At 43.9% G+C, this 243,793-nt stretch overlaps 3 protein-coding genes and 1 long non-coding RNA gene across 13 annotated transcripts; 1 reads left to right on the forward strand and 3 right to left on the reverse strand.

Moving 5' to 3' along the window:
* Positions 1-28,567: 28,567 nt before the first annotated feature.
* ZNF365 (zinc finger protein 365) lies at positions 28,568-48,922 on the reverse strand. Its single transcript, XM_074593139.1, has 5 exons — positions 48,807-48,922; positions 47,798-48,536; positions 36,498-36,678; positions 34,476-34,513; positions 28,568-31,052 (listed from the first exon to the last, which is right to left on the reverse strand). The coding sequence occupies exons 2-5, from the start codon at positions 48,517-48,519 to the stop codon at positions 30,806-30,808; spliced, it is 1,188 nt and encodes a 395-aa protein (XP_074449240.1). The 5' UTR covers positions 48,520-48,536; positions 48,807-48,922; the 3' UTR covers positions 28,568-30,805.
* Positions 48,923-60,312: 11,390 nt separating this feature from the next.
* On the reverse strand, positions 60,313-65,017 carry LOC141745419 (uncharacterized). Its single transcript, XR_012587746.1, has 3 exons — positions 64,049-65,017; positions 63,331-63,904; positions 60,313-60,711 (listed from the first exon to the last, which is right to left on the reverse strand). It is a non-coding gene; the product is annotated as an uncharacterized LOC141745419 (long non-coding RNA).
* RTKN2 (rhotekin 2) lies at positions 61,376-100,675 on the forward strand. 3 transcript variants are annotated; one of them, XM_074593144.1, is made up of 13 exons: positions 64,487-64,867; positions 67,427-67,626; positions 69,743-69,801; positions 74,289-74,342; positions 75,250-75,367; positions 77,012-77,212; positions 81,843-81,937; positions 83,467-83,573; positions 84,606-84,737; positions 91,473-91,638; positions 93,587-93,694; positions 95,204-95,533; positions 95,896-100,675. In XM_074593144.1, exons 2-13 carry the CDS (start codon positions 67,466-67,468, stop codon positions 95,907-95,909), a joined length of 1,545 nt encoding a protein of 514 aa, XP_074449245.1. In that variant the 5' UTR covers positions 64,487-64,867; positions 67,427-67,465; the 3' UTR covers positions 95,910-100,675. The 3 variants fall into 3 exon arrangements, with proteins under 3 accessions (XP_074449244.1, XP_074449245.1, XP_074449243.1); XM_074593143.1 differs by lacking the exon at positions 64,487-64,867 and adding an exon at positions 61,376-61,457 and having other exon boundaries at positions 95,204-100,675; XM_074593142.1 differs by having other exon boundaries at positions 95,204-100,675.
* Positions 100,676-124,439: 23,764 nt separating this feature from the next.
* Positions 124,440-243,584, reverse strand: ARID5B (AT-rich interaction domain 5B). Of its 8 annotated transcripts, XM_074590218.1 has the most exons (11): positions 243,433-243,584; positions 242,933-243,196; positions 230,053-230,278; positions 196,276-196,506; positions 161,238-161,350; positions 154,120-154,324; positions 151,706-151,758; positions 143,935-144,032; positions 131,294-131,492; positions 130,301-130,399; positions 124,440-127,403 (listed from the first exon to the last, which is right to left on the reverse strand). In XM_074590218.1, the coding sequence occupies exons 1-11, from the start codon at positions 243,451-243,453 to the stop codon at positions 125,253-125,255; spliced, it is 3,660 nt and encodes a 1,219-aa protein (XP_074446319.1). In that variant the 5' UTR covers positions 243,454-243,584; the 3' UTR covers positions 124,440-125,252. The 8 variants fall into 8 exon arrangements, with proteins under 8 accessions (XP_074446319.1, XP_074446321.1, XP_074446322.1 ...); XM_074590220.1 differs by lacking the exon at positions 130,301-130,399; XM_074590221.1 differs by lacking the exon at positions 242,933-243,196 and having other exon boundaries at positions 243,433-243,468.
* Positions 243,585-243,793: the final 209 nt, after the last annotated feature.

The raw sequence follows: 243,793 nt of genomic DNA on the forward strand, positions 1-243,793 counted from the left end.
CAGAACAATACTAATAAAAAGCCCATAATACCTGTAATGATCCACTGATTTTCAATGTCCTGAATCCCCTTGACAAGAACACTGATGATGGCATAAATCTGATCAAATCTTGACTGAATTTGACTTAGTAAGAAATATGAAGGCAAAAGCTCCCTTGAAAGCATGAACAATCTTAAGTAATTTAGACAAAACTTCAATAAAATACATAATTATTCAGGTTCGTTTTACATAGCACCCATATGCACCAGTCAAAAAATTAGATTAAAAAAAATAAAAGCAATGGTTCCTGGTTATCAGGGGCACTTGTGTTGAGTGAATCTCATGGCAATAAGCCCTGTGGACCAGTCATGTTTCTGAGTATGTGCTGGTCTCAAAACACCTAGGCCTGCGCAGAGGCTGTTTGGTTAACTCTGCTGAAAACTCTTCCTGCACGTTTACAGTCAGAAAAACTTCCGTGTGATCTAGAGAAGAAAAGCGCTGAGGTCCTGATTCTATGCACACGCATATGTTTACACCCATGAATTAGAGTGGGAACATTCATGTGCAGAAAGCTTAGCATATGTGTTAATCTTTGCAGGACTGACATGCCCAGTCCTGATACAGATCCTTGATGGAGCTTGTTTTCCTGCCAAGTGTTTATCCTGAGCTCCAAATGGGCCAGTCCTCCCTCACGGCAGGGTGTGAGCTTCCCCCACAGCAAGATCTGCCTGCAGAGAGATTTCCCGCAGCAGCTCCAAAAATACGTCCTTTGGAGAATGCTTTTTCCCACCTTCTGCAAGTCTCAACCCATGTGACATTCAAACTTTTTTCTTACATCGCATCCCTCCTGTAAAAGAGAGAACAACACTGGCGGCTTTTTCTCTTTCAGGGCTTCTCCAGAGACTTGCTCTGTCTATTTCAGTAGCTTTTCACTATAGTTGATCTCTGCCTATGGATATAAGGTGCAGCGGAGTTTAGTGTCATCTCTCTGTACTTGCAGACCTTGAATTTTGCTCTTGAAGTGGCAAGAGAGAAGGACTTTTCTAGAAATAAATAGCACTTATTTAACCAAATATTATTTCAGCTCCTGAACTCCGATAGTTACAAGTGACAAGTAGTAGATTATTAGATTTCACCAAACGTAGGCAGTATTTTGATGTGTGGGTGTCTGTTGAAAAATAGACCATGATCTTTAGAAGAGCCCATTGCGTGGTATTTCTGAACAGCCCAAACCCACAATGTCTTTGAGCTCCACTCCTGTAGATCAACAGCTCTGTCCGTGTCCTCACTGATGTGTCCCTTCTGTTTGAATCGCTTTGTTGCGAGAAATCCTATCTAGTAACAATATTTTGCTGAGATCTTCAGTAAAGCACTCGTCATCCTCCCTCCTTCTTCCTCCCCCACAGTTTCATTTGCTTTCACACTTGCAAATGTTCCTGCTACAGCTGATCGCTTACCTCCTGTTAAATGAAAAATAATGGAAATCTAGCTGGTAGATTCGCCTGAGAGAGATTGGGGGTGCTTAAACATAACCATTGCACCCAAAGACCATACTGAATGAGTGATGCACAATTTCACCAACTGGTGTTTACAGCTGAAATATTTTTTGTGTATGTGAACCACAACAAACTTTCCATTGCCTGTGTAAACAAAATCCTGTACAACAGAAACCAGGGACTATCCATATTCATGAACATAACTGAAGATTTTTTTTTCAGTTAGCCATTTAAAAGGTACTTAGTATAGAAACTGAATTGAGATCCAGGCACAAGGAAATTGAACAGGGTGGTGATAGAGATGTATTCTTCAATGTACTTAAACCTGATTCATTTGTGTTCCTAGAAGTATCACAATTTTCTGAGCTTCCTAAAAGTGTGAACTGTATCTCTGTTTCCCACATACATTGCTCCACAGACGTAAGTCATCTGTTAAAATAGGCTCTGTAATAGTCTGAGAAACGCCTCTGTATCTAGCATGTTTGTTTTGGCATCCGTGCTCCAGGCAGATGCACAGGAGAAGGGCCTGAGGCAGGAGGGGAGGGACAGCTGTCCAAGGGGCCTGTGGCAGCTGGGGACGTGTAAGGAAAATCAGGAGATTCGTGAGAAGAAAGTCCACTCTTCCAGTCCTCACATCTCTTAGAAAGACAAGTGGATCAAGAAACCTGGGTGACAGGAATATTCGTATTCGTGTGCGTGTATGTGCATGCACAGGACTTCAGCCCCAGGACCTTTGCTTTGGCACCTCCACAAGCTTCTCTGTCCTCTGGTTAAGCAGCTGAGCAGAATGATTACTTTCACAGTCACCAGAAGCAGGCCCAGGACATGCAAAATTGCAGCCCTGGTCCCTGGGGCCCATTTGTCCAAACCAAACAGGCATCCCAGTGCCGGGATAAGGAAGCAAAGAGGCACGTCTCTGAGCACTTTGCTAACGGCTAAAGCCAAACTCCTCCAGGGGACATGGCAGCAAGGAGGGGATGCTGCAGGTCACCTGGAGAGCATGCTGCCCAAACCCAGGTATGTGGCTCCTGCTCAGCCTGGGGTCTTCTAAAATCTTGCCCTTGGGGATCCAGCCAACGGTACAGTTAACAGGGGAATGTCACATGGGGATCAAAGAGGAGGAATTCTCAGAGTATTGTGGTTTTAATTTAATCACCCTGTGAGTTTTCCATTGAGTAAAACAGCACATGTCAGATATTCGGTCCTTTATTACTTAGAGGAACTTCCTAGCATGTTGAAACTTCAAAAGATCTCGTCTGATCCCCAGATTGGAGCCTGGTACTGTTGCAGTGATTGCAGCTGGACTTGGATGTCCAATAAATGGATGAGCTGTGAGCTGGAGTCAGGGAGGCACCAGCTCTTGCTGCCAGGAACGACATGGGGGCAAGCGGCTGGCGCTGTTACCCCCCGATGCATCGAGCTATGAGTGAGGCAGATGGTAACCAGCTCTGAGCTTGCTCTGCCCGTCAGTTTAGCGAACTTCTAAAAACAAATCAATTCTGGTTTGATTCTCTACCCGCACAGAGGTAATGAAGCAGTGTACCGAAGAGGCAGTGTTCCTATGTAATTCAGTGGGGGGAAAAAAAAGGTTAAATAACAGGATGCACTTTGTATGTGCGTTTTCAAAATATCCCATCCAAGCAATGGCAGTATGGACTGTGAAATAAGATAATAGCTGTGTCTTTCTGCTCCCAGATGGCCTTTAGCTGATTGGCATTTGAGTGTGCACGGATGGCAAGGTGCACTCTCTTACCTTTTTCTTTACATTTTATCCAACTGCGCTTTGTAGGAAGATAGTTACCAGCGTCAGTAGGAGTTGGAAGCAACAGGGAATGGCATAGTTCAGCGTGCTTCTGCTTCAAGAGGGTGCTGTTGAATTACCGTGTAGCAATCCAGAGGCCCTCTGCATCACCAATATTTAACATGTCCAATTACTGCAATCTTTGTATTCTATTATAGGATATTATTCATCGGTAATGTACCTGAAATCAGAGGGACAACAAAGGAAGAATTGAAGAGCTCTGTAGCTTTCATTTTTCCTAATGAAAGGGATTTTCTGTGCATGACAGATCATACACCTAATAGAAATTGCAACAAACAAACAAAATCCAGATTTGTTGCTTGCAGTAAATCTTTGTCAATAGCACACGTACACCAAGGCACAAATCTTCTCTGTGAAAAGTCCTTGGCGTTAAGAAGTAATTCCTGCAACAAGGTTTATTTTTGTTTTGTGATAGTCCCACACACCGACTCCTGTAGACATTCCAGACATGAAATTATCTGAAATTGGGCAAATGTCTATGCAAAATAAACAATCAGAACATACAGAAAGAGAAAAAATTTAGGAAGTATTCTTCAGTCTGCAGCAGTCAGCCCTGAAAATAACATAGCAGGGGTTGAAAAATGTACCTCAAGTTAATAGCTTCTCAATTGTAGGCTTCGTAGCGGTGCAGGCTCTTCTTTCCAAAGGGGCTAAAGAGGAGTCAGTTCTCCCTGTGCACCCTCCCGTTGTGCTGTTGCGTAAGTGCCACGTTCACTGCACTTGTTCAGCTATTTTACAAGTGGGCCATATTTGCAGGGCATACTCATAAGAAGGTGGTGGTGAGACAGAATTTCATTCAAATGTTTCTCCCAGCACCACCGCATGCCCTGCTTTGCTGCACTGTCCAGCCTTTTTTTTTTTTTTTTTGTGAATGCAGAGACCAAAATTAATCAGGGAAGTGGGCTGTTGTTTTTTTTTTTTTTTTTTACTTTGCATTCATTTTGGTTACTTTACTCTTCATTCTTTGTCAGCTGTCGTCTTCCTGCTTGCCCTCCTCATACCTTGCAGGTGCAAAACTGCTGGAGGGAGAGCCCCCTGTGCCCTGTGCCCGCAGCCTGGAGCTGGCCCCTGTGGGCGGCAGCGGCCACCCTGCAGTCCGTGCTGTGTCCCTGGATGATGCCTTATTCCGTGCCTCTCGCCGTGGAGCGGTGCACACAATGTCAGGCACCCGTTCTGCTGCTCCGATGCCTACCAGAGCTGGAGCCAGGAAGGTGGGCAATGATATTCCAAGCGTGGGAATGGCTTCCTCCTTTTCCCACCCCCATGCCCAGGAGGGAGGGTGTGCGAGGAAATGGCAAGTGAAATATTGCAACTCAGAAATGAGCCCATGAGCCCCATGCACTGGCTGGTGTGTTGAGCCGAGGGGTACGTTTGAGGCTGCCAAAATGAGTATCTGCAAAATAGGCTCCCACTTGTTACCTTTCCTAATAATTGATTCGTTTCTTTATTCTTGTAGTTTTAGTTAATAATGATATACATGAGTATAACGCAGTCATGTCAAACACAAGCGTGTGATTGAGATGGCCACGGATCCAATCTGTGAGAAGGCTCTCGGTGCCTCTGGAGCAGATGTGCAGGAAGGAAATTGCTGTGGTAGCTTCTGTGAGGTAGTCTACTTTCCCCTGTCAGTGACCAAAATGCCCACATGTGAAAATATAAACTCAGTTTGGACGCTCCTGGGATTTGAAATTCACTTGGTCAGGTTTTTCCAAGTTCCTTGGTGATTCATGTGTGCCAGTAGAGAAACGGCAAAAAGGATTGGGGCTATGTCAGCATGAGGCAGGTACGAAGCGGGTCTGTTAGCCGGCAGGTAGCCTCTGCAGTGAGCAGCATGGTGTTGTGAGACTCGAGGCATCACTTCGCCAGGCAGGGATAGCCCTTAGTTTGCTGCTAAATCTTCAGCAACAGTTAAGCAAAGAGGTGAAGAAATGAAATACTTTGCAGGAGGGTTCACGTGAAGTTTGTCCTGTGTTTTTGAGACATGGAATTGTGTGAGTGCGAAGTGTTTATAAGCTATTGGAGTTTTTTTTATACTGCATAGCTTGTGGCCTCAGCATCCTCAGTGCGTGTTACTGTGAGTGCTGTGCCAGAGTAGCACATGAGCGCTATTAGAAATAGAGGCATCATACATCATGTTCAAAACTGACTTCTCATCTTCTGCTAGCTTGGCATGAATACACACACTTGCTAATCTTACTGTAAATACTGAGATATACCAAAGCAACCAACCAAGCCAGCCATGAACCAGCTTAAAGAGCTTAGATATGAAGTGTTTTATGGCAAAGGTTTCAAATGCTCACGCCCAGTTGTCCATCAGCCCGTATCACTGAGGTGTTCCACATGACTATGAGGAGTACACAATGTCATGGCATAAATTAAGGCACTCAAATAATAATACTTGGGTGTCTGAGGAGAGAAAGCCTTTTAAGGCTACTCGGGAGCCTTTTTGGTATGATAACCTGTATCCAGGATCCCTAGCGATGTTATATGCTTGCCAAATGTGAGCACAGAAATGCAATTCTTCATGTGTAGCTACAAAGCAGAAGTGCCATGTGGTCAAAAAGCAAATACGTGCAAGTACCTGACAGATCTGGGAGCCAAGGAGAAACATCCCATTTCACTGTTAACCATGCGAACTGCATTTCAGACAGGATTTATGCCAAATCATCCAACGTTGGGAGGGATGAAAACCAGGAAAATTCAGGCAAGCTCATTTCAGAGGTAGGCACGGTCTCCAGCACACCGTAGTCTGAGAGAAAGTGTACCATTTTTGCATAAGGCAAGAAAATATTTGCATTTGGGGGCGGCATTAAGAATTGAGCTGCTTTACTGGTGGTCTGAGCGTGGCCAGGTAGGTGTTGTCTGAAGAGAACTGCTGGCCTTCAGAGCAGTGGCCTCTCCTGCAACTGGATGGTAGGGCATGTGTGACGTGGAGGGAAAATCAAAGCCACCTTTTAGTCATCTTTCCTTTAGCCCTTTTGCCAAGTATTAGGTATATTATCAGTGCAGGAGTGATGCACACAAGATTTGCACTGTGTTCATGGTTTGGAAGTTACCCATGAAGTTATTTCTGCACACACCAGGGCACTGACTCAGCCCATTCACTGAAAAGTGCTCAAACATGAAACTAAGTATTTGTGAAATTTGGGAGGAAAAAGCGCCTTGTGCCCCTCCCCCTCCTGGCTTTCATCTATCACTATTTTTAAACCATATAAATGAGTTGTAATGCCAGTCGTTTCAGCAACACAGATGTTTGCAATAAGCATGCAGTTGGGAAGTGTAAAGTAAAGATGAATGTATCATTATTATGCGTAAGTAAACTTTTGTGGCCCATTTGTCAGATCAAGCTGAATTGCGTCCTGTCTTTCCAGATTACAAATGGCTTGCATTAAAGCAACAGCTTTTTAAGAAGGCTGGGAAAATGTCCTACTCCGATTGCTCATTGTAAATACTTTAGTGGAGAAACTTTGCCCAGTCTCTTCTCTCTCAGCTTTGGAAATAAAAGCTTAGGTAAAAGCGCTATTATTTGCAGTCTGAGACCCCGTTCTGTGAGAGGCTGCCAGATCCTTTCCTATCAAGAAGAGGTCCTAGCAGCTATCAACTACTGCATCTATGACAAGATGCTCAAGTGATATATAGATGCGTTCCTCCATTTGTTTTTAAGTTGCTCTTAAACACATTTTCTTTGGAGCGATGTTTCAGCCAAACAAGACAGGAAGGTAGATTTTTTTTTTTTTTTTTTTTGCCTTTAAGCTAGTGAACATTTTTAAAAGTGAGCTATGCTTCAGTGTTTTTTGGCACACGGAATCCATCTTAATGTGGAGTACATGACAAAAAGTGCCATGCTTTCTATAAAGATCTTAAGGAGTATGACTGAGCCCCAGTACCACACTGTAAATTAACTATTGTCCTTTGTCAGCATTGAGTGTGCCCCGTCATGTCAAATAACCACAGTTGGCATCCTGTCTATGAGCATGGCCCCATTCATTCCATCCACCCAGCAGTGAATAATTCATATAGCAAGTTTTACCCTGGGCGAAATACACTGACATCAAGAGTCACTAAACTATAGTCATTCACGGAACAAAATAGTTATTCATGCTTTCAATGTGAACCATTAAATCTTGCCAGTTAAATTTAAGAATGAATCAAATTAATTCATTTAACATCTTCTGAGCTCACAATAACGTTGTTGCACACTTGCTGTGCTTTGCTTTACTTTCCGCCTTTTTTTCCCCCGAACTGTTTGTATCTGGAAACTGAAATGCTGTGCCAGGCAGGTTTTAGTAAGCTCTGTAAAAGGGAGACCTCGGGAAAGAAGGTAATTCCTAAATCATGATGTGGCACCCTCAGTTTACAGAGTTTCTTGCATAACACATCATCAGTTATTAAGGGCTACCAAGATGATTAGGGGACTGGAACACCTCTCTCATGAAGAAAGGCTGAGGGATTTGGGTCTCTTCAGTCTGGAAAAAAGACAGCTGAGGGGGGATCTTGTCAATGCTTATAAATACTTAAAGGGTGGGTGTCAGGAGGATGGGGCCAGGCTCTTTTCAGTGGTGCCTGGCGACAGGACAAGAGGTAATGGGCACAAACTTGAGCATAGGAGTTCCACCTAAACATGAGGAGGAACTTCTTTACTTTGAGGGTGGCAGAGCCCTGGCACAGGCTGCCCAGAGAGGTGGTGGAGTCTCCAACTCTGGAGACATTCAAAACCTGCCTGGACACATTCCTGTGCCACCTGCTCTGGGTGACCCTGCTCTGGCAGAGGGGTTGGACTAGGTGATCTCCAGAGGTCCCTTCCAACCCTACCATTCTGTGATTCTGTGATTAAATGGTAACACCCATACCTGCCTCCCGGTGTGGACAAGAGCAGGGTGCATTGCCTGCCAAGGCCGAGGGGCTGTGCCTGGGTCTCCCCTTGTTCCTCCTGCTCTACCTTGAGCAGAACCTTCACTTTCCCTTCCATGGTGGCTGGGAGAAGAGGTGGGCCTGCACTGGAGACAGCATGGAGTGGGCAGTGCCTTGTGCTTTCTGTGGGACCCTGCCTCGTACGTTGCTCCTGGGTAATAAACAGATATTAGTGCTGGTCAGATGGCAGAGAAGCATGTGAGAGCAAGGGGGAGATAGAAGATAGAAGGGGATTACACTAAGAGTCCTGTTACCATCCGACTCGGGCTTCTTACTTGTTTCCTTGCAAAAAAGAAAATGGCTCCTGTGTGCTGGTGGTGGCTCTTCGTGGTGGTCACAATATGACTGTAAGGGATGGTGTAAGCCCCTGCAGATGTCTCCTGTGCTGGTGGGCATTGGCAGGGGTCTCTCGGGGCTGTTGCTAAGGCCTGGGGAAGGATTTGGAGGTGTTTTCGCAAAATGCTGTCACTTACAGGAAAAAAATGTTTCCGTTGGAGGTTTATCACAAGACGGTAAACAAGGGAAGTGAGTTTTTCATCTGCCATGAGCAAAAGAGCCGCTGGATGGGTGGTGTTGGTACAGTCCCGCTTAGTCATGTGGCGAGATTGCATTGTTAAACTCCACGTGTGGTGGCTTTGGCCTTTCAAAGGCCATTAACCCCGAGAGGTGCGATGGGAGTGGTACCTAATTACGAGGAGTTAATAATTTACTCTTTTGTGAGTGACCACAGTGCTAACAATATTTGTACTGCAGGCTCTCTCCCCTTTCAGCGTAACCACTTTAACCTGTTGCGTGCTGGTCGCTTCAGGGGTGATGGGCATCCATGGCCTAAAAGAAGCATCTTCTGGTTGTGAAGGGACTGGCCTGTGTTCTTTGGCTCTGTGGCTGACAACGTTTTCTCCCCAGCCTGCAGTAGTCTCTATGGTCACGCGCATCTCCTGGCTGTTTCAGCTAATCTTCAACAGCTGTTTCATTTATATGTCACGAGGTCCCTCACATTTTGTGTTTAATTGGTTAGTTTTCTTCATAGATGTGTTTAAGTTGCTTTGTTTGGAAAACAGTGATGGAAAGATGCAAGAAAAAAAATAAAGTGTGGTTTATCTCACGTTGGCTACAAATGAAGCTGTAGCCCTGGTGTAGGGATTCATCTGAGGCAGGTTGGATCCCTTGGTGCGACCACCCCTCCTGCCCTGTGATCGCTGTCAAGCCTAAAATTTGGTGTAAAGTCCTGAGCCTCTTCCAAGCTGACAAGAAATGATTTCCTCATGGTTTGGTGCAAAATAATTAGCTGAAAAGTATTTATCACATCCTCCTGGAAAAATAGATCATATTCCAAAACACCTGCTTCCCTGTTAGAAATCACAGCTTCTGATCTGTGTAACTTAACACCGACAAATCCAGGTTGCTGCTTTTATTGTGATTAGGGATGTATGTGGTGCGTTGTTTCAGCCTCTGCTCGAGGCCTGCTCCCTGTCTGGGAACAAGGGGTAGAAAGAGTTGGGTTTGGTGCTGGGCACCATGTGGCAGGGTCATGCAGAGACAGGACACTACTGTCACAGGCTGCGGTGGCTTCATTGCCTCAGCACAGTGCAGCAAAATTGTGCAAAATTAGCCTGTATCTGCGTTTGATCCCCTGGACAGGTTGTCTTGCCTTGGTAGAAATGTGCTTTCAGCTATCTGAGCCCTCGTGCCTTGGTGTGAATTACAGCTACGTTTACTGTAAGAATTCAATTGTGCAGGTCCAGGTTATCTAATGAGCATGACTAATCCATTGCGGTTTACTTTGGATCGAAGTTCAGCCGGAAAAGCTCCCCCAGGGGTTGGAGGGAGCAAGGGAACGTGCGTGCCTGGGTCTAAGCTTCCCCATGTCCCTTCTCGTGCCCATCCACAGGAGGTGATGGTCCTTCAGTGCCGCCTCCCCAGTGTGATTCAGGCAGAGGAGCTCTGGGAGCTTCCCCAGCTCTAGCGGAGACTGCAGCTCCTTGCTGGGCACTCACTAAATTTTAATACGCAGAGCCGGCTGGCTAACCATAAACCAAAATAGAACAGAAAACAACTCCCTCTCCTCCAGCAATCCAGTTGCAAGGCGGGTTATGTGCCTGTATGGGAAATTCTCGGGGAAGTGTAGTTCTGTGTGGGTTATCTGAGGGCACAGGCTGTGCGTAGTTGTGCCTTTTTTAAGGGTGAGGGATATACGAGATGTGGATTATTCTTATTAAAAAAAAAAAAGAGGAAATCTCAACTGCAATTTAGTAAACTGGCTTTCTGACCCTGTTTCCCTGAAATTTCTATGGTGTCCCTCCCAAAATCATGCTGGTTGAGAGAAGAGCCCTTGCCCTCTCCCAGGGCAGACTCTGCTTCAGCCCCTGGGAGGCAGGGGCTGAGGGACTGCCGGGGCTGGCAAAGAAAGGGCCACCTGTGGCAGTTGTCTCTGCCCAGATGAACCTCTTTGGTTTGCTCTCAATTTATTTATACCTTAATCCTCTGGCAGTTTCTGGCCCAAATAATTTATTGCTGATGGGTGATTTTTTAAGCTGGCAGAAGGAGGCACGAGAAGAGTCAGTGAATAAACATTAAAACTAGACAAATTCAGGCTCAGAAGGCGGCACACATTTTTCACGGTGGGCATAGTTAACCATCAGAGCAACTTGTCTAGGGATTCAGTGGATTTTCTATCACTTGAAGGCTTTAAATTGAGCCTGCATGTAATATAATACTCTTTAAGCACAACTTGCAGGCTGGATTCAGAAATGCCTGGGTGAGATTTTTTGGTCTGTTTTGTGCAGCTGGACAGAGCAGATGGTCAGAAAAGCTATGAAAATAACTCGCCCTAAGAGATCTGTGTTTAAATAAGCAAACAAACAAACTCCTTGAAAATGATATCCACACATGCGAATGGATGAAAATTACAGGTCCTTAGCAATACTGGAAAAGGAAGTGTTTATGTCTGCTGCCACTGACCGTTTTTGGTACTCCAGACACAGGGTAATTTGCAGGAAGGCACGATGAACTGCTTGTGCTGAGTAGGAAAGGATGAAGCTGTGGCACTTGTCGGGGTGGGGGGGGGCGATGGGGATGGGATGGGACCCCCACACCCTGCAGCCCCATGGTGGTGACAGGAGCAGACCCCGTGTGGCGTATCCCTGCTCCCTGACTTGTGGCATCCCACCCACGCCTGGGTGAGGTGCTCCGGGGCTCTGGGCACCCAGCGCCTGGAGGGGTGGGGGGCAAGGCCATCCCAACCAGGCAGCACAGGGGGAGGCTGAGCCCCTCTTTAAACCCAGCTGCCTGACCTGGGTCCCTCTGTACAGCCCTCTGAGTGCTGGGATTGAGCCCCTCTCCCCTAACAGCCGACCTGGGAAGGCACCAGCTCTCCCGGAGAATGTCACTGAACAGTTGGAGCTGTTCATTAGAGAGAACCTAATTAGACATTTATTATTTATGTGATTTTACATTAATGGCCTGGCAACAAGATTTATTTCTCAACTTATTTGTTTCACAATGTGGTTTCTTCAGCAATCAATTGATATTTGGTTAGCTTAATAACTATCTTGTTAAAATTAAATTAAATGCTACTCTGATTTAACTGTATTAAAATAAATGTTGTCGTTGTTAATGAAATGCAAATAACTATTTAAATTGTGGCAGTGCTTCATTGAGTTGCCACCGTTGGGTGGAAGGGTGTTGAAGAACGTGCTGATGAGGTGGGGGATGGCAGGAGGTGCTGAGAGCTGGGACCCCCATCCAGCACCAGTGAGGCGAATGGGAGCTTCCCTCTGTCTCCAGCAAGTCCTGGTCAATAACTGCAACTGCGTATGAAAGCAAAGTTCCTCTCTTTCAATAGGAAATCTGTTCTTTAACTTTCACTCTCTGATACGCCTGCTAGGCTAGAAAGGAAAACTGAGGCTGGCTACAAGCATCCTCAGAGCAGATGGGGGTCCTCAGTGGCTGAATAGAGGTTTTACAGACAATAAGTTAAAATGAGGGATCCTTAAGCTTTCCCTGCAGTGTGGGACACAGCTTGACAGAAAGATGGTCCCCATGCTTATTCATTTCCTGGCACTGTGGGGTCCCACGGCAGACGTGGATGGAGGCAGGGATAGTGAGATGACTCCTCTGCAGGTTCCTGCAGCGTAAATGCCTGTCCCTCCCACCTCCTCACCATGCCCCAATTCCTCTGGCAGGTAGCAAGCACAGACACGGGAAAAGTCTTCAGTGAGTTTGGGCTGGAAATAAGGATTCACGCACAGACAAGCAGCTCATTTGCCATGAGCTTCTTCCTTAGGTCCAAGGAGGGATCCCTGGGTGCAGGAAGTGGGTTACCAAACACTAGCAAACTCAGCTTCTTCAGCGAATTGGACAGGGGTAAGGGAAGGCTGTGGATCTCTGCAGATCTCTCCATCTCTGTAGATGGAAAGAGCAAAGTCCATACAAAAGTCAAAACACGCTATCAAACCTTTCCGCTGATACAGACGCCTATATGAAATAGTAGAAACAGCAGCTGGAGTCATCAGGAAAAAGAGTCCTGATGTGCTGCCAAAGCTACGCAATCTAAAACGCGTGGTGTGTAGGGTTGATCCAGCTTCCTTTGTAGTCAGCACTGATACCGCTTGTGACCGCAGCAGGAGCCGGGGCAGGGCTGCCCTCGTGAGAGAGAGAGAGGAGACGAATGCAAAGCTCGACCTCCGTAAGCAGGGTCAGGCACACATACACCCCTGCATTCAGAGGGGTCTGCGCGTTTCCCAGAACAACGGAAAAAATGAAGATATGGCGCTGCACAAGCAACTGGTTTTGTCTTTTTTTTAATGCGCAGATAAATTGTTCATTTGTATTCTTAGTGGCCAAACTAATATTCACACAAACCGTTATCCACCAGTGGTGCAGCAAAGAACAAACTCCTAACAGAAACCGTGCTGCAGTTTGTAACACTTGTGGTTTTGCCCATGTGCATTACCAATTATTGACAAAAGTGCAAGGAGCACACGTGGATGCTATAGGGAGAAGTTATTCAAGATGAAGTACCGTACTGGATCTGCATTCCCTCCACAGTCCACACACAGGCATTTCATCACACACATGTGATAATTTTTTTTTTTTTTGCATTTCTGGATATAATGATGCAACAGATCTAAGCCTGTGTGATATAGTAAATAGGATGAGGATTCTGGAAAAAGAAAAAGGAGTGAAGTTCAGCTCAGTATGAAATTTCCAAAGGTTTAAACTTGGTGTGGTTTTTAATAAAGTTAGATGAACAACATATGATGCCTTGTGCTATATTAATCTTCCAGCGCTTGATGCTTCATGTGATTTTCCAGCAGCTTTCATTTATTGAATTTCCTGCTTAGATTTTTACTGAAAAGCAAGGAAGATTATGAAACATCCCCTTTTTAATTCTAATTTAATTGCATACAATTAGCTAAATACATCATTTGCTACAACTTCAGTTAATACATTGTTAAATATTATTTTTACAATAGTGTGCCAAATGACATATTAATAATATTTGGTGTCATTAGCACTAGATTACAAAAATATTTGCATACTGCTTATTAGGATGTGATATGATGCGTTTCCACATTGGTTGACTATGTAGGTGACTAAGGATTATGAAATAGTTCTCAACCCATACCCTGGATTTTAAAGCTTCCAGATTTGTTGGTTTATTTTAAAAAAGAATTAAAGTTAAGTTCCTGACGCTGTTTTTGTGGCAAGGTTTTCTAGAATAAGTACATTCAGCCTTATTTCTGTTCAGACTACCCGTTCATAATTATACTTGGCCTGTCCCAATTCCCTGAAGTTTGGATTCTTTATTCTTCTCTATTTTTTTAGTCTGCCAAGAACGATGAGGGGAAAATTGATCCTGCCTCGGGGATGAGGGACTGGAGTAAATGACCTCTGTGGGGCCTTTCCAACCTTATTTTTCTTCGATCCTGCGTAGTCTGGAGCTGTCATGCATCCAGCCGGCTCGTGGTGGAGTTGTAGCAAACCGGTGTCCACGCTTGGCTGCAGCTTCTGTGCTGAGAAAAAGAGAGCAGTGCAGCTCCAGCCATCACTCGGTGTTTCTATAGCTGTTGTGCTGGTGAGACAGGGAGATGCAAGGCTCCCTCCTGGGTCAGATGTCCTCTTGTTACTGCTGCTGCTCTGAGGGATGTAATACTGGGTTGATCCCTCAGCCTCCAGGTTTCTTGTTCAGCCCTGGGATGCTGGAGGGGGCTGCCACGGTGCCTGACTGTGCTCAGCGCCCTTCGCTGCAGGGCCTGGGACGTATGGCATGTGACAGTAATGCACTATGCTGCAATTGCCATAGCAGCCCTGAGGAGAAGGACTTGGGGGTGTTGGTGGATGAGAAGCTCAACATGAGCCGGCAATGTGTGCTCACAGCCCAGAAAGCCAACGGCATCCTGGTCTGCATCAAAACAAGTGTGGCCAGCAGGTCAAGGGAGGTGATTCTGCCCCTCTACTCTGCTCTGGGGAGATCCCACCTGGAGTACTGTGTCCAGCTCTGGGGCCCCCAACAGAAGAAGGACACCGACTTGTTGGAATGGGTCCAGAGGAGGGCCACCAAGATGATCAGAGGGCTGGAGCACCTCTGCTGTGAAGACAGGCTGAGAGAGTTGGGGTTGTTCAGCCTGGAGAAGAGGAGGCTCCAGGGAGACTTTATAGCAGCCTTTCAGTACCTGAAGGGGGCCTCCAGGAGAGATGGGGAGGGACTCTTTATGAGGGAGTGTAGTGATAGGCCGAGAAGTAATGATTTTAAACCGAAAGGGGGGAAATTTAAATTAGATATTAGTAAGAAATCCTTTACTGTGAGGGTGATGAGACACTGGAACAGGTTGCCCGGAGAAGTTGCGGATGCCCCATCCCTGGAAGTGTTCAAGACCAGGCTGGATGGTGCTTTGAGCAGCCTGGTCTAGTGGGAGGTGTCCCTGCCCATGGCAGGGGGGTGGAACTGGATGATCTTTAAGGTTTCTTCCAACCCAAACCATTCTATGTTTCTATGATTCGAACAATTCAAGGTGTTGCCTGATGTTGTGCAGCACAGGAAACCAGTGGCACTTTGTGCCGAGGTGTGCCAGCCAGAGGCATGCTGGAAACACCAGGATAACGCAAGAGGGACTTGAGGTGCCTGATTTCATCCAGGATTCGAACTTTGTCTCTCACCCTAGGGACAGCTCACTCCAGGCTTTGGTCTGGCCCAAAAGTGATGACAGGAAGCATTTGCAATCTTTGAAATGACATTTGGCTTTCCAGGGCCACCCAGTATTTGGGCTTGCCTTTCCAGGGCTACAAGTACTTCCAGGTGTTTGGGGCAGAGCCATATGTAAAAACATCCTTTTCAAGAGCAATAGCGCTCTGCCACTTGTGCTGTCTGCAGCATGGAAGCAACAACAAACAGGAAACATTGGGGATGACGGTCAGGCAGCAATATAGGTTCTAGTGGCTAATTGGAAACATCGAAGATCAATGATTAATTTAGAAAAATCCAAGTGAGATGTTACTTTAGTTGTGGTGCCAAGTTCTGGGCTGGTCTGCCCGGAGGCTGGAGCTCCTAGGTGTGCTGCGCAGATACCGCAGCTGCAGTGAAGCAGAACCACTTGGTGTTTATGGGATACTCTGACATTTGTGATTTGCTTTGAAAATAAATACAAGTAGCTGCAGCTCAAGAAATGCATGAGCTCTGCCACAGAGCTGCCTTTTCTTTTCTCAGGGAGCCCCTCCAGTAAAAGGGGAGTTTAATCTGTGTTTTTCCTGTAGTCCTTGGGCTGGATACCTGTATCTGTACTGGTGGTAACCCCAGGCAGGCCGTGAGGCGGCGAAGGCTGTTTGACGGTTGTGGGGTGTAATGATGAGCTCGGGGAGGAAGAACAATTGCTTTGGCTTTTATTGTGGCCTTCTGGATTTTTCTTCAAAAGTAAAATTCCAGGGTGCTGGTGGAAGGTTTCTTCATTTCTTTCCTTCTTTCTCTCTCTTAGTGTCTTGAGACAAAAGTGTTTAACAACAGACCTTAATAGAGTGGAAAGTAACAGCAGAGAGAGGTGAAGTGAACATGAACTAGTTTCCGCAGCCTTTGACAGCTCATCTGGTGGGAATAATGAGTAATTTATGTAGCATTCCCCACTTCAGATTATCAAGTGGCTAGACTGAAGCTGGGAAACACTCCAGGTCCAAATCAGATACAACAAAGGGGATATTTGTAGTCCTTTGTGTATTCCTTTATTGTATTCATTTTTTATTAATTTCCTGATACTGAAAGTATTTGGGGTGGGGAAGACAAGGTTTCACATCCCACACTCTGTCCTCGTGGAAGTCGCTCGGGGCGCCGTGGTCAGCACATCCGTGGCAGGTCTGCGAGGCTGCACTGTCGGCTTTGGATGAGATCCCAGCATTGGGTACTCTGCCCGGCTCTGCCGCGTAATCCATCACGTCCTGGAGCCTAAGGCTGATCGGTGGGAAGAATCTGAAGAAAGAAAGTATTTAGGTTTAGTTTTCCAGTAGGGAAGGGTCACTGTGAAGTACCACCAAACCATATGCTGGTCTACAAGCAAGTCAGTCTCCCTCTTCAGGTCTGACTGACACTCAGCTGGTTCTGGTTTGTCCCAAAAACTGGGCTGCCAGTAAGGATGACCACCTCCTCAGCAGAAAGCATGGCGAGGGCAAAACTGCAGTCCCTTTCTCTGCAGCACGTCCCTAGCTGTGTGTCTGGCAAACAGCCTCAATTTGTAACCTGGTGGTCATACATCCAGCCCCAGTGTCACCCATAAAGTCAGCATCTCTATGGGTGCCTCCTCCTGCCCTAGGGAAGGATGAAGGTCAAAGAAGCGCTTGGGCAGGGGTATGGCTTCTCCCAGCTGGCCAGGGCATGCTGAAGACAAGTTCTCACTTTGAAGTTGTTCAAGGAAACGCAATTAAATCTCAGTAAATTCAGAAACCAGTGTTTTTCTTAAAAAGCCCCAGAAAGATACTGAGGGAGACGGTTGTCCAGATGAGTGGAGATGCTACAAGCTGCCCCACAAGCTGCTGCTCCTGAGCAGGTCATCTCAGCCCCATCCCTGCTCCTGGCACAGCTCCTCTGTCTAATGGAGACACTTACGTGGGGTGAGATGATGCTCTGTGGCCTGAACATGCCTGGGGAGCCGGGGTGACCTGCTCAGACACCTGTTGGTCCTGCACCTGCCTGTGTCCTGCCTCCTCACCCTCTGGGAGGGTTCCTGTGGCTGGGTTTTGGTGGGGAGGAGCTGCTGGATGATTGGGCTCCTCACATCTTTGACTTCTTCAGAGAACGTGTGAAGAAGGGCTCTGCTGATGGAGAGCAAAGAGGAGCTCAGGGGGACTCTGTGCTGCACTTCCAGCTACTGCAAGCTTTTGGGTTGTTTTTTTTGACAATGTTTGTAATTACTCCACTAATTGTGAATGTCCTTTTGTGCATTTGCCTAAAGAGAAGTGGTACACAGCAGACTGGGAAATGTCTCCTGTTCTGTAAAAGCAAACAAAAAGAACAAACAAAATCCAAATAAACCCCTAAGAGGCCTTTTTCTACTGCCACCATTCTAGTATAAAGGGTCAGGAGAGCTTCGTTAGAGGGGGGAAAAGGGATTTCAGCTTGCAGTGTATTTTGGCTGTTCTGCTGCTAATGAAATCACATGCCACCCGTAAGACTTAGGGGCATATTGCTTTACAGATTGCAAATAACCTTTTTGGGTAACTATTAAACAAATTTAAGTGTGTCCTAATTACATTTATTCACAGCAGCTAAAATGATTGGAAATAATGTTACTTTTCCATTGGAAATCTTTATAGCCAATTTAACATTTCCATTAGTTTCCGAACACGTATATCCTAGAAAAAATACACCAACAAATCCTCTGAGCCCGATGCTCTCCAACTGCAATCCTTTTACACCATTGCATCTGTCTTTTGTAGACAACATCACTCACTCCGGTTTTATACCAGTGCGCTAGAAATAGAATTAGGTCTTCTACCTCCAGTCAACATTATTCGGTGTTAATCCTCTTTGGCAGAGGCTGCAGCCAGCTCGCTACCAGCAGTTGGCAGGTCACTGCGAAGCACTGGAGTTGATGTCAGTTTTAGAAGTTGAAAATGCATACGGTGTTTAACAGAGAAGTGTTATAAATTTCTCTAAAATGAGTGAGCGCACTTAAAGGCAGCTGTTAGGATGGGTCTTCTGTAGTCCCATGAGCATTTAGTAGCTGCTAAGGGAGGAAACTGAAAATGAATCATCTATTTTTTTCCATTCTCATGCCACTTTACCGTATTAGCATCTCAGTATCTCAGTTTGTCTGTAAAATGGGCAAATTACTCACCTGGACACTCCGCCACAGAGCAGTGAGGCTTATGTCATATCCTGCCATAGTAATGGTGTGGTTGTAGCAGCCTCAATCAAAAGGGCTGAAAGTATTCAAAGGAGTAATCGTTATTCTAATTTTATAAGTGGGGAAAGTGAAACAGAGAATGGCGGTGACCTGTCAGAGGGGGTGAGTGGCAGGAGCCGGGCTTCCTGAGGGTCCCTGCCTCTCCCGCGGGGCATCAGGTACCACGTCAGGGCAAGCAGCAGGGATACAGGCGTAACACAGGAGTCTTCATGCACATCTTGAATTACTATGGGTTTGTACACAGCATAGAGCTGTAGGATATCGGCTTGCCTGTGTGCAGGGGTAGCTGCTGCAGACCCTTCTCGGGGGGTTTGCAGGTGAGATCAACCGTATTCTCCTTGCAGGATCGGGGCTGGTCCTGTCTGTTCTTGTAAGAAGAGAAATATCCGTAGTTCTCCCCTCTAGTAATCAATATTAAGAATTTCATAATGCAGTTGCTTATGTACTCTTCCTTGCACCTTGTTCTCCTTGTATCAATATAAATCTACATTTTCTCTCCTTTTAAGCAAAAGGCTAGTATTTCTTATCATCCCACACAAACTAAACCTAGAATACCTGCAGTTAGCTTAAACACCGCTAACAAAACCTTTATGTTTTGCAAAGAGTTGGAGGCAAGATGATGTAAAGTGACTCATGGTTTATACACAAGTATATGAAAGCCGAACTAGCCTTTTGATAGCTATGGATAATTCTTTCTGTCCCATAAAGACTGGTAGTTCATACTGTTTTTCGTATTTTAGTTGCTGGGATTTCATACCGATTATGGTACTTATTTGAAATAACAAGCTATGTGAGTCCATCCAGTTCCTAAGAACCCCATTGCCACTGTTCATTACGAGCTACGATTAGTGACAGGATTACATTGTTAATGTCCGCAGGTATTCTGAATATTAGACCCGTCTCTTGTGTGTAGTTCTCCCTTCTAGTTACCTGGGAGTTGTCTGCTTGTATTCCCTCACCTCAAATCTTAACCAACCAGAAATTATACACTTGTAAAACAGGCGTGCTGTTCTGTTGCAGTGAAGCAATGGCTTTGCTCTCAGTCCTCTTTTTGTGTGTTATTAAAAAGAAAAGTTTCTCTACATACAGCATGAGTGCTGTTGCTGATTAAAAGTTTGCGTTAGATTTTGAATTTAGTCCTCGGCACAAGGGTGAAGGTTAAGTTTGCTGACAGCTGGAGGTGAGAGAGGAGGACACAGTGATGGGCCTTGGTATCCATCTAGAAAAGGATTGGGTGGCGGACTAGAATTTGGTCTCTGTTTGGTCTCCAGAAGACTGAGTTTTATTTGCTAGTGAAAGCTGGTGTTGACTTAGACCATGTTCAGGTGCTCGGTTGAATTTTTGGCCAACTTGTGATGTAGATCTGCTGTTCCAATTCATCTGTAACATCCCTGTTTTCCCATTTTCCCTAATTTTCCCATTAGCCTGTACTTTCATTTTAAAACCTCATATATTTAAATGGGGGGTACAGCCAATACTTAATGGATCTAGTTCCAAATTCTACAAGGAGAAGCCGTCAATAGCCCGGTTTGCTGTGGCTCCTTGAAAATGTAGGACAGCCCACACAATCACGCAACAGCCACAAAGGCTTGTTAAACAGCAAGGACTTGTGGTCCCAGAGATTTGGTAGTAGGTTAATTCAGATTAGAAACGCTTTGGGGTTTTAGCTGTAAGATGCGTCTATTGGAGCATGGAGTGGTTGCCTTTCTCTTTAATGCAGTCTTCGGGAATTTGTGCACTGCCCCATACGTACCTGCACAGTGCGATGGGTAGAACAGTCTCTCGGTGGAGCCTTGTAATACTGGTTTTGGAGTATGATAGCAAGGCACTTGCCACGCTTGTCGTACAGTACTCAAAGGTTCATGCTGTGGCTGTCACTAGAATTTACTTCCATGGGAAAGCGAGATGCAGATAATCTAAACAGGACACTTGCAGCAGATTTCAGTCCCTATATCGCTGCAGGAAAAAGACAGCCCCAGTTAAAGTGGAAAGAAGCCCTCATTCTGAGCCCCATATTAACGTGTCTTTCATTTCTGTCTTTCCAAGTTGACCAAAGTGAAACCAATCTGCCTCAGATTTCATAGTCAAGATTTTGTGCCAAGATTATATATAAAGTGGGTCAGCTATTTAGAGCTGGTAATTTATGTGAATACAGGATTTGTACCGATTTGTTGTTATCTAAAATGACTAATGTTTCATAAAAACAAATTTCTGCTTGTGGATTGCTCTGAGTGTGGCAAAATACTGCATTTGTACCAGCGTGTCACTCTCTGGCGCTGCTCGTGGGTGACTGGTCCCTTCAGCCAGGTGGGCCTGTCTCCCTGCTTGGACACTGGTGGTCGAGGCGCAGAAAGGTCCTTGATCTGCTTACAAGAGTGGTCCTTGAAACACTCCAGGAAAGAGTGGGAGTCATTTCTGGAATGAAGGAGGAGCTAAGCTAGCTGCCCTAAAGCATTTGTAGGAGATTTAATGTTGTTTGGAAAAAGCCTCTAACCTTTTTAATATATATTTGCAACCATAAAACCCCCTGAAACTTTCTCGGGGCAGGAGGCAGCTGATCATCAGGCTTGTACACATGTTGAACTGATGAGTGTAATAATGATGGGGGTAATGGGTACATTGAATTCATCATTAATATCTCACCTAGGTGAGAGTCACCATAGCTTTGGTCATCTTGCATGCCCCTGGCATTGCCTGGGACCTGAGCAGGAGCCCGCCAGGCACAGGACTACAGGGAGTGTCCCCCCTGCTATGCTTCCCACCCATGAGTGGTCCGTCCTCTCTCCATCTCCCTTTCTTCGCCTTTCCACCCTGGCAGCAAAGCCCTTTGCTGCGGGCCGAAGGTGTTTCCCTGCGGAGGGAACAGGTCCCTTGCAGCCCCTGTTGTAGAGGGCACCCTTACTGCCTGGGGTGGTCTGCAGGAGACTCCAATAAGCGGGCCGTGGCAGAGCATCAAGAAGCAGATGGGTGCACACTAAAAGCAAAGGGCTATTTGGCATGTAGTCATTAGCCGTTGCCGAGTGCATTAGTCCTCTTATGTCTTTCAGAAAGTCATCATTTTGTAACAGAAAATTGCTATTTCATTCCAAGTAGACTTAATTTCTATAAAAAGAATAAACCCCCTTAATTAGGGTTAGGAAGAAGCAGAATATCATGTGCTTCATAGGAAGGGCAGTAGCTGCCAAGCTCACAGAAGGGGACGGGATGGGGAAGGGGCACTGGGGCCGGCTGTGGCATGGTGCAGAGCATGGCCCTGCACCAGGGTGGCTGCATGGGGGAAACCCGCAGCCCAGGGGGTTTGGGGGTGGACAGTTGCTGCCCGGTGCTGCTGAGATGGCCTGAGCAGGGACGAGGAGCTCTTGGCCTCTTCTGGCAGCAAAGCTTTCATCTTCATGTGCTGAAATCCCTGTGCCGCATCAGCCTTCCCCCTCCTGTTCCAGAAAACTCTGCTTTTTGCCAGTGGACTGGGGTGGGTATTGTGCAGATTTGTCTCTGTCAGAAAAAGAAATTTGGATCATTTATGTTCAGTTTGTGTGACTTTGGGGCTGGCTCAGCTACTGATACCCTAATCCTTCTTTTATTGCTAGCATCCTGTTGCAAGTGACCACCGGTAGCATGTCATTTGTTGGCTCCCTCTTCATTCAACATACTCTAGTTAATTAAATGACACTTTCGTGTATTTGGTAAAGTCCTTTAATTACTGTACACCTCAAGCTGAGATCAGATGGAGTGGGCTGTCTCTGGTGACAGCAGAGCCTGTTTAAGTGGAACACTGAGGAGGGGGACGTGAATGGTGAGGAGAGTGTGAACTGCTCAGGTGCGGCGGGACAGGGACCGACAACATGCGGCACCAATTCATTATCAGCCATCACCACCTAGTGGCAAAAAGGCTCCGTCTGGATTCATCTGCCAATTTAGGTCGCTTTCAAGGCTTTTTTTTTTTTTTCCCTAAAGAACTAATTTTCGGATAGGATACACATTTGCTGGGCTGATTCTGGGCTCCCAGTGGCTTTTATGACAACGTGAAATTTCCTTCTCTGCAGGGAACCACTTCTGCTTCATCCGAACTGACTCATACACGTTGACTCCTAAACACCTTGACTGCGTACACAGATAAAATTAAAGTGTTTTGGCTTTTGCCCAGGAGGTAAACAGACCTTTTACACCACCCAGATTCACACATAATATAGCCCCAATCCTGAAATCCAAGGAGATGGGGATCTGTGATGTAGGTTTTCATCTACTTACAACACAAGAATAGAAACCCCTGTCCCTAAAATAAAAAATAATCTGGTTCTGATAGGTCCTTTGATTGTGTACCCTAAAAAGCAGGGGTAGGAATACTATATGATATTGAGGTGGGATGGGCACCTCCATTTCCTTGTTAACAAATGGTTAACAAAACGAAGAAGTTACTGAAGCCCACTAAAAGGATAGATGGGAATAGAAACTATATTGCTGTCCTCGTCCCTTCTTTAGCACATGCCATGTTAATCTGTTTCTACTGCATCAGTTGTGTCTTCCTTTTCACTCTCCCCACCCACGCTTCTGGAAACTTAAACTTCTGCCTGTCTCCTGGCAAATGTCCTCCTGCTTCACTTGGACGCAGGCTTTTGCCTTCTGCCTGTTGCCCTCAGCTGCCCCCCTCAGAGGGGAGTCTGCAGGTGAAATCTAGGTAATGTCTGTTAACAACATTTTCTTCAGATAAAGACTCTACAATAAAACTCATTCCTGACAGGTCGGTGTGCTCGCCACAGCAATTAAATTAACAAAGGAGTTACGGCTCCTTCATTATAGTTGTGACTATCCTTTTAATTTCATGATTTACTAATGGATAAAATGTTTGGCGCCCTTAAGAGTTACATCATCAGGGTGTTTGCTGGGAGAGAGGGCTCCTGCTGCCCTTTCTCTGAACTAGTCTCCCAGCATGGTTGAAATACTCCTCTGCCTGTGAGGGACCGGAGAAGGGCAGGATGAGCTTGCATGTGTCCACAAACTGCCCTTTGAGATGGTCCCTCCGTGCCTTTAAACCCTGTTTTCAAAGCTGCTGTGCGCGATAGAGTTTTTCCACATATCCCCATGCCTTCCATCACCTCAAATCTTTTGTAGGGTTGGTGGGGAGCCTAGGCAGGCCTGGGAAGTGTGCAGCCACAGGTGCGCTGAGGACCAGAGAGTCATGGCTCTTGGTGCAGAAATGGGTTCAGTTCCTGTAAATCCGAATAGCTTCGGCTACTGTCACCAGGCTTTGGGTGATGCCTGATCCATCCCTTGGTTCCTCAGGCTAATCCCCCGCGAAGGGCCTCTGCCCGGGGGTGGCCCCGGCGCAGCTTGGCACAAACACCACGGCATACCCTGGCGGCATGCAAAACTGGTGACTTTCACGTGCTCCTCTTAAACAGGTGCCCGCACAAAGCTTCAGAGGGTGGGATAATTAAACCATGTCATTTTTAGGAGGTCATCTCTATAGCCTGGACCTTGGGACGGCTGGTAGGCCAAGCAGGCTGACACAGAAACAATTAAAGGCTCACTGGTGGGTGAGTTTCTTAGTGTAAGCCTTATGGATTTGTGGTAATGCTAGTCCATGATAAAAAATTTCAGTTTTTCGGGCTGTTTTTTCTTCCCTGTGAGAAAAAAATTTAAAAATATTTTCTGAGCCTACGATTTTCGGCAAGGGGGAAAAACTTCTGAAAATTTGCTACAGATGAATATGTTCTGTGATGCCAAAGGTGATCAGAGGGCTGGAGTACCTCTCCTATGAGGACAGACTGATAGAGTTGGGGTTGTTCAGCCTGGAGAAGAGAAGACTCCAGGGAGACTTTATAGCAGCCTTCCAGTACCTGAAGGGGGCCTACAGGAGAGATGGGGAGGGACTCTTTATCAGGGAATGGAGCGACAGGACACGGGGTAATGGTTTTAAACTGAAAGGGGGGAGATTTAGATTAGATATTAGGAAGAAACTCTCTACTGTGAGGGTGGTGAGACACTGGAACAGGTTGCCCAGAGAAGCTGTGGATGCCCCATCCCTGGAAGTGTTCGAGGCCAGGCTGGATGGGGCTTTGAGCAGCCTGGTCTAGTGGGAGGTGTCCCTGCCCAGGGCAGAGGGGTTGGAATTAGGTGATCTTTAAGGTCCCTTCTAACTCTATCCATTCTATGATTTTCAGTGGCAGGTGTATATACAATTCATGGACTGGCTTGTTGGTAGTTTTATTTTGAAAAGTTTCTTTTGGGGTTTCTATCTAGCAGTGATATAATCTTGATGAAGAGTAAAATCAGAACAAAACCAGCCTTCTTTCAGTTGTTTTCTTGACCCTCTCCTAGTGTGCACACCTGAGCTGTAGTTGGCATGTATATGTGTGTGCATTTCATTTGTATGTATGCATGTTGTTCAAATGACCAATTTTCAGCCTCCCCTCTCTTACAAAAATACCCCCAACAGTGCTGGCTGGTGGGAGATCAGAAATCCTTTTGGGAGCTGAGGTCTGTGACACCTGCCTGAACTGTACTTCAGTGAAGGGCAGTTACCGTATGTGTAATATTCTTAAGAAAATACATCCAAAGCGTAGGATGCCTGGCCCAGGCTGCCCTCATTCTCCAGCTGAGGGGCGATGGGCTGCAGATGTCTTCTCAGAAACACACACCTTTGACCTTTCCTTGTTGCTCCACCGTCCATTTGCAAACAGGCATGAGAAGCATGAATGGCGACAGGCGGGCTTGCCACCCTGGGCAATGTAAAGCTGGCAGAACAAGTGGGATGCAGGAGCAAAAGCCCGACTGGTCCAGAGAGGCAGCTGCAGCAGAGAGCACCAGAGCACCAACTCTGCACACTTGTAAAAGACAAGGCCTTTTTCATCCCAGCGCATCCAGCCTGCACGCGAGCCTTCGAGTTTTCGTTCAGGTAATTGATGCCGACCACGCACCTGCACGCTGCAAGGTCAGGATCCCTTGTACTGCACGCAGCTGTATATTCGCACTATGCCTTTTGTCCGTATGGCCCAAACGTGCATTTAGTCTAAAAACAAGACCGCTGCCTGGCATCTGCTCCCCAGACTGTCTTAAAAATACATGTAGGTGTAGTCATGGCTGGAATAGATAGGTTGAGCTTTGCCGGGATGTGGATAAATGCCAATATTATGCATGTGCGGTGTCATATGTAGTGCTCCGTCTCCTCTGTCCACCTCGTGAGGGGCAAGTGAAGCAGCTGTGCTGTGCACAGCTGGATAATCTGCCATTTTAGTGCCAGCAGTTGCCCCTGGCCCGCCAAAGAAAGCCTTTTGCGAGTGTCTCTGGTGTGATGCAGTGACTTACCAGCAGGCCGAGGCCCAGGAAAGGTGCTTGCTGCGTGAGAGAAGCTGTTGAAGGTACAGAGTTGGCAGAAAGAAGAGGGAGGGAGCTTGGGAAATAGACAGAAAAGATCAACAAAGTAATGTACAGGAAAGCATTGCTGTGGGAACCGGCTGATGGTCAGCCGGGATAAAGTCCCAGCAGAATGGCTGCCGATCACCAAGCAGAGACGGGAGAAGGCAGGTACCAAAAGCACACAGAAACCCCCCTGCTGACAGCACCCCCTTAGCACAGTTACCCACCGCAACCCAATAAACTATGGTTTGAACAATTACTGTGGACAGAGTTTGGGCAATTTCTTAGAAGCCCTGGTCTTAAAGTCTTTTACTTTGAAACTAGTAATTAGGCTTCAAAGCATGTGTCTGAAGTGTGATTTAAGGACTGAATGTGTCAGGCCATCTATATTTTGATGTTTTGTAGGTCAAAGCCTCCGAGAAACAGCAGGCAGTAACAAGTCCCCCATCCTTTCACTGCTGCCGTATGTGTAACTCTGGTTTTCCCTCACCTCACACCAGCACAGGGTAAATTCCTCCAACCCATCACATTTATCTTTGAAAGTGACTTCTCAAGCAAGTGGAGGATCTCTCTACCTCTTTCTTTCTCCCTCTCAGCTCAGAAGAGCCTCTTCCTCTTTCATAACATCGTAATGAACCAGAAATCTGTTGTATGTATTTTTTTCCATGATTTTATGAAAAATTCAAGACAACTTTTACCTGCCCGCAGTGTCTGATGCTAGGGCAGACAGTGAGGGGGAAAAGGCTTGTAAAGCCAGTGACTGCCATTTAACTTGTGTTGCTTGTTTCTCCCTCTCCTCGGAGAGATGTACAAATGAAAATTCAAGAGACCAGAATAAAAAAAGTGCGGCTAGAGAGAGCGTGGCATTAGCAACAAAATGGGAAAGGACATTTTGTTCGTGTCACAACAGGATCTATTTTTAAGAGCTTGTTGTATGTTTCATGTCATAAAATCACTTCTGGGATTATTTTTTCTAAAAAAAAAAATAAAAAAATAATGCCATGCCCACTGCAGAGAGCACTAAAATAGGCCACTCCAGCCACTGCAGACAGGATGTATGGAAATAATCAGCATTAGTTTGAGGTAAGAACACATAGAGGCAACTATCTGGTGACGCAGAATAAAGAGAGAAAAGAGCACGATTTTGCTCAAGTAGATTGAAAGAGCGGGTGGCATTGGAAGGATTACTAGGGATGATAGAAGTGGTAATTTGTTTGACCTGGTAACTGCTCTGATTGGTGGCCATCCCTTTGAATACAAATATCCCGTTGAATGTTTCCACTAACTCTCCTGGAAACAAAACAAACATGTTCAGATCTCCTCTGGGATGGAGGAGACTGTTTTTACTGCTGAGGCAGAGGTGGGGGGGTCAGATGCCATCAAGTGCTTTAAAAACACACTCTCTCTTCAGCTGGCAGGAGCGTCTCAAAATGATTGTGTTTGTTCTATACACAGCTCCAATTAAAGATCTCTGTTTCAATTAATCACTTGTTTTCCTGGCCTGTAACATTTTGTGTCGGTCAGAACATTTTGTTTTAACCAGAAAGCTCACCTGTAAGGGCCCAGTCAGTATACACACTGCTCTGAGATGGTTTTAGTTGTAGACAAGGTGTGATTTTAAAAATATATGTGGGAATGAGTCCAGGTCCTACTGAATTTCTTTGATGTGAGCATACAACCCACTTAGATGTCTTCAAAATGTCTTAAAGGGCAAAATGTGGTAACTGCTTCAAATACATTTTCAAAGATGAGTGGTCAAAAATATTTTAAAATCTACATTTTCCAATTCCAGTGTTATCTCCTCCCAAAGTCCCCCCAAGCTAACACCAGGAACGTTCAGCCTAGTTCATGTACTAATCCTTCTCAAGCATTCCACCTCTGTTAATGGGACGTGAAGTGTAGACGTGATACACACATCCAGTGGTCAAGTTCTGCTGATGATCAGACATCAACTTTAAAGATGAGCTAGTAAATTGTGTAAACGTGACTGGGAAGGAGCCTTTTTTCCTGAAGAACATTATTCAGGCCCTCAGGTGTCAAAGGGACCTCATCTCCTCATCCAGTCTTCTGCAGCACTTCTCCCATGGGTTATCTTCTTGACAGGAACCTGGTTCCCCCAAGGGAAAACCTCTCTTTCCAAGTATAACCAGGGAGATACCTGACTAAATGATGATTCAGCAATTAGCAATGTGAGAGAGACTTTATCATCTACATTCCCCAGGAACCCCTCTACCCTTAATTTCCTCTGCCTGACCCTTCCCTCCACTCCCCCTACCTCTGCGTTGGGCAGGTTATCTGACCCATGTGGGTTATCTCAGGAATAATTTTCAAGGATCGTTGCAGTAGGAGAGGGGCAGGTGACACATGCAAGCTATGCACGCAAGATGCTTTTGCTGTCTTTCAGCTTAGTTTGTAATGCTTTCAGTTTCTTTTCTTTTTTCTTCAGCTTCTCAATTCTTTCAAGACCACAGCCCAACTTCATTGACATGGTGTGTTATCTGAGGAACAAACAGAAGTCCAAGCGGGGCTGCTGCTTCTTGTCTTTTTCTTTGTTGTTGGGTAGGCTTTTGTAAGAAACATTGTATTTTCACAGAGTTAAACGACACAGTAACTGAGAAATATAACTTTATTATTAGAATGTTTATATTCTAAAAACTTTTACCTGGGGTTGCAGTACAATCCAATTTCTTCCTAATTAGCTAACCTGGCGTTTGTTCAGCAAGTGTTAGCTTAGGATTTGAAAAGTTTAAGAACATGCAAACTCTTTTACTCTCTTTTTCTCTTCCTCCCCCGAAAGGACAACTTACAGTCAAGATTTTGGTGCGATAAATAATAAAATAAATATCTCATTTGTGAACTAGTAGTTGCACTTAACTTTGGTGACTAACAGAGTAGATAGGTATTTAAAAATAAAAATATTCTTTCAATGTCAAGTGGATAAAGGAACAGATGAATTATTTTACTTGTATTATCTTTCTAACGTTCACCTTTATCTTCTTCAAAAAGGGTCATTTTTTCAAGTTTGTAGAAGGATGCGGGATGCAATGGAAAAAACTAAAGGATGTTTCTATTTTGTGACTTGCCTAAGAAAGTTGTCATAACGTACGATCTGACCCAAACCCATGCAAGACAATTAACAACTCCTTTTCACCACACACAATGCCTAGCGTAAGGCCAAATGTGGCCTTGTGAGGTGGTTAAATAAATATTAAAATGTCATTACAACCTAAATACCTGAACTGGTTTTACACTGTGACTTTCTACTGAAACAGTGTTGAGAAACTTTAAACATATATCTGATCGTTCCATATATACTATTTCAAATAAAAGCGAGGAATAATACTCTCTTTCTTCACTCTGCTACTTTCTGGCAGCTCTGTACACTGACAGATGTATGACATCTGCAGTTACCTGATCCTAGCTGACTGATCAGTCATCTTCTGCTTTAAAAATATTGCAGCTCAGGTGCTTATTGCAGCAGTAATCATAGTGATACACTGTCTTTTAATACTCAGTTCTGCTTACAGTCATAGCTATAAAAAATGAAAAAACATTTTTCACAAATCTTTGTACACATACTGTAAAAATCACCTTCCACAAAAACAATTTACATCTGTTATGAGCATTTAAAAAATAAATTACACAGACTTGTCTCACCTACCCTTTCTTTTCCTTGAGAAAACAAATCTCATCAGTAACATCGACAGGATGTTCATATCTGTAAACATGGCATGAAGATTCATGTTACCAAAAAACTGTACGCACAAAAAAATCATCTTGATAAATACTCCGATAAATAAGGATCCTTTTAATTGGCACAAACCAATGTAAACATGCGCATTCCTGTCCTGCGATCATCTCTAACTACCCTGCTCTTGGGTTTTCGTTGAAATTCAGGGATCTCTCAGAGATTAACATGTGAAGGGTTTCGGTTATGATCACAGCCGTTGTAGGCCTCTCGCCTAAAACCAAGCACAGGCATTGAACATGGTGCCGTGTAATGCCTTGCTTTGGCCTTTCGCTTGCTGTGTCACAGCTGGTAACAACCCGCTGCTGGCAACGGGGACTGAAATCTCTCCTGTGGCTCAACATGGGCCATGCCTGTCAGGGCTGCAGTACCAGCTTCTGGTCTCCTGGATGAGTGACACTAGAGCCTGGGACATATGGCAAAGCCATAAAGCTTCTGGAATTTGAAAGCTCTGCTTGAGACACCGGAACAGCCCAAACTTGTACCACCAGACAACCTGGCGGCTGGCAGGATCGAGGGGTTTAATGTATGTAATAAAATGTGGAAATGTGCCCGACCAGGCGTATGGCAGAAAATCCAGGATAGCAATCTACTGCTGTAAACAGCCTTCGAGCAACGCAAGTAGACCTTTTGCATCTAAGTACGTCTGTGCAGGTAACAGTTAATCATTGATCTTATACCTACCTAAGCTGAGTATTCAGGTGCCGATTAAATGGATTCTTCTGAACTTCAGCAACAGCACAGATGGAAAATAAATTACCAGGCCGCATGCTGCCACTAAAATAATTAGACATACAGCCACAGTACTGCCCAGCAAGATAAATGCAGCCATTTAAAATAAGCTCTATAAATAAATAAATAAATAAATAAATAGAAAAACCTCCATGTAAACTGAAAAAAAAGTCACTTCTCTTACAGCGCCCAACGAGGGCATGGCATTACTAAATAGTATAAATCTTCCATACGGTATATATTTCTATATATTATATCTGATATGTTTTGGCATGGCCAGATGGATAGGAAAAAGTAGGATGATTAACTTCATTCAATATTTGTTCTGCTGAAGCCAAGCTCCTGCATTACTATATATTGCTAACCATTCCTATAGCGGTTTGGCCTTTTTACCCATCTTGGATTTTGTGCTCACTTTCCTGGCAGAGCAGACAGGTTCACCTTTCTTTTGTGCTCTCCATATTTCTCTTGGGCAATCAACAGGTTCATAGAAGCATTTTGCTGGCTGCAAGCTGGTTTTTTCATCTTTTGCTTTTTTCAACAAGATTCTTCCTTTTTGAAAGGAATGAGGCCTTGCGTCAGGGATGTTATATGAAGCGTGTTGACTTCCTCGGCTCCTAAAATTAGTAACAGTGATTATTAATAACTGTTATTCAATCTTCCAAAGGGAAAGGTCCCAAAAATGTCCCAAACCCCTACATTTTTGACAACAGAAATAGCCTTGGTTTACCAGGCTGAAAGTTAAAAACAGAGCTGCAAAAGATTAATTACATTTCTCAGTACCCAAAAGCATCCCTCACTGTAAGAACCCCTACACGTGTTACTGGTGGAGTCTTCATGCATGTTCATCTACACTTTTATTCCGAGAGCATTATGCTGATTTTGGAGTGCTGAGACCTTACTGAGGTCTATATTCTCATAACTTGGTGATCTACAGGCATTTTAAAGATGCACAGCAACCTACTGTAAAGAATGAACATCCCATGGTCTTTGGAAGACCACACAGCTCCAATAACTCTGTAGGAACTGTAGGAATTTCTTGGTGGGATCTCAGTGCTGCCCTGGATTGTGGCTGCTACTAACGGCCAATAGCTCAGGAAACTCCACACTCTGCCTTTGTGCTGTGCACCCATCTAAGGAAACTTTAGCTTTGCTTTTAGGCTGTGATTTGAAATGGGAGAAGAGGAAAGAGGAATACAGGAATTGGTGGGAAGAAGGATACAAAAGCTTAAAGGCCAAAGTAAGTTGAATTCTTTATTCTCTCTGTGATAGTTCAGGCCCAGCAGGATTTGCTGAAATCGGTGAGCTCAGGTGGAGTGACAGTACCGTACCTGGTGCTGCAAAGGCTGAACCATGCCCTCTGCTCCGAAATTTTGCTGCAGTTGCACAGTTTAGCTAATTAAGATCATCACAGTCCCTTTTAACATAATCTTGAAATGTTTTACAGCAGATACATGTAGTGTAACAGCAGTGCTATGAACACAAGGCACCAGCTCGCGTCTGCCCAGCTACTGTGACTGAAGTGAAGAACAGATGTGCTGATGTGCAAGTCAGTCTCTTAAGGGTTCCCGTAGGGCTATTTTCCATAGCTCGTTATTTCTGGAAACCACGTATCTGTAGTATTACTTCTCTTGGGAGTTAAACAATATTACACACTTGACAAAGCCAGTTTAGGAAAAAGCTGTAGTTGTTCAAGTGCGTACAGTGCAAGCCCTCTCCCGCTCTTTAAAAGACCAGAAGGGTGTCACAAAAGCCTCTGTATTTGTCGGTGTAAGGCAGTGAAGGCCAGCTGACAGCACAGGAACCGAGTCTTACCTACAGAACAGTTTTACCTGGTTGGCAGCTTTGCCAACCAGACTTCGCTATGGGGGAGATTTTGGGGGAAGATGCTGTGCAGGTCCAAGCTGGAGCTTGCAGGTACTGTGCTATGCTGATCTGGTGCAGACCTGGGCTCTGACCACTTGCTAGAGGTTAGAAATTACTTATCTAAGTGCACAAGCGTTGGGCACTCCAGTTTACGATCACTTCTTGGGCACTGTTGTTACAGTCCATTACTTAGTTGTTGTTAGAAGATGTAGTGCTCTGTTTTCCCCAGATGTTGTTATGGTGGAAGTTACATCATTTATTCCCAAAGCACATGCAGGCGTTATTGCAGGTGGCTGCAGGTGATGTTAGTCACTGCTCTGCTGCACTGAATGATGCTATTAAAACCAGAAGGTGGTCAAGGTTAATATGATCAGAGGGGATTGCCTCAAAGAGCTAAACTGTATTTAAATTGAACAAGTTTATGGTATAGAAGATGGATGTCTATCCCTAATTCACAGTCAGGGGAAGAAGGTATGTAAAATGCATAGTGAACATCAGCAAAGGTCCGCCATGCCTTCAGGGGGGCATTTCCTGAAAACAGCCAGGAGAAACTGGAGAATAGGAACTCGGAAGCAATGCAGAGGCCTTGGAGCAAGAGGGATTGCAAGTCCAGCCATTGATCCCAAACAACATAAGCCATCAGTGGCCCCAAAACCCCTGAGATTACACTGAATTTTCTGGATGGGTAGTAACACTTTCCAATTTTTTTAACTGGTACATACCATTAAAACCTCATTTTATGTACTCATCTGAGTTAGAGCTCTTAAAAAAGCTGGTGCAATGAATGCAAAGGGTGGATTCATCCACAGAACAGGCAGGGCAAAATAAAACTTTCCTGCTCGTCTGAGCATCTTCTCCTCTATCCTCCCTGCTTTGTAGGACAAGTTGGGATATTTTTAATCTGGTAACTTCAAATACAGGCTACTACTAAATTCTAGTTTTGACAGTGTCTTTTCAAAGGAGAAGTATATTAGCAGTTAATCAGAAACCTCTAAACAATTTCATATATGCCTTTGAACTCCCACAATTTGTCAGCAATTAGTGGGTTTTACCAAACTGTTATACTTAAACCAAAGACTTGTCCGTGGAAAGACTCATCTCACCAAGTCAATGAATTAACTGGTTATATTTTAATTCTATTTTCCTTGATTCCAATCATATTAAGACATCTAAAAGCCCCAAAATTGTATACATAGTCAACTCAAAATCTACTTTGGACAATCAAGTTTTTCCAGAATCTCAAATCAGCAGGAAAAATTATTAATGCAAACACTGCTTATCAGCAAAAGGGTACTTGGCCAGTTGCATGCTAGGACTAAGATATATGAAAAACAAAAACAACCCAAAGACCAAAAAGCACCCCCCAATCCAGTAGGCTGTATGTTGTATTTTTAGTTTGTTTTCCAGCCTATCCATCTGTACATGTGTCTCAGTCTTCCAGTAATTCTTGAACTTGTTGTTCAAACACAAACAAATCTGGCAGGGACGCAGAAGTCCCAGCCCTGTGGTGATGCAAGAGGTTTCATGGCAATGGGAAAAAGACCCAAACCTGTGTCCCCACTAAGAAAGGTTGCCCTGCAGGAGGATGCACTGCCTGACCATCGCTTGGCCGAGCAGCACGCGTGATGCTCCAAACCAGCCACTGGGACTCATGACCAAGTCGCAAAGACATGGGAAACCAGCCCCAATTAGTTCTGCTGCTCCCAGGACAGCTGCTTGAAGTAACCTGAGATGTTGGTAGTGCCCACGCTTTGTCCGGGCACGTGTTTGCTTACACGTGATTTTTAAGTCGACAGTGTTACTGTTAGTTAGGAAGTGACAACTGTCTGTCTCCTACCTACAGAATGTTAAAGATACTTTCAGCTGAAACTTGCCCTGTGTTTGCTGAAGAGATGCAACTACTGTAGCTTTGCAGTAGGCTATTACAGTAAGCAGGAAGGAGTCATTCATTTAACAGAAATTATTCTTTAAAGACTATCTGATTTTAACTTTGATTTAGCAGAAATCTGTTTTTCCTCTACTACATGACTTAAATATAGGTCATACTCAGGTATGGAAGCTGATCCAAACCCAACCTGATTCAGGCTTTTGGATAAGGTGAAATGCAAAAGCAGAAATGTAAGCATGCCAAGTTAGTATGTTTAAGTAAGAGAAAAATAGAGAGATATACATACAGGCATCTGGGTTTCTTATTTAATGAAATGTCTGTAAACTGCAAAGAAAACAGAAACAGGTTATTACTATTATATTATCAGGTAACTAAAGTACAGGTATTAAATACATGTAGTCTTCAAAATCCTATTTCCATTCTCACCTGCTATTAAAACTAGAAGAATATTAATGAAAGAAACTGAAAAAAGAACCTTTTACAGATGATTACTCCTCCAACTTATTACATCTGTTTTTAAAATTCGTAACATGTGAGTTGTTAGTCGCCGGATTCTTCCCCTTTGTTTTTACCATATCTATAATCAAAGTAAATTGCTAAAGAAGCTTGGGCTGAACAGAGATCTTTCACATTAGATTAAACAGTATGGATCCAATGAGAAGTAATTATTGTGTTCAAGATAATTAATAAGGGACAGTGCCTGAATAAGCTGTATTAAATTAACTTTCTCTCAGAGCCTTTAATTTTGCAGCGATACATTTCCTTCGCACAAGTGGCTAGGAAACTCCAGCTACGAGCCCTTGGCTCTGCCTATGGCAGCACTGAAGGCTGGAGGGTGAGAATGTGGGCGTCCCTCTCCCTTCCCAGCCCAAATCCTGAGACCAGCTAGGGACAGCATTGCCTCAGTGCCAGCACGACTTCGCATGACTTCATTTTTAACAACAGTTTGGTTCACAGCGTGGAAACACTTTGTCTAGTCCCTCTTTTAGTGGGGGTCAGGAAAGGAGGTGTTTCATGCCAACTCAGCCTAAATCGGTCTGGGTACTAAATCGGTTCTTTGTACTGATCACTGCTACTAGACTGAGCCTTTGAATATCATTTAATGAAGTCACTGAGCCAAGCAAGTCAGATCTGGCATCTGAAAATGATTATGTTCTCGTAAACGTTCCCTCTGTCCCTGGTATTGTCCACACTTTGCAGATGGATTTCTGCCCAGCCTAACTTCACTTGTCATCTGTCTTGGATGGAGTCTGGAGCCATCTCATGGTGTGCTTTTCTGTAATTACCTTCTGAAGGTCAGGCTGGTCAATATTTGGATGGATGACCTCACAGGAATGCTGAAGTCACTCAGAAAGCATGGCAGCTGCCTCAGAAATTAGTGCCTTCCCCAAGGGACACTGCTGAGCCAGGGATCCCAGTAAACACATCAAGAGCAGGGGAGACGATTTAATACTGAGGCCCATCTTTATAGTCCCCCTCAGTGTTCTCACAGACACCATTTGAGGTGTCCCGCACTAGATTTCAGCACATCCACATTTCAGGTGGATGAACCTGATCCACATTCAGGTCTTGCCTAAAGTTCTTTGTCTTCCAAGTGGCTATGGGAACCTTTGCTTTCCACCATTGCATCCCTGTTCAGTGCTGTGCGTAATTAAATGCCTTTCCTCTCACCTCCCAGGATAAACAGTTACTTAACATAGGGGCATTCATTTAAACTGAAATCTCTTTGGAAGTCATGTGGATGAGACTGATGAGTATTAATAATGAGGGTTTTTAAAGAAATCATGTATTTTAAAACACAATGTTCAGACAGCTTTGGTTTCTAATCTGTGGGGATCCATTCACCATTTTTAAGAGTCCCGTCATAGGCAACTACGGAAAGCAACCCATCTTGCCAGCAGGCTGATGTGTCCTCTAGAGGGATCCACACCTTTCCTGAAAATCTTTAGAGATCTCCAAAAAACTGCCAAGTCATTAAGTGACATAAAGGAAAGTGTTTCTTGCAAAGGTAACAGCAGCAATAGCCAAAGACAGGAAGAAAAAGTTAAATAATCTGGCAAATAGTTCATTATTCTCTGCCCTCCCTTTCCCATCTTTGGCTTCTGCTGCTCTTATGCTCTCTGCTCCTTTCAGTCATGTGAAGTGGGAGTTTAAAACATAAATAAAACAAGCCCAAAGAAACATCGTGCAAATCCAAATCTGTCTGGAGTAGCAATTAACCCGTCCCATTGAGCCCACCCGTATTCATATTCCAGTACTTTCCCACTGGTGGTGGGTGACAGTGAAGGGAAGGACTTTGCTGGCTTACCACGTGCTCGCTGACATCGGTGTGGTTGCACACCATCTGCTGATTTTGGTAATATTCTAGCTGCCTTTCTGCCAGATCCACGCGCTGCAACAGGTTCTCAATGAAGTGCTGGAGCCTGGCTTTTCCCCGCACTTCTTTTTCTGCCGCTTCTTCCAGGAAGTGGTTGAAAGTAACAACTTCTCTGCAAGACGGAAACAGTGCAAAGAGGCCACATTTAAATAACGGGAAGGGCCCTGGTCTCAGCAAATTACTGTTGCTTCTCCTGTTTTTCACAGTGGTAGCTCACGGTGGCTAATTACTGTCCTTCACCTCTACTAAGAGATTTCAACCTTTTTGTGGACACTTAGTGAAGAGCTGGAACTCTGAATGCTGAATTTAAGATTATGGGCAGTGGATTTGGGTTTTTTTGTCACATTATTAAGTCCCTTGGGAATAGTCCTTAGGGCAGGGTCCTAAGGGTAGGGCAGAAATGTCATTAAGCATCACTTCTTGAGGTATCTGGAGACACCTACAGACACCTTATCTTTTTTTTTACTTACCCACATGAATATCAGCCCAGAAACAAGAGAAGTGGATTTATCTTCCCAGTTCATCAAAATCTCACAGTGGTAGTTTAATGTTGCTACTAGGGTGGTTCCTAACTTGAAAGAGCTACTGTGGCCATAAAACTTCATTTTGGCTGCAATCCTGCAAGTGTGTCAAAGTGCAGTGTTATGATCTGGAGCTAGTGGGAGCATGGGAGATGAAGAGATAATCTACAGATTATAGACCAAGGAGTATGTGCGTGGGAAGAGCATGTTTGAGGTCAGGAGTTTAGAAACGTTTCTGGTCTGGTAACACGACTGGAAGAAAGAGATAGCACCGCTGACAGTGAAAGGTCCCAGTTCTGTACTGAGACATAGCTCTTTTTGAAGTGCTCTGCATGCTATCAATTTACTATCATTAATCGGGTCACCATTTGCACCTCTGATATCAGGAGTTTCGGGGTGGGAGACGTTTGGTTACAGAGTGAGCCATGTATTATGAAAAATGGCAAATCTGAGCATGTAGGATGCTACGTGCCTGGATAAACAGTCCTTGCTCTGCCAATGAAAACATGTTTTTTGCTTTGTACAAAACTGAGGGGGTGGGAGTTGGGGCAACCAGTGCTTGCCAAACAAGAAAGGGCGTGATTGCTTGGAAGAAATACATCACCTGAGGAAAAAAGCATTTTAAGCAGAAACTAGGAAACAGTTTGTAGCAGAAATAACCTTTCCAGGCTTAGGTTGTTTATAACAAATCCAAAGTTTCTCTGCATTCCATTGTTTTAACTCACTATAGTTGTAGATAATTGGTTTAACTCAGTATAGTCATTTTAACAGTGAGCTAAGAGTTAGGCACAAGCGGTCAGTTATGGAAATTCACCATCTAGGATTCAGGCTGTGCCTGCCTGCTTTAAACCAAGAGCAAGAGGCTGTTTGCATGGCTGATCTAACTCTGGGAATGAGGTAAAAACAAGTACGGGTTGTTTGGACGAAGAACATTAGTTTATATTAACTTGCCCACAAAATCTGGTTTAAGAAATGGAGAGGTACCTTGTATGTTAAGCCCAGCTCTGTACAGCTTCTGTGATTATTAGCTTGCCCAGAGCAACCTGGTAATAAAAAGTACTAAGGAATGCTTAGGAAGAAGCCAATCCAAACTCATTAAGGACAATTTGAGGGCTTTATTCTCACCGCACTTGCAGCATCGTAACTTCTTTGATTTCATGATGCCACTCTGGATTTATGTTAGCGTAGGAGCAACCCAAAGCCCTTGGCACTACAGCAGGCTCCTCTTTTACAGTGGGCAGGAAGCTCCAAAGGACAGAAACTCAGCAGGTCGGCTCCAAACCTCTCCTCTTGGGAGGGAAGGAGAACTGCACATGGCCTGCCAGCCTGCTGGCCCTCCAGCGGGAAGGCTGAGCAGAGTGGGGAGCCACCAGCCCAGGACACCATGAGGACGTCCCTCCCAGGGCCACAGCCAGCTCCTGTGTTTGGCTGCAGCAGGACGCCATAGGCATCGAGTACCTGGCATTTGTTTATAAAAGGGTGATAGTTTCAAGGACACTAACGTCTGTAATTGTGTCGGGAAAGGTAATTAAAAAGCATTCATTAATCGCCTGCTCCATGGCACGAACAGATGACTCACAAATTTTCCTTTCCTACAAATATCTCATCAGTGAGGTGTCCCATAAGGGGTACAGGGGAAGCAGTGTTTTTTCTGGAAGGCTTAGATGACTATCAGGAGGAGAACAGACACATAGTGTCAATAAATTCCCTACTATTTTCCCTGCTTTCTAGATTATTCAACATAACTTGGCATCCTACATGCCATTATTTGTAGGAACTGTTATTAGCAGCAGTAGTAGCATTTCCATAATTTTTCCCTGTTTGTTTAGCTGCCTCTATACAGCCTATGGACCTGCCTTTTATAAATTTTATCTAAAAATTTTCCTTTGGGCTGAAATGGTACAAAATGCTCTGTAAATGCCCTTTATAAAGACAGGAGCCAGAATATACCCACCCACTAGGTCTCGGTCACGGGCCTTGTCCTGATAAGCAGCATTTCTCTTAGTTCAGCAACTTACTCTGTTTATGCTTCATTCTCATCTCTCAGAACAACATCAAGCCCCGCAGAGTGACTGCTAATAAGTGTCTCTACTTCCTCCAGCACCTCTTCCTCAGGGAGATCACTCTGTGCCACAGCTATGCCTTGGTTACCTGAAGGGAGTTCCCAGAAGAATTTTTACCCTCCTCCCACCATGAACAACAGGGAAATGGTTCAAAGAAGTAGTGTAGCTTCCTGCAGCTGCTGTTTACCTGTTTAATTGGATTTCTTCTCTCTTGTAGTTTGCCCAGACTTTTTCTTAGCCATACTGATGACCCTCTCCCTCCAATTCTACTTTTAGATATCTGCGATGATTTTTTGCTTATGTTCTGAATTTTTACTTTCAATTTATTTGTCCAGGCCTCTGCCAGTTTTGGGGGGATTATGTGATACTATTTCTATCTTTTACTCTCTGCTCTTACGCTTGTGGAAAGATGGATGTTCACAGAGGTCAGATGCTGCTCCTCATGAAGTCGGGGGGAAACTGAGCCCGTGGGCTCATACTGTGGGGCCCAGTTGGTAGCAGCGTAAACCAGAGCACAGCAGCACAGGCCCACTGGGCTGTGTCTTGGCAGAACAGCCTCGTCAGCAGCACTCACCTGAAAAAGGAATCATTTGTTAAAGCCTGGCTCAGACATGAAGCGTTGCCCTTTCTAATGAGAGGTCTCTGCTACCCTGCGCTGACTATTCTACATCTGAAGCACTGCCACTATACTGAGAAGAGGTTACGTAGAGTTATTAACTCCCCTTGGGAACTCCTCTGCTCTCAGCATCACCTTGCTCTGCTCCTCCCTTTGCTCCCTGCCCGTCAGCCTGCAGCCTCCTGCCCCTTTTCACTCACTGCACCCTGTCACTCCCTGTCGTGCTCTAAGATCTACATCCTGCCACTGAATTTTCTGAGCGGAGCAGATGATGCTCCGTGCAGCTCAGATCTCTGTAAGTTTCTGGAATGGACAGCAGAGTGATCTCCTCTGTTTGCTCATAGTTTAGTATACTGATATCAAGGTACGCTCTATAGCAAAACATTCTGTTAAAGGGCTGTGACTGGGCAGCAGGGAGAAAGGTGGGTTTCTTGCTTTGTCTTGGGTGCTCTTGTCAGGCAAAACCTTTCAGGAGGAGGGGCTGCTGCTGCTGCCCAGAGAGCAGAGGGCACATCAAACTGCCAGCAGCTTGTGGCAACAGGGTGAGGGAAGCAAGAGGGAAAGACAAGGGGAATGCAACCCGGGAGGTGTCCAAGAGGAGCCTGTACCAGTACGTGAAGCGGGCCTACAAGAACGCTGGGGAGGGGCTGTTTGCAAGGGCATGTAGCGATAGGACGAGGGGCAATGGTTTTAAACTAGAGCGGGATAGGTTTAGATCAGACATTAGGAAGAAGTTCTTTACAATGAGGGTGGCAAGACACTGGAACAAGTTGCCCAGAGAGATGATGGAGGCCCCATCCCTGGAGACATTCAAGGCCAGGCTTGATGAGGCTCTGAGCAACCTGACCTAGTTGAAGATGTCCCTGCTTACTGCAGGGGGGTTGGACTAGGTGACCTTTAGAGGTCCCTTCCAACCCAACACATTCTATGATTCTGTACTGCCAGACTGCTGGAGAAGAGCTCTTCCCAGAGCCAGAGGAGTCCAGGGGGAATCTACTGCAGTGCAGCAGGCAACCCGGAGGTGCTCAGCTGAAAAAACAAGTGCAGAGGGAAGCACTCACTGTAGGAAAGAAAGACTAGCTGCTTTTACTTTAATCTGACTCTGCGAGGGAATTAACCTGTTATAGTTAACCAGACTTAACTAATTCAGCGTTTTGCATTCTAGCTGCAGCCTAGCTGCCCTTGCAGAAAAGCTGCACACAGTCTGCCTTGAAACTTTTCCTGAAACCTTCTTTATGGAGGCTGGTGTCGTGAAACAGCATGAGATGTGGTAAAGTTACAAATCTTTAGACTGAGTAGGTGACATCTATTCTTCTGCCTTTACCACTAGATTATGCAGTGCTCCTTGCAGAACCAGTGAGCTGCAGTTCTTATTTACCAGAGCAGTTGGTGGGATGTGGACCCTGCAGATCCCCTTAGTATTTGTATGGCTCTCAGCAGTTAAGCATGTGATGCACAGAGTAGGTGCAGAGGTTGGGACAGCTCCAGCTCCTTAACAACTGACAAGAAAGGCTAATAGTTCCTCGCATTGCGACCGAGCCCTCCTACAGAAGCATAATACCGGTCCCAGGACTATTTACAGCAACTTCGACACCCGCAACTGCTCTGTAGGTGGAGACAAGCATGAGGCTCTATGCAGACTCTGCGCCCAAGTATCAAATCCCTTTAGAGAATTGCATTGGGAATAACTCTCCTTAAAATCAATAGAAAACCAAACACTTACACTATTTTACCTGAAGATGGAAAAATGCCTACTACAGTAAGCAGTAAAGTGATTTACTTCTGAAAATTTCACACGTGATTTACTTGTGTGAAAATATTTTAAATATGTACATTCATTAATGCTGCTGACCTCATCCGCTATCCCATTGGTGTTACTGCCTGAGGGCTGCTATCTGTTATTCATTAGGTTGCGGTTTCACGTTCCTACACCACTATCAGCACGTTTGGTTTAAGAGGTTCACGCCTCCTCCCCTCTGAAAGTTACTGTCCTACCAGTTGCACCCATTTAGTGGGTTGTGCTCTAGATCTGAGCCCTGAACTTACTGGGGTGACACTGTGAAGATTAAAATGCTTTATTTCAGAGAGCCATTCTGTGGGATAGTCACGCTACGCTTGAACTGGTGCAGCTGGGGGGTAGTAATCTCTTGAGTGGGAAGATGAAAGACAATGTGGAAGAAGGAGTAGGACCACCTAAAACTGACGGTGGAAGAACAATGTGTAGTTGTGGTCATATTCTTCTTAAAGCAAAATCAAAGATGTTCTGTTGTAGAAAAAAAAAATCATATTTTAAGGAAAGCTGTTGTTTTAAAGCATAAATCACAGTGATCTCTAAAAGCCGACTCTTAATCCTATTGTCGGGATGTTACTAACACAGATAGTTCCATTAATTGCAAATTTAAGGTGAAGCCAGTAGCAAGAATAACTGCTCCCCACCACAGCTATTCTGAAATAGCCCTCGCGTTCCAGGCTATGTCAGAACAGAAGCATGACCAAACGGTCTCAAAACAAACGCATTAGACTGGTTAGAGAAACAACTGTCTGAGATATGGCAATGTACTACATTAACGTTCTTACCCAATAATTAGGAGACAAAGTGAAATTTTTTAAGTCCCCGTTGAAGGTAGCTTCTAGTTGAGGACCATAACTTCAAATGCTTACCCTGTTCAGACTTACTTAAAATCAAACTCTGTCAGTTTTGTTTTCTTACATAACTTCCAGAAACAAGCCTCTCAGTGTGCTCTAGAAGTTAAGTTCATAGCTGATTTTAGTTTCAATGGTTTTCTTGATATCTTATTCAACACAGTCTTATTCCCTTTGGGCAGGCTTCTGTGTTATCTTTAAGATCACAGTACTCACTCTGAGTTGCATTCTTCTTCATCAAACATCGAATAATCCCTTTCTGGGCACACTTTCTAATTAAATCATTTGTTTGCTCAGCAGCTCTGCTGAAAGCTTGATCCTGTAGCCATCGTTCGTCAAAACTGTTCACAGCCCAGCTGAAGCAGGTTGGTGACCTGGGACCCATCTTTGGTAGCTGTGCCTGCTTCTCTAGAATGTACAGTTTTCTTTTTTTCTCCCCAAATAATAATAAAAAAACCTTTTGGCTTTTGACTTTCTAAATATGAGAGTGACGCAACAGTGACTTCTTAGAGTAACACTACTTCAACTATGTATTCGTACAGTTAGTGTGGTACCTCCACTTGTCCTACCCCTCACCACAGCTCATCTCCATGAAGGCATCACACTACTGTAACAGCATGCACCCATGTCCATATTAGCAGAGCCATTTTTGTAAGGGAAGAGGAATAAAATTTAACTAAAAAGATATTCTTTGCTTTATTGCTGCCTTTGTTGGACTGCTAGAGGCTTTATTTAAAACAAACAAAATATAATCAACTGACAAGTCTAAAGAAATAACTTTACTGACCCTACAAACTCTTCAAATGGGCAGCCCTGTGCCTGCTGATGGCCTAAACCAACATTCCTCCCTTTTATCAGAATGAGAGGTCAACAGTAAGTCCTCAGAGTGCTGTCATTTGAAATTAGTGCTTTGATTAGCAACAACAATGTAACTGTGAGAAGAATTTACTCTCCATACAGCTATGAAGCTTACAGACTTGCTGGTTGCTTTGGAGAACACATCAGACAAACCAGGTTCTGATAATGTGGCCACTTGGTGGATCACAGTTTTTTATCTATCTCCCATGCTTGGTCCAGGCAAAGGCTCGGGACATATGGGCTTTTACAGGTAGAACAAAGCAGCAGAAATCAAATTCCAGCAAGTCAAAGTGACCTCAGGTCTAGTGGCTCTGCTGAGGATTGCCAGAGTCACAGCAGTGCGATGTCTGCCTTCGCTAGGCTGTGCTGAAAAGAAAGACGTGAGGCCTAGAAGAGCTCCATCTCCTTATTCCAGAAACCCAGATTTCTAAACAAAGAATTTATATCTCTCCTCCCTAAGGCTTCTTGGGGCTTCCTAACCAAATTATTCTTGCTAACGTACATTTTTCCTTTCCCTTAGCTTTCCTGTTGGAGTTCACAATCAGATCCAAAATCAGAACTGTTATACAAAGTTTAATTGTACTGTTATTTTGTGTCATCTTCTTGTATACCCTTCTAAAGAGGAAGCTTCTTAAATCCCAACTTTTTTTTTTTTTCCCATAGCCAATGTATAGGTCAGGACTGATGGTTAAACCCACAAATACACCCTCTCTGCCTTCCGTATCTGGTTAATTCTTTCATTCTCACATGTAGGAACAGGTCAAGCCTAACAGCCCAGACAGGTCCCTGGCTTATCTGGGCACATTTTATAAAGATGAAAATATACGAGATTGTTAAATTCAGTATTATGGAGTAATTTAATCACTGATAATGACTGTCCATTCATATAAGATAGTGCCAGTGTAGGTGGACTTGGAGGAATGCTCAAATATGGGCTTAGTATAAACACCTGTAATTTCTTTATCAGAACATAGTTACTATTCAAGAGTTACTTGAAGGGATCCCTATAGAAGTTGGCAGCTTCTTTTCTAGAAGAGCCTCCAAAGAAGAGTTTTTGTGACCTTACCTAAGATTTGGACTAGAACTTTTTTTTTCCCCCCTCTTTTGGATAGTTTTTGGGGTTGGGTTTTTTTGTTTGGGGTTTTTTTTTTGTTGTTTCTAATTCTCAGACTGATCTAGAGTAGCCATACCTCACTCTCTTTTGGGATCTAGAAGTGCATATTGATTATAAACCCTTTCTTGCCTTCACATGCACCCTATTCCATGATCTCTGGTAGTGGGGAAAACCATTCAGAAACCAAGGGAAGACTGGTTTCCTTTACTTCCTTAGAAATAGTATGATAAGGAGGTGTTTCTGGGAAGAAGGTGTTTTCTTTTTCCTTCTACAAAGAGGAAAGAGGAACAAATTTTCAGCTACAGTGACTCAATATCAATGCTAGTTTTGGGAAAGTTATCCATATTCACAAGATTGCTTATAAAAAAAAAAATCCAAAGAAACTGATGAAAGCATTTATTTCTGAAGGTCAGCAAGTATCAAAGCAATCCCTAAGGGCTGCCTTTGACTTTCCACAGTCTGCAGTGAGAACTCCTGCTTCTGCAATTTCCATTAAGCAGTCTTGTTTGGCTTTCTAATCATCTGGACTTCTTCCAGAAATCAAAGCCAAAGTTGAGATCCTCCTTTTTTGAAGGAGAAAGTCTTTTCAGCACACCAAGTAAGTAAGTTTTTGAGCACACAAAGGACTGAACATATAGACAGGTCTCAGAATTTACCAACAGTCCATGAGAAAACCAGACAAGTGTCACTGTTGTTATCAGAGTCATGAACATCCTTTCTTCTCCCTCTACTAGGGCATACCATCCGGCGCCTCCTGGCTACTGGTGCAAAGTTAATGTCCCAAACATTTTTAGAGATTCAGATCTGACAAGCTGCCCCTATAAGTACTAGTCCTGCTTTTACTAAGCATTGTTTATATCTACCTTCCTTCTCAAATTGCTAATTATACAATGACCTTTTAATCGGGAAGCCATACAGCGCGTTTTTCTATGGCACTATCCCTTGTTACCCTCCAAGATGGGAAATGCAAGAACCGTCTGAACAAGAAAAAAAAAATAACATATCTTCAGCTTTTCCTAGGTGATCTCTACCTCTTCGTATGCCCTGCCTACCCTCCCAGGCCCCTCAGAGTACCTTCACAGTGACTTCAAAGAGGCAACCCTATGGGGCTTGGCACTGGCATATACAAAACCATACCGTTACTCCCCTCTTTCCCCCTCTGCTCTCCTGGTTTGAGGGCTGATATTCCTTCATCCTACCCACTAGCATGCATTAGGCCTGTTTACCTTTAGAAATTAACAGACCACTGTGTAATATCTAGTCACTCATTCCTATTGCTGCTTTTGCTTCCAAGTTTTTTTAATCTTCTTTATCGAAAGCTGAAGCAAGCTAGCGGTAATCCTAGAAGAGCAATACCCTGCGTACTCAGGTGAAGTCTCCTGTGTGGCTGCCTCTTTTGCTTAGTCAAGTCACCTTCAGTCTTCCCCGTAACACCAACTCAGGAGCTACCTCCTCATCTGCTTACGCGTTCACCCTCTTCCTTCAGAGATGAATTATAAATTTGTAATGAATTGATGGATTATGATGAATTTATGAATTTAGAACTATAACAACAATCATCTGAACTCCTGCCCCTTTCCTGAGCCTGGCAATGTCCTAGTGTGGAGGACAGTGTTTCCCTGCTTCTCTCATTCCGTGTTCAGTCTTTTCTGGCCTCAGAACCACAGCCTGTCACTGATGCTAGCAAGCATTCTGCCAAGGGGGCAAGTGGCCTCTTCCTAATATAGTTTAAAATCACAACTTTTGCTGCCTTGTTCTTTTCACAGATCAGTGTCCTTTGCTGTCCTCCCTGTATCATACCCATTCTTTCTACCCAGATAACTCCATTCTCCCCTTCCTCTTTTTCCATGAGCTCTTTTCTTTCGCAGCACTGCAGAAGTCAGGTTTCGCTCCACTGAATGGCTTCTGCTTTCGCCTGACAGTCATGTTTTTCCTGTGGATCTCAAGCCTTGAATTTAAAAAAACCAACACATTCTGTGTTTAGTTTGGGGTAAGATTCACACCAGTTAACTTTAGATACCTGAAGTTCAGCATCTAGCCAAGATGGCTGCTTACCTGAGGTCTCACTCTAGTCTGCAGAGGGAGGACAGATCTCCATAGAGCAATCCCTCCCTCTCTAAGATACTTTTCTAGAACAAGTAGGATGAATCATGTTGTGAAAGAGCCCATAAGGGGAACTTGGCTAGATGGGAATACCAGAACTGCTTCAAACTGAAGTTATCTTCATGGCCTCCATCCAGCATACTTTCAAATCTGTCTCAGTTCCTCTATTATCTTTAGCTTTATCCTGGGCCCTTCAGTCTTCTCTTCCATGAAGATCCCCTGATGTTCAGAAATCAGATGTTCTGTTGAATATCCCCCTTCAAGGATGATACACACCCCAGAGGTTCAAACCCCACCACCTTTGCTGTCCCCTCTCCTGGGAAATCTATAGCACTGCCTCAAGATAGATGACTCCCACTGATATAGGGGCCATCATCATCTTTTCTTTCTGATCCTTAGACTACAGGAAGGAGCGATGAAAGCCCTCCAAACATCCTACACTGAACTCCTACACCACCTTCCTTCTTTCTTCTGAGATCAGCGTCATGGCAACTAGCACTTCTCATCCTCCCTTTGTAAGCTGATGAATTGGTTTAGAGGCACTCCATTACCAAGGCTCTTTATTTGCATTTCTCTAAAATAAGTTGTGTTGCTCTGAAAAGCCTGAAAGGTTTTGGCAAGTGCCGAATAAACTAAGTAGTTCATGTATAAATAATATATCAGCTATCACTACATATTTAATGGATGCATCATGAACATATTTTTAGATGGCCTAGGTCAGTCAGAACAACTCTGGCATCTGCTTCCTGTTCCCATATAAGCGACCCCAGTTTCACAGTTCTGGGTCTGCCTGGAACACCTACTTGGATGTGGCCTTTGGAGAGCTGGCTCCAGTACAGGAGACCATCCCACGCCACTGGCAGCCTTCTGACCACGGTGGGGTGACTTCAGGGAAAAGGTGCTATTTGGTAGTCTTACCTACTTCCTCCAGCACTTACCCACCCGTCTCTTCTTAAAAAGATAACGGATTAGAGGTGTCACTGTAAATCAGATTACACGTTGATGATAGCTTCTGCTTGACCCTACCCCCATGAAACCAGGGACCCAACCAGGCATTAGAGAGTGTAAAAGTTAGTCACTGGGGAGTCAAGCATGAAAGCCACCTGCTCGGGGAGCTCTCCCCTGCCTTGCAGGGGACACAGTGACATGGGCCGCAACTTTACAGACACAGTGATCAGAGGCTGGTGAGCACCAGGCCCTTTCATAACCAGCAAGCAATCGAGCCGTCCCCATTCTTCTCCCCCCGAAAGCTTTTACTCACCCAGGTGCTGGCCAGCCCACCCAAAGCCATCAGCCCTCACCTCCCCACTTACTCCTCTTTCCGGTGAAGCTCCTCCTCGGACTCGGTGAGGCGCTGCTTCAAGGCTGCGATCATCTCCACAGCCACGTCCACCTGCCTGCTGAGGGCCCGCTCCCGCCGCTGCACCTCCTGCTTCTTCTGGGACAGCTGCACGAAGGCCGCCCGCACCTCCAGCAGCTCCGCCGTCTTCTGGGCCAGCTCTTTGGTAAGCTTGTCGATTCGCTTCTCGATCGTTTTGTCCACGGCCTCTACCATCCTGTTAAACTTTTCTCTGACGTGTGCCTCGAAGGAGGCTTTGGAGTCAGTGGCCGGCAGGCCGGGTTTAGCGATCTGCTCGCCGGGAGACTCGGCTGACACATAGTTTGCTACGTAGGAGACGGGCCGCTCGGCTTCCACCTCTCGCTTCGTGCCCTCGAAGGAGGCATCACAAAAATTCAGGTAGGACCCTTTTTGCCGCAGGGCGCTGCCGGGGCTCCCCAGGCTGCCGGGGGTGGCGGGCTCGGGGGGGGAGACCAGCTCCGCGTCTTTCAGGGGCGAGAAGAGGCTGCCGCTCTTGGTGAGGAGGCTCCTCTCCTCGTAGCTGTGGCTGTACTCCAGGTGGGCCCGCAGGGAGGAGAGGCTCCGGAACCGGCTGTGGTCGCCGCATCGCGGGCAGCGGAAGGGAAGGCAGACGCCGAGGCTGCCGAGCGGCTCCTGCCAGGGGTGCCTGCCTTCATCCCGGGCCGGCTGTTGCATTCCTCGCCGGGCCCTGCCTGGGGAGAAAAGAGCCCGCGTTCACGCCCGCCCGGGGCCGGGGCAGCCCCGCCCGGGAAACTTGGGAAACTTTCCCGGTGATTTTTCAGGGCTACCGGGCCATCTCCAGCCGTCCGGCAGGGCACGGCCAGCCGCAGGGCCCCGCCGGCGCGACGCGGCTCCGCTCGCCTCGGCCGCCGCCCGGGGCCTTGCCGGGGCGGAGCGGGGCCGGGGCCCGGCTGGGCGCTGGCCTCCGCCGGCCGCAAGGTCGCTGTCGCCGCCGCACTCACCCGACTTGTTGCTGGCGGCGGTGGCGGCGCGGCGGCGGCGGCGGGGGAGCCGTTTTCAGCAGAGCCGTAAATCAGACCCAGCGCGGCGCCGCCGCACGCTGTCGGCGCCCGGGCGGGGCGGGGCCGGGCCGGGAGGGGCGGGCAGCGCGGCGCCCGGGCTCCACCGCGGGCGGCGGCGGCGGCAGAGGGGACGGAGCGGGGGACACGGGGACGGGGAGCCGGGGTCGTTCCCCGGCCAGGGAGCCGTGTCTTCCCACCCCCCCGCCCCGCCTCGGGCACCGGGTGGTTGGGGTTCGTGGGGTGTTGCGGGGGTCCTGTTAGCGTGTGTGTGTGCGCGTGTGTTGGGGAAGTGCTGAAGAATAAGACGATTAAAACCGTTTCAGCAGCAAGACAAGACACGTGCAAATAGGTGTAACCTGGCCTTGGCTTTCTGGGAGCGTAATTGTGTGTGGTAACTATCTTTAGTAGCCAGAAAAGTATCTTTTCTGTAAATATTACTCTAATTTAGCCTCGGGATTTAAGGAGGGGGAGTCAGCAGTAATGGGATTTCCATTTTGAGTATGAGGAACAGATGTCATCGAATCATAGAATGGTTTGGGTCTGATGGAAGTTTTACAGGTCACCTAGTCCAGCGCCCTGCAGTGAGCGGGGACATCTTTAACTGGATCAGGTTGCTCAGAGCCCCGTCCAACCTGACCTTGAATGTTTCCAGGGATAGGGCATGGACCATCCCTCTGGGCGACCTGGGCCAGTGTTTGACCACCCTCATTGTAAAAAATGCCTTCCTTATATCTAATCTGAATCTGTCCTAGATCTAAATCTGCCCTAGATCTACACCAATGTGACTGATGTTAGAGCATGCTGTCAATGGGTCCCCTCAATACGTGAATATGCTTCTAAGCTTTTTTTTTTATACCACAGGTATGTGTCTATTTTTACAAATTTTCAGAAACATGAGCAAGGCTGATTGTAGAGCAGCAGTGTTTTTGAGGTAATAGTGAAACATTGCTCTTCTAAAATCTAGTGCTTGAGGCCATAGTGGTAATATGCTGCAGATTTTTTATTTTTTATTGCTGTGGGAGAAAGCACTGCGGTAAAGTTTAGTTCTGTACTAATATATCTGTTCCTTGAGTGCAACATACAGGCAGAGTCCTAAACGCTGAGAAAATCCGCGTGCATTTGATAGATGCCTTTGATGTGATTAAGACATTCCCAGTAAATGATTCACCAGATGGCACATCAAAGGAAGTTACACAAATTGCATTTCAGAGCTAATCTTTAAAGTGTGTGGGCTACCATCCAGGCTGCAACGTTTTGCATGAGTTAGTTGTCCTGTGTTACCTTGTCTAAATGTGGTGGTTTTCCCTTCTTTTGTCATCAAGCAGTACCAACAACCAGAAGGGAAGTCAGGAGGGAACAGTTTTGAACTGTGCTTGCCTACAAATTTGGGGCTCCTGACTGTTTCTTTGAAGGAGGCTGACGTTGGCAGGACCAGACAGATGTATGGATGTGACCCTGGTTTGGTCCCCATTTTCTTGGCTGTTCTCCTCTGTTGTCCATTATCTCTCTCTGTTGTGCCCACTGCCTTCTGACCTTCTCCTCCACATCAGGGGAAGGTATTCAGTGCTGGTGCTCAAAGATGCAGATGAACGCTGTACAAGTGAAGTGAACTTAGCCTGGTGGGAGGCTACCTGAGGCTTCATCCACATTTAAAAGAGCTGACACCCACCCGCCCCCTGCAGCAAGTGGTCTTGGAAACAGAAAATGTTGATGGCTTTGAAGGAGCCCATTGATCTGCAGCATAAGCTATGTGGTTTTGGTCAGTTAGACCTGAAATCCAGCAACCATCTAGCCCCAGCAGTTCTTCTTTCAAGATTTCTCAGGGTTTACTTGCACTCTAAATATTTGTTTTGTTGGATTGGGGTCCAACTCCTTGTCTCTTCAGTTAACTACTCCTGATGCTCCCATTTGGATGTGGAGTTCAGTCCTTCTTTCAGCATTCGGAGAGGAACTGTCTCCCTTTGATATATCAGTAAGCATGCATTTTACAGCGGAGGATGTACATCAGCCATCACACGTCTGAGCTTTGTCCCCCGTGATTTAAATCTGGAGTGGGTAGAATCTTAACACTATCACTTATACAAAGCCCAAATTTACACAGCCATAATGTGTGACTCATCTCTGAAATTTTGCCAAGTGCTGGGGAGGTATTATCCAGTTTGTTTGTATGCATCTCTCTCTTTCAAGATCTCTTTAAACACTTTGCAGTAAGATTTCCAGAAGGATAAAAGTTACTTAAATTAAACCAGCATGCACAAACCTGCCTGATGCTGCAAGGAAGGTGGAATATTCAGAATATTCAGCTTTTTTTTCAGGTAGTGATCTGTATCTGCCATACTGGGTCCCGTAGTTGCTGATTTTGGGTGGAGACTGATTATCTGACCTCTTCCTATTTTGAGGGTTCCTACAAGCTTAAAAATCATATTTCAAAAGTGAAGTAAATTTTGTTTGGCTGATAATTCCACTTTACTGAAGGTGGCTAGAAAAGGGAGTTTTATAAAATCAGTTTGCTTTTCAAGAGTTACCCTAGTTGTTTATCTTCTGATTTTTTTTTTTTTCCTAAACAAGGAAAATAGTTGAGTCAGTTTTGTTTTTACTTGCAGTCACATTCCCCTTCAGGCTTGCGATGCTGACACGTTTGTGGGGGCCTTTTTCACGTGGCGTAGAACTGGATTCAGTACGCTCGCTTTGGCTGCATTCAGCAGCCTCTGATTTCCCTTATTTGTTTACTGGTTTGCTTTGAAAAGGGGTGCCAGAAATGTTTGCCTCTTCCCTTCATGCCCGCGCTCCCCACCCAGGTCTTCATTGTGTGATCGAGGCAGTTTATAAGAGACGTGAATGTGCAGAGAGTTTTCTGTTGGGGAAGTTTTACTAAACTATATATGGGTATATAAAGATGGATGCACACGACTGCACATCCGTTACCACTGCATACAGATGGGATTGTGAGTTTGGCTCTGGTAAGTAGCACAGTCCCTCCATTCCGCTGCAAAAGCTGTGCCCGAAATAGGTGTGCCTATTCAGCTCGCTTAATTTGTATGCTGGGAATGCCCTGTTTTTCTCGGTGTTTCAGTGTGAACCACAAATGCACACGATCATTTGAGTTGCTGAAACTTACCTGCATTTAATATTTAAGATCTTTCTGTTAATTGAGAGGAAGCAACAAGCAAGTAGTAAAATTCTAAGGAAAGACTGTATAGAAACTTGGAAGAAGTATTTTAGTGACTTTTACGGTAGTGGTGCCTTAGACTGGGATTCATATTAGCTTTGCATGCAGATATATTCAGGATACATCAAACATACAACCAAGTTTATTTTACTGCCATGGGCACTCATACCCACCCAGTAGGAAAGAGACTTTCGGTGGTGCATTTGTAGCATACTGATTGAGTAACGGGAAGGAGGAGAACATGAATGCACAAATCGGGTTTGTGTGACTGTTTGGTGCTGGTTAGTTGTGGCCTCCTCTTTTGGGGGGGGGACTTCAATCTGATCAGTGAAAGTCAAATTACTGTCTTCTGAAATAAAAAATAAAAAAGGTCAAATCTGTGCTTTCAAATTCGTTTTGTTGTCACAGCAACAAGAGAGGTGCGAGTGCGCTCTTGGTTGTGCAGCAGTATATCCCACCCAGTTTGCAGTCAGCTTCCAGCCTTTCTGCAGATTCTCCGAGCTCATTAGTGTTCCCATGGGTAACCCTTGGCTGGAGCTGACTCCAGAAAGTTGTTTAGCTTTCCTCTTCTCTACCCATACTGTTGCATGCTCTTCTGGGTAAAAAAAGAGAACAAAATGTTCTCTTCCGTGTTGATTTGCACCAGTTAGCCCGTATCTGGTGAGAGTTGCCAGGTGTGAGATGGCTGTGGGCATATTTTCCAAAAGATAGGAGAAGAACAAGTTACTTCAGTCAGTTGGGAGGATAAACAAAATATAACTAACACCTTGAGAGAGAAGAAAAGTTGAGGGGACTTGCCTTCCAACTGACTTACTCTGTCCTGTGCTTATTTTGAAGGGGAAGAGGAACATAACAAGTTTCCAATGCCTTATCCTCAGGGGACGAAAGTCTAAGAGCTAAGTTGTAATGTACATGAGAATGAGCTGGAGCCTTTTAACATAGCTGTCTTGCTCCCGCTCTTCACACTGGTGGCCCTTTGAAATCTTCCACAGAGTAGCAGCACCTCTGGCAACAGAGCTCTGGTACTCGGGGACAAGTAACAGCAGCTGAACAGGGTGAGGACATCACCGGTGGCAGCAAGGGACAAACCCAGCACGGCTCTCTTGGCATAAGCCAGCTCTGTGCAGCACGTGAGTTCCCGTTCAGGTGATAATTGTGGGATTTGCTACCAGACTTATGCACTGCAAGACGACAGAACAGAGCAGAGAGGTGCACAGCAATTGCTGTTCCTAGAGCTTTTCCGAAATGAGATGCAATCTGTAGCAGAAAGGGGGTCATTTGTTTCTGGAAGAAGCTGCCCCACTCAAAAAAAGAGACTGAAAGACAGCAAAAAACATGTCAGAATATCTTTAAAGAAAGATTCCTCCCTACAGCAAAGCTTTTTCCTCATTGGGACTTATTAAAATATAGACATTTTCTCCAAAGGAAAGAAAAGTACAAAGCACGCCATCAAAGCAGAATTTCAAGCTATTTCATTCTCATAGCGTTCTTTCTGCAATGGACACCGGATGGTAAGGAACATCGCTTTTAAAAGTTCATACCACATGCCTTCCACGTTTGAGGAATTGTGTGTGAAATAAATCACACTGATTTCGCAACTCAAAAAAGTGCCCAAAAAGGCCATAAAAGGACTGAGAATTGCCATCTATAACTAATTAGCTGCTTTGCTGCCTAATCCTATGCACTTGGGTTTTAAAAGTTTTTAATTTACATAAGCAGAGACATAAAAAGAAAAGTGTTAAGCTGTGGTGGCAAATTCAGTCCTCTGCCATATCCAAGCACATGGGAGAGCCCTGCGGGCAGGGGGCGCTGTGCTTCCCCATCCCCTCTTCTGCCCCATCCCTGACATCTGTGCCAGGGGCAGACAGGACTCTGCTTTTTGCGTCTTTTGTCAAAGAGGTGAGAGCCGGTTGCCTTTGAAGCAAAAGTATTCTCTTCTCCTGGGGTTTGCACTTGGCTTTGAATAGATGTGTCTGCATCATAGGGAAAGCACAGCAAGTGGCCATGTTCAGTGTTCAGGGGTGGATTATTTTTTAGCCCTGTTTAAAGATCCTTTGTGCCATGGAAGATGATATCAATGTGTTTTTATCTTCCCATGTGGGGAATCCTGTCGGGTGGGAATGTTATGCTGGTGCATCTATATCAAAAATGCACCCTAGTTATACGGAACAAGCGAAAGAAGAGAAAACTGCAAAAAGGAGAAAGTATGGCAGAACTATGTTTCACCTCTTTTGTGGACAAAAGATCCACTAAAGGCCATATGATAGCAGCTCACATCAGAGTTGTCAGGAATATGACAACTAATCTAATCTAATCTAGAGGTTATACTTTAAAGTATAACCTAAGTCAACAAAACATGAAAACAAAGCAGAACACACCAACGACCAACACCAAACCAAACAGGCAAAGCCTCCACCCAGCCCTGCTAGGACAGACACCAAGTATCACATAGGAACACAGAAGACAGTTCAGACCTGCATCTTTAATGCCACCTGAAAGTATCTTGATTTTGTTGGATGTTTAGGGACAATTTGCTTCTTCTGTTCCTTCATGCTTTCTCCTCTTTCCTCTTTTCTCCTCTTTTCCGATAATTATACCAGCAGTTCATTTTCTAGTTTGCATTACATGTAAAGGTCTGGGGGGTCAACTGTTGCTGTGCTGGGAGAAGGACTGGTAAGCTGGAGGTTCCTGCAACTGGGCAGGACACTGAATGGGGGGAATTAATGGGGCTTTCAAAGTCACTGGAGAGGGATTCACTTAAACCAACAGGCTTTCTGTATGCTGAAGAGAAGGAGGACACGATCTACAATAAAGGCACAGACTTAGAAGGAAAGTACAGAGCACTTTTTAATTCCTAAGCGCTAGTGAGATGAAAGAGCCTGGTTCTCTCTGGTGTTTTAGCTTCGCTGGCAATATTCAGTATTCATGTTGCAGTCAAGCAACAGCTCAAACCGAGCAAGAAGAGCAACATAGACTGCACAGCCGTCCTGAAGTCCTTTGCCTCTTCCGCAACAGGTTGCATGTACCAAGGACAGAAATTTGTTACACACAGAGAGGGAAATTCACCTGAGCACATAGGACCGGTATGAAGGCAAGGCATCAGTTGTCCCTTGTTGCAGCCCTGCTCTCGTCTGAATGGTACTTACTGTGGGAGTGTTAGGTGCTAGCTTGCTGCAGAAACAGGTCTTTAGTTACACCTGGTATTTTGTGCCAAATGGCCTGTGTTAAAACAACGTCTTGTGTAGTGCAAAATGAGGCATGACTTCATTGTCCTTCAAAGGACAATTTTATTTTTGCTGTTATAATGCATGCTACCCTTTGTAATTGCTAAATCTGCAGTGCTCAGAGCAAGGTGATGGATCAACTTTAATATTTACCACTTTGAAGGCACTGACTGTGAGCACGTGAGAAGGTTCACCTAAGGGTTTTATGCACAAAGCAGATTCTTTTCAAAAGAAGGCTCTGAAGTCAATGACATGTTCTCATTCACAGGGGCTAAAAAGTGCAATGAACTAAAGATATATATGCACGTAGCAAACAAACAGACAACACCGTGCTCTAGCTCATTTTAACAGGTATGTATCCTTGGAAAAAATTAAATAAGTAAAAGGCACAGTTCTTGGGAAATATGGTGCTCCTGCCACTGCCACATCCGCAATGAAAACATGGGAACACTTATAATTTGAAAGATAAGCTAACAGCTGATATGTAAAAAGATTCCCCAAACCAGATGTTTTCACATACACATCTGTACTTCAGGCAGTAGGTCTTGAAGGCTGTGTGACCAGACACTTCTACCTCCAGATGAAGCTGGAAAGTGGAAGAATGAGTCTTCACCAAAGGAAAACAAAAAAGTGCTGTGGTGTAGTGCTTTCTATCTTTTCCTCAAATTTCCCACCTCCAGATGGCTGTTAACTTTATACAATTTGCAGCCGAGGATCCTCCCACAGGGAGCAGGAACAAAGCCCAAACCGATTCTGTCCAAATGGGGCTTGCTCCCATCTCCAGATTGACTAATTCCTGTGTTAAACTCAGGTGAGCCATCCCGGTATGTGAAATTTCCCCTGCTGTTTCTCTCCAAGGATTACATGAAAGCTGCCGTGCTACCCAGGATTCGAGTTGGGGCATGTTGTCAGCTTCCCATTCCCTGCTCAAACATTTTATCCTAAACTCAGTAAATTTAGTTCAGAAATGCCTAGAGGTGGAACCATTAGCAACAAGAGAATGATTCGTCCTTTACAAAAATCAGAGCCCTCAGAGACGTAGCCTGAAGAAGCCTGTTTGCTATGGATGACTTTCCAGCCAACTATCGAGACGACTGCTACTAAAATTCAGTTGGCGGCACATAAACCAATATGGTGCCAATTATGTATGAAATTTATTACCCCTAAAATGATCAAGGATGTAGTTGTTCTCCACCAGCATAGCCATGCCACGTAGTAAGACAATTTAAAAGGAACGCCTAAAAATTTGTGCAGCTGAGGTTGGCGATGAGAAAAACCTGTTGAGATTAGTAGCGTGTGTACTGCCTCCATGAGAGCCGCCAGCCAAGTGCTGGGTGTTTCAGTGCCTGTTGGTGCCAATTGGCTGTTTAAATCAATTCAGCCGGAGCATCTACTTGTCTGTGTAGCAGGCAGATGTGACAACACACCTATGTGTGTAAAAGAACATGTCCCTCGCTAGAAGTATGGAGAAAGAGGTATGTTTGGGGAGAGACTTAGAGCAATGCAAAGGGCAGCTGAGGAGCAACAACCCGCTCATGCCTTTCGCAGCTCCCTCCTGGGCTGGTGTTTTAAAGGTGGAAGTTGATATGGGTCTGGAAGAGACTGCATGACAGAGCAGGGGCATTTTTCAAAAATTCAGACTGTAGTGTGAGAGTCCACGCTGTGAAATAAACCAAGTAAAAATGGTCTTCCTGTTAGGTAGTGGCTTGCTTTTGCTTGTGTTTTCCCCTCCCAAAATCTAATGCCTGTATATGTATATAGGATGACTCAGTGTTGCAGAGGTTGTTGATGGACAGGGTCAGAGAAGCCGTTCCCGAGTAGGGAAAGAATAAGAGAAAGCAGAGATTTTAACTTGTTGGTTAAAACTGCCTATTGCAGGCCTGTGTGCACAAACGCTGTTTGCACAAACATAATTGGGAATTACCTTAAAAAGGTGATCCTCTGTGTCCCAGATCCGATTTGGGTAACTTCCCCTCTGCGTTAGCTGCTTAAAGAACCTGTTATAAAAATGTACTTGCTGTTTGTTGGGTTTTCTTTAAACACCCTATTTACATTTTGATGACACTGTACAAACACATGGTTAGAATCAAGTGCTAGAAATAGCTTCCTAGAACTCAATTTGGTTTTAAAAATAAGCAAGTAAATATGTGCATGTGTGTAAGTCATCCATGCGTCCAGGCAGAAATAGTTATTTTTATTCTTCCAGATGATATTCTCTGTAAAAACACGAGATGCTATTTGTTGTCACCATTATTTATAATTTAAAATGCTAACAGTGACATGAAGTGGTGTCTCAGCTCATTTAACAGGCTGGGAAACACTTAGAAGGATGATTGAAATCTGTGACAAACCAACCTCAGGCAAATTGTAGTTACTCTCATTCACTATTCAACCCCTGCTTTTTCATAATGGTGGGTAAAAATGGGTCATTTTATTAGGCAAAAAATACTATCAGTAGCAAGAAATGTTTCCGTCTCACATTGAGGAGAACAGAGGTATAGCCCAATGTCGTCCCCTCCCTGGGGTTTGACTTCAAGGGAAACGGGAGTAACAGGAAAAAAAAGCGGGATTGGCTTCCCGCAGTGAAACCGTGGTGAGCTTGGAGAAGGCATGCCGCCTGGCGCCTCGGCTGCGGGGCGTTCACGGGGCCTTTGCAACAAGTTTCTCGCCTTAGACCTTTCTACCTCAGGAAAAAAGATATTTTAGTCCCTCTTACATGTGACTGGACAATTTTGATCCAACACTGGAGTGATTCAGCAAAAAATCATCACCTGTATAAAAGACGTAGTCTCCGACACTGGGCTTGTTCCCAGGAACAGCCTCACGTCCCTGCGCGGGGTCCCAGAATTGGCCGTGCTTTTTGTTGCATTATGGCTCTTTTGAGGTTTTGTGGAGGCAAGTTATTTCATGACAAATGCTTTTGGCTGCATTATGGCTCTTTTGAGGTTTCGTGGAGGCGAGTTATTTCACAGTGCTATTGCACTCGGAGGGGGAGAGGGAAAGGCACTGCTTTGACTCTGGTCACCGCTGGCAGGAGAAAACCACAGCCCAGTTTGGATTTAGGGGGAAGTTTGGTGGAGACACAGGTACTAGGGATGCTTGGAATGGAAAATTAATGGGGAGTTCTAAAAATTTAAATCATTTTATCTCCACGGATGTATTTCTTTAATCTAAGCACTTGAGTGCTTACAAACCGCTCAATAGTTTTTCGGTATCTATTTCTGTGAGAAAGAGGACATAATTGCAAGCCATAATTGCAAGACCAGAGGCTTAAAACCTCTGATGGAAATTTTCAACCACAAATGGTTATTATGTTGCTTTTTAAAAGTGTATTGACAGTAATGAGATATTCTTTGGTTTTTACTGTGTTATTTTCATGAAATAACATTTGCCTTAATCCTTCTTGTTTTGATTCTCTCTCTTTCTTGGCCTGATGGGTATGACAAATGCCTGTTTATGCAGCTGGTACCCAACTCAGGACTTAGAAAAATGCAGAAAAAACATAGTTTTGTGACAAGGCAGGAAGAACTACAGAGCTATAGATGGTTATAGCACTAAGTGTAGCTGGGAAGAGACAAACCAATTGATTACTGATGAGAAACATTTCTAGAGCAAAGGGAGAGTTTGCAGTAAACTGTGGATTCCTACGCACATCCCTTTGAATATCCTCCCTGAGAGAGGGTCAAAACAATCCAAAAAGCGTGTGAAATGCAAAGAAGCAGTGTTTGATTCACTAGTCCTGCCAGACATGGGCTATTGTGATTTGGGACAACAGCTGTCACCTCCAAACGTGCCTTGGTAAGGGACAGTGGCTGTTCACTTCCTTAGCAATGCTGCTGTGCAAGGGGACCTTGAACACCTGTGGCTGCCCAGAGGGTGGCTTACACTGCTCGGCCTCAAGACCACATTGCTGTGCCATTTTTCTTTCCCTGGATCCCTATACTCCGGTACGTGGGAAAAATCAGACCAGACTACAAACTCACTTCAGGCAGAGACCACTTGCAAAGCACTGTATTCTGCAGAGATATTCTAAACCGTATGGAAGAGAGACCGTCTGCAAATACTCAGCCTGTATCCACCATCATACAGCAAATCTGATGCCCATCCCAAGAGCTAACTGGAGAATCACAGAATCGTAGGGTTGGAAAGGACCTCTGGAGATCATCTAGTCCAACCCCTCTGCCAGAGCAGGGTCACCTAGAGAATCTCTCCTTTTTCCTGGGACAATGCTTCCAGAATCAGGCTTACCTCTGCTCTCCCAGCAACGGGATGGTGGTCCTCTGGCTATCAAAAGGAAGGTGATTTTCTGTCGTTATTTTCTCATATAGGAGTTTATTTTTAGATTTATGACACTCTCAGTGCACTTACTCCCTGTTTCAAATTCAAAATGGCAATCCATTTAAATGATCCAGTGACTTTTCACCTGCCTGTGCAAGATCAATTAGGAAAAATCATAACAGGCCTGACACTAAAACCAGAACATATAGTGCCTAGTTAGATTCTCCTGTGACACAAACAGCAGGCTGCCCAGCCAACATTTGGGTGGATGGATATTTTATATGCCAAACGTCACCTGCAGTAAATGCACAAGAAATCAAAGCAGGACTGTATACCCAACAGAGAAATCCCAGTATAAAGGTATGATATGGGAGTGTAGAGAGTAGAACCTCTAAGAAATCCTTTTCGTACTGAACATCCCTTTGATATTGAGCAGCCGAAAGGACCTCTCTGGGTTTACACAGCCGTATCATTTTTGTATGACCACGATTTCTGTGTGTGTGTGTGTGTGTGTGTGTGTAAATGTCCCCCTATTAGCAGTGTATCCAAGTAGCCAATTTCAACCGACTTCGATGTTGAAAAGAATTAAAGATAATTTCATGCCTTCAACTGCTGTGGAGATAGGAGGTCACATAGAAAAGAGAGACCATACACATTTCTAAAATTATGCTTTGTTAGACACCGGGTGTCCACATAAAGTGTCTTCTCAGATGGAGGAAGGCTTCTAGTGAAGCTATCGATCACCTCTGAGGATCCTTGTCCAACAGGATACTTTTGATGGGGTTGATTCTGTACTTATGCGGAGACCACGTGTGAATTGGCTTCAAAACCAATGCCCCTGGCCTCCCAAGCAGAAACAGAAGAATACATGGGACTGGTCTATCTCAGTTAACCACGCTTCATAACTTATCTCGTGCATGAGCAGCTTTCAGATACAGAGGATCATCAAACTGTGTTTGATTTTTAAGGTTTTCAGGTTTTATCTCAGAAATTGTTTTCCAAATTCACATGGGGATGGCTTTTTAGTAACTTACTATTTCTGTTATGAAATGTATTTTGAGTGCATATCTCATATATGATTATTTAAAAGAGGCTACAGTAATTTAATCTGGAGGTATTTCAAGATGATATCAACATCAGGAGCGCTGGGAAGAGCCAGTTTCTGGACTCTTATCTGGAAAAAGAAAAAACAGTTACTGTGCTTTTTCAGCCTTTTACAGTTTCTTTTAGAAATTCTACAGGAATATACAACAATCAACAAAATAGTTCATTGAAGCACCTGGTTATCAATATTTTGTTGACGGTGCCATAAATATTATACGAAAGCATCGCACAGAGACATGGCCCCAGTGCCATTTGGAGCACTAGAGCAGTTGAAGGAGGACTGCATAATGTTAAAAAGCCTTGAGCAGAAGATGAGCAAGCTCTCAGGGTAAAACTAATCTGAGAAGACCTGAAATAATAAGGGTTTACTCTAAGCTAGTCTGGCCCCCGTGTCTAATTATCAGAAAGGTAAGGATGATGCATCCTACCTAATTTAGGCACCTGCACATTTTAGGATGATGTCTTCATTGACTGACTCCATGACTAGCTTAGAGAAGATACCTACTTCAGGCTGCTCAGTTAGGTAAAATGGAGCCTACAAACTTTTCTCTTGCTATTGCTTTAACCTTGTTAGGGTTAGGCTTTACCTCACTGTCATTGGCCAGATGATTAATTTTCACCTTATCTAATCAAAACTGAAGCAGAAGCGCATGACAGTAAGGTAGTTACCCATATTTAATTTGTTTTGTAGGACTACATGTTGACCTTCTGCCCAGCTAAGCAAAAGGAAAGACTTCAACTGACCTCAGCAGGCTGAAATGGAGAAATGAGGTACCAAGGTTAATAATTCTGCCTTTTAACTTATCCCTGGCTTTGGTAAGTATGCAGGTAAACACCCTAAATTCCAGAGTCCCTGCCCATTTAACTGATCTATAATGGTCACATGTCGTGGTAATCAAAGTCAGTGGCAATCAATGGCAACGGTTTGCTTTTCAGTTTAAAATCAAATAAGTAGAAGTCAGTTATAAAAAGCTTTGCGAATTCTTTTTCATGCGTCCAGTACAAATCTTCACATATTTCCATTTAAGATAAATCTGAATAGGAATTGAATAGATTTCTACTGGCACACTCTGATGATATTCAAGGAGTAGGTGTAGCAAGCTGTGGGAACTAAGAAATTAAGAAAAATATTGCAGTGCTATCAAGAGTAGGTGTAGACATTTTGTACCTGCTAAACCAAAATGATGGGTCTAACATTTAAAATAATATGCTGATGTAACTCTCGAGCAGAACAGTGATTTAGATAGACAATGATCTTTCCTCTGCTATCCAGTTTCCCTAATACTAGAAGGAAGCCAAATGCTTTGCAGTGCAAATAGAGTGGCAAATAAAAGGATGGTGTGAAGGTGTGATTCATCTGAAAAAAATGTTTCATTTAGGAAACCCCAGAAGGCCAGATATAGATCCCCTGTTTAATTCACCCTACCCCCTTCTGGCTTCTCTGCACTAGCGCAGCAGTGACTGCGCAGGGTTCTCCTTGTTTTGTAGGTTGTGCCTTGGGTTTCTTTGCCCTTCGGTGGAGGCTTGTCTGGAGAAGAAAACACGGTTACAACACTTCTTTTTTATCGTTGCTGTCGCTGGGATTACTCTTAAATTAGGGAGAATAGTTGCTAGCTGAATTCCAAGTCTCTAGATAATACAGATGGCATAAAGCCTTTTACATTTCAAATTAGTATGTGTGCTGCAACAGCAGGACAGAGTCGCTGGAGTTGGGCTTGGAGTGCAGAGAGAACATCTCACCTCGTGCAACACCTGCAGAAATGCTGCTTAAAGCCTCAGTCTCATGTTCCCTTAAGAGAAAGGACTAAAAGTTCAATGAAATGTTTAATTTTTTAATTAAGCATCTGACAGATCAACTGAAGTAGGAAGCTTGATTTTTTATAAAGAAAAAACCTAAACACCTCTAGGGAGTGAATGCAAAAGAGAACCAAAGCAGAAGCACGTGCAAGAACGTGAAAAGTCAGACTTTGCAGTAACATGTTTCTAATGTAGTGGAAAACTGGGCATTTGAACCAGCTCAAGAGCTGATATGCACTGAGCTTGAGAAGATAACCATTCGTGTTAATTAGGGCTGAGTCCTACACGTTTAACTCCCACTGATTTCTTAAGGGTTCCAATTCCAGTCAATGTCAGTAGGAATGTGTAAGGGCTGCAGACACGGGCTGTTTACACTCTTAGTAGTCACATTTTGGGACTTATTAAGACTAGGATTTGCTGAACAGACTGTACTGCAAAACCATGCTAATTAGCATCTAAAATTCTTGGAAAGCTGCCATGGATTCCTGGGAGCTGTCTCCACCAACAGCTTTAGAGATGCGGATTGCCTGAAATAGGCTGGGGCATAACTTGTCCTTTTGCAGGGATTTTTATTGCATCCACGTAGCCACCCTGGCTTTTGACAAAACCCTTTTGGTGCACACCTGCGACAGCTCTTCTCGGTAGTCTCGCTGGGAGCCTTTCTAGAAAACTTAATGCAGCAGGGTTTTTTCTAGAGTCTAACCTGAACTGCTTGGAATGGTGCTGGGTGGAAAGTGTTTCAGCGCGTCTTTTTTACATGTTGTATTAGTTTTCTGTGGTAGCGCACTATCTTGTGAGTTGGTGAATGAGTTTTTGGTAAAGCATAATTACTGTGATTCTGTCCTTATTTGTTTTTCTCTATGGTAAGGCTATCATTTTACATAAAACTCACCAGACATTGATATTTGTTTTGACCGGAGCTCCTCCTCACTGACTTTGGTCACGCATTGATTCCACAACAATGCAGTTCAGTTAACTTGAGACTTTCACTTGTTTGGTTTCAGTTCCAGGAATGATCTCTCCATGACGTGTTCCTGTTTCTAGTTTTCCTCTGCAGCCCACGAAATTACGTGGAGATTTTTGAGGTTCAAATCCCATCCCTGACTAATTCAGGAGAGGCCAGACCATACCTTAAGAGATATGCCTTACTGTGACGCAAAAGGGCACTCTGATCTGGCATCTCGTGTTCTCCCCTCTTGATGGGTCTCTCTTGGTGTGTCTGAAATCCTGAATTCTGTAGCTGAGACGGGAACACGAGGCTCCCGGTTGGAAGCATGAAGCACTAGAATCACATGGAGACTTTCCTTTCAATCTCCCTCAAACCCTCTCTTAGATATCTTGGCTGTCCATATGCAGCTTGTAAGGGTTGTACCTTGATCAAGCAAAAGCCTTTTGGCTCCCTGATGGGTTTCTCCACTGGATGTAGCACAGAAAGACTTCTTTTGAGAAAGTCACAGGGGGAGTATCTAAAAAAGAGAAAAAAATGTAGTGTCTATAAATATATAACCTAGGGCAGGGCAAGCCAGTTGTGGCACGTGTCCTGCCAGTGGTACGCAGAAGGCTTCAGGATGGTAGGAAGATATTTCATGAATATCTGAATGCCTCCTTACCCTCAGGAATGTGGCCCAAGGTGGAGACAGGAACTGCTGAACAGCTGCTGCTGCCATCTGTGTCTCGGGGTGAGATTCAAGCACTTTGGAGGGAAGCAGAGCTCCCTGTCCTCTGCTTTCCACCTTTGGTCTGGAAGTTCATGATTTTCCTTGAAGGCTAGCCCCCTGTGTTTGTGCCCCAGGTGTAAATGCGAGGGGGCAAACAGCGGCCAAGCACCTACGCGAAATCCTAATGAATCAACGAGGCTCTTCAAATCTTCCCTTCTAACTGCATTTTCTTGTATTTTAAATAAGCATATGTTAGCCAGGAGACTTCTGTCTTCTGCAGAAAGCTGTTAGCAACACTCACTCCTTCCAGCACATTTTCCTTCTGGCAAATGCTGACAGCTGCGTGGGAAGCAGCGAGGCTCCGTGCCGGTGACCGTCACCCGCCCGGGAGGGAGGCAGGAGGCACGCCGGGAGGCCGGGGGGATGGCAGACACCGCTCTGGCGCGTTGGCTGGACCCGCTGAAGACACCCAGAGCTGTGCGACCGGCAGCAGCGGACAGAGATGGCTCCCGTTCCTCTACGCTCAACCCAATGAATAATTAATGCCCTTTTCATATAAAATAGCATAATGTACTTTTCTCAGTGCGCGCTACTAGCACAGCTACGGATTCTATTAAAGCTGTGTAATTAAATGAACTGCAGAAAACCAAGGAAACGGTTTAGAATTCGTGGCTACAGCTCGTTTAAAGAACATTCACCAGAGCGCAGCGGCACCGGCCCGCTCCAGAGAAGTAAGTTAACGAGGGACGACGAAACCGGGAGCCCAGCAAGGTATTGTCTTAAAATTCATCGTCCAGCACTGTTCGGGCTACGCGGCGTGGGGCGAACACACGTTTACGGGCGCTATCAGGCCGGTGATTCCGCCGGGGCGGCCGCTCTCCCGCCTGTCGCGCTGCTGTCGCGCCGGGGCGGCCGAAGCCCGCGGGGCGCCGCAAAGCGCGGACGTCCCCGGGCTGCGGTGGGCGGGGCGGCGGCGGCCGTTGCGGGAGTTTTGAACGGCGGCGGCGGCGGCGGCGCTGAGGAGGATGCGGCCGTGTCGGACGGGCTCCGGCGAGCCGCGGCCGGGGGGCGGTGTGGGGTGGGGGGCGGACCGAGGCCGCCCGGGGCCGCCCCAGGTGCCGGCCGTTAACGGCTGCGAGCGGGCGGGGTGTGGCGGGGCCCGGCACCCCCAGCTCGGCGCGTCCCCTGGAGCTGCGGAGCGGGCCCGGCGGGGTGATTCTTTCTCGCTCTTTAATCTTTTAGACACCGATTTTGCTGTTAATCGGGTTTTTAAAAACGTCGAATCGCTTAAAAACCTGGGTTAGCTGAACTCAGCCGTGTCTGTAAATCAACTGGCTGTCAACTGCAACAAACGCTCGTCCCTGTCTCCAGCTTAGGGAAGTCCCCGAGCTCGTATTTTGGCTTCACAGCCTCCGTTTTAGAAGAATACTCGCTGCCTGACTAATTTCTTATTTTAAGGAAAGACGGTAGGCCTGCGGTGGTTTAGATTTAAGCCTCTGTGGTAATAAATCAAAAGTGTACCTTGGAATAAGGTTCTGAAAGCCTGTATTTAAGATATCAATTAAATAAAATGAAATTTCAGTTTGTCCTGCCTTCAGCAGTATCCCGTTCCTTTTTCTTAGCTGCTGTTTTTGGATTTTTGTTTGTTTGTTTTATGACTCCGTCACCTATGTAAAACTAGAAATCCTTTAAAAATTTGTATATTCTAGGTATGCTTAGGGGGGGAATACAAAAAGACTTTCCGAAAGCATTGCTTAGGCAGTTCCTGAGTACAGGGCTGAACATCTCCACAGCTGTTAGTAATCTTGCCTGGGTTGTGCTGCTGCTGGTGGGGGAAGGATGGGAGAGACCATGGGGGAAACGGCGTGTTGGTAGGCAGCATATGGCAAAACAGTGCTGTGTCATTCCTCCAAGTCCAGATGGTGTGCTTGTATTTTTAGAAGGAACTTAAAAAAAAAAAAAAAAGCTGACCCATTTCTTTTTTTATGGTAGGCACAAAGAACTTCATACCTTCCAAATCAGGCTGTTAAGTCATTCCTTCAGATGAGATTTATATGGTGTGATTACTTAAGCTATGGCCCAACAACCGTTTAATGGTAGTCCAGAATATTTTATGTGAGCTTGGCTGAGATGTAGCGTGGACTAAAATCCGTTGTGTAGTTCTGAAAGTCCCAGTACTGGTACGTGCAGGTGCCCCAGACTAGGAGAGTTTATTTCCTCACCATAGTTACGTACCAGGTGATAGAGCTGGAGAGGAGCCACAGTCTCTGCTGGGTCAGCGCAGAGGCGTGTTACCCTGGGAAATGTTAGGGGGAAGTACTATTTCACTCTTCTGAGGTGAAACTCGGCTTTGTAACAGCTGATGTATTAGTTTAGGCTCGAAAAATGAGTAATTATTTCTTAGGGGCAGGTGTGGGCCTTGCTTTGCTTTTCATAGCTGTGTAAAATTTGACTCAGAATAAAAGAAGATTGATGAAAGCTATTTGCTTCTCCTCTCCTTCTGGGATGAGCACTGAGAAAAAGCATGGATAGAGAAGCAGGCACTGGGGGTGCGGAGGTGTTGGTGCACTGCTTTATCCTGCACTGGTTGTGCAAGCAAATCCATGAGGGGGAAGACTGGGGGTAGTCTATGGTGCCATACTGTCTCCTCAGTGTTCAAAAAGCTTCACTCATCACCAACTTGCAATGTATTTGCAATGCAACCCTGCAATGCCGTGACAACACTCTGGTTTTCATCTGTCAGGAATACTTGATTTGGCCAGGGATGGCCATGTAAAAAGGAAGTGTGTATTAGAGTCATCAGTGGCATCTAGCACACCTTTGGGAGACAGCAAACTGTGATCCTTTATCTTAATTATCTTCTGTAAGGAGATTGAATTTCTGATTTAAAATATTTCAGATGTTTTCCTGATTTTAGAGTTTATTTTACTAGGGATCACTGTAAAAAGTGGGATGTTAATTTATAAGCTTTGTTTGGTTAGGCCTCTTAATGACCATATGAGGGGACCATATGTTATTATCCTATGAATGACACATTGAGGCACATAAATTTTTAGTAACTTCCAGGTGCTGCAGTGAGTTAATATTACTACCTGGCTTGGAATTTGCGTGTATAATGGATATAGCATATCTGTTACATCCTCTGTTTTACTCTTTTGCTCCTGAAGAGAGAACCATCATTTTACATTTAGTAATCATCGTAATGGCTGCATATAATTAAAACCTAGGGTTTTCTATCTCAACTGTGAAATAAGTAGAGCTTGTTAAAAATTCAGGATATTGTTAGTTGGGTTTTTTGTTTAGTCCTTTGTTTGTTTTTTGTGTATCTAGGAATGCGACATCCAAGAGAAGATTAACTTTGAAATCCGCATGCGAGAAGGCATCTGTAAACTACTTGCCGTGAGCACACAAAAAGACCAACTCTTGCAAGCGGTTAAAAACCTGATGGTTTGCAATGCTCGTATACTTGCATACAGGACAGAGCTACAGAACAAAAAAGAAGGGCCGGTCTCCTGCGGAACCGAAGAAGGGTGAGTAACAGCTCAAATTCAAATGGAGCGTTATGAAGCAGGCTTTTACTTATGTGAATTCTTAGGGAAGTGGATTTAAACCCTTCCTTCTGTCTTCCCCCATACAAATATACGTTACTGCTGCTTTAAAACTTTCCTTTGTAAGACCATTTCGGTATCTTCTTTTTAGTTTAGAAAAGTAAATATAAGTCATATTTTTCTGGGTAGATTTTATTATTGACATTAAACTATAATTCAGCATCTGAATAAAGTAATATTTTTCTGAGTAGTTTTTATTATTGACATAAACTATAATTCAGCGTCTGAGTATCAGGTATCATAATAGACATATTTTCTTGATTACCTTTAGCATATAAAAAGGTACCTAACCAAGTCTGAAGGAACAAACCAAAACTATCCAAGTCAGAATACACCTATTTCTACTTTTTATTCTTTCTATTGTTATTGAGGTCGTTAATGACGAAATCATCATGGTTAATTGGTACCCTCTGCTGGCCACTTCTGTTAACTACAGCAAAGTAATAAAAAAAGAGCAATAAATATGAAGAAAAATCAGTTTAGCTGAAAATATTCTCACGTTATAACTCTTGAATGAGCTAAAGTATATGTGATTTATTTGAATAATATTATAATTTTTGGCCTAATGGAATATATTTTGAGTGCAATGTTGAGAATCATGGTGCGGAGACATTGTTGCTCTTGGGTTGTACTGCAATGAAATATTATATTGCAATTTATCATAGCAGCTCTTCGAGTACATGCTTAGCTTCAGTTAATTGTATCTATAGGAACAGCTCTGCTACTTTTTGCTTTCAGAAATGTGGTCTTATAGGAGAAATCTATTGAAGAACTGCATTTTCTGACTACATCAACTGTTATTGCGAAAGCTGATTCTGAAAACTAGCACTTAGAAGTTGTGGTAGCAGTTGTATTGCTTTTTCCTGCTAAGGTGAAGACCTTTATAGTGATCCATCTTTTATTTATGTTTTGAATGATGGAATAATATCAAGTATGTATATACACTGATTTACCCAGCTCCTGGTCTTTGATGTCAGTGACCACTGAATGGTGATGGCACGTGCCCAGAACAGGGCAGAGATACGTGGAGATAAACCTGCACAGCTGTATTGTTTTCTTAACAGTCATAGTCAGCTGTGTTGTTTACTTGATTTGTGTCTATCATGCATTGCTTGGAGTTCTGTCTTGAGGGGTCCTTTGAGTTGTCAGTGGAGGTTGTTAGAAGAGATGCATGCTATAGACTTATTTCTTTACCATTTAGATTATGTCTTTGATAGCTGATAGTGCATTTGCAGTTCTGTTTTCAGTATTTACTCAAGACTGGAATTTGGTTAAAGCTTAATCCAGGTAAAATGGTGATGTCCGAGAGAAAAAATTCTAGTGTTTTCAAGTGAATTTTGTCCCCGCTTCTTGTTACATGGGTCTGTAATCTGTGAATTTTGAAGATATTATAACGGCCTTTGGAAGTCAGGATATTGGTAGCAGTAGAAATTTTCATTTCACCTTATTTGGTTAGGAGTTAGGAGCAGTGCCAGATATAAGGAGAGCACTCTATTGTTACTCATTAGCTACAGATTGTTTTGATTCAATTTAAGGTTGACCTTGAGATCTACGCTCTGACTACTTAGCAAACCATCTGCCTGCATGTAAAATCACAGTATTAACAATGTAACATTTTGTAATTGGTCTCTATTAATAGAGGAGGCAATTCTCTAACCAGTAATAGAGACGGTAGATTAAGTTGCGTATTCATTGATGTGTACAGAAGGGGAATAGTTGATAACATATTTGATTGTGTTGGAGCTGGAAAAGACAAGGAAGATGAATATACTTGTCTTCTAATACTCAGGTTAAATAAGCTTTGGAGTAAAATCTTCTAGGGAATTAAGAAAATTGATGGTGTACCTTCCTTCCAGATTATCCTCAAGAATCTAATGATTCATATCTTAAGCCAGAAATACCAAATTTAACTTTAAAGAGAAGCGTTTGAAATGAGCTGTAATATGAAAACCCTGACACTTTTTAATGCTTAAAGGGTGGAGTTTTAGAAGTCTAAATGCACACATCTCAAACCTCGTTTTTATCTTCTTTTTGGCAGGTCTTCAGCAAATGGGTCAAAAGACCGGGTGGCATGCAGAGCAAAGGTTGCTGTAACAGGTAAGCTGCTGGGTGGTCACTTAATTATAGGAGCTAATGCCGGACAGTAACTTGTAATACAAATTATACAAACAAGATGGTATTTTTAAAGAGTGTATGTGGTTCAGGGGCATAAATCCTCTTGTGCTTCAAAGGGACTTGTGCTTTTTAAGTCACACACGTGCTTTTGAGGATCCTACCTAGTATTTCCGTTTTACTTTCAGGAACTTTCACAGTGGGAAATACTTTTTCCTGTTTGTCACTAAACACTGAATACATTTCAAAGCTAAATAAAAGTGAATATACTGTTAACTTTTTTTCTCCCCACAAAAGCAAACTTTGATGGGATTATACAGGGTATGTCTAACAAATTGAGAGCAGAATTATAACTAGTATGCAAATATTATTTAGTGAATGCAGGTTACATTACTACAGCAAAGGTATAGTGATATGGCTTCAGTGAAAACTCGTAATGAGAATATTTAACAGTGATTTCCAATGGTGCGCTATTTCCTAGCCTGTTCTCAAACTTCAGCATTATGAATTTATCATTTTGTTTGCCTATGCCAATAGTGGATGTTACTATGTTCAGCATCCCTGTAGTTGTTCCTTGTGGCTGTTCTTTGTGCTCCCTGACCTGCTTCATTAAAAAGAAAATAATGTAGAGGGGTTCACTACTTAAACTATTGAAGTTAATTCTGCATATTTTGACATATCTTTAAGCAAGGTACCTTCTAGTAGAAGAAGAGTGATGAGCACATGGTTCAATAATGTTTTCTGCCAGCACAGCTGTTTGCAGAATGTGTATCTGTCTTTCCTCCTTATGGTAGTTGGATGAAAGCATCTGTTTGCCTGTCTGTGCTGTGGTTGCACCTTTCCTCGGATTTATAGAGTCATCTGCAGTGAAGACTTTAAGATCATATAATATGCTTTTGTTATCTTTAGAAAATGAGAATTGTGTAAGGACTCTATTTTTAGTTTGAAAAATTTGTTTAGGATATGAAACATTTAGCTAGTTTCTTTTGATGGGACAAGAGAATAGAAGGGTGAAGTACACCACATCCTATTATGTGCCATCTGTTAATGATTCTGTTCTGTTACTAATATAGTGGTGGTTCTCAAACTGGAGGTTATGATCCTCAGAAGTATGGCATAGATCGAGATGAAGAAGAGAATGAGACATCAACTACCTCATTGTGAACTCAAGTCTGTGAGCACTGGGGTGCTGCCGTGCCTCACCCCTCTTCAGATACTCGTGTTGGAAAGCTTATCCAGGTCCAGTCTATGGCAGGAAAGCCTAAATGTTCTTCTTGGCCTCTGCTGAGAGATTGATTCTTTCTGTAGATCACCTGTTATTCATAGAGTGGTTCGGGTTGGAAGGGACCTTAAAGATCATCTAGTACCACCCTCCCTGCCATGGGCAGCAACACCTCCCGCTAGATCAGGCTGCTCAAAGCCTCATCCAGCCTGGTCTTGAACACTTCCAGGGATGGGGCATCCACAACTTCCCTGGGCAACCTGTGCCAGTGTCTCACCACCCTTACAGAAGAGAATTTTTTCCTGATATCCAATCTAAATCTCCCCTCTTTCAATTTGAAGCTGTTACCCCGTGTCCTATCATGACACTCCCTGATAAAGAGTCCCTCCCCATCCTTCCTGTAGGCCCTCATTTTCCACTGTGTGTTCTTGAGAAGCAAAGAACCAGAATACATGGGAAGTAATTGCAGGGACAGGCTTGTTCGTGCTTGGCAAGGGCAGGACTCTCTTGGCAAGATACACGATTGGGAGATCCTGAAGTGACATTAAAACATGCCTCCCTGGTTCCTCCTTGCGTTGTCCTCTGACCCATTAGCCCGTGTCCATGCAGCATGTCAAATCAGGTCCTGTCTTCTTCCACAGCTGCAGTATGTTCACATCTGTAATGTCCCATTATTCTTCTTTCCCTGTCTTTCCCAGTCCTCGTGTAGCAAATTGGGCATGCTGCATTTCTTCTCTCTTCTATGCTGACCTTCCGTGGATTTGCACCTGGAGTTGCCCTGCATGCGTGGAAGGCACAAGTGTGTGTGCATGTGCCTGCCTGGTAGGGAATGCAGTTGTGAATACAAGCCGTGCGCATCAGGAGATGTCGTGACTGAATTGTCTGGGAGAGGCTGGAAATGAGTGAGTGGTAGTCTGTGTAATATGACAGGGCATGTAATTTAAGAATTGAAGATATAGAATGGATTTTTTAGGGGAAAGTAATCCATCCACTTATAAATATATTAGCATATCATGTGGTTAGTACATGCTAGAAGCTTAGACTATTACAAAAAAAAAAAAAAGGCGATCATGTGGCCAACACCGAAGTTCAGGAACAGCTATGCAGGAGTACTGAGGAATGTACTCCTACGGAAAGCAAGTCTGTGTTAGATACTGTGTGGGGGAGTGCGTTACTTAATCCACAGATTTTCACACTTCTATTATTTTTACTTATTTATCCCCCACATGTGTGAATAATGTAATTTTTGCTTTCTTGTCAATCAATTATTTTGTCAGAAGACAATATGTTAAATGTCAATCAAAAAGCATAATCATAATTTAAAGTAATTTTATAAAGGAATCGTTGGCTTTAAATCTGATTAATTATAGTGCTTGAATGTATCCAATTTGAATCCACACGGATTTACAGCTAATGGTAACAGAAATTAAGGTGTGTGAAAATTGATCTTTGTCTTTGATAATTGGCAGCTCTTTCAGTCCAAGAATGAATTGGAAACTGATTTACAAGTATCATGTTAAACTTGTTCGAGCGATTGACTATCTATATCCTGATGATTTTCTGACTAAGGTGTAAATTTTTCAGCTAGCATGATATTGAAAGTGGCATACAGAAGTGGCCTTTAGTACTCTAATTGTTAACAAGACCTATTGGGCACATTAAAATCGTCATTCAGATTTTGCTATGATTAAAGATGAAAAAAGGCTGCTGTTGTAACTATTTTCACATATTTATGTAAAGACCTTTGTCTTTTAGGAAAGAAACATTCTGTGCTGTGTCTCTGGCAGAGATAAATATATTTTTAAAGTTTGAGAGAGACTTCTGTAACTGTTTTAATGAAACTATTTCTGTTTCCTTATTTAAAAAAAAATCTATTTTTAGAAATGCTTACCATGCAAATGCATCCTTAAAAGTGAAAGGCAGATTCAGAATGTGGTGACGTATTGATTTTTAGGAAGCTGTGGCAGTCTAAAGCTGTAGAGCGGCAGTTCACTGTTGAAAATTGATTAGTTTTCATGAGCACTTAAAAATAGATGAATTTGCAAGTTTCAAAATTGAAATAGCATGTATAATAAGATGTCCCGTAATATAATCAAAATAAATTTAAATTTAAATTTTTCATTTAATATAACTACCGAAATAAAGTGACTACATGCAGTTTCACTTAACAAGAAGTTTTGTGGGTAAAACCCTGTCGGAACATGTGACAATCTGTTGCCAAAGTACCGCTACTGTTTTGCGTCTCAGCGTACTATATGTGGTTTTTTCCATCAGCCTCGTATGAAGATCAACACTGAAGTCAGCAGTGCTCCTTTATAACCGTATGGAAGACTTTTATCAGAAGAAAATTGAGCTGGTGCTGTTCACTGCTGCCATCATGTGTCACTTAATATATTGCATATATTTTTAAACAACGTGTTGTACTTACGAAGCCAAGTTTGTACTTATAAAGCCCCCACTGCATTTGTCTTTTAACAACGGACTGATGAGAAACATTATGTCTAAACCTGAGTCCTTGAAACTGGAGGAAAATGTCGCTCAGTACTGTGTTGGATCGAGCAGATAAATTGTAAAATTTGTTGAAGAAAATACTTTCCTAATATTAAAATGACAGGCATTACTTAAAATAATGGTTCTGTAATTGCTTCTCTACTATGGTTCTGAAGTAAAAGGATATTTCTGAGTTAAAAAAAATAATGATTTCTGAGTTCTTTTTATGCCAACTAACACAATTCTAACTGGGAATGTGATTACAAGTGATATTTTTTCTGTGGTTAGCAAAACAAGACTTAAGTGTTTGCAGTATAAGTATCCCAGTCTTTCCATTAAAACAGGAAGTTTTTCTTCTTGCAGTTGTGTGAGTGGTTTCCAGCACAAGGCAAGCGGAGTTTCAGTTTGTGTCTGTATATAATAATGGGCTCAGAACCTCTGAGTTCTGAGAATATCTCTGAGAACTATGGTACGCAGCCACTCTGAAGTGTTATTTCAGGTACTTTCAGATGAGATTTAAAATATTCTTTATCCCAGTGTAATTTCTAAAAGAAAATGACACTTGAAGTTGAACTAATTGATCAGTTTTCTTTTGACATGGTTAATAAAACTGAAATAGTTATGCTGTTCTTTGGGTAGGAGGTCCCGTTACCTCCAGAACATCAAGAAAAGAAGCAAGAAACTTTTTGTAATTTGTTTTGATCACAGATCTACAGTATTGGCCGTAACTTAATTTCCCTACCTTTGTTTTCCCCTTTAGATATTCGAATACCGTTAATGTGGAAAGACTCTGATCACTTCAGCAATAAAGAAAGTATGTAAGATGTAATGAACTAATGTGATAACCAATTGCTTATGCCTGTAAATTTAAACTGGATGGGGAAGTCCGTAGTCATTTTGAGTCCTCCCTTGACCTTTTAGTGGGTCCATATTTTGCTCTGTTGTGTAGTTGCTCTTAACTTGAAGTTGTTGGTTGTAGCAAGTTGGGTTAGTTCAGTCCTGTGGTTCTGTATGTTTAAACCGTAGTCTCTAAAAAGTCGTTCTGAGGATAAATTCCAGAGGAAGCAACAGAAAAGTGTTGTTATTAAACAGATAGCTGAGCAACTTCTGATTAAACATGTTGTTCTATGTCTTGTCTGCACTTGAGAGAGTATGTTGGAGGCTGTTTGCAGTGAGAAATGTAAATGAAAGTTGTCTGTTGGCATGGAGTGTATTATTGGATAGTCTTCAAGTACATGCATTTTGCTGTGTCATGGAGATTAACCCTAAATCTGTTCCAGCTGTCACCTGGCATTGGTTTCACTTTGATTTTCAATAGGGTCAGAGGGGTTAAGCGTGGCAAAATAGTCTAATCCTATATAGTACATTCATAAAATGATACAGGCTTTGGATCAAATGTTTGGAGTTTTTTGCTTAAAATCAGTTTTATTAAACAAAATTGCATTTTTACTAACATTTCTGAAGTTGCTAGCACAAAATAAAAAAAAAAAAAGTTGAGCAGAGGTAGGCATTTTTCCCTCTGTGAATGTTGTTCTGCCTAAACAGCAGCTTTGATAGTTCAATTATCATAAAATCCTATGATATAAAATTTATGGTGGGAAGAATTTGAGGGCAATTCCTTAGAGGTCTGAATTACCATTTCTTCTGCTTTTGTTTACTGGAAGCATTTGGTATTGTGATGTGTAATATGGCTAATAAAACATTTCTTTGGCTCTCTCCAGAATCACAGCGCTATGCAGTTTTTTGTTTGTTCAGAATGGGAGCTGAGGTTTTTGATACAGAGGTGGCTGTTGTGGATAAAGCAATAACAGATATCTGTTTTGAAAATGTAACCATATTGTGAGTATAATTTATTTGTATTGAATGAAGTAGAAATATTGCTGTTTTCTTTTGAAAGCGGATATGATTATGAATGAGATTGGCTGAAGTCCACCAAGTTTTTCTGTGGGCAAAGGAACCGGTAGAGGTCCTGTTAATGTCAGTGGATGGTGGATCCCCACCTCTGGAAGGTTGGTTTTCGTGTATGTAATGATGCTGGTTGTAGACGTGTTGCTTGAGCTGTACTTCTTTTCATTTTTCCCATGCTGAAGCATTTTTCTTTACATAAGGGGATAAACAAACTTGCGCCTCAAGGACACAAATAAATTTAATACTAAAACCTGAAATCATTATAAAAGTATAGGGATGAACATTGCATCCAGTGTTTTAACTATTATTCTGTACAGCAGGCTACGGTCTCTTTTGATGTTCCCCAAAGTCACAGTTCTCTTAAAACCAGACCTTCATTTCCACACCTCATGTTCTGTTGCACCTATATGAGCACGTGCTACAGCCACAGTCCTTATAGTTGAAGAATACTAGACAGGAAATTATTCGCTTACCTTTAAAGGTAACCTGGAAAAGAGTAGAAAGGTGTTCTCTTGTACTTTTTTGTTGCTTTTCAATTTTTAAGAGAATCCTGAGAGGCACTTAACTTTTCCCTTCCCCCCCCCCCCCCCCCCCCCGCCCCGCTTTATTTTTTATATTAGCAATTTAGATTCGGTCTCTTGAGGAAGACTGACTGAAAGCTAGAACTACTGAAAACTTTAAGTCAAGATCCTGAAAACTGAGTGGTTGAGAGAGAGTGGATTTTTAAATCAGATTTTAAACTTTCTTAAACACCTATTCAAGTTAAGAGTGGTGACAAAGATTTAAATCTGCTTCTTCAAAGATATGAGACTTGACCACTGTAATTTTCTGCGAAATACTGCAACAAAAGCAGAAAAGGCACTCTGACTTGCCTTGTATCCCCCAGGATAAAGAAAGACCTTTTATAAAAGCCCTTGAGATGATTTTGTTATGGGCATGTGTGTAATGACATGATTTGTACCTGAAAGATGAGGTTAGGCTTCTGGTTTGATGACTAAGCTTGAGAACATGAGAATTGGTAGAACTGAAAACAGAGAAAGCACAGGCTGCAGACAGAACGCAGCAGTAGGTAGTTATGTTCTGAATGACAGATTTTGTTGGTTGTACGTCAGATAGGATCTTTTCAGTAATGTGAAGGGGCTGGGACGCGCTAAGATATCTTTAAAACAGTTCCATGTGATTTAGGGCCATGGGCATGGATAGGTTTTCAATCCTGTGATTTTTGCATAACAGTAGAGGGCAGATTTAAGTGTGTTTGAATGTCTTGCCTGTGTATTTCCATAACGTGGTTGTTTTTTTTCCAGTTTTTAACCTAAATGTTGAATTTCCTGTTTGCAGTTGTTTATGGTTTAATTATAACATCCATCTTGTGACTTCAGCACTAAGTTACTGCTGTGTGCTCTAGTCTTTAATTCCATATTCATGTATGTCTTCGCCTGAATCTCATGGCATTCCTTCCATTGATTAGAAATATATGTTATTTAATGTATATAGTAGCAGCAGCATTCCTTGGCTGCATACTCAGTTTATTAACAAATGCTCTGAAATTTTCTCCTCCCCCTCACCCCCCTTCAGTGATGAAGCAAGACCAGATTTCCAGGTGAAGGTTGAAGTGTATAGTTGCTGTACAGAGGAGTCTTTATATGTAACAAACACTCCTAAGAAACTAGCAAAGAAGCTTAAAACATCCCTCAGTAAAGCTACAGGGAAGAAACTCAAAGCTTCGCTGGAAGAAGACATCACTGAATCACTGTTGCCTGCTGACCCGGTCATCCAGTAAGCTGTATATATTGATATTCTGGTTTTATCATTTTTAAAATAGGAATAAGCCAAATATACGGTAAATTTTTGGAAAATTGCCAAGAAAGTGATTATTTCTGTACTTACGCGAGTGAAAAAAAAAAATTTACATTTTAAATAGGAAATGAGAAAGTAGCTGTGAATTCCAACCGTGTCACTCAGCCTTGGGGCCTGGTTGTGATCTTGAAACAGACGAGGAGGCTTTATCTTTCTGCTATACAGCTAGCTAGCTGGTAAATCCACTCTTACTTGCAAACTTTGTAATATTTTTAATTTGATCTCTGGAGGGAATCAGGCTTGTGTGAGTAGTCTTTCTGTGTCCCTCTGTCCATCTACCATTCCCATTTACTCCCTCCCCCATATTATTTTTGCACCTAGCCAGTTTTGCTCATACTTGGCAGACAGGTAGACACGTCTAAACGTTACAAGTTGTGTGAAATTAAAAAATGTGGTATGTAGGCAGGAGAAACCTCTCTTGTACCCTCTCCCCTACTGAAGCTGGGGTGCCTGGGGTGCATGCCCTGCACACGGGGGCCGTTCCCCTTGCTGGCTTTTCAGCAAAACTCTGGACTGTCACAGGTACTTTACAGTGACAAGCTGCTTAACAGGAATTTTCTTCGTTGACTTTAGCACAGAACACTTTAAAATGACTTACTGGTTTCCAGTGTTCATAGAAATAAGTGCTGTTCCCAGTAATTTACCTGTTTCCTTTTAAAAATGACTTTAAGTCTTTCATGTGTTTTTTAATTAAGCTAATTGCCTACTAATATTTCCCAGCTACTTTAATTTCATGGGGATTTAAGCAGGCCGAGTACCTCAATTGTAAATACTAATAATATGGATTTTTTTTTTCTAGAAAGCAATTTTTTCAAGGAATTACTTTTTTTTTTTTTCATGGCTGAACAGTAAAGAATCAATGCCTAATTCTTGCCATGTGTTGAGTGTAGTCTTAGCCTAGCTTCATATATCCATTTGCCTGGATTTTAAAAGGAAACATTCAAACATATTTTATCTCTGTCAAACTGCTATTACTGTATAGTGATATTACTGTTTCAATCAAAAATACACATCCAGGAGATCTTATCCACAGAGCAAAGCAAATTTTATCACTAACTTTCCCATGTGTTCCACCTAATGACACTGTATCTTTCAATCTGCAGCATCTCAGGTGGTCGGGCTTTCCACAAGCTCCAGTTGGGTGATGGCACGCCATCATCAGATAGAGTTTGCTTCAGATATAACCACTAGCTTATTTGCTGGCCGTACTTGCTTGAATATAGATTGCCTGTCTTTTAAGGAAGAGACATCAGTAGACAATCTAAACAGCTGCCTCCTCCCTTGGGTTTTGCTTTGGGTTTCTCAATTGTAATTGTATTTTGTTTTCCACCATCTTGAAGTTTGTTGTTTCTACTGGAAGTTATTATCTCACAGTGACTGTTATTTTCTTAACAGAGATAAATGAACAATGATGGCTTTCCTAGGTGATTCAAAAAGATTCTTGGAAAGAAATGGGTTGTTATAGGCAGAAAATAAGTTGTCAGTTTTTTTTTTTTTATAGGCTTCCCTTAGGATTTATATTAGTAAGACCTTGGTATCTAGCCTTCATAAAGGGGAAGAGATTGCAAGATTACAAGAGATCTTTCAAGTATTCCCAGAGAGTTTTACCAGTCCAGCAGGTGAAATTAAACTGCAAAAAAAAAGGGAACAGAAAGTATTAGGTGAATATCTTTTCTCTGTAGATTTCATTTGTACCGGCCTTTTTCTCTTCAGAGCACACATGGGCAAAGTTCTCTGTTTTTGGAAAACTCTCTGATCACTCTGTGTCAAACTTCTTGGCTTAGAAATCCCTCTGGTTAGTGAGGAAACTGTCAGCCTTGTAACTTCTTGCAAAATCTTAGTGGCAAAGTGCTTTGAATGGTTGCTTACGTTGGTTAACTTCAGCTATGCTTATATTCTCTCTACCCTTAATTATCTCTCTTTTCATTTCTATACAGTCTTTTGCCTGCTTCATTTTTCTATTCTAGCTCAACTATTTTTTTTCTTTTTACATTTGTGGTAGAAGGAAAATGTTTAGTGCAGTTACACTATTGAATTCCAGAGTAACTAGGTTGCTTTTTGGATAAATCATTGCGGAGACTCCCCGAAGTGCGTGTTTATTCGCTTGCAGAACCGGCCTACACATGGCTTGTTGTTATTGCCTTTTATGTATTGTCCTGCGCTGGGCTGGAGGCATGGCTTCGGTGTCCTGTGTTTGAATTGGCAGATTCATAGTGACATTTGGCTACAAGTATATAGCCTAATCTAATGGCCTCACTTTTATGGTTGGGTTCTTTTTAGTACCTGAAGATTATATTTGTTTTTACCTTCTGTTCTTTAAGATCTGATTGAAAGGTGAGCATATTAGATTTATTATTTTTTTGACACACAAATCCTCCACTATATATCTAGATGAGTGAACTAAGACTGAGAATTCTAACATTAGGATTAATATTCAGGAACAGATTCTGCAATCTGAGATGCATTAATTAATATGCATCGATAGAAAGGGTGATATAGTTACACCTTCCCACGCCAGTGTCTGTGTGGCAACTTTGGTGCCTCTGTCTCTTGATCAGTAAACAGATTTAACACAAGCTTTTGCCACAGGCATGTTGTGGAGATGAGCTGATTTTTTTTTTTAAAGAAAGTTATTACATGGAAAAATACTATAGATATGCAAAGTACTGAATGAGATACAGCAGGCAGATTATTCTTTGTTATACAAAGAAACTGCCATTTAAGGCAGTTAGCTAATTCTGGGAAATGTGGAGGCAAAATGTAGTCAACAATCCTGATTAGCCAGTTAAATTTGAAAAATATTTGCAGATAAAACTTTTCTAAATTATATTGCAGCTGGCTGAAAGGAATGACTGTTATATTTTAGAATGAAAATGTTACTGTGAAGCATATTTTAAAAGTGAAGTAGCTATTTTTTTTGGCAAGGTTGTTGTGGTAATTAGTCATGCTTTAGAAAAACGTAAGTTTAAAATCAGCACAGAAGTTTTATCTGTAAGGGGAAACTGAACTTTTTGATACAGTTTAAATAGAATGGTAATGCATTGCTCAACTGCATGGCAAAACATAATCAGTGGAGAATCTTGTTACAAGGAACAGTCTAGCAGGGAACATATACAAATGCTGACGAGTTTTTGTTCAGATTGCCCTCTTGAAATGTTTCACAGCAGTGGTTTTTCACCCAGAGTGTTATATCGTATTTAATTTTCTGTTTATTCCCTTGAGATAGATGTGTAACACACCTCCCTGTCAACAAACTTGCTACTTTTCCTCCTCCTCTTTCATTAGGGTTAGGGCTAGGTAGGCATCTGTCTTGTTCCTCTGCATGGCCAAAGATTTTAAAACCAAATTTTCTGGCTGTGCTATTAGGAAAAATAACATTTGAAAATATTACGATAGAAAACTATTTTTTAGTGATGTTAGTTCAGTAGTGTCTTCTCACCTTCTCACTAAGCTATCTTATGCCATACTGAAGATATCTTAAGGTTCTTATGCTAGATCCTGTTAGGGAGAGTAGTTAGTGATTTTGAGGGGTTTGTTTTCTTGTGAACTTTGTTTAAACTGCCATTAGCCAGGTGGAATTCTTACTGCATTGCTGGACTGTAAATCTGTTACTTGGTCTGAAGAGTATTTGGGGGAAAAGGTTAAACATGTACCAAATTTATACTAGTTTATTCCAAGAATTGCATTCCACATGCAGCGTGCTGAATTGTAAATGTGATTTTTTTTTTTTTTTTTCCCCTAGGCAAAATCCAAACCAAAGATATAACATTCTGAAACATGTAAGCAAAATAAGTGAGAGGCCTTTATGGTACAAAACTGACTGTAGGATTTTTATATAGATTTCTGCATGTGAAGAATCAAGCTAGTAGATACTATTGAAAAATACATATATAAATGACTGTTTCATAAAGCGTAGTCTACACAGGCAAAGCAAAAGAGCAGAGCAACATGGAGGAGCAGTATAAAGCCTTTTAATTTTTAACCTGTATTTTCAGATAAAGTTTATGTCATTAGTTGTTCTATTAAATATAGCAATTTTTGAGCCTATTACCAAATCTAAGTGATTTAGGCCTTGGAATAGGAGCAGTGAAGTGGTTAAAAGTTACTTGGTGTCTGACTGGAGGAGAGACATGCTGTTAGCATCCTGAGGGTGCAGAGAGGTTGGATAGCACAGTCTTTACACCTGGGTTTGGCAGCTGCTGGCTCAGCAGTAAGCGTGAGCCCAGGTTGGAGGCAGTGGCCACAGGAGAAGCCTCCTGGCTGGTGGGTTCAAGAGAGGTGGCTATGGAAAGAGCCACCTGACGGGGCCTCCTGGTGTTGTCCTGGAAGTTGTGGGGTGGGAAGGAACTGGAGGTACACACAGGGTGGGGGCAGGAGGTGAGGATATAGGAAGCAGATGGACAGACTGTGGGACAGGGTGCTGCCTTGCACCTTGGCCTTCCCTTGTACCCAAATGCCATATCTCAGTAATGTCCAGACTCCCTTTAATTACTGCCTGGACAACGTGAAGCAGAAATGTCTTAAACGTGCCTTTTTCTTTCACATTTAGCGGAGCAAAGTACAGTTTGCTAGCGTATACCACTCTGGGGCTGGAGAGCGCTGGCGACAATTTCAAGACCCACAACCTTACCATTACAGGAAATGGTAAGTACATATGGTACCAATTTAAGGAAATAAAAAACCAGTAACATTTTGCATTTCTCTCTCTTGTAAACTAAAGAGTTTAAAGAGATTATTTTTCTTGATACTTAATATAGAACAACTTTAATAAAATATTTAACGTCTCTAAAACAGGCATCTATACACAGCTGAATAAACTCTAAGTTGAGTAAAATTTCAAGTCCAGATGAAAATGTAATTCTTTTGGGAGTTTCTTCTGTCATTTGCATCTTGGTCTTATGTGAGTTGTAGCTATATACAAATTATTTCCCCTTCCTCACAACCAAGGAGAGGTATCAGAATGAAGAACAGCTTTTCCCTTTGTAGTCAAAAGGAAAGTAGAAAAATAGCTTCAGTTCAGCTATTTCAGGCTCAAATTTAACAGAAGGCATAAGAACACGTGCTTGCAGCTTGCACTGGTCACTACTTCAGCTCTGGGACAGCACAAGTTGGCAGCAGTCAACCTAGATGCTAACACAGGGGCTATGATCATGTTTTAAGTAGCAGGAGTACAGTTTTTGATATTTCATTCGTTATTTTCTGAAAGGATAGCCCCTCCCATAAGCCACCCTCTAATTGGTAACTTAAGACAGGGGCCTATCACTGTATTTCACTGTAGCTTCTGGGAACTTTATCTTTTACTCGGGTAAACTTGACCTCAAAGAGAATTTCATTTTTTACACTTCATTAATTCTGAGTAAGTACAGATTTGAAGAGTTATGGGGCATTTGTTTCCTGAAGGGTTGGATGAATAATTTTGAGTATCTTTGATACTCAAAATAAGCCTTTCCTTATTAGTACTTTATACTCTTTCTTCTTGAAATTCTTTTTTTGTCATTAATTTACATAATTAGACATTAATTTACATGTCTAGTGAGAAATGACATACCCGGGTATTTTGGTTCATTACAAGCATTTCTAAACCACGACCAAAGACAGAGCCCTATCAATGCAACGTTGTATTACCTGCCTCCAATTGCAGAAGAGAGAGCCTATTACATAGCAGAGCTGAGCGAGGAGGGATACTGCAACTCATTAGAAGCTCCTTGGAATCCTAAACGCTCTTCTGGTCCTGAAGGCAGAAGTAGATCCAAATTCTAAGCCTTAGTAAAACAATCTGAAGCAAAGCGCTCATGTGTAAATGTAGCTGTGAGCTGCGATGGGATGGTCTCAGGGATCCTACTGAGATGGCCTAGATAAGATGGCCCGTGTACTTTCAGAATATTTCTAGCTGTGAAATGAGATTGAGAGCTATATTTTATGTAAGAGCAACCTCTTCTTGCAGAACAATATCTCCATTCTTTTTTTTTTTTTTTATTAAAAAAACTTACTGAAGACTAGGAATCAGTTTTAGTCTAATCCTACAGGATGTAATCTCTTTCTTTAAATAGAAAAATGCTTATTTAAATTCATGATCTCAAAAAAAAAAAAAATGTAGAAAGCTAAACTATATATTTAGGACAAATGTTCAGAACTAAGTGTTTGTCCTTCTTTTGCCTGGTCTTTTCCCCCAGAGGAATCCTCTTTTTGGGTCCCCCTGTATGGAAGCATGTGCTGCCGTTTAGTTGCCCAGCCTTCCTGCATGGCCAGGGACATGATGGCAGGATTTCTTAGTCAGCAGGTAAGAAGACTTTGCTTGTGTTTACATCATCTTCTGTTAATAGCTGTCACTAAGAGTCAATTGTTAAAACATTTGCTTTTACCTGAAGTGGTTCCTTGAGAACTGTTATTTTTCACCTGTTCTACCTAGAGCAAGGGGAAAATTCTGTCCCACAGCTGTGTTTACAAACAGTATCTTCAGTGGCTAAGCGCAAAGAAATAGATGTTTCCTTGGTGTGCTTATCAATAAAATCATTTAGGCTGTTACAGAAAGATCAAGTACAGTTCTTGTTTCAGATTTTGTTTAGGCTGGTACTTGATGGCAGCTGTCCTAATCATCCCATGGCTCTCGTCTTTGTACATACCTCTCCTTGTGCTAGCACAAGAGTTCATATCGCAGCATGGTGAACCTGACTGGTGAACCGAGCCATATTTAAACTCATCCCTTCAAAAATCATTCCTGTGAACTCAGTTCACTTCTCTATTTTGGTTCACTGCACAACTAGGCAAATGAGAAGGTGGTAGTGGAGGGCCAGAGAGGCTGGGTCATGTATCAGGAGTGCTGAGTTACAGGCCTTAAACTGGTTGTGAAACTGTAATGCATTTGTGAAAGCTGTTAAGAAAATTAATTTGAGAAAGTGGGAATTCTAGGCAACTGTCTTTGCTTGACATTTGTTGAATGTAGTGTGTATTTCCACAGTGAGATACTCTTTTATTTCTCTTATTGTGTCATTACTGTAGTTAATAAAGGTGGTTTTTTTCTTACAGTAGATGCCAGTTCTAGATTTCATTCTCTGTGAACCAGCAGATTCTGTATTGTTAGTGTCACATGGCAGTAAATGTGCGAGAACTGTAAAACACCAAAAGACATTTAAAGTATTGCTAACATTCAAAAATCAGCGACTGAAATGTTCTACGACAGGAAGTCTTTGTTTTAGGAAAGAATTCAGTGTGGCTAAGTTTTGATCGCACAGGGCTGATCTGGGAATGCCTTATAATGTGCTCTTAATATATAGTTTATGTTTGGCAATTTCTGACTCTTTCTTCCCTTTAGCAAATGCTAGGAAGCCAAACTAGCTGGAGGAGGCTGTATTGCGTACTAAGAGGTGGCAAGCTCTTTTGTTATAACTCACCAGAAGAAATTGAGGCTAAACTGGAGCCAGCATTGACAGTTTCCATCAACAAGGTAAAATTGGTTGTATGGGTTTTTTTTTTTGTTTGGTTTGTTCTTTTTGTTTATTTTGGGGGAAGGTTGTTTTTGTTTTAAGACATGCCTACAGTCATCTGGGCTCTAAGCTGCTGGTATGCAGAACGCTTTATAGGTAGCGTGTGGGTGGGATATGCTTCAGTGAAATTTGCAGTCACCGAATTTTTTAGCAAAGACTTAATTTCTTAGCTGTGGACATGCATTAGACTAGTTAGCATAGAGGTAAAAAGGAGGTTGTTTTTCCTTAGGAAAAGGGATAACTTGTTATATGACAATTTTATAAGACAGGCCTTGGAGATGTATTGCTTACAGTCCGTTAGCAATGCTGTGGGAGACTTTTGTCCTCATCAAAGTGGAATTTTAACAAAAGCTTTTTTGTAGTTGTATATTATTTGGCCACAGTCCTAATTAGGAGAGCTGGAAAATTGTTCAAAATATTTTAGTGCCTTAAAATAAGCTGCTTTTCTTAATACTGGTTTTGTACAGGGCTCAATAACTTTGGAAATTCTGTTCTCCAGGTGACGTTATTCCTGCTTTTCATACCCTGATTGGAAAGGCTGAGTTTAAAATGTAAAGTTAAAATGTTACTTACTATTTGGCTAAAGAAACATTAAGTATTTAATTTGAAGTAATATTTAATTGTTCAATTTAGGAATGTTATTGAAAGGACCTTCTAGAATGGCGAACATTAGAATGAACAGATGCTTTCAAAAACTGCTTTTGGTGCAGTCATCAAGAGTTAATATCGCATAAGGATAGGCAGGAGAATTTAATGTTATTTACAATTGACATAGCTGGATTCAGCTTACGTAAGTAAATAGACACGTTCGGAAAGTGTGTTAAGCACAAGTTGATCTGGATTCCGCTGCTGTGCTCCTGTGAACGCTTGATGCCAGCACTAATTCTGACAGAAGCGTTCCTGCCGGCTTGTTGAGGCTGCTGTGCTGCTTTATGCCAGGGCAGGCATTAGGGCAGCGGAGTGATGAATTGGACAAGGGAACTGATGTGGGTTAAAATTAGCTCGTTTTGGGGGGCAGGAGGAAGCTTGGCTTCAACCTTTAATAAATAAGGTTCCCTTTAATAAATTCTCTCATCCAGTTCACTACATGGCTACACAAATGCTTGCGTGGTACAAGAAAGGGGCCAGGCTAGGATTGGGAATGTGTAGGGACACAGAGTAATAAAGAACTGCCTCTTACAACAGCAGTATCAGCTTTTGGTGGCTTTTAAGTTTCTGGAAAATATGTCTGTGAATCTAATACATAAAACAAACATTTAAACTAGATAAAACAATGTGGCCTGTTTGTGTTAGGACTTCTCTTTTAATGTGCTAAGATTTAAATTGATTCCTTAATTAAAAACACCATTCTGCTAGTGCCATAGCTTTTAACAAAGCCATTTTTTCTTCGATTTGTTCATGCATTTACATTAAATAAATGCTTAGACTGTGATATGTATTTAAGCAGGATTACTTGCTTACCTCTTCAGTTACTTCTAATTGCACTAGTCAGCCTTTGCCAGAATTCTGTTTTCCAGCTGTTCACCATATCAGCTAAGAAATGGCAAACTTTAGTAAATTACAGAATGACTAAATCCATATTCTAAAATGTGACCGTAATATTTTTAAAATTTATGTGTCTGGCTACCTCATATCTTTCCTTGGAGCTCTCTGTTTTGGTCTATGTCCTAATTTTGCTTTTCCTTTTAAAATAACCATATTCTACTAAGGTATTTTGCTCCTCCAAGTTACCAATACACTTAGAACCTAAAATGCAGCTTAATAAGCATTTGCTGGGAGACTGTTTGTGTATTTGCAGAGTATCCTTTAAGCTAACATGTAGAAGGTACATAAATCACATATCTTATACCATTTTACAAAAATGTCAGACAGCTGGAAAATATGACTGTGAATCCTTCTTCAGTTTTAATTAAAACCCGACAAAAAATCTGCAATTTAAAACTTATTTGGATACTTTACCACTGAAACAGTTTCTCTTGAAAAAAACTTAATGCCTGTAGATATTTTTTGATTCCTTTGTTATGAAATTTCTCTTACGGATTAAACGAAAGCAAACTAATCATAGGGGCTTGCCTGCTACATGTTGTTATAGAAACAGCAATTTCCAAATGAAAGTTGAGATTGAACACCAACTCTAGACGTTCTAACTAAAACCTCTTCTGGTTGCATATGTGGCATATTCATTTGTAATGTGAAGCTGATCCTTTACATGTAATTGAAAGATACTGTCTGAAAAGTAATGAAATCATCTGGATTTATGAGAAACTCTCTGGAAAATATTCACACCGATAGCCTTATTCCCCATTCCCTTTGAATCGAGACTTGAAGAAGCCATTAAGACCAGCAAAGTCATTACTTCAACTTCAGATGACTTCACCGCTACTGCCGTTGAGCAAGAATGGTTCTGCAGTTCCTATTATGCAAGTGCTACTATTATTGTTCCAGCTAAATGTGATTATAACATATTATATTGCACAACTAAGTAGGAAAAGAGAAATGATATTTTCTGTAGCAAGGAAAATTCGCTGAATCCAATTTGAACAAGAAATACTCCTTATGGGCCAGTTCCTGAAATTTTTTCAAGTTTTCTTTAGTTTGAAATGAATAATAAAACACCTGATAGCTTAGCAAATTGGTGCGTGTGCCAGCGGTTCATGTTGGTTTCTCAGTATTTGGAATGCATATTCTATTGTGTCCTGACCACAGATTATAAAACTTTTTTTGTGCCCTGTATGCCTGAAGCTTGAGGAATTCTGGGACATGGCTTTGAATTAACGTACACCTGTGATTTCCTTCCTGGCTTATTTTGCCAGCGCAGTCTTTGCTCTGGTGCCAGGCAGCGCAGCAGTCCCAGAGCTGTCTCCGTGCTCATCCTAGTTGCTGAGGTGAACAGGGTGAGGAACAACAAATGTCTGCAGCCATGGGCTCAGGGTTCACAGACTGGTTGCTAAACGGTGTGGCAGAAGTGAAAAGACAAAATCAAGCTGGCATTTCTGCAGACTATTACCTCGAATGACAGTTCTTGTTGGAACATCTGTTCTGTGCTAGGTCAGGGAGAGAAATTCATTGGAAGGTGTAGCGATGGCTACAGCAGCATAACTTCAGGGGAACCATGTAGTATTTCTAGGGAACCAGGGAGTTCACCCTCAGACTGGAGCAGAAGGATATCGATACAAGTTCTTGACCATGTGAAGGAGCCATCAATATGAGCAATATTCTCCGTGTGCATCAGGAAACTCCAGCAGTGGTGAACAAGAGCATCCCTGAAAATATCTATGTTCTCTGTAGTAAGGACTTTGTCCCACCGGTTGGCTTAGACGAGTCTTCATACGTGTGAAAATATTTCGGAAAGGCACCGACTAGTTAAGTGCCTCCAAATGTCTGGTATCTCATATCATGTTGCTGATTTAGTCCTGCAATTGCCTGAAAGAGACTGTGGATGCGGGCAGGGGGAGCAGGTATAATACCTGGATCCCACATGGTGGACCTTATAACACGCATGCTCGAATTGTGTGGCTTGGAAGCTATGCTTTATGGCTCCCTGGTGCTCCACAGAATGCTGGCTAGTCATATAATGCCAGCTCCTTCCTCTGGTTTTTAGCTGCCGCATTGCACCAAAGGTAAAATGCCATGGAAATCCTAAAATTGCTTTTCAGTACCATACTTGCACATTATACTTACCATCCAGTGGCCACGAGGATGTTATGTTAATAAAAGTTCACAAAACAATGAAGATGAAAGGAGGAAGTATTTGTAACTGATCTGGTGAATTTGGTCTTGTGCATTAAGGTGTTTGAAAGCCATAATTTTAAATTTAACTGTATTTCCCTGCTTGCCTAAGACAGACCCCATGGAAATTATTAACATTACAGCAGAAACCAACACATGAACAGATTATATTTTGTTTCCAGTGTTGTGTTGTTATTTCTTGGTTTATTTTTTGGTACTAAAAATATAAAGGAAGTTTGTTATATGTGATTTGGTTTGTTTAATCTTAAAATAGATACACAGAACTGGACCTTAGGTTATTCAATATTTTTCTCAAGAACTGTAATTTGTTCCGATGTCTTAAAAGGATCTTTATAACCAGTGCTCCTCAGTGTGTTGGGATTGGCTTAGCAGGAAAGTGTTGCACCTCAGCAATAAAAAAGTTCTCTTTCTCTCTCTTTTTTTTCTTGTTTTTGTTTTCTTTTTAGCTTCCCAGAGAGGTATTATCAGGCAAAGAGATTTTTTGGTTTGGAGGAAAAACTATAGAGGAAGGTTCATATTTACATTCCCTTAAAAAAAAATAAATCTATCATTTTCCCTCTTAGTCTTTCCCCACCTTCAAAAAAATATTCTTTTGCATATAGGACATAAAACTGGTTTCCTCTTCCCAAAAAGAATCATTGGAGTTCAAGATTCAACTCTCCTTTCCTATTCCGATCTTCACAATTCTCATCTTTACAATGGCTGTGGCAGAGTTGGTTCCATTGTCTGTAAGACTGCGAAAAGTTGAGCGTTGTTATAACATGGTACCATAAGATGCTTTTGTTGTTGTTGTTTTGGTTTTTTTTTTTTTATTTGGTGGGGTTTTTTTTTGTGGGTTTGTTGTTGTTGGTTTTGTTTGTTTGTTTGTTTTTTTGTGAAGCGGAACTGGGCATGTGGTGTAATTCAGCCGAGCTTGGTAAATTCATCAGCCCATTACTGTAATGGCATCTTGTATCACTGCTTAAATATTTAAGCATCAGATATAGATTGTTGCTTGAGGATTTATCTCCTTTGAATAATACCATAGTTGTGGGATAAAACCTGCAGCAAACGTCATTAAATAAACTTGTGTGTATGGTATGCTTGAAGTTCTTACCTGTCAAATGTTAATCTATTTGATTTAATTTTTTTGCTGGTATCTATGGTTACCTGAGTTAATGGGATATAGAGCACTTATGGATGAATTACTTCATCTCCTATTTTTAGACAGAAGAATTTAAATGAGCATATCCATCAGATATGCTACAAGCAGCTGTTGGTATTTCAAATGGTTACTTCAGTAATGCATTTAAAATCTGGGGAATGTTCTGTAGAATAATTTTTGTTTTTCCGAGTATCAGAACTAGGCTTATCCCCATGGGATCCCATGTGTAAACTTAATTTCTGTAGGTGTATGTTTAACATCTTTAGCAGATGTTTGACATTTGGTTGAATTGTGTTAAAAGGAACGTGGTTAATCTGTCCCCACTGTATTTTGAGGAGTGCCCCAAGGCCACCTTTGTGCTCAGATTCACTGTCCATCCAGGCAGGAGACCTTTGAACACAACCCTCGCCGTGGTTGTTGACTTTCTTCAAAACCTGGGGCACTCCCCATGCCAGGGGACATCTTTGTGTGGCACAAGGGTGCTGTGTGGTCGTAATGTGCTTTAGGTGGCCTCGTGTCCTGCCAGGCTCCAGGACCGGCCAGCTGTAGGGTGCTGGCTGGTTTCCTGGCACTGAAACTCGTCATCCTGCCAGGATTTGGCATTATGCTGCTCTCCTGGGTATGCCAAAAATCCTTCAAAGAGCAGTGTCGTAAGAGGCTATCTCTTGTTCAGTCAGGTTGAATTGTATATGCAAAGATATTCCCGGAGTTCCTGCTGTTACTTTTGCAAATAAAGTAATGTTAATTATTTTAATTTGTTCATCATGTTGTGATGAGCAGCAATGTTGACCAAATTTTTTCAGTTGTGTGTTATATCCGACTTTTACTAAAATCTTTCAGCATTTTACACATGAAAAAAAATAAATTTACTCAGTTAAGAGTAAGTGCTTTTTTTTTTTTTTTCATTGTAGTAATGCCATAACAAAGAAACGAGATAGTATGAAAATACCACTGGATCTAGTCTAGATGATAAAAATCAATTGAACTATGTCCCCAGACAGAAGGGGAAGCCTTGGCTGTAACAGTGCCAGTGCATAACCTGAGAGCCTTTCTAACATTAGCTGAAGAAACTTGATAGACTTGTGATATGCTTTTCATATATACATTTAATTGTTTCTACGTAGCTCTCCCTAATTAAGGCAAAACTAAAATGTCTATTTTGAAATGACAAGTAGGATTTTTTAATATTAGAGCAAAATGTTTTTCATACTGGAAATTTGTTCTAGCAGAACTGTTGTATGGGTAACTGCTACAAACGCTCCTTTAAATGGGGACTAGATAAGTTTCTTTTTACATTTTCTGTTACTATAGTATTAGCCCTGAATGTTCTGATTCACTGAGATAAACATAAAATAGACACGGGTTTAGAATACATAAATAAAGGCACCCAGAAGTACAGTAGGAGACCTAAATAGTAGCTGTAACAATATGGTTGTCCAGCTGAAGAGTTCAGCGGAAAGGAGCTGCTGGCTGTTATTTTAGATTATTCACTAAACTACTGCGGAGAAGAGTGAGCTGTGTGAGATGGGCTGGTGAAGGCAGAGGGAGGGGAAACCTACAACGTACATTCTGTACTTCAGTACTAAAATGCAATAATTGTGCTCTGTTCCCTTAATTTTCATATTTTATGCAAAAATATATTTTAAGCACTTCTTGACATTAGTTCCTTTTATTTTAATTGGAAATTAATCTGTATTAGATAAAAAGCCAAATGATACCTCCCTTACACCGTCATTGGCCATAAGGTGATGGCAGTGTGGAGCTGAAGCAGTGACTCACTCCCACAGTTTGTCGTTCCTAGGAAACCAGAATTCGAGCTGTGGATAAGGACCCCAAGAGAAGAACTAATAACTTCTCTGTTATCAACCCCATGTCTGGAGAGGCTGTGACGCAACTTTTTGCTACTGACAGTAGGGACGACCTTCATAAGTGGATGGAGGCTTTCTGGCAGCACTTCTATGATCTGAGTAAGTAAAGCGGGCAGCACTGGCAGCATGCCCTCCAAGTGGGGTGTGAAGTAACATCAAAGGGATCTTTGAACAATTTGAGTTGGAATTGCCTCATAAGCCTTTGTTTGCAGCGACGAGGAGGAGAATGTTCTTTGGGCTAATATTGGGTGGTGGTCTAAGCCGTTGGAAGGCAAATATTTGACTAAACTAAAGTCCACGTGTTCAGTCTGGGGTTTTGCAGGAAAACAGAAGCGGAATACGTCCATCAGTCTCAAAAGAGCTTGGTCTCTTTTAGCAGTGTTCAAGATAAATTTCTTTTTTTAGGACTGCTAAGTTCTCACCATTTCTTCCTTCACTGGAACAGGAAGAGTCCACCTCTGCCTGGGCATCCTACCAGTGCTGTGTTGGTTTTGTGAGATTCTCCTTTGGGCATGGAAGCCTTAGTGGGAAGTGGTGAGGATGCTGGATTCAGCTGGGGCCATGGCTAGGGTGCAGATTCTGCCAGCCCGTGTAACTAGGCACGTGTATATGGGATTTCCTTGCTCAGCAGTATTATGGATGAATTAAATTGCAATTTGTTGCAATAGGGATTGCTTGGTAATTCTAAGGTTTTCATACATCTCATATCACGGGAATATGCCCACCTAGCCACACTCCAGTCATGCAAATACACGCTGCTTACCTGAACCTGGTAAAAGCTGTACCTGAGGCTTTGTAACAGATGATATAAATGAGATGATAAATTAATACTCTGATCCTTTGGTTAACCTCTGGAACATCACTGTTCTTACATGAGAGAAGAAACTCATTCATTGGTGTAAAACAGTGAAACGGTATTGAAGTATTATGCTTGTTAAACACCAAATGCTTATTGAAAAGAACTCTATAGATTAATTTGTCTTCATCTTTTTCCTCTGCTTTAGTAGCTTGACTAAGAGGTTTATTAAGAATAGAGAACAACTGTCAGTCATTATGCTGTCATTGACCAGGTATAGTTGGTTCCTGATAGTCATTTTTATCAGGTCAAAACCCAGAAACAGGTCAATTAATGAAATATCAGTCTTTAGTCAGAGGCCACACCAATAAAATCAGTGAATTGAGGCTGTGGAAACTAGGTATTGTAGTTCATATTTCTAGTCCTTTCTAACTCTGATTTACAATGAGAAAAGGCTCTATTAATTAAAGAAACACACCAAGCAAAAACTAGGGCATCCTCTTTAAATTAACTGTAGAGTGGGGTAGAAGAACTACTTCTTATTCATTATAGATAGAATACCCATGGATTTTTTGAGACAGTTTCCTTAGGTTCAGAAAAAATGGGTCACTTGGCATTTAAATGCTTTTTTTCTTCCCTGGTTCTAAAATTCTCTTAAAATTAATGTGCTCAGAAAACTTGGAATGATTGGTATGAACAAAGTAATTTTACTGTGTCTTGTTTTCCTTAAGGTCAAAATCTTATTAATAGAAAAAGAGATTTTCTTGTCTGCTAACAGATAAAAGGCAAGTTATTGTCTATTAAAGACAGAACGTTCCTTTGCTATAACATTGTACCATCGGTGTGTAACATCCAGCTTGCAGTATATTGGAGGTTGTCCCTGAGAACTTCGTGAAGCTTTCCTAACCTTAAATTTCTTTTTTTTTTTTTTTTTTTTTTAGGATTTTTTCTCATGAATTTATACTGTGTTTGGGGATTTGAAGGCAAATCATGATATTTAACCTTCATAGTATAATAGTACTGCTGTGATGCTTAAATTAAAGGCGTAGTATCTAATGACCTTTGTGCTAAGAGTTAGAATGAGTACAGAGTTGAAAATACAAAAGCATCCTGGGCATTCCTGCTAAACAAGAGTAAATCCCTACTGCTTAGCATTGCTTTGGAGATAGTTTCCTAACACAATCTAATAACTTCAATTTTTTTCAAGCTGAAGTGTTTAAGTTCCAGACATTGTTCTCTTTTCTCTCTCAGGCCAGTGGAAACATTGTTGTGAAGAACTTATGAAAATTGAGATTATGTCACCACGGAAACCACCTTTGTTCTTGACAAAAGAAGCGACCTCCGTCTACCATGATATGAGTAAGTGGGATTTGTCTTTTCAAGTTGCAGGGCAACAGAAACAACATTGTCTGTATTCAGATGGCTTCTGGTGTTATGTTGAAACACTGAGTTTTTCAAGGGCAATTCAGACAATGAAAGCAACATAATTGCATACCAAGGAGTTCATGTTAAATCTGAATTTGTAATAGCACAAATAATGAATACAGTTTTATACCTTGAGCCAAAAAATCTGCAATCTGGACTGTAACTGGGGAGCCCTGAACACATTCAAAAAAGCTGTCACTAGAAATAAACGTCCATCGTAAGAGTAGTATAAAGCTCAGGAAATGTAAAGGTAAAGTAGCCTGGTCTGCAAACCAATAATGTCTTTAACTAGTTGCATGAAATTAATTTGCTGTTCTTGAAGCTATTTAAAAGCTTACCTAACATTAATTACCTAATTGTTAGGTCTTTGGTAATGATATTGAAAAACATGCTTGGAAAATCTGTCTAGCGTGTATTTGAGACTTCTGTTTTTACAGAGCAAAATGGTATGCAGCAGGATTATTTTAATAGTTTCATTACAGAAAATAATATTTACAGACTAGGAAAAGTAGGTCACTTTGTTTTAATGGATCTAACGCAGTATTGGCTGAGAAGCACTGTACAACTATAAATGCCTGACTGCTTGCTGCTTGAGATCGGAACTGGGAAGATGCTCAAAATGCTACATGGGTCATTGAGTCACCGTGCGTCACAGCACTGAACAGTCAAGAGAGTCCTATCTAAGCTGTGAATGCAGAGCAGAAAGACAATAAATCAACGATATAGAAGTTTTACGAAGGTAACACTTCTGATGCTCAAGTACCTCAGTGAGGAGCAGAAAGCAAACTCTGTTTCACTCTTAATATACCAGTTTTTTCCTGCTTATTTGTAGTGTTAATAGGTAAAACCCTGTTTAAAAATGTGCTGAAAATCATTAACCTGTGGCCTGTGATAGAAAAGATATTGCTGCTGTTTTAGAGGCTAGTATTTACAGCAGTATGCATAGAAAACTCAGTATGAGGGATAAGAAATGGTGCAAGACACTCTTAAGGCACATAAAGAAAAATTATATATGTAAAGATGTCCCATTTCCTGCAGGCTGGAAGCACAAGAATATTTAGTCGTAGACTTTTTCATGTGCTTTCTGTAAAACAAAATTTTCAAAGCACTATACAACAAAATATCTTTAATATCTACTATATATAGGTTTCCTAGTAGTACATTATTTTTTTCTACTTTTACTTCTAAAGCAATATCAATGCCTACCCCATTGCCTCGATGCCAGCTGTCACAAAAACAGTTCCCTCCTGTCACCTGAGTTCTCTCTTTGAAATCATATCTAATCTTTGCCATTTCATCCGTTAATACTCTTAATGGTAGTCCAGATTTCATGAGACATGGTTAATACAGTTTTGTATTCTGAATAGTAATAACGAAATAGGTAGCAGTAAAATCATTGGTAGCATTTTAATCTGAGTTAATTGCTGTCCCTTAAAATTACAGGCATTGATTCTCCAGTGAAACATGAGGGCTTAGCTGATATCATACAAAGAAAAATCAAAGAGAGCGATGGTGAGTTCCTGCTTGGCCAGCAAAAAGAATCTGCATCTTCCTTATGGGCCTCACTCTTTGATGGATCTCATGAGATGGTTGTTCAGAAAAACACGCATCCGGGCTCAAAAAGAGATACTGCAAGTCCTACTGATGGCAGAGGAAAGAAAAGAAGAGCTCCGCCTCCACCTTCTGATAAGTTACCATACACTGCAAAAGCCCAGGTGAACACAGAGCAATTGGGCAAGGAAAACCAGGAGAAGCCTGAGCGCACATCTGCTGGTACTTCTTCCTTTGATTCAAAGTTATCTACAATAACGCAGCAGTTGCAGACACCCATTGCTGCTCCTCGCAAAATTGGTCCTTGTAGAAAAATCAGTTTAGCTGGCCATGGGAATCCCAGTTCATTGGTTACCAAGACTGAGTCGGAAACAAAACCAGTACCAACCCCCAGACAGAAATGCATTACGGAAATGCTAGACCCTAGGTCATGGTTGCAGCCATAGACACCATAATTAGCTGAGTAGGGTCCCTGGAATTTTACATTTCTCAGCCTTATACCGTAACTCTTGAGCAAAAATAGATTTTTAGCATATAGCTTGTAATTATTGAGGCTAAAGTTGTTTTTTTTTTCTTTTAACCAGGGCATTACTACTAGCTGCAGTCTCAGCTGTGCTCATTATCGCTAACATCTAAATAATTGCACTCGTAACAGAGGGGGGTTATCTCTATCTGAAATAACGGTGCAACTTCTGAAAAGAGCGGTTCGGTACTTTCCCCTTGAAGAACCAGCGGTGTTCAGGGTAACTCGGTGTCCCTGCAGCAGGGATGTTACCGTCACCTTCTACCGGTCCCGCAGCTTGGCCCATCTGCAGCTCGGCCCATCTGCAGCTCCTCAGGCTAGTTCAAGTGGGAATTTCACACATATTCAGCGCAGATCTTCCAAAGCTGATTTTCTCAGGCTCCATGCTTGTCTTCACCTAAAATATTCTTATCTCTTCCTCGCTGTTTGTGAACCACTGCTTATAAGTTAACGTACTCTGAAAAGTTACTGTGCTCTTCTGAATGGCCCTATAATTCCATATGAATTTCCGAAGCAGTTCTATCAATTTAGTGTGGGGTCTCCTAAGTTCTTGCGGGTGCATGCGCTGCCCAAATGGACCAGGATTATCTGTGTTTGAGCAAGAATGTCATACATCGCTGCTCATTTTGGACTAACATGAACATTTAAAAGCAGTGCTGCGTATGAACACCCATTCGGGATTTTGTTTTTATGGTTGTTTTTTCCTGACGAGTGGGGCTCTGTAGCATTGCTTCTCCTTTGTGCAGCCCCTCAGCTGTTCCTGGTAGGTAGCTGGTTTGTAAACACGGCAGTGATACTGGTAAACAAATAGGGTTTTGTCACCAGTCGTTCTTTCTGAAATAACAGAGAATAAGTACTTCAGGTGAAAATATTGAACTTTGATATTTTCCCATCAGGCTGTTCAACGTTTCTGTAAGAAGCATGGGGTGATTAGGGTTATTGTGGCACCTGCAAAACATCTATCGCATACGGAAAAGGTTCTGTTCTCCTGGATCCATGGCTTAAATATCCAACCCTTTCTTTGGTCGATGCATTTATCTCAGATGCACGGACATATCCAAGAGCAAAGGTCTGCTTGCAGATTTCCCTCTAGAGCCGTGGTATTCAGACCTGTGTTGAGAAAGTCATATCAGCAACTGTATACATACAGTTCATTTTTATTTCTTTTCCTAAATTGCGGATGGCTTTGGGAGCTTTACCATTTCTCCAGAAGATATTGTGTGCATGGTTCGTTTGTTTGTTTTATCTATTTTTTTGTCTTCTGCTAAGCTCTGGGCTGCACAGCTGTGAAGGTATCTGCTGAATTCCCTCAGTAGTTCATTGGCTATTTGGGACAGGGCTTGAGAGGCAGGTTTCATTTACAGATCCTTTCGCAGGATTAGAGCCCTTCGTTTCTAGAATGTCCTTATTCATTCTTTCTTTAATCACATTCCGTTTTCACTCTGAAACAGCCATAATCATTCTTACAATAAATCATGCTGTTACTTAAGTGGATGGTTTGTGAATGGTTTATAAATAGGAACAGAAAAACTGAAGAATAACGACATGATTATGTAAATTAGACACAGTCAACTAAGTGGACTGTGCAACTCTGAACAAGAAATAGGAAAAATAAACAGGGAGAAAAAAAATTTCATATTTTCCAAAATGCAGCTGCAGTTTATTTAGGTTTAGATTGAGCCTTATATGTTACTGTGCTCTGGAAAGAAAGAATACCTTTTTCTTGGTAACCCCCTTCCATTTATTTGTTGTATTTCAAAATAAATCTCATAAATATATAAGGCAAGAAGGCACCATAATGAGGATTCATTTTTAAATTCAACAGGCCATTGAATTTCAACGAGCAGTTTCTCTATTACATTCAGTGGCTTTGTTTTGAACTGAACATACATATTTTAGGAAGGCATTTAATATTAATTTAAAGTCTTCAAGTGATGAGGATTCACTCATACCTCCTGTTGCAATAGTTAATTACCCCAGGTACATTTTTCACTTGATTTTCTATTTGCATTTCTAGCTCCACCTTAAGTTATTTTGGTCTTTTTATGCATTTGATTGCTTATATTGATCTCTGTAGTATCAGCTTTTCTAATTGCTTGTGTGTAGTTATAAATCATGATTATGTCCCTTTTAACCTTTTCTCTGATGAGATGTACTGAATTCCTTAACTTTCTCATGGCAATGAATGTTATCCAAGACTAATTAATCTTCACCTTCTTCTTTGTACTTCTCATGTATTGAAATATTTCTAAGTGTGACATCCGAGTTAGATGCCACATGTCAATAGTGATCCATCAGGACTATATAGGGACATAACGTGATTCTCTTACTCTGATTAATATCTCCCTCCACTCTTTCATCAAAGATTATATTATCCTTTTTTTTGTGTGGAAGCATTGCCTTGGATGCTGACTTTATGGCTCAAGTCCTCTTCTGAGTCTTTTCAAGAATGCGGTACATCATCCTCTTGTTATCCTATCTTATTTTTTTCTTAGAAATACACGCTGTATTTTACCCGCATTAAAATACTGCTCCTGAAGTGATCCAGATTGCTCTGTGGAAGTGACCTGTCCTCATTCTTTACTACTCCAGCAGTCTGCACGTCCTTTGCAAATTTATTGCAAGTGATTTTTACAGTTTCTTTCAGATCATTGATTTTTAAAATGGAATGCAAGGCAAGGTTTGTAGAGAGAGGTGATAAGTTTTTATTACATCAGTGACATGGGTAAGGGGGTGGGGAAAAGCAAACAGACAGGCCATTGAGTTTGTGTCCCTTTTTTCCCAGAGCCTTTAAAAAATTGAATAAGATGGAAAAAACCCCTATACTTCTTGCTGATTCCTTATTAATACTGCATTTTGAAATGAGTTTTCTGTCTTCACCATAACATTCTATATTGATTTGATTTAGTACTGGTATTTTAACAAAAATGACATGTTCATCTGGTTTTCAGTAGGTGACTCAGGGTTCTTAGGGGTAGCACCTCAGCGCAGGTGTCTGCTGAGCTTACTCTAGCGAAGAGTAAAATGCAGCCTGTTGTTCAAGACCTGTTCTCCATGAAGCTGTGTTGATTGACACTTTATATCTATCTTTACGTTAGACGCGTAGGAGCCAGTTTGCTATATTGCCCTGATCACCACTAAGCAAACCAGGCCGTTAATTACCCTGATCATCCTGCTTCAGAACAACAGCGTTGTGCTTGCGGTCCTGTGAAATGTCATGGCGGTGTTGAGACTTGTTTAATTAATTGCACGTTTAGGCTCCTACAGCTGGAAAGGCTTCTGCTACCAAACGTAGTTTCAGTTATTTTAAACAACCACTGTATAATCCCTATTATGCAGCGTCAGTTGACTTCAGGTTTTAGTATTTGTTGTTACTGACTTAGTCTTTTTTTTTTTTTTCCCCTTCTGTATTGCCATTTATTATTGCCTTCGCATCTTCTGTTAAGCAAGTTGGTTTAACTGATAAAAACTGCAGGCTACCAGCAAACATTGATCTTAGCTACACAGTGAAGTCAGTTGTAGGAAATACATTTCTACTCAGCTTTTGTCCATGCAAGAGAACATAAATATTTGTAATAAAACCAGCACAATTTTAGGAGTATAATTAGAAGATAGATCTGTGAGGAAAATTGACTTTTTTGGCTCTTCCATATAGTGACAATACTTCATCACTGATACCAGTCCCTTATTATATTATTGCATAGGCTTGTGCAGAAATTACTTTGGTTTTTTCCCTCAAATTTTCCTGACTGGAATGAGGATGAATATTGGTGGAATGAATGAATGAATATGGTGGAAACGGTTAAACTGCTTCTTCTGGGCACTAAAGGAGAATGTGCCCGTTAAGCGACCTGATCAGTTGCATTCAGTCATGAGGGTGCTTCAGTTGCATGACTCGAAGCATCAGTGATCAAAAACCAAAAGTCATTTAATTAGCATCTATAAACAGTGCTGGAATAGGAAATATTTCACAAAGGCAGAGGTGACGTTAGCCGGCCTCCTGCTGGGACGAGGCTTGGAAGGCAGCATCCTATTGTGTCCCATTGCCCCGTGTTCACATTCGTGCAGGCAAGTCGGCGTGCTGCTGCCTGGCACCGGGTTCTGTGGAAAAACTGGATTTATCCAGAGGCACTGCACCCAGAATGAACGGTTCAGGCTACCCAGTGTAGCATGGTGAAGACACTGGTGGCATCTGCCACCGCTGAACTGCACAGGTGAGTAGGTACTTTTCTGAGGAACGTGTCAGGCACGCTCTGAAAATTGTACCTGCTTGCTCCCTGCTGGAATGAATTAATTGCCGCTTAAAGGCGGAATTAAGTAGTGGGATTGCCATGTTAAAGTCGGGTGGAGACAACAGTCAACCTAAACTCTTTCTTTTAGAAGTACAGCTTGAAAGCAATTGCTAGTCCAAACTTGAGTATAAATTTCACAGAACATGAACAACTTTTGAAATATTGACTGAACAAAGACTTAATTTAGTAACTTTTTGTATTCTACCTAATGTCTTCAGCTGTTCACCTGCTCTTGGAATGGTAGACGGTACCTTTTGTGATTTTAAAAACATCAGTTTAAAATGTTTACATTTTTACTAGTATTGTTATTTTATTTTTTTCTATGGTAATTATATTAATAGTTATTATATGGTGGTTTGTACATATTTGGAAATACTGTCCTAGTATTCAGAGTCGATTTGTAATTAATATAGACTGCCTTAATAGAAAAATGCAGATTTGGACACTAACATACTGTGAAATGTTAGAACAGAAATCTTTTTTTGCTGCTAACATATTGTATTTTTGTTAAAATATGCAAGTGAAATTAAAAATGTTTCTAGAGGAGAAGGGTTTTGGTGCCGTTTTCTTCCATCTAGAACTGCATTAAGCATTTCTGCAGTTTACAAATCGCGGGCGATGGCTGCTGTAAAACCAGAGACCTTATGGGTAGCCACTTGCTACCAGGCCAGCAGAATGTGTCCCCCTGGGCTGGTGCTGACAATAGCAAAGAGTATTGGCCTCGGTTTTCTAAACTGGAGGGAGGGAGAACAAACCCTTTGGCATCCGGCGTTGGCTGCTCAACTCATGCTCCAGTGTACCCAACGGATCTGTGCGTGAACAGGTAAAGTTAGGAGTGTCGTCTGAGATGTGCCTTGTTTCCCCAAATGTGCCTAAACATTTTGGCTGAGGTGCTGTCTTACTTCTCTCCTAGTCTTGCAAGAAAACATGTCATGAAGCAGATTTACATCATTCCGTCTGCTTTGGAAGGTGACTTCATAAATGAGCCGCTGCCACTACTAATACCATCCATTAATTTTTTTCTTTCACAGGCAGCCGTGTGCTGAAGGGGAGCCCCTGCTCGCTGTAGCACTGCTAATTTAAAGCTAGCTGTGCCGCTCAAGTAAAGTGTTCTTTTGGCCCAATTATCGTAAAAGAACTGTAATGAACGTAGAGGGCATTGTTAGGCATTTTCATTTTAGAATATTTGGCCGATTTAAGAGTCCACAAAAAAACCAAAATGCGATTGGTAATTGCAAAGCAAGCCAGTGCGGGTGAGCGGTTTAATGAAACTCATGCTGCAGCTAAAGTTGCTGCAGTTTGCTTTAAGGGATCATAGTAATGTTAAGATATGATGATCTCTTCATATAACCAAATGGCCATATTGTAATCTTTGCATATATCTATTTTATATTCACAGAAAAATCTGTTCGCAAGATATGAAAATCTATTGCTTTTCATGAGGGAAAACCAAATCTTTCAACATTTTTATATCAAGATAGCTTTCTAAATGTTCTTTATGTCCCTTCTGAAAAAGGGAGAAAAATTATAGTAACTGGTTGAAGTATCTTTTCTTCTGTTAAGGCTTTTCTTCACATTTCTATAAACTTCTTCCAAAATAGTTACAGAAGAATATAATTTATAACATACATCGTCTCACTTGAGGCTTTTTTTCTGATATTGCCTGGTGCCACCTGTGTGAGAAGGTGGTACAGGAACACCTGCAGGAGGAACCTGTGGAGTCATCTTTCATACACGGGCGGCTTCTTCCTACCCCTGAAGAAGCCTTGTGGGAAGCCTTTTCTCCTGTCATAGTTTCCCTGCGTGGCTGTGTCTGGACACCAATTCATGGTGGCAGTTAAAAGTTTAAAAAAAAAAAATAATGTATTTTTTAATTTACTTAAATTTTGGCATCACTGTTGCCTGGTAGAACTTGCAGTTTGATGATATGCCACGAGGGTTTTCTTTCAAAGCTTTAAAATTTGTATATTGTCTTTTGCTAAGAGGGAAAGAGTCAGTAATAGTCCATCACCTTCCTTTTTTTGTCACTGACTGTAAAGGCGGTACCAAAACACAAATATCTTTGCTTAACTTTCTTCACCCTGAAGGCAAACGGTCCCAGTCTTTCCCATCTTCCTTTGGATGATGTTTTCTATTTTCTATTTAGTGTCTATTTCAAAATTCCACATGTATTTTGAGGATATCTTTCTCGAGCTGGGTGCCCAGAGCTGAACACACACTTTTAGCTCAGGGGTGCTCTTGATTTACAAGAGCAGAACACGTTCATTAGTATTGTCTCTGTTTTAGCTGCTCGTTCTGCCTTAGCAAAAAACAAACAAAAATGTTTCCATCGCTCTATGACCAGAATGGTCTGTGCTTGAAGAAAGACACACCTTAGGAAGGAAAAGAAGATCCTGGAGCCGTTCTGGTGAGCTTCACATCTGCTTTATCAATCTCTCAACAGCAGGAAAAATGCTCTGGGTGCGTAGCGGGCACAAGGAAGCTGCTTTGTCCACATAACATTTGTTTTTCCGATGGTAGCAGCTGCTTCGCATCCTTTGTTTTTGAGCGATCGTTATTCTTCAGTCCCGCATGTCTGTACACAAGGGTTGAGAGCTTTTAAAATAAACTGAAAGCAGTTTAACTGACCTTCTCATGCTGTGGGTGTATCAGCTGGTGTCACAAGACTCAGGTTCTTAGCTCGTGTATTTGGCTCATGGGAAAATTGAGGGCCTGTGGCAACTTTCCCTTTCCTCCTCCTGGATCCAGACTTACTGACTGAAGGCAGCGGAGAAGGCTGCTCCTCTCACCAACCTGGCTTCACCTCGGGGCACAGGCCGTTTGGAACAACGTGGGGCGGACGACTAGCTCTTCAAACATGGAAGGATCTTTTCTCCAAGTTAGGAGAGTCTCACTTAAATTGTTTGGAAGGAAATAGAAAGCTTTTTATTAAGGACAAATCCTAATAATGTTATTCCACACACTGCTCCAGGTCAACCAGATTTACTATACTGTTCCTTTAATATCTCAGTAATTTTTATTATTTTAATAAGAGCTCATTTGTGTGTCTAATAATACACCACATTTTACTCATGACCTTATTAGAAAGTTTCTTAAATAGCTGCTTGATCATTATCCTTCAATAAGGAATGGTCAGCTGTCTTGGGACTAACTCGGGTTTATCCCAGCTCATGCAGTAGCCAGTTAAGCCTACAGACCGCTGCACGCTTTTCCATTTATCCATTAAAATGATTGTGTATTTCCTTGGCAAGTCAAGTTAGTGATTTCCAAGCATTAATGCATACCCCGCTGTTTACATTTTTCATAAGGATAAACCAGAACATATCAGTCTTCTGCTACTTTACAGCTTGCTAGAGTGATTAATACAAACTTCAGCAACAATTTGTTTACGTGCCTTTTTCTGGATGTTTGTTTTCAGCAGGGCAAATTCTGTCAACCATACCTGCAAAAAAAAAAAAAAAAAAAGGAAAAAGACAGAGCCAATTATTTAGTTCGGCTCCATCTGTCTCTTACTGAAGCATTAAAGAGAGCCAAGGGGTTACTGCAGAAACAGTTCCTTGAATCAGGGCACGCAGTTACCAGTGTATAAATTCAGTTTGGGCTCTCGCCTGGACTGAACAAGAGCCGATGCAAGGGACACGGCTTCTCAGCTCCTCACCTCTGAACAGGGACAGTAGGGACAGTAGTTTTGTCACACTTCTGGAGGCATTAGTCCTTAGTGGTGCTGGATTTGGCAAAACAGTACAATGTTTCGTGACTGTGACCCAATACCGCCATCCTCACAGACTCTCCTCAACTGGGGGCGTGCAGGAAAGGGAAAAGAATTCGAGTTTTCCCTGTTTCTGGAGAGGTGACGCCAACGGAGATATTTTTAAGGTAAGCACAGGGCAGTACTGAATAGCTGGCTGTGTTAGGCATTTCATGTGACCCACAGAAATTCCATTAGGATGTTTTCTGCAAAGCCGTCTGACGTTACCACCCCCCTTCAGCTTACTGGGCAACTTTTTCAGCTTTTTATAGTGATGTAATATTCAGAGCTGATATTGTTTAGTCCTCCTACTTCACTTTTGAAACACCTTACAGCAAAGGAGTTTGAACCTTTATGCTCTCCTTCCCTTTCAGTGTCAGTGGAGGAATTAGTCTTATCTGGCACGACAAACATCTTTAATCTCAGCTGAAAGAAGGAAGCGTGGCCTTGTGTTTGGCTAGCGCGTTGCAGGCTGTGACTTGTCTGTGGAGCAGAGTTTGGGGCTGCTTCATGTGAGACACCGCGCTCCTCGTGCTGTTGAAGGAGCATCAGTCGCCCCCGTGAAAACCCTCCCTGTAACACGCCGCGGGCAATGGAGCTGAAGAGCGAGCAGAAGCTCCTTTCCAATTAACGTCTTCAGCACAGGGGTCGAGCTTCAGCAGCGATCCCACCACTTTCCACGACGCTCTATTCCCGAGGAAGCACCAACACGCACACTGGAGGTGCCAGCTCTCCTGCCACTGCCCTGGACATGCGGCAGTGACCCGGCGGGGCTGACGCTGCTGCCTGGCCCCGCCGCCCGGCTCCGGGCATCGCTGGGCACCGACACACTTGCCCGGGCGGGTCCAGTGCTGAGGCGCCCACATGCCTTGCTCTGCTTTTTACCCCACTCCAGGGCAACCACAGCAGCTCCCTCCGGGAGACAGTCTTAAAGTGCTTTATAATCGTTAAAGCTCACGATACCCTCTGGGTTAATTACTTGGGGGAAGTCAGCCACAGAGGTTACACGTATGAAACATACATGTGTCAGCCTTAAGACCTGATCGTGCTCAGGTTTGCTGGTACTTTTAGCAGCATCCCGATCCTATAATCAAATTACACATATAAATTCCAGTTTTTATAAACTAAAACTTAAAAAAACCAAACGAGTTTTTCTACAGCCTCCGCTGCCGCAGTCCGGCGTGTCAAGGTGCGATCCTTATCGAGTGCTCCCCGGAGCAGGGCTGCAGCTTACAAAACCGGAGGCCCTTTTGGTGCTCCCATTCATCCCTTCTGTCAAACAGCATTTTCTTTGATTTTTTTTTTTTTTTTATCAAGATCTTCTTGACTGAGATCTTCAAAGCAATTAATTCTGTGCTCCATGATTGCAGCTGCTGAATAATTGTTTGTTAGAGTATTTTCTTTCCCAGGCAAGAGATGTAAAATAGTTGCTCCCCTCAATAAACAAGTTGTCAGATGTGATTAGTTAATGGACCTGTAATCATGCAATAGCATAAAGGTAAGGATTTGGTAAGTGCGGTGTGAAAATGCATATTTAAATTAAAGCTATAGGGGAAGATTTTTCCCATAGGAAATGTTGCTATCAGTGCTGAAATAGACTATTTACCATTCATAATGATTAACTGTAGATCATTAATTAAAGAAAACAAGAGATTAGTCATCAAGCATTTCAAATTGAAGGCGCATTGATTGTTTGAGTTACTTTTGGGTCTGGCTGGGAGATGTGGTTGGTGCCGGGTCGCCGTGCCTGAGCCAGCCTTACCACATAAATGGATAGGCAGAAGTAAAAGCCTGTTAAGGTAAAAAAATTTACTGGCCGGTATTAAGCTCCACGAGCCTGAAACATGATCCAGTGTCGCTAGTCACCAGCCCTGTAATTTGCCGTACTGGTCTTGGTCAGACGCCTGGTAAGAAGCAGAAACGGAGCGCTCGGGCGGGTGGGTTCGTGGAGGAGAGGGAACATCTCATTTTTGGCAAGTGAATGCTGAATTCCAGGCTAAATGCAGTTACAGCCAGTGGGTATTATAGCTCAAAAAGCTAATTAGTTTGTTTTCATCTCTACATAATAAATCTACCTCTCTGCCGGGCCTTTAGAAGAAACCTCAGCCGATCCTGCAGTGGCATCTGCGGAAAGCCGAAGCCCCACGCAAAGGAATCTTTTAAGGTTGGGGTTTTTGTCCCCCTCACTTGGGAAATGTACATTCAACGGTATTGTTTCCTTAAAGAGTTTTCCTTGCCAGAAAAAGAAAACACTTTTTTTTTTTTTTTGCTAAAAGCTGTATCTATTATAGAAATTTAATTCTCCGTTTGGGAATTACAGGCAGTAATACAATAATAATAGTTGTTGGTTACCACACGCTAATTTCAAACTATTCCAGGCAGCTGCCTTCTGCTTTCTGTGCAATCTCTTCTTAGCGTTAGGCTCCAATATAAAACGAAATTGCTCTAAACTGTCTGTCAAATTTGAGTATTCTTTTAAAATGATTTAGCTGTTACTTACGTTATATAATGCCAACTGGGGTAATTTAATTACTAAGTCACATATGAAAAATAAGACTTCAGCTTGCAACCTTCAGGTAATTAACCGCATAGCTACTATTAAAAGGAAAATAATCAGGGCACATAATGCTGGGGCAATGGGCATGTCAAAGCCACTTCCCTGGCGATGTGCTGTGAGGTCATTGCTGCTTATGACCCAAACCCGCTCTTTTAAAACTTTTTTTCTTTTTTTTTTTTTTCTTTTTGGAGAGCCGAGGGAGGCAAAGCTTTCCTGAGCTCCGCCGTGACCATCTTGATGTTTTTCACAAGACGAGCGTCCGAGTGGGAGTACAGGCCACCATGTGTGTGGTAGTAAAGCAGGTTTATAACTACAGCTCTTTGCCAAGAATATACCTCTTTGCCAACCCCAGATCCTGACATTGAGGCAGTTGTCTTTAAAAAAAGTCATGGAATATTACTTGTGTTGACATTTTGGCTGTTCATTCCAGTAGGTCACACTGCAGGGGCTTTTCTTTTCTCCTTCAAGGATGTTTTATAAGGAATGTTGAAAGTCGTGAATATGGTGTTTTCAAACACAACCCCACAAATTGCCCGTTTAAAGCAAAACACGCTGTGCTTCAGTGTTGGCACACTTACAGCTTTACCCCATGGTGTTGCTCCGGCATCCCTCCAGCTCCATCGCCTCTGTAGCTCACTTCGGGGCCTGTCTCGCTCATCATCTCCCTCCTGGCTGGGTCCCAGAGTCCCAGTGGGATCCCCTCATCCCTGCATCCTCCCATACCCACCTCCGCTTTTCCCTCTGCCAAAGGTGTGATATCCAAGGACACTGGTTACTCAACATGTACCGGACCTTTTAAAAGTGAGCGGGTTAGCTGAAGGGTAGATCGTAGACATAAAAATATGGTTAATTGCAAGACTCCGGCAGCCGGAGCATGAGGTAGCAGAGAGCATCCAGGTTTTCCTGGAAGGCTGCGTGCTGGATCGAGTGGCTGCATCTCTGCTCCGCTCGCACGCTGCTCGAGAGCCGTCCTCGTTAGTATGCAGCTGGTGCAGCTCAGCGGCTCTGCCAAGCACAGCTTTTTAATTCTCCCTCGCTGGAGAGAGGAAACTTCCCAACAAGAGAATGATTAATGGAGCAGGGGGGGAGAAAAAAAGCAAACCAAATTTAAAAAGGAATAATAAAAACCCTCAATGAAAGTGAAACGATCAAGATTTATGAGAATTCTGTGACTTCCTCACGCTGGTTCAGAGCATGGTTGCGTAAGTGGTAGCACACCGCACATCTCTTAATGAGAATAGCCGTGTTTACGCTTTCATTTACGCCGCCTTCATGCCCGCAGGCTCCGAGCCGAGGCCTGTTCACACACGTAAAGGAAAACCAGCGAGCCGGGCCGGAGTGACCCGGGACCAGCTGGGAGGTTCGTGTCTGGGAAGGTGGGTCCCTTCTGCAGCGCAGCGTGGAGGGGCCGTGGGGGACAGCAGCCCCTGCATGGGGACAGCTTGTGGGGGGTGACACCCAGCAGGGCACTACTGTGAAGTCTGGCTTTTCACGCCACTGCTAAGCATGGTATTTGGATAAATCCAAGTTTCCCTGGGAAGGCTAACCGGCTTGTATTCAGCAGTGCTCACCGCAGCCCTGGAGAGATTTGTCGGGCTCTTGTTTTCCTTCCATCCCCTCCACAGCTTTGGTGGAAGTCAATGAAATGTTGCCGGTGGGGTTTCTCACCGTGGCTGCGGACACGCGGTCTTCCTGTGCTCCTATGGCTGTAAGCACAAGCCAGGCTGCATTGAGGGTGTCTCCAAGCTGCTTGAAATCAGAAATCATTGGAGAGTGATTTCTACTCTCTGTGAGTAGTCGCCTGTGAATTGGGACACATGCTGAAGTCCCTGTTCTCCACCAAATTTTTTAAGTCCTCAGCCACTTTATCTAGTCTCTTCATGTCTTCACCCCACAGCTATAGACCAAGAGTAATGGCAGTTTCTGTTGCATGGGGATCTTATCAAGATAAATATATTCATGATTTTAAGTGTTTTGGTATTACACAAATGGCAAATGATGCAGGACAGTGTAAGGAATCATACAGTAAGAGACACTAAAAACATACTACTAAAGATTGTTAGACTAGTTATAGAAGGCAGTTCTACTCTCTACTTTAGCAGGTCCTTTTTTCTGGAGAGAGTCCAGCAGAGGAGAAGTGCCCGGCTCAGCTGTGAGACATTCGCCATGAATTGTCTTCATAGGAAATGCTGAACTTGACTAATATCCCTCCGCTCCCCGCGACAGTAGTTTGAGCATTTTTCTTGCAATTGCCTGACCTCGCTCTGCACCCCTTGTGCATCCCTTCACTGCCAAACTCCCTCTGCCCCCGCAGGCGGACAAGGGTGTTATCGGCAGCCCGACTTGGGTGGTACAAGCTGGGAGATGTCAGGTCATTATGAAGCACAGTTCTTACACGATTGTCTTTGTACAGATTGGGGTGGATCAGAGAAGCCATCCCGTACAGGTGTTGCAGGATAACTGGCAGAAGAGTTGGTTATGAGATGGGCAGAGGGCAGAAATGCCTCAGCCTCTGCAGACAGAGGTCACACCTGAACTCCTCAGAAGTGCTGAGGTTTGCAGCATGGTCACTCTCCTCAGTGCAACTATCCAAAGACTGCAAACCTTTCTCAACAGGTTCAAAAGCCAGGTCATAATGGTACAGGTTAGTGTGACCTAAACCAGAGTGGTGAAGAAGCTGCCGGTCCAGTACACAGAATGTAATTCGGGGGCTGTGAAGAGGCGGGATGGAGGAGCAGAGATTGCATCCATACTTACTCAGAATATTAATTATACCATGAGCTTGAGGTCGAAATTTTAAAGCCTTTGTGCATATGTGTGTGCGTAAGTTTTAACGCAGTTGGCAGACACAGATTGAGAGAGAGAGAGAGTCGGGGCTGGCGGGGCACAGGCTGCCCTGCAGCACAGTCCCAGCGCTTGGTAAAACATGACACCCGACTGCTGCGTCCCCCCTCGCTAGAGCAATCCAAGAAGTGACACATTAATTCTTTCCCCTCTTCCTGCTTTCTCAATTGGCTAAGGAAAATAGAATAGAATAAAATGGCACGAGCAGAATTTTTCCAATTCTTATGCCCATCTATCTAGATTACAGCAATGTCAAAACGGAGGGCGGCTCACCTGGTGAAGACAGCCATGTCGATGAAGCAATTCTCACTTGGCCGCGGGCCACTGTTGCTAATTTGCCGTCTGCGCTGGTGGAGGTAAGGCTGCACGCGGGTGCTGGGGCAGGGTGCTGTGTGGCGGTGCCCAGTTCCGCTCAGGATGGTCTGGGAATGGGTATGGCCCTGCCCAGCATCCAGCCTGGGCCGGGGAAGCAGCATGGCCATCATGGCATCCTAGAGTGCGTTGGTCCAGCAAATGCTGCTTGCTTTCAGGAGACCTGATTAGCCAAGCAGGATCTCCACTGCCTAGTTAGTGCAGTTTAATCAGAGTTGGGCTGCACAGCTGGGTTACCCAAGGGGACCTTACAGAGAGGGCTTGGTGCTGGATCATGGGGCAGGGGGGTGTGACCCTACCCCACGCGGCTCCCAGTCCTTGGCCGTGGCTACTCCCACTGGGCAGAGCCGCTCCGGGCACTCCCAGAGCAGCAGGAACCCGCCTGTGCCCAGGAGAGGTGCTCGTCCCCAAAACCTGACAAACCTTCACTTGATGAGAAACGAGAAGTGAGATTAAAACAAAAAGTGATGTGGCATACAAGAAAAAAAAAATAGAAAGAAAAAGGGATCCCTCAGAATGGGGAAGATTGAAGAGTACATATTTTTTGATGGACAAGAAGATCAACCTCTGATCCCTCCAAAAAAGACCGGGGGGAGAGTGTCTCCAGCTACAAAACCACTCGGCAGTGCCCGTTTCTACTGGGCGTTAAACCCCAGGGGGTGCGTGTCTGCCTGGGGACGGCGCGGAGGGTGCGAGGAAACCATCGCTGCCGATGGCGCCTGGCCAAGTTATTTTCCATTGCTGAAGTATTTCACCACAATTTATTACTTTGACCTTGCTGCCTGTACTCTTGGTTTCCACCCCTCCTCTTTCTCAGCATCCAGAGGCTACCGGTGGTTTGTTATGCCTGCTTAGGACACGGGTGTCACTGGGGAAGATTTTGGTCATCCTACCTGCCCCTAGATCCCCTGCACGGCCGTACCACCCTGGTGGGCACAGAGTCACCGTGCAGTGAGACGGCAAAGCAGCCGCACATACAGCAATGCCATGGAGTTTAAAAAAAAAAAAGTTGTTTTTTTTGGAAAGAATAATCAGAATGAAAATTAATATGGTATCCAAACCCTGCTTTGCCGGCGGGAGGAGCAGCCTGGAGGAGTAGGGATGGCACCAAGGTGAGGGGTGGCACCAAGGGGTGCAGCAGGAGCCCAGAGCCCCCGGCCAGCCCAGCAGGGATGGAGGGGCCACAGGATTTCTGGTCCCAGTAACCTTGTTGCTTTGTTTGAAGCATCCCGCATGCAGCTGTAATTCCTTTGCGTCTGATCCATATGGAGATGTAGCCTAATTCTAATAGCGTACAGCTCCTCTGCCCTCCCCGGGCTTTTCATTACATAGCCTTATAAGGGCCCGTCTGAAAATCCAAAGCTGGACAGGGCTGGGAAGTGCTGTTCCACATCGTGCTGATTTCAGTTCTTTGATCCACGTATCTCCTCTGAACGGAGAAGGACTGATAATGGATGGGTGCTACAGGCAAGCTATTTAGTGGGACTCCCTCTGAACTTGGATAAATCATTTGACCTCCTTCTGCCTCCATCAATCCCGTTGCAAAAGTAGCTTAACGCTGGCTCTAAATGAAGAGCAGATGCTCCTTCCGAGCAGAGCTATCACGCACCAGTGGGGAGAGGGGGGTAAACAAACACACACACACTCCAACTGCAGCCAGTGGAAAACACAACCGGTGGCTCCACTCCTGGAGTTGTTCCTCCGTCTCCGTTAGCAGCTGAGAGCCGAAGACAGAGGGGCGGATGGAGGGACTGTCAGGGTCATGGCTGTGTTCTCCGAGCTCCCCTGCCACCCTGGCGATGCTGCGGCTCAGGGCATGGTGGATGGAGAGGGAGGGGATTCGGGGTCTGCCTCTGTGAGGGGCAGCGGTACTCTGAGGGGCAAAGACATTTCACATCGCATCTTAAGTTACTGGAAGAAAAATCCCCTTCCCGTTGTCATACATAATGCCTTAATGCCTTAACATCCCTGCCTTCCCGTTCCTGCTTCAGAGGCCAGTCCCTTCACCGCATCAGCTCAGACCCTTCTCTTCTGCCTTTTGTAGACGTTTTGCACAAGTTTGGAAAGGAGTCACACCAGCAGTGGCCTTGCAGGAGATGTGGTTCCGGTCAGAAACCTGTCCGCACCAAAATAGACTTGCCTGATCTCAGCGAGGTATACGCATAATGCGGTGGGCTGTTGTCAGGCTTTGTTTATTTCAAGTTTACTTTGTATCCGCTATTGGATAGTGTTTGGTTGGGCTGCCATATAGCTCCAGGTGGGAAAACGTAATCCACTCTCCTCCATCGCTTGATGGAGCAGTGCCGGCTTCTCGCTTTCATATCAGGCAAAATTGCGGATGAATGAATGAGCTGCTTTGCCTAATTAAAAAGTGGCCCTAAATGAAAAGAGAACTATAAAGCAGTTTTTACTGTACATTCCCCCACCCTGCTCTTCAGCCAGGAGCAGGATTTTATTGCGCAATCATCACGTCCTGAGACAAGACGTCCATGATGGCAAAGCAGATGGATGCTCAGCCGCAGCACGCTTCAGCAGCCTTTTCTGGTTTTGCTGATGGGGGACACTTTTTGTAAGTATTAAAAGATGAAGTGTGTGACAAAACACTTTACAAGGTCTTTCTCCAAAGGGCCTCTCGCCCTTGTTGCAGGTAGGATGCTGGACGGTCCGCACGGCCACCCTGTGGCCACCAGGCTCCTGGGTCACCTGCTGCCAGGGTGAGCTCTCCAGGTGCTCCCACAGGAGTGTCCCTGCATCCCCCCAGGGAACCCGCTGGCGGTGGCCGCTGCCCAGGGGACTCTGCTCACCCCTCCTGCCCTCTGGGGACCGGCGGGATTCACCTCCTGCTCTGCGCTCAAGTGGCTGCTCTGGGCACACCTTGCACGTGAGTGTTATTTGCCCCTTTGCAGGCACCTTACGCCGCTCAAAAGCCCATGTAAGTTTTTTTACTCTCTTTAAGCTTCGTTCTGAGTTTTCAATGCTGTAAGATAAAAGAGCGACACACAAGCACAGGAGGTGATCTAAACCAAACTGGTCTCCTAGGAAAGGAGATGATACCCAACATTTACTTATGAAAATTAGCATCTCCGGTGTAGGTGAGGCAGGAGCTCAGGAACCATCTAGAAAGCTTTGGCAAGGCTTGGGGGCACACCAGAAATTTTCAGCCAGGACAACTGGGTGCAGCAGAGTGCCTGTCTGCCTATTGCCCTTAGATCAAGCCCTTCACAGTTAACACTAAAGCAACCTTTCAGAACAACAGTGGAAAGAGGGACATACTTTTCAAGTGACACAATTGAGCCCGGCCTTCTAGGAGCCCATCTAGGCATTACAAATACCAACTCTCTCCCCAACCCTCCACCTCACTTGTTTTTTCCCAGCCCTAGCCCTGCTAAAAGTGTACTGAAAGATGAGGAAAAATAGAGCTGAATTCTTCATTTCTCCATAATATCATGGCAAGAAACCATAACCAATTCCTCATGGAAAGCCGTTATGGTGCAAAAATACCAGTGGTCCTCTCAAACTCACTGCCTCTATGGGAAGCGCTGGGTCCTCGGTGTTTTATAGGTTAACAGAAACCTTCCTTTTGCCATTAGTCTCACTTCTTTGCTTATGAGACAGGTAGAAAATGCTTTGTCCCTCGCAGACAGTTGGTGTCACCCAGGGACACTGGCCCCTGTCACCCCAGCAGGGACTTGGGCTTGGAGAAGGAGCAGCAGCCGCCCTGAGCACACACACTCCTTCTATATGTTAGTGTTGTATAGAAATCAATATTTTCTACTCCTTATTGACTGTTTTCTCCATTAGAAATTCAGGTCCCATCTAGCCACAGTTCCTGGAATGCTGTGGGTGGCTGTTGGGAGGTGGGGGGCAGACTCTGGACAGGAGGGTGGCAGCCAAGCCCAGCGGCTGCAGGAGAAAGAAAATACATCCTTGGGCATCCTTGTTTTGTGAGCTGGGTCACCTACCGACATGCTGCTTATGCGGTTAGGCCGTGTTGCTGTGGCTGCCCGTGTATTTACATCGGTTTCTTCCAAACAAACGCTAAAACTAACAGCAAGGAAATAACCTGTTAAACAATCCCAAACACCGGGGACAGAGGAGCAGCAGTCTCGGAGGTAATGATATATTTCATTATATATTTAAATAATCACAGAATCAAAGTATCTGTATCTTTATCTATATAAATATATATCTCAATTATATATTTATATAATTAAAGTATATAATCTTCATCTATACAAATATATATTCAATATACCTCATTATATATTTTTGTAATTATATATTGCATAATTTTCATTATGAAGCCCGCAGGCGGCTGGACAGCTGGTACCCCCACCCCAAGTGGGGGGTAAATTGCAGGACCAACCCTCACAGGCACCGAGGAACCCCCAGGAGAAGGACCACTGGCGGGTAGGCGCAGAATGAGCCCTCCACGAGGAGCCACCCATCAGAAGGCAGCCTCCACAGCCCTCCTGCATCCTGCTCTGCCCGGCGTCACCTCTGCTCACATGGTCAAACCTCTGGTACCCACTCAAGTGGAGAGGGAAAAAAAAAACAATCCCTCCGCTAAAAATTCACCATCTCACTAGTTCAGGTGAGCACTGAGGTAAACTTCCACGTTATGCCCTCCAAGGCAGTTACCCAGCTAAAACAGAGAACTTCACCCTGGATAGCTTCAGTCCCAGCAGAAAGCAATCCTCTGCTCTCCGTCATTAATTTTTTTGGGGGGGAGGATGGGGAGGGGAAGCAGAAGGCGGCAGGGACGGTGACAGAGGGAGTAGGCGGCAGCTGGGCTGGAGCCGCTTCACGTTTGCTTTCTCCTGCATCACAAGAAATCAGAAGTGGCACAGATTATTTTTGTCCCTCTTTTGTAGGTCACCTTTAATAGAAATGTTAATAATGCTTGCTATCTGTATATCTGAAATCTTATATGGTAGCTCTGTAATTCACTGTCTTTATCAGCCTTCTTTAATGTATAATTTAATGCTTGTATAAGTATTTTGTTTGGGTATGACTCTCAGAATTATGACTAAAAAAAAGATCTGTATGCTAGTTAACTGCTTTTTATGGAAAGTATTTCTTTCATGTTATTTTAAAACCATTGAGCTGGGGGAAGTATTTTATGGACCACAGAACCTTGCAGGGTAGTTAATTTCTGTTTGAGCTGGTTTCTCTGCTATTTTAAAGGGTGCCATCAAGATCCTTGCTGTTTCTCTTGGTTGGGAGCCAGCTGAAGCTTCTGCAGTTGCGACACATCCTTGTGCTGTTATTAAAGCTGGGGAAAATAGTAAACACGGGAGCTGGACGCTGCGGCACCCCACGCTGATGGGGGGAAGGAAGGAAGGAAGGAAGGAAGGTTTTGCCTCGCTGTCCCAGGCATCCCAGGGCAGACACTGCTTGAAATGGGCTAAACTGGGGTTGTTCAGCCTGGAGAAAAGGAGGCTGAGGGCAGACCTCATCGCTCCCTACAACTACCTGAGAGGAGGTTGTAGCGAGGTGGGGGTTGGTCTCTTCTCCCAAGTAACAGGCAATAGGACAAGAGGAAACAGCCTCAAGTTGTACCAGGGGAGGTTTAGATTGGATGTTAGGAAAAATTTCTTCATTTAAAGGGTTATCAAGCGCTGGAACAGGCTGTCCAGGGAAGTGGTGGAGTCGCCATCCCTGGAGGTATTAAAAAGACGTGTAGACGTGGTGCTGAGGGACATGGTTTAGCAGTGGACTTGGGAGTGCTGGGTTAATGGTTGGACTCAGTGATCTTACAGACCTTTTCCAACCTAAGCGATTCTATGAGTCTAAATTAGGCACCCAGGATGCTGCATCCTTCTTACAATGCGCAGAAACTATTTCATCCTGGGAATACGGGAAAAAAAAAAACCCAAGATGATGACAACTCACCTACCCCCTGCCACCGGCCCCTGTCCCAGCCGTCCTGCCGGGGCCGGGCCAGCTGGTGATGGCCTGTGAAAGACGCTTTCTTCCCACAGGCAGCAAATGGGTCTCGGTCGCGCGTGCGCTGTGGGCTCAGCGGAGCATGTGTGCCTCTGCCGCGCGCGTGTTAGCTCCGAGTAAGTGCCCTCCGCTTTAAAAGCAGTAATTGGGTGGTTAGCTGAGCCCTGGGCAAGCTTGAGTTATGCACTAAATATTCTGCCTTTTGTTTCATAATGAATTATTTTGTGTATCTAAGCAAAGGGGTTTTTTTTTTTGGTCCTTTCTCTGCAGTTCGTTCCTAGCCTACTTGTGGGTGGGTGTTGAAATCTTTGCCTTTTGCTTGCGAGGTCAAGTGCTTTAATCAGGAGCAAAAAATTTGCGTGCTTTAGTCCTAAATTCTCTGAGCAGCTGCCAAATATAATTAGAAACAAATGGCTTTATTCCTCATTTGCGAGCTCCGCAGACATTGTGGGGGGCAGCGGGGGGAGAACTTGCTTTGCCCGGCTGGTTTTTGGGGAGCTGGCGCACAAAAGCAACACCAGAAAAGCCTGAGGAAGCCCTGTGGGAGGAGGAGCATGCCTTGCCCTCTCTGTAGAGGATGGAGGGTTTGATCAGGAGTGGGGGGAGATGGAGGGGGGGCAGGAACAGGACGAGGCACCCTCCATGGCCCTGCTTTGTGAGCAGCTTGGTATTTTGCCCCCATTTCTGTGGGAGAGCAGAGAACCAGCCCAGGAAAGCTGCGCGGACATGGCCTGCTCGTGCAGCCGGAGGGGCTGAGGTCCCTGAGGCCTCCGTGGGAGCCAGGGTGGGCTCAGACACCCCGGTGCGGGACATCCGAGGGGTTTAGCACCCCTCCCAGGTCACCGGTAGGTAAAGCCCCAACTGGATGCACACACGATGTACAAATTACAAGAGCTGAAGTCCGCTCCAAGCAATACCGATCAGCCTCGCTCGTTGCAGATACCCGCTTCATCTCTGCTGAAACGCACATGGACCGCCTGTAAATTCAATTAAATTGTATTTAGGTGCATCCATGAACCACCTGTAGTCTGCAAGAGATGCAATAGTTTCATCCTCCTGGGGTGGGATCCCTCCGCGTCCATTACACACACCTCAGCGCTGCGGGTATGTTTGTGTGTGTACGTGTGTGTGTGTGTGTGCCCCCCGCCTTTGCCCCCTGCTCCCCCCCAGCAAACCTCTCCCCCCGTGGCACTCACCCAGCTCAGCCCCACCGCAGCGCCTGGCCGGTGGCTTCCTCGCATGAGGGACACAGTGTCCAGCCCTGGGGACGTGGCATTGCCAGCTGGCACTGCAGCTCCTGCACCCCGGTACGGTGGGGCCTAAATAGACAGAGGCCATTGCTCATCCCTCTGGTGTCTCCCACTGCGAGGCGTGCACAAGCGCTCAGAGGTCACAAACCACCTGTTTCAACAAACAGTTTTGGCGCCAAAATGGCTAAATAGCATCCCTCACCGCCTTGTGCAAGATGTGAAGTTTTGCAGCACTCCATCATGGCCTGGCGTCACCTCGCAGCAGGGCATTGCCTCACAGCGTTACCTCACGGCACGGTGTCACCTCACCAAATCACCTCACGGCATGGCATGACCTCGCAGTATCACCTCATGGCATGGCATTGCTTCATGGCATGGCACTGCCTCACAGCGTGGCACCGCCTCACGGCATTGCTTCACGGCATGGTATCACCTCACAGCAAGCCCTCCCCTCATGGTCTTCCATCATCTCATGGCAAGTGTTGCCTTGTGGCACGGCCCGCAGCAGAGGAGGGGCGCCGGGGGCAGACGGGGAGCCCACCGCCATCCACGCAGAATAAAATTTGCAAGTTCTGTGGTTTTTGCCTCCCTCTCTGTACCCTCAGCCGCCTCCTTTGCCGGGAGAGCAGCCCCGCGCCCCGGGCGGGCTCTGGGGGGCAGCCGGGAGGTGGGCAGGCGAGGTTGGCACCCAGGCTTGGGGCTGGCAGTCACGGTCATCAGTGTGAGGCGACTAATTGGCTAATCAGCAATTTGTTAAAGGCTTTTATGCTCATCACCAAAAAAAAAAAAAAAAGCAGCAGCTGTGGAGCCACTCTGCAGGAGCCGGAGGAGGAGGGGGGGCGCTACCAGGATTCCTGTGCCCCGTGTCACGGTGGGGGAGATGAGAGGCAGGAGCAGCACCCACCAACAAGGCACACATGGCCGCCCCCCCAGCACCTCCTGCCCACGGGGGAGCACGGGGGGATCTCCGCAGCTGCCACCGTTCAGGACTTTTGGCGGGGGGGGTGTCTCCTGAATGCGGCATTTGTACCCGAGCCGTTGGGTTTCAGCAGCCAACAAAAACCTTCACGACTTTGTCTGCTCCAGTTTGGGACACGGTTGTCCCCAGCCCACGGCCCTCGCGGACCCTGCGAGGAAGGAGGGTCCAGTCCCGATGCACCGACCTCAGGACAGGGGACATCCCAGGAGAGGGGACATCCCGGCTCAGGCTCGGTGGTGGCACCGGGGGGGCTCGTTCCCCAGGTGAGACACTAGATGGAGCATTTAACATCGCCAGTGCTTTTTTTTTTTTTTTTTTTTTTCAAATCCCATAAAGGCTAAGTTGAAAAGCTAAATGAAAACACAGATTAAGTTGTATCCAGCAGCCCTGGCGTCCCTCTCTGCTCGCTGGACATGCGCCGCCTCAAAGGCAGGCGCCTGTGTGGGGGGGCAGGAGGGGCCATTGCCTGGGCCATGGCCACAGCCTTCTCCCGCAGAGATGCAAAGCTCAAGTGGTCACGGGTCCGGGCACACACGAGGGAGATGGGGGGATGCTTTGGTGGCCTCTCCTTTTTTCCTTGAGGGCATCCAGCTCTCCCAGGTTTCTCATCAGTGGGGGAGCCAATATGCTCAGATAGCACCTCAGTTGTGAGCCTACCCAAACCGGGGAAGGCAAAGACACAGGCTCCAGTTTTCTTGCTCTGGAAAGAGCTGAAGGTGTCTGATATTCCTGGAAAGCCTGCGGGCGAGCTCTGCATTTCCCAGAGCAATTACGGTGCCAGTGCGGATTACTGGTGTTGTCTGTGCGTGAGCTGCTCCTCCCAGCAGCTGAAACTTTTCTATAAATGTTCCTGAAAACTTCTGCAAGGAGCTGCCCCCTGGCAGAGGGGGAGAGGAAAGGCCCTGTTCCCAACAGGAAGGTGTCACCACAGGGTTAGGGTCAGCCCTGGGAGGCTGTGGGGAGATGCTGCTGCTGGCAGAGCATCTGCAACCAGCCACATGCCCCAGGATCCATCCAGGGCAGGGGGGATCCTGCCCCAGGACAGCTTCCAGCCTGCCGTGCTGTGGCTGCTGGTGAAAAGCTTGTGAAGGTCCTGTGAGGTACTGAGAAGGTGCGTGCACTGTGTGCGCGGGCTGCCATGGCTCAAAAACCAGAGAAAACCAGAAGCACCACCCTGGTCCTTCTCACACATTGGTCACAACTGCAAGGCGTGTGGAAGGGGCATTGCTGTGTAAGAGAGCAGAAGACAGAACCAAGAGCCCCCAGCCAGAGCTGAACTGCAGTCAGCACCAACGCCTTCTGCATCTCCACTTTGCTTCAGACCCTCAAATCTGATCATTTAAAAAAAATGGTGTGACAAGGTGACAAAGCCCTTCACTGCAGCAAGCCAGCGGCACAGCATCCCTCATCCTTGCTCAGACCACAGGACATTTCACTTTCAAAACCAGAAGAGGGTGTGAGTCATGGACAGTATACCACTTCTCCCACTCTGCCCCCCTGCAGACCTCACCAGCCCACCACGTCTCCGTCCGCCGAGCCCTGGGGAGGTCCCTGTGTGCCCCTGCAGGCCCTTTGGGTGATGTTAGCATGGACCCCTCCGCTCCACCGCTTGCAGCAGTAGGGGTGCACCGACAGCCAAGTGACCCCGACAAACCCATGGGATGCGCCCAGCCAAGGCAGGATGCTGTGACTCCTCAGTGATGGGCTTGTCTGGGTGCAGAAAGCTTCATTGTGCTGCTCCCGGGGGTCTTCCCCCCGGCCACGGTCTGTGGCGTGGGAAGGGCAGCCCGACACACACCCCAGCACGGCAGGAACATGCAGCGCTGCCTTATGTGAATCCAGAGGCTAGGAAGTGCTGAAAAAAGCAAGGAAGCAAGCATGGTGCTGGAAACCAAGTTGCTTTGGCCACCTCTGCAGTTACTGCAAAAGGCGGCATCAACACGTGTCCGCATTTCCCCCCACCTCCTTCAGGTGTTCACCAGTAGGAAATATTTTCAATACGAGAAGAATAAAATGCCTCAGCTTGGCAAAGACAGAAGCGGATGGGGGAGGACAGTTACTAGAGGGTCCCATCTTCTCCCATAGCTTCACAGCTGGCGTGGGGACGGCACATAGGGCGTGAGTATTTGCTGTTTCTCACAATACAAGAATAAACAAGCACCAAGGGAAACGATGAGGCGGCAGGTGAAACCAGAGGAAGGTTTATTGTCTCTGCTCATACACAGTGCACATGGAAACCATGGAAGCCCTCGCACAGCCCGCTCTGAAGAGCAAATGATTGACCGAGGACTCAGACATCAAAAGAGATGAGAACTTGCCGAGGGCAATTAAGCACAGTGGTGACCCTCGTGCTGGCTCAGGCAGCGCCTCACTGGGGTTTGCGCTGCTGGGCCACACCACGGGTGCCCGTCCTGCCTCATGCCTGCTCCCAGACGGTCCCTCTCCCCACTGGAGAGGTGGCACAGAGCTGCCCAGAGGTGGCGCAGATCTGCCCAACGGCACCGCGCCACTTCTTGTGTGCCCAACGGCCGCCTCCTCCCCCACCCCGAGCTGGTATTTCCCCTCATTTCCCAGCACACACGAGAAATGCTTTTTTTTGACTTTCCCTCAACCACAGCATGTATCTGGAGGCCTCATCTAATGGTGACGTCGGCCCGGCCTGAGCTCGCCCGGCTGCAGCAGGGCTGGGGGAGCAGCTCCCCAAGTGCCCACAGGCTGGGACTCGCGTCTCCGACAGCATCACGGACCACAACCGCCACGGATCCCAGCCTCAGCCCGTGACTTGTGCTGCCCTCCGAGACTCAGAGCGGGAAAGTGCTCCCTGGGCACGGGTGAATGCCAGCACTGCAAAAAGCCTCCGCCATGCGGGGTGCAGGGTGGGCGTGCAAAGCAGCAGCCACCTTGGACCACCACAGGCTCACAGCGTCTGCTCCTGGGGCTCCCAAGTCCCTCCCAGGACCACCATGTTGTTAAGCCACGATCCAGGATGGCAGGGTGGCCCTGGCCACTGGGGCATGCTTGCCCTGCTGCCGAGATGCGCCGGGTGAGGGTGGTACCTAGGCCTCACCTACAGCAAATGATTTTCTCATCTATGGAGACCAGGAGCGTACCCATTCCGACAGTGCTCGCTGTGATAACGGCTTCTCAAAGGGCCACCAGGTTCAGGGGGGCTTTTTGGACCCATCAAGGAAGAGAGTACAAATTAATTTTACTTGGTGGTTGTTTACTGTCATCAGCAAACCGACTAGTTCACATCCGACCCCGAAGTCCTACTGACGGTCGAGCCTGGGAGAACATGGGGGTGATGGGTGATTTTCGGATCCCAGCTGGAGCCTGCAGCACTGGCGGGAAAAAGTCCTGCTCCGAGATGCAAATAAAGCAAATTTGCTACTGGAGCCACCAGCTCTGCGTGGATGCTACCCCTCAACAGCGATTCCTGCAGTCAGCCTGACCATGGCCATGCTTTAACGTGAGCACGCAGCAAAAATAGAGGGGCACTGACTGAAGATCTTGTCTCTTCCTCCTTTAGGAAATTGCAAACTTCCATTTCTTTAATCTAATCATTTGCAGGAGGAGATATTTTCTCTAGAAAAGCCAATATAAGAGGGCTGAAAGGTCAGATGGGATAATATGTAATCCATTGCGATAAGGGCTGTTTACAGAATTATTAATCAAACACAAAAGGGAACAGATAGTAACATTTTTTATTAAATATTACAGTGGATCAAAAAGTACAAAATATCTTTTGCCTGCTATGTGATTGGGAAACTATTGGCACATAATACAGTATCAAAAGCATTAATAAGTACAATTTGGAAAACATACAAAAATTGAGTGTTTATAGTTGGCTCAGCTTTATTTCTGGTAGTGTTTAAACTAACGCAAAGGTTACTCAATAACCTTTTAAATGGGAAACTATATAATATTACTGGGCCATTTTTATATATACAAATCATCACCTTACAGAGCATATAGGCTACATAACTTGAATCACAAAAAGTATACAATATTTACAACAAAAGAAAGTTAAAAAAGTATAAACAGCTAGTAGATTATGCTGCCATTATTAGAACATATTTAAAACTGCGGGGCTGGGGGGAGAGGGGGGGAGGAGGAAGAGAACGAGCGGAACATCAACCACGTGTACAGCAAAACACCGCAGGAAGCGCTGCCAATGCCGCCCGCCTCACATCAGCACAAGAAGTCCCATCGCTTCTTAAAAATCACCCAAATTGCAAAACCGGACCAGAGGCGACCTCGTTGACCACTGCACGGGATGGGGCCAGGCCAGGAGGGGACGGCGAGGGGACCCTGGCAGTGGTCTCTGGAGGTGGCATCCCCACACGCCCCGAATCGGGCCGAGGTACCGGTGGAGGCAGCCAGCTCCAGGGGCTGCCAAGGTTCTCTGCAGCTGGGACAAACTGACTTCCCGGCCCGCGGCACGCCAGGCAGACGCCTCGTGCCGGGCCATAGGCAGGCAAGGCAGACCTGCCGCCAAACGCCGGCTCCTTCCCGCCCTGCCTCACTCGGGGCTGGGATTTTACCGGGAGCCAGACCCCACTTCCCAGGCGTTTCGCAAAGTCCGGCTCAGCCCGTGGCCAGAAGCTCCACACCAGGCATTTGCTGCCGGGCCTTTTCCTTTGAATCTCACAACCTTTAGCATCCCTAATGAATCCTGGACATAGTGCGTTGGAATTGCAACATTTCTTGGAACTCGCTCCTGGTAAATAGATTTATGACTCTATTGCCAATTAGATTCCACAGTTTCCTTTACAAACCTATCAATAACAATGGTCTGATTGCACAAAGGGAGGCTTGTGCAATTTCATTCAATAATAAGGCCCCTTGAACTCAAACAATGCAAACAAAGCCCCATTTAAGACATTAAAAAAAAAAAAAAAAGACTTTTCAGCCAATGGAGAATTCAACAGTCTTTTGAAAGATTTCCAAGATTTCTGTTAAGTGTTTTTAAACAAGTAATGCGCCGCTTCTGTTGGGGGTTTATGCTACCATTTCCTTTCCTTGGCCCTGATGCTTGCCCAGTGTATTACGAGTTTCCCCAGCCAGCAGCGGCCAGTCTCCTCCCCTGGCAAGGCAAGTGAGGAGCCTTCCCCCCCTCTCCCCGTCCCCCAGCCCCGCGCTGCCCCAGCACGGCTCCGAAAAGCCATCGAACTCCAACGGGACATAACCAGAAGGGAACTCGGACACTTCGCGTAAACAAATGCACGACTCCGGGACACACAGCTGAACCGACACAAGGAAGAGAAGCGTCTGCTTCATCAAACACACGACAAGCTTCTGTTTGCGTTTGCTGTAGATTTTTATATTCTCTCCCCTTTCCCCGCCTCCCGCCCTCTTCCCCCCCCCCATCCCCAAACCCCTGATTCTCATGTGATTCAGATCTAGTGCAACTTTACTAGAGATGTCCTCCACACCGCGGCCTCTGCCCGGCTGAGCCTGCCGGTCTCTTTCCCGTACGATTTGTGGAGCAGCAGGATGCTCTGCACTGGCATATCCATGTTCTAAGTTCTACTAGTCTGTTTATTGATCAATTAAATATAGTTTTACCACAGGAATATAAAGTATTTAATTGAAGAAGCTGGATCTTTAACAGTAGACGAGTATATTATTCTGGTTTCCACCTTTGGATATTAAGTATGATACATTATATATTGTATTTGGCTTCATATCACGGGAAAATTTAATGACATGCCTAGCATGCAAAGTGTTTCTTAGTAGTTTCCATTTTTCTTTCCGTATCAATTACGCTGTCTTTGAACAGTAACTGAGATGGTTCGAATCACAACCAATTTTCACATTGTAAAAAGCCTCCAAGTCACACTTGGCTTTACCGATGTCTACGCTCGGCTGCACAGCGGCGATGTCCTGCAAAGCGAACACACATCCATAGGGAAGCTCGTTCGTCAGGAAAACCCAGCCCCTCCACGCTCGGGCTTTCCCCCTGCGCACGGATGCCCAGGGAGAGGCTGAGATGCCCGTGGGGGCGTGGAAGGACCATCCCGACCACCGCACGCAACCCCCTACCCATCCTACCCAGCCCAGCCCGCTCGCGAGGCACAGACAGCCTCTGATCCAAATCAACATCGGCTCCCATCCTAATTTCTGAGATTCTCGACATTCTCGCAAACCACAAATCCATTTTTCCGGACTCCTCTCTCATCCCAGCAGCTTGTGCCAGGGAGGTTTTGTTTTCTAGACCGTTCCTCTGGTAGGCAGGAGGGTTTCACAGCCTAGGTAAGGTTACGTACAATGCTTGACGCATTCACGGACCAAGACAGGGGAAAGCAAAGCTCGGCGGGAGGGGGGAAGCGGCGGAGGAGCCCTCCCAACAACAGGAGGAGGGCGAGAGGTGCTCAGCACCTCACAGGGGTGGATCGCGGGCGAAGGAACCTTGTTCGCATCCTTGCACCATAACATCACCTACAGTATGTTTATAACCGTTAAGATTAATCTGAACCAGTTGCTTCGGTTTGTAAACAGTAAACGTTAACCACAAAAATGAAACAAAAATGCTGCTCGGAAGTATAAAGAAACTGGAAAAATTACAAACACATTAAAAAAAAAAATAGGACAGCCACAGCCTTTAAAAAAAGTTGCAGATAAAATGATACTGTTTAATTTAAAAAAAAAGAAACCCAAAACAAAAAAAAACCAAACATAAAGAGCACAGAATATACCAGACAAACAAAACTATATAAATTATTGTGACCAAATGTGACACTGGTAGTTTACGAAGTGGATATGTACAGTCAAATTAAACAGTGTTTACCCTTCTGTTCTAATAGTGTTAAAATGAAAAAAAATCTATTGCCGTTTCACTATACATTGCATTGATTGAATCTTTAAAAGTCAGGAAAGTTACCCCAAAAAAAGCACATCCACTGATTGTACGGATTCTCGGCCCGCTTCTCCTTTCCAGGTTCATCTCGAGTCCTCGACTCGTTTTTGCAACAATGCTCGGCCCCTGGCCCTTGGCTCCGTGAAAGGCAAAGGCAGCCCTCTCCGGGGATTTCAGTGAGCTCAGGACTGGGCCCGCATTTCCACGGCTCCCTTTGAACATTTGCTCTTACCATAGACAAGTCCTTTCAGAAAACATATATGCAAAATCCAATGGGTTTTTTTTTCTTTCTTTTTTTTTTGTGTTTTTTTTTTTTGTGTGTTTGGTTTTCTTTTTTTTGCCGGGGCGGGGATAAGGGGGTGAGGGGGCTGATGTGGGAGCCAGAATTAAAGAAGCAGTCCTGTCTCCATCAAACGCCGAAGCGCTCTCCTCTAGGCGGGATACGACCGCATCCTGGTGGACAAAAATACAGATCGCTAAATCTGCAAGACATCGTCACAGGGGGAGGAATGTGGCTAACTTAACTTTTCTCCTCAGACCTTTTTTTTTTTTTTGTGAGCGAGGAGTGTTACAGTTTTGTGCTGGGATGTACAGAGGATAGCTGGGAAGGTGGGAAGGCGGCTTGAGGGTTTATAGCAGCTAAAGGATAAATGCTGTTATGCAAAAGGTCACCGTAGGAACTTCCCACAGGTGTTGCTGCAGCTAAGTGTCTGTACAGTTGCTGAGAGTTTGCAGGGGATGTGAGGAATTGTCTCTGCACCATGAAGGAGTGAAGAGCCAAAGGCTGCATTAGTGGGGAGAGCACGGTCTGATTTTTCAAGTACTGCAGGGGATGAGAATACCCGGGCGGGAGGCGATTGTTCAGCCCGCTGCACAGGCTTCCCGGATACAAGCCTGGGAAGATGGGGGTCGAAAGGGGAAATTTGTGGCTTTCCAGCATGCTGCCAGAATGGAGGCCATGCACCGGCTTGCTGCCTTCCCCCTCTGGGTCGGTAACCTTGTCTTTCGCCGAAGTCTCCTTTGGTAAGTGCAGAGGAGAGACAGCTCGGATTTTTTTTTCGGAAATGACTTTGTCCAAGTCCTCCAGGCTCCGTTTCAAAGGCCGGGCAGCCCCCACGTTTTGCGGGCTCGTTCTGCGGCTGATGATAGGATGCACCATCCCCTCCATCTTCCTCAGATTCTCCAGCCTCTGGGCCTGCTGCTTCCCAGACCGGTGGAGCAACTCGCTGTGTTTCTTCGGGGCTGTCATGGCCATGGGGGACACGCGGCAAGCTTTGGGGTTACAGTCTAGGCTCACCGCCTGGCTGCTGGCAGCCTGGAACGGGGAGATACCTTTGCCTTCTTGCTGGGCCATGGATAAATGAGGGAGGCTGGAGCCCGGAGCCTTTGCAGTCTGTTTGTGTATGCTCTTTGGAAGACTCAAATCTGTTGGCTGATCATCTGAAGAGGCCTCCACTGCTGCCTTTTTTTCTTGCTGATGCAAAGACGGGCGGTAACTTAAATTTAGTTTTTCTTGGTGTTTGTGTTGAGTAAAAGTAGAAATATTTTCTGACTCTCTGAACATGTCCCGGGGGAGGTACTTTGATGTCTGTTCATTATTAAGGTGGTGTTCTGTGTGCCTATAAAGGCTGTGCAGATGAGGTGATGAATAAAAATCTGCCAAGAAAGTGGGCACATGGGAGTGCTGCAGTGCCCTTTTCTCACTCATTTTATCTTTGCAGTCCTGGATATCCGTCTTCGGTACGTACGACTCGGCAAGAGAACTGAGGCGATGTTTTGAAAAATCACAGCGCTGAGGATCCGGTTTACTTAGCATGTCATGTTTAAAAACGTCATTAATCGACTTCCTTTCTTCCTTGGTTTTAAAACTCTGTACGTGTTGTATGACTGAGGGCCTATTAATTGCTACAGGGTCCGAATTAGGGGCGTGGGGACCTTGTGGTATGCTTGAGGACAGCTCATCTCTGCTGTTCAGCTTCTTTTTGCTGATCAAAGGTGGAGGAGAACCATAAGGATAGCTACATGACAGGGCTGCCCCACTGACCTGCGACAGCAGCTTCTTCTTTGCCAGGGGTGACATGATGCCTGGATTACCCTTGGAGTAGAGCAGTGGCGTGTAACCGAAAGTGGAGTCATCGTTCATGGACCCGGGCAGCTCCTTTTCCTTGAACATGTCGAAGTTCTGGACTACTAGTACTTTGGGCGTTTGCTTTAGAGCGTTGTGGATATCTTCATTTCCCAGTTGGTCCACTTTCACCGTGCAGTTTGCGATGTAATCGGCCATCTCTGGCAGTTTGTCATCTTCCATGTCGCTCTGAGTGGGCAGCTGGACCGGGAAGGCCGTGAAGGGCATTTCTGGAGGTTCACTTTCTAAGCTGTCAGTAAAAGCTTTATGTAGCCTTTGTTCAGGCTTTGTGTCTTCCAGGGAATCTACTGGGGGATGTAATCGTTTTGTGACGGTGGCATCCAGCACGGTGTCTTCTTCTGGGGGCACGGATATACTTGAGAAAGTGGACAAGTGCTGAACCTCCTCCTTGGCTTTCTCACTGTTCGTGCTGCTTTCTGTCAGGTCTGTCTTTTCCAGAGGCAGTGGCCGAGCTGTTTCTGGTAAAAGAGGTGGAGGGCCTTGCACGGGTTGTTTCATCTCTCCCGCTGTAGGGTGTTCAGGGAAATTTTTCTGGTCTGCTGATTCTTGATCCTTCTCTTGTTCTGATGAAACCTAATAATACGATTCAACAGACAGTAATAAGAACGCGGTGCATTTTGGCAGACGGTTCATAAGATCATACACAGTACACCGTTGGCTACTTTTAGAGAAGTACTTGTCAATCACCTTGCTGGAACGTGAAGGCTCTAACGCCAGGTATCGGACTCAAACAAAGAAAAGTACCTCCCAGAAATACTAAGAAATACACCATCACAATAAGGCACTTCAAAACACCACCAGTGGCTTGACCAGATAGCTAAACACTGAGGTTATTTATACTCTTTTAAAATTAATTAGGCAAATGCAGGAGAGCAGATTTCGTAACACAAGCGATAAGGCTGTAGAAATTTCTCCCGCTAGCCAACTTCACCTACGAAAATGACACAACGATTCCCATGTGTTTTCTTACATAAAGTCTCTCCAGCGTAGCTATCTTAAAATTCAGTGATCACAGAGGAGATCATTCACACCCAGTTCTGCATTAAAGTGTGAAAATGATAGAAATGGCATACTAGGAATCCCTATTGTAGGCAGCAAATCACTGCCACAGCTTAACTAGGACACACATTTTTTTATTAACGGATTAAAATGAAGTTGTCAACATTCAGTAAGTGTGTGTGCCTGCTATTGCAAACATGGCTTTTATACGTTATCGTCAATGGGACCGCAGCTCTTTCTGCTCCCCCATTAATAAAGCTTGTGTGCACAATTCACACTATTCATCCCATTATGTAGCCAGCTGAACTGTGACCCGCAGAGGTCACCAGAGCGTCCCATCTGCGATCCAGCTGACTGACAGCCCTTTTCAAAACTGCTGTCACTCTCCTCTGACATGTTGTGGTGGAAGACAGTCATAAAACGGCAGCATTGTGTGAGCCCTTTATTATTATTGTTTTCTTTCTTTCTTCGTTGTAAAGATAAGACGCATCGAGAAAGTTATTATCTAAATGCTGCTTTATGGTCTGTCGTAGGAGCAGGGGATCGGAGAAGGTCCTAACGAATCTAACCCTCTTCACAGCTGCTTTTAAATATTCCTGTCTGTTTGGCTGGCCTATTAGTTACAGTGTCTGTTAGTCATCCTAACTTCTTCTTTTTAAACTCATAGCTGCCTTTTGCAGCCAAATACCATCATTAGGTCCTTTACAAAGTACCATCGCTAGTCTCTTGAGCTTATAAAATTACAGGAAAATACCAGACAGATGAGCAAAGCAAGGAGGACAAAAAAGAGAGAGAAATCATATTTAATAACTGTACATTCTGCTCTTTGTTTCTGTTAAGCAACATTTTGATTGAAGTTTCAGCTATTGTGAGGAAATGTGCAGTCCAAGGCTAATAGCATTTTGTCTGGTATCTCGTTACACTGACAATGTCATTGTGATGGCAGGAAAACAGGGAAGAGCACAAAAGCAAATGCAAGCCTAATAAATTAAAGTTATATTCTCTCCCCGCATACTTCTTCTGGAGTATGAGTTGAACGTGCTATTGAGAGGACCACGCATTTCTAACTCGATTACGCTTTTGCAGCTCCCAACTACGGCCAGCTTCTTGGCCACAGGCGGAAACAGTTTAAGCGGTGGCTTCGTCAGGGCCATGCCTACACATCTACGTGTGTGGCTGTGAGCAACACACCACCACTGCTGTGCCTGGATGAGGACTGCACCCAAAGGTGGAGCCTGGCACGGGGCTCCTCCGCTGGGGGACGGCTGGGGTGAGAGGCACATGCAACCTTCTGCCCGGCTTCAGCAGGCTTGGATTTTGTTCCACCCAAAGGAGCTGGACATCTCCTTTCTGCTGGCCCTGTGAAGGACCGTGTCCTGGGCACAGAGCCCTCCATACAGCAGAGCACAGATGAGCTCTGCAGCTCTGCACCCACCCTGGCTGGAAGCGCCCACCCCTTCACTGCTCGAGCTTCGTGTGACCACCGACCTGTACGGTGACCTGCATGAAGGCTGCGGTCCTCCATCGCCCACCCTGATTAAACAGGGGCAGGACACGTCTTCCCTCCCAGTCAGGGAGGAGACATTAACTCGGCTATAAAAGGTACCATTTTACAATGGGAAACTGCCATAATTGTACATTTTTATTGTCTCGTCTAGGCTCCCTACATTTCCGATAAGCGCAGCTTAAGAACTCTTCCTGCACACCACACAAAAATAACTGCAGTTTAAGCAGCAGGAAGTTTGAGATAGGGAACAACAAAAGCAAGGAAATTCAAAGTTAAGGCTGGCGCTCTGTTGCAGGCTTGTTATGTTGTGCTTATAGCAGTGGCAGTACGGATAGTGTGTAATGGATCTTGCTGATCCAAGACCCCTCAACAGACAACCAGGCACGAAGGAACGACAGGGGACGGGAGCACAAGCCTTCACTTTGCATCTCCTTGCTTTGGGAAATTTGTGTTGCAACCTTCCAGTGACTGACGCAGGTTTGTGCGCACCCTCCTCTCTACATATTTTTCACCAGAAGCGGAGGGGTTTTCCCCCAACAGGGTTCCCTGCTTTAAAATTACAGTGCGAGAGAAAACAAGAAAATCTCCCCCTCTGTGGAGTGCTCTTACATTAGATGTTAAAGGCACTGTTGATCAAGGCAATTTGAAACACAAACTCTGGTTTGGATGGCAGATGAAATCGTCCTTGTAAGCACAACTTCAAAAAGAGGGAGTGGGACATGAAAATCAATATTTTCTGTTCTCAAAACTGGGTACACAAAGTCTCAGAGGCATCCATGTTTACTGGTCCTGCATTGTTTTTTTTTAAACAATGATTAGGAGGATTGTTGGTAGCTGACTCAATACCAATTTCCAAACTGGTTTAGAAACAGGACTTATGTACCTGCCAGACGGCAATGAAGTCAAAGGAGCAGCCGTAGTCTGCCGGGCACATCATGTGTTTCGACATTCTTTAAATACTTACTTTCACTGCAACGCCTCGGAGGCTGCTGTGATCTGGCAGACTGAGACAGGAAAAGCAACGTCTTGTGTAGGGGTTGTGTGTGAGGAGCTTCACCGCCTCCTTCACGCCGGGCGCAAGCAGGGCACAGGAGAGAGTGCGCGGGATGTGCAAAAGAAAGTGCTTAAGTGCTTTTGCTTTAAGAGCAAAAAACCCCATTGAATTTTTATCACTTAACGAAATTTACTCCTACTTGCAGACAAATATGAATTCTACTGATCTATCTTGCTTTGGGCTGCGAACATAAAATCTGTTCCACAAGGGCCGTCCTGCAGGTAACGCAGCTCTACAGGGAACCCGGGGCCTGCCCATGTGAAGCAGGTGACAGAGTAGGAACACATCTCAGCTGAAAACCGTCTGCGCCATGGGAGAGGGAAGTCTCAGTCAGGGTTTGGAAGGCATTTCCCTCAAAATCTGACCTTTTAATGCGAAGAGAAATTTAGTATAACACCATAAAAATCCTGGGGAGTTATCTGGTTTTTGAAAGGCATGCATACATCTGTGAGCATGGAAAGGCTGATCCAGAGGTTACCATTATAAAAATCAGCTGTGTCCAACAGTTACCACAGTATTATCAACAGTATTAGAGGTTCCCGCACCCTATACTTAGATTAGGAAATAGCTGTGGTACTTGTGTGGTTTCCTTTTGGCAGCTGCTGATTTTTTAGTGGTGACCACTGTGTAATACAATGAGCAGAAATGGTACTTGTTACATCCAGTGCGCTTGGTCTTCTGCCATCACCGCTACGCAACGCGGAGCTAACTGCTTGCTGCTTGTAGCCCAGCTAAATCCCTACACAGACAGCGCCACAACAACTGCATTTCCATTGCCGAGCAAACTCAAAGGCCAACTGGTTGGAATCCTCCCATTTAAATTATGTATTTTATCATTGGATTTCCCATGATTAAAGCTGTGCATTTTTAATTGAAAAGTTGAAAAGCAGGAAAGCAACCAACCTCAGATGCATCTTGGGGTTTCTGTGCATTATCTTTTTCCTTCTTGCTCTTTTGGTTTTCATTTTTGACGCGTTTTGTTCCAGACACTTTTGTTTTCGCTTCACCCTCCTGGGAACTGTTATCCTGTTTTCGAGGTTTCACTGGAGGCAGTGGCTTATCTTCCTCTCCTTTAATAAATCTTTCATACGGCAGGATTAATCTAGGGGATTAAGGAACAAATAATTGATCAGATTTTGCCATTCTAGCAAAGAACAAACTGTATCTACTACGAGCGGTTTACTTAATAAATCCATTTTCTTCCATGCCGTAAAAGCAACAGTGTAAACTCTATATCTAGAAATCCAAGTATGATAAATCAATTTATTTGGCAAGATTTTCATGTGGCGTAAATTCAGTGGAGTTGAGTTGGTGTGGATCAGCTGTCAGTAACACTGCAGTGGTTTATGCGGCTACCCCAATTTGTACCAGATGAGGATACGAGCCACTACATTTTAGACTGATTTAAAAAAAAACACAATAATCCACCGTTTATTTTTATTTTCCCTCCCTACCATTAAAAGCAAAACCCCAGGAAAACACCTCCAAAGCCACAGCCAACCTGATAACAGCCACGCAATTTCCAGGCTGGTGGTTCACCTGCGCGTAAGGGCGAGTGCCAGGAGCCCGGCAGAGAGGGGAGAGGGGGGCTGCGGGCAACCCGCAGCGCTGGGCGCAGCACCCGGCACCCTGTGACCAGCCCCCCCATGCCACGCACCCACACGGTGACCCGCACCACGCTCCCCACCTCCGCCACCGACTCTTTTTTTAAGGCAGAAGGAGAGAGGAAAAGAGTTAAGAGCGAAGGAATTCTTCGCTCTCCTCCGCAAAGTGCGCAAAATGGCTTTTAAAAAGCAGGGAAGAAACACAAACAAAAAGAATATCCTCCCCCGAAAGCATCAAACACACTGAGTTTTAATCTATCTGTTTCCCCTTTGCAATTCTTGATCTGAAAGGAAAAATAACTGATATAATTAAAAGGGATGGATTGCATTACAATCTCGGTTTCAACTTCAGTGATTAAAGTTTTTATAATGCATTTGGTATGATTAATGACTCACTGTGGGATTAATACAAGACTCAGACTTTAAAAATATGAACTTTAATACGGCAAACGTAATTTGTTTTAAAAAAAAAAGAGACAAGTTGACTCTATGAAGAAAATGTACTTTGCTTATAAACAACATAAATCTGTTCAAATACCAGGAATCCTTAATTATCTTTAATCTAAGACTCCAAGGCAGAAACCTCTTTGGTTCAGATATTCGTTTGTTATCCTAGAATCAGTTTCTAAGCATGCAATTTTGATTTACATACTTAGATGTTCAAACACAGTTTGGGCTTAAGAGAGCAGAAATTAGATTGCTCGTGATCATAATATTTTACATTTTAATAAAATACAACATAAATTATGTTAAAATATAAACCTAATTTATGCTGTATTAGAAGCAAAATTCATTAACTGAGCATGCTCTGACATGGTATGTGCAAAGAGGCGTGAATAATACTTTCTAGCCCTGAATTTGGCAGGGCTCCAGTAATGAAGCTAAGCAGAGCCCACAGGGAATATTCATCTTCAGATCCCATTACAAACTGAGTTTAAACATGTTACAGCTGCTAAAACTGGAAACTGCTCCCTCTATGCAAACTTAGCAAAATAATACGTAGTTGCCAAATACCTGCTTCCCACTGTAATATTACAGTTAATGTTTATATAATAAAAAGCATAACTAAGCAGAATAAGAAAAAAATAATCTTGTTCATACTTGAGGCGGCTACATTTCATTTGCGGAGCGCAAATATTGGTGAAAACACCGAATTCCTCCCCACGCTGCACAAAGCGCTTCGGACTTCACTGGAGGCAAGGTTGGGTTTCACGCAGGGCAACGCCGAGGCCGCTCTGCCATGTGTTAAATATTTAGAATCGCTCTTAATAAAAACCCATTTTATTACAATAATCGTTAGCGCGGCGAGGGGAGTGTTTGACTTTTGTTTTGTTTCCATGGGAACGGGTCGCCCGTTAAAAATCTACATCTTCCATCCGTGAAGGTTTCCTAGGCTGTCCCGCGCCCCACGGGAGAGGGAGATGCTCCCGGCTCACGAGTGGGGCTTTCCCTGAACGATGCCGGGCGATGAAGCCCGTGGCTATGTCCGGGACGGGAGCAAGGCCCGGGCCAACACCATTAATCACCGCTCGTGTGCTCTCCACCGAGCCTTGTAGGGTAACGCGGGACGCAAACTCCTCCTCCTCCTGCCGCACCTCACCAGAACTCATTAGCTTTGGTGCTAATTAGCAACCGTGGCTTAAATTTCCTTTTCTGATCTTAAGGGTTCACGTGGGAGTACAGGGTTTTCGTTTTAGTTATTTTTCACTGAGCTCAGCAGTTGGCAGGCCGACAGCAGTAAAAATACATTTCACATCGCCGGTCAAAGGCCCGGAGCCAGCGGCAGGAAATCTGGAATTAAATGTTTTGCGTATCGGGGAGGCGGCATGACTAAGGTAAAAACCGAATCCAAACACAGGGATGGCTTGTTCTAGGATTTTCCCCTCCTGGTTTGAAAGGAGGGCCGGCAGCCTGCTGTCCCCCCCCCACCGCCAAGGGGGAGAGGAGCTGGGCAGGAACGCGGGACCCAGTCGAGCATCGCCAACAATCGCCGCTTCACGTAGAGATTTCCGTCGGTTGCAATTTTCACTGAATGTTTTTTCAGTTATCCTGTCAGGGTACAACACAATTACCCACAGGATATGATCTTATCATTTGATTATTAGAAGTTTTTATAGCGCAGGAGTAATAAAGCTAATACAGCTCTCGGAACATGTAAGCAGCCGGCTCACATGCCATGAAAGCAGCTGGCTTAGCCAATTTAAGGTCAATATTGCCCAACACAGGAAGAATGCGATCTGCTGTTAGCCAAATAGTTTAGCAGAATGTGACATGTCTGAAACCAACATGAGATTTATGGGTTTTTCGTCAAATATTTGCAGCGCAGGTAAGATTTAATCAATCTTTGTGCAAGGAGAGGTAAAGGCGACGTCCAAAAAATCGCAGCTGGATACCTCGAATGTCTTGCACTTTGGAAATAACGACCACGTCTTCAGTCGCTTTCAGCTGTGGCTGTATTTCATGGCAGGGGGGGAAAGTATCAAAGTACTCATAAAAAAAAAAGAAAAGGGGGGGAATATTTTGTGGTCTAAAGAATATTTACTTGCAAAGCCTGCGAGCAGACCAAATAAAAGGATCTTTATCATGATCAAGATTCCAATATTAAGATTAATAAAATGTATTATTTATAAGTCAATTAACATAAATAGAATATGTAAGCACTAGTGTATTAAAAAAATCATTCCACAGGCAGCAGATTTTTAGCAGCATGAGGTTTTTTTTTTTTTTTTCTTTCCTGGAATAATACAAGAATAACATTTTCCAGCCAAGAGCAGAAACAGTAGGGGAGTCTTTGCTATCACAGGGCTTCTTATTAAATTCAGTCACTGTGAAAAGCCAGTCTTTTTTTTTTTTTTTTTTTAAATAAAGACAACTTAAAATCAATACAAGTTAGATTAACAAATCAGTACTATACTAATCCTGATTTATTACGATCGGCAATATTAAGTTTAATCACGTATAAACTGCTACTCAAAAAAAGATTTTGCTTTACTAAGTCCTGAATTAAATAATGGCGCAGAGTGTACCGAGTTTTTAGATCTGCATCATCTGATATTATGAAAAATTCAATGTACTTCTCTGCAGCAGATGTCAGAGGTCAGCAAATCTATTACAGTAATGTAAGTAATCTGGCTTTCTGCCAACCTTTTTTTAAAAAACACTGAAGCAGATAATTTTATATTTACAAATTCTAAAATCCTCCAGGGACTGAATCTCGTTCCCAACAAAAAGCAGAAACTTCACATTAGAGAAATGTATTTCACAGTATATCAAACATGTCTTCATCATTAGCATTTCATAAAAAGAAAAAAAAGCCCTTAATCTTTATTAGTCAACATTTTTTTTCCCAGCTACAGAACTAACAATACAAGATCTCATCTGAGCCAGTAACCGCTACATTTTCATGTATTGATTATGCGGAATGAATGACTTTTTTGGCCCGACTCTGCTTCACAGGACACATGAGAGCACATCTATTTATAGACATGATAAAAAAAGTAGTTACAATAATGCAAAGGATCTGACCGGCCCAGAAAGAGGAAGGAAATTAAATGTTAAGGCTGCCAGTTTCCTCTTTAATTCTCCCCACTGTGTATGGATATGACGGGGCTCTCGGGCCGGGGAGGAACCATATGCCCAGGACACACAGCGTGAAGGAGGCAGTTCGGCACAACCCCTACAATATTTTTTATATCGCTTGCTTCAGTGTTTATTTTTGTTTTCTTTCTGGCAGAATAAAATATTCCAGCACGTCTCCCGTTGACATCATCTTGCTTTCTCAAGGGCTCCAAGCCCAACACAAACTAGTGCGCAATGGAGCCTCTGAGCCACAAGAATAATCTTGGAAGGGCTTAAAATACCAAAGCCCATTCCTTGGGAGATGCTGCCCCATTCCCATGCTTAGCCAGAAGGTTAAGGAGGTTGATTGCAACAGGAATGAAAAAAGATTTAAATCTGCTCCACTGAATGAATACAGCAACCGGTTAACCCGTGGAACTCACTGCCAATGGATATCTTGGGGCCAAGGGATTAGTGGGATTATGCAAGGATTAGATGCTAATGTAAATCATGAGAACATTAAGCTCTTAGAGTTTCGAAAACACTGAAAAGGGACAGGCAATAAATCTCTTTACTGGTAGGAGTTTGGAAAACACTTCCCTCCTGGGCCCATTATGCCGCAGTGGCTCTTGCTCCTTCCTCTGAAGGCGCCACCAGGGCTCGGGGACCAGATGGCCGGTCTGGCTGCCTGGTTCAACTGGGTAACCACCCGCTTCAACAGGTCCCCACAGCAGCCGGGCAGAGCCACCCGCATCCCCTGCAGCTGGGGTGGCTCGGGGAGGCTCCAGCAAAGGGGCCCTGTCGATAACCTCAGTGAGAGGAAACCCGATTCTTGTTCCCTGGAAACACAGTGGCAAAACATTCAGTTGTTTTAAGGGACCGGCAGGAATGCCCAAGCCCTGATCCCAAGAGAAGTCTTGTATTTTTTACCCTGATGCTCTTCAAAAGGGATAAATCTTGGAGCAATGCTGCCAGCGTAAGCACGGGAAACAAGCCATCTTCAACAGCAATCAGCTGGTGGGATGGCCAGGAGCAGGCGGCCAGCTCTCCTGGGCACCAGCGACAGATTCCCAGCGGAGAAGGAGGGAGAGGAATAACCCAAACGCTAGGGTGTCAGCCTGTTTCGCAAAATGGGAATATAAAATACATTGAGGAACTCAAGCAGTGTGTTCCTCAAGCCTGATTTCCCCAGACCACGTTGTACAATCCAGGGGTTACAAAGCAAGCCTTGCGCGCTTTTGTGCAGAACACAATAGCAATAGGTTTATTTGCATTTGTCTGAAGTACAAAACTGGCATGTATTTTATCAGCAAAGACAAAATATGTTTGAGTTCAATTTTCTTCCCAAAGAACTTTCCTTCCTTAAAGAAATGGCTCTTTCATCCTTTTCATCAACAACTTTCCTCACAGCCCACTGGGAGTGCTGGTGGGTAATGAGAATGGCTCACTGCTGAAAGGTAGGAACTGCGCTGCTGCAAGAGAATTCAAAGACACTTTGTTTTAAGTAAACTGGAAATTAGTGACATTACAAACACAGCTGTTGATTTAGCTGCACAGCCCGGCAAGGGAAGCTCAGGCACTCTTGATCCTATGGCTCAGCATGGGGAGATGAACAACCCCGGTCTTTTGCCTTCAGTGCAGATTTACTGCATGGGAAAGACTCAAAGGAAGGGTGACGGGGACAGACCAGCTTCCAGAGGTGACTACCAAAATTGCTACAAGCCTCTGTTTGTGCCACAGTCACCATTTCTAAAGGCAGACATGTATTTTGTTCGGTAGGTCCATATGGTCCCTGCAACGCTTGGTGCCTATGCTCAGGACAAGCTTACAGATGCCATTTTGCATTGCCCTCTGGGGTGCGGGTCCCCAGGAGAGACTCCAAAATCCTGCCGGGAGCAGGAGCAGAGCTCCCTGGGAGCTCTGAGCCACATCTCCATTGCAGAAAGTTGAACAAACTAGGGCCAACCCCCTCCATGTTAGCCAAGTCCTGCGGTGAAGTACAAGCTGGCGATGCCCAGCGGACCTGGGGAATCTGAGGGGAAGGATCTTACTCTCCATCCCTGGTGCTGCTCCTGCAAAGGAGAACAGCCCATCTCCCACCACGCAGCACCCTCCTGGGGCAGCTCGGGTCCCAGCAAGGAAAAGGGGCTTCTCCCCTTGTGTAGAGCCTGTCCCTGCTCCTGGCTGTCAAGAAATGAGGTTACCATACGAGACACGCTCTGCCTGATGTTGACCAACCCCGAGCACCCAGCTCAGCCACGGGGAGTGCCAAGACCCCAAGTGCACTGGGGACACCGCATGGCCTCAGCACCCGGAAAGCGTCGACGCACATGTGTGCGGCAGGGGACGCCTGGGAATCCCCCTCTCCCTGGGTGACAAGCCACCCGGGAGCACCGGGAGCAGACGGCATCCCCCAGTTCTGCTGGGAGAAACTCCTGGGTGGAAATAAGGATGTGGCTGGGAAAACAATTCCCCTCAAGGAGAGAGATCATCTGTTTCCGCATGCTGGAAGGCAGTGCCCGACTGTCCAGCACGCTTGCACCCAAGGACGGCCCTTGCTGACTCCAGTGCTGGCCAGTAAGTCTCTGAGGCTGAAAACCCAGAAATTTTTTTGGGAAAAAAAAAATAAAAAAATTGTGTTCTCAGATGTTTTGAATGGACAGCTAAGGATCTGTTTTAATGGTAAACAATTACATTCCTCTGTCATCTGATACTTTTTAAATTTTGGGGAGGGGGGAAGCTTTCTGAATTTTCAATAGTTCCTTTGTTAAAGCATCTGTTACTCACATAATTGAAAAGATGTTTGTTCAGTGGTATGCTTGAGAGTACAGTTATTTAATCTTAATGATAAAGCCCCGAGGGCAGAAAATCATAAGTAGAAACCTCTTGTTATTTATCAAAAAGAAAAAAAAAAAAGGCAAACCAAAAACCCAGGAAAAGAAAGAGAGAATTGAGACACCTCATCTATCTTCATGCTTAAATTCGTGCTTGATGGAAAACTATTGAGACAATTTGCAACTTGCGAGGTTTTCTGGGAGTCTGGGACTAGCTGAAGTGGGAGGGGGGCAGGAAAGCGGGGTGAAGACAAAAACAAAACAACCAAGTTAGTACGCCGAGAAAAACTGCTGCTTGGCAAGTTTTTTTGGGTCAAACAAAGAGCTAGCTGTAGTTTGCAGCATGACATAACATTTGATTAATTTTTGCCTGAGGATGTTTTCACACTTAACAGCGTAAATCAAAACCTTCTATTAATTACAATGTGTATTAAAAGATAACCATAAGCATTTTCATGTAGATGCTATACTAGCCTCCTATTTTTTGTTTCCTGTAAAAGACTGGCTGCTATTTCCAACAAAACTCCACTGAAATCCTTACACGTTACCAAAGTTATCCAAACGCTTTAACAAAACCAAACAGCATTTGCATGGAACGCGGGGCGCTCTTGCATATTGAATTACTCCACAATATCCTTAGGGTAGAGAGACTTTACGGCTGTTAAAGGGAAACCATGTAAGGGGCTTATTTTGACCTGCCTTGCGTTTCTGATAATATATAGTATTTATGTGAGCGATTTTGACAGAAAAATGGCAGACCGGGCTCCCAACTGTGCAAGACATTGCATCTCCTGGGGTTCAGTCCCCCGGTAAGGGACAGATGTGCAGGGTGCTCTGCAAGCGCCCAGGGGTCACACTCACGGCCAGAATAAAACCCTCTGCAGGTCTGTGTCCAAAGTGTGGGCACAGCCACCCTACCGGATTGTGAAGAACCACAACCCACTCTGGCAACCCATCTCACCTATCTGCTCCTCATGAAGTCCTGGGTGGTTGTGGCCCTGCAGAACACTTTCCCACTCGGCTGCCTGAATCTGATGAGAGCATGAAGCCCAATAAACCCCTCTCCAGCTGGGTTTGACCAGGATGGCCTGGTTTTCAAGGTGCTAGTGACTCATGAGGGCTGGGATGAGACTCTGTTGAAGAGCAGGACACGACCTGTGGGATACTCCACGTCCATCCCTGCTGGAGATCCCAAGGGAGCCAGGCTCCCCAAAGCACCCGAAGAGGCCAGGAGGGCTACTGCTCTATGGGACCGTCCAGCTGCCAGCCACGACACCTTCACACAATGACACGTCTGTCCATCAAAGCAGCCGAGGAGTGTTACTTGACGCCGTTGCACACCACAATTCCCCGTCCCGTGTGTGTTTGTGCGTAGCTCCTGCATGAGGCTTGCTTTGGAGGAAATCAAGATGAATCACATCCAGACTTGGAGGCAGAAAAAGGCCTCAACAGGCAATCGCTTGTATTTTTGTTTTGTTCAATGGGTTTTATTGGGAACTTTATATACCTCGCAAAATAGTAGGTTGGGTTTTTTTGGTTTGGGCTTTTTTGGGGGGGAGGGGATGGTGGTGGTGTAATATTTATGAAAAATCCCTAACAACAACATCAGCAGCACTGCAGAAACACAGCCTATCGTTCATGCCGGAAAATTAAAGCTGCCGATCATGTGTTTTGTGTAAAAGCGAAAGAAACCTCAAACCCTGCATGTGAAAACCACATCTGCATTATTAGGGGAAGGCAGCATGGGGAAGAGTGCTTCGCAGAAAAGTAGCCGTTTCTGAGGGTTTCTTGATAAGAGAGAGAGATGTAGGGTGCTGACAAGGGCTCTAAGAGTTTCACAGGAAAGGTTCAGGCTGAATCAGCTAACACCAACCACACGCGCCTCTAGCTTTCTGCGATCATGCAAGGTAAAGTGCGTTAAAGGAGCACAAACGAAGAAAGTAACGACCAGAACAACAACAACTCCGCACGGTCCGAGTTGCGCACAAAGCAACAGCCCCACGATGGGAAAACATTAATGCTTTTTATATTGGTAATCATCTGTAACATGAGCAATTAAGTACAGTACTAATGGACTATAGCCAAGAGCCTGGTACTAATATTAAAAACTGACAGAGATGAATAGGTTTGGAAGGAAAACTAGGCTGACAAAGACATTTTTATGAAGTGCTTGGGCCTATTTGGAATAACCCAATCAGAGGCAGGTTCAGACCAGCCATGCCTACAGTGACAATAACGCATTCATTGGCACTATACGGTGCCTGCTACGCTTTAAATAAAAACACCCATTGCTTCTACTCAGCAACCTGCACTTTCATTATTATACTCATTAATAAAACAAAAGTTGTCTAACTAATATACAAATAACACTTACTGAAACACTGGCAGCCTCGCCTTGTTTTAAAATGAAACCAGTTACTGGAAACACAAACCGTACTACATGAAAAATGAATCAGTTGGTAACGCACACAAAATCCTTCTTTCCTTTTTACCAGGGAAACAAAGCAAACACCGCCCCGACCGAAGGACTCTGCCTACCTATAGCGCAGCAGCAGCAACCACCACCGCCCCTGCTCCAAACAGGGGGGTGTGGGGAGGGGAGCAAAGCATTCCCCACAGCCTTTAAATCTGGCTTTGTTTCAGCGTTTGCCGACCTTGGTACCACAGGGCTGCAGCAACGTGCTGGCTTTTTTAGAGGTTATAAGCACCTCGCGAGAAAAGCAACATTTCTGCACAGGATTTGCTAGACAGAGAGGCAATTTTGCCCTCTCCGTTTCTTGGCTTTTCGTCGTTGTTGTTGGGTTTTGGTTTTTTCTTTTTGTTTTTCTTTCCTTTTTGCCCTTTGAAGTTGGGGGTGAAACTCCACCTTGCAGAGGAGAACTCGGAGAGGGCAGGAAGGTGGGATGCAGTACCTGAATGGGACCTACGTGCCATCCCACTCCTCAGCATCCTAAGGGAGTCACTCAGAGGTCACCTAAGCAGTCTCAGTACGTTAAAGCCGGTGCAAACAGCTAGTAGCTTCTCTGTCATCTTGGAAGAAAGCTAGTTACCACAACACCGATGCCCTTGAGATCTAGTTGTAGAGATGAATGGCAAGGCTAATTTAGACAGCGGCAGGATCACCGAAGTCAGGGAACTGCCTGTTCTGCCCCCAGTAAGCAAGGAAAGGCCAGTGGGATTCAGAAAGGAGAAATCACGAGGTTTATTCAGCATTTACTTCCCAGCTTAATTCAATTTCCAGTTTAGCTTTACAGCTCACCTTCAAGTTAGAAAATGTATGTGTGTCCTGAATCACGAATGTGTATTTCTGCACTGCAGTTCTAGTTTTAGATTAAATGTCATCTGAGCACTTTGGCTATAAATGAGCATTACATTTACAGGTGCTGTAGTTAGAATTACTAGCTGAAACAAACCATGACCATTTCATTTACTTTTTTCCAAGTCTGAGGCTTAATACAGCTTTCCTGTGGTGGAAAAAAAAAAAGGAAAAAGGAAAGTCTCTAACACTAAAAATCTAGAGATTGGACCAGTCACTGAGGAGGTTTTTTTTATACACGTGTTGGTTTTTCAGACCAGATTTGGTAAAGTGTATTTCAGGTAAGCTCAGGGCTAACCTAAAAATCCTACAAGATGTTTTCTCCAAGTGCCATCTTTTGACAGCCTGCCAGAGACCTGGAAAATAGGTGCTGCCTCATATGAGACCTAACCCAGAACCACACACAAGACTGGCATCCAAGAACCCAGCTTTGAGCTCTTGGGTGTGCTAAGACCAACCTAATCATAAACTAAAAGTCTTTTTCCTCAGACTGGCTCAAGGCAAGCAGAAATGCTTTTGGGGTAGCCTGGAAAGGCTTTTTGATCTTGAAGGCATCACGAGTCTGCTCAGGTTTTCTAGTGAGCACAATGGGCTTTGGCACGTCGTAGCATACTGAGTAGTAACTGCTGAGTAAGTCACACAGATGCACACAACAGAGAATTGCATCCTCGCTGCATCGGAGGTCAATTCAAGGGTTTTGCCTGTTAAAAACTAAACCACTAGCATGAAAGCAGAAGAGAGAAACAGGATTCATGGAGTACTTGTGAATGGCTTGTTTCTTTTCCCACAACTACAAGGGACACGCTCGCTCGGTGACTCTGGGATTTGAACGCAGAACCCAGCCATGCTTGCTGCCGGTGCAACCTAAGCCCACAGAGACCCAACTCTCACCTGCGCCTGGGTCTCCTCTGTCAAATAAACATCCTACAAAGCACATCTGGTGAGGGAAGACCCAGACTGCCAGTTTGAAACCCATCAGCTGGTGTGGGTGCAAGAAGAAGCCCTGAGGCTGTCACGGCTGTAATGACGGAGGGGAAGAGCCCAATACCCACAATCTGATGAGTCAGTTAAAACAACCTATAACATTCGTCCACAACGCAAAGGCAGGGAAAAGCCCCTTCTGACGTGCGCAGCAACTCGCTCAATTTGCTCTGCTGCTTGGCTCGATCTCCAGAAAGCTTCCAACTCGAACTTTTATAGTGGCATTACATGCAACTTCTTCATGCACCCAAGTCCTTTACGTTGGAGATGTCTCCTGTAAATGAGGGCGATCAGCCTCCCCCTCCATGAGTAAGGCAGCATCTCCCTTGGAGCGGCCAACACGTAAGGTACTAAAAGAAGGTGAAAAATTGCCCACTGAGCACAGCTCTGCTGTGCTGCTCTGTGCACGGGCAAATACAATCTCTTCCTGACCCCAGCAAAGCAACTTGTTTATGCCCAGGAACAAGAGACTCGACTTCCCTTATCTGAGCCTGAAACTGCAGAGCTTTTATTAACATTTGCTTGTCTAAGGGAGAAAAAGAAAAAAAGGAAAAAAAGGAAAAAAAAGGAAAGAAAAAGAAAAAATAAGAAAAAAAAAAAGAGAGTTGTTTCTAAAAACCATACCAAACCAAAACAACATTCCAGCTCCAGCATTTTATTCAATGTGTGCTGGCTTCACAAGCCCTGGAAGTTATTATCTACATGGGAAGAATAAGAAATCAACAGTTCTGACCAGCAACAATGGCTGCAGAGAAAGAGTGTTTGGCAGCAGCTTGCAGGCAGGGAGGAGGGAAGGAATGCAATGAAGAAGAGGAATGCAATGCTCTGCATGACCTACAAGACTAACAGCACCCTGCATTGTGGGCCACCCCATTATTTTGATCACAACCACAATTGCTTAATTGGTATTCCTAAAAAATGACAGAAGACAAGTGTTTGCATCAATTAGCTGTCGTTTCTTATTTTTCCTTGAGTATCTTTTGCTCAATTTTTCAGCTTCTTTAACCGGAAAGCTGTTGTAAAAATTAAGATATGTACCAAAGAAAAATCAGATGCTTGTTTTATTTCGTTAGTCACTGGAGACATACATTCTGGTTTAAATTACAATAGACTAAACTGTTGGGGGAATATTTTCTATATCTTTAAGAAGCCTCTCTCCCTCTCTTTCTCTAATTCTTTATAAAACGCTTTGAAGGCTCTCCAAATTAATTTTTTCATTATTAAACAAGCATTTCAGATTTGTTATCTTACCTTTCATAATGTCTGCGAGTACATGTAGCAGCACTTGTGCTTCCAGGGTTACCACCTAATTCATCATAAATATGTTTCCATTGTCGACGGGCTGTTATCTGTAAAAATGGCAATGGAAAATTTAATCTTGCATCTTTACAGATTCTACAGTGTTTTGAGTTCACAACAACAAATGCATGTGTGACACTTTCAGAACAGCATGTACTACAAGCACTATAAAAGCTCCTACAGAATATATAGAATGCACAGAGCTTTGGGTGGTTGTTTTTTTTTTTTTTTTAAGTTAACACTACGTCTGTTTTCCTCCTCTCTAAAATGGAGTGATCTGACTGATTCATTATCAAGTCACAAGCAATACGGCCTCACAAAGAGAATCTCAATCAATAAAGGGTCATTAACCATCTGAAGTTATGCAGACAAATCCCACGGTGAATTACAAAAATGAAGCTCAAACCATACTCAGCACAAATAATGATTACATAGTTATTTTAACTGAATTAGAGAAAATAAATCTGCTGCAAAACCCAAATCCACCACAGAATTCTGTAAATCCACAAAAGCATAGTCCGTAACTCTATACGTTACAAGCTGTTTATTTTTATCCATTTATGTCAGTAAAATATATAGATCAAATAGTAATGAAATCTTAACATACTCCGATGTTAATATTTGAGCTATGTACTTTATTGGACCGCGCTGATGAAAATAAACATCTTGTAACATATTGAGTTGCATACCATGGTTCTGGTTTTTCTGTACAGAAATTAGGATTATACAGAATAACAGATGGAAGACCTGGCAAAAGAATTGTTTCTGAATACCACTTCATTATTTCATATATTCTGCTATATTTAAAACAGGAAGAAAACCAGGAATAGGACAAGCACAACAGAACACCCTCTTTTGCCTGCAGCTCATAAAGAAGGCCAGTGGAAAATTGTGGGGGCAACTTGGGGAGAATTTTGTCATTTTCTGTGGAATGCTGTGGATTTTAATATATTCAGCCCCGGAGGCTTCTTCGGAGTTACCCACAGAGCAGTCAATGGCGTTTATTGAGGAGTTAAAAGCAGCAATCAGAAGAAAACAAATATTACAACTTGCAATCTGAGGCCTGTAATTTTCATCTAAACAGAAGAGATAGCTACCATCATTAAATATTACGGGGTAAGAGGTGTTTCTTTTTCACTCAATATAAAAGGAAAAATCCTTCCTTTGCAGAAATCATTCTCGGAAGCCAAAAGCATGGCTGGAGACTCGTCATTTGATAATATTACAATTTCTTCAAGTTCATTGTTTGTACTGTTCTCCTTAGAAAAAAATCAGCACCTCCAACTCACTTTTAGTACCTGTACATATTTTGCACCTGTAAATACTTGAAAAAAAAGGGGAAGTATCCTATCTTAAAACTCATTTAAAGCAAAATAGACTGACTGCATTCACTAATTTTATTTTCTGTCTTCTGTAACCAACCCAAAGACCACAGGCAGAAGCGAGAGACTGCAATTCAGGGATCAATTCTGCACAAACGCATTTTTTAAATAAAAATCAAACACCAATGTGAGGAAAGGTTCATTTTAAGTCTATTTTATGTAAGTTCCTATGCTGTCTTTTCCCCAGGCTACCCGCACTTCTAGCTATTATTATACTAAAGGTGTTGAAGAACTGGAGTCCTAATGAGCCATAAAGAACACCACCTCCTGCGAATATGAATGGATGCTCCTCCTGCAACCTGAAAGTTGAAAGAAGAGTTGGACCAAGTGCCCTGCTGTGGAGGAATGTCTGGATGGGAAGCTACCTCTGGTCCAGCCTCCCACACCTATTCCACCAGACCTCAGGACAGGCAAAGGACTTTGGCATGGCCAGACAGTCCTTGCCTTCTGGTAGCTCCCAAAAACCACAAATCCCTTGAGGACTGCTGCAAATGGCTGTATATTAAATCAAGTCTCTGGCAGCCTCACAGACTAGGGGAACAAAGATGCACAAAGCCAATCTGGGGTCTGTGCTCTGGCCCTCTGGCAAGCTCAGCCTGGCTGGTTTGCAAAGGCTGTGGGCCAGGACCTCATGCTTTGGCTAAGTACAGTGATGCTGTGCAGAAGCTATAAACGAAAGCAAAGGATTAGTCAGCAAGAAGACTACTGCAAGTCCCCTTTTTAAACATCCCGATGTGACTAAGAAGCATGGTCTCCATTTTTTAAAGGAAAATGGTAACCTTAGAGCCCAAGTCTTATTAACTATGAGCTGACTCAAGAGTGGATACGCAAGCTGTAACATCAGTAAACACAACCATATTTGAGGGGAAAAAGGAATCCCTTTGAAATAATTGTTGGTGTCCCTCTCCTCTAGGCTGTTTAGAATAATAGTATTTACCAAACATTTGCCCAGCTTTATGCGATTCTACCTCTGCAGCGGACCAGAACTCCTTGCCAATCAGCAGAGTTGTGTGCTCCCATGTCCTGGGCTAAGTTTAAATTTGACATTCCCTGAAATGATTGTTAGTCTAACAAAGCCCAGGGTTGAGTTTTCCCCTGCTCTGAGAAGTTTAGTTTTTACACTTAATAAACTTCAAAGGACTAAAGTAACTGATACATGACATCCTTAAGCAATCTGAACAAAATGCTGCACTGTGGAAACTTCTCAGTCGTCATGTGGGGCCACGCTGCTCATGCTGGATGCTCACACTGGCCACATCCAAATTGGGGACCGCTTTCTTTTCTCATGCAAGTCCCTCCCAGCCACCCCAGTGACTGGGGACTTCCTGAGGAGCCAGGAAAGGGCAGTGCTTGGCAATGCTTTGCTTATGGTTGCTGTTCCTACCAAAAATGCCTGCCTCGGCTGCTTTTAACTCCGAAAGGGCTCGTATGTGCTCCCGGTTAGTAATATGTTCATGACCGGGGCACGAGGAACAAAAAAGCAGCTAACAAAAGGTATGAAAATGGTAAAATATTTCAGCTGCCTGGGTAGGGAATTTCCCATAAACATTCAGGAGCAAAGTGCTGGTTTTTTTTAAGGGCATGGAGCTACAGTGGCATAAGACAACTAAGATTCTGCAAAAGCTTTAACAAATGTCCTGAGCACTTTCATTTCACTCTTTTGATTAATTCAGCTTCAGTTTCCTGATGTAAATTGACTCGCTCCTGTAGATAACATACAGACAACAAAGAATCTTTGCTGCTTTAGTTTTTCCCTACTCCTACCAGTATATACATCCCTCCCAGTGCCCGCCACATTTCTAAAAGTGCAGGATGCTCCATGCTCGCCCATTAACCAAGGCAATTGCACTGGCCAGTCTCATCTCTGACAGCTTCCCATTCCGATGCTGGCTTCAGTTTTAAAGTAGTCTTCTGGTTTGCAGACCCCTCCTACAATTAGTTCCAACCTATAGCTTCACAATCCTAGAGCTGGGTCCACTGGAGGCCAGGAGCTTTGAAAACCTCCATGTCTTTCCCCATCAGCAGAATTTGGAGTTAAAGCAAGAGTCTGGTCTGCCCAGGGACCTGAGAGCAGACCTAATTCCTATGAGCACAGTATTAGGCAGTGACTGGTACTCAAGAACAACCAAATAAAAGCAGTGACCTTATCTATTAGAGAACTGTTTATACACATGCTTTTAATGGTGTCTTCCACGTTGAGAAATCTTAAGATCTTCTGCACTGCAATCCCAGCTCCCTTCCTCATGAAAAGGCTTCTTGCTTATTTCCTGCTGCAAATCTAAAGGGGGATTTTCTCGTCATGGTATGTGATGTTCACAATGCTCTTCAAAAAAGAGCTCTGGGTATTAGCTCTGTATGAAACAAACCCAGGTAGCTTTGCATTCCACTGGTATATCAGTTTCTTCGGGCCTTCCCAGATGCAGGACTGCTGTACGTGTCAATCATTAATTTTTAAAAACTAAAGCCCTTTATTGTTGCTTCCAGCAGGCAGCAGCTAAATGGGATCCCACCGACCTTTGACAAAATTTAAGCCGCTACACACCAAAGGTTAAGCTCCACCTCATTTCCTTTTTACAGTTTATCTTTCTAAGACATCTCCAGGTAGGGTCCATGCAGCACCACAGCCTTCTGCAAACACGCCAGGGCACTCCTTTTGGGTCGGCTCAAAAGGAAAAATGCCACTTCACTACTTGCCAAGGGCAACTCTTGAGGTAAGTCCTGGAAGTTCCCCATCTATGCATACCTGCACCTTTTACTCACTTGACTTAGGGTGACTGAGACAATTCCGGGCAATGGCTGTGAAATGCCACTGCAGCTGAGCTCCCTAGAACATGACATTGTTTTGTATTTCATCCAGGGATTTGGGGACATTTTAAATCATTCATACTGTGAAGGTCTGCTATAGAGAGTGCTTTCCAATGCACTCTCCTATTATTAGTAACAAAGATGCTCATTTCATGTATCTTTGTTTAAGAGAAACACGATCCCGCCAATTCCAAAGAGACAGCTTCATCTGTTAAGGACTTAAACCAGTTTGTATGGGTTGCTATTTTTATTAAGCCTGTATTATGTCCAACAAGAAGTACATGGGAGTGTGCTATTACACAGCTATAGATGACAACTAACTAAGAATTAGTAATCAAACAGATAATGGGCGGATGAGAAATGACTCTCACAAGTACTCTAACTAGAGAGCCCTTAAATATGACATATGACACATAATCATGACTTGACACTACTAGATATCCCGTATTTATATCCCGTATGTACAGGTAATACTCTCTGTCAAGCCTCACTGGATGCATTCCGGCCCCTGATACACAACAATAAAGGAAAGTCGGGCAGATGGCCAAGAAAGTTGTTCTCTGCATCTCAAATCCAGTCCCTGGCTGTTTTCATTCACTTTTATATCCTTAACCGACAGGACTGGACTCAGAGGTCTTGTGCTGTCCTGTGAATCTGGGCCAAAGCTGGAAAACACCGTACACAATCCCCGCTTGTTTCTCACAGATGTTTTTAAAGCCCCATGGAAGCACCTATACATGAACAAAGTGGACAGGGCAGGGGATGGAACTGAAAATGGGCTGAATATCATTATTCTGCCAAACACAAAGTTTGCAATTGCTTTAACTGGGAAGGTTTCTACACTTATGATCTGACCAGTCTAAGTTCCCATATGTGATTTTAACCAATCTTCTATTTGTTTCCTGTTCATAAAATGGCTGTCACATGCCATGTGACATGTGATATTTGCCACAAGCCAAATACCTGCCCTTAAGTATTTTCTTTCCAATACTTCCAAGAGAAAAGACCCATTTCTATCTCAATGCACAAACCAGAAACTTGTGAAATTTTAAAACAAGTAAAAGGTGATGAAGAGCTTATAATGGACAAATGACTTGTTCAAGTCAGGCGGAAAGGTCCATATAGACAAATATGTATTAATCAGGGTAGGTTCGAGAAAGCCTTTGCTCTACACATGACTTCTCATCATTAACAGATATTGGCACTGTGCGTGTGAGCAGTGGATTCTGGTTATTATTGAACTACAGCACTCACACAAAATTTCTACATCTGTCCACCTGCCTAAGATTCTGGAAGTGATGCTGAGGTCCATGTCACCCCTGCCATCCACTGCCTTGCTGAAAAATGAAACACGAATCAAACACAGAAGCCTCTCAGCAATGCTCACCATGATCAAATATATACAAACAAGTGCAGCTTGGCAAACTCAATGAATATCAACTGTCCATAAAATAATAAAAACCAGGGTGTGCACAGGTCAAAGTATTGCAACAGCTACTGGATTAACATTCAGGGAATGTAGAGCAAAAGCAGATCCATGTTGAAGGTAAGACTGTTAACAGAAGAGAATGAGGTCAGGAAACCTCATGCTCCATGTACAACTTAAAAGTGCACCACAATGGTCCTCCCAACTTCAGCTCTTCTGCAGAGAGCGCAGACACCACTCATCCATAAAACCAGGATCAGGCCCATCACTTCAGCCAGAGTCGCCCTCAAACCAAAGCTGGGCTTCCCGGGTATGTCAGAGGGTGTGAGCTATGCTTGCCTTGCCATTTACTGGACAGCAAGAAATTGCTTAGCTTATTCTCTGTGAAGAACACTGGTACATGTTCTGTGTCTCTATGGTACATTTTCACCAAAGGTGACAAATGCCCCTGAACAACAGAGAGCATCTGTCACTGAGAAAACGACAGGAGCTTTGAGACAAGGGTGGACTGATGCTACCCTAGATGACATTCTCACGTATGTGATCCTTCTCCTCTGATCCTCTCGTGTTTCTGCTACATTGGTAGACCTGGCTCTCTGGCTTTGTGTTCACAAACGCACCATCCTATTCCCGCTCTGCCCCAGGCACAGAGGTTCACCTTCCCCAGCATCTCTAAGCCCACCCCTCTCATTCTGGTACTGAAACTTGTCTCTCTCCAGCAGGTCACCACTTGGGCATCCCTGCTTCCATCCTCGGTCCCTCCAAGCAGAGCTGAAACGTCGCTGTGAAACTCGCCCGCCTCCCTGAGCACTCTGAACACGCCACTCTCCCTTCCACCTCCCTCCCTGCCTTCCCGTGCGCTCTGGATCAAGTTCAAGATTTCATCCCTCATTTTCATTGTACTTTACAACTCACGGCAATTACTGTTGGCTCATAATCGCAGTAACGATCTATCTATGGTAGCTATTCATTCATATATACCCGTGAGCACACCTACGCACACCCCTGTACATAAGCATGGTATGTGCTGATTAATGAAAGATAGAAGAACGACAGAAGCCAAATCAAGCGTATATTTTTGTTGAGAACGTTAGATTTCATGTTTCGCAAAATCCCAGCCACAGCCCTGCTAACCAACCCGGGCTGCCCATTTACAGAACAATATGCTTTCTTGTATGGAAGGAAAACAGTGAGTTTTATATTTTGGTTCAAACGACTTTCGGTTTCTTGATAGTGCATTTCTTCTTGTCATTTCTCTACAGCACAGATATGTCCCAGATTACTTCATAAACAAAGCAAAAATAATTTCTTTCATCCAACTGCGGCAGGAACTGAACAACTTAATCTGATCATTGTGTGCAAAGAAAATATTTCCAATGACGACATCTTCCTATGTCAATTGGTTTTTATTACAGATGTCATCTCGATGTGCCATATTAATGCAGCTCTTTCTTCTCATTTCAAGATTTTAATCTAAGTTTGTTGCTCTAATATTTTATTGGTTCAAAATACATGCTGTAAAATCCGTGGCCATCACATTTTCCTGTGAGCTAAAAATAAACTGCTCTTGTCAGATATGGTTAGCTGATAAAAAGTGTCAGAGACTTTTCTGAATTACTTTGATAACTTCCTGTTTATGTGGTACTGACCCTTGTCTAATAAAGATCTTTTACACTTGGAATAAGAGAAGATACTGCAGCATACTATTCCTTAATGGACAATGCTGATTACTTCTGAAAGCCTTTAATATATTTCCCATATTAGACATGAACAGATGTCAGGGATGTTGCCAAGTGAAATTTCTTTTATGCAATCTTGGCTTGTCGTACAATAATAGCCCTTTCTCAACATGGGAAAAAATTACAGACCCAACTAATTTCCTTGACAGGGAAGAGTTACATATGTTTTCCACTTGTAGTTTTTATGACAAGTTTACAATTTTGCCAAACCTGGAACTAATTGGGACTGCTTCCAAAAACGGTCCAATAAACCCACAATGTGTACAACTAGCCTAAAATGCAGCAAATGATTGTTTGCTTTTACATTTTTTTTTCTAACAGGGAAAAGTTCGATTGCACAATTATTTCATTTAAGTTACTTAAACACTTACTGTTTCATATCCTCCCAGTTTTTGAGCAGCTTGAAACATAGTCCAAAGGTTAACTGTTAGAGGGACAATAAGTATTTAGATAAGCATTGCATTAACCAACATATTTCAAAGAAATGTAAATTAAACAGTTTTTAAAAAAGAAAAAGATAAAAAAAAAGCTCATAGCCCTGAAAAAGCTCCTGTGAAACACTTTTCCAAAGAGGTATTTACATAAGCTGAAGAGTAAATATTAGCCCATACCATATATATTTTTAATTACATATAAGAGAACACACTTGGATTCCTTAACAGGACAGGAAAAATACGCTGAGACAAAGGTAATAGGCTCATTTGACTTTGCTGATAAGAGGCATGGTATAATGACTGTAGCATGTTTCCATAACTTTGATAATAAAAATTACTCATTGGGAAGAATGTTGCTTTTAATTATTTGTTTAATACTGATTTCATTAGCAAGCAAGCATGAGCCACACACTGGCTCACAGAGAAAGCCCATTGATTAAACAACAATATCCAATATTTACTGCAGCTCAGATAATGGCCTCCACAATCAATAAACAATAAGCTGCGGTCTAATGGGTCCTGTGCAAATGAACCTGGGGGAGCACAAATGAAAATTACCATAATAATTGTGATATGAGTGGTTGTGCCTTGCCCACAGCTGTGGAATGGGAGGAACAGAGGCAACTCAATTCAAAAGATGTGTTGGGAGATGCTCGTTACTTCCTCCAGGAACTCCTCCCCTCTCACGTGCTTTCCATCCTGGCCCACTGTCCCATGAGGCCACTGCCTGCTGCTGGTGTCTCACTATTTTATTTTTTTTATTTTTTTATTTTATTTTAATTGCTGGAGGAAAAATGGACGTCACAGCTCTATGAAAGATGTATGCACTATTCCACCAACAAGCAGTGATTCCCCACAGACATACTACAGATACTTGAGGCCAGACTCAGCAATAACGCTGCCGATCACGGAGGACGGCATCTCTTCCTCCGCGGGGGGATGCTCTGTTGTAGTGTACACACTGCTTCTCCCCACTAACCTGTTTATATTGGCAATGTTTGCACAAGCCTTGCTGGACAAACAGAGGGCCCTGTCCTGCAAACATTTCTGCTCTTCTCAGCATACTTACTCTTGGCATTTAAGTATTTGCCGGATCAGGCCCCTAATTTATAATGAATGTCAGGCAACTTTCAGTGTATTTTCCGCTAAATGTTAGCAGAGGGCCCTACCCCTGGGGAGGGAATTTTAGAAATAGTACTTTAGGTTGTCTTTCAAGCCCACCCTGTCCCCATGCTTGAGGAAGTGCAGAATAAAATGGGGGGGGGAGAAAAAAAAAAAAAATCCTCTCTTCAACACAAAACATTCTGAAAGCCTCATTGAACCTTGTACTGCTTCAAAGCTATCAAGAGCTTTGCTTAGGCCTTGATTCAATCTGAATCAATGCATAATGCAACGAAGCTGTTCATAGTACATTAATTTTACTTCCATTTCAAGCAGCCAGTTTTCAGACAAACACTGTAATCATTCGGAGTTATATAAGTTTATAATGGCTGCTGGAGGCCTGTTGCAATCAGTGCCAATTGCTATTAGGTATGTAAATTGTTATGTAAAACATACAGGTTTGACATTCTTCATCAAAATAACACATGGTTTTAATCTGGGAGATAAATTAGCGTAAATAATATTTCAATCCACGGAGTTCTCCCTTTAAGGAAATAAAGTATCATTCAATCTATAAATAAGGAGGAAAAATACCCCCATTTACAGCTTTTGTTGGAAACTCTGAAAGATCTACAATGCACTGCAATATTTATGTAAAATTTAGTTACAACTGTATCTTCTCTACCTACAATTGCTTTACAGATTGTGGCACTACAAACTGTACATGCCAAAGCAATTATAAACATTGCATTCTGTATTAAGCAGATACAGTCTGGTTTTATATTCTCCAAAGTCAGTAATTTATTAACTATAAACACGTTTTGGGGCTTAAAAATACGATCCCGTTTGTGCCTTTCTTGACCACTTTTAAATGTCTTCCTTTAATATTTGTCCTTTCATAAAGAACATCTGGGCACAATAAAGATACGTCATATTATTAACTCAGAAGAAAGGCATTACAGACGCTGCAGATTTACAAAACAGAAAACTAGAGAGTTTTCAACATGCCTATTTCTAGTCATAATCAGCGGATTTAAACCTATAAATATCCAGCAGCAACTACCCCAGAAGGAAGAGATGCAAATCTAGGCATAAGACAGTGAAATGCCTGGACTGGAAAATGTGTAGATATAAACATGGTCCCCCCCATTCCATAAGGCTTTAAAATAGGCTTCGTGTGCAAATGCTTTCTCCAGAGAAGCCAAACCATTCTAAAATGTCAACAAGAAAATGAGAAAAAGGATACTTACTCTGCTTAAAACCTAAATAGGGTATTCGTTCAATTGGTGTTTTCCTTTCTTTCATATATTTATAGAGAGCCACAAGGAAAGCCTGCTCATCAGCTCTGCATTCTTCACCTACGGCAATCTTTGATTTATCCTCACTTGAGCCTTTTTTACAGTTGCTGTTGTTATTCTTGGGTTTGGGCAAAGCTGACTTAGCCTCACATTTTACCTGGGAAAAGAAAAGATGTCATATCAGATCTGGGTAACCTTTAATTTTCACTTAAGGAATAAATACCCTCTCCTAGCAGAATAGCTTGTTGAAAAAATGAAGGCCAACCCATGCAACTGTGTTTGAGGGGAAACAAAGGAAGCTATTTATAGAGCTAATGTCTTGTTCTGAATCTTAGTCACAACATTTTTAAATAGCCACATCTTTAAATCATTACAACCCATTGGTAATGCTCTCCAGATCTGCATTTTTATGGCTATACATTGCTATGTCACAGACAGCTCCCATCTCTCACATACACTTGCCATTAGCAAGTCTAATAATAACCTTCATTCCAGGATCAACACTGAGCATTGTCAACTCCCGTAGACAACCCTTGGAGCTGAGGGTGCTCAGCCCCTTCCAGGAATGCTCAGCAGCCAGCTCTGAAACGACACATTTTTCTCTCCTTTGGCCCACCAGAAGAGATGCAAACCTTGGCAAGCCTTACCCAGGCCGAGCTCTCGGTGCGCACAAGTGGAGGTTCTGCTGTAGCATGGACTTAAGTCAAGCGAGTGTGAGCATCTGCTTAAATTTAAGCACAGCCCTAAGTATTTAGCCGAAGGAAGCGGCTGGCAGCCGGAGCCTATCCTGGTAGACACCAGCAGTCCCAAGGCACATGAGTCCCAGAGCTCCAGGTGTCCCACTGGCCTCTCCAGGAGACGTATGCCAGTCAGGAAGTCAACAAATTGGAACCACTTTACCTCTCATCCGTATTCAAACATGGGAAAAAATACCTGGTGAGACCGGCTTAATCCGTCACTCCTCTTGAAGATAATCCTCTCATTGAATCAAGCAAATTACAACTCGAGCATTCCCGTAATTTATGTATCAAAAAACAAAAGAGCAGAACCTTGCAAACTGATGTTTAAAAGCTCTCCTGACCAAGATGGGACTGATACATTTCCAGTGAAATGCTCGAGTCCTCTAATACAACTTAGTGGAGATGGTTACATGTACGTTGGATTTGCACTGTTCCTTCAACGCTTTTGAGTTCTGTGAGGAGCTTTCTGGCAGCTCCATACCCCATCCAAGACACGTCCTTTGTGCTCCCAGAGGGAGCGGGGAAACTGTAAAGGCCAGTATTTGGTATTTTAGGAGGAGAGCAGAGGAGAGCAGGGTATCTCACTCAACAGGAAGGCAGAAGCTCTTGGCCAAGTAAGCCATTGACTCTCCTTCACTCTTTCTGCTTCTAAACCAGGTGCTTCCTGGGTGCTTGTTGACATTTTGGAAGTAAATGCTATGAAGAGCATTACGTAAGCGCTTGTAAACAAACAACAAACATATAATTGGAAAGACTATGATATGCTTATTTTATCTCAATAAAATAAGCTGTGTTTAGGCTCAGGGAAAGCAAAATCTTTTCTTTTATACTCCTCCAGGGTGTTAACTTTGCAGAAAGCACTGGTTTGAGGTTAGCGGCCTCCACAGTTTTCTACGGATGTTGGACAAAGCAAGGCAAGGTCCTAACCAGAGAAGTGGCCACAGTTTTCCAACGTAATTGATGCTGCTGAAAAATCTCCCCGTTGGACATTGCAGGGTGCAGGCTGGCTCCTCCCAGGCACCCCAGCAGGGACTGGGAAATGGATTCCTGCGGGATTTTTCCTGATCAGTTACAGGTGAAGTACGTCCCCTGCACTTCTCGATGCTCTCTGGCTGCATGGTTCAAAGAGATACTGTCTTCCTATGGCACAAGACATGATGCTTTGCCTTTTAGTAATAGATACACTCGTTGATTAAACTTCTGTAAAGATCCTGGGTTTTGTCCAAAACTCAATGGAGCTAATGGGATTTTTTTCCTATTAAATGAATTTTGGATTTCCTCATGCACTTTTCGGTTCAGAGTTGTAATCCCTTGACTTTTTTGTCTCCTTGCAAAATTATTTAACAGCTTCCCCTTATAAAGTTTAGATTACATTGTCATAGCTTTCAATGCTATACCATTAGACTAGATTAGCACTCCCAGTATGAACCCATGATTTTAATAAATCTAGGATTTTTAATTTGAGCTGCAAATTTGTTGCAAGCTAAAACTTGGAATCAGGTCACTGAACCTGGGAACAATTTTTCAGTTTTGTCACCCACTTTCTAGGTAAAGTCAATCAATCAATCTTTTTAATGGATTTTCTTTTTCAAACTGGTCAGTTCAGAAGTACGTTTGCAGAGACAGCCCGGGCATGAATGCTAAATGAAATCAAAGCTCACTGCTATGCAGGCAAACTAATGGCAAGGGATGTTACTCCCAAGGAGACAAAAGGAAAACAAGGAAAATAACATTAAAAAAGCCACTGGAGTGAGAAAACCCCATGTAACACACAACCTCCTTCTCTCCAGTGTGCAGAGAAGTGAGGTCAAAGCACCTGTGGAACTCAAAGGTGCCAAAATGCAACGGACGGACTCCAGGCAGCGTCAGGTTCAACGAAGCCTTGACGAAGGCTGCAATGCTTCATCCACGCGGCATTCGAGGCACAAACCTCACTTCTGGAACCTCCCCACCGTCTGACAGGCGATATGGATGAACGTCATGACCAATGATTAACGAGAACCAAAAGGGCCAAATGCCATTCTGGGTAACACTGGTGTAAATCCAGCATAAACGTACCGAAGTAGGGCAACAAATATGACTGAGCGATTGGAGCATCACCCTTATGAGGAAAGGCTGAAAGAGCTGGGACTCTTTAGCCTGGAGAAGAGAAGGCTGAGGAGAGGCCTTATTCATGGTTACAAGTATCTAAAGGGTGGGTTTAAGGAGGATGGAGCCAGACTCTTTTCAGTGGTTCCCAGTAACAGGACGAGGGGTAATGGGCACAAGCTGGAACATTGGAAGTTCCGTTCAAATATGAGAAGAAACTTCTTTACGGTGAGGGTGACAGAGCACTGGAACAGGCTGCCCAGGGAGGTTGTGGAGTCCCCTTCTCTGGAGACTTTCAAGACCCACCTGGATGCAGTCCTGAGGGATGTGCTCCGGGCAATTCTGCTTTAGCAGGGGAGTTGGACTAGATGATCTCTAGAGGTCCCTTCCAACTCTGAAAATTACATGATTCCGTGAAGACAGTGAGAGCGATGCCAGATTTGCACCAGGCACCACACACTGACATTCGCTCCCAAAATGCAATTTTGAATCTTTCTAGAGGACAGAGATCTGGAGGAAGGTCCTGAACACAGAATTTTGCTTGGCTCTGCTCTCTTTTCTGGTCTGCTCAGAAAGCCTGAAACGGCTCCGTTATTAAGGCAAAGTTTAATTTCCACAGGAGGAGTTAAAGCTCTTTCATTGAAGCTTCAGCGTGAGTAACACCTGCAACGCGAGACCGAGGGCTAAGGCCCAGACGGGCAACCCTGCGTGGATAAGCTGGGGGTGTACAGAGATGGGCTGTGGGAACATCTGACCACCTCCGACTGCGTGTTCCATCAGAGGCGTAAGATCCATTACTAAATGGCCGGAGAACACTCAGGGGTATGCCCCTGTGTCTGCCTTCTGCCAGAGGTCACACACAACACAGACCACTACAGACCTGTGTTTTAGAGTTTCAATCAGACGACGGCTGAGGCGCTCAGAACAAATCTCCAGGTCTGAGAGCATGCCAGGCCACCTGTGGCCACAGGAAAAGTATATCCTGGCAACTTTTAAACTAATTTCCCAGATCTTGCTGTACAAATGAAGTGAGAGATTTACTTTAGCATTTGCACTGAGAGATGTAATGAGTAGATTCATTTGGGGACAATTTCCATGTTTAACAAGTTAATCCTTTCAGCTCTTTGAAATGGTCAGATCAGCCAGTTTTAAAAAGCCTTTCAGTGCGCTTCTGCACACTTTGAATGGGAACGCTTTTTGGGAGCATGAAGCAGGTATGACGAGGGTCATGCTGGAGCCTGTGAGTCCCAAAAGCCTGTCCAGCACTGATGACATGTGAAGTATGAAAGGCTTCAGAGCCCTGGGAGTGTTCGGAGAGAAGAGCTTGGTGTATGCCTCTCCAGGAGAGCTGATCCTGCCTCAGTAGAGGGCCTCATACTAATTTTTATATTCCCAGCCTGGGAGGGAACTCCCCTGGGATCTTCCCCAGGAGGTACTAAAATGGATGCAGGGCCCAGCAAGGAGATCAAAAGCAAGAAATGGTACACGGAAGAACTTTCCCTGGCAGAACCCACAGATCCAGGACCACATTGTCTGTGCTACTATCGATCTATTTTGCACAAGCCATCTACACTGGAATTTCTTACTCAGAGCTGCTCCTACTCAACCGAATGTTCTTCTGGGTCAGGTAACAGTTAAAGCCTACAGAACGATCTGCTGATCCTTCAAGGTAAATATGCCCAACGAGAACTATGTTGTAAGAAGGTACAAAGCCTTCTAGTCATTGACAGCTGAGAACATGAAATTCATCAAGTCATTACAACCATGGGGCGTGCGTTGGTCTTGACGGGCTCAAAACCACAGTCTTCAGAATGCCACTTCTGCCATTTCCCGACCCAAACCGTACAGCCACTGCATCTCCGTCAGAGCCGTTGCCCCACCACCCAAGAAATGAGGCTGCTGTCAGACACTGGGTGCTATGATCTGAGGATGAAAGTAGCGCAACTTCTGGTCAAAAGGGATTTTATCTGGAACAGGAATACAGCCAGGACCGCTGCCAAAATGTTTGAGCATCTGACACAAGTGGATTTGACCCGTTTACGCTAGTTGTATTCCACTCTGCTCTCCATGGACCCATTGTCAGCATTAGTCGGAGATGGAGGAAAAGGAGGAAGGAGGAAAACCGATGGTGAAGCCCAACATGGAGCCTAAGATGATGACTTAATGTGCCAACTGTTGCTAAAAACAAGAAGACAGTAGGTGGATCTCCACTGCCCCCCTTCCCCAGAAGCCCACAGGCAGGGTCTGTAGAAAGTGCAATACAGCTGCTCTGGAGGGTTTCTGATTCACTGTCCCTCTTACTAAAGTATATCCACAGCCCTGAGACACAGATTGATGTGAAGAGCCAAAACGAAGTCAGTGTGACTACATGCAAAGACATTATATCACGAGCATGTCTATTATTTATAATGAAATTAAGCTGGCCAAGATAATTAATGCTATTAATATCTGCACAATGATGAGCACAGTATGACTAGATAAATAGGCAGAATTACTTCTTATCTGAAATATCCTCCCATTTGACTAGTAGGGTGAACCCAAATATAAACAGAGAGGATAAACAATTTGGTATGAAGTGTTACAGCTGTTTTTAATTATCTAATACCTATATATCAGGTGCTGAAGAGGCAGAAGTACTCGTGCTACAGTCTGGGGTGCTTTGACAACACGGGCCATGCTGCAGTTTGCTGGTAATATTTTAACGTGAAAAACAGCTTGGGGGAAGGGGGAATTGAGGCAAATTGAGACGTTTTCACACTGCAGATTCTTCCACAGAGCAAAAACATTCAGGCAAACTCTATAGTATCTGGCAGGATCCCGCAACTCAACACACCAGACTCCATCGCCTTTTACCATGCCTGTCTAATACGATAGTACAGACTCCAACTGAGCACAATAGGGCACAAAAAGAAGAGAAACAGTGACTTAAGGGCAGAGCTTCATCATGAACTTCAGCCTCTTTTATCGTCATCAACAGAAGGCACGACTTTAACTGAACTCCTAGGGAGGAGGAGGAGGTGGAATTTAATTTGCCTTCCTATGAGAAACTGAGAGCAGAACACTTCCACTTGACCTCTTTAACCTCCTAATCTCCCAGGACATTCACTGCATGCAACAATACAACGTAAATGGATCTATAGATTCACTGTATTTCCTAAAGAGTCGGTCTCAACAATGGGAGCGTTTTTCAGATACACATCCATCTAATTTATTGAAACAATGGATTCGGGAGGAGTTGGCCTAAAAATTCAGTCTATGCAAACCTGTTTAGCTCAAAAGTATCACAGTGACAAAGTTCTGCCTCAGATAAAAATCTACAAGTATTGCTCTAAGTAATTTTCCGTCTTTGCAATCTTACAGTTTCAAATTAAATCATCTTGAAAGGAGCCATTTGTGCTGCTTTTTTTTTTTGAAGAGAAAACCAAATTCCTATTTAAAACCACACAGACAACATAGAAAATAGGACGTAAATTACACTACAGAAACCCCATTTTAAAATATTTTAAGAAAAAAACACAAACCCGTAAATATCCAAAAGATTAAGCCTATAAACACAAATCAATGAACCAATTTTTGCTTGCAGTATGGGCGAAGCACTGCAGCACATACAGAAGACTCTGTAAAAGCACACACTCACTATTCAACAAACCCTGGAACATGCAGCTCAGCACTAAGTATTAAAGAAACAGCCCGTGGGGGGTTTTTTTTGTTTTTTTTTTTTTTTTTTAAGCTTTCATACTGAATTTCTGCCTTTATTTTTTTTTTCCTAATTAAAAAAAAGTTGAGATCTTAACATCAGGGTAACGTCGTTTGTGTGCGCTTCTTAGAAACCATTACTGAAGCGGCTCTTGTTTCATAGTCTGTTTATCTTCAAACTTATATTTAGAAGTACATTGTAACAGGGTGAGCTGCTCCCTGGTTTATTTTTAATTTGAAGATACTGTCACAAACTATGTTTGTGTGTCACAGAATGTGAAAACTAACACTAGATGCCAAGAAAGCTTAAGCACTACCAGTTACCAACAAGCTGATAGCATTAGGTTGTTAGGTGATTATAGTTGCTAGTAACTTTGAACACAGACACGATTTAAAGTGAAGAATAAAACTATTGAAAAAAATTACATTTATCTCCCCAAGAAAATAAGTTACATTCTAAATTTGAAACAGCATTTTGGGAAACAAAGGCAGGGCTGTACCTAAAAAAGGAGAGCATACTGAAAAGAGTATTATTAAGTGATTTACCTTGGCAACAGCTTTGCTTTCAGAATTATTGTTGGAATCCTTAATGCCATTTAATGAATCTCTTCTCTGTGGGCAAGGCTTCTTTTTGCGTGGTCTGCCTTTAAGATTTGGAGCTGAAAATTAATGGAGAACAATTTGAGCACATTGTCTTATACTAGATTCTTAACAGCTGAAAGCATAATAAATAATTCCACTACAATCAGTCACAGAAATGTACACATCTGTCTACAGTAAATGCTTATTACGAGATTCCCATCCTCCATGGGTTACATCTTGACACACTATACGTTTCTATACAATATCCCCCAAGGCTAATCTATTCGACTTTCACATAACTAATTAATATAAAGTCAAATACTTGTCTCCGAAGGACTCAGAGAGAAAGCACAAATATTTCTCCATGGTACAAAAAAGAACAAAATAGAATATTAATAAGTAACTTTGCATTAATCAGCCTGCTGCCTTTATTATTTCTAATCTTCAAGTAAGAGCACTAACTACTATTTCCAACTTTGGGGAACATCTGGTTTTGGAAACGTTCTGAAATATTGAAATTCCTTGCAGCTCCAAGAAATGTTTATATATCCTGTCATTCTTGTCAAAGTTCTTCTAAAAAAGTTAAAAAAAAATAAAAAATTACCCCCGAGTCCCGAAATGGATCAAAAAACCCCTTAACAACTAGTTCTGGAAGTTGACAAGTACTGAAATAAGTGATTGATTGTTTCATAAGGGTTACATACCACACATATATATTAACATGAATCACTTTCAGTTTTGTCCAATTCTTAAGATAAAACAGCCCTGAAATAACACAGTGACTAAATCCTAACCGTGCTGAGCCATACGTAGAATGGGATATGGATCATCATAAAAAATATCAGACTCATCTTTCAATAGTGGTCTTACAATATAAATTATGATCACATATAGAATGAAGCAGATGTTTGCTCATTATTACGTGTCCTGCCTGCTTTCAGATTTAAAAATCAGCCTCCGACTACTATGGCAACATTTAAAATGATAAACAATCATTAACTAATGACTGTACCGAAGAAGATAATTTCCTTTAAACCTTTAATTTCTAGGTAACCATTGTTTTCATTACTTAAAGGGATGATTAGAACAATGTCAGAAATCTAAACACCACAAACCTCTTGAGTGCCTTCTAATTGTTTCTAATCTTACATTTGTCACACAGTAAGCCAGTGGTTTCAGGACATTTTACATTTTAATTAGTTTGCAAACACAATAAAGGGTGATAATTTGATTTTATAGTTTGAGTAACAGTGTCATATTTGGTCTGTTCAGAGAAAAAGAAAAGCCGTGGGTTTAAAACCAAAAGTCCAAAAGACATATCCTTTCTCTTCCCCCAGCACTGGCACATGGCGCATATATAGATATGTGTGTGTATATATATATATATATAAAAATATATAAGCCTGTGCATATGTGGGTAAATCCGTATTTGTGTATACATAAAAATATGTTTATCTCCCTATAGAAATATCTCCATCTATCTCCAGTGAAGCACATTCTGCTTATTGAAAAGTACTGCAGAAAGCAATTCTGAAAATTGTCATCTGAGGCTAACATGCAAAATCAAACAAAGAGAGAAAGAAATTATTACCCATTCCAGTCGACAAACATCTGCCTGATTTATATCTGTACTCATGAATGCTACAGCATGTGACTGCACACTACGTCGCTGGGAGTCTCGACTTGGTGTGGATGTCAGTCTTACACAAAATGAACACTAAGAGTATTTGCTCCGTGCTTACAAATCCCCTCCCCCAACCGCTCCATTACTCATATAAACAGGGATGAGCGGCTCGGCGGGAGCGTGGGATGAGCTCCGAGGACTCCAGTGCCGGCTGCCAGCCCCAGCCACGCCGCCCTGCCTTATTTATAAACCCCGCTCAACTCTCCATCTCTGATCTCCTCCCCATCCTCACTGCTTTTTGCACACCACCTGGATGGGATGGAGAGACCCTGGACCACGGCTGGCCCCAGCAGTCGCACCTTCTGTAAAAAGGTACCGAAGAAAATAGAAATACTCCCGCAATTTACTACATGCGTTAAAGGGTCAGCCTTGGAATGAATGGAGAGAGACGTGGTTCATCTGGGATCAAATACACTTGCATATGAATTACCTTTTCTGTCTTTCCTTTTTTTTTTTTTTTTTTTAATAAATAAAGTAGTTCAAGGCCCAGTGTTTTCCAAACATACTTGTTATCCTGAGTTTTGGCACTGCATTTTGTATAACACTATAAAGCACTCCTAATGTTTTGCTAAAAGCTTTCAAAGCAAGAAGGCATTTGTTCCTAAATTCCAGGTATATTGAGCTTGCATATAAACACTGTTTGAATTGGAGCCTTCCACGGCAGAACTGGCACAAACCCACTCTGAAATGGGGTATTTGCATTCTCCCCGTGGCTCAGGAGCCGCAGCCGGGAAGGTCTGTCTGCAGCACACACCAGGACTGTCCCACACGCCCCCGCTGTACGAGGTTAAATCACTTTAAATCCGATTCCAGATCAGATGCACAATTAACAAGAAAACAGCGATAGGAATTAACAGCAGAAGAGAAGGCCCTCGCCTCTACTATCTACTCTGTAACAGAAAACATTTTCAATAGTTCCAGTCACACTTGAATCAAAGCCATTAACATTTGCTCCCCTAAATCATTATAAATAAATGCATTATTCCAAGATTATTTATATTTCAGCTATAACCATTTTGTTCTCTTGAGCTAGGAAATATGACTAGGACCGAAGGGATGATCTACAAGTCACATACTTGTTTTAATTTTTTTCATTTATGACATATTCATGAGCATACTGCAGATTTCTTGAATTTGTTATTCATAATTATTTTAAAGCAATTTTACACACATGTTGTGGCTTAGTCCCAGTCAGCTTTCCTGATGACACTGGATGTCCAGTATGTACTGTACAGCTACTGAATATCCCCTGTTTTTTTCTGCTTTCTGGTAGAGAAGGACTTCTGGCATGACTACCTGAGGATATCTGAAACAATTCAATTTCTTCACATTTGTGCATATGGCTTTCCAATTCATTTTCTGAAAGCATCTGTGGCAGTGAGACCTGATAACTTGTACATTCTCAGAAGGTGAGAACATAAGCAAAGCAAATTAAAGTATAAAATTGAATAAATAAGTACAGAAAAAAAGTTTGCATTTATTTGCCACCTCTTTAGTGTAAGTGCCTGAAACAGGAGCATGAGAGATGCAGCATACCACCAGTTTAAATACTTGCTTCCCGTGCATTTGACAACACGCTTGCTTCTGCCAATTGGTGGTTTTTTTCCCTTCCTTCCTTTCTTTTGCTTCCTGATATATCTGACAGAGGGGAAAACTCAGCCACTGAAATGTCCACTGGGACCCCTGATGGGCTACTGGGAACTTTTTTTGCTGGGAACTTTTTTTTTTACTTGTGTGTGACCGAAAGGATGAATACTAGCACAGTCTAGGTGCTGTGTACGCTCAAGGTTTGGGATGCAAACCAGAACACCCCCATGCCTGCCATCAGCAGGTGACAACTGCCCAAACCTCCCAGTTCAGACCTCCAGAAGCAAAAGGGCGTTCATCCACTTGAAGCCCACGCAAGCCTGCACCTTGCTGACTCAACGAGCTGCTTCTTGAGATTACAGCTCATCCCAAGTTTGCTAGTCATCACAAAGGGCAAGTTCATTTAGGAAATGGCAATGCACAAGAAATTATCTTCCCTGCAAAATCTGTAGGTGCAACAGCAATCTAGAGCCCGGCAGGGAAAGCCACTTCACCTGCTGAGCCCTGGCAAACACTTCAGGTATGCCCAGGTAAAACACAGCCAGCTGCAGAAGGCACACAGTATGAGTTACTATTCCCCATGTTTGGAGAGCTGGAGGAGCACAAGGGCACGCTTCCCACCTTGGGCTGGTTACCTTTCCCACACACGTCATCATTGTGCCTGCTACCCTTACCCACCAGCAGGGGTTCAGAGGGACCGTTTCAGCTCTCCTTGGATACCAGTTTTATCTCAGCATGTTGCTTCCTTGTTTCCCAGAGCAGCAGATCCAGCTGGTGCCATTTAAAGAAACCTATCCCTTGGAGACCACCAACCCGGCTGGCCTGGCAAGGCAACCACCACCACCTGCAACGCTGCCTACCACTGCAGAGGATGCCGAGCCTGTTAGAACAGGGGGTTTCACGAGGAATCAAGCAAGAACCCAAGATGAACGAAGATCTACTTCAAGTGCAAGCATTTGTAACCGTAAAGAACAAAAGGTGTGATTATTAGTGGTGTGGACTTTGTTTTTCAGCTGACTGCTACTTGATCGTAAAAGTCTTGTGCTCCCAATTAAGTGAGAGTGTGTGAAATGGATATGTCATGAATATCAACAGTTACACAAGCCATGATGACAACCATATCTTAACAACTCTTCCCATTCTGGAATACGTCTTATTGCCATCTCGGTTGTGAATTCTCAGGGAAAAGAAAATTATTTATAGGAATCTGTCCAGAGACAGGCATGTTTTCTTCCCCTCCGTGTTTGAAAGGGTCCCTGGGTGTTGTCTGGAAATAGGTAGTCACCATAAATCACACAGAGATTGCTGCTTGCCGTTCGACATGAGGGATCGGTATTTCTCGGAAGACCAAGAAATGTTAACTTGTGATTGAGCGGGACACAAGGAGACTGGGCAGGAGAAAAGAGAAAAGGAAACAGCTTGTGCCTGTGCCAGTGGAGTGAGAGGGGGAGCCAGGGAGCCGGAGAGGTGGGAGGTGTCCCCCCAGCCTGTTCCTCCTGCGCCACAGGGCGGGAGAGGTCTTGTTTGGCATCACACACTTCCCACCCCTGCCTGAGCCACTGCTGGCTGCCCCATGCTGTGCCAGTCTCCGGCATTCTATGGCAGTAGGGTGCAGGAGGAGGCAGCCACAGTCCTCCTGACAAGCTGGTCCATCCCCTGCACATGGCTCCCTGGGGCAAGAGGGCAGGAGTAATGCCCTCAGCTTTTTCAGCTTGGGTAAGGGAAACAACTTCTGCTGGCCACAGCCATGCTGAGCTCCTTCCCAGCGTCCCTCAGGCCATCTCAAAACTCCTTCCCTACCTGCAGGTGAGCAAAAGGAGGAGGACGCAGCCATGGTCTTCGTGAGTAGCGAGTGAAAGGGAAGGTGAGGTGCAGAAGCTGCCACTGCCACCTCCTCTGTGCAAATCCTCACTCACATGCACACCTGCCTTCAAAAAAACCAATTAGACCCCGATAGAACGTAACTGCCCCCTGTAATCTGAAATTAAGACTTAATCACTCTTTTCTTCTTCGTAGATGGAAACTTGAATCTTGCCTCCTCCTCCCCAAACCATAGCTAAGCTCTGCAGTGCCGAAACACCAGCAATGCCCTACATGTCTTTATTACAAACCGCCACACCTGAGAGGTTAAATGCAAACCCTGCGTGATGCATCGCACAGAGTTAGATTATCTGTAGATGCAGATTGGCAAATCTTTGCTGACTAAAATGTACCCCAAGAAGAAGCTGACTTGGTGATCCCAAAGACTGTTCTTGTGAGCTGCCTACAGACCACCATAATCAAACAAGGACAATACAGAGGCACCTGCAGCAGAGAATTAAAGACGAGGTATCGAAGATAACCTCAGCAGGCTCTAATGCACAAGCAAGACAGCCACATGGAAAAGAGAGGAGCTCAGGGTTAATGCTACTCAGACCAGCTAGATGGCTCCTCAAAGGTAGAGGTCCCCTCTGTTCATGAAGCCACGAAAAAGCATCATTGCTTAAAAAGTTCATCTTCCCCTCCAGCAGTCTCATCAACCCATGCAAGCATCAGGATATTGCAGGTGATTGGGAGAGAGACAGACAGTGAGGAAGGAGACGGCTATACTGCTCACCCACTCAGAAAATTCATAAGGTTGTAGCCACTGCTCTCCTGCCACTACCATCCTCAGATGCTCAACTTTCAGGGACACTGTCTGCTCAGCAGGACACGGGAAACAGAAGCATCTCCAAGCCTTGCTGCCTAGTACAACTCCCAGCTCTGGGTTCAACCCAAGGATGGCAGGATCTACCCTGAGGAAAAAGAAGTACCCAAGAACTGGAGCTGCTGAGGTCAGCCACGATTAAACACCACATGCAGTGGAAAAGTGTAGGTTGCCACAAGAAGACAGCACCACCACCACCACCTTCTTTACCTGCATCCCCAGGAAGGGGAAGTGATTGCTGGACTTCCATCTCCCTGTTATGAAGTCAGCCTCACTCGGACCACGTCCATGCTGAGGATGCAATGCACTGTGTACGCATGGTCACCCCTAGATGCACAACTAAGTCACGAGACAACGGCTGTGGTTTTGGGGTACCTGACTTTAGTGGGTTAGTTACACTAGAATCATCTCTTTTTACAGGAGTCTGATTATCACTGAAAGTCCAATGACTTCAACCCTCCCTCCATAACACCATTCTCATATTTTGGCTGATGTAAAAGATGTGTTGTTATAGGGAGGGTGTTAAAAAAAATAGTGGCCTTCACACAGCTGAGGTCAAGCTCTGTTGGCACTTTGTCAAAATCAGTGGTGAAGCCAAGAGTTTTTAATGAGCCTGGAATGCATTACCTCATTTGTCATACCTGGATCACTTACTCATGCTGAGTCCAAAATAACCTTGGACCTTGCTGGCTGCTCAACAAACCATGTAAGTAAACAGTACTGTACTCATGCCTAAAACATGTACCTTTTTCTTGCTCACTCCACATTACTTACTCTAGAGAACATCTAAGCAATTGTAATGCCTATCATCAAAGTTCTTGCCACTTCCAGGCCTCCCCGATCTGCATAACTATTTCCCGATACGACTTTTGATTCTGGCTTGCTGGTATCCAGTTTCTCAGAAACACTTCAAAAGTGGGAGAAAAAAAGGAAAAATTAAAAGGAAAGGGAAGGGTGGCCGTGGCCATTGCCGTATTTCGCTGAGGGATGTACAGGGATAGCTGCTCGGCATTGCTGACGCACTTACAACTTACACCGCCAACCAGATTCTGGCTGCCTGTTTTTTTTGTGACCGTGTTTCTGTCCTGTGGAAAGATGAAGGAAAGAACAGCAGCGTTTTCGGCCAACTGCAAGAGTATAGCAACACAAAAAACACACTGAGCTTGTGAAAACGTCCACGGCCACCAGCAAAGAAGGGCCAGTCGAAGATCTGGGTTTACATTTAGGGTGAGCTAAAGAGTCAGGTGAGCTCAAAACATGAGAGATGGGAGTGCACCAGAGGGAGGTAATCACAAAGCTGTGATTAAGATTGAGCACTGGAAGGTGCAAGAAGTTAATAAACAGGTATGTTACTGTGGTGCTGGGTTCAGAAGAGAAGCGTCCTCGCATGAAGGAAGCTGCAGCACACCTGCTAAATGTATCAACAGTCTCTCCCTGTAGGACACCTTGCACAACATCTCCTCACAGAATCCTTTTGCTCCATGCCAGTCCCCCATACGTCTTCCAGTCTTCACACACACGCACAAAAGCTGCGATACCAGAATGCTTGGCCCTAAGCTGCGAAACCATCAGTAGATACAGAACAGACCAGGAGACTTTCCCTCTCAGGCAGGTGGAAACGGCAGGATGTGTCAGATCACAGAGCTATTCACGATTCAGGTGCCAAACAGAAGCTGGAGGTGGCATGCGGAGGTGCCTGGCCATCAAAGTCAAGGTGAGAAGAATGGTCCCAGATCTCCAGAAAATCCATGAACCGACCATGCCTGCTGGCAGGTGGCAAATAGCTGGTTGCTGAGGACACCCCTAAAGCAGCCTGGCAAAAGTTAGCTCTTGGCTGAAAAATATGCTTACATGTTGCACCTTTTAAAATGTAATGAATAGAAAGTTAACAGTTTTAATGGTTTTAACACTTACCCCTCTAGGGGGCTTCTGGCATTCTGTAATATCTGAAAGTTAAGAAAAGCATATTGCTATATTTAAGCATGGTCTCAACAACTGTTCAAAGGTTAGTTAATCTCACACACTGTTCTGGAGCCCCAGCTGCTTCCCTGATTTCCTCATCGCCTCCATTTCTTTGTTTTCTCTCCTTCACCTCCTTCCCTTTTTTGCATCCTGAATTCACGATCTTACATTTCATTTATTTTCCTTTCACCCCTGAAAGTTCTTTAAAAGCTTGTGCCTCCTGGAAATAAGGTCTGAGTAGGAGGGTCTGGGGCATTGATCGCCCTGGCACACTGAGCAGAGCTGGTGAAGAGAAGCAAGTTGCAACCAATCTAGCATTGCATCGAATGGTCAGGAATTGAAGTGGCTGGAAAATACAGCAGAAGATCGGACTACGCTAAAAAACCCAGACCTTTGTTTGGAAACAACAGTATCAACTGAATTTGGGGAAACTCTCTACAGCATCCTAAGTACGCCTACGGAAGACAGTGATGAGCACCTAGCAACAACCAAAGCTCTCATTGAGCTCTGGAGGTCACGCAGCCTCTCCACAAACACGCACCTCTTGCCTACTCAAGCTGCACCTAAACTGATTTGAATATTAAAACTATTTTCACTAGACTTTTTTCTAAATGCAAAGCCTTGTTTATTCCTTTCTTTATAACCGAATGTGCCAGACCCGACCTGGAGACTCCAGGAGTACAGCAGCGAACAACCTTGCAGGGAACACTAAGGATCCACACTGCTTTCTAACCCACAGGGAGAAAGAGAGGACTTGTGTAGCCATTTCTCAAAGTTTTGTTTTGGAAATGAGATATCCCATGCTCCATGTGGGGAAAATCAATTTGCTACCTCTCTAAAGAAAACATTCCTCATTTGGAAATAAGTGAAACAGACACTTCCTTGTGTGGATTAATGTGGAGACATATGACTTGCTGCAGACTGTTGTTTTGACCCCCCTCCTGACCAGACAATCTCTGAAAAAAGCAAAAAGGTGGTATTTTTCACGGATTACAGTTCAGACTAGCATTGCTTTTAATAGAAAAGTTAGAGGCACTGCAAATACCAGGTTGGTCAATTATGCCAAAAATTGAATGTTTTTCATTTCCATGGAAGAGAGGAACAAGATTCAGGACAAGGCTTGGAGTCTTGTTTTCTTCTTTTTAGTGTGGTTGGAAGTTAAGACTTTTGCTTGATATGGGCTTCTTTATGTCCTGCTGACTAATCTGTGTTTTAAAAACAATGAAGAATTTTTAATTTTTTTTTTAGCAAAATCTATACATGTGTTAGAAATTAAAGTGCGGTAAATTGAAAAGGGAAGCTGAAGACTTCAGAGAAAAATCTATGCCTGACAAATATGTGACATTCAAGTAGACCTTAAAGCAAATTAAAATAATAATAACAAAAAAAGTGCAGTGTAGGCCTATTACTGGCTACAGATGACAGGATTGTTATTAATGATTCAAAAAGAGGCAGAGGTGTTTGGTAAATATTTGTTCCGTATTTGCAAAGAAGCCAGATGATATGCTTGCAAAAGAACATAATTAAAGCCAGTCAATTGACTTGGTTTTACAGAAACCAGATCTTAAAACAACAGAAAAGAAAAACAAACAAAGCACCTTATTTTATACTTTGAAACTGTAAGCTTGGTTAGAGAAACTAGCTACACGCGTGGAACTTACCTGAATTTCAGTAAGACAGCTCATTTAATACTAGATAACACTTTGATTAAAAAACAGCACTACATAATTTTATTCAGGCATATATTAAATGGATTAAGAACTGGCTAAATGGTAAGAGCTAAAAGCAGGCATCAGCGGGGAATTTCTAGCAAATGAAAATATTTCTGGTGGGATTCCACAGGGGTTGCTCTTAGCCTTGCTAGTATTCAACATTTTTTTCAGTGAAGTATAAGGTCCCTGACAGTAACATTCACACTGACACAAGGACTTGTACGACGCTAACACCGAGTCACACAAATGAGTGATCAGAAGGAAAGATGGACCACGCAAACACAATGCTCTTCAGAACAGCTCCAGCATGAGACCCGTGAGCAAGGACTACAGGTCCCACTGACCAAGCCAAGGGTGGCACTTCACAGGTCACCCCCCACTGGGAATTCCACACCCGCCAGTCGGAAGACGCTGTGGCCAAAGAGAGCTCTGCCTTCAAGGAGGAGGTCTGAATAACTCAAGCTTTGCTGGGTTTGAGCAGAAACGACTGCGAAGTGACTTCACCAGGTAATGAGTGCCTCAAAGGTGAGAAAAAGCTGGTGCTCAGAAGCGAGGAGGCATAACCAGGCACGCCTAGGCACTGCAGCACACATGTGTGATCTCTTGCCATTATATGGGGACATGCCTATGATCAGCTTTCAGAAGACCTTTCAGGAAAAGCCTGAGCCAGCCACAAGCTGGTGTGCACAGCACAGGGAGAAACGCGTGCAATTTGAGGGTCTTTGTCAAGACACGGGCGCCGAGCGTCCTGGCCCAGCCCCGTCAAGGGCCGGGCGCAGGCTGCTGCCGGGGGATCCTGGCCGCTGCGGGCGGCTGCAGCAGCCTGGCTGCCTGCACCGAGGCGGCGTCCAGCTGTCTGGCTGTGGTCCTTGCTCAAACAGCTGTTTCCCTTCTCCTTCAGAAAAAAGGTGGTGAACTGGATGAAAGCATTTGCCGGTAATTTTGGCCGATGAGCCACTGCTTGGGGTTCATACCAGACTAGATGACTCAGTGGTTCTTCTGGTGAGAAACTGCACGAGTGCAGGATCAAATACAGTGAAGTACTGTGCTGTTGCAGGACAAGGAACATGAAGAGCTGTAGCCTTGATTCAGCAAAGTACATGCCTAACTCGTAAAGACCTGGAGCATGCAAAGACCTCTGATGACCTCACTGGGGCTATTCACATCTTTGAGGCTGAGCCTGTGTGAAGCGTGGAACACGACCAAGCCAGCATGATTCTCTCTGTCACTAACGGGAAAGAAGCGTTCAAGCCCGGCACAAAGAAACCATCGTTATCTCATCATGAAACAGCACGTGCTCGGGCAGCTTCACAGGATCAGACGTGGGTTCATCAAGTTTGCCTTTCCCTCAGAAACCTGCAGTCAGTCTCCAGCCTCCAAGCCCTCCGCCCCCAAAAGGTCACCTCCTGGGAAGCTGCACCCGGCGGACAGGGGCTTCACTTTCTGTAGGAGGGTCACAGCAATGACCAAGAAATGCACGTCTGACTTTTCAGAATAGTCTGGGTTAAAAAAAAAAAGAAAAAAAGACTAAAGAAAAAAAAAAGCAAAGAGTGAGCAGGCACAAACGCATTATGCAAGACAAAAGTGGCGCAACCACGGCTGTGAGAGGTGAAAATGCAGAGGGAACCCCAGCAAGTCAGCCCGTCTCATCAAAACTCAGCATAGCACCCAAGGCAGGCTCCCCGTTAGAGGGCTCCAGAAAACAAAAAAGGCAAATAAAAAGCACACAGCAAATCTGAGGGCAGCTTTCCCAGCAATATTTCCTTTTCTCTCCAGTAAAAGCCAGCGTTTGTGAAATTGCTGTCTAGCGGAGTCAGCAGTACCCAATGGAGACGTGACCTACATACCTCGGAAACACAATGGATACGTAGCCGGTTGTATCCATGTAGACAGGCAGATGAGATGGGCTAATTGACTGGTAAAGGATGGACACGGTGCACGAACCTTAACAAGCAGAAATTCATGCAAGAAGCATAAAACGCATGGTTTCCTGAGACCTTGCTTTTGGGAATGACAACAGCAGGTAGGAAGCTATGATCACTCAGTTGTGCACGTGAAAATAACAAATACCTTATTTAAATCTCGTGCATTTCTGATTTGTAACTGATTACCTAAGAAAGAAAATTTTTTTTTTTTGGTGTAAGAATATTACAATTTTCTTTTTTTTTTTTCCTCCGCACTTGATCATTGCACTGCAAAGCAATCAAAGTTTGTTAGGCATGATCAACCTGCATGAAGACATGAGTAAAGTGACGTGCAGAACCTAGGGAGTAAGCTCCCGCTGCGATGCCTACGCCCAGCAGCCACCACCACAAGGACTACACAAGGCGTTAGGTTGGGACAGGAGCAGCAGCCTTAGCCCGAGCCCTGTTCTTGTTCACATCTCCTGGTCCAACTTCACCAGCAGCAGTTGGCTCGCCAGGCGCCCCGTCGCAGCGCACGCAGCCGCAAAGAGGTTCAGGAGTCCATGAAGAGCTCCAGGAATCGCTCTGCTTCCCCACAGAGCTCGGGACAAAGCCCTCGCACTCCTGGGGACCTGCGTACCCCTGAGGCAGGTGGTGCGGAGGTGACGGGCTCTGCACTGCTGAGCAGAGGTGGGATCCACACTTTTTCACCAGTACAACGCAGTGGGGGTAACTCCGGTAACTCTGTCAGGCTGTACAAGTAGAAAGGGAATCTATATAACCACCAAAAGACCCCCAAAATGATGTTTTTAGAGTCCTGATGGTAAGACAATGTGCCCAGGTTTACAGGAGCGCAAACCCTCTGAACTCGGTGTAATCGTCCCCGCCATCAGCACAAACAGAACTGAGCCCATCTCTGCGATACAGCCCCAGTTAATCTCTAGCACTTGGAAAAATCCAAATAAAACTGAGGAGGGCAGGGTTTAAACTAAATATGAAGTCGGTTGTGCAATACTCTTTCGTACTCAATACCAGTTCTTAGGAAATTATTTGAGTGAATTAAGTGGAGGGACTATTAAACAATTTACACACTTCCTTGTGTTTCAGATGTCTAATTATAGCCGTGTTTGTCTTTCCCCGCAGAACTGTTGTATACCACATGGTATGCATATTTCAGCATCCAGCATTATTAACTCATGACCGACTGTCAGTTGATCATTATCTAACACATGGGGTCCGCAAAAAAAGCCTTATTTGGGCAAAAGCAGGATTCTGACCTGCTCCCGCTGTATTTTCCCCCAGAAGAACTTCGGTCGGATTGTTATTTGCTGTCAGTGGAAACTCGAAGGTTACATACGTGAAATCTGCAGACGGGAAAATAAATCCTTACCGAGTTTAAACACTTAGTTGATATTAAAACCATCTCCAGCTTGGTTAGTTTAAAGAAAACTCTCAGTTGCCCTCTAGTGTCACCCGGCCGCCATGCCAGGCAGCCTGCCCGCCGCTGCCAAGGTCACCAAAATTTAACCCGATTTCATGCGATGAGGTTTACTATAGGTGTAATGTTTCGTATAAAAGGGCGCTTTTCCCTCCTGGAAATTTCAGGGCTTGGGCCCCCGGCAGCCCCAAGCCCGCACGATGTTCAGCGCTGTAATTGCGGCGCACGACACCCGGGTTTTATGAGCGAGAATCTCTGAAATCACTCTTGCGCGCTGCACTCCATAAAGTTCATTCATAACTAAAAATAGACTAATGTACAAACTGATTTAGCATTATACTGAAGCTAAGGAACATAGGGAGTCTGCACAATTCCCTAATATGGAAGAGAAGCTGAGTTTTCAAAAGCAGCAGTTTATTTGTTTCTGAAAATGGACAACATATGTAAAAGATTTAATATATAGAACCAGGTGTATATATAGCATCGATCTTCATATGTGCCCATTTTCGTTCTATATAAAGACTTTATACAGCCTGAAACTATAAATTTAATAATAGATTACTAAATTAAGTCTGCACAATCACTTCATAAAAAAAAATCATTTCAATTTAAAATACAGCTGTAGGGGTTTGGACAATTTCCTGCATAATAGAGGCCCATCCCTGAAATGTAAATAACACTGGTATTAAAACAAGTCAATCAGGCACATCAGGAAAAAAAAAAAAAAGGTACATGAAAACATAAATGCATTTTCCAGCCTATCCTAAGTAAGGATGCCAAACTTTTATTTTATTCGAATGCTGCTTTGATAAATCACTACTGCTTCAGCTGGCTTTTTTTTTTCTTCCTTTTTTTTTTTTTTTTTTCCAAACGTCCTGTTTTTCCTAAGAGAAATCCAGGGCTGGTTAGATCTTAATGTTTTGAATACACCAAGCCATCAGGGTTTTGCAATAAGAATTATTCACTTCTTTCCTGTATACCGTCAGCATTCTTAAAATACTGTTACTATAAAATTAAACAGCGTGCTCTTCAGAAACGCATGACGTTGCCTGCTCTGTGTTTTTCAACTGCTATTGTGCAACTTTAAAATTCTCTTCTTTCTCAATGCCTTTTCCCCAAACAAGTACCTTTGATAGTTATAAGATTACAAAAACAATTTAGACTTTTTTTTTTTCCCGAAACTTACGGGTCACCTGTAGTATTATTGACAAATCACACAGTAAAAATGGCAAACATTACTTTATTTGGTATATATCCTAAGTTAATTACAAGGGTTTCTCCTGTTAATTTGACAAGACTGAAATATCACAAGAAGTACATATGGCAATTCAGCAAATATAATCAGGGAAAAGGCGAAATGAACATTTGAAAAGACAAATTATTTGATTTGCATATTTGTAAGGCACTTCCTTTCTCCACCGCCTGAACAGCACCTTCCAGTTGCTCTCGCTCTCACAGCGTAGCTCACAAGCGCAGTAATTGCACTTTCTACCCCAAAAGTGTTGCTCCTGTTGGCGACAGGAGGCTTTTGCCAGCAGCACCCAGCGATGCTGTGGGGCACTGCAAAGAAGGAGGGCAGGGAGGCAGCAGGGAGGTGCCAGGACCCCCTGTCCAGGGACCCTGACCAAGTGGCTCCAGCCACTCGGGCTGCCCCAGCTAAATAAAATAAAAGAGGGCTAAAAAAGGGCTAAAATAAAAGAGCTATTTGCTCTATGCTCCTAGCGACTGAACACCCTGGCTCTCAAGTCGCAGGAAGCTTGTAGGATTTCCAAGCTTGTCTCCCAAGCCAGGACACAACAAGCCCAGCAGTGGTGAGCAACTTTAATACTGACCTGTAAAAGGCCATTGCAATAGGGACGCAACTGGCCGGCATCATCCGGCTGTGTCAGGGCCCACCTGTATCCCCGGGGAAGGGTGGGACCCCTGGCAAGCCACTGTCCCCCTTGCCTGCAGACCGGTCTCTTGGGGCTGTGCCTCTCTTTAGTTCTGCACAATATCTGATGTCGTGCTCTGTGGGATTAGGCTGCTGGAAGACGGTGGGAGGTTCGGAAGGCTCAAAAACTTATTTTCTCTGCCTCACGAAATACGTAGCAAGAATTTTATTGACTAATCCTGGTCAGTCCCATCCTCCTGATAGCATCTGGAAGGGCTTTCACATTGTAAGGGAACTCTCATCCTCATTTCCAATAAAGGGATTGCTCCACTCCCAGATTCACTCGCCCTGCCTGCCGTGGGATCTAGGTTTTTCCTAGAAGCCTCCTCACCAGCCATGACCTGATGTGCTTTGTTTAGGAAACCTGACAAAATGACATGAGAGGCCAAACCTTCTGTACATCTAATTTTAAACAGATAAAAGTAGCAGCAAGACGAATCAGCACCTCTCCTGGATTTCCAAGTACACTGTTAAGCAGACTTGGACTTCAGCTAAGGTGAATATGAAGATTCATTGTCCCAAGAGATAAATATTGACTGAGGAAAAGCAAAGGTCAAATTGGTCAATATTTACTCAAGAAACTCTAAATCTTGATGCAGTGTAACGTACACTCTGAATGTCTTCATCAGCCATCTCTGGAGATCTTTTCATTATGACTAAGGATTTCAAAAGTATAATCTTCTCCCTTCTAAAATTCGTACTTAAAACCTCATGCACACCTACTGGAAATGGGAAGCTTTCCACGCCTATGGCTTCAGCAAAAGGAGAGGTGTTGTTTTGCAAATGCTATCTGCCCAGTCCGCATGCCAGAACTCAGTAGCTCTGACCTCCAAAGACGTGAACAATAAAAACTTTCTGACTCATCATATGACGGTATTTCACATTACCATGAACAGGAATTTCTTCTTTGGTAAGGATTAATGCACTCCCTTTTCACTTCGTCTCAAATATCTGTAAATTAAGGCTGAAATTTTATCTCAGCCTTCTATTTCACATAAGGAATTACTTTGAGACAATGTCAATCAAGAGCTTGGGGGGAGTTACAGTCCTATTATTTACTGTGGCAAGTATATTAGCCCTATTATTTATCTAAGGTTTCAAGCTTACTGCCTGATTTCTGAAGGTCTCCTACCATGCTATTTTTGTCTGAAGCCACAGTGCTACGGTCTCTCCTTTCCACAGAACAGCACTGTTGAAAACAAAAATTCCAGGAAATTTATAAAGGCTGATTCTTCTGAAGATGCATGAGGAAGGAAGATACTCAAATCCTCTGGAGCTTCAATGAGCTTATCCCCCAAACTCCCCTCAAGCCACTCAATGATCAGGAAGGTACCAACCCTGCCACTCCTCTGTTCATTCAAACAGTCTGGCATGGCGGGTGAAATCCTATTTCTAACCTTTGTCTTCACGAAACATAACGCAGATTTGTTGCAATCACCATGGAGATCAGTTGGTTTCAAATTAGGCACAAACTGTTTGTTTCCTTTGCTATTTTTATTATGTTTTGAGCCTATTATGGTCCTCCCGCCCTGACCTTTCTTTATCTTTACTGGCAAATGAGAACAATCTGACTTCATTGGGAAGTCAAATCCTAAAATCCTAGCCACTCCTGAACTCAGTGGGGGACGGTGGTGGTCGCCCCTTCTCAATTGCCTTCCCTCGCTGGCTGGCAACCAAAAAGTCTGCACGAGGCCAGATGTGCAAATGGAGTCCCCGTTAGCTGGAAGAATAACGTGAACCTTGCTCTCTGCAATTTCATAGTTAGGCCTACTAGGGATGGAGGAATTAATTTATTTTCCACAAGAGGGAAAAAAAGGTAGGCTTCGGTCTCATGTCTACAAGGTATGAATGAACCACCAAGGTCTGGCATAAGAGAAATGGCATTATCCTGGTGTAACAAAGAGGGATGGCAATGGGAATGGGGATGGGACCATACGGTGAAGAGGGGTGAAAGACGAGTGCCTGGCATGAGGAACTGAGGAAGAGGAAGGCTGAAGCCATGGGGTGTGGGGGAAGCCAGACTTCTGGGCTGTTTGGATTACACGCAGAAAGCAAATAAATCCAGCATCATGAAGCCAGGTGCGAGCGACACCCTTCCACCAGGCAATAGCTGGGCTTGGCAATAGCTCCCCATGGAAAGGCTGTCCTGCACCTCTGAAAGCACGGAGGAGTTGTTATTTGACTCCCAAAGACATCAAGTCTCTAACAGAAGTTCCTTTGGAGGCGCAGAAAAAGACACAAGGCCCGATAGTGCTGAATGTAGGTTTCCCACAGCCCGAGTCAATGGGCTCCCGGTGCCAAAACTGCAGCAGGCTGGGATCTGACGGTCCCAACAATGCCTATGCCAACGCAAGCCTTTCCCACAGCTCGGTGACAGGTACGTCGCTTCCTTTAAAACAGCATCAAGTCTCCACTAAAACATCCCTCTGCTTCTGGAATCATACGCAATCCATAATGTGGAACTTAAGTTTAAATTCGAAGACCAATTAAAAAAAAAAAAAAAAAATCAATGAAATGCTTTTATGAAACAGGAGATTGATCTGCAGCTTAAAACTTCCAGTAATGTAATATTTTAGAATTTTAATAAATAATGCTTTTATCTTGATTGCAAAATAATACCCTGCCATGAAAACACAGAGCAGAGGTAGGAAGCTGTTCAACAAGAATTAAAATGTCACACTTTGCACAGAACGGAGCATTACAATTATTGGTGAAACACATTTTTCAAACTTGTTAACACAAAATTAACAATTACATACATCACTTAATTCTATAAGTGCATATCTCTCGAAGTACCCATTAGCTAACCATGCCTAGTTCAGTTTTAATATACATGCAGGCTTTGCAGCACAGAGGGGATGTAACTACGCGAGCGTTGGCACAGTAAACCCTGAAATGGCAAGTGCTATTAAATTGAGATGCAATCACGTTGAAAGGGAAACATTAACAAACAGCAGACAATTGAGAAGAAAATACAGGGCGCTTGTGTTCTAATACATGTGCTTCAAAACCTTATATAACTATTCATTGTCTAGTTCATCTGGCCAGGGGCCCAGTTTGCTCTATGCTATGCTATACTAATTTTATAATAATAAACTGTTACACAAGCTTTATGCAATCATGCATACGAAGAGGTTGTGGAAGACATTACATTTTATTATCTTTCTAGCAAAGACACCATCTTGAAATTAAACATAGCCTGGCAGAAGTATACGTGAGTTACAAAAAAAATAAAAGAAAAGGAAACAAATGCGAGTATATCTTTAAAACAAACAAAAAAAAATCCTTTCAAAAAGACTCTTTTCCTCCTCTGAATATCACCTTCACATTATGCATGACAGATGAATACCACTAATCCCATAATACAATGCAAGAATCTGCATGTTCCTGGACTATGTTCATTTGAAGACAATCAGTGATTTTTTGGAAACACATGCGCTTTTTTTTTTTTTCTTAAATACACCTTCTTTTTGTAAAAGCAAGGCAAAATGGTTTACAAAGCCAAAAGGAATGCGTGAAATAGCTGAGGTTTAAAAAACCTTTATGTTATTTGTTACTTTAGCATGAACCAACATGAACCACCGAGATGCTTCAGTTAAGATTTATCTGTACCACAAAATATTTGTAGGATAGCAGTTGGAAAACATGGGGATGAGAGAGACGGGGCACAAAAGCATATACAGTACGAACCAGATGCAATCCAGAAAAGTAATTTCATATTCCACATTTGTCTATGGAATTGTCTGAGAATTTTCTGCTGAACATTATTTCCAGGTTTATCACAGCGGTTCAAAACTGGCTATATTTAGCCACTGACCAGTGCCAGAAAGCACTACCAGACTATAGGATCATGGCATATTTTAAGTTTGATATCTCATCAAGCATGAAGGCCAGAAATAAATGCCTTTTATGATCAGAAAAAGCCTCAGACCTCCAAGATACAGAAGGGATTTTTTTCAGCTCTAAGTCATGAGATACCAGCCTCAAAAATCACATTATTCTGATTACCATTGTGCGTCTGCTACTTCCCGACCACCCCCTACATATTTTGATTTCAACATTTTAACATCTAATCTAAAAAAAAAAAAACAAACCACTAAAGCTAGTGAACCAATGTTTTATGTGGGGCCCCTGAGGCACTTCCACATGCAAATACCACCACCACATACCAAAAACAACGAGTCGGCAGTCAAGTGGCACTGAAGTCCACGGGTGTAGGAGCAAACCCCCAAAAGCTTTAATGCCAGATTCCAATCTAAATCACATCACTGTCAATCCCAAGTAATTGACTCCTGTGGATTTACATGACTGGAACGGAGATCATAATCTTGCTCTTAACCTTTACCTTTGAAGTAGCGATGGTCATAAATCCGACTTTTCTATCCAAGAGGAAAATGCCAGAATTTCATCATTTTCTTCAAATCGGGGCAGGCAGTCAAAAATGTTCTGAGCACCATTTTAAGGGGAACTATCAGGCTCTTTAACTGTAATGTGTGTAATGAAAAGAAACCAGCTGAAAATACTTCTACGGATCAAAACTCTTTTGTCTCCAATGGGTCTGACATGCAAGTGCGTCCCACCGAACCGTGGGTCCCAGGGCCCTGTGCTCCCAAGCTCCACTGTGTTGAGCACCAAACGCTGAGCGCTCTGAGCAGCTGCGATGGTACAGCCACTGGGGAGGAGCAGCGGACCTCATCCAGAGAAAGGGACAGGCACAGGACGTGGCCACACTAGCATCGCTGTGGCAGAGTCGTCCACAAGAGTATGCCAGCCCAGCATGACAAAGTTCAGTCCTTCCAACCCTAGACCAAACATTTCATTTCAACCTTTCTAATGAAAAAAAAAAAAAAAAATAAAAGGAATAAAGACCAAAATCCAAACAGACATACAGTTGCTGTGGGGTGTTACTGTGGAAAAAATTTCCATTTCACTCAAATGGCATCTTCCAGTGCTAAAAAAAGGCATCAAGGACTTGACTCAGAGGAGTGAGAAAACCTCCTGTGAGGTAAAAGTTATGCCAGAATCAAAATCCGAAAGGAGGAGAAGTGGGAACCAGGTGGCAACGCAAGAGAAGGGCTGGAGCCAAGTCCCATGCAAGGGGTTTGCCTGGCGCTTAGACCCATGCCCACAAACCTACACCAAAGGAACTTTACCAGTTCTCTAGCTGCAGGTGGAATGCAACACGAGGTGGAAAACCTTCCTCAGCCACTAAGGAGTGTTGGTTGACTTTCTGTAATTTAACCATCGTTATGCTGGTTTGGTCTAGGCTTCTGAAACTGAGAAAGCCCAACCAACTGCAACCTCCTGCCACTCATCTCATCTCTGCATCTGATGGACGTGCAAGTTGGAGCTTGTATTTGCTGCTTCGGGATTGTCCGATTTTCATGGATATTCATGCTTGGACCCAAACAGCGCAGCCCTGACACCTTCTCCAGCTCACCTGAAATGGGGGCTGATGTTTCTGCTCATTCATCTCGGCTTCCTTTGCTCTCCCGAATATTTCTGATGGTTGCTAGGCAACTATTGTTGAATACATGCATGAGGCATTAATTGTCTGAGCACTTTAAAAGAGGAAAATTCTTCAAAACTGAGGACATCGTCATACCAAAAATAGGATATTTCCCTTATGAAGGGCAACACTGGTGGCTGGGAATGTTGGTGGCTACAGCATGTCAGAGGCTGGATGAGTCACCCACATTACTCACATGCAGCACAGCACAAAAGAAGCGTCTTAGGAGACCTGACTTTATTATAAAGTTTTATTTTAAATGGAGCGCTTCAGATCTAGTTTTATCTTCTGACTGCTGTCATTGGGGTATCACGGGCCACATTCTCATGAAATTAACGGCGTTGGGTCTGGCTGCTGTTCGACAGTGTTAGAACTTACTGAGTGTATCAATTCACCTCCTTCTAAACCCAAAATGGCACCGGCAAGTACTCCTCTTCACTATACTTCAAAGAGATACTGTAGTCTCACTGCTGATCCTAAGTGCTCTGTGCTCCTTACCCGTAAATGTGGATTTCATTTTATAGGGTCTTTTTTTCCAAAATACATTCCAATGCCATGATCAAGCTCTAAAGACAGTAAACACAGACTTCCATAAATTGACTTAAACTTCTAAACTAAACAACTGCAAGGATTTGCAACTAGGTAATTTTTGTTTGGTTTTTTTTTTCTTTTTTGTTTTATAACAAACCCATCTCTACCATAACTAAACATTCACAATGTACATGTATTCATCTTAATTACAGGCTGCCTTTCAAAACAACCAACACCAAAAAAACCCTGAAGAACCATCATTTTTTTGGCAAATCAGCCAAACAATTATGGTTCGTTGCAAAATCGGGATGCTATAAAAGAACGAGGGCAACTATACTGCTGATTTTAAACATGGTATTCTGAGCTAAGAGCTGCTAAAGACCCTGGGAATCGTCTTTTCCGCTTCTCAAACTTGTGCTCTACCTCTGTGAAAGTATGTAATGGGACACGGGCTCATCTCAGCAAAGTGCAGCTGAAGTTTGTAAGACTTTAAGATGAAGATGAAATGACTTATTTAATCAACGAAGTGAGAAGCAGAATCATCAACACCTACTTAAAGTAAACATGCCACCCCACAGCAAAGAGCTGTTTTCACTGGGAGTTTAACAACTTCTATTACAGCTGCAAATCCAGGGTGAAACACAGGAGGGTGATGACAGAGCTGGAAGGTTGCACAGTATCTCTCTGTTGAAGCAGCAGCAGCGTCTGCGAATGTCACCCATGTTAGCAGGATGATCACCATTACCCTTTTCACATATTCCCTTACCCTTTCTGTGGGCTGAAACTGCTGATTTCAAATAAATTCCTCCTCTTCTATTACTCACTTGTTGCTAACACCTGCTTTTTAATTAACATGCTCTTTAAGGCTCTTACGCAAAAAGGTAAGGTGACTGGAGACGCCTGTGAGGGACCCATCAGGGAAGACTCATGAAGTCAGTAGAGTAAGTCTGCAGATGATCTCGCAGTGTGTTGCTGCACATTTAAATGAGATGCTATTGGGTTACATTTTCCATACTTCAGCTGAGGAGACAGCCCTTTGTAGAAGTTACTGAAGTGGCCTAAAATGGACCAGATCCAATTCTCCCTGAGCAGATATCCCCAACAGAGAACAGGAAAGGGACTGATGAGCCCCCAGAGACCAGAGCAGAGGAGCACCCTGCCCACTTGGGGCTTCGAGGCAGGCAACTGCTCCTGGTGGATGGAGACTCGTAAGGAGAACAAAGAGGACACGGGGTATCCACAGCCACCAAGGTGGACCAGCGAAGACACTGACATTTAGCTCCTAACGCACCAGCTTCCTGCATAACCCTGTTCCTCAGCCTCTCGTCCATAGAGCAGGTGTAAAGCTCTGCCTTGTCTACTTAAGAAAGTTTTAGGAAGGTTTGCTTTATTGTGTAACGGACAGAAAATCCAGCACGATCTAGCCTTTACCAGCCCAAATGCTATAAATCACATATGTTAATACAGTAACAGTTTTTAAGGCCAGAAGGAATTGTCTACTTTCTGCAAATACTGTCTATAAAATGTCAGAGTGACAACTGGATGAAGCCAGTACACCTCTTGCATGAGTAAGGATCATGTCTTTTGGAAAGCAGTCTTGATTTAAAAGATTCAAGTAACAAAGAATATATGGTATTCCTTGCTAAGTTGTTTCCAGGGTTAATTACCCCTCGCTGCTAGATAATTGTGCCTTAGTTTCAGCATTAATTTATCTGCTTCCACTTTGAAGCACGAGGTCCTGCTATGTGTCTGTTTGCCAATTACAGAGGCCTCAACCACCACAGGTCTTCTCCTCAGGGAGGTACTAAGAGACTGTGATCGGGTCCCTTCTTAAGTCTTCTCCTCCATGCACTAAATGGATTGACGTTCTTTAGTCTTTCACTCGAAGGCAAGAGTTTTCCGTGCCATGACTTGTTCCTTGGGTCCTTCCTTAACCTTGTCCAGTATTTCAATACGACATGTAAAGCATGGGCAGCGGAATTGGGCACAAAGGTGGAAGTGGGGAAAAAAATCTAATAAAAGTCTTTCTGCTCTTCCATGTTCCTCTGCAGCCCGTAGTTCAGAATAATACACTTGAGTATTAGTAGCGCAGTTATCCCATGAAATTGTATCACCTTTTTTGCTGAAAGCCATTATCATTTGACTGACTTACCAAAAATGTTAGCTCTTAGGGGGGTTGATAATGATTTCCTTTAGTGTTATATGCAGCAGTAGTTAACACCTCCCTATTTCTTCTCACTATTCCCCTGCTTATTCATCTAAGAACCAGGTTTGCTCTCCTACTCTAGTCAATTGGTTATCTATCATTACCCTCAAGTAATTTATGGCATTAAGACCAACACGGCAGCCCCAAGGCACAAGGAAATGCTTGTCTGATCACTAAAGACCAAGATACAGCTATATATAACACCAAGGCCCAAACTTCAGCTGAAATGCAAACTCTCACTGCTTCACTGGCCTTTGGCCCATAGTGGACAATAAATCAATTAAAAAACATTACAAAGTCCTAATTGCTAATGATAAACTTCCCAAAAAAAGCAACACTTTTTTTTTTTTAGTTGCCTTGTTCTTCAGTAGTTGTGCATAAAAAATAAAAAGTCCTACGAAGAAACTACCAGCATCCGCTGGCTGTGACTGGGAAGATGGATGCTTACACTGTAACACGCTGGTACCTTCTCCAGTGGACACAAGCAAAAAGGGATTGCTGAGGTCTCTTTAGCTGTTTGCTTAAGTAATAACCTAATTCACGTATTGTCTGTTGTCTGTCTGATCAGGTTTATGAAGATGCTGACAAGCAATGAGAACTTACTCCAACAGCACTGGTGTCAATAGAGGGGAAAACCCTCCTCTGGATCACCCTTAATGCCCTCGCTTGATTTCAGACACGGAAAACTATAGCAAGAATTTTAATGCGCTATTTTGCCTCTTTTGCAATTTGATTAAAAAAAAAAATTCAGAAAAACCCAGCCACGTGGAATTTAAATTCCGCAGAAGTCTCACCCACCAGTAATTACTACTGCAGTGTTTAAAATTTTAAAAGAAAACAAACCCGAACCCGAACAAAACACTATTTTTCAATTAATTTTCTTCCTCTGATTTCTCTCCACATTGCATCATCTCCCAATTACTGTGATTTTGCTGAGTGTGCCAGTTTCTTAAAGACACAGCTATAAAATGTATGGACTAATTGTTGAGCAGAACTGAAGAGCTATTAAAACTGCAATAGTACAGCACTTCCAATGGTAGTCTATTATTTCTACATGATTGGTTTTGTACAGTCCAACTCATGCAGTGAAACTCTTAGATAAATTAACTCCTTCGTTTTGACATAAACATCAAAGGGAGAATTAAAGGAGAATGAACATTTTTTTTCCGCTGCTATTTCAGACGTACTGTTCGTAACACCCATGCACGTTCCTGGAAAGTTACAAATTATTTAAATTGAGAAAGCCATTTGCTGTTTTATCAAGTCTGTAGTACATAAAATTTGGCTCCAGAATTATCTCATTTTCCCATTTCATGTTTCCCCGTCTACATGGTAGAGCATGTTTACAGAACTTTATAACTATAATATACAATTCAGTCATTTCTAAACAGCTCTATAAGAGTAACTCTGAAATGTACACATTTTAAAGATTACTTAGTGAACACCAAACCCCATCCCAGCTGTTTTAGATTTTGAATTTCCCAATAAATGAATAACATACTAAAAAAGCAAACAAGATCTGACATTATTTAGTCTAAGTTTCTTAAATGGCATAACATCTGTAGCTAAAAACAATTTTGAATAACTATATTTAACCAGAGCAGTATTCTATTATTCATAGCTCATTTTCCTTACAGACTAGGGGACTTAATGTGGTGTTCAAACATTTCAAACATTTCTTTTAATTGTTTGGTCCTTCCAACAGCCAGGCTGCAGCAGAAAGGGGGAGGGGGGGGAATCAAATCTTCACTCATATCTTTTATATATACTCATGTGACCAACCCATGATCTCAGTTAAGTGCCACAACTGTTCATTAACACACATCACAGCCCCCCAGTCAGCACTGCCAGCTTTGAAACCGCGCCAGAAGCAGGGGCTCAACAAATGGCACTTTGACCTTTTCACTACTAACTTCAGTCTTTATTAAAATCCCCAAGACATCAGCTCTGTCTCCCTCTTTTACCACCTTTTCTCTGCTCCCCAAATACCTAATATTCATTCATTAAACAGAAAAGTTTCCTACATTCTTACGTAATGATAGATTCCCCTTTCACTTGCCATCGGCTTTTGAAATGCCTTTGATTAAAAAAAGAGAACAAAATGCCCCCTCCCCCCTGCCAAACAACTCTAAATTCAGATTGCTCACTTATTTCCAGGGAAATCAAGCATGTTCCCTAATATTAAAAAAAAAAATAAAAAATCTTGCGGCATCCAGGCAAGCTTAGCTCCATTTTATGTTCCTCTTATTAAATTCCAACTTAGCAACACACAAAATGCTCACCGTGCTCTTTACTTGCTTTTTTAATTTCACGTTTGCATCTTCACATCTTCAGCTCAAGCATTTGTGGGGGGACAGAGGCTGATTTTTTTTTTGCCCAGCAGGGTTTCCGTTCTCTACAATAGAGTCACCAAAACCAGTAGTCCCCATGGAGTAAAATGTAACTAGAGACAAATAGAGGCTTTGATCATTTTTATGGTGCTCAAATATAGATGGAAGGGGAGAGAAATCATGCCTTTTTTTTTTTTTTTTTTTTTTTTGCCTAGCAGTAATTAACTAACTACACATTAAGAAAAAAAATAAGAAAAAGTTCACATGAGTCATTTATGTGTTTTCATTCTTTGTAAACTTTCTGGCACACCCTATATGCTTCATTTCTTGCTTTAAATAAGTACGCACTGGAAAATATGCATAGTATTTGGAACCAAGGGGAATGACATATTAATTCGAAGTTTGCTTTGTGTAAGTTTGCGCTTTCCAGACTTGAAGTGAAACTTCAAGGAAACCTAAAACTCGCCTGCAACCTTTAATTTATGCCCCCCTTCACCCAGGGATTATCTAGAAGGTATAAACTATTCATTTAAGCGGCACAGTGAAGTATCATCATTAGGTGGCTTAGTTGCCTGGGATACTCCTATCAGCCTGACCAGTAGGGAACCTGGGAAGCATGAGCTCTGAAGGGGGGAAAAGTAAACAAAGTAATGAGTAACAGTTACAGCTCCTTAAAATGTGTACATTAACCTCGGTATTGGGAAACTATTTGCTTTTTAGAGGCAGCACCCTCTGATTGAAATAATGACAAATATTTTGGAAATTCCATCCCAAGCCAAAATGAAATTACTCAAGAGCACTCCAGGAGAACAAAGCTTTTTAGTATAGCTTCAAATGAACTCAGGTAAGTTTACAAATGGCCTATACCTAAAAGACCATTAACTAAAATTACATTTGTTTTTATTGAAAGACAGCCTCAAGTGCTGACATGTAATATATGACATGTGATACATAATAATACTCTTAAACCAGTTCTGACATAATATCTCCCAAGGCATAATAACCACAAATGACTGCTTTAGTTAAGAACTAGCCAGAAGCAAAATAGATCCATGTAAAAGTAGCTTTAACCATAAATACCTCAACAATATTTTATGTCACTTTGTAAAAAAGTTAAAGGAGTCCCATAATAATTAACAACAAAAACTTCACGTTCTTTACTATTGTATGGTGGTTGTGAAAGGTTATTTCATAGTCCCACAGCTGCCAATGCTGTAAATTATGCAGGCACCAAGAAGCATTAAGGAGAAATAATAGCAATTTAAACTAAGGCTGACGTAATTCATGATAAACAGTCATTGGAAAATATTACAATGTTGTCTTTTTTGAGTGGGTTTAATCAGAAGAATGTGACCATATTCTGACATAAACCACTTCTCTTTTCCATTGTACGGGTGCAGGAGTGGGGGCCCGTTCCCTGGCCACAAAGGTCCCCCTGCTCCCAGCCACTGCTGAGCCCCAGCACCTTGGGGACACTATTCGGGAGGCTGGGGACACTGGTGGACCAAAAGGTCTCCCAACACAAAGCTCAAGAATCTGGCCAGGCTCAGTGGTACAAGGGAGGCACCGAAACCAGGGGAACACTCAAACAAGGATGCTCTAGCGAAGGCATATTGTGAAAAAAAAAAAAAAAAAAAAAGCCCAAACAAAAAAAGATGGCTCCAGAAATGAGAACACTTATGATGGACATGGCTCACACTCATGATGAATGCAGCTTGCCTTACTGTTCGCTATGAAGACAAAAAGTGATTTTGATAGCTGAATCATAAAACTAGCCATCGAGTGGAAATCTTATATAGGAGGAATTAGTCATTTATATCTACAATCACTTAGTGAACGGACACCAATAAAACAGACGCATGTGTAACAGATGACAAAACCCGTGTGATAAGTTACATTTATCGGGCACAGAAGAACAGCTCACTCAATAACCCTTTGTTTGCTGGAACTACAAGTTAATTCTCTGCCAAACTCTGGCTGATACAAGATGTAAGCCCCACAATACCATCACATAATCACTCTTCAAGTAAAAATCAAAAAGGAGAGATACAAGAAGCGCCAGACTGGCAGCAGGCACACCCAGGCTCTCGGCTCTGCCACGGGCGCTGGCAGGAGGGAGGATGTATCTCCCTCGCGTCCCGTCGGAGCCCCAAAGCCCCGTCTGCCCCAGCAGGGAGGCCGTACCCTCCCAAAGAAGTAACGAGCCGTACCAGTTTCCCAAGCGCCCTGGCCACGGGAGCTGTGCCCTCGCAGAGGTGCCATCCGGCCACCGTGAGCTTCTGGGCAGCTCCTCCGTACGGGGCAGGCGGCCACCGCCGGCCCCGGCCGAGGAGCGATGCCAAGGGGACGGAGGAAACAGGCAAAAGCAGTTTTTCAGGCAGCACCTGCCCCTCCACTCAGCATCTGCTGCCTTCCCAAAGGCAGCGGGAACCGGCAACCCCAATAAAATCAGCGATTCTGTAGATGTTCGCCAAAAAGGAGTTTTGCCTATAAAGCGAAAAATAATCTATCTTAATATTTATCCCAGTTACAGCCACGGTTGCTAGTGAAAATGTACCAAAAAAAAAAGAAAAAGTAGACGCTAACAGCATTTGTTTCTATTGAAGTTCTTGCAGACAGGGAGGTATTTTATCTTACTTTACCACACATTACTTATGTTCACTTAACAGCTTGCTGTTAACATTGGGTGAGATTCTGCCCTTGGTTAACTGGTGAAAATCTTGAGTAACAGCCACTGAAGCGGATCGAGCTATTTTGGATTTACGCCACTAAGTAGAGACAGAATGTGACCCCTTATCAGTGCCTTTTTGCTTTGAGTATACAAATATTTTATGCATTTCAGTGAGTGACAGAATGCAAAACTTGCAAATATTTATTTTTAGATGTATGGGGAAAAAGCAATTAGAGCTAAAAATGTTAAGAATGAAGAAATCACTTAACAGAAGCAATTATGTTGGGCACATAAACAGCTCTGCCTTCAGACATTTTATTCAAACGCTGCAGAGCACACTAGAAAATATCAATTGTTTAAAAAAACTGCAAGTATTTTTTCACAACTGAAAAATCAATCATTATAAACAACATCTGGGGATCATTAATATCTTACTCTACAGTTGAATTAACAAAATAAAAGAGAAGTCTGACCAGAATCCAGAACATTTCCAGATTTGCTTTTTCAACCTAAAAGCTTATGTTTGCAGAGGTGGGGTGGGAGAGAAGAGGAAATGTACATTTATCTATATTGTGTATAGCACTATTATGCATTAATCATTACTTCCCCTTCAGCTATGTCCTGTTTTTGTTTTGAGAGAGTTAAAATTTGAAATATTTAGCTAAGCCACCCTGCCCAGGACCTTGGAAAAGATTTGCATATTTTTCAGACTGTTGGAGATGCCACCATAAAGCTCCATCTAAGGAGGTCCCACTATCCACGCTAATAAAAAGCCTCCACACCCCTCCTATTGCATTTCTAAATGTTTAAATCTTCTCGTCTTAGCAGAGGAGCACTAACACCAACCCCACTCTAACATCACATTTGTGTTACAACAAAGAAGCCTGAAGCATTTCTCTGGAAACTTCAGGGTTTTCTAAATTTCACTGATGGAAATTATCCTGCAGGTAGCCAAAAGAGTCAACAGCAATAACGCTGATATTTTACATCAGCGGAAAAACATTTAAAAACCACCCTTTCAGGCCTAAGCACAATTCTTATACTAGAGGTGGTTTAAAAAGAAAAGCCAACTTTGACTAACACAAATAAAGTCACCAACAAGAAAACTGTATTTCATTTAGACTGGAAACATTCTTTCTTCTTTCTTTTTTTTAAAGTCTCATTCCCTGCCAAGGTTTTGTTTTGTTACGTTTTTCCCCTAAACAACTGATTTTTATCTATGAGTCACAAACTTCTGTAAACTGAGACGTATAACAAAAGCAAAGGCCAAATTTCAGCTATACCAGCAGTAATGGTACCACTCCGTACCCTGAAGTCATCAGCTTTCATCCTACACATTTTTCCTGGCATATGACCTATCCCTAAGAAGTCCTGCCACGGCTTCCCTGGTCAAGGAGAAGATGGAAGGTGAGTCCTTCTGAAATTGTTGGCTCAGAAACCCCGGCGGCTGGGAGGACGGGTAAGTCATCCCTCACTCCTCACCACTCCCTGCCAGCCCTGCAAGTGAGAGAATCTGCTTTCTGCATTGTTTTACACGGAGATCCGAGTTGTTGAACGTTTTGTGTTTTGTTTTGCTTTTAATGGAGATGATTTTTCCCAATGCAAGCAATATATTTTTAAGGTTTTTCTGGGGGGGAAGGGGAGAGGAGGGAAGTGGGGCCTGCATTGCCCTTTACACATAATTTTTTTCAATGAGCAGTTTCCCCTCCACATTGCTCATGTTATGGTAAAATGAAGAAGTTTCATTTTACAGAGAAAAAATGATATTAATACCACAGCAGGATGTAGTTCTCTCAGTTTTTGGTATGAAATGTTTTATAAAAATTGGCCCTTGCACACAAAAATAAAACTTTTAACCTTCTTTTGGGGGTGAACAAGTGTTTACAGTACCCCAGGGACCAAACAGCTTGTTTAATGGCATATTGGACCCAGCATGCTATAAAAATAATCCAGAATGCCTTAAAATTTACCGAATAGATTTTAAAAATTGAGAAGAAATAAAGGAATTCAGTTTTCTCTCACACTCCAGTTTATAGAAAAAAGCAACCCCATGTTCACAAAATGAATGCGAGACTCCTGGTTCATCTTTAGCAGGCAGGATTTATAATATTTATCTAGCAAAGCACCATGATTAATCCTTCTGTGCGAGATTTTCACCTGGCGAAGCTGATGGAGCTGTAGAAATCCACCATCACCCAAGCACCTGACCCTCCTGCTTCTGAGCTGTGCTGAGCCCCCAGGCCTGGAGAAGGTGGAGGTGACGCTGACAGACTCATCTCTGCGCTCCCTTGCTGTGGGGGCCCATGCGCATTTGGCAATGCAGCCCACAGCCGGGTTGGGAAAGGGTCCACACTCATCAATGCGCCCTGGAAGTCCCTCCAAGCGGTGGAGTAGGCGTGAGTCCAGTAGAAGGCCAAGTCACCTTCTTCGGACAAGGAAACGCAGAACGTGTGTGCGCTCCAGCAACACCTGCACACCCGTTTCTGCCCAGGGACCCTCAGATACACCTTCTGGATGCTGCACAAGCAGCTTTGCCTCCTGTTAGATCTCTTCAGTCTATAATGAAAACTATTAGGATCCCTATTTTTTCATTCCTTCTCTCTTGCAGCATAGATGACCGCACAGCAAATGCCAGTAAATTATATACGTTTACAAAAGTTATTCAATAACAGTAACCCCAGAGGCTAATAAATGAAAAAGATTCTGAAAAAAGTCTTTACCAATGATCTCAAATTGAAGAGAAATGAATTGTTCAGCTGGTACATATTATTTTTTTATTTTAAGAGAGCAGGAGAATGAGGAAATAGGGGTTTGTTTTTTTCCACATGCCAATTAATAGCAGCAGTTAGATAAAGGAATGCGTAGGTGAACTCTAGTCTGGACAGAGAAATAAAAGGAGGGAACTGATCCCGTTTGCTCACATCCAGCTGGTCCCTCCCTTGGGCAGACATGGCCCGCAGGACCGTGGCAGGGACTCGGCTGCCACTGCTGCCCGGGTCCATCCCGAGGTCTCCCCCTGGCCCTCACTCAGTGCCCACCTGCAAACCTGCACGGGCCGGTGGCACCGCCAGGCAGGGCTCAAGCCTTTCTGCTTCAGTTTGACCGTGGACAACTCCACTCCAGCCTCCTGTGCACATTCAAAATCCCAGATTTCTTGTTCCTAACCACCAACACCAGCATTTCATTACCCACGTGGACTGTTTCACGCTGGTGAGGACCCCCCATTGCTTCTACTTCAGGAGGAAGTACACAGTCTGACTGTGGTCATATCCATGAACTTTGGCTATCAAGCCATCCAAGCACGGCTTATGTCTTCTGCTTTCTGAAGAGAAGCAAGCTTTTGAGACTATCTGCATTCTGGAGGGGAACCCTCCAAGGCAGTTAGATTAACTAATCGGTAGTTATACCAACAAGAATGGGAGCAGGAGGCTTCCCACTCACAGCAGTCTTTCCCCTTTAAACGCAGAGCAAGTCCTTCCCTGGGAGGCTGAAAAGAAATAGATGCCAATGTTTGAGGCTCTCCAGCTGCCAAGCCAATTCCTCAGCAGCCCACTTCTCCAGTGGCCTCCTTGATGGGATGCTGTGGCACACTGAACCGAGTTCGAGGAGAATCAGAAAAGGACTCTGCAAGGAAATCAGTCCTGAATATTCCTGCCCAAACCACCTGGGCACATGCCATACAGCAGTGGACAGGCAGGAGGGAGGCAGACACACGTAGCCACAGCATCGGCAGCAGGTCCTGGCTGTGGCAGCCCACACCGAAGCCGGAGTGGAAGCTCACCACAGCCTAACATTTACAAAAGCCCTATGGAAATACAGAAGCCATCCGCATGGCACTGCCTGAAGCATCAAAGCATCTCTTCAGGAGCTGACAGACAGCATTTACATACCTCTTCTACTTAAAAAAGAAAAAAAATCCCACACCAAAATAACATTATTTATTGTCAACAAAACTTAACTTTTCTTCCTCATTTCCTGCTTTATTTAGTTTTTGTTAACCCCCATAGAATGGGGAAGAAAAGGGGGAGGATGAGAAGGAGTCAGAGCTGAACAAAACGTTTTTGTTAAAAATATATATAAAAAAAGTAGAGAGAATACTTCCTGGAAAAAACGTTTTTCTGTATTAAAACTGCCTAACAAGGACAACAGCTTACACGCTGCGGTGAATGGGGCTCTTTGTAAAGGTGTTCCTGGCGTCTCACTTGTGACACGCTCTATCTGTCGCACAGTACTCCAACACTCAGAGAACGTGTAACACCTTCCCCAACAGCAACGTTTCTGAAGAAGACCTGGCATCCCTATCAGAAGCCAGCACTTCTCGCATAAAGACATCAGTAGACCATATTTCCCAAATTTTGGACTCGCTCCAGAGTTTGGAAAATTTCAGGTGATGGGGAAATACACGTGTTCCTCTCTCATTCTTCTGCACACTTCTTTCATTTGCAAGGTAAGGAATAGCCAAACCCTTCAAATTAAATGTGTCTGGATCTCCTTATAGACACCTTTTAAGAATTTTAGTCACATTTCTGTAATCTGGTCTCCCCTCAGATTTGACTGATAAATACCAGTGCCTTAGAGTAATCCATTTATCTACTGTACCACCCTGTCTCTGTTTAGCTTTAGCAGTCATCACTTTCCACATGTGACATCAATCTACATGATATCAATGTAAACTGTTTGTATAACGAAGTGTTGTACATTTTATTGTCCTGCTAGCGAAGAAAAGGATAAAATAGCACTTTGCCTGTTGCCTTCAACAAAGGTAGTATAATTGACACCATACATTTTGCAATACAGAAACGGAACCATACATTGGCCAGTTTTTTCTTCCTAACACAGCAGGGCTCGCAAATTTTACCACATCATTATTTTCATAAGAAATACTTTTAAAGAGTAGTATTTTTTTTTTTGTTTTATGGGCACTTAAAAAAATCTGCTTCTTACACCAAACTAAATTTTAAACACACATTATTAATTTCTATGGCTAAGATTTCTGTGGCTCTGGTTTGATAATGAGATAATTGCCTCGCAAAGGTCAAGAGAATGGCATAGTTAGCTTTCAGAGACTGAACAAAGCACTTGCTATGGTTCACTAAGCGTAGTTTCTGCATCACTCCACATCTCTGATTCATCTATTACTAATATTCCATGATACACTTACATTATGGATCCAACTATTTCAACAAACCTGCAATCAAGGAGTGACCCTGAATAAAATACTCCACAGAAAGCAGATGGTACGCTCATCAAACGCCTTCAAGCCTAAAATAACCTTTCCCATATAAGAAGGATAGTCAATTAAAACTGAACTTTATATTCTGAGCTGGAGGCTCAGCGTAAATAAAAATCAACATGATACTATTATGTTATTGGACCAAACTTCCAGGGCATTTCATTCATTTTTTCACCACCCCCACCCCCTAAGAGCAACCGACACTTTTATTCATAGTTCATTCAAAGCCTGTAACGTTTTATGTGAGTATGAGCAGACTTGACAGTTTGGGCCCGATCCTGCAAAAGCTTGACATCACAAAATTAGAAGTATTCACAGCAGGAATGTGCTCCAGTAGCGACAGCGCGTAAGAAGAATCTCTCCTACCTGTCGGGAGCTGATCGGTGCAGCAGCAGAGGAGCCGTCCTGCACTACCTCACAAAATGCCCCAACGCCACCAGTTGGGTTGGCGTTCCTCTGCCAACACAACAAGGGCTGGAATGGGCGCCAAGCTCAAAGCCAGCGTGCAAGAGAGAGGAAAAAGAGGGGAGATGATTCTCCCGTCACAGGCATTGTTGAACCCCTTCCCTCTCACTCCCATTATTATATGTTAAATGCATAATCAGAAATTCTCTAAGAGACCACAAGAACTTCCTCGCAGAGGTGCAGGGATCTCACACAGCAAAGGTGTGCCCACCGCTATGCGAGCAGATTTTGCTAGCATTAGCTGCAGCGCTCATCCATCTGGTTATGGGTAATAAAACTTAATTCTCACAGCACAGGTACACCGCTAAAGAAATTACACTGGACCCATTACTGGAGTTACCCTGCGTGTGTACACAACATGCGTTCTGCCACACATTCAGCAGCACATCCGCTGCCCTTGGGTTGATCAGACACACACACACAAAAAAAAGAAATGTGTGAAATCACCTGGCAGCTATCAGGAGCTGAATCTTGCAGCCCTCTCTCCCAGCTGTAAGGGGCTGCATACTTCTCTGGAGCTGCAGAGTATTCTCTACACCCTTGGAATTAAGAGGTCACCTCCCAGAAGTGCCTCTGCACTTGTAAAATCAAGCTCCTGGCACTGGCAAAGCCCTCACTCAAAAAGCCCATGTTCCAGGAAGGCCAGAAACACCAGTTGTATCTGACTTTTGTCCAGGGCCCTGGGAGCACACGCGCAGTTGATATGGGCTCTGGAACAGCAATGGGACGCGCAGGGAGTCTCTCCTATTTTGCATTTGTTACCATATTGCACCAATAATGACTTTAAAAAAACCCAACTCGCTTTGTAAAGCTTCTGGAAAGACACAGGCTACAGGCAAATGGTTAAGTAGACAAATTTCAAATCCAGACAAGGGATCCCTTCACTCGTACTGAGTAACAGTGCTACACACCCTACCTGTGTAACATTATCGGCTGTGGTAAACTCAAGTTGCAATACCAAGATCACCAGTGGCAAGAAGCCTTCAGTCTCACAGAAGAGCGAGCATATTTGGTACTTAACATTTCAAACATAAACAGCATTGACTCACTTCAAAGGAATCACATCTTCCCCTTGGAAATCAGTGAACGTTTAAAAAGAAGAAAAACATCTTTACTTGTGAGAAAAAGAAAATAGCTGCAACATGACTTACCAAACTCATCACATATACTTTCATTTTCTATTAGAGTAGGATGATCAAATGTATCCCGACAATAGAAGATTTGGGGGTTCTTGCTTGTTACTGCAATGCCTCCCAGGGCTAAAACAAACTGGTCTGTTAGTATTGAAGAAGGCTTGTCCTGAATGCGTTTTAGCATGGAACGATATCGACAGTACTGTGGGTAGCTGAGAATTAGCAGGTTTGAATCTTCATCATCCTCACCTGGAAGAAAAAAAGAAAAGAAAAAAATACTCTTAGTACGTCAGAAAAATACAAAACAAGGGCTGTAACTCAAGCATCTCAGAAAACCCATGGCCCACTTGTTCAGTCTTTTCTCAAAACCTATCTTTTGTAGCACAGCGGTTTTTGAAAGGTAGGTCAAAAATAGAAATTTAAAAAAAGTTTACTGAAACAGTCTCTTTTCTGGCTTTCTGTTCAGTTCTCCCATGCTTGCCCACAAGGACTCTACCTGGATGAGGAAGAGAACATCGCTCTGCAGAAGTTGGCCAACGGCCTGAATCAAAGTACTCTCCATACTTTGCCAACTTGGCTGCTTTGATAGAAATATTATCTGTCATTTTTACTCAGCTCTCTATACAGCCTTACTGTACTCATGTTTACACCAGCTAACGTCTTTTAAAAATAATAACATACAAGCCCCAGAGCATACAGCTATTAACTCTCCTTTGAAGTAGCTGATACTGGCAACTACCAAAGGGTCCCTGGGCCGGGGAGGTGGGCTGATCTCACCTGCTCACTGACGCTAAGCTACCCCAACAGGTACAAATAACTTTCTTCACGTTAACTGCAAATGCAGCAGGACTCAATAAAACACCTACAGAGCACAACGAGCAAATGAATTTCCAATTGTTAAAATGCGGGCTCAAAGTACAAAGCAATCTAGAGCTCCGACCTTTCCATTCCCCCAGATTTTAGATGATATTAGGCATCAAGGCGGCAGATTTTGAAATATCACTATCAAGTTTCATCATATGATAACCAGCAGGAAACCTAACAGCAAAAAAAACCCCAACCAGAGACGCAAACATGAGAAATTATTCATTTGTGGGTACGCAGCCAGTACTTAACAGCACTTCTTTTTATGCTCATTTATCTCCTCTGGTGGGGTAACTGAACGTGGCTTTGCCAATGAAGACAAAATAAGAGCATGCAGTTTACGTTTTCTGCTGTACTCTGATTACTGAATAACTCAGCTATTTCTTCTGTCAGAGACAAAAGGTCTACTATTTAATCCCATTACCAATACTGAAATCATCTTTCTTACCCTTAAAGTAAAAATCACTTCAGATATTGAAAGAAATGTCAGATCAGTTCTCCCCAACTAAATACGATGGCGCAACTCATCTTGATTTGCGTGAGGCAATGGAAATGTTGACACATAAAAGGCTAAATTTTAAAAAGCCTCTGGAAGCAGATATATCACCTAGAATGTCATCATGGTAGACGAATGCAATGCTGCAAAAAAAATCAACCCAGCAGACGGACTTGGGAAGTAGTGTTTTTACAAGCACAGCTCCTGAAAGCCATTACTTTTAAAAACTCCGAACTTTCCCCGCTACCCTGACGTAGATGGGGAGATCAAACAATTTGTGTAAAAAAGTAAGAGCAATACATTTTGGTAAACAGCATTGACATTACTTTTCTAAGAAAATAAAATTTATGGCCCTAAAACCTTTTTCAGTCAATCAGGATGTGGTCATGCTTGTCTTTGTTTTCAACAAGTAAGTATCCCATAAGCCGACACAACAGCACGATTGAGCCAATTGCTCCTGGGAATAAGGCGCTCGCTTCTTTATTAGGAAACTCTAAAAATCAGATCAGGAAAACTGTTCTAGGAATTAACAAGCACATGATCCGTCCTTTAGCTCCTTCGAGAGTTTCATACACGCCTGCCTGACAGTTATTACTACTTTATACCTTTGTGTAGATAGTGGTGAGCTGAATCTGTTGATCTGACAGCACTTTTCTTATGCCAGGATGTGGTCAGCTTTTTAAACAGGGTGTATATAAATGTATGTCCCGTGTGCCTTTGTAGTAAACCATTAGTTTCTAGACAAATGTGCTGTAAGTCCCTGCACAGAATTACACAAACTTTCTACCCCTGACAACTGACAGCTTAACTCAAACCCCTGGCATAAATTAAAATCAACTCATTTTTTACAGGATCACTTTTATACATCCTTGTGCAACTCCAGTGAGTACTTTATGATGCATTTGTTTCCTTTCTTTATTCACCCCAGGTTCAATAGATAAATCTAAGAATGAACAAACGCTGAATAAACTGAAGATTTGTTTAGTGAAAGACAAACAGAGTGTTCCTGGAACAAAGGCTTTTTTTCTCAACCACGCCCACGTGAGAAAATAGAAATCAAAGTAGACCAATCCCTAATAAAATGCAAGCCCAAAGAAGTATTTTTCTTCTAGCAAAATACAACACGTGCCATTTAATGGTGGGCTTAGTGTATATTGCTGAATATTTTTGATAAAAATGGTTAGAAAGAGTTCACTGAGAAGGATGAGAGAGCAAAACATAGATCACATTCCATTAAAATCAAGAAAAACAATGTAATTTCTAAAAACATTTAACTGAGATCCTAGAAAACCGAGATGCCGTATTTCTGAATCTCATTTTAGCTTCAACAGAGAGAACACAGTGAAAGATAATACCTACAGTAGGCTGTTTGTAAGGCTCAACCGAAATTACTCTAATCCCATGCTTATATCATAATTGTGTGTTTTAATAACCCCCTCCAATGTCCATTTTTCATCTACTTATATATTTCAGGGCTGAAAACAGAGAAACTGTAATTAGGAGGCAAGGTTCCACCCCTGCCTTCCGAGCGCTGCCTATATATGCATAGATGTAATCCAACAGTTCCCTTTGTGAGGGGTAAAGAGAGCTGGGATTTGGCACAGCCTGGCATTTATGTTGGATTACATGTTCTTCAAGTTGTCTTTGTAAGTAAGAGATGCATGAAATGCCAAACACAATGAATCTATGCAAGAACTGACTTTTCAAATCAGCACAACCATTTTTAATATGTAACGCAAGACAATTAAAAGCCCCCAAAGGAAAAAAAAGTAATAATAAAGCCTGCTAAAAGCACGAATTCCTAACAAATCCGTCTAGAGCCAGAACTATTTACAGAGAGAGCAGAGAAATACAAAACTATAGCTCGCTTTTTGTTTGCTTGTTTCGGAAACATCAGCCTATAATGTTATTGCTAACCGCCATAATCTACTCTCAACATCAGTAAGCATTTTTTTTCTTTAAAAAGACCTTCACACCAGGATTTTATAGAGCTTGATGGAAAAACTATGCATGTTCCTTCCTGTACCTAATTACCTCAACTGCAAAAGCTGCCAAGTATTTTGCCCTTTAGTTCTTTTAATCGTATTAGTGCAAATGCATTCGGATGCCAACAGAAACAAACATTTAAAGATTTTTGCTTAAAAGATTCCAAATATGTACGAGGCTGGTGCTAGGAAAGCACACTCCACTTCTTCCCAGAAAGCACAGAGTTATTTCTGCAGAAGAAATATGAATTTGTGCCTCTTGTAAGACTAAATGTCTAGTTTCGACCCAATTTAAGTAAAATAATGTCAATATGAACTGCTCTCACAATGATTTATGCTACCTTCTGTTACTTTATTACGTTAGACATTCCTTTCTCTAAGCTTTATACTTTTCGCCGTGCTCCTAGCAACCACATAAAGGCTGAGCACCAACTTTACGCGCCTGGCACCCTTCCAGGCTCGACTGTTATTGATAATTATATTGAAGTTTCAATTTAATTGCTACTCTGTTGTGACACAGAATATTTTTTGTAATTAGGCATTTCCCATTTTCTGTCCATTCATTTTTTGTATTACTGAAAATGATTTCCCCCCCTTCCCCCCAGAAAACATAAGCAGAACAATGATACAGATAAGAGTAGGTACATCTGTTACTATCATTACCAACACAGTAATGTGAAGGGAAGAAAAAAAAAATTTAAGGGAAAAAAAATTGTGAATATAATTTCTCGGAAGGTAATTTTCTTTTCAGTTTAAGTGCTCTTATTCTTCTTATAGTTACTCAATGATTTCCTGTTCTAATTACAAGACGTTCTACAGAAAGTCATTTTTAAAAAGGAAATGTACTAGAGCAGAAGGCTAAATAGCGTCACTCGCTTGCTATGGTTTGAAATTCCAAACTTCTGCATCTCTTTTATCAGTTCTCTGCTCCACCTTTATGCAATATATTCTACCACAAATCTACCATCTCTTCCGAAGCAGTTAACAAAAATGTATACATCAAAGAGGAAAACACACTAGCAGTTAAACTGCAGGCAAAAGAAAAAAAAAAATCATTTTTTTCCTCCTCACTGTAGCTGGTAAATTGGAGGCAAGCCAAGCCTAGGAGTGGAAAATATTAAAAAGTAAAAAAAAAAAAGGAAGAAGAAAGCTTGATTAAAAAGCGAGAGAAGAGATATTCAGTTCTAAATCTAAATGAATAAGCCACAAACTATTTCATAAAAACATACTGTGACGTAAATTACACATCAGTATTGCACTGTTGTGGTTATTTTGAGAAATGGCTTGTACTGTAAGTCAGCTGGTAAAACCCCACCCTTAATGATTTTGTAATTCTCCATACAGCAATCAACTGGAGCAGTCATGAAATTGCCAAGAAGGAAAACAGACAGAGCTGCAGAGAGTTTGTAATAAAAAGATAATGTACTTTTAACATAACAGAAGTAGAAGATTGGTTTTATTAACTAAAAAAACTACTTAAAAGGTCCCAGGCTTGCCATTTGTTTTGATAAATGTTAACACAGATCTTCATAAGATAAGCAATGGAAGTATCAAGGGAACCAGATAAAATGGGACAATGCTTTGGTGTGTGGGTAGCAAATTGAGCAAGGGAGTTATTTGGAATACAGAGCGAAAATGAAGGAAGCTGCAGGGCTCTGTCCGTCAGGCTCCTCTCCCACACGGTGCCATGGCTACTCTGCCTTCTTTCATTGCCCTCAGTTACTAAGGGGGCCTCCCCGAGGATACACGTATCATAATTAGTTTATCATTACTGGTATGCACGGCTTTGACGATATCATCAATATGTAGCAGATAGAGAGGTAATGGAGGATGCACCTGGACGTCCGGAGGGACTGGGGACAACGGCGAGGATTAGCTGTTCTCAATGAACACAGTCATGACTCCCAAGACGGGATGCTCATGACCGCTGCAGAGCAACGTTCAGGTGTCACTGCCCTCCCAAGACCGGTCCTCAGCAGCCCACTGCAGCACAGATGATGGGACTCGTTTCATCTAGTAATGCCATTTCAGTCCAAACAGTTGTGCAGATCCCACTGTAGCCAGAGACATTGCCTTCCAACCAGCTGTTTTGTAAGATATGGATCAACTCCCTCTCTGGAGCTACTATTCCCTCATCAATGACAACTAGCTTAGTCTAGGGGCTTAACTTGCAGATCAAACTAAGCGAGTGAAACAAATGTCATCTAAGTGACAATGCAGTCCATCCTACGCCAAAGCAATGGTCCAAATGCATGCTAAAAAATCCCCTTCCCGCAGACACACTCGCCGTCAAGATAAAAAAGGCTGATCTCATATGTGAAAACAGACTTTGGCTCTTCCAGCTCTTACGGTAGGATCTAGTTTTCCTTCCCCTGTTCTACTCCTTTGGCAAGGACTTTCTGCAGTATGGGCAGGACAACACAGGTGTAGAGGAGACGGAGATGTGCGTAGCTGACCTTTCAGACCAAGGACTGCAGGTCATACAGGCTCTGCACGTCTCAAAAGCTGCCTGTTCTAACATCCCAAGGGGAGACAGCACAGCTTTCCGCAGACAGAAATGAACTTACTACACAATTAAGTAAAAAACCTGAATCCCCCCCAAAAGTCAAAGAGCAACAGAAACAGCAGAACAATGAAAGAGTGACCACAAGGAGGAAGAAGAAACTGGGTCTTTATGACCTAAAAACCTTTAAGAACAATTTTGCAATGAAAACACCTTCATCATCCAGTCATAAGCTGCCAAATACCCCCAAATCATCATCTGCATAACTGCAGCTGGCCAAGAAGCAATGCCAATCATCACCTACTTCTCTGGGTCTTGCCTGTGAGAGAAAGGATGGCTCTCCCAATGAAATAACCTTCAGGGGAGGATTATGGATGGCTCCTTGCTTGACCACTTCACACACTGAATCCAGACACAAGGCTCAGAGCCCCAGTAGGATCCACGTCCCTTTGCACTAGGCTGCTGTGAGCTAGGAGCAGCGGCGGCGGAGTTCCAGTAGCCGCATCATCGTCACGAAACTACTTCTGCATGCTCTAGCACACCAGTCCATGCTCTCTCCAGTCATTAGGGAAGACTTACCAAAATGGCTTTTCCTGCCCAGCTTGCCTTTTCATTCCCATGGTCTTTGTTCACTCCAGTAACAACACTTGGTGTGCCTTGGCTGGCTAATTAGTCACAAGACCTAAAAATACTAATCTAAGAATCATATTTCTCTCACAGATAAATGCAAATACAGTAATAATTTAACCCCATGAGATGGGACAGGAAATCTGTGGGTTTGAGTTTAATAAATTTGGGTAAATTACTGCCACAACAGGGATACCGCTTTGTTGGCAGGACCCATGCTACTCATCCTTGCTTCGAGAAGCCCCCTCTATTTGAATGCTAATGCAATCAAGAACAAAGGCAACGTGTTGCAGGATACGGAACACAGTGATTACATTTATGTTTACCAGATAATGATGATGTTAACAAGTTGCCTGTAATTCTTACATGGACGTTTGCCTGCCTGATATTGCTTTCAAATTGATCAAAAGTCAAAAGCCATTTCTGCCAATACACAGAATAAAATGCACAGCCCTTCTGCATGTATCAGGTATTTCTTCCTTTGCAAGGAAGAGACAGAGCTAATTCTCAGAATTCCGTGCCACTTCCTCAGCCTTCCGTTTTCTGTCACAGCACCAGCAGAGCATCAGCCATTCAGAGAATTCCTACGATTAGTTTAACATTTGAAAGAAAGAGAGTACTCACAAATCTGCTGGAGATTGAAACTACTGTTCAACCCAACAGCAATACAGTCATTAAAAAAAAAAAAAAAAGAAAAAAGACAGCACCATCTAATGCGTACTTAAAGCACATGGCTGAAGAACATTTTACAGTTGGTGATTTGGATCTGAGTTGTTCTAGTCCTACTTAACGGGGACGGAACAGAGTATATTGAACGATGACTGACAGTATGTCCATATAATCAAATCTTCCATAATATTTCTCATTAAATCACTTTGAATTTGAATCATAAATCCAATTTTTGAAGAAGACGAAAGGAATTTAATACCGAAAAAGTTTCCAACCAGGCATTCAACATCCTTTTTCAGACCCTAATCCAATATTCAGCTCCTCATAACTGCAGCTCCTACCCTGCGCTCCCAGGATCCTCCTGCGCCTTAGGAAGCAGGTTTATGAGGTGTTTCTAGACTCGAAAGAAGAGTGACTGACAATCGTCATTTCCAGCTTTTATATAACCCTTCCATCCACAGGCCTCAAACTGCTTTATGGAGATGAGTAAAAATTATTATCCCCATTACACAGAGAGAGAAACTGAGACAGAGAGAGCTTAAAGGATTTATTCTACAGCATCAAGCAACTTAAGAGAGCAAGGGAGAGAGCAAACAGGCCAGGCAGAAATCCTTGTCGAGGGGATTTCTGGGTAAGTCAGAGTTTCCTAAGTTTCCTCAAGAGGGAAGGCAGCCGTCTCCGGCCACCCCAGCCTGCCTGCCTGCCTGCCTCCACCAGAGATGGGGGACGGACCAGGTGGGGGCTCTGTGTTGAGGCTTCTCTCCTACCTCAACCATTTTCCCTGTCCCCCACAATCCCAGTCATTTCCTTCATTTTGTTTAGCTGCTGCGCGGCTGGGATTATCTTCCCCCTCCATGGAGGGTTTGCAAAGCACTGGTTCGCTCTCCCACCGTACCGCAGGTGACTGCCGCAACGGTAGTTGTAGGAGCAGGAGAAAAGCAAGCTGACGCTGGGGATGCGGCCAAGTTCAGAGTTGGGCTATGAAACTGTCTCCTTGCCTCCCAAAATTTCCTTCTCCCCTTACTCCTCATGTCACAGGCACAGGCCAGCCCATGCCCCAACAGCCATGTATGCCTACAGAAAACCACTCCGATATGAAAGGTTTTTAAACTGCCCTATTAGCTTTCTAAAGCAGATGGAGATGGGGGGAAGGGGGAGATTGATTGTAGAAGGGAGCACATGCTGCCTGTCCTCTTGAATGTTCTGGGTCATGTGGACCATTCAGGTTGAACGTGCATCAGCTTTAAAACAAGTATTTATCCTGGTTGTCGTGGTTACTGATAAGCAGCTTCAATTCTGCCGATAACAAAAAGAAGAAAGAATTAAAAAGGGGAGGGGGGCTGAAAACATAATTTGGTAATATGACGAAGCCAAGAAGAGGAATTAAATCACATTAAACAAGCCAATTGTACTGTAAATGGCTCTGCCTCTGTATTTGCTTTTAAATCATCTAAGGCTCTAACATGGCAGCTGCTTCAGTTTTAACAAACAAACAGTAAAAATCCCTTTTAATAACGAAAGGAAATAATGATATACTTTGCTTTAGCTGAATTCAAACATAATTTAATTTTTCCTGAGGTGAGATTTGCACAGGGAACAATCAGATAATAAGTGTTATCATTCTCATAGACAAAACCGAACCAGCACTTTGCAATTCAAAGTGCTATTTAATGCACCATTTTCAGCAATCTCTGAACACCATCCAACATACCACTGAACTACGCTTCAGTACTTACACATAAAGCCTGATCCTGCAAATACTTGAGCTACAAACACAAGTACTTCCAGGGCTGCTGTGGCTGAAGTTACACATTCCCTAAAGCGCCTTCACGAGGGGCATCACATCCAGTAACTTATCCTACGCCACGTCCTCATCATCTTTATTATTATTACTATTACTGTGATTATGTGTCTTGCACAGAGAAAATACGGGAGAATGAAAAACTCTGCTCTCGCAGAGAAACACGCAACTAGAGCCACTGGCAAGAGAAGGGCACGCATTTTTACAGTGATGACCATTAGCCGCTGGAACGACCTCAAGGACATAACAGGTTCCCCAATCCAGGGCTCAAGACTGAATATTTTTTTCCTGAAGATATTTTCCGGTCTGACGAGTTTTAAACGTGTGGTCTGTTACTTGCCCTCTGTGTTGAAGAGGTCCACGACAAATCCATATTTGCTTGGGAAAATTTTAAGGCATGAAAAACTGGGAAAAAAAACGGAAAGCCCCTGAGAGTTAAACTGAGTTACTGGGCTTAATATCAGAGTAACCAGGTCTCCTCTCGTCTCCGCTCTCTTTCCCCTCTGCACACCGTTCAAACACGAACGAGAGAAGCACGCGCAGCCCTACTTATAAGGGACTGTTGCACCACCTCTTCCACCCGGCAGAATCAACCGCCTTCATTTTCCACTGCCCCCAAAAGTATGAGTCAAAAGCCTTTTCTTGGTGTTTCACACGCGGCCCTTTCACTATCGTTCTGAAAATTCGGAGGAACTGCGCCCTCCTCGAAATAGCAACGGCAGAAGCTGCCGGTCCCGGAGCTGTGACACGGGGTGGAGGGTGGAAATGGTCCAGTGATTTAAACAGTCGGGCTCCGCTTTTGACATTTATGCCCTCTTTGAAACCCTTAATGAAGTAACAACCCCATTAATTCTTGCAGGGTATTTAGCAGACATAAAACCTGCATTATCTACTATTTACAATTTACTACACACAAGCAGTATCTGGCTCCGTATAAAAATAACAAGCTCACTGTAACCCTCCGCTCCCTAACCATACTGCTGATTTCTTTGACACATGGAGAAGTGAGAATAATTACATTTTACTGAGTGCGTCTCATTACACTGATTTAAGTAAGATTTCCAAAGCTGCAAAAATATGCTTTTCTATTTCATTTGTTTCTAGCAATTCACTCTGAAGATGGTTAGTAAAACCTTCAGAAATCATCACCAATATGGACAAAAATTGTACCCTTCTCATGTGGACATTTGACAGAGGGATAATAGGGTCTAGAAACACCACAGTCAGACGTTTCTTTTCTATTTAATGTTTCCTTCTGTGCCAAACATAATATAACAGACAAGTGTTAGAGAGACATGCGGGGGGAGCCTGAATAGAGAGCTTTAAAAAGGGTCCTTAATAGAGAAGCTGTATGCTTAGTCTTCAACAACATTCAATGGCAATTTATTTGCAGCCATTTTCTCACGTAACCTTTCACACGGGAGCAGGTAAGATAGAGCACAAGACAATTTGTCAACTGCCAGATATGAACAAAAGAAACCATTTTTAATAAGCTTCAGCGGCCCCTTGTATTTGTTTTGCAACATGTTAATAACTTTTTTGGAAGCCAATCAAAGACAAGAAGAGAAAAAGAAGTCAAGCTGGGAAACAAAAACCACAGTTGAAGAATTTTACAGATAAACTTGTGTTATCATCTGCAGTGTAATAACGCTTAAATCCAGGAGTGGCACAGAATTAGAATTAGCATGATGCCATTTCTTATTAAAAAAATAAACTGCCATTGCAAAATTGCTAACGCCACAGATTTTTTCCCCAAGAATTTGCTGTCCTTTATCTCATCCCAATGTAGTACATGCCTGTTCTGCAATACAACCTTACTCTGGATGCCCTCCTTCCCAGTGACGAGGGGAAACTCAACATGAGGATTACCACGAGGAAAGGCCAGTTGGGAGTTGCCAAACTCCAGGCCACCGACCCAACGCCCCCACACCACGCTCTCCCAGCTACTCGGGGAGTCTCACCTCCTAACTGAACTTCTCATGTTGCACCAAATAAACCCCAAATTGTTGCTTTAAAAACCAAACCAATGTCGCTTCAATAGCTGTTACAGGTACACGAGTAAGTCTGTGGTTGCTCACTTAATCCAACTCTGCATCACAACAAAGTCGACTCAAGCTGAAGAGGAGTGTTAGGAAGAAGGCGTAAAGGAAAAGAGAGCTAAGGTACTCCCCTGTCTAGGATACGAGGACCAAAAACTGAGTGATATGCAGGACAAGACAAAGAAAACAACTGTGCTGAAGTTCAGCAATGCCAGAGCCTTCCTGTGTGACCATCATTAGATCTTTCTGCAGCACAACCTCATTTCTGTGGAAAAGGAATTAGTTGCAGGCATGTGAGAGCTTGTGGGCCGGTCGCTCCTGATCCCTTCCCCTTCCTGCGGGCACACGAGGAGGTGCAGAGATTCCTGAAAATATTATCTACCGGTACCTGTGCCAGAAAGGTTTCCGCATGGCTAAGGTTCAGTCGTTGGACCAAATGCTCCTAAGACCCCTCAGTTCCATTTTTAAGGGAAGCGTCTTCTGGTACTGAAGAAAGGTCAGAGTGCCCAAGTGGGGAAGCATCAAAATCCCAGCAACATACGCTGAAAAATCTGATGAAGTGTTAAGCAATTTCATTAACGTTATTAAAACGTAGAAAATTCCCTTGGAAAATTTCACACAGGCTTTCCCGTCTTGTTGCACATTACTCATGGCCTGAGAGACGCGTGAGGAGCAAACGGAGAGAAATAAAGCTTCTCTCCAGTCAATTTGGACTGAGTCCTAGTCTCACTGGTAGAAAGACCAGCCTTGTGGGCTTCAATGAGAACAGGGCTGGGTCCTTTGAACTAGATTATTATGGCATCCGTAAGAGAGGTACAAAAGTATACGGTGAGAGAAGATGCACTGGAGAACAAAAGGAGCTGCTGGTCAGATGACAACCCTCCTTGTTACAAAGATGAAAAGACTCCCAGACTTCAGCAGACCTGCAGAGTTTACTACCCTATCCCCAAAATTAGATTTTGCCTTCTAAGGACTTTGCTGAGGAGCCTGTTACCTGGTGAAGGGAAAGAATATAAGCATTTGCTCTTCAAGAAAGAGGAATGGCCTTTTGAATAAGAAAGCGCTCCCTGCGATGGGAATCTACCAGCCCAGCCCCACGCTCCTGAGAACCCTGAGAACTAATCCAGGATTTCTCTTCCTCTTCTGCAGGACCAGGAAACAATTCCTGGAGAAGAGGAGAAGCCGTGCTACCTGAATTATCTGAAAAGGCCTCAGGTGGAGGCAGGGTGAGAAAGGATTTCAGGACAAGTTATGCCTATGAGCTGCGGAGAACAAGCGAGTATCCTCCCACTCTTTTCTCTAGGCAGACTCTCTTTCCAAGTTTTCAGCGAGAGCGTCAGTTTCCAGTGAATCTGCCCAGGAAGGGCCCGGCAGAGCGCTGCCAATCTTCCAGAAAACACCAGGCGGCTTGTGCTCCGCTCCCGATGGGCTTCAGTCCGACACCCAGCAGAGAGGAAGGCTCCCAAGCAGAAAACAATCCTAACACACTATCTACTAGTCTGGAGCGTGCTCTAATAATAGATAGCACTGTCTATTTCAAAGCACTTAATGGACGCTAATTAGTCCTCAGGGCATTCCTATGAGGCAGGTAGATAGATAAGTATTATTTCCCCTGTTTTACATATGAAATAACCTCGTCAGAGATGTTCTGACTTGCTTAAGGCCACCGAATGAGTCACTAAGCTCCGCTCTCAGCAGGTCCTGGCTCCCAGACCTGTGCTCAGACCTCTCAGCCATAGCTCTTTCACAAGTGCAAAATCTTCATTTCAAACGAGGAGGGAGAGAGGAAAGAAGATCAAGGAGGGGTGATAACACTGGGAAAAAATACTCTCTGGGAAAGGAGCTTCCAGAAGAACGACAAAACAGAGCCTTGTATCTACTGAAGGCTAGATACCAAATCTAGGACAAGGAGAGAGATGAAAAACATTCTAAGAGGTTTTGTTATATATTCTCTTCAGGCAGTCACAGCTACTTATTGTGATTTGTAACCACCACTAACGTCAGTTAAATAGTTTTAGACTCCTACTTTCTAGCACGGCCACGAGTGCTAAAAATGTGCGTGGGCAGCAGGCAGCAGTCCTGGGCACACAAAATATATATGCTCGGAACGTACAGGTGAGTTACGTGTCCACACCCACAAAGTCATGCTGAGGTGTTGATCCACCTTTGTGACTTTAGATACCACGCTGCCCAGGTAGGCGGGAACACATCAACGATGGATTTTACCTCTTCGGGAAAGAGCAGCAAATGGGTTCAGCCACCGTTCGCGAACAGCCAGAACTCATGAGACACCAGATATTAAATGGCACACGCTTCCTCGAACCAACGGTATTCTGCATCTCCCGCTACTACTCCTCTCGACTAGCACAGAGCTGGGCAAATCGCACCCTGAGCTTTTAAGGCTCCAAATCTAACACGTTTTTCACATTCCTGACCTTGCCTCTCAGTGCCACCTTCCCCTTCAGCCTGCAGCAGCCCCCCATGCCACAGACTCCCCGCGACCATGTCACGTCCCCGTGGCTCCCGGCGCATCCTTGCCCCAACACGCACAGGATCCACCTGGAGACGAGTGAGTAACAGTACTGACCACACGAGTCCCACATTTCTTATTCCAGACACCCTCGTCAGTGCATTTCTGACTCTCAATTACACAACTAAGTGAACCAGGGTCCTTGAAAAAGTGAATGCAGTATGCCGGTCCCCCAGAACATTCACTAGTTGTTCGTGCTAAAAATAATCTTCATTTTTGCTTCTACAGGATTCAAGGCCTAATCTCCAGCAACTACAGGCAACGCAAAACATTACTTATTTTTCACAGGGAAAAAATTATTTATGCAGTGCATTATCAATCTCAAATGGTGATATTTAAGCACAAGTCTGATGAACTATATGCAGCATAATGCAGCTGCTTTGCATTTTGATTCCTTTATTTATAGACCACGGCAAATTAATAACTCAAAAATGTTGTTTCAGGCAAAGTAATGGACACACAATAAAACTATTCATTTCCTCAAAGGTCACTCTAGGAGAAGCATACATTGTTTAGAAGCCTACCAACAATGCTATTGTTCCAAAGAAAAGTGAAAATATATAATAAGCAGTTAGTGCCTATATCTGCATCGGAGACCCTGGGCTAATTTAAAGTGCAATCTTAAGGCAATCAATCATACTCTAAAATTACTTCATTTTCCAAACTGTTTACACTTTTTAAGTTACAAATCCACTTTCTGCTATTTCAGCTCACGATTTACAGCTACAGATTTAGCCCGGCCTTGGCTTGCTGCCAAACGCTAGTCATGAGGGAGCTAATGATCTGAACAGATCAGTGTTTTATAATGGAGAAAAGCGCATGTAAATTTCCAGCATGTCTGCAAGTAATCAAGGCATGCTGACTATAAATGAGGCGGCCTCACATTTATTTTAGGAGAAATATCTTAAAGCCCCACTTTTTATCCGGGCCAACAACAACAACAAAAAAAAATTACAAAAAAAATTCTCCTTTTCAAAAGGTACTCCAAGATTATTCCAAAGGATTCTAAATGAAACTGCTCGGCAAACAATACGTTAAAGAACAGTACAATAGCTAATTTCCTTCAGTGTTTCTATCTCAACCACATCATATCCTTATCATGGCAAGCTGGAACATTAAACTCTCTAGTTCATGGAATCAAAACACAAGAGTGCTTCATATTACATTATAGAAAAATGAGCCATTCCCTACAAACAAGGTCAGATTTCTGGAATGCCAAAGGTCTACATTTCAACAGAGCTGGGAGGAGGGGAAGCTTTGCCCACTCTGCTCTCTAAAAAGCAGTGGGAAACTAGACCAGCAATTTAAATTTGTTTTAATAGCCAAAATGGTAGAAGGAGAGCAAGAAGTCTCTTGGGAGATGATACTTAAATTAAGTATGATCTTTATTGTTTCATTACAGTGGCATAGCCAAATAATGACTTTGTGTAACTGTACAAATAATGCCGGATCCTCATTTTCTAGCGGAAATAATTACTCTATTCTATCATATTCTGCTTACCATCAACCTACACCCCTCCTCCCCATGCAGGCACTGGGTTGTGGAAGGTTTGGGGCTGGACCGAAAAAAGTTTCAGATTTTTTTCTTATATCTAAAGGCTATACCAAGGAGGCATATTCTGACATAAAAGTGGCTTTAAGAATGGAGCTATAAATATTCTTGTGTCGTACTTCATGAAATTCAATCCATCATGATGGATATTTCTGTTATAACATTATTACATGCCTAAACTCAATTGTATAATTGGATAGGGCCAGAAACAATAAGCTGGCATTGCTTTGTTACAGCATACTACAGCTTTAAAATACCTGTAATCATAAATCAACATACTTATTTGAAGTTCTGTCATGAAGCAGAACAGAAAAAGAAAAATTAGAATAAACTAGCTGGTAAAGAATCCCATTTTACTATCTCTAGAAACTGGAAGTTTTTACCGGTTTTGAGTCTCACCACCACTACAACTGGGATAGTCTTTCTCCTTTCTAGGTTGCCTTGAAAGGCACCTCCTCCAGAAAATTTTGCTCCTTTACGGCTTTCCAACACAACCGGCAGAGCTGCACTGAGGAATCCCGCTATTCCGTAGTAAGATGGATGCGACTGCATTGCAGCCGTTGGGACTAGGGTAATGGGGATCCGGGGCTGGAAGAGACAAAGCGATGCGAGCCCCTCGCAGCCAGCCGAACGCCTGGTGGGCCACAGGTTCAGGGGCTGAGTATCGGCCACCGCTGTCGGTCATGCTGGAAGTCCTGGAGGGAGACAGCTGAAGCCCCTCCTTGCTGTGGAAGCACTCAACTGAGCACTTTTTATCCCAGCTTGTGAAATATTTTCCTACTTATCCGCACAAAATAATTTACTAACTCCTCCCTGACCTTTCTGCACTTCTTACCTCACCACAGCCGGAATCAAAAGTAACCGACCTTTTCTTGCTCCTTTTCCACCCCCAGGACCTATAAGCGAGAGCCAGGGGGCAGCTTTGATGGACAGCCCCTGGATTTGGGGAGAGTTTGCTGCCTACTGGTTTACTTCTAATTATTGCTAAGCAACTTGTGCGGGGAGCTGGCCCTCGGGAGACCATCGCTCAGCTGAGGCAGAGGACGGAGCAGAGGTGAGCAGATGTGCCCGCCAGTGCCTCCCCCCAGCGTATGAAGCATCATGGAGTGCTTTGGGATGGGCCATTTCATGTTCCTCTAAGAGGCAAAAGCACTGATGGTGGCCGAGGCGTTTCCTCCCTCACCTAGAGTTCCGTAACAGTTCCCCGAACCTCATCCCCATCTACCTTCCAGCCGTGCAGAGCTTCATGCTCACTGCAGGCACCGGGCTACAGCAGGGCTGAAGTTAATACTAAAACATGGATTCCTCCTACAGCTTCACTGAAAAAAAACCATTGCATTCACCAGGATGGAAATCTCCAAGAACCTTCTCATTCTGTTTTTCTTGCTGCTATTACAGGTGTTTTTTTTAAATCTCTTTTACTCCCCACTTTTTCTTTTGGTCTCTGTAGGTCTCAAACAAAATATTTTATTTCTTCTGATACTTTTGGCCAAGTGCTTTATGATTATCAGAGCAAAGCAACACATACAGTTGTGTATAAACGCACAAGCACACATACATATACTCGCAGTTTCATTATAGATAATTATAGGTATATTCATACACAATAAAAGATACAATTACTGTAAAATGATTAAAAACCTTACTTTCTCAAATTCACAACTTTTACTCTCACACGCTCTGACATCATAAATTGGAGAAGTAGCCGAAAATAGGTAAGACTTGAATTTCTCTGGTCAAAGAATAAGAGAAAGAAAACCCCCTTCTCTTTCAATATATCTAAATAAGCAAAAAAATGGGGAAGAGGCAAGTCCACTAAAGCTCAGAAAAAAATACTAAAAGATAAAACCAAGTATAAATTAAAAGAGGAGATATAAATAGGTGATGTGAACAACTCTTGAGAACAAAAAAAGCATTTGATATCATCAGAGTTGGTGTCACAGGGTGGCTATTAACCGGCATAAACATTCATTTTCAGTCCCACTGAGTCACCCAGAAAAGCTGGCTCTCGAATAATGAGGCTGATGGAGTCTGAGATCCAGTTCTACTTTTCTTTACTCCAACTTGGAACTCTTGCACAATTATGATACAGAACGTCAGGGTATGATAAACAGAACTGAAAAAGGGAAAGAAAACAATTTTTTCCCCTACAAGTCAGGTTCAGTGCTTTTGCCTATTAAAGTAACCAAATATGTTTCTCTCTGAAATCAAAGCCAACAGGCAGCATGCCAGGCACAGTTAACAGATAAATCAATGTTCCCGAAGGGCGGGCTTTTTTGTTTTGGGGGGTTTCTGCCTGACAACAATCTTGCAGCAAGCAAACAGAACACCCACCGCACATCTTGTCAATCTACTCACATGAAATGGGGAAGGAAACGTGAATACTTTTGAAGATCTAGGCACTGTTTGGAAAAACTTCGTGTTCTAACCTCCCTGTCAAAGGTCATGGTTTTCATAACTATGAAGTCTGCAGATATTGTAAAGCCCACTACATATAATGTGTAATTGCAGTTAATTTATCACTAAGGTCATTGTATACTAGCTGGGAATTTGTAAACAAGAATGAATCACAGGTTTCATTTTTGTGTCCCTTTCAAACTGGAAGACCTAACAGTTTCCTGTTCCAACATACGAAATAGTATTGCTTCTATAAACCTACTCGGGTCTCCTTGCCAGCAGTTTCCATTTAATTAAACTGACAGCAAAACAGGGCCCTTGCTAATGTGATCCAGACCAGTTTGCCTTCAATGTAAATTCTCAGGCATGAAATTACATCTGAAACAGACACAATAATCCCTCTATAACTTAGTCATAAGTTTAATCTATACTAAAATAACATTTTCTTTGTCTATACTGCAGTCCATTTTAGAATTCAGTGATCTTTTCTTCTTTTCCCAGCTGAAGTTCAGGGAATTATTCAACTTCCATTCATCTTACAGTCAATTCAGAATTTTCTTCTTGCCTGTAATTTATACATTCATTGTTGGTTTCTAGGTCATGGGTAGCAAAATAATCTCGCATGTGAGAAACCAGATTCGGGACCTACTTCAAACTTTCACTTTCTGGAAACGAAATAGGCTGGTAGCGCTATAAAACTATAGTTCACAGCTGCTTAAAGCAATCGAACTTGCCTAAACCAACAGCCTGATCTTTCACACCGGTCCTCGGGTCAACTAGCTGTAAAAAAGAAAACTGATGAGATTTGTAGGTACCTTCAACAAAATGAAGGTGGGGCTGGGTGTTTGTTTAATGACCCATAACATTTCACTCTAGTGTAGAAATTCTCATCAGTACGCAACCGATGCACAAATTCCTACAATGCCCAGGAAGAACAGAATATGCAAAAGAATAGTTACTTATTGGGCAGTAACCACCATGTTCATGATAGGCAACTCAATAAGTTGCAGGGTGCATTTATGCCCGACATTAAGCGAGATGGGAATGTCTGAGAGATGCATTTTGTTCCTGGCCCGGGGGCTGCCGCCTCCTGCAGCAGCACCAGGACGAGCCTGGGGACGCTACAGCCCCCCTGCAATTCAAGCCTGTGATATCAGAGGGCTTTGAAAAACAGGGAGGGACGGTATCTAGAGCATAAAATCCGGAAAGGTCACAATTAGTAGGGGAAGGGCAAATAACCAAACTTTCCTTACTCAAGCCAGTGTGCGCCACAGTGGGGTCCTCACTGTGACCGCCAAGCCACACCTTTACACTTGACAGGACGAAGAAGCCGTATCTCTTTCAGTTAAAAAGTGATTGGAAAAAACGCTCTCCCAGACTCCCAACCTCGCAGACAAGTCTGGGAATGACACTGGAGAAGCTGCTTTTCTTTGCTGCTCTGTGGATTCCTGATACTGGAAGAGTACAACAACCGCGCTCTGCTGCAGCAGGTCTCCGAGCTCAATGGGAATTACACAACACTTAGCCAGCAACACCCAGTGATACATCAGGACATACATTCTGAGACACTATGGCAGGATGGCCTGAACTTCAGAGTGCCTAGCAGTGACTGTCACCTCAACGTTTTGATCCTGGAAAGGAAAATCACGTCTACCGTGTGCAATCACATTTCTTGTGATGCCAGCCACGTATGTCCAACTAAAAATACATGCTGCCTAAGAAATGTTACATGATTTTAAGTAAGAAATTCACCACATGCCCGGCGAGGTGTGACACTTTTAGACAAATGCACTCAAAATGTTTTCAGAGCCTGGACAATAAAATTTCCAAACACTGTTGTCACACTCTTCCTTTTCAAATAAGAACTTTAATTGCATTGTTTTCCTAAAAAGTAGAAAATGAAGTGCTTATTTAAGAAAACCCGCCATACACTAAGTAGGCTGACACTCTCGGGGAAAGAAAGAAAATTTCATTTGTGCACCAGAAGACAACCGTCAACCATTAGCGTGGTCGGAAATCATTACAGGTCCTTCTGGCAAGTGCTGTTCTGCTGCACTGTTCATGAGGGTCTCTTGTTTTAGAAGCAACACTCAACAAGTGTTCTCCCAGTAAAACGTATGTAAACCTTTTCTTGCTGTTATACTGACTTTGTCTACAAGGTAACGAGGGAAAAACTGTCTCAGAGAGAATAGAAGCCTTTCCTCTTCTCTGCCCGTGAAGAATCAGCTCCCTGTGCTTCCCCGAGCCCGCAGAGGTGGCAAAGAGGTACTGCTTTGTGCAACGCCGTACACAACTGGCCAAAGATGAGGGAACGAATGACTTTTCATACTAACATATACGGATTTGCCAGTATGGCTGATCAGTTAAAAGTCTCTCAAACGAGGCAGAGAAACTACCAGTAGAGTTTCTGCTGCAGAGGGTGAAAAATGCTCCCGTTCCATTTGTGCAAATATGCTGGGCTCATGTTATCAAACACATGAATTCCCGTCCACACTCTCTCCGTTTCTCCTGCGCTCCCTGCCATCAAAATAGCAGGGACAAAACTGGCCTCATTTCCTGTATATTTCATATAGACCTAAATGTTCTTAAGTATGTTTTCAGGGAATGTATTTTAAGGCTGCTACGCTCACGTCTGATCTCCTACTCTATGCTTTTAAGATATTAAATGGGCTTTACCCAATAAATCACATGTTTTGTGCCTTGGAATCATGTGGTATCTGAAATCACCAAAGGCTAAATCCTGGCCTATTCACATTCACTACGTGAAAGTTTGAGGGCCCAAGTCAAAAAAATAAAGTAAAGGCTGAGCAACAACCTTCCCTGCTGGGAAGGCTAACAGAAAACCCCAAACCACACACACCAAAAAATCCCAGCGTCAAGGTAGAGAAGCAGCTCTTACTGCTATCTCCAGCAATCCTCATCCCAGTTCCCATTCCAGCATTGTACCACCTCTCTCTCACCCCACCATGGGAGGATCAAAGTTGAAGGTCATGGCGGAGTATGGCCTTGGCACTAGCCTTCTCATGCGTCCCAGGCTTGTCTAAAGCCTACAGAAAATGGCACTGACCCCTCAAAACTCGAGTGGGATGGTTATCCTGGAGGCTCTTTTCCTGTTGAGGGATGTAATAGCTGGGTAGGAAAAACAAAACAACTTGCTTTCTCTCAAAGTTTTCCACAAAGGCACACAGGAAGGGTCCACTCAATTTTCCTGCCACTCCATGCTGCTGCAAGGTTTGCTCTTGAGCACTGCAGCAGCAAGCCTAAGCCCACGGTACAACACTGAATGAGCACCACAAGAAATAGAAAAGCTCCTTCAAGCTTTCCTTACCGGAGCTGGAAGGCTCCCCTAAGGGAGCTGACGGGGCTGAACACCTCTCCCGGGAGCAATCCTCCTGCCCTGGCTCAAGCTGACCAGTCCACTCAAATACCAGGAGCCCTCCCACACACAAAACTACAGGATCTAATCTTTGATGTTTTACAATAGCACAAAGACAACATAAAACACACTCAAGAAACATTGTGGAAAATGTGCCAGCATTTTAAGGAACGCTCCCTTTGGACATGAAGCCTTTTTTAGCCAAACCACTACGATTTTGTTTTAGTGACTCATACAAATGGATTCTGGATTAAGGTTTAAAACCGGGATATTTTCTCTTCTGCTTCTAGGTTGACCTCAAGACATGTGAATGAAAAAATAGCAGGAAGAATATTAGGCTGGACTTACATTCACCAACAGACACTAAATAGGGATCTACTAAATTTGTACAGCTTAGCTGAAGTTTCAAATATATAATTCTGAAAATGCAATTTCTCCTTAAGTCGGGCTGGGCAAGGATCATAAAACTATAAAAAGATACTTTGTCCCTAAGGACTGCAAGAAGCTAATCATTAGCCACCCGTTTATAGTGTTTACCTTTTTATTACATTATTCTGATATTTTTCCTTTACAGGGACCTACTCCTTATTTCTACCATATGGGTAACAAAAAAGATCCACTGCCTCTAGGCAAAGTGTTTATAAAGACAAAGACATTTGCTAGATTAAAAGCAAACATACAAACAAAGCGTACATAAATTTGTGTTTGACTACTGTTGGGCATCTGGAATGGCACACATTTTCTTCGGAAAATTTTTCTTCCAGTTTTTTTTATACAAATGACAGTAAAATATGTACCCAGCAGCAAACCGAGAGGTCTAAATTTAAAACGTACTTTCAGACGACTTTTTCTTTTTTTTTTTCTTTTTAACTTCTCTTTTCCAAGGCGAGGGGGGGAGGGAGCTTGTACCGATGTTTTGAAGTACTGTAAGTTCTTTTGCCTTTTAACAGAAATATGTAAACAAGGTGTATGACTGTAGGGTAATGTTCTAGTCACAAAGCATTCAAGAGCAAGAGTGAAGCTATTTAAAGAATGGAGTATTCAATTCCTGAGGCCAGATGCTAGTATAAATATGAAACTATGTTCACACTGCAGATTAAATTATTTTTAGTTTCTGCATTTGAACTGCCAAAATTATTTGGGCTGGGTTTTGTTTTTTGTTTTTTTTTTTACTGTACCACAGAACTTATGGGGCCACATTTTTATGTATCTGAACAGAGGATCAAAAACACAAGCGTAAAAGGACTTTTTGGGCTATTTTCTCTGTGCAACAAAAACTAGAAGTGTATAGTGACATACACTGTCACAAGTAAGGGTCATTCAGGGAGTAAGAAAACTAAAAATAAAGATGGAGCTGAAACATTTGAGATTCTTGAAATAGATTTTTATAGTACCTTATCATTTAATTTTCATCCCACAAAGCCTTTAATCTGGAAATACTTAGTGTGAAAGAAAAGTGGAGACTGTGGTTTTAAAATAATTAAAGAGAAAAAACATGCATTAAGACTGCATTACACACTGTCTACCCGGTTTGCCACGAGAGCTCACACGGATATTGCTAAGAATACCAAGTTAAAGTCAGGAGTAATTAACTAAAAATGAATAATCAACAATCCCATGACTTCCTCACAGCAAAAACATGCATGAATCCAAGAGAGAAAGACAATGAAATAAACCGGGGATGATTGAAAGCAAACCCAGGCTCAGAGACTAGCTGGGTATCTCTGACACATGCTACAGCCTAAAGTCACCTACGAGGCTGACAAGGATCCCCCCCCTTGCTGATGACCACTTCACTGTTGGGGTGTTTTTTTTGGTCCTGTAATTATCTTCTCTTTGCTTCATCACCTGGCAAAGATGGAAGGTCCAGGATGTATCTCAAGGACACGATTCATCTGCTGATGTCAGGGAGTTAGTCTACCAAGACACAAAAAGTAAAACAAGAACCGCACGGAGGGACGTCAACCAAACCATAGACCCTTCCCACTGCAAATACCACAAATGCCCTGGAAGGGCTGGATGTACATCCAGGAGCGTAAATCTGCGAGAAGGATGAGCAGAAAGACTGCAGCTTGGTCAGGGGAGAGACCTCCTGCAACACTAAGGAATGTGGAATTACTGAGCAGACTTGCTCTGCACCGTGCTCAACATGCATATTTTGCTGATGACTTAGAAGAAGGATGAGGCCAGTAAGACCGTACAGCTGGCTGGGGGAAGACGCTAGGAGGGGAAGGGGTCCTGAGGAGCCGGGGCTGTAACCCGTCTAATATTCCCATGTAATATTGAGATGTGTGAACCGACACTAAGTACCTGCGGAGACTCTGTCACCGCCCCAATTCAGGAAGGCAGGGGACACCAGGCTTAATTACAAACAGGTGACGTGAGACATGCTGAAAGCTGAACATGCTCTGGAATACCACGTCAGGTTTGGCCCCAGTTCCTAATTAACTGTTCTTATCAGGCACGGATCTTGTATCACAAGAGCGAAGCCTCCTTTTGGTGGACAGGCTGACAATCCCAGCCTTCCCTGGGTATTCACAACAAGCTTTTAAAATGCATTAGCCTGCACTTGAAAGAAACCTGGGACCAGAACATCTGGGCTTTGGTTGTTTCATTTCTCAGTAATAAAAAGTGAAAAAAATGATGCAGCTGTGGATAAAACGTCCAGGAACAGAGCAGCTACCTTGTCATCCTTTACCTATTTTCCATTCACTAGCCTCGTCCACGGGAGCAGAACAGGACATGAGGGGACTTGGAGGAGGACGAGAGGGAACGTTTCCCACTTTTTTCCTAAATTAGATTTTCGATTTGTTACAGGATCCTTGAATTGTACAACATGCGGGGATCTATTCCACTCATGACACACATGCATAACTCCCCTTGGCACTAATGGGAATGACGAACGTGTTGTGAGAGGAGAATTGCCCCCTAAAACTGCAGGAGTGTGAACAAGGTTGTAAATATATCTCAAGGTTCTGGTAACATTAGAAACCAGCCTAGCGTCTTTCTCATGGTTTATTATGATATCACCAAATCCCCTCTATGTATTTATAGCCTTGTAATTCACAATTATTCTGGGTCCATAAATGTTTTTGGCATCTGAATGTAGAACTGATACTATTATTTCACATATTATGGTACTGTCCGTGAATGCTAAATTTATTCCAGCAGAGACTCCTGGAGTTCATTCATCAGATATTTTATGCTACTGTTCTTTTAATGATTCATTTATCCTTAGTAATATTTGTATTCTGAAGTGTGGCGTCTCCAGCCGACAGCACAATGCTCTGCTGAATTATCTTTTTCTTTCACAGCATAACAAAGTAGAGCACAGTCAAATTGAAGATGGCCTTTAGTACACTGTCAGAACAATACTGCTTACCAAGCATATCCAGACACATTTCTCAAACCACATGTAATGCTCTGGCTGCCAACATGCTCATAAAGTCATTAACCGGCATCTTAAAATGAGGGTGTGATACATATATTTAAATGTTTAGGAAAATCAGATGTGTGCTCTTCTAGAAGCTTATTTTGAATTTCAGCTTCTACATGTATCAATTATGCAGCAGCTGCGCAGATGCAAAAATGCACCTTGATTTTTCACAAGCTGCTAAAATATACTCCTGCTAAAATAATACACATTATCTATCAGTAAAAAAGCTTCTTTATAGCATTAAGTATTTGTCCTTCACAATGTAGCAGAGCAAGAGAGACCCAAGCTGAAGGTTTACAGTGCTGAGGATTCATTTTTACAAGCAAATTATTATTAGCAGTAAAATTAAGGAGAAACTTATTTTACATGGTACAGATTTTACTAAATGAAGTAAATAAAGGTTATGCCACAATGCTCTCCAATACAAAACCTACCCGGTAAGTTACAATCCCTGCTGTTACATTTTTTAAATACACCCTTTCTCTGTCACCCACTCCCACAAACTGCACTGCAATTTATACATACACTAGGTTTAACCCCTCCCTTCCCAAACACCCTCATCTATCAATGGTCTCATCACGCAAGGATCACCAAGCCAGCAGAGAGAAGCGTGAAGCAAATTAACAAACAGAGATTAAGAAGTCACAATATTGATACCCAGAGTCTTAAAACTCGGTTTAACAAGGGCAAGGATGCCAGAACCACAGTCTCCTGGGCACCCATACGGCCCCTTCTTGGTATGGGTACGCAACGCTTTAGGAGATGCCTGGGCTGCCCGTGTTGGGAAGGCAGGTTTGCTACTGCCCCACGCAGGCGCGGGAGCCAAGCCCCTTCCCACACTCTCATCCAACACCTTCCTTGTCTTTCCAGCCAGCCCATCTCCCACCTTCCCTTGCCTGCCCAAGCAAAGCTCCACCCCGGCAAGCTGAGGGCCCATTGCCTCCTGTTGCTGAGGTCCCCACAAACGCCAACATGGCCATTCGCTGCTATTACAGCCCCACACAGCTTGGGGGGCAGCCCAGCTTTTGCTCCTGTGTGACTCTGTCCAAGCAAATGATCTTGTGAGAAGAGGAGGCACGGGAGAAAAAGCAAGCCTCCTCCTTCAATTTCAGATGCACAAAGGATGCTTTCTCTGACAAAACCCCACGGCATGAGATAGGCCATCTATAAGAAGATGAATATTGTATCTCAGAGAACAAGCAGAAGCCTTTCCGCAACACAGCAGTCAGCACCGGACTAAGATATTTAGGAAGACAGACGATGACAGGTCAGGCACGTTGCAGTGCGCCTGTAAACAAAAGGCACACTGCGACTTTCTGGGCACAGGAGTAACGAAGAGGCAACTTGGAAGAGCAACTTGGAAGGGAGATGCTGCATAATCCAGGTCTGGCTTTTCTCCTCCCTCCCTGGAAGGGAACTGACACCCAGGTCTGGCCACGGTGGCAACAGCACCCACAGAAGAGCCTGAGCGTCTCAGCACGGCAGCACAGGTCGCAAGCCAGAATGATTCATTAGCTGGTACAAAGACAGCTTCGACTTGATTAACGGAGTACTCGGAGTCAAAGATGACCGTAGGACTCCAAGTCCTGGGCTCCAGGAACGCAGAATTACAGCACAGGAAAGCAGCCAGGCAGGAAAAAGGGAACGTCCTCGGGGCCCACCCAACTATACCGCAACACTATATAGGTGCCGGGTTTACAGAGCTCGGTACTCAGCCAATTTTTGGCTGTCTGGGTGGAAAGGATACAACGCAGGAAAAAAGCGTCGATGATCTACGAGGGACCAAAAGCTCCAAGCAGCAACCATGGCACACAGAGGAGACCGCTGATCACCTCCCTCCATGGCGCTGGGCAAGGGAAGCGCAGGGACACAAAACAATAGACGTCCCAAACTGGGTCCCCCTGGGACCCAGAAACAATATGGGCAGGGACAGGAACTAGAGGGAAGGCTAGGGAGGAAAACGGCACCCTCTAAACCCAAAAGTTAAAAAGAAAAAAAGAAAAAAGCAAAAAAAAAAAAAAAGAAAGGCAGACATTGAGATAAAGTCAGACTCGGAGCACAGCAGCGCTGCACCAGGAGGCACACGTTTCCAGTTACTGGAACAAAACCTCATGGTCAGTAAGAATTAAATGCAAGATCCAACAGTGACTAGAAGGGAAAAAATCCTGGAGAGCAGACACATGTGGGTTATTACACAGCCTGGCAAGGTCAATCTCGGTGCTAAAAACAGACAAAAATAAAAAAAGCTGTCAAACATTTTTAAAGGGACACTGTCCCACACTGGCCGCTTTGACACTGTCTGTGAATGGTCCTTATTTTTTATCTACTTATTTTGTAATTATGTAGGCTGCTCCTGTTCCAACCAGAGGCTGCAACAAAACTCATTGATGGTGCAAACTGCTGCAACTTTGGCTTTACGAGAACGTGGGGTAGTTCCTTGTAGCTTCACAAGGCAATAAAATTTAACTCTTACTCTTCCTCCTCCCCTGTTTTGCAGCAGTGATTCCTTCCCTGATGCCTCTGAATAGACCAGAACTGCAATTGCAAATGGCTGTGCTCTACACCAACGACAAAGTGCCCTGTCATACCAATATATAATTGAAAATGCTGACACAGTGACAACTGCTATCAGCACAATTCTGATAATCATGTTAGCTTGCTCCTGCTGCAGGAACCGCTGGGGGTAGGGAACAGGCACTGTGATTTAGGGGCTACCTAGAGAGAAGTTATGTGGGATTTTGTTTACATTTCTTGGCAGATCATCCGCGTTTCAAAGAACGAAATACCCACCTCCTCTATTCCCAGGGGCAACGCTACCACCCCCCCTTTTATAAGACCTCAAAGGCGGGTCAAAGTTTGAGAAGAAATCCAAATTTTACCTCTTTGATAAGGCACGCTTGAAGTTTGAGATGTGTGGTGCTAAAACTCCTTTCAAGAGACACAAATAGACGAGGCTCAACACAATCCAGTGGTGAATGAAAGGCTTCCATAGCCAGTGCTGCATATTAAAATGTTTTTGTCACCCCCATACGCTTCCACTGTAATGAAGTAGGCTGTCCCCAGAGAAAGGAAGAAATTAACAGCACTTAAATCATCCCAGCATTGCTGGGCAAACACGTGGCCTCGGGAAGGACCAGGTGGCTACAGACAACCTCCCGAGGACCCCGCCAGCTCCTCCCAAGGGAGGCTGGGGAAGGCGCAGAGGAGAGGAGAGGTGGCTCAAGAGAGGGGCAAGTGAGGAGGGGGAGCCCCAAAATGCTACTGGAGATAAGGTCACCTCCATGAAAAAATACGTCATTCTCACAGAATTATTGGGGGTACATCACATCCCCTTTCAGCATCTGAAAGGCAGTCAGCAACTAGAGACGATGAGCATTAGTTATCTTAAACCAACTGGCTGACAAATAATAAAAATAAACATTGATCTTGCCCTCCTCACACAAGGCCGGACAAAATTGTCTGTCTGCTCAGCACCTCAGCTTATCTCCAATCCCAAACATGTTAACACTAAAGGTAAGCAGTAACTAAACTAGAAGATGCAGAACCAAAGGAAGCCTTCCTGCCCGGCGGCCCCTCTGAGCGGCAATCCCAGCAGCGCGGCTCCGCAGCCTGACGGTGCTCTGGTTCCGCTGTGGCAGCGCGGGCATTTGTGCTAGGAGCTGCACAAACACAAGAAAACACCTGGCCACGGCCCGTTTTCCCCAAGGGAGATGTCCTCCTCCATTCAGGCTCCATGGAGCACAACCGACAAGTCATGTAATAGCCTCATCTACAGCAAAAGAGCTGTTATCAATTGAGCTGGTTAAAATGAGTTAGAGAGGTCACTCTGACCCACAAGACAAAAACCAACATAGGTTGCACAAGGGCAGAGAGGGGAAAATGGGATAATGGGACACTTACAGGAGCTTTAGCGAGATCAAAATGGCATTCAGCTAGGGCAATGCGGACAGGAAGGCAGAAGGAAGAGTCAAAAAGTGCAGACAAACAGAGAAGAAGGGGAGGGGAAGAGAGTTAAAGGCATGACTTAGGCACAAAATATCCAAAGTAGCTGTACTCTGAATAGCTAACAATTAGTTGGTCAGAAAATTATTGCATCAAGTTAAGCCAGGCGAGCCTGAACTCAGCTGCACACGACAGACAATGAAAAAGGAGAGTCGGCGCCAGTTCAGAAGTCACCGCAAGTGTCTGAGCACACTACAGCTGCAGATTATCAGTTTCGATAATATTACAGTTTGAGTACATTACGACTTGATAATCTTCATCTGGAGAAGCCATGCCTGTTGCAAGGCCACTGGTAAGTGAACTCCGAAGGGCCACGCAACAGCCCAGTGTGCACCGGGGCCGGGCACGGTGGCTTCTGGGACACCAAGGGATCACAGCACCTTCCTGTGAGATAGCTCATCCCCGCTCTGCGTCTCCTTCCAAAATCACTGCTATCTGCCATGGATCGGCCAATTTATATGGTAACACAAGATCCGATGAGGAGCTGGGATCTCCCATATGAAGCTATGCAAATTATAAGACTGGTAAAGAAGAGAAGGAAATGAGAGGGTGAGCCGGTCCTGCAGCATCCAGCCCCTGGCCGGCAAGCTCTGCTGGAGGGTTCGAAAGAGAGAAGTAGGAAACAACTGCTGGAAAACCACCTATGGACTAGAAAAGGGTGACTGCTAAAACATTGTCAGCTGGAAGCAGTACCTGATTTTCCTGGATTTCACAGAGAACAAAGATCCAGATTCTACACCCCAAAATGCATGACTGTGGGGAATGAAAGACAGGACAGGACTGATTGCTAAATTTTCCTTGGGCTCTCCCACCCTGGACCCAAAGAACCAGTAAGTGCAGCAAAAAACCCTTCAGTAAGCACCAGAATTTGCTCATCCCCATTACTAATGCTACCAGTGCAGGAACGGGAGTGCGCACAGTGCCACAACCTCGACCACCTATTTTGGTATGACGAAGACCCATAAAGGATGGATAAAGAGAGTGGCAATGACAGTTTGGGGACCAGACCCAGAGCTCTGTCATGCCACAACATCCCTCATGAGCCAGAGGGATGCAGGCTGCTGGGCAGGGGCACCAGCGCAGGCACAGGGACCATTTGTTCCTCAGCTAAACCCAGGCAGTGCCGCAGCCCAGCCTAACCCAAACCAACGGAGCCGGCGAGCACTAAATTCAGTCATTTTCCCCTCAGCCTCTTCTCTCAATTTCAGCTCTGACTCCTCTATCTTTTATTTCTTTTTCTAAAGACACATTTAGAGATGAAACCATTCATAACTGCCTATCCACAGACAGTTTGTGGCAGCATAATTGACAATGAGTCTGCTGCAAAAATGAAAATGCTGTTTTAATAACCTTGGCCTAAAATACATTCTCTTGTATGCCTCAAAGGGTTTCAATAAAAAGTCAACCTGTAGAGACATATTTTCTTGGCTTAAACAACAATCCAAAGCATATAAATGTAGTCCAACTATAATGACATATTTATAGGCCAATAAAGCTTACACTGCAGCTTTCATACTTCACTTAAAGGAAGTCTGTAAGAAGCAGTGTTATATAAAATAATTTGAATTTTTTTTTTTCCAAACTATAGCCCAAGGAATACAAATATGCAACTTTGCCATATTTAACCAATAGTGTTTACATTGCTTAGTTGCTAAAAATTTTGTAAAATGAAATAATTCCTCATTTGGTGACTTCCCACTGGTTTACCAAATATGGGTATACAAGTCCATTTATTACAAAGAAAAATCCCCTAAATAATTCTAAAGACAAAAATAAATAACTAGCGGCCTTAGTAGTGAATGATTTAATCAGACCAATTCTTCTGGAAAAACAGGTTCTCATGTTCATTATGAATAATACATTCCTGAGCAACTCTATTTTTATATGCTGCGTTGTTGTTATTCTTTATTTTTCTCAACATTTGAAAGAAATATTCAGAAAGCTATAAATAGTCTTAAGACATAAACTGCTAGCATTCAATATTGACATATTTGTAGAAAGGGACAGAATGTATAACATAAATACCTGAACAGGCAGAAAGAAATAATTCTTAAAAATCATTTTTCAGGCTGAAATCTTGAAGCTCATACAAAAAAATGCCATTGCTAGATCTTTTATTTAATACAGTCCTAAGGAAAAGTTCTGCATAATTCACTAGTGATAAAAACAATGGCATTTTACAGAAAAAAACCCAACAGTTTCTGCAGAAAAGAAAGGCAAAGAGAAAAGAAAAAGAGAAAAAAGAGACAAGAGGAAAACAAGAGAATTAAAAAGAAAGAAAAAGAGAAGAGAAAAAACAGCAAACAAAAAAGGAGATAGAATCTGAATTAAGGTCAACTTTTAATTATAGGTGCATGGTTTCTCCAGGTTGTGGATTAACCAGGTGTCGCCTCGGTTTTGACCGAGTGCCCCAGAGCGTATGGTACAGGGTATATACACTGCTCACACGAGGCCCCACTTTGCCCCGTTGTTGTTTAAAGCTGCCCCGCTCCCAACACCAATGTGTTCAATTAAGTGCGTCACTTCTGTGGTTCTCTATCAATCAGCCATGTTTTCATTTCATCCGGGTTATTTCACCCTTCACCACTCCTGGATGCTGTGTGAAAACTGATTTGGTTTCTTCTGTAAAGTTTCTTTGAGCTCTTTGGTAGGGATATAATTTCCTATTACCTTCTACAGCTCGTTTTGAAAAACATCTAGTAGGAAAAATTTCAGAATCTACTCACTTTTATGGGATTTTTCTGTAATGGAAACATGCCATTTCATAGGAAAAAAGGGGTCCAGGAGATCACTTTGTTTATCTAGACCTTTTCAACACCTGGTTCAGCAACTTCCTCATCCACAGCCGGGGTTAAACGTGGGTGTCACTAGCAGACTCACGCATGGCCCGCCAGACTAGCACAAGACGGGATTTGTTCCCTTCAGACCCAAGTCCTGTACAAAGCAGTCTGCCCCAGACAGCCACCCCACTCTGCCCTGTGGGGAAGCCCTCCATGAAAAATCCCCATGGGCGCAGCACCGAGGACCCGATTAGGAGGAGACTGGTGTCGCAGTGGTGGGAGGCGGTGGAGGTGCCGATCGTCTCTCGATTTGGGCTGATTAACCTCGCTAATATCGCTGTGCTGATGCTCTCACCTGAGGGACCTTTGTGTGACACTGCACTGAGTTCCCTCACAGTTTACAACCCTATTTTAAGAGAAAAACTACCCCATCCCATTGTGCTGGAGACCTACTGCAGCAGTTATCGCTAGTAAATCTTTGATCACTGCGGCGGAGCGTTGCTTTGTTGGCAAGATGCTGAGTATTGGAAAAGGTCTGTGGGCACGCGTTATAACAGGCAGTAAACCTGCCATTTTGACAGCAGAGAAGATACAACACGGGCAGCTCAAATCTGTGCGCCTTGGACACTGCAACTTTATGCTACTGCCTTTGCCTACAGCTGGGGAGATGGCAACTCCCAGAGCACAATGTCAACCTTGACCGACCACTCAGAATGAGAGAAGTGACTCTCCTTCACCTGGTTGGGTTAAGCCAACCACCAGACCTCATGGGTTGCCTACAGGACACAACCAAATAGGGGCTGCTTCACAAGCAATGAAGATCACCATTCTTCTGAGCTTTTCTCAGCTCTGGGAGGAAAAATATGCTTAAATTCTTGGGGCTTTCAAGTAGTGAAAAATCATCTTACTACTACATTTAAAAAATTTATGTGATTGCCTTTCATGGGTTAGATCAGTTGTTTGTATCAATGTGCCTAATAAACTACAGGTCTTCCTGAAATTCTGGTTTCACTCCCGGCAACCAGTAACAGGGAAGAAAAAGGCAATCACAATCAAACATTAGTCAAAATACCCTTTTCTACTAGGGGAAAAAAAAAAAAAAAGACCCAACAATAAGCCAGAGCCACCAACTGAAAAAGAGCAACATCAGAATGTGGGTTATCAAAATTATACCATATAGTTTGCATTCCATAAGCGTTTTCAGTATAACCCCTACTTTCAAAGGCTTAACATGCAACTATAGGCTTTAGGCTTAAAGATAATTTTCTTTGGCTCCAAGGGTAGATAATAGCAATTTCATAACTTACCACAAGGGTTTTTTTGTTTGTTAAAAACAAAAACAAGAAAACATTAACACACAAAAGTTCTGTCTGAAAAACATTAAGATTCTTTTAACACAACAAACAAATGCAAATAAATGTAGCAAGTAAAAAAGATGCCAGGGCAATAGCAGAGAAAATTACTGCATGTAATTAGGAACCAAAAGAAACCACACAGAAGAGCAAAGGAAAAGAGAAAGAATTGCATGGTTTATTTTTTTTCCTGGAGATGTAATGAAAAATAAGATCAAATTCCAATTTTACTTCAATCTTCCAACCTACATATGTAATGGCGAAACACAAGATTGACAAAATCACTTCACCATTTGATAAGATCAGAAAATCCAGATGCAGAAGATAAATCCTCCAAGACAGGTCTTCAGCTTAGCATAACTTGGCTTTGATGCCAACACAGTCGAACCATTATAAAACCAAACTTGTCCCTGCATCTCCTGTTCACGTAGCTGCAAAAGCATTTCCTCACATGCATCAGCCTTAGCTTTTAATTTCTTACCTTTCCACCCATTATGGCCTAAATCTGATGCTCTTCAAACTTGGAACATTTGCTGAAAGCTTGGTACAACAGAGAAATGACCCTAGAATGCACTTCAAAGCGCCGTCTCTGACAGCTATTACGCATCCAAGGTCTCAATACCACAAAACAGGCACGTTTACCTACAGGAGACCCATCTCCCTCAGACCTTGCACCCCCATCATGGATTTGAGAGGTGTGACTGCCGGCGCACCAAAGCAGCAAGCATGTCTGTGACCATCTGAAGTAGCAGAGCTACCATTTCCCTCCCTGAAGACAGACAGGGAGAGAAAGCACAGGTCTATCTGGAGAGAAAACTGGGGTGCTCGCAGAAGCCTATGCTGTATAGTGACATAAAGCTCACAAGGAAACGCTACGGAAGCTATGGAAGGGACATCTCACCGCGAAACGAGGCACAAAGCTGACCGTATGGAGACAGGACATGCACCAGAAGCAGGTGGCAATGCTGCACTTCCAGAAGATTGGATGTGGGAAGTGAAAGGCCTCTGCTCTCCCCTGTCCGTCGGAAGACGCCTCGGGAAGACGTGTCACGCTCCTCTGCCCACAGTGCACAGCTCTGACCTGATCCCCTGGGAAAGCCCTTGACAATTACTTGTGCGTGCATCTCCAGGGTTTGAGCCTAGTGCTCAGGGACGTGTCTATGGAGCAGACAGGTATCACAGAGCTGCCCCACGCTAGTCTCGAAGGAGCCTGCGATGAGCTCACCACCACCCATCCCGCTCGGGTATCTCATCACCACACCTCCGCCTGGAGCACACAGACATACCTTGGGAATCGGCGACGGCTCGGCAGGATCGGGCTCATCTGCCTTCGAACGACGCTCACCCACGGGCCCCTCCCCACGGGAGAAAGTAAGGGATACTCACCAAGGTCAGCCTTTTCCTTCAGGATGTCTTTGAAGTTCAAGCCGCTGTTGAGCGTGGATTGTCTGTACCTCATCAAGGCCTCCTTCTGCCCATTCTTCCCCCCATCCATGGGCTTGACCGGCTCAGCCCGGAAACCACACTTCCACTTGGAGAAATCGGACTGTGCCCATTTTGCCAAGTCCTCGAGCTTCACAGTAACTTTCTCTGAAACAGCGATAACTTCATCCTGCAAGAAGCGGTCAAACGAGAATACGACACGTCACGCGGGGCTCCACGATGACTGATAAACCTGTAACACTGACCCCCCCCATACCCCGCTGGAAAAGCCTATCTTGATGCTGGCAGATTAATTTTCCTGTAATACAGAAAAGCTAGTACTTCATCTATTCCTCCTGCCATCTAAGCGGAAATATAAATTGTTTACTCAAAACGAATACACATGATGTAAAGACAATTTCTAGGACCCGGGCAATGATCCTAAAAGGCATTTGAAATGCAGGTTGCCAAATCACATTCTGTGTAACCCAAAGCCTTGAGGGAAAGTTTGTTTTTTAGGTGCAATTAGCTGCAAATGTAAAAATTCATGGCTGGATGACTAATGGTTATAGCTAGTCCTGAAATAAATGGACTAAGTAAATCTCAGATTCTTGGAACTCTGACTCACCAGAAAATTCCTGTGTTTATGGTACATTTTCCCTTGGCTTATACACAAATATTGAATTTAACTTTTGTCCTAAAAATTAAATAAAACTGTGATGTAATCCCAAAAGAAATACTACATAAATGTTATGTGCTTCCCACCAAAAGAAACTTGCACATTCTCATGTTTCTTAAAACCTTTTTCAAGATCAGAACTGTAATTTTTTTCCCTTCTTAAACATACATTCTAAGAAAAGCACTTAAACTTAGTTTAGCCTCCAGAACATATACTCGAATTAAACAGCTCTAATTGCTGAATTTTATCCTTCCAGGAAACAATCAACTCCTCTCAGTCATGATGAATAAGCAGAATGTTTTATAGCTGACTCCAGCGAGTAAGGGCTGAAGAAAGCCTCAAAAAATAAACAAACAAACATACACACATATCCAGCAAGATACACTCCAGATTTTTTAGTTAAAACAGCAGAAATAATTTATGTTGTAATGAGATCTGGCTGCACACCACACCTTGCACACCGCAGATTTCTAGTGCTAAATAAGGTTACAGGTTCTTGAAATAAAATAAACCGGAATCCAGTTTTTCTCTCAAATAAACACAAATATTTGTGATGGGGAGAGAAATTCTTTGAGTTATTAAACAAAGAGAAAAGCACGATTGATTCTCTCTGTGTGTTTTTTTTTTCCCCACTGAACACATTCCTCAGGAAATAAAATACTGCTCAATAGGGAAAAAAAAAAAAGCTTTATTGTGATAAGTTACACACAATACAAAACCTGAAGTATCTCTGGTAAAAAAGCAGATCTGATATTCCACTCTCCCTTACATAATACAAAATCATTTTATAAGCAGGCACCTTCGTTACACTTAGTGCAATAACAAGTATTTGGTCAGAAACAAATGGCATGCTTATATGCTAAGCAAGCTTGTAATAAAATCTTTTCCTTTATCACTGCACAGTGTAAGAGCTTCCACCGAACAACAAACAATAACGGTGATGTTTTAAATCTCTGTTTATGACAAATGTCAATACTTTGTAAACAAGCGTTGGGTACTACAAAGTACAATTTCAATGGATGGTTTCACCCAATTTCATTACACCATCCACTCGAAATAAAAAAGCTGTAGTTGCTATGCATTTTATAGCTATTACACAGTGATTATTAAACGTCAGGATGGAAAAAAATATAAAATATAAATATCAGCCTGCCTGCAGACAGTCTCAGCAGTTTCTGGGTGAAGTCCTCTAATTTAGGATGTTGAATACCATCACTAGCTACTACACAATTTCTAATATTCAACACTAGAGAAATCTATTTAGCAGCAGTTTTAATAAAAACCTGACTTGGAGATCAGACATGTTTTTGGTTAAAATATTATTTTCCAAATAGCTCTCATGATCAAATGATTATGATTTCAATTACTAGTTTCTTCATATCCTTTCCAAGAACTGGTATGACTAATTTTGGCTGGCATACAAAGTAAGCCGAGCAGACAATTTATTAACCAAAAGAAAAGTACAATCACTATTACATCATCAATGAATAAACTTGTTTTCGAGAATACAACCTTCGCACACACGCACATGATGTGTACACGGGGGGGGAGGGGGAAGGAAGGAAAAAAAAGAAAATAAAAGAAACTCCACTGTAACTAGAGCGAAGCGATGCCAGTGTGCTCACTGCTAGGCTGGGCCTTGCAATGGCAGCACCCGCCTCATGGCTGCCGGGCCAAGGGGCCCCATCTATCTCCCACCTGCAGCCCCGCCGCCACCAGCCCCCCAAAACCCAGAGCTGTTCCTGACATTAAAGACACCACCCCAGGACTTGGGGGTCACCCCAAAGGTGCATTTCTTTTAGCCAGAATATGGAAAAATGACCCTCTATATTTCACGGCCTACCTTCGGCCGCCCCACCCTACACGCAGTGGGATGAGGTAGACCTGCTCTCTATCGCCGTTCTTTTTTTTTTTGAGCTCTTGCTTGCTTTCAGCCCAATTCAGAGACAACCAGACACATTCTCCCCAACTCCCCACACACCATGGCGGTCATAGGTGGAACTGTGGTCCTCCTCCGAGCACCACTGCCAATGCCAATCCCCACAGTGAGGGGATGTTTTCCCGCCGGCGCCTCATCATACAAACACTGCTGGGCAGCAAAACATGGCCGGTAGCCTCAGCCCCTTCTTCCGGAGGAGCCCGAGCCATGGGGCAGCTTCCAGAGAGGCCACCTTCCTCGCCCCTCGGCTAACACAAGAGGTCACCTGCCCCAGTGCCACCCAAACAAAAGCCACCCAACTATTTCACCAGCCCTGGTATTTTGATGTGCCTCACCAAGCTTTCACACATCCCTGCGAAACCTTTCCAAGCGCTCAGACCCAAACAATGAGTTATTGGGCAGGTTTATATATTTTTTTAGGAGATTCTGGTGACAAAAGGGATCCTCTCCTTTTTTTGTTAAGCAAAAACCACCTTGCAGTCCTGTGTCCCAACAAAAGTTGGTTGGCTCTGCCAGCTGGAGGAACCTGAGAAACCTTTCCAAGAGCTCAGACCCAAGCGATGAGTTGTGGGGGGTTTTTAATACATTTTTTTTTGGAGCAGCTGGTGATAAAAGGGACACTCTCATTTTTTTGTTAAGCAAAAACCATCTCGCAGCCCTGTGTCCCAACAAAAGTTGGCTGGCTCTGATAGCTGGAGGAGCCCGCGTAGCCATTCGGCATCAACCACTGCACATCTCCTGCCACAGCCCTTCTAGAGGAACCCTTGCAACGAGATGACAAAGGAATACAGATGTTGAATAAATAAAAACCAGGTACACGGTGACACATGACTAACAAACCTTTAGAAGATTAAAGAAATCTGCTTTATAACCTTCATGTCATTCATAATTATATCTCTGTGTAAACATGAAAAACCACCCACGTCGCATACAGTGCATATATATATCTACACAAAAATCAACTCATTGTGTATTAGCTATGCTCTGAAGTGATATGTTTATGAGGTCTCCACTGCATGGTTAAGTCTTTAATTGCAATTTTTTTCCTGCTACAGCACGATGAGGTTTGCAGGAGGAACCAGCCGGCGCTGATTTCAGCTCTGCTCAGGAATGAGATTTATCTCGGATGCGTCTTTTTGGATGCTGATCGAACAATGGCAACCCTTTTCCCAGCCACAAAGTTGTCTAAATCGTGAAATGAGTACTGACTATAAAAAGAGGCACTTTTTCTTCTGTTTCTATAAAGCAGGTATCTAGTCAGCCTGTAATTTTAGCACATCTTAAAAGACTCCTGAGCAAAGTACGATACTTTCAAGTGGGAAATGGAGAGATGGTTAAGAAAGATGGTGATACAAACCCTTCTCATCCCTCTCTTTGTTTTTTTAAAAGCGTATTGGATTTGCATTTTCAGAGAAGTCGTCCAGGGAGAAGGGGACAGTATCTTCTCGAGAGCCGTTACGCTTAAATATTATGTCACTGTTGTCTAAGCAACCATCACAGCCTCCTGAAAGCACAGAATGCTATATTGCCTGACTCAGCAGATGGTTGAAATACTTACATTCAGGGAAAGAGGTCAGGTAGTTAGAATAGTTTAAAGCAGATAATTATTTTTTAGAAGAAATATTAACTCTTACAAGGCAGGGAGTCACAGGGCAGCACTGGGAGGTCGTACATCTTGATTGCACACCCGCATACGGTACGTCACAACGCCTCACTCATTGCCAATAACTAGGAAAGATTTATATTTTAGAGATGCCGAGGCAGCCTTAAAAGAATTACGGCGACTGAGATATCTCAAAATTTTGACGTGCTGAGACTGTTTTCACTCCAGTGCTTCCAGAGGTCATTTAAGGAATTCTGGAGGGCACGAGCGAGTCGAACACCTGCTTGGCTGTCTCCTAACATCAAATATGTGGCCTAGAGAGAAACAGGAGACGTACTGTAAAAACTCTTGCCGATAATTACAGGAGACACCGCGTGTCATTTATCTGATCAGTATGATTTGCATTAGAAAACATCTTCAAGCCTTTTCACTGAAACCTTTAGCACGGTAGATAGCTGGGGATGCATATTTTACAACCCAGTACATTGCTGATGAAAACACGTTCATCCGCAGGAGCAAAAAATACAGTGTGACTCTTACAGACTGCATTCACCGAGGATAATAGAACTGCATATTTCATTTGGGCATAAAGGCCTCTATTATTCTGGGCTTCTTTTACATCCCATGTATTTTTTAGTTTTTTTGTGATTTAGGTGAAAAGCACCTTCCCGTTCCTTGCCCAACAATGCAGTTCTTGCATCGGGAATCCGGTTGCCTGCTCTAGATCCCTTTGAGGAGCGGAAGATCGTGTCACGGAGGTGGAGAAAGGAAGGAGGGGGCTTATTTCCAATAAGCACCTCTCACATAGCAATGCCTCTGTCAGGGTGTTTGAGAAAAGTACCGTCACCCTATCTTGACAGCAGTCAAACCGAGAGTCCCTGTTGTCAGAGTCTATAGTCCAGAGTTCTTCTCTGCCACAGATGCTCACAGGGCTTTGGGACAGCAGTGGAAACCAGGTCATCTCAATTCAGCCCTAACCCACTTGCCAAAAGCCACTCAGGAACCTGAGCCCAGGTCTCCAGAGTCATCTCCTACGAGCAACACTTCACCCAAGTTTTCCTCCAGGGACCATATTCAGCCCTGAAGGGGCGGGGAACTTTCAGAGTCTTTCTCTGGAGTAAGGAGGTCCCATCTCCCTGCTGCCTGCTGTGGAGTGGGGGTATACGTGGGGTTTTTTAAGACTGCAGGATCACAGACTGGCTAAAAGAAACTGTGGCTGAGTTATAGAAAAGGACTGGCTTTGGGAAGTGCCCTGTTCAGCCTCCCTGCAAGGCACGCGAAGGACTCTCCTGCCGTCCACTCCCTCATTACACGCTGCTCTTCCAGCACAACCCTGGGGATCCAGGGCACACCTCTGCCAGGCTGGAGATGCTGCTCACGTTCCGCTGGTGGGATCTACGAGTGACAGGGAAGCCGCACAAGAGGTTCCAGCGCCTGGCAGGGGCAGCTTTCTTTTCCCCTTTCCGTGCCCCAGGTGCCCCATTCGGTGCCATCTCCTCGTGCATCCCGTAGCCCAGGGCAGACGGAGGTGTCCCGAAGGATGCCGGAGTGGCGCTGGCCGCTGTCATCTGGGCCTGCAGTGCTCCCCAGAGATGCCAGCCTGCAGGGACCTACAGAGGCCATCGCTCTCGAGAAGGGAAACATGCACAGCCCAGGATTTTACCTGGCACAGGGGAGAATTTTAAAAGAGGCCATGGCAGAACCTTTCATCTGCTAATCCTTCGCTAATTACTTTAAAGGGCTATAATGATCTCGTTAAATTCAGGTGACAGGTATTTCCCCAGCCTACCGTGCTGCTTCCCCAGCCTAAGCACAGCCACGCACAGCTGTCTGAAACGCACGCCGATGGAGAACACTACGTCCCGACGCGTTCATCCCGTCTGCTGGGGTCCAAAAACCCCAAAGAAGAGACCGAGATAAAGGACACCGGTGAAGCACGTGAAGTCCTATGGCATTGGCTTTCCCTTGTATTAGCGAGCAGCTTTTTTGGCGTGACTGAGTATCTCCAAAGCCAGACAGGCAAAACATCCTGGGGCATGGCAGCACCGCGTTTTTGGAGGATGCTCTGTGGGATCCTGGTACATCTGGGCCAGAGGTGGGGTGGAGAGGGGAGCGCACGGAGGGACGGCTGAGATGCAGCTAGACTTGACATTTCTCCTGCCAGCCGCCTCCTCCGTTTCTGGGGTGGTTTTTTTCTCCCTCCTCCCGCTCCCAAGCAGAGGTTCAAATTGAATTTATATCTGTCATGGCAGATAGAAGTTCTGACCAAAGAGAAAATAGGCTTCAGTCAAAATGTTTTCCCGTCAGATAGCTCGCAGATCTTGAAGAGTTGTTTTAGTTTAGGCAAGTTGACAAGCAATTCATTCCTAATTTTGCCGACTACAGTTACAGTACGAAAAGCTTTCCTCGTAGATTACATAATTATATTTTTCTTAACAAGGAGTACATTGCATTAGCAGGTTTAAATTATGCAAGCTTATTCTTTTGTCTTTTGTTATATTGTGCTCTATTGTGCTGGTAAAACAATATGTGCTTTAATTAGCAAATATCTGTAAATAATTTACTTGCTTTTCATACAGCAGAACAATGGAGCCAATTTTCACATACATCCACTGAGCATGTCTAGGGGCTTTCTTGCCAGAACCTTCCATTGTTCAGTATCTGTATCAATCTGCCCATCATTAGCAGCTAACGTTCAACAACCCAGGAAGAAATTAAAGTTTTGGCCCCTGGGAGCAGCCCCAAGCCCCCCAAACCCGAGGCTACGCTTTGCAAAGAAAGATTAAAATACCCAGAAAATGAAAACAAACTCTTTTATTATCTATAACCCTGGCACCTTCGCATAGAAACATGGACGCCTGCCAAGCATTAAGGTCATTGGATTAATGCCATAAAATGCCGATGTTCATCTGACCTTCTGACTGCATTTTAGCTACAAAATAAAAAGCCCAACTTGATACGACACCATGAATCACGCGAGCGTCTGCTCTCTGCAGGGTTAACGCTGGGTGTGAACCCGCGCTGCACATGCACAAACACACATACGCACACACACAAAGGAAAAAAAAAGCTCTTAAATCAAGAGTGGATGACTGTTCGGAGACTTAAGGCATTGTTATTTTGAATGCGAATGAAAGGGCCAGAACAAGCATTGCAAGAATATTTCAATTATGTATTTCCCAGAACTACATCTCTGAGCAACTAATGCAAATACTGCTCCCACAGCAGTAGAACTTCTTCCCGAATAAAAGCATATAAGAGCTTGAATCAGAACATACTTTCTATATCATTCGCATATTGTTTGAATATTATTAAAAATGCAAAATCTATGTATGCGTTACTCTCCTGAGCAATACAGTAATTATGATTAAGGGACAAGCAGCACAAAAAGAGCCAATTTATCTTACTTGTGCTTAGGAATACTATTGTGTAACTAAGCAACTAAAGACAAAATATAGTCTAATTAATTCACTCCTATGCTTATTTAAAAGACACAATTAGAACATTTTTATTTTCCAGCCTGCACAGTATCTCAACACGCTTGAGGGTGTACCATGTGAGGCCTATTATTCTCCAAAGACAAGAGTTTAATGTTTAGTGCCACTGATCAGACTGGGAACAGCAACTCTGGAGAGCAGTGGGTGTATTTTACAGTCTGAAAGCGCTGGGAAGCGGAGGGAAAGGGGGAAAGAAAGGAAAAAAAAAAAAGTAAAAAAAAAAAAGGGAATCACTCTTAAGTGACCACATACGCCAGATTGCTGGCTAATGGCTAGCAACATGTGGCTTCTCTGAGTAATATCATTGCCCTCTCCTTCCTTTGCCGGCATATGCTACTGGTGGGGAGAGAGATAAAAATATACAGAGTGGATAGGCAATTACCAAAACCGTGATATTTTATGACAAATGCCATTTCTCTAACGCTGCTATTACAGTGCGCCTGATTTCCAAAGCTGAATTAATTTGAGCAAGTGTACATTGGAGATTGATGCTATTAGCATGATTTTTAAAGCACCCTTTAATAATCATAATCTGCATGTTTGAAACGTGTTGTCATTACCAGTGTTGACAGATACGAGCACAAGGCACACACCGTGGAGACTAAAACGGGGCTGTTCCCATATCGAATAAGAGTGTACAGATTCCTACGTCTCTCAAAAAAAAAAAAAAAAATTAAAAAAATCCATTTCTGCGCAAAGGGTGTAGCACATTTTTCAAGGGGGGTGGCAACAAAGCACTAGCGCCATGGGACACCAGGACAGCTAGGGGCAGGACCTCCACACACGGAGAGCCCCTCGGAAACGAATTGGGCTTTTGAGGGATGCTGTGAGCATCCGTCCCGAAACAAAGAGAGAACAAACCTGATGCATCCCTTAACTTCTTTCTGGAAGAATCTCTTTTGCAATTATAAATGACACACATTCATGGAGTGACGACTTTTTTTTTTTTTTCTTTCCCCCAATTAGTCTGAAAATGCAAAATACTGCTAGGGAAATAATTACAGGAAACTATCTCTCTCCTCTCCTCTGTATGAGCAACGTTTACTCATGTAAATTACTTGCATGAGTAAGGATTATTTGCAAGGCGAAAAGCATTGCATCAGATCCCCAGTTTGGGAGAAGAGATGGAATCAACAGGAGCTCGTAGTAAACTCAGCTGCTGCTGAATGAGCCCAAGGCAGAGCCCCACCGACAGCCCAGCCTCCGCCACCACGCAGGGCAAGGCAGGGCACGGCACACCAGGCAAAATAAATCCGTCGCTTGTTTGGGGCTTTTTTTTAAGGAATCACACACATCACACCAAATACCATCCCTGGATTTAACGAGCGCCGGCTTTGATATATATTTTTAAGCCCAGTCTAATTAATGCCAACACCTTTAAAAACATGAAAATACGAGGCACTAACAAGCATTTTGCTCTAGAACTGCTTCTGCAAAGGTCAGTCGCTCCGTAGCCCCCACGCTACCCCTTGGAGCAGTAAATGAGTCGGAGGAGGATGCGGCCAGGACCCTGTGGGCTGCAGGGTGGGGGACTGAGCCCACCTCGCGCCCCCTGAGTGCTGTGGGTCCAGGACACTGTGTCTGCCAGCTCAAAGTTGGGCTATGGAAAAGCTGGGGGGCCACTTTCCACACGCACCCCAGGAAACAGTTTCGAGCACGACAGTGTGCTCTTACAGCCGCTCCCTCCGGACCTTTGCAGGCCCCCGAGCATCCTCTTCCGAGCCCCGTGCGAGGTGCTTGCCATCCCAGAGGTCCTCCCTTCCCACAAAAGAGGTGAAATGGGGGACCACGCTGGTCCAGGAGTGGCCAAGAAAACCAGGGTAAGGTGATGATTTCCTCTGGAAAAACAGACAGTAGACGGTGTCCCTCCCATGAAGGGAGGACAGCCACCTTTTCCCCGACGGAGGGAAGGGGAGAAGGCTGCTCCCACTCTCTGACCAGTGCTGCACCTGCTGCAGCATTTGGGTTTGACGGCGAGGTCTCTGGGCTTTAAAAGCAGCGACAAAGTTTTCAGTGGAGTAAAACTCTTCCAGGTCACCTAACAGCATCCCCAAAGGCACCACGGCTCTCACAAAAACGACTCCGCTGCTCCTGCACAGCGAGACCACTGGTCTGACCCCGATGCCAGGGCTGGTCCCAGCCCTTCCATACATGCTGCTCTGGGATGCAATGAGGATCGGGGCCAGGAGCGCTCCTAACCTGCAGCGTGCGACTGGCCCCATCCCACATTTGCCATCCACCGAGACGCCCCGCAAAGCAACTTCCGGCCGGCTTCTGGGGCCGAAGGAGAACTTCCCTGCCGTGCCTACAGGGATGCTCGGCCTTAGGGCGAGGGAGGAAGGGGCACCTCGGCCAAAGCACACCTGGACTTGAACCCATCGCTGGGTCTGGGCCCCAGCGTATGGAAACATCCAGTTTTAGCAACAGTCAGGGTTATATTTTAAGTCTGGATGATGAATTCAGCTGGCTATAAAAAGACTTATATTTACACTTATCGCTGATTAGCTCAAACATTTGGCAATCAGATAAAATACGCCATCAGAAATTTCTTAGTAACAGAAGCATTACATACCTCCTCGCTTCTCCTCCCTCCCTGCAGCCACTAGCTGAATATTGTCAGAGTGTCAATGCTGCTATTACGGAAGAGAGGCAGTGAGCTGCTTCTATTAATCACGCCGCCAGCGCAGGTAGCTGCCAACGACAATGCCTAAATTTGCCATCACAAGCCTGCGATTCAACCACTCGCCCCTCTCATCAACAATTTTACTGACAGCGAGTGCCCCCTCGCCCTTTGCCTTGGACACCGCAGATTTGCAATACGTGTTTAAGCACCGGTTACTTCACCCCCACTCGCCGAATGCAAGACAAGGTGTTTTACCCCCTCGCCAGTCCCACGCCACCAATAAGGTCCACCCTGATGGCTACCAGCTGCCTCTGACTCCAGAGATGCATCTTCCCCCCGCAGAAGGAGCCCAGCCGGGCATTCAGAAGCCTTGCAACCCCTTGCCACCACTTTGGGAACAGATATGGGTGTCGTTTACCTAAGGACCGGTGACAGCGGGGCAGTTAGGAGACGAGGATGACACCGGTTACCCCCAACCCGCCAGCGCTTCGCAACGCGCCCGCCAGCACCCAGCCCTTCGTCCGCCTGCGCGTCCCCAAGCGGAATTCGGCTCGTGCCAAACTATTAAAAATCGATAATAAAAAAATTAAAAAAAAAAAAATAATCATCGCGATGTCTATAAACAAGTTAATGGAGTAAGTGAAAACAAAGTACATTTCTTAATGGGAGTGTTATGTTGCCCTCTCTAGGCCCTGGCTCTCAGTGCCGGTTTCTGTAGGCTCCCTGCCAGAGAAGTATCACTCAGAGCTGTTGCTGCTGCTGCTGCTGCTGCTACTCTGCTAATGAATGACTAACTTAGGCCAGAGGGGAAATGACATCACCGGGGTGTAAAACACAACTGCATTAGGAAACTTTTTACCTGCTTTACATTTGTCATAATTATTCCACACAATACGGCCGGCATTTGCATAATTTCGAGGCGTGCCATTATCTTAATTGAAAATTGTTTTCATATGGTTGAATAATGCAGAATGACATCAGTTAAAGCCCCAATGAAATGCACAAGTATAATCACACGGCTAATTACTAGCGGTGTTTGCATGTAAAAATAAATAAAATTGTGCATATTATTAGGAAGGTACACGCAGCTGAGAACTCTCGTACCGGAGCAGCGCTTCACTCGTGATGGTAGGATTAATTTTCTCTGATGTTCCTACCACAGTAACATGAGCTGATCATTAAGGCGTATTAAAATGATTTGTGTCCCTTTCCCCACCCCCCCTCCCTTCCAAATATCTTTCATTTTACACACACACACACACACACACACGAGACACACGCAGGCACAGTTTTAAATAGTCACCACGGGCAATTTCAGAGCATCCATTGCTCACTGTCATCTCCCTGATTCTTAGGAAAAGGCTCCCTTATCTCAGCGGCACGCACAGAAAATTAAAGTGAAGAGGTGGCAGCGGGCGAAGGTGGCTCCGAAACGCGCCTCGGCTGCGTACGCGTGTGTCAGGGGTACACGGCTGCCTCCGCACCTACAGCCACGCGTGCCTCCCAACGCAGCCCCTGCGGACATGCCCCCTCCTCTACCTACACCCCCCCAGCTCCAACAGAAGTTCCCCCAAAACACATCGTGTGTGTGTGTGTGTGTGTCCCCGCTTCCCAGCCCCTCTGGGGGACCATTCCCGCATCCCCCTCCGGCTCCCTCATCCTCCCCCGACACCCCCCCACACCCCGCACCGTGCCCACGCAATCAATTAGAAAAGCAAATAACGGGAGGGAGGGGGGCGCTGGGGGTGGGAGGGGGCGCTGGGGGTGGGAAGGGGGGGGACCGGCCCGGGGCGGGGAAGGGAAGGCGGGGTCCGCACGCTGCGGGGCTCGGCCGCCCCAGGCCGGGCGGTGCGGGGGGCGGGCGCGGAGCCCGGCGGGGGCTGCGCGGGTCCCGGCGGTGGGTGCCGGCGCGCAGCGTGTTTGCACCGGCCGCACGGCGGCTCCGAAATACGCCCAGGCATATCTGCAAGTTATTTGAATGTATTATTCCCGTACCTGTCATTTATCACTTTATTCAACACGTCCCTGCCAGCTCAATAGCTTTTGATCTCCCTCAGCCTCCATTTCGTAATTTCCGCCCTCTTAAACATATCGAATACTAAAAAAAAGCCCCGAACAATATCGAAATCCCCCCCACCGGGTTTTTTCCCCCCTCTTTTCTGTGTGTTTCGGGTTTTTTGGGTTTTTTGTTGTTGTTGTTGTTGTTAACGAAGCCGGGGAAGGGCTGGGCGAGCCCCGCACACACTCCGCTGCCCGACGGGCCGGGGGCGCCCCGTACCCCGACCCCCCTCACACCCCCGACCCCCCCGCTCCCTTCCTGCTTCCCGCACAAGTTCCCGGGCAGCGCGCACCGGAGCGCCCCGACGGCGCGGCCCCTCCGCGCTGCCCCGCCACGCACGGCGCGGAGGGGGACGCGGTTTGGGGAGGGTAAGGGGGGGGATGTTGCCGAGCCCGGGCATGCAGGTGGGGACGGGGAAGGGGGTGCCGGCGCTGCGTTTACCACCTCGCCATGGTCACTGGTCCTGCCCTGGGGGGTGTCCTCGGGGAGAAAATAAAGTTTGGCGCTGGAGAGAAGTTGCCGGCTGGTGCGCTCCTCCCAGAGCAGCTGCAGCTCCGCGATGCAGGCGGGCTCCTCCGCCCGGCACCGCACGAAGAAGAAGTCGCCGAGGGCGAGGACCCGCGCCCGGCCGCCGCCGCCGCGGCGCTGGAAGCGGAACGCCCGGTAGAAGACGTAGGGGCCGTGCGAGCCGCACGGGGCGCCGACCCACTGCGGGGAACAACAACACGACGGCGGCGGCATCAGCGCCGGGGCTCCGCGCCGCGCCGCGCCGCGCAGGAGGAGGGAGGGGAGGGCGGGGAGCGGAGGGGAGGGGAGCGGGGGGGGGGGGGGTGTGAAGCGGGGGGGGGGGGGGGGCGGAGGAGGGGGGGGGCGCGCAGCGAGCGCGGAGGCTCCGCGGGGGGCGTGGGCGGGGCGTGGCGCGCGCGGGGGTGCGCGCGCGGTACCTGCAGTGCGCTGCGCTCCATCGCGGCTCCGGCGCGATTGAACTCAACATTCTCCCAAACTTGTTGGCGTGAATGGAGCCCGGCAGGTCCTGGCAGGGCGAAGCCGGACCCGCCGCCGCCGCTCCGCCGCCGCGCCCCCCCCCCCCGCCTTCTCCTCCGCCGCTCCCCGCCGCCGCGACGGCGGCGCCGCCCCCGCCGCCCGCGGCGGCGACCACCCCCCCTCCCTCCTCCCTCTCCTCCTTCCACCGACACACGCACCCCCCCGCCCCGGCGCGCCCCGCCGACGCCGGCGCCCGACGCCGGCCCCCCCCCCACACACCCGCCCCGGCTGGGCAAAAATACCGCGGGGCGGCGTCGGGGT

Source organism: Larus michahellis, chromosome 6 (assembly GCF_964199755.1).
Source record: "Larus michahellis chromosome 6, bLarMic1.1, whole genome shotgun sequence".
In the NCBI taxonomy this organism is placed as follows: Eukaryota; Metazoa; Chordata; class Aves; order Charadriiformes; family Laridae; genus Larus; species Larus michahellis.

Coding starts and splice junctions, on each gene's coding strand:
- RTKN2 (XM_074593143.1), top strand. CDS start 67,466: ATGCGAGAAGGCATCTGTAAACTACTTGCCGTGAGCACACAAAAAGAC. Junction 75,368..77,011: donor TTTGAAAATGTAACCATATT/GTGAGTATAATT, acceptor ACCCCCCTTCAG/TGATGAAGCAAGACCAGATT. Junction 93,695..95,203: donor CTCCGTCTACCATGATATGA/GTAAGTGGGATT, acceptor TTAAAATTACAG/GCATTGATTCTCCAGTGAAA.
- ARID5B (XM_074590217.1), bottom strand. CDS start 243,229: ATGCCGCCGCCGTCGTGTTGTTGTTCCCCGCAGTGGGTCGGCGCCCCG. Junction 196,507..230,052: donor GAAGGAAAAGGCTGACCTTG/GTGAGTATCCCT, acceptor TTTTTCTTCCAG/GTGAGGATGATGAAGATTCA. Junction 161,351..196,275: donor AAGTATATGTGATGAGTTTG/GTAAGTCATGTT, acceptor ATTAATTTTCAG/CTCCAAATCTTAAAGGCAGA.
- ZNF365 (XM_074593139.1), bottom strand. CDS start 48,519: ATGCAACAGCCGGCCCGGGATGAAGGCAGGCACCCCTGGCAGGAGCCG. Junction 36,679..47,797: donor GAGCTTCACCGGAAAGAGGA/GTAAGTGGGGAG, acceptor TCCGTCTTGCAG/AGAAGTTGTTACTTTCAACC. Junction 31,053..34,475: donor AATAAGAAACCCAGATGCCT/GTATGTATATCT, acceptor TACTAATTTTAG/GAGCCGAGGAAGTCAACACG.